Source organism: Crassostrea angulata, chromosome 2 (assembly GCF_025612915.1).
Source record: "Crassostrea angulata isolate pt1a10 chromosome 2, ASM2561291v2, whole genome shotgun sequence".
NCBI lineage: Eukaryota > Metazoa > Mollusca > Bivalvia > Ostreida > Ostreidae > Magallana > Magallana angulata.
The window spans coordinates 48462902-48738680 of NC_069112.1; the positions used below are offsets into that span (position 1 = coordinate 48462902).

General features: G+C 33.0%; 21 protein-coding genes, 1 long non-coding RNA gene and 5 pseudogenes across 28 annotated transcripts in view; 16 read left to right on the forward strand and 11 right to left on the reverse strand.

The window, feature by feature from the left end:
* Positions 1–7069, forward strand: part of LOC128173226 (calcium and integrin-binding protein 1-like) — an 8004-nt gene extending 935 nt beyond the window's left edge. The window contains exons 3-8 of the mRNA XM_052838946.1: positions 451–485; positions 696–795; positions 1463–1616; positions 5539–5726; positions 6202–6290; positions 6383–7069. Coding sequence (XP_052694906.1) covers positions 451–485; positions 696–795; positions 1463–1616; positions 5539–5726; positions 6202–6290; positions 6383–6404 — 588 coding nt within the window. The 3' untranslated portion in view covers positions 6405–7069. The remainder of the gene's footprint in view (positions 1–450; positions 486–695; positions 796–1462; positions 1617–5538; positions 5727–6201; positions 6291–6382) is intronic.
* Positions 7070–8679: 1610 nt separating this feature from the next.
* Positions 8680–13841, forward strand: LOC128173465 (uncharacterized). The gene is made up of 5 exons (XM_052839154.1): positions 8680–8715; positions 9804–9914; positions 12044–12176; positions 13398–13476; positions 13673–13841. Exons 1-5 carry the CDS (start codon positions 8695–8697, stop codon positions 13770–13772), a joined length of 444 nt encoding a protein of 147 aa, XP_052695114.1. The 5' UTR covers positions 8680–8694; the 3' UTR covers positions 13773–13841.
* A 5830-nt stretch (positions 13842–19671) lies between these two features.
* On the reverse strand, positions 19672–24390 carry LOC128173245 (uncharacterized; annotated as a pseudogene).
* A 27019-nt stretch (positions 24391–51409) lies between these two features.
* LOC128170911 (uncharacterized) lies at positions 51410–52778 on the reverse strand. Its single transcript, XR_008241939.1, has 4 exons — positions 52655–52778; positions 52299–52353; positions 51754–51829; positions 51410–51624 (listed from the first exon to the last, which is right to left on the reverse strand). It is a non-coding gene; the product is annotated as an uncharacterized LOC128170911 (long non-coding RNA).
* Positions 52779–58817: 6039 nt separating this feature from the next.
* Positions 58818–63467, reverse strand: LOC128173268 (transcription initiation factor IIA subunit 2-like). The gene is made up of 4 exons (XM_052838986.1): positions 63328–63467; positions 62496–62600; positions 59895–60021; positions 58818–59171 (listed from the first exon to the last, which is right to left on the reverse strand). The coding sequence occupies exons 1-4, from the start codon at positions 63397–63399 to the stop codon at positions 59152–59154; spliced, it is 324 nt and encodes a 107-aa protein (XP_052694946.1). The 5' UTR covers positions 63400–63467; the 3' UTR covers positions 58818–59151.
* A 24-nt stretch (positions 63468–63491) lies between these two features.
* On the forward strand, positions 63492–72115 carry LOC128173266 (lysM and putative peptidoglycan-binding domain-containing protein 2-like). Of its 4 annotated transcripts, none has more exons than XM_052838983.1 (4): positions 63492–63722; positions 64996–65339; positions 67381–67481; positions 70196–70336. In XM_052838983.1, exons 1-3 carry the CDS (start codon positions 63492–63494, stop codon positions 67463–67465), a joined length of 660 nt encoding a protein of 219 aa, XP_052694943.1. In that variant the 3' UTR covers positions 67466–67481; positions 70196–70336. The 4 variants fall into 4 exon arrangements, with proteins under 4 accessions (XP_052694943.1, XP_052694945.1, XP_052694944.1 ...); XM_052838985.1 differs by having other exon boundaries at positions 67384–67481; XM_052838984.1 differs by having other exon boundaries at positions 67381–67485; positions 70196–70333.
* A 2312-nt stretch (positions 72116–74427) lies between these two features.
* LOC128173621 (ferrochelatase, mitochondrial-like) lies at positions 74428–86670 on the reverse strand. The gene is made up of 11 exons (XM_052839296.1): positions 86547–86670; positions 82703–82793; positions 81577–81699; positions 80149–80297; positions 79465–79537; positions 78867–79035; positions 78308–78406; positions 77904–78011; positions 77269–77433; positions 76813–76869; positions 74428–76372 (listed from the first exon to the last, which is right to left on the reverse strand). Exons 1-11 carry the CDS (start codon positions 86587–86589, stop codon positions 76172–76174), a joined length of 1278 nt encoding a protein of 425 aa, XP_052695256.1. The 5' UTR covers positions 86590–86670; the 3' UTR covers positions 74428–76171.
* Positions 86635–90227, forward strand: LOC128173622 (uncharacterized). The gene is made up of 6 exons (XM_052839297.1): positions 86635–86733; positions 86910–86969; positions 87399–87620; positions 87761–88215; positions 88691–88893; positions 89889–90227. The coding sequence occupies exons 1-6, from the start codon at positions 86670–86672 to the stop codon at positions 90046–90048; spliced, it is 1164 nt and encodes a 387-aa protein (XP_052695257.1). The 5' UTR covers positions 86635–86669; the 3' UTR covers positions 90049–90227.
* A 499-nt stretch (positions 90228–90726) lies between these two features.
* Positions 90727–118634, reverse strand: LOC128173619 (selenocysteine insertion sequence-binding protein 2-like). Of its 2 annotated transcripts, none has more exons than XM_052839295.1 (17): positions 118498–118634; positions 117342–117478; positions 116193–116275; positions 115552–115853; positions 114952–115144; positions 113849–114516; positions 113490–113553; positions 112076–112392; positions 111593–111673; positions 111384–111485; positions 110872–110942; positions 110348–110403; positions 97710–97917; positions 97122–97227; positions 96012–96126; positions 95431–95585; positions 90727–94851 (listed from the first exon to the last, which is right to left on the reverse strand). In XM_052839295.1, exons 1-17 carry the CDS (start codon positions 118504–118506, stop codon positions 93778–93780), a joined length of 3741 nt encoding a protein of 1246 aa, XP_052695255.1. In that variant the 5' UTR covers positions 118507–118634; the 3' UTR covers positions 90727–93777. The 2 variants fall into 2 exon arrangements, with proteins under 2 accessions (XP_052695255.1, XP_052695254.1); XM_052839294.1 differs by having other exon boundaries at positions 118486–118593.
* Positions 118635–120395: 1761 nt separating this feature from the next.
* On the reverse strand, positions 120396–125355 carry LOC128173625 (ras-related protein Rab-13-like). Its single transcript, XM_052839302.1, has 7 exons — positions 125025–125355; positions 124808–124868; positions 124644–124710; positions 124023–124100; positions 123468–123608; positions 121920–122072; positions 120396–121404 (listed from the first exon to the last, which is right to left on the reverse strand). Exons 1-7 carry the CDS (start codon positions 125179–125181, stop codon positions 121345–121347), a joined length of 717 nt encoding a protein of 238 aa, XP_052695262.1. The 5' UTR covers positions 125182–125355; the 3' UTR covers positions 120396–121344.
* A 219-nt stretch (positions 125356–125574) lies between these two features.
* LOC128173623 (uncharacterized) lies at positions 125575–151916 on the reverse strand. Its single transcript, XM_052839298.1, has 4 exons — positions 151824–151916; positions 132013–132584; positions 126926–127136; positions 125575–126238 (listed from the first exon to the last, which is right to left on the reverse strand). The coding sequence occupies exons 1-4, from the start codon at positions 151861–151863 to the stop codon at positions 126108–126110; spliced, it is 954 nt and encodes a 317-aa protein (XP_052695258.1). The 5' UTR covers positions 151864–151916; the 3' UTR covers positions 125575–126107.
* A 1344-nt stretch (positions 151917–153260) lies between these two features.
* Positions 153261–163315, forward strand: LOC128173624 (ras-related protein Rab-8A-like). 2 transcript variants are annotated; one of them, XM_052839301.1, is made up of 7 exons: positions 153261–153445; positions 156911–156971; positions 157720–157780; positions 158660–158737; positions 159270–159359; positions 160368–160484; positions 160996–163315. In XM_052839301.1, exons 1-7 carry the CDS (start codon positions 153310–153312, stop codon positions 161086–161088), a joined length of 636 nt encoding a protein of 211 aa, XP_052695261.1. In that variant the 5' UTR covers positions 153261–153309; the 3' UTR covers positions 161089–163315. The 2 variants fall into 2 exon arrangements, with proteins under 2 accessions (XP_052695261.1, XP_052695260.1); XM_052839300.1 differs by lacking the exon at positions 153261–153445 and adding an exon at positions 153952–154149.
* A 1528-nt stretch (positions 163316–164843) lies between these two features.
* Positions 164844–171185, reverse strand: LOC128172921 (ras-related protein Rab-31-like). Its single transcript, XM_052838658.1, has 7 exons — positions 170963–171185; positions 170621–170717; positions 169408–169477; positions 168903–168996; positions 168087–168116; positions 167649–167774; positions 164844–167095 (listed from the first exon to the last, which is right to left on the reverse strand). The coding sequence occupies exons 1-7, from the start codon at positions 171003–171005 to the stop codon at positions 166899–166901; spliced, it is 657 nt and encodes a 218-aa protein (XP_052694618.1). The 5' UTR covers positions 171006–171185; the 3' UTR covers positions 164844–166898.
* A 140-nt stretch (positions 171186–171325) lies between these two features.
* LOC128172922 (adenosine 5'-monophosphoramidase HINT1-like) lies at positions 171326–173082 on the forward strand. The gene is made up of 3 exons (XM_052838659.1): positions 171326–171486; positions 172366–172470; positions 172771–173082. The coding sequence occupies exons 1-3, from the start codon at positions 171376–171378 to the stop codon at positions 172933–172935; spliced, it is 381 nt and encodes a 126-aa protein (XP_052694619.1). The 5' UTR covers positions 171326–171375; the 3' UTR covers positions 172936–173082.
* An 858-nt stretch (positions 173083–173940) lies between these two features.
* Positions 173941–178112, forward strand: LOC128173097 (uncharacterized). Its single transcript, XM_052838823.1, has 2 exons — positions 173941–174070; positions 176206–178112. The coding sequence occupies exons 1-2, from the start codon at positions 174060–174062 to the stop codon at positions 177830–177832; spliced, it is 1638 nt and encodes a 545-aa protein (XP_052694783.1). The 5' UTR covers positions 173941–174059; the 3' UTR covers positions 177833–178112.
* Positions 178113–180783: 2671 nt separating this feature from the next.
* On the forward strand, positions 180784–185798 carry LOC128170590 (uncharacterized). The gene is made up of 2 exons (XM_052836369.1): positions 180784–180907; positions 182399–185798. The coding sequence occupies exon 2, from the start codon at positions 182414–182416 to the stop codon at positions 184025–184027; it is 1614 nt and encodes a 537-aa protein (XP_052692329.1). The 5' UTR covers positions 180784–180907; positions 182399–182413; the 3' UTR covers positions 184028–185798.
* A 2170-nt stretch (positions 185799–187968) lies between these two features.
* LOC128170400 (transcription intermediary factor 1-beta-like) lies at positions 187969–190842 on the forward strand. Its single transcript, XM_052836174.1, has 2 exons — positions 187969–188278; positions 189098–190842. The coding sequence occupies exon 2, from the start codon at positions 189113–189115 to the stop codon at positions 190220–190222; it is 1110 nt and encodes a 369-aa protein (XP_052692134.1). The 5' UTR covers positions 187969–188278; positions 189098–189112; the 3' UTR covers positions 190223–190842.
* A 7218-nt stretch (positions 190843–198060) lies between these two features.
* LOC128173820 (uncharacterized) lies at positions 198061–211085 on the forward strand. 2 transcript variants are annotated; one of them, XM_052839490.1, is made up of 2 exons: positions 198061–198146; positions 209071–211085. In XM_052839490.1, the coding sequence occupies exon 2, from the start codon at positions 209086–209088 to the stop codon at positions 210700–210702; it is 1617 nt and encodes a 538-aa protein (XP_052695450.1). In that variant the 5' UTR covers positions 198061–198146; positions 209071–209085; the 3' UTR covers positions 210703–211085. The 2 variants fall into 2 exon arrangements, with proteins under 2 accessions (XP_052695450.1, XP_052695451.1); XM_052839491.1 differs by lacking the exon at positions 198061–198146 and adding an exon at positions 208099–208204.
* On the forward strand, positions 202540–205618 carry LOC128173821 (transcription intermediary factor 1-beta-like). The gene is made up of 2 exons (XM_052839492.1): positions 202540–202587; positions 204722–205618. The coding sequence occupies exon 2, from the start codon at positions 204744–204746 to the stop codon at positions 205563–205565; it is 822 nt and encodes a 273-aa protein (XP_052695452.1). The 5' UTR covers positions 202540–202587; positions 204722–204743; the 3' UTR covers positions 205566–205618.
* Positions 211086–214827: 3742 nt separating the features above from the next.
* On the forward strand, positions 214828–216777 carry LOC128174441 (putative ATP-dependent DNA helicase Q1; annotated as a pseudogene).
* A 163-nt stretch (positions 216778–216940) lies between these two features.
* LOC128173822 (uncharacterized) lies at positions 216941–218448 on the reverse strand (annotated as a pseudogene).
* Positions 218366–224365, reverse strand: LOC128174442 (uncharacterized; annotated as a pseudogene).
* Positions 224366–230215: 5850 nt separating this feature from the next.
* On the forward strand, positions 230216–233268 carry LOC128172576 (uncharacterized; annotated as a pseudogene).
* Positions 233269–241260: 7992 nt separating this feature from the next.
* LOC128173647 (uncharacterized) lies at positions 241261–243584 on the forward strand. The gene has a single exon (XM_052839320.1). The coding sequence runs from the start codon at positions 241270–241272 to the stop codon at positions 242863–242865; it is 1596 nt and encodes a 531-aa protein (XP_052695280.1). The 5' UTR covers positions 241261–241269; the 3' UTR covers positions 242866–243584.
* Positions 243585–247082: 3498 nt separating this feature from the next.
* LOC128173082 (mothers against decapentaplegic homolog 3-like) lies at positions 247083–252909 on the forward strand. The gene is made up of 5 exons (XM_052838807.1): positions 247083–247235; positions 248760–248951; positions 249488–249625; positions 250269–250413; positions 251499–252909. Exons 1-5 carry the CDS (start codon positions 247166–247168, stop codon positions 251617–251619), a joined length of 666 nt encoding a protein of 221 aa, XP_052694767.1. The 5' UTR covers positions 247083–247165; the 3' UTR covers positions 251620–252909.
* A 5995-nt stretch (positions 252910–258904) lies between these two features.
* Positions 258905–263168, forward strand: LOC128172378 (uncharacterized). The gene is made up of 3 exons (XM_052838169.1): positions 258905–258977; positions 260138–262025; positions 262496–263168. Exons 1-3 carry the CDS (start codon positions 258975–258977, stop codon positions 262669–262671), a joined length of 2067 nt encoding a protein of 688 aa, XP_052694129.1. The 5' UTR covers positions 258905–258974; the 3' UTR covers positions 262672–263168.
* Positions 263169–269777: 6609 nt separating this feature from the next.
* On the reverse strand, positions 269778–275333 carry LOC128173734 (uncharacterized). Its single transcript, XM_052839389.1, has 6 exons — positions 275291–275333; positions 274179–274308; positions 273344–273481; positions 272400–272444; positions 272191–272235; positions 269778–269995 (listed from the first exon to the last, which is right to left on the reverse strand). The coding sequence occupies exons 1-6, from the start codon at positions 275315–275317 to the stop codon at positions 269835–269837; spliced, it is 546 nt and encodes a 181-aa protein (XP_052695349.1). The 5' UTR covers positions 275318–275333; the 3' UTR covers positions 269778–269834.
* Between the last annotated feature and the right edge of the window lie 446 nt (positions 275334–275779).

Here is a 275779-nt window from a genome sequence, read left to right on the forward strand (position 1 = left end):
CTATTGATTGGCATATGTTTGTTAAAAAAGACAAAAGAACTCGCCTATTACATAATGCTTTACTGACCTAGGAACAAACATTGTTCGCCAGTTCATGGAAACATCACAATATCAACACATGAGTTTAATTGGTGGAAAAAATGTTACTTGGCGAGAAGTAGTAACCATAGACCATAGAACTTGATTGTTTAAAGGTTTTTTTATCCTCTGTGTAGATCTGATATGGTATCTTCATAATTATATCATTGTAATGTTCTAAATGGTTGTTTGTTTCATATATTGTTAGGTCTGAAAACAGATTATTTTGCAAATAAAAATGAATGAAATTAAGAACAAATGTGTGAATATTTTCAGAATTATTTAAGATTAACGTATTGAACTTTACCATATTCAGATTGGTAAGATTGAGTTGTTCCCTGCATTAAAGTTATTACTTATTTGCTGTTTCAGGAATTGACATTCTTAACCAAGAAGGAAATTCACCAGTATGTTAACCAATCAAATGATATGAATCATTTTGTTAAACAAATGAATAGTTTTAATATTGGATGAAATTTAATTATAATATTGCATGAAAAAATATTTCCTTATCTGAGCTAAAGTTAAAATGTGTTAATTATCATTGAGACTAAATATACATTTTGTTTTGTGCCGCTTTGAATTTAATTTACATTTTCCTCCTTTTTCTTTTTCAGTGTTTACAAGCGATTTCGAGAAATCAGATCCCATGATCCGAATTTTTCGAAACATGACAAACTTTCTAAAGAAGATATCTTTAAGTTACCGGAGTTTGCTGTAAGGCAATTACTATTTTTCTCAATCTTACATCATTGGAACATTTTTTTCGTATACATATGATCATGTTAACTGTATTCTCTGTTTCACTGAACATTTATCCATCCATTGAATACCAAAGAAAACCTTTCATCTTTATTAACAGGAAATTTTGATGTTTCATCTTCGTAGCGTCGCCTAGCTTGGTTTTGCAGAGAGTTAATATAATTAATGGACTGTATCGAGGAATTCTAAAATTAAAAGAAAATTTTAAAGAATTTTTTTTTATACTACTACATATTGTTATATATGCATTAAAATCCAAAAAAGAGATCATTTAGAATAGTAAAGAATACTCTGCCTTAGCACAGATTTGACACATGATTATTTCACTGCTAAAAATTTAACAAAGCATTAGGATACATCACGACACCATTTTAATTAGAAATAACCTAAAAGTATTACAAATATTTACTCAGATCGTATATATTTTTTATTAAAATAATTTGACTTCGTTGAATTGTTTGATTTTATTTCCGAGAAGGGGTGGAATTTTTTGAAGGAGAGGGGGATAGGGGGTATCTTAAGGATTAGGTTAAAATTTTATGAAAATGTCAAGGAATAAACAAAGAAATAAATAAACATTCCTCATATGAAACATAAAGGCAGAAATCTTGCTATATTAAAGGTGAACCCTTTCAAGGAACGTATTGTGAAAGTCTTTTCATCTTCAACTTCCGGTGACGACAGCATGACGTTTGAGGACTTCCTTGATATGATGTCTGTGTTCAGTGACAACGCCCCCGTGTCAATTAAAATAGAGTATGCCTTCCGAATATACGGTACGTTCAGTATTCTTTTATTTCAAAAGTAAAAATGTAGCTCTTGGTTGCTTTTCAAAGTGATTGCATCAATCCTAAATTGTTTTTAAATGATAAACTAGCTGTTAAAATTCATTCAATAATGAGCTGAAAATCAGTTTGAAAAGCATTTTAAATTCTGCCTTTCTTAGAAAACTAATTTTTAAAATTGTACAATCTTTTCCATGTATAATTATTGATGAAGACAAAGTTCGTTTTTTTTATTTATCAAGAAAGATTAATATTTCTGTTCGCGTTTTAACTTAATAGAATGTTTATAAAATAAACATTTATAAATTAAGTAGATAGTTTTCTCAATAAAATGCATTCTTTGAATATATGAAATGTTGCAAATTGTCATTTCTTATATTTTTCCAACATTGTCGATAGCATTTTCCTCAATATTACATGAAAGATAAGAAGTAGGTAAAACAATATCTGATCTTATTATAGTATAGCTAAATCAAGAACAGATAGCTAAATGGTAAAGGTTGATGCAAGCAAATAGAATATACATTACAATAAAAATATCATTCTCCGGAAAAAAATACTTTACCAATCACAGGGCGAAAAACCATCTTTAAGCAAGTCCTTAAAGGTGGCTTAAAGATGACTTAAAGGTGACTTATAGGAGCTTAAAGGCTATACAACCTTTAAGCCGCCTTTAAGTCACCTTTAAGCAAGTGCTTATAGGTCCTTAATGTCCAAACTTCTTTAAGCCACCTTTAAGCCACCTTTAAGCATCTTTAAGTGGCATTTACGCTCTCTTTACACTGCCTTTACACTGTCTTTAAGTGGCCTTTAAGTCAATATTGATCAAGCTGAACAATAAAAACATATATTAAATGCAAAAGCTCTTTTATAGAGATGGGAGGGGGTCATCCGAGTGATAATATAATTTCCAAGGAAAGGGGGGGGGGTGTTCCAGGCGGTTTTAATCGTCGCTCCATTAAACGCAGATCGCTATCATCAGCACCGCTCCGATGGACACATATTGCCGTTATAAAATTCTTTATAATTTTTTGGGGGTTTCAAAATTATTGTAGGGATGAGCGCAGTCTCTGTATCTTAATATGTGCATAAAACTAATTAAAGTATGTTTGTTTTCTATTATGAATTAATCGGTGAAGAAAATCTCTCTCTCTCTCTCTCTCTCTCTCTCTCTCTCTCTCTCTCAGTTCATCCGGTTATTAAACAAAATAAAGATAATGAACCAAAAATGCATGATTTAATTTGTTAATCGGTTTAAGGTTTGTATTTTTTTTTTCAATTTTCATTATTTCTAACTCTAGATCTGCTAGATACATGAATGAATACAAGATGAAAAGACTCTCAACTGCCTTTGTTATATCGGGCAGGATATTACTGCTTTGTTTGTCTAGACATAGTTTTGTTCGTTTGTGTATATCTAATTAGAGTCTATTGTTTGTCCAACTTAAGAAAACCCCTGGAACTAACACAGAATATACAAGATATACACAACAGTTGTGTCGTGTGCCCAGGTGCATGTTTGTGTATATCTAATTAAAGTCTATTGTTTGTCCAACTTAAGAAAACCCCTGGAACTAACACAGAATATACAAGATATACACAACAGGTGTGTCGTGTGCCTAGGTGCACGTCAGGGTTTCTAAAGGCGTTGAATCCTAGTATGTACGAGTATACGATAAGTCTAGTGAATAAAAGTTAATTTACATTTGTAATTCATTTTCAAAGTATTATTTCCTAGCTCTGGGTTTCAAAGATGTTAAGTCTACAAATTAACGATACATGTATATAAGAGTAAAATCTTGAGGCTCATTAATTAATGTACCGGTGATCATAAATATGGGTTGATTATCTAAATATATGTATAAGGGTAAATATGTCAAATATACCCGGCCTGGCACATCATACAATTGTATGTACAAGTCATTTGCAATTGCCACATGCAGTAAATACGTCACCGGTAATTGGTAATTTTGTTTGTTATAGAATTGATAGTACATACAATTACATGTAAATATTTAAACATATTGGAACGGCGCCGCGATCATGAAAACCGGGAAATTGCGGGAAATTGAACAAATACCCTAATAGTATCAATGCATTTATTAAAAGAAATGATTTCATTTTCTCTCTTACATTTTTATAGCTATAAATAAGATGAACGTATATCTACACGGTTTAAATTTATTAACTACATGTAAGAAAGCCTACTATAGTGAACATAACGGTTGCCATTTAGGTATAATATATTTTTGTTCACTGAAGACCAAGTTCCGTATTTCATTCTAAATACATGCATGCATGTAATTTATAAATTAGATATAAGTGATTGTTACAAACTGAATGGTTTGTCAAAATCTTTTCAAGTAAACACATTCAATACAGTGATTCAATATCCACTGATATATAGGATATAAAAACGCTATTATACATGTAAGTTGCCGTGGCGCAGAGGATGTATGGTGATGCTAGTAAACTAAGGGTCCCGGGTTCAATTCTCGCCGTGGCCGTTTTTTTTTTTTTTGGTTTTTTTTTCATTTTTCTTTCTAGAACAAAAACCGTTTTAATACCTTTTCTTTCATAAAGTTAATACATTTTGTTGGAAATTAAGCACAATATTGAAATAATTTTTTTTTTAATGGCTTAAAGGTGGCTTAAAAGTGGCTTAAAGAAGTTTGGACATTAAGGACCTATAAGTTGTCCTTAAAGGTGGCTTAAAGGTGGCTTAAAGATAGTCTTTAAGCTGCCTTTAAGCCATCTTTACGCTTTCTTTAAGCCACCTTTAAGCAATACATATAGCTTAAAGGTGGCTTAAAGATCGTCTATAAGCTACCTTTAAACACCTTTAAGCTATCTTTAAGGAGGACTTAAAGATGGTCATTCATCCTGTGAATAGAAAACCTGCTTGTCATGAATACTTTAGCGTTTATTAATATATATGATCTTATTGACATACAAGACGTTCCTTAATTCTAGATGGGTTTTTTTTTTCATATAAGATTATCTCTAATTTATTTGCATTTAGACCTCTTTATGTCTTAATATTTAGGGTACGTTACCGGGCTATTTTTTGAGTAAAAATATTTAACATTTTAGCAAGCTAAATGCAATTGAATTCTTACGAATAAAGTCATCATATAATTTTTATTGAAACTATATATCCAAAAAGACATTTTTATATAACATGAAATATAATTACGGAATTACGTAGCGGAAATTAACATTGAAATCGTGATCATGTCACTAAGACTCAAAATATGACGATATATGAACACTGGAAGATCATCATAGTGATTTTTGTTTTAAAACTTCCATGTTGTGGACTTTCATGTGATAGAATTTTAAAAGAACACCCGATGCATAATATGTAGTGAAATATTGTACTGGCCCGCTCCTACTGCATTTCATTGCGAATCGAGGTATAAAATTGTTTATTAAGCTAATATAACGTATTCTGTACATAAACCACGTTTCCGGTACCGCTAAAAGTGGTACTTGTTTTCGTTTTTTTACATTGAATGATTTCCCTATCACTGTAATACTCTCAATGCATGAAATGTTGCAATTGTCATTTGTTATATTTTTCCAACATGGTCGATAGCATTTTTCTCAATATTGCATGTAAGTTATTAAAAAAAATATTACTAAAGTAGGCGTGTTTGTCAATAAATTACCAGTCAGGTTTACCCTACATTATTAAGAGATGATTTCTTTAACCACAGCAACAGCCTATTTCCTTCTTAAGAGAAATATTTATGTCATAGCTTCAAAGTTAGATTGTTTCTTGTAAGGTATACAATCTTATAAAGACCTCTTTTGCTCAAGGAGACTGATACCTTCTGAAAATGGCAAAGACCATCGATCCCTCTCAATGCGTGCATATAATATCATAAACACACATTTTTTTTAAGTGCAGACTTTGATGAGGATGGATTTATTGGAACTGATGACATCATCAAAGTAATTAAGGGTCTCTTGGGTGAAAATTGTTCTACAAAGCTGAATGAACTTAAGGAGAAGCAGAGAAAAGGAAAACAGAATACACAGGTTGAAAAGGAATCACAACAACAACTCCATGAAGTATTAAAGCAGGTTGCCGATTCTGTAAGTTAATATATTGCCCCTCTTCCCCTGTTTATATATATCAAGAAATTAAGGTTACTCACTTCATTAAGGCTGAGACTTTTCATGGCAGTACGTCACATTCGAATGCTTTGTTAATTGTTTGTACATGTATCAATCGGTTAGGTTGAAAAATGTTCATGCATGTAGCAAAGTTATTAAAATATCGGGCTTGTGAACCACAGTTTTTTTTGGAAATCATAACTTTTTTAAAATCCAAAATTGCATATCTTTTACCTATTCGACTTAATACAGCTTATGCATTCACTGCCGATTTGTCAATCGTGTTAAACTGAAGAGAAGTAAAAAAAAAGATTTTCTCTTCTAAATCATTGTTATGTTTAAATCTGGAATTGATAATTGCAGAAATCAAGAGGCATTGATATATAAGTGTGTTACAATATTGATACGACTATATTTGAACAGTCATATACCATGTGAGTTTTTTAAAATCTAGATTATCGACGATGCCGACCTGGATAACGATGGACAACTATCTCTGGCAGAATTTGAGCATGTTATGGGCAAAACACCGGAATTTGCAAAGTATGTTCAATATTGCATATAATACAATTCAAGTTACTTACATGTAGGATATAAACGTACCTAAATAATTGTTTGTTTTTCTTATATTACAGGTCGTTTAGAATTCGTCTATGATTTTAGACAAAAAGGACTTAAATACAGTTTGGTTTTTTTTAATCCAAAGCAGTATCATAAACTATAAAATGTAACATTGCACTGAATCAAGATTCAATTAATGTTAAATTGTTTTAATTTAGCTATATAAGATTTGTTTCGTTAAAAATAGTTATAAAATGATATATGTATGTTGTACAATATCAAAGCAGTTACAATTTTCCTTGAAATGTCAGAGTTTGTCTTTTGTTTTAATTTTGTCATAATTGTCGTATATATTTTCCTCACTCTATCGGTAAAAAGGCCAGTTGTATGTTAGATAATAATTGATAAGGTAGTATTATTTTTAGCATTTGAATTTTAAAACGACTTTTTTTCCATGAAATCCATTGAAATGCGTTCTGTGTATATGATGATGATATATTTGAATTTGATTTGCCAATGATATACTTAAATGCATAGAATCAATAACCAATGTAAAGGCTATTAAACCACATATAGTTTATTTTTTAAAAAAAATTATACTTAATTAGAATCAATGTCAAAGTTTTTAACGACACATTCGATAAAAAACTAATAGTAATGTTCACTTGAACGATTAAACAAAACTAACACCTAGTGAACCTATATATCCATATTTTGCCTTATTTATTTAAAGAAAGACCGATTATTGATTCAACAGATATCCCTTGCCTGAAAATCTTTCCAGAGCACCTTGGCATCGTTTGGGGAAACTTTGAATGAGTGAACGGGTGTTCTTTTGTGTAATGCGATCCCATTCCTCTAACAGAGCGTCTTCAATAGTATTAAGGTCTTGTGACTTCGAAGGCTGTTCCATTTTCTCATAATATCTGCCTTAAGGTGCTGGTCCACGATGTCTCCTTTGCGTGGTCTATATTAGTTGTCTCCGCTAGAACGAATGCTGTACATATGACTTCGGAAAATGGTCTTACGATTGGGTAAAGATCCTCATCTATATATCTGATCCTTGTCCGTTCCTAATGACATAAAACTCCGTGAACCCTTGAATAAAAAAATGACACTATAACAGAACCTCCATCAGAGCGATCATGCTGAGCAACACAGAAGTCACTTAAACGCTTGTTCTGTTCTCCATCACACTTCACGCCCTCAATCATGACAATCCTGTCGCGTCGTCGTTCAGCTTGCGTGGTCTTCCACTCTAATGTCATTCCTGGACTAATAAGTCTGAATTGTTAAAAACCACATTTTCACTTATGGTTTGTCATAAACTTTATTTTTTTTATTAAGATTTCTTGAAACTAACAATAGAATATATAAACCATAACTTTTTTTTGTTGAGTATACCATAACCATACTTTGACCTATCTTAAAATTGAACAAAACATATTACCGTTTTTGAAAACATTAGAGCTTGATAAACTTAACTTTGTGGGTCGTGTGGCTATCTAACAAACGATTAACGAAAAAGTCTCTATTCATTTATACATAACGCAAATCCTGAAAACTACATCCCAAAGAACTATTTAATTATTCCACAGTGTTTTTCATATATAAAGTAAATACACGAGAGTAAACGTTGTCCAAAAAGTTTTTGAAGTCACTCTTTTGGTAATTTTAAATGGGTTTATTTATAAATCTATACTTATGCATTAAGACATTTCGCCAATAAACTACGAAACACCTGCACCAAAGTAACTGCTTTTACTTTTGGTATTTCAACACGAGCAATACGATGTCCGTAAGCTATAATTGAATTTTATCTGATGAATTAGTTAAAAAACATACTTTCATTTTCGATAAACCAGCCTGAAAAAGCAAAAATGAGAGAATGTTGGTTGACACGCTTTGGCGGATCCAATTCAGTGGGAGTTCGCATCAAAATATATGCAATGAAATTATATTGAATGATTTTGTTAAAAGTGAATATATTTACTGGGAACTTATAAAGGGTTTACCTAGAAATTAAGATTTGACAAATGTTAGATGAATAAAAATGCAAAGCACGACCTCAGGTGAGAAAATTAGATAGAACTTTCCAGAACGGAGTAACAAAGGTAACCAAGTAAAAACAGTTTTTGAATGCAATGTAAAAAAAAAAACTTTCCCTTTTCTTTTTAAACTGAGAAAGGCTAATGATCATTATGACATAATTTTGATTAATTATCTAACAGAGATCTAATTAACACAAACAAGGTAAAAGTTTTAATTAGTGTGCATATCATGCACAGTTTATTTCTAAGAGTTCATTGACATCTAGTTTCGATAGGAGTTTCTAAATTAATAATTCTCACTTTGTTCTATTTAAGGTTGCCTTTTTCATGGTTGCATGCATCAAAAGACATTTATGGTAATTAATGTTTTAACTTGCTTTTCATTTTAATGAAAATGAAAATAATAATATTTCAAAAGTACAACATGTGAACTTGCCCATCTAGTGCTCAATGTAAAAAAATATTTTTTTTTAAAGTATCATATATTAACCAATCGTACATCTTAAATCTCGACTCAGGGCCTGTATAAGTTTCCTTTTTTTTTTTCCTAATTCTTTATCAAGTATCGTTTTAATAGATAATCTACTTATGTTTCATTGCATAACAATTTAATCTTTTGAAGTCAACACGCCATGTTCTGTTACTGCTTCAGCAAAAACAACTGACAAATGACTTATCAAAACTACTTCTTAATAATCCAACGATGCATATGAGGTTTAAACATTAACTTTATTTGCTCGCATTATGTACACTACATTGATATATAAAACTTTCTCTAATTATCATTATTACTCCAATGCGGCCAGACGTGAAAAAAAATCTGAAGTATTTCTAGTAGTTACGAAGAGGTTCCTTCTTTCAATGAAAAACATAAGTGAAATATGTCTTGTTTGGTTTACAATATATTTTTTTCAATTTACAATATAAAATCTTAATTTTATTTAACTAACTAGGCAAAGCATATTCAAATGGGTAAATTAAATGTCATTACATGATATTGCTTGAAAAACGTTTGTCATGATTTTTTAAAAGTATTTAAATCAAGGCTTAAAAGTTAAAAAAAAAATAGCAAAATCATCTAGCATTGGATTAAAACGCAGAGATTGAAATAACTTTTAGCGGAATATAATTGATAAATAAATGATTTAAAACAAAATATCCTATACACATTAATTAGCATTTTTGGAAATATCAGACCTTAATTACAAAAGTAAATGAATTTAATAATAAAATTGCAGAATTTCTCTTATCGTGTGTATAAATATCTTTTAAAGATTATCTAAAAACTCTGAAATTTTGATGAGTGAATCAATCAAAAGACAAATGCATGCGGAAACTTCAAAATATAATTTTTATAAATAAAAAAATGTGTAATTAAGATAACAAGATCATTAGGTGTATACGCATGGTTGGGTTTTTTCTTTTTTATAAGATCATGTTTCAGGGATTGCCAATGTGTTCCTATATAAGAAACTGTGTTATTGAAATCTTTACTGTGGGACATCGACAAGCCATGGAAAGAACAACTTTTGCAGCGTTTATTTTGGCCCTCATGGTAAGTTTCAAAGTTTTACATTCCTCTTTTTTATACAAAGCTCATTTCTTATTTTCTTAAATATTTTAACCAATATAGGGGCTTATGTGTACAGAATTGAGTTAACAATATATATGAAATTTATAAAATGTTAATATGATCTAGCTATATTACAACATCATTGTTCAATTGATAAGCAATACAAGAAGGAGAAACTAACATTCCATTGAAAGGAGTGAACGGCATGTAATATCATTTATCAGCTCTGTTAATGTAATGTCGCTGTGTGAAATGTAATCATTCGGACTATTTTTTATCATTGTGTAAATCATCTTTTTCGGGCTTTGTGTAAATTGCTATAAAACCTTTTCCTCCATTTCAACAACTGTTTTGAAAACGTTTTAAATTCTGTGCAGCCTAAAGCTCACATAGTTAGAGTTAAAACAGCTAATCTTTCAATTAACGTATGTTTTTGTTAATCTGACGCTTCATCTTTCATCTTGTAAATCCTTTTATGTACAGGCTTATGTCATGAGTTACTCCATAGTTGTTTGATAATTGATTTCCTTTCTTCTTTATATATAATGTTAATCCTTCGTTGTGTTATTTCATTGTTCACTAAATATGATTTTAAATTGTAAACTATCATCAGTTGGAATCAGACCCTCGGTGCTTATACAAACCAGACTCACGTAAAAGGATATTACGTAAGTCTTTATTACAATAAATCGATCGTTCGCTTATAATTAACGTCCATGGGGCTGGGTCCAGCAACAAGAACATAAGCTATGGTTTGGCTCAGAATTTATCTCGTACGGTAATTGTAATACAAAAGCATTACGCTACATGTAAAAACTATACATATAGCACCATTTTTTTGATATCCGAAAGAGCAAGGCATGAATAAGCTTTGCTATTAATAGATGAATTATACTTCCGATAAAGATTCTGACGTATGTATGAAAAAAAAACGTGATTTGAATCATAATGTATTTAATTTTATACATGTTTTAATTTCAAGGAAAACGAATAAGAGTAACATTTGAGTAAATATGTGAAATTTAAGATTTAAATGAGGTTTTCCTTGCATCGTAAATAAAGTATGCGTTCCCAAACAAAAAAAATTATGCAGGGCTTGATCAAAAGACTTGATAATTTTAAATACAGTAAATAATTGGTTTTTGTTAAGCTTACTCATTTGGATATATTAAAAAGAAACCACCGGATGTTCACTGAACCTGATAGACAGTCTCTCGAATATTTTTTTTAACCTTGTGAATATGTATGCAGCAACTTTACTCCTTTATAACTCAAGATAATGGAAAGTGATTTCATGTTGAAGGCATTTTAAGTCATAATTATATATTTGCAATATTCAAGTTTTATTTATTCGTTTTGTTATCTGCTTTTCTTTGAATTTGTAAATTATATTTAATTCAAAAAAGTATTTGTGATATGCCTAAAAAATTAATGGATAAAAATCTAAATTGGCTTACACTTTACGCATGCAAGTATATTCATTTTTCTTGAATTATTAATAATACTTCTATTTTTCTTCAAATCATGTCAAATGTTTTAAATATCTTCTCTTATTCATTTTTTGTAACTGATTTTAAAAAAAGACTTTAAAATGTTGCTTTTAATAAATTTTATCTACTCCACATTGGTTTGATTTATTTCATGTTTCAGTTTTTCTTACCAAATACTTTGGAGAAATATTTCTTTAATAAATCCCCTTGAAAAGGGTTTACATTAAATTTTAACAAACTTGAATTTTCTACACCCAATAACAGTTTTTGACAGAACTTGAAATTTGATCAGTGACTGTGACGAAAAGTAAAAACAAAATAAAAACAAAAATGTATCCCAAACCCAATTTGCCAGCCATTTTTCAAAAGAAAAAAAACATTGAACAACTAGGAAAGACAATGCTATTAATGTTTACATTTGCTTTTGAAGATCTGAATTTATATTTCTCAAGCAATCCTGTTCTAAAATTGTTCTTAATGCAACCTTTCTAAATTTCTAAAACAAAAGTTTACAAACATGTACTTGAGTAGAAAACTTTCACCTTAGATTAGTTTTTAAAGAAAAACATCGTTTTATTTCCGTAAACATAATCAATTGCATGAGTATTTGTTTGCTTCCAGGGTTTTGTTTGCGGCGGAGGATATGAATATCCAAAGGGTGGGAATAACTTTCCACACCCTGGTGGACAGTACCCTCCAATTCCAGTACACCCAGGCCCAGTATACCCGCCAACAGGACCCAACTATCCACCAAGTACGAAACAATTTGTAATTTTTTACATCAGAATTTGCATTAAATATCTAGACTTTTGACTAAAAAACTCTTTAGTCATAATAGATAGCTAACAAGAGAACTTATGCTACAAGTTTGATCTTTAGAGTATCTAGCAATCAATATGCAATTTCATACGTGCATATACGTATAGAAATTTATCATTGCCAAAACTTATCAAAACAGATATGCTTCTCTTTCCATCACACGTACTTAATACACGTACGTGTACACGTTGGTTTGCTTAACCTATCTAATATATCTGTATTAAGACAATGTCTGAATTTCATATATATCAACATTTTCTCTCAAAATTGTGCACGAAACGTTTTTGTGTAATTTTTCGCCATAATAATATTAGAATGCCTTTTGAGATATTTTATCATCGGTGTAATATGATCATTCTTAAAGCTTAACCATTATGAATAATCTAGAGATCAAGATAACAACTCTTCTTAATAAGGGTCTGTTTATGTTATCTACGTTGACAATGTGTGCAGATGAATTTTCTTTTCCTCTGGAAACAATACTGCTGATGAGCTACTATATTTTCAATACATTTTTTAAATTGTATAATTGTACCTCATTATGATAATTATATATAACAAGTCATCTAATTGGTCTTCTTAGTCACTGGACATAACAAAGGAAATTTCATGTCTCCCGAGGAATAGATATCATATAATACCCCTTCACAGTTTCGACATTTTTTATTAATTTTTTAAAAATTGCTGATATAAGCGTACGATGTAAACAAATATTCCTGAAAGTTTATTCTTTCTTTACCGTAAATTTGATCATCAATGATGCGAATTTACATTCTGTTTACATGTGCAACATATACAAGTTACTACAGAATAATCGACAGTAAATGGCCCTTATATGCATAAGATTAACTTGGAGTAGATTTTTTAATGTTAATCATAAGTGCTAATTTTGTTTTTATATTTGATTTTTGTGTCTTAAAAAAGGACTAGGACGTCCAAGAAAATGATTTCATGTTTATTGTTTCGTGTTGTTTGCTCTTATTTTTCTATGTTTGATGTGATAGACCCGTGTCTATTAAAAAAATTGACACTTAAACAGGGATGTAAAGTGTTGTGTTTTATTTTTTGTGTTATGTATATAACTAGTATAATCGCCATCTCTTAACTTATGTGTCTCTTAATCTGTGAAATTAGTAATCATAAATGTTTTTTATAGATTGCGATAGGGTTTGTATTCCGGAATTTTGCATGCCTCCATTTGCAACTTGTCCGAATTTTCCACAAGCGCGTTGTGTGTGAGTATCTATCTATCTATCTATCTATCTATCTATCTATCTATCTATCTATCTACTAGTATATATCTATCTATCTATCCATTCACCCGTCCATCCATCTATTTATCTATCTACTAGTATCTGTTTGTCTGTCTGTATTAGAAAAGTACATGCATATATTCTTTTCAATAAAATAAGATGAAAAATTATTTTTTAGCGGAGTCTGTTGTGAGGCTCGATTTTTCATTGGAGGAGTCGATGTTACCCCGTTCTGTAGGGGACCAACTATCCCAGGAAGACCCCCTAAGAAGTATTAGTCATCAATAATGGATCTTGTTTCATGTATGCACTTTGCTGTTGCTCAATAAACAAGGTGTCATTCTCAGTATTACTGTATTCATTTGACGAAATCCAAGACTTTTTTAATTTATTTTTTTTGTTGGCAATAAATCGTATCAATCAGTAGAAAAAAAAGCATTTTGTATTTACATGTAAATTATCACCTATAGGGATTCCAAATCTAATAATAATACATTATAGATTTAGCTTTTAGATGAAATTATGTAAAGACAAAGGCGATACTATAGTATTATAAAAAAAAATTAAGTAAGAGTAGTATATCAAACACTTCCGCATAGGCCAAAGGAGGGCTAGAAACTCAAATATAAAAAAGCCTTTTTTAATTTGTAAGAGCTATTTTTGCAATTATGATAATGTTAACATTTAGTTGATTGAAACTCCTCTGACTTTTTTAAACTGCATTAATAATTGAAGTGGACATTTGAATGGTGAAAGCCTTGTGTCAAGCTTCATGCGTTCAGTTACTGTATTGTCATATGATCTCGGAGGAGGGTTCAAATCAAACGGCCGATGAGGAGAGGTTCCATACTGACACACTCAACACCAATGACTGGATGGATGAGCAGTCCAGAGTTGAAAATGTACATCCAGTTGTCCAAACCCCGAGAAGCAGTTTCTGCTCAAAGGAAGGAAATGTGAAGAGGGGATATGTAGAGGTGCAGAAGTATCTACGGATTTTTAAGAAGCTCAAAATAGTCAATGGAATCTTGTGTAAAATCGCTTTTCATTGAGATAGGAAATTCTGACAGTTGGTTGTTCCACTGAGTTTTACAGTGATAGCATTGAAAGGAATCCACAATGATGTTGGACTTCCCGGAGAAGATAAGACCTCATGGTTAGCCAGGAAGCTTTTCTAGTGGCCAGGAATGGAAAGGTATATCAGAAATCATATAGAAACTTGTAGCAGATGCATATGCAGTAAGACCCCAGTTAGGCCTGCAGCTAAGCTTATACCATTATACCTCGACTAGACCAATAAAATTAGTTTGCATAGATTTTTTTTAACATAAAGCAATCGAAAGGTGCATTTGAAAATAGCCTTGTAATAACTGACTATTTTAAAAGAATTGCTCAAGCTATACCTTGTAAAAATCAAACAGCTTACACTACTGCTATAGTTTTGTATGATAACTTCTTTATCCACTATAGCTTTCCTGAAAAATTACACAGTAACCAAGGGCAAATTTTTTAATCAAAGGTCACTAAAGAACTCTGTAAGCTCCTAGGAATCAAGAAAACTAGAATTACGCCTTATCATTCCAGAGGAAATGGTTCCGCTGAAAGGTTTAATCAAACACTAATTAAAATGCTCTCAACTTTGAGTGGGGATCAGAAATCCGACTGGAAACCTCATGTTGCACCTTTGTTACATGTTTATAATGCCACTAAGAGTGATGCTACTGGATACACTCCCGAATATTTGATGTTCGGAATTGACTCAGACTTAAAGGAAGGTGACCATCATACTTAAGTACAAAAACTCAGGGGTATGATGAAAGTAGCATACAAATTAGCCTTAAAGGAAGAATTTTTGAAAAAAAAATGAGAACATTATGATCAGGGAATTTGATTTAACAAGCTTGAAATAGTAGATAATTTTAGTTAGGAATGTTGGATTAAAGGAAAGCGCAAACTAGTCGTCAAATGGGATTCAGATATTTATGGTATCAAAGACATCCCATTATTCAGACATTTCTGTTTTCACGGTACAAAGTACCACTTGCCGAAAAACTAGAACATTACATAAAACTGTACACTTACACGCAAACTCAACACATATGGTATATCGCAAAAACATAGTTAATAACATATTCCTGGTTACATACTCCCCCTCTTGGCTAAAATGGCGCGTAACATTTCTAGAAGAGTATGCTGTTTTAAATATACATCCAAAAAACACAAATCAAAATTCAAATTAAATCATTTGGGGAGAAAGGATCAAATATTCATAATTTGATATTAATATTACAAAAGGCGATGATTATATGATCATTATATAATATTTTATTTGGGATTTTAAAAAACGGCGACAATAATGGCAAAGTGCAAATTTCATCTTTTGTCTAGTGTTACTTTATACAGAGTGGACTCAGGTAAGAAATACTGATGTTGATTTTATAATCGTTAATTTGAACAGATATGGATTAATTTATTTTGGGGTCAAAACCAAGGATACTGTTCAGGTGTATAAAAAATTCACTGACAAAACAAATCACTAGACGTAGCGAATACGTTGTAGTTAAATACTTGGTAATAAACATTTAAAACGTATTGAAATATGTATGAATTCTTTGATTAACAAAATCAGTTAGATTTTAAGTTTTTACCGAATTATTTTTTGCATCTTTTTATTATATATGCATTGAATTTCATAGGACATTAATATTATGACAAAGAGAAAACGATTTTAAAAGAAACAAAATAAAAAATAAATTTCCCCTTTTCTGTTTCAAATTCACAAAGGCTGATGACCATTATGACATAATTTACCTGACAGAAATCTAATTAACACAAACAAGGAAAACACTTTAATTGGTGTGCATAACATGCATGGATTATTTCTTAGGGTTCATTGAGATCCTGTTTCAGTACGATTTTCCCAATTAATAATTCTCACTTTGCTTTATCAAGTTAAAATGCATTAAAATTATGTTAGATTTAAAGACATTGATGAAAATTGTTAAAACTAGCTTTTTATTTTAAACGAAACGATAAAATTAGCCTTTCAAAGGTACAACATGTGAAATTACCTTGCACATTAAAAACACCATTTTATCAAAGAATTGGTTCAGCGGTGTAAATGTAATTATCAAATGCGCAGATAACACTGGTTGAAATACTAGTAAACTGGACTTATTTTCCTTTACGGATCAGGGTCTATACAGCTCTTTACAACCCGATACGTTATCACATAGGTATCGTTAAAAAGAATATTCACTTGTGTTTAAATACACCACAATTGACTCTTTTGAAATCAACACGCCATCTTCTGTTACTTCTTTAGCATAAAATATGAAATATGGTTTACCTAAATTTCTTCTTAGTAATACAAGGTTGCATATGTGGTTCAATCTCCGACTTTGTTTGTTAACTTTGCATTGTGTAACACTTCAATAACCTTTTAGACATTCTCTAATCATCGTTATCATTCCAATACGACCAGTCGTGAAAAAAAATTATTTCTATAGTTACAGGTTTGTTTTTAAACCTACATGTATATATACGAGAAACTAATTGTATTGCCATCTTCCGTTTAGTTTAATACTCATTAGTTGAAATAACAGTTAAGAGAAAAATAATGGAACGATAAAAAAATTTAATACAAATTATCATATTCACATTATGTATTTTAAAAATTTTCTAAAAATTCGGACATTTTCAAGAGTGAAATAATCTAAAGACAAATGCATGGGGAAACTTAAAAATATCATTTTAAGAAATAAAAAAATGTGTATTATTACGCAAAAATTATTAATTATATACGCATAGTTTATTTTTATTTTTTATAATGATAGGGCCACGTTCCAGGGGATTTACAATGTGTTCTTATATAACAAACTGTCTGAGTGAGTAATTGAAATATCTACTTCGTGACATCGACACCAAGGACACCTATGGTGTTTATATTGGCCCTCATGGTAAGTTTCAAAGTTTAAAAAATTCCTCTTTATATACAACGCTCTTGTCTTATTTTCTGAAATACTGTTACCAATTAAAGCACTTATGTGTACAAAAATGTGCTAACAATATATATATATATATATATATATATATATATATATATATATATATATATATATATATATATATATATATATATATATATATATAAAATTGATAAAATGATAATATGATAAGGCTATTACAGCATCATTGTGTGTACCAGTTCGATCGAAAAGCAATACACTAAGGGGAAAAATGAAATGTGACTGATTAATATATTCAAATGTGAGAAATTTAGAATACAAGTCGTTAGAACAGCAGTATGATATTCGTTTAAAATCGTAACTTTATATATATTTTTTATTATTTAATCTTTACAATATAATCAATGCAAGTAAAATTCAGCAATCAAAATATTGATCAAATATCTTATGACTTTAATTTTTTTATATATATAAGATTTGATATAAGTAAAATTTAAGTAGTTTTTATATTATCCAAAATTTTAACACATGTTTTGTTTTTAAGATACTTAATTTACAAATTTCAATCAAATGAGTACATTAGTACGCTTTATTGCAAGTTTCAGCTTTTCTGGCTAAATAACTTAAAAATTTTTTGCAATATTTCTATATTGTTAGATATTGCATTTCAACAAACTCGAATTCCCTACGCCCAGTAATGCTAAATGTTTTTGTGCCAAATTTGATTGAAATTGGACAAGTGACAGTGACGAAAATTTTAAAAGAATTAAGAACAATTATGGACATTTATATCAAATCTTGTCTGTTAGTTATTTGTAAATGATAAAAACATTCAACAACTATGAAAGGCAATGTTATTAATGTTTACATTTGCTATTGAAATTTAGAATTGTTATTTCTCATGTTATCGATCCTTTTCTTAAATGAAATTTTCTAAATTTCTAATAGAGTTTACAAACATGTACTGGAATCTCTCGTTTGTCTTTATAAACTCAAATACATTTATCTTTTTTTTCAATAAAACAAAATATTAAAAAATGATGTTTTATAAGACATTCTGTGGATGCACACCTCGATTCTTTGTTGGAGGAGTCCATATAACTCCGTACTGTGGTGGACCAACGAATCCAGGAAGACCCAACAAGAAATATGATGGATCTTATGCATGTACTTTGTCGTTGCTCTATACACATAATGTCATTTACAATATTACTGTATTCATTCGATGAGGTTCAAGTATTTACCCCACGCCAACTGATTTTGAAGTTCTTAAGCAGGAATGCGCTGCATTTTACTCAATTGTTTTTATGTTTTTATAAGCAGTTGAAGGCAGATAACCGATCAAATCGAGTAGTTTTGAACATGCGCTCCGCGCTCCACGCTTTTCAATAAATACGGTCATGGTCGAGTATTTATTTACTCAGTTACATTTTTTTACAATAACAGTTGAGCATTTTTAACAGAAAACGATTATTGCAACGACTAAAAAAAATAATGTTAAAGTTTTTCAAATTATAGAATATTCAAGCTATACTCCACCATTATATATTTATTTCTGTGCGGTAAAGTAAAAATTAAGTTACTGATGTATTAATTTAGTTGTAAAGAAACGTGTGTTGATATTCAGGAGAAGAAACCTTCTAATGACAATCAAGAAGTGAGTCTGTTCATGCATATTTATGAGGGAAGAAGAATTTCAAGGACTCTGCACATGTGTGCAGGAAAACTTTCAACGCGAAATGGTTCCGGGGTAAGCATGTTATTGTTTATCGATGTTAAAATCCCTAATTTTGTTATGTTTTTTAATTAAAAAAATCCTCTATATGGAAGACTAAATTATTTCATATTTATTTTTGGAGTGAATTAACCCCGTACATATTTTGTAACAAGGTCAGATTTCCCCAAAACATGCACGTTTATCGACGTGGAGCCCCAAACATGGGTTCGACATCTCTTTTAGATTTGCGTAAATGAGTAGCATATCTTTATTTTCCCTCATTTTTCGTTAATATAAATACAATACGAAAACAGATATATATATATATATATATATATATATATATATATATATATATATATATATATATATATATATATATATATATATATATATATAAATATATCTCTTCCAGGGTTGGTGTCGAGGGAGAGGAGGTAGTTGAAGCGAACAGTAAACAATGTATCATAGTACTAAGTCTTTTTATTCCATTGCTCATATCATAACATACATAACTCATTACATTGCATATACATTTTACTGCTGATCATAAAAGAATTGTGAAAGATAAGTGCGATTGACTGTATATACATTGTCCGTCAGATATATTTACTGATTGACAATCTATATATATGTATATATACACACACTAAAAACAGTCAATATTGCAAGCAAATGTAGTCTCAGACCTGGACACTTGTCGGTCATTAGTAGCGTCTGGATGACTTTCTACAAAAGATTATCATTATTTAATTAAATATTCGTCATCAAAAAACAAACCTAAGGTTTTAAACTTCAAAATAACGAATTCTACTTAAATTGCACGGATTTCTAGTATCTAATAACAATTTGCTCTTTATATACTTAAACTTAATAAACTTATCCAAACCAAGTAGATACTCATTGGGTCATTATTCAAATATACCTGTTTTGTTGTCTTTTCGGATTAAATACGTGTAGACGCACACGGTGTTTTCGTTGTGCGCTCCAACCAGTAGACGATGTTTGTTGGCATCATAACCAAGACTCAATGGCTTCTTTGTCAATTGTGATTTGGTCAGCAGGTATGAAAGAAACTGACCGTCTTGGTCTAACATCTGTACTGTACTAGTCAAACGATCACACAACAGGATATGTGACAGCGAGTCAACACAAATTCCACGAGGCTGTAGGTGTGATCCTAAAGGATGTCCAGAGTAGGAGAAGCGAAATTTACCTCCGCGTCACTACTATAGCACCAGAACCCAAAATGCCAAAGTCAGACACTACGATATCCCCATTATTGTTTTCTGTTATATAGTTAGGTTGGTGGTACAATTCCAGTCCATCGTGGTCGTATTGTATAGTTTGTGCTAGGTGTCCGGTTAGGTTGTACCGGGTTACTTTGCCTACATCAGGGTACACCCGATACATTCCGACCAGTAGATCTCCATTAGACGGAGACCAGTATACACACCAGAATCTCCAAGTAAAGTCTGTTTTCTAAATAAACGTAGTAGTTGATTTCAAATCAATTGACGTTTTAATGATGTTGAAATCCCGTCTATATAAATTAATTCACCTTTACTTGTCACAGTATGCACCCAGTTACAATTATTTATACACAATTTCTTCACATGATGAAGAATATCATTTGATGTGCTTGTCAAAAGGAGATTTTTTTGTTCACTGACTCAAATCTTGTGAGCTGTCACACAAGAAATGTGACGACAATAAATAATGCCTCTCACTGTAAAAGATCGGTGTAGCTTAGGGGTGGACATTATTTCCAGCAAACAATCGTGTCCTTCCAGAAGATTTTCTGTCTTTCTGGATTGGATTTCATTCAATGATTCACTTTCACCAGTTGCTGAATTTTGTTCTAAAACATTAGACAGCTCATGATAATTATTTTTGTAACATATATAAGAAGATTAATCTACTAATAATGTTTTGCAATTGGTAGATGATTAATCTTTCCTGAAGGATTGATCATATTTTATTGATATTTTTATCTAAGACCGTGATATTACTGCCAATTACAGAATTATCGACCAAGCATATATCATTAACATCTGCGTATTTGAAGAAAAAAATCTGACAAAAGATTTAAGAAATGAAGATGATTATTTTTCTATTGATCGACGTATCAAAGAAAAAAATGACCGGAAAACTTCATCATTGCGCGTAGTGCATTGATGAAAAACTTTTCCGGTCAATTTTTTCTTTGATTCGTCGATCAATAGAAAAATTATTATCTTCATTTCTTATCATTTAATAAAACATTTTCAAATAAAAAAATGTGAAGTGTCATTGATAAAAAATGTAAATCATGTAAATAAAGCGGCGCGTGTGATTATAAAACGACAACAGCAACAATATTCAAAATGGAGGCGCCTTTAGCTGATGCAGAGCTATTGAGCTGAATTTAATGGATTAAACACTAATAGTGAGTTAAAATCTTAACCGGCTGAATTGAAAACGAAAGGAAAATACATGCGATTCGGATAGCTTGTGATATTATTCACTGTGCTGAAAAACTCGTAATAAAACTAGTTTTCATGTGAGATCGCTGGAATATGCAACTTGTCATAACCATCCAAGGAAAGGCGATCGTGGACGAAAATAGCTGATATGTCGACAAAGAATAGTATGTATAAGCGACTTTTGTAAACGTTGTGGTAACTAGATAGCCAGTGATGTACTAAATGGTATATCTGCCGCTTGCAATGCGCCGAAGGAGTTGATGAATTACTCATAGCTTTTCTTTACGACGCTTATTCTGATGACCGATCATGTACGTGTGTAAATTTAAAAATTATCGTTACCAAATTTGAACAGCAGTGTTACCGTGAAAGTTTATAGGCCTATATGTTCGTTATACTATTCATGGAAAAGGAACAGCCAGCCTCGCTGTAAATGTTGATTGATCTCAAGCAGACGAAATCGTGAGAGGACGCTTAATTTTCTATTTCGTAAATCAAATAATTTTTTTTTATTTTTGAAGGTTAAAACTTTCAAGTTTTTATATTCACAAGGTTGCATTTTGTTTGCTTACAATAAAACAGACACAACTTTACATGTTGTTGACAGTGTTTATCTTGAAAATTCCCGTTCTATAAATAGTGTTAGATCAGAACAGTTGAGAAAGGTAGATCCGGCGAAAATTTTATTGATGCAGGTATCAAAGAAATTTTTCAACCAATCAGAAGCGTCGATATCTCATCAAACGAATAAATATTAAATGATTTACCATTTCCAGCGTCTACTCGAGTAATGTGTCTGTACATACTCATCTTATTGTTGTAACGCAAAGCTGATCCGACCAAAAGACGGTAAGTGTTAAAATCATAGCTAAGACTATATGGTTTATAGATCCCTGATGGTCTTATCAGCAAATTTGATAAAAACTGTCCGTTTTTGTCCACGATTTGTACTGTGTTGGTTATATCATCACATACTAAGATGTGTGACAAATGGTCGGTACAGATTCCTTGTGGTTCTAGTCCTGATCCGGATGGATGTCCTGTGTAGGCAAATCGATACCGACCGACACGGTCTGTCACTACTACAGCACCAACGTCAGCTACAACGATATCACCACTGTTGTTCTCTGTTATATTCTTAGGCTCTATATATATATTTAACCCTCCCTTATCTTCAATTATTGTTTGAGTCAGTTGTCCGTTCTGATCGTAACGGGTAAGTTTACCATATGTGTCTACAGAACAAAAGCTAGAGGAAGGTGACATCTTATTTAAGACTGACGAAAGCCTCAAATCATAACCGTCAGTCACAATGGTATCTGTATTGTTGATCTCTTTTATACATTCAAGCACTCTACTTATAGCATTTAACATTTCATCTTCGTGCGTTATTGTTTGTGTTAGTTGCCCTGTCTGGTCGTAATTAGTAAGCTGATCATCATCTGTGTCGTCTATATACGAACTCCACCCAACAAGGAGATCTCCAGTAGACGCTGACCAAAACAAACACATTGGATCCCAATCGTAATTTGTTGCCTTTATAAATGTAGTGGTTATTTTCATATGATTTGATAGTTTCTTGATTGAATTCCCATCAATATAAACCAGTTCATTTCCATTCTTTGCAGGGCAAAAGTCTTTTATCGAACCACATACATCTCTCAGATAAATATGATGAAGAGTATCTCCTTTTATGTTTGTCAAGATTAGATAGTGTCCATCACTAACCAAGACCCGGTCAGGTGTTACAAAAGAAATTTTATCAAAGAAATCAATACCTGGCACTTCAATAGATTTATGGAATTCAGGTGGAGATATCAGTTTCATGAAATGCTCATATTTGACACGTCGGTTTTCCCTACAACTGATTTTTATTTCAGTCAGTGACTCTATCACATTTTTCTTAATGATCAACTTCGTCGTCGAGAGCGCGCAATGGCATGATAAATGAAGGGGATGGCATAATTTCTTTATGGACATAAGGAATTCAAGATGTGATGGCTGTTCGTTTGCGTGTTCATATATCTGTATACTTCTAATATGCCTTTTCACCTGTTTCTTCTGTTTTAAACAGCTATGTTTAAAATCCACATGATGTACTGCCTTGTTAACATAATTAATCAGTCGGTTTGCTTTTGATAGTAATTTTGATTGAAATAATGAAAATTCTCTTTGACATGTTTTTATATCTGCTTTGATATCAGACAGAAGATCAGGTCTAAAAAAGAAAGCGTCGTTTCTTATTGTTTGAATCTGTTCACTGTATTGTTGCCGTTTTGTGTCATATCCAGCTTTTTGCATTATGTGCGCTGTACAATGGTTACAGACAGGCCGTTTACATGGTTCACAATACTGTTTATCACGCTTGTTCCGATGTTTTGCACAAACTTCCAGTCGATGGTTGTAGTTAAATTTTTCGCAGTATTTCACAACGTTTTGATCTTTTGAGTTTAGATAAAACCAATGTTTCTTCCAACATTGAGAACACATATCACGAGTACATGCTAAACTAAAATAACTTGTTTCTTCCAGACACATGGAACACTGGCGTATTTTATACTGCGTGTTTGCTGTACTCATTTTGCGATAAGCCTTGAGAGTAGATTTAAAAAAAAACACGTACCTTTCTGTTATTAGATAGTACTATTGCTGGTTTATATCCAACATTAAGATAGAAAACAGCAATACAAATCGTTCATTTTTAAAGTTCATTCTAATTCTATATCACCTGCTCTCTAAAGATAAGACTCCAACCGCCCCTCTGATTTGTACGTGCGATTTACATCTATAATGGCCACCCTACGAAAGCCCAGAAGGCTCATTCGAAATTCTCTGAATAACTCGCAAAACACGAGATTCGATGTTAAAGATTCAAGATGCGCAAGATTCGCATTCCGAGATTCAGTATCTAAATTAACCAATCAAATCAAAACTCTTAAAACCTGCATCGTAACGACATCAAACTGTATGGATCATCCGTACATACTCTTATAAACAAATAAATATTAATACGTTCTCCCAAACTAAATAACTATTTGTATATATTTTTACACAGAATGTATAACTAGACTATAGTCGTCCTAATATATTTATTCAGCCATTTGGACGAATTTTTTAAAAATACACATACCTGTGAGTGATGTACAATTGAAATAGATGAAAGGAAAAATATCCAAAATAATTTTATTGACACATTATCATTCACAGGAACGATAACAGATTTCTTCTTTGAAAATTGGGAAAGTCACATCCTCTCTTCATTCGCAATCGGCACTCGGAATCAGTCGGAATAACTCGCAAAATGTTTCAGATTCTTTCAGATTATGATGATGAAGAGTATCTCCTTTTATGTTTGTTAAGATGAAATTGATCCTCTCATTGACCCAGATCAGGCCAGGTGTTACAAAAGAAACTCTATGAAAGACATCAATACCTGGCACTTTATTCAATAGATTGATGGAATTCAGGTGGTGGCATCAGTTTCATGCAACGCTCATTATTGACACAGTCCAACTGATCATATCTTACACTCGTGCAATAGTACGAAACAAGAGAGAGAGAGAGAGAGAGAGAGAGAAAGAGTCAATATAAATCATCACACATGCGCTACCACAGTTGAAGAAAATTAAAGCTTGGTAGTAGATCTGCCCTTCCTTAGCTATCTCCCCTTTTTTTCTTTTAAAGGCTTAATTTTCGTCCTTATATACTTATATTTCAATGAGAACTGTATTTGACATTACGAAGCTAGCTCTCTCTCACTCTTTCTCAATTTACCTGGCACATTAAATGTCAAAATCGTATTTAAAAAGCTAAGAAAACGTCAGATATTTCGGTCTATATAACCTATAATTTGGTAGATTGATAATTTTATCGAATTTTATTTTATTCTATAAATCCTATTGATATTTTTTTTTTTCGCGAACCGATTTTTTCACAGTAAGGGCGAATCTACGGCTTAAAAGGAATCTGGGGAAGATACATACAGGGCAAACAAAATCACTTACATGTTAATTAACGATGAATACAGTGTTATCACTTATTATAATAAATAAATACTAAATCAGGTAAATTCAGACATTTAATTATTTGACGGTAAGATCCTGCGCCAATGGTCTTTATTTAGAATAGTTTGTCGCTAGGATACATGTTTCAGATCCATGATTTTATTGAGTAATTTCTAGAATTTCGAATCTTGAATCTCATATTTCGAATCTCGTATTTTAAATCTTAAATGACCCTTCTGGGCTTTAGTACCGCCCTCATTTGCTGATAAAAATTATCGCTGACGCAGAATTTAAGTGTGTTGTGAAACTTAAAAGAGATCACCGAGTGCAGAAATGCTACAAGACGGCTATCGGTTTTTCGTTTTCTCCATTTATTATACAAAATGCACTAGCAAAACATAACTGTAAAAGATGTTTCTCTATTGTTTTAAGATCACAAAGGAAAAGTACTTGAAGTGGTTTACATCATGACACTTTTTTTCTTATTTTGCCAGAAGGCTAGCGGTAAAGTAAGACTTACAATATCCTGCTTTAAATGTAAAATGCAAAGCTTGTTATTGTCTCCTCATAAAATGTCAGCAAAGAGAAATAATTTATAACACTATCGGTAATGCCTGTTTCGGTAATTGATTATTCACTCTCTCTCAAATCTATCATAAAGCCATTCGGGCTTTATTGGATTTGATCACGCCCCAACCAAAATTATCACCTCATAATACTCAAAGAATGATTCCTTATTCCTTATAAAAGAAGCAACAAGTAAAACCTTTTTTATTGCATTTATCTTTTTGGCAACAGGTTTTGCCTGTTTCGGACAGAAACAAGCCAGTTCAAGAAATGTTTACATTTTTATCGTCAAATGCACAAGACTGTCGTACTTCCACCTTAAAAAACAATACAAACACACGAAACAACGGAAAGTTCTTGCAAATTAATAGAAACTCAGTAATCCATCTACTGCATAGAGGGGGAATATTTTTTCGAATATATTTAATATAAACACCAAAGGAACACTTCCACAAATGTCAATACAGCAAAACCTTTGCTTTGGAAATTCAAAGTTAAAATGTTTCCGTCATATTTATAATTCTTGTGACGATATCAGTAAGTTATCATTCATATATTACATACAATTATTGCCTTTTGATGAAGTCAATACATTGTTTATAGACCTAGCGAGAGTACATCTAACAAGAACGACCAAATACAATATGTCAACAGTCTATATGACAACCAGTGTTAACTGGTTTTAGAAACAGATGTTCTTGCTGTTGCTAATATACTACCTCCGTAAGCTGCAATTTTTACTAATTTAATAGATAAGGTTATAAATTTCATCAAAAAAGAATGAATAAATTTTTTTTATTTTAATTAAAAGGCATTAAGATGATTTATGCAATCAAGACGTTACATGTGGTTAGCGTTAACTTTTTCATATAACATTTATAATTGATCGGTACAAAGTCCGTAGATAGATTCAATTTTTGGGAGTTGATTTTAATCAACTCTCCTATGCAGTTACTCTGGCAAACCGAAACTGAAACAGTGTTTGGACCTAATCACAAATCATCACCGCTGACAAGACTTAGTTCTTAAAAATAATCGGTAAATTTGATGTAATGTACGCTGAAACATTTTTTTAAAGGAAACTTGTTTAGTAATACCTTGGAAATAGTAAGATTTTAAATAGAACGAACAATTTAGAAGTTTTTTGCAGTCGTATGTATTGCTACGCCAGAGTTCAATAGAGTCTCGTTCAACCATGAGGCATCGGCTGTCTCCGTACATCTCCGACAAGCAAAGAGTCAGTCAATATTTAGAGGTAGCGTCATCAAGCTATCACGTGACCTGGTATCTCTTACTTGTCGGAGATTAACGGAGATAGCCGAGCATCTGATTGAACGAGGCTATAGTTCATTTTGGTTGGATCCATACAATTTTTGAAATATTTCGAATTCTGATACATAATTTGATGAAATCAATTCTATTTTTAAATATTACACAACATGATTCATTGGAGGTTTTCTCGAAATTATTGTCGGAAAAGTCCGAGAATTCATATTATAAAAATGTGCGTAATTCAAATACAGATTATAAACTACTTGCCAAGCAAATTAACATATCGATGATTTTAAGATTAATAATCGATATAATCAACTCTCGTCAGTACGTCAGTACTTTGATTTTTTCTTAGCCATTTTATTTTGTTTTATTTTTTTCGGTGTCTTGTTGTTAATCAAATTTTGCTTTATGATGGCCCACACAGTAACAATAATTCAATATTTTAAGGTTTTTAATACTGGTATCAAGCGGACCTGAAAAAAAAAAAGCCCACGTGTAACTCCTTTTTTAAACGCATCATAGACTGTTATACTGCAATGTTTTCAAGCCTTTCATAATGTTATTTGTATTAATCATGCTCCACCAATTCTATTCATTTTTGTTTACTGGAAGCGTATGATCACAAATTAGAACAAAATTCACTGTCGCTAATGCGTCATTCATTACATCTAAACGATTCAAGCTATTAATACTATTCGATATTTATGTTCCTTGCTGGAGAATTATTAATTTTCATAGTAGTTTTTTTATGTTTCTCGCATTGTATTAAAAGAGGCTGTTGATACACTATATGCTTAGGGATACCATCCTTATACAGTAAATGTTGTTTTAAAAAAAACCAATCTTCAGTATAAAAATGCCACTGTAAAATGTTGTTTGAAACTTTATTAACGATGATCAACAGATCAGTTTAATCGGATTAAGAAATGATTTGTTTGAAGATGGTAATCGCTTTAATCTTCACTCAACATTCTGGAGTTATATGGCGACCATATTCGAAAAATCTAGCAACACAGTTGTTGCAAAACTGCCTGTAAAATAAAGGTGTAATTAGTTGACTTAAGTTCATAAAGCATAAAATACTGGAGAGAGAGAGAGAGAAATAGAGTGAGAGAAAGAGAGATTATATTGCTTTTTGAAATTTTATTCTTCCCCTCAATGGAATTTAAATGTCATATTGTGCATACCGGTGTTTAAATGTAGCTTTTCCCCATAGAAGTATTTCTCCCTCGCGTTTTTAGCTCACCTGAGCTGATAGTATGAATATTGCATAATAAACTCTGAGGTCAGAAATGCCCAGATATTTCTATTCTACTTCTGTGTAACTTCAACAGTAGTATACATGTATATTCATCACATATATTCATCATATTTGAATGACATGCAGACGACATATTTTTTCGTTGGATTTTTAATGCACTTTACTTATCAAACTTATCTTTGAAATCTTTTCTTTTAATTATAACGGTTATTAATACTAATACGTGATTTTATGTAAAAATACGCAGTGCAAATATGTTAGGGGGTAACAAAGCCTCTTCGAAATAAACATTTGAGGAAACACACATCGTTTTGACCTGAACTAATACTTGAATTTGACATGTTTTAAAAACGTTCTGATTATACTTTTATGATCTGTGCGTGGCCTTTACATGTAGGTCTTATAATTTACTGGGGACGTCCGGGGTATGTGTATATTGGAGCATAATGACCATGGCATGTCTTTGATCTCGGCAAGTATTATATTATTATTAAGTTTTAATTTTTATTATATTAAATATATAACGTATATAGTGTCCATAAAATACTTGAAACTTAAGTTAAGTAATTATTTGATAAATGTCTGCTATTCTGTCATATGCAAAAACGAATTTTGAATTTGTAAAAAAAAATGATTTTATTTTGAAACGAAAATTTAAAACTTATTATTATTATTGATTATTTTAAAACATAATCATGTTGTTTTTCTGTCTGTCTGTTTGTTCGTGTAATCTTGGAAGTACCCACGTACACAAAGATAGTAAATAACCTGATTATATGGATGCTTTATGGTAGATAAAATTAAATATATTTTTAAACATTGGAATACATCAAAAAATTGATTGAATATGAAGTGCTGATTTATTTTTAATTTTTTTTTTTTTATTTTTTTTTTTTTGTTATTCAAAAATTTTTAGCAAATATTCATCAGAATCTTTACAGTCTAAAGCTTGTGTTCTTAGTGTGATTCGCTTTAAAATCGCATTAATCACCTTGATGTTGATTTGAAATTTTGTGCACATTCGTTTATTTTTTAGGAAAACTTGATTTATCTTTTTCACTCAAGGAAAAATAAGCTAAAAGTAATTAACATATTAGTTTTCTTATCAAGCCATGTTATATTTTCATAACAACATGTATTTTGGAACTTTTTCATTTATTACTCTGGGGGATTATTTGACACGTTGCAATTGTCATGTCTATTTGCATATCGGCATTTTCGGACAGAGTAGAAATTGCACATTCCCAGACTTTGCTTGTGTAGCCTTTGGAAAGTGGCACTCAAAAATCGTTTTTCAGTCCATCATTTTGAACTATATATCTGCCAATTTAAGATATATAAATTTATATATACGATTTATCGAAAATTCAGAAAGTCCAGACTGCAGGAAATACTCATACTGAATAATTGTGTGCTAACTTTTACATGATCCAGAGAACATTAATTTAAAATACATTTATACGCTAAAAACGTAACATTTGAAATGAATGCGAGGTTGAATAAAGTTGTGTAGATGACACGCCTCATTGTTGTTAAAGGGGCATGGTCACGATTTTAGAAAAACAAAATTTCGATTTTAATGTTTACAATGCTTCAGTAAGGCATTTTTAATAGGCAACCAAAATTTGAGTGTCATTTGTTGAGTAATAAGCGAGTTACAGTGCTTACAGTTCTTCGCTATGTAAACAAAGCGTTTGTTTACATTTTGAATGTTGAAGTGAAAATTCCGGTTTTAGACCTCAAATAAATGTGTTAATCGTTAGGAACTGTTTATTTATGCTCAATATGAATAAGAAAATAGACAAATCAGCTTGAAAAAGAATTTTTACTGGTATATTGAACCTATGTAAACAAAAACAGGGCACGAGCCTTGTTTACATGACGAAGAATTGTGAGCCCTGTATCTTGCTTAAAACTCGTCGACTGGCACCCAAATTTCATTTTATCATTAGAAATGCATTCATAAAGCATTGTAAATAATTAAAGCAGAAAAATAAAATTTGACCAAAATCGTGACCATGTCCCTTTAAAGGTTTAACCGTGCTTCAATTAGATTATCGCAACACAAAACGTGCTTATAGTGGCCCTTCTGTTGTGGTAATCTGACTATTAAATGGAAGAAATCCTCACAATATAATCAGCTTTCCATGCGTTGGAAAAAATCTACTAAAAAGCCATTTCTATCGGAGAGAAATGTCAAAGGAAAAAGAAAGGAAACAATACTCTCAATATTTTGCGTAAAAAGTTTCTTTCTCTTTATCCTATATACCGGGTATGTATCTTTTTCTCAAACATTTGAATATTTTAAAAAATTGTACAAAAAATAGAATAGCATATATAATTACCTGCATTGTGCCCATGGTTTTCTTTTACATATTGTATAAATATTGCAGGCAGGTGCAAAACAGCCTAAGCCGTCGCAATCTGAAATGTTAAAACTGGTCATATATTTGTAAGTAGTAATTTCATTATACTTTCCAATTCTTATTTGCATATATCTGTACTAAAAATTAAATTAAATATAAGTCATTTGTCAATGTTTGTGTCTATGGTATTTGGTGCTTATATAGTATCAGTTTACTGGCCTCGTATCTTAATTATATCTAAGATCCAACGATGTAAGATTCTTTAAAAAACCTAAATTTATTTGTAATCAACTGGATAATTTAACTCATTTTTACATAATCAGTTTATGAGCTTACCATCTGGTAGGTTTAGTGGATAGCCTTTTCCGTCTTGAGCTAACGTTGTTGTTGCCTGTTACATAAAGTGTATATATATATATATATATATATATATATATATATATATATATATATATATATATATATATATATATATATATATATATATATATATAAATAAAATCATTAAAAGGAAATCATTAAAAAGAAAAGTTGCATTAGTGTCTAATTTTGTGTACATATTTATATCGAGGTATCCGTGATGGAACATCCGCACGTTATTAAGTTGTTATTTCGGAACACAGAACAAAGAATTAATATTTCATATATACTATATAGTATTTCAATGTAAACCGAGAAATGTACCCTATATTTCATTAACTTTTATACAATTTTTTGAACTTTTGTTTTGTAATGGAGTTTTTATTCACAGTCAATTAAACGTTTAGCGAGCGTAACGATCCTAGCTTTTTTTTTTTAGATTCACAGAACTTGCACTATCGCAATTTACAGTTAATCAATGAAAATCATATAGAGGACACTTTCGTGAAAATTTGATAGGATTTAGCAGACAAAGAACATTTTTAATCCTTCCGGGCTTAACACAACGTCAATCGAAAACTGTACGGTTAAAATACATGCTATAACATTGTTGGTGACATATTATCCTACAGATTTACTAATTTTCAGTATTATCATACTGTGAAATTTTTTTTAAATTTTTCTTTATAGGCGATTTAAACAAAATAAAGAACAGTTAAACAAGTATTCCAAGAAAGAGACCGACCAAACAGGTAATATTTACGTGATAGATAGATAGATAGATAGATAGATAGATAGATAGATAGATAGATAGATAGATAGATAGATAGATAGATAGATAGATAGATAGATACCTGTAAGGTTAGGAAAGCGATTGCAAACAAACACGTTCTAAACATCTTGAACGTATTCATAAAACAAGTGGTACAAGAATATAGTTCAGCCTTAAATATCATTGCAGTTAATGAAAATGCAGTTCTTGGAGATTGAAAATTTTCTTTACGTGCACGTCATTCAAAATTTATTTCGGTGGTTTTATGAATTGGAAATTTTTGTCGATGTGAGTATTACATTATACATTTTATAGGAATTATTTAAGATTTGGGATTTTTCTTAAGAAAAATAGATGTTAAAAAACGTTAATAATGTATTCCTCAACCACTCTTAAAAGTAGTGATACATCTTACAGTGTCTAAACGCATCACCTATAGATATTTAGGTATTCGAATGGAAAGCAACATGATTCTTTTTAGAGGCCAAAATGGTTTCCTACGTTGCATTTGCAATTAATTGTGCATAATTTAGCAAAGGAAGATCAAAATTATGTTGCCATTGGGTTTTTGATGCGTAAAAATACAACGATATTGTGTAACAGTGACTTGTACGAAGGCTGTTGTTAGGTTTTTTTAAAGTATTCTACATATTCAGCACGTAAACTCGAAACTTAGTTTAGAGGTTGGTTTAACTTCTTTATAAAATATAGATAAACAACCAAATACAAGTTTTAGAAATTACTGAGAACGTTAGATCAATATCAAAATGTTGTAATTTGATGATTGGCTGGTGTCAGAGTGTATATACAACACCTTCTATAGAAGTTTAAAAATTCAGCCATAATTTCCATCCGGAGGAATTTCCATAAAAATGCCAATTTTATTTATCATTCATGAATTTTAATTTGTTGATAAACTTGCACTTATTTATGTATTTTCAAAATAAACTATCTGCAATATAACACTAGAACGGTATACTTGATTTATTGTTGACCGTTTAAAATTACATCAACATATTAAATATATCATAATAGAAAAACCAATATAACAATAATTGATAGATCATCATAATACTTGGTTTTGCTAGATGTAATCTAAAGAAAAAAACTTCTCCTGTCATTGTGCTAAAATAGTTTAATTATCGTTTTAAAAAATTTTCATTAATTTTATATGGATGGTGAGTTTGAAGTGTCAAAGAAGTTCATGCATATTTCGCCTCCAATAAATACCTCAACTTTGTAAATAATCCCTCATGTGTTGTAGAGTTGCAAACTGAATACCTCTGACGATGAGGACAAAAGTGGATCATCCGGAAGTTTAATTGACATTTTTTCTTTTACAGGTATTTATAAACAAGTTCCACCAGCTAAATTAATATCTCTCGTTGGAAGTTGTTAGCGGGAGGTGGTGATCGATACTGGGGGGGGGGGGGGGGGGGGGAGGGGGGCAGAATGTTTGGAGGAATCCCACCAGTCCAATCGAGAGACCATTACCTTTGTTACAATGTAAATTTTAAAATTTGTTTAATCTTGGAACCAGTTCAACACGCTTAAAAATCTTTTTTTTATTTTTTTTTTTTTAACAAAGTACGTCTATATCGTCGATATTAACATACTTTAACAAAATGTTCAGGGTTTGGTCGAATTAATGTATTCTATTATATACAATACATGGTTGTTTTAACCTTGTTTAGCTCAATGGGATCAGTTTAAAAAAGAATCCAAATGCATTCCCAGCTAACTTGAAACAGTTTTTTCGATTATTATTTTTTCTTTTTTTTATAAGCTTACGTAGTTTGACAATTTAGAACTAGGGAGATTTGAATCATCCATATATGACATAAACGGCGTCGCTTAGTAACTGCCTTTTCGCGTAAAAAAGGAAAAGGCTGGCGGTCAAAAAGTTTACCATCATATCTAACTCGAATATCTACAGATAGTATTTAAGCTCTAAGCAATTCCTTGATTGAGATTAAAAATAGAAACATTTTACTTTAGATTCCTTATTTTATGTGAGTCATTAATTCTGCGATTAAACGGTTTTGCATCAAATCGCAAAAATATAAAATCGCAAACTCCAAATTTTTATCATTATTCCAAATAGTTTACATCTGTCCGAAAAATTAAGCCGAGATGTGCTTGCTATTACACACGAGTACATAATGAACGAATTTTTTTCAAATCATTTTACATTAAATACAATGTCTAACAAACAACTTTTTCTTTTGACGTTCGAAGTTTATTTTCGATGTATTCTTCACGCGCTGCAACTAGTGCATGTCAAGACGAGAGCATACGACAAATTTTTCCATTAAAATATGCTAAAATGTAATCAGTTTAGCAAAAAAAATTGCTTAATTGATTTGCTCATTCCATCATTCTTTATTTTTTCAAAGGAGACGATGCTTGTTTACGTTTCACAACGGCGTAGTTATATACAGTGTATTACAGAAAAATCTTTCACTGCTGTCTCACACTGATTAACCGATCTTACACCGGTAATAATGCGAGAAAGTATGATTTCTCGTTTAATAGGGTATTTACAGTTTATCTTTATAAAGGTTTTCTTTTTGTGTAAAAATTGCCACCACAGTTTTGCCCTCTTAACTCAAAATCTCCAAATTATATTGAGACACAATTACTTGCAGTATTTGTTCTGATTAAAAATTTCATCATATTCTGCTATAGACAGCGATAGTATGAACTTATCTTATCTCATATCTTTTATGTATAGAAGTTCTAAAATGTTTTAAAATGAATTATTCTCATATCTTATGTTACATAGCATGTGCGACCGATGGGGTTAACGCAGCTTATGATTATATACATGTATATAATCAAATATCTACTGCATGAATATAAACTGTAAGCTGGCGAGAGAGAGAGAGAGAGAGAGAGAGAGAGAGAGAGAGAGAGAGAGAGAGAGAGAGTGTGTCTTATTTTTAAAAAAAATCATTGGATTGCATTTATAGGGATATTTTCGATAAAATATCATGCTAGAAAAAAGGTCTTTTCACATTGGAATCAAATCAAAAATGTTTCGTTTTATCTTAAATAAAATCTTATATTAAAGTAAATCTAGTAATGAAATTTGAACCAGATAAAAAAATTGTATGACTGAAACAAACTGATAGAAAAGAAAAAATGTGAAGAAAATGTATAAAGAAACGTATCAGTTATTGATCTTATAATTATTATTATAACGCTTAATTAAAATATAGGCACCTCGAAAGTTGTGACAGTTTTTGCAAAACACACGCTTTAAACATCCTTATAGTTTGAGAGAAGTATTTACATGTTTCATTTGTCTGCCTTTAGATACTTAAAATAAGGGGTTAAAATCTTGAAAAAATGAAAAATAAATCCCCATTATTTATGGAAATTCAAGTACATGTTACATTTTGTTATTGTCCTTTTCTATTTGTGTCAACATGATGACGACTGAAATGTTCGAGATTTATCGCTGATTTCTGTGTAAAGTTAGGTACGCATGGATAAATATCTGGTTGAGTAGCATGTTTTTACTAACTTGATCAATCATTCCGAAGAAGCGCCGCATCGTTGTACAGCTAAAAGATCCTGGTCGTTTATTAATTGAGCAATTAAGTGAAATTATACATATGATGTACTGGGTTTTTTTAAGACGGCAGCTAAAGTTCATTTATTTGCTTACGGTATCCTTTAAATGGCCACGAAGGAAAAAAATGTTACTAAAAAATTAAAATCCCTGGCCGGAATCAAAATTATCACCGTTGCTTGTTAGATCCAATTCATTTGGCCACAATTTATTTTTTTCGAATTACCAAGAGTTTTCCTTCAACAGCCATTGAAATGTTCAGTGTGAAACACGTTAAAAATATTTTGGTATTTCATCCAGGGGGTGGTTTTGTTGTTTTTGTTTTGTTTTGGGAATTATTTTGAAGAGTGAATTATTTGTGTTTATTTGAAAATATACAAAAGGAGCACTACCACAAATGTCAGTATAGCAAAACCTTTGCTTTGGAAATATTATTTTTCAATAAATAAATGTTAAATTTATTACTTCATATTAATCATTCTTGTAAATATATCAGTTAGTCATTCATATAAAACATAGAATAGAGTTTTGCATTTGTCTTCTATTTGAAAAATGGGTAATTGTATTGAAAAAAAAATATAAGAACGTGCCCCGTAAACTGACGTCATTGGTACATGTACTCTTTAGACACCCAAAAAATAGTAACAACATTTTTTCATTTACGAAAATTTTCCTATAAAATAGAAACTTTTTTGTTTGATATATGAGGTTACTTTAACTCATTTTACTGTTTAAAAACACGCTGTAAAGCACCTGGCCATAGGTAAGTAGAGGTTTTTACTTTGTTCCTCGCTGCGCCACGTGACAGGTTGATAAAAAAAATGAAGTTTATCGAATACGTACTATAAACAATACCTGCATGCATGATGTAAAATATTTCAAACAAAATGAATATCAATTCGTTTAGATATTTTACTAGTTCATGTGTGTAATTATTTGCTTTCATCTTATATCCAAAATACAAAAAACAACTCTGATTAGTTTTCAAGAAGAATGTTTGCAGATAGGTCTACGATTTCCATTGAATTATCTCTTTTACTATTTATACGTATTGTTTTTTAATCTGAATACTTTTGGTCAATTTAAAGACAACGTTTTAATCTTAGTTACATCTAGTTACCACTTGCTTTTTCATTTAGAATTTGTAATTGATCGGTAAAAGGTCCGTAGATAGATTAATTTCCTTTTTTTATTGTTTCTAGTCATCATTTTTTGCATATTTGTATCTTTTTGTCAGTCATTTTTTTTTCTTTATGATGGTCCCCACAGTAATAATTTTGTAGGATTTTAATTATACGAAGAAATGAAAAGGAAAAATAAGTCCTCATGTGCAGGTTTTTTTTTAAAAACGCAATGGTCCAGTTGGCCTTTCCCATTATAAACTGTTCTTTTACGAAGGTTTCAAATATTTCATTATGTTATATGTTTTAATCACAATCCACCCATTCTATTCATTTTAATTTACTGAAAGCGCATGATCACAAATTAGAACAAAATTCACTGTCGTTAATGTGTCATTCAATACATCCGAAGGAATCAAGCTGTTTATACTACACACTCAAGATATGTAACTTGTTTGAGAATTATCAAATTCATGGTAGCTTTTTTTTCTTTATTTTTGCATTGTATAAAAAGATACACCGTATGTTATGGGATATCATCATTTTACAGATACATGAAATGTTATTTTAATAGCAATCTAACCAATATTCTGTACAAAAATGCCAATGTAAAATGTTGTTTGAAAATTTATTAACGAGCATTAACAAATTAGTTTGGAAGGAAAATTTAAAGTGTTTGATCAACTTAAGAAATGATTTATTTGGTGATCGCTTTAATCTTCATCATACATTCTGGCGTCACATGTCGGCCAGCTTGGAAAAACCGAGAAACACAGTTGTTGCAAAGGTCCCTGTAAAATAAAGGTATAATCATAAAGCACAAAATACTAGAGAGCGGGAGAGAGTGAGAGAAAAAGAGAGATAGAGAAAAAGAGAGAGAGAATATATTGTCTATTGAAATTTTATCCTTCCCGACCGTGAAATGTAAATTTCATATTGTGCATACCGGTGTTTTTGCAAGCTTTTCCCCATAGAAGTAGTTCTCCCTCGCAGTTTAAACATTTTAAAGGCAGCTACATGTTTGAAAATATTCACAGAAGCCTTTGATAATTTCAAAAGTAAAATGAGACATCATAAATTCAAGAAGTCTTCTCTGTGTTTGGTTATTTAAAAACAAACGTTTAGATTATCACGAGTTTCGTCACAAGCAGAAGCTCCGTTGAACAGTGATTAATTGCCATATTGTTACGAAGAAATAAGGAGCTCGACGAATAAGAAGAAAAAGTCTCATTTACGGTGTCTCATAGTAATGCACACTGACTATTTGAGATAGATATATTCCTTGTTTCTTTATAAGTGTTACAAGGCCAATTGTATGTTTCAGAATCCGATCTGAGTGGCTTTGGATCAGAACTATAGCTTAACGAATAGTTTCAGACACATTACGTCTCAAGCATAGAGGGAAAAAAAGCAAAGGTCTTATTTCATTTAATCATAATTGTGATCTACGTGAGATGATTTTATTTGATAAATTATAATCAAATCAAACATAACGTTTAGAAAAATTAATACTATCCGTAATAAAATTCCAAAAGACACAATACAAGAATAATAATCTTCGAGCTGCATATACTTCTTTCACCTGTCGAAGTTAAGATGTTAGAATAACATGCAGACGACATGTTTTTTCGTTGGGTTTTAATGCACTTAATTTATTAGAATTACATGTTTTTCTGAATTTTGTTCCTTTAAATTATAAATTATAAGGGTTCTTAATACTTATACGTTATTTCATGTAAACACTCGCAGTGCAAATGTTTGGGTTTTTTTTTTTGGGGGGGGGCACATTAACATCTTCAAAATAAACATCTGTGCAAACACATCGTTTTGATTGGAACTAAGACTTGAATATCACATTAAACGTTATACGTTACAATTATACTTTTATGATCTGTGCGTGGCTTATAAGTATATCTGATCTGATAATTTACTGGTGACGTCAGTGGGGTACACGTATACTGGAGCGTAAAGACCGTGGCATTTCTTTAAGCTCGGCAGGTACAATAAGTAGTAGTTGTAGAATGTTTATAGACGATTCTAAATTTGGTCAATAAAATACTTGAAACATAAGTTACGTAATTAATTGATAAGTATATGCGATTCTGTCACATGCAAAAACGTATTCTGAATTTGTAAATTAATTTGTTTTTTCTGTCCGTCTGTTTTTTGTGTAATCTAGAATTCCAGCCAAACATATCAATACTATGGCTCTAATGTCTCTTTACAGCCAATAATTTTCACCCATGTAGGATGTTAGCGGAAGGAGTTCATTGATGTGATAGGAAGCCGGAGTACCCAGAGAAATCCCATCTGTCCAAGACTGCCATCACCATGGTCCTTTTCATACAGCCACGTTAAATGATTGCATTTATAGAGAAGTTTTGTTGGATATAAAAATTGTGGAATATGGTATGTTTTAGTCGTATGGCAAACTTGGAATTTTTATTTATTCTTTCCATCAACGGATATGAAATTTTTAGATTGTAATCTTGCAATGTTAATCAGGCGTTTGTTCATTTCATTGCATTTATACATGTACCTGTGTAAAAAACGAAATTTCATTCAAGAAAGGTTTTTGCTAATTAGCTTTTTTTCCTTGTTTAGTATTTAAATTAACGTGTAATTTTAAATAATCCATATCCTACACCATATGTGTTATGTGATAAACTTAAACAAAAAGCATTCTTCTCAGTTCCACACTAGAAAGTATCCATCTCTTAAAAGATATTTATGTACTTTTATATATAAAAAACACGCACAATTAAATTCAAGCAATTTTATTTTTTTCCTTAGATGTATTACAAAAAGCCAAGTCAAGGTTGCAGTTTGAAATCTATCAACAAGACACAATAAATCAGCTGAGAAAGAAGATTGTTATTAAAAAAGAACACCTTTTTCAAAGGTGTTGACTGCTTGTTTGTTATTCAACACTTTGGTGTAATATGTCGGCGGCCTATAAAGAATCGAGCGACGCAGCCATTACAATATCCTCTGTGAAAAAAATAGTGTATTTATTAGAGTATAAATCATGAAGCATAAAACACAAAAGAGAGAGAGAGAGAGAGAGAGAGAGAGAGAGAGAGAGAGAAATACATATATCTTGGAACTGTTATCCTTCCTAGGGTTTAAATGTTACGCAACCCGGAATCTAATTCCATGTATCAAAACATAATGTTTCTGTTCATCAATTATCTTTCTCTTATCGCTATTTATCTCTCTTAACAGTAACAAGACCAAATCTACGTAAGAATCAAAGATTTATAAAAGGGTCTGGCCACGCATAGTCACCAATTTTCCTTATATTTCATACATAGACACACCTAGGTGTAAAACGCCCCAAAACACCAAAAGTTGGTTACTAGGGGTAACCGTTGCCATAGTAATCGAGGCTAAAGATAGAAAAATAGCAAAACTTACCTACTTTGAAGCTATGTAAGAAGGTTTTGCCCACTAATGTAAACTATCAAACACATAAAACAGCCTTTGTCCTATTTTCAATTATTTTATTATATCAGAATATTAATGGAGAAACCAACACATTTAAAATGTAACCATGGAAACCGTTACAAAGTTTTGAAATATGTTTTGTGCGGTTTTTTAATAAGCCGAAATGGGAAACTGTTAAATTTTTTACATCCATATCAATGTCCATGCTATATATATATTTTTTATGAAAATTGACATCCGTTGCTATGGTAACAAGGCCAGAAAATAGGAAAAACTGAAAAATTAAAGATGATTTTCATATGCTTTAATTCCCAGTTTTAGAATTCTTTTGTAATTGTTTTAGTTGGAACTTGTAAAAGTATATCTATATTTTCATTGTAAACCACAAAAATCTTTGTTTTGCAACAGTGAAGTGTTGTTGCTATGGAAAATTAAGTTGCGTAAAAATTCACACAGAAATTCTTACTTTTTGAAAAGTTCATAGCAACGGCAGTAATCGTTAGAAAAATTCAGATTTTTTCTGAGTGTAATTAAAGTTAAGGACAGACTTTGTTTTTTCTCACCATTTGATTTTATATATTTATTCATTATTAGTGAATAATATTCATCCAAAAATGCCTAGAAACATTATAATTTTCCTTATTTTTAAGCTTGTTACCATAGCAACGGTTCTCAATTTTCATATTAAAATTTTTAATTGCGCAATCATAATAGTGTTTACAAAAAAATCCAATATTTACACATTTTATTCAAATTAAATAAAGAAATTTTTTTTTAAATTTCTGTCTAGTACCCATGGAAACGCTCTGAAAATATGCATTTCTCCATGAATTTTTTCTTTCTTTAGAAAAATGACAATTATTTTTAATAATATATTCTACCCTGGAAACTCCAAGTTCTGCACATTACTCACAATATGTTCTTAAATAAGCATTAAAATGCCATTTTTACATCTTTATCCTCGGTTACCATGGCACCGGGACCACATAGCAACAAACAAATGGTGTTAGGCTTTTTTACTCACCAAAGTCTATCAAATTGTCAAGTATGAAGAAAATCTGTGACTATGCGTGGCCACCGAATTTTGATTCTTACATAGAATTGATCTTAAACATTTTAATAAGATAATTATGCCTAATTAACATGGAATAGTAGACAAAAATACCTGCATCGAGCCCACGGTCTTCGTTTACATTTTTCAACATAACAAGCAGGTACAAAGCAAAATCTACTCTTGCAATCTGAAATATAATGAAATGTTAAATAAATTGCTTATTATTGGCTTATTAGATCATGCATGCATCTTATACATATATACTCTCTATTTGCACAACTGTGCATATGTTACGAAATACACACTGTACAAAATTTTTTTAGCTTAAAAAAAGAAATGATATACTGTATACTCGTTGTCAGCGAGCGAATTTAGGACTGGGCGAATTCCAATGTCTTCAATAATTGCTCTTTTAAAACAACTGTGCAACTGTGCCTGGGCGAGTTCAAAACGGGGCGAAAATGTTTGCAATTGTAGAAGGCCGAAAATTACACTGGGCGAAAATAACTATGTATACAGTATGTTGTAGACTGCAAATCTCTAAACTGTTTTTGTGCATCATTATATAAACTATTTCTGTCATTGTAAGAACGAAATTATAGTTAAAACCCGTATTGAAATTAACTAATGTGATATAAACTGTTTTGAAATAAAACACATAACCTTATTCGTTCAACTTATTAAAATAAGTTTATTTTCAATATTATTTTCTGCACTTACCCTTTGGAAGATCAAGTGGATGGTTGGACCACAATAGTGCCAACGTCGTTGAGGTCTGTATAATATAGTTTAAGAAGTTATATTTGTATTATTTGTCTCTTAACAAAAAAAATGATTCTTTTCAGAATAAACTTTTGTGTGCATCTTTTGTTCAATATTATCACAACACAAATCAGTTCTGATTTATTTTTTAGTTTAAACAAGGGTTTGTCAAAAAGCAATACAAATAAAATTTCCCTTATTTAGATAGATAGATAGATAGATAGATAGATAGATAGATAGATAGATAGATAGATAGATAGATACCTGTAGGGTTATGAAAACGATTGCAAACAAATACGCCCTGAACATCTTGAAAGTCTTCACAGAAATTATTTGTACCAGCATAAAAACATGCCTTATATATAATAATAATAATAGTACATTAAAAGTCGTTCAGGTAGATTGAAAATTTCCAGTTTTTTAAAATCTTTTTTGTTGATGTTTTGGAATTCCAAATTTTTATCTTACGAGTGCTTCAATTAATACAGTTAATTGGAGTTTTTTAGTATTTGGAAATTATCAAAATGCGTATGGGCGCTCATTAACGTAATGATCAATCACTTCTAAAAATCAGTAATACATCTTACAGTGCCTGAGTGCACAAAATTAATGCTCAACTTGTATACTAGGTATTAATTAAAGCAATTATCTGAGACTCAACAGAAATAAATCATTTGAACACTCAGAAAAATTTCCTATATTTATTTCGTCGTTAAATAACTGAAGGCAGTAGTTCAAATAAAATTGATTATTACCATTGATCTACAATACGTCATTATACAATAGTCAAAAAACGATTGTTTCTGGATTACATAAATAATGAAATGATTATAATGTTCATAATACTGAGTAATAGTACACTGTCCTTATTTTACTCTATGGCTTTGAGCCGTTTATTACATACACAAAAAGTAAAGCATCACTGCAATTACAAAATTGAATTTACTCGTTTTGATAAAGTTGATATTCAAAAAATAAATACAATTTACTGGAGCAAAAACTAATGATGTCAACACCCATGAATAAGATAATAAAATTTGAATTAATTTGGTTAAAATTGATTACATATGCCTGTTTTTTGACATTATATGAAATGATCTAAAATTCGGGCATTATTTTCGATGTAAGGAAAAACGAATTCCCCTAAAATTGCCGATTTTGCTATTCGAATAATGTTAGTTGATAGATCTTTCCGTTAAAGAGCTAACTTACATATCATCAAAATCCATTTTCAAAATAACATGATAATAATGAATCATATATATATATATATATATATATATATATATATATATATATATATAATGTTGTCCTGAAGAAGGGACGGATTGTCCCGAAAATTTGACGATATTTTACTTTATTGTTCGTGTCGTTGGTTATTTTTTTTATTTTTTTATATCTCATCTTTTAATCGTGTGTCTTTTGATCCGACACTTTAGATAACGAGTGTTGTTGGTTTGCTAAGTTCAATGTTCATTAATGGATGTTTCTGTAATGTTTATGTAAAATAAAATGTATTCACTTGGCGCAGGTTTTTAAAGTGAATCTTTCTAATAAATTAAAAAAACAAATTGTTTTCTTTTAATTAAATCGTAAATGACGCTGCAACATTAACCATTTAAGATTTACACAAACATGGAGCGCTACTATTACTAGTACATCGACTCTGTATAGCTTATCAGTAATGCGTTGTAGTGGTGCACAAAATGATTTTCATGTAGATTATCCATTTGATGAAGGATTCTTCAAAGATGAGCTCGTTTTTAATATCATTTGATTTTTATGTTTACAAATAAAGTGTTTTTATGATTGGCTGGCAGTAGAAAATTTAATTGAAGGCGACGAATGTTCATCAACCAACTTGAGTGAAAAGTCATAAAATTCATCGTTCGTATTATTGCTTATTAAATTATCTTTTGATTTGCTAAAAAGGCAGTAGGTCGAAATAACGGGTAAAATCTCGTGAGACATTCCGAAAGCTCATGGGAGAAATTTATGCTAGTAGATTTTTTAATAGATTAAATTGTTGGGACACTTGTCAAACAATGATCGTTTGAATATCGTTTCTTTAGTAGAATTACTACTTGATTAAAAAAACACGCACACATAACATCAATAAGTACATGTAAACCTAATTTCATCCACACAAAAAATGTCCCTGCAATAGATGTTGTTTTTTAGTTTGAATTTTATTGATGCACAACTCAAAGTTGTTCAGGTAGATAGGGAAAGTTGAAGCGTTCCATTCAACTTAAAAGAATCTTTTTTTTTATTTTCCTATATATTTTTTAAAAAAACATCAAAACCATCTGACAAATATATAACTAAAACCATTTCAACAAGAGCTTGGAATTTGGGCTGTTGTGTCAAACAACAATGTGACATAAAGCCTGTCTATTTCATTCCTGGTCACTCAGGCTCTTTGAAATCAAGAAGATTTATTTGGCTTTTTAGGCAAGACTATGCAATTTGTGTATATTTTACCTGAAACCAGCGTCGTTTTTAACTTGTTTTGATACACGACATAGATAGTTACATCCTACCTTGTTAAAATGGTTCAATAGAGTACAAACGATAAGGTCATTCAAATTTATTTCAACATCCTGATGTACATTTCTAACTTGATTGTCGGAAAAGCTCAGAAGTTTGAGCTTAGCAGCTCTTCTGGGCTGTTTCCACATAATGGGGTAACATGATAGCTGCCGACAAAGTACCTCGCGATGCAATTGTTGCAATATCCTCTGTAAAAAAAAAAAAAATAAAAGATTTTATCTCTTTTCTTTAACCGACCTAGTGTGGATTTGTATTTTTCGAAGCAATACAAGGCCTATATTTATATTTACTTGCAGGTTGCAGCAGGGTATTCGTTACACATTCGTCTACCGTCGTAACAAACTTGAGCTGCGCATTCTTGGGATCTGCAATCTAAAATAATTCGAATAGGTCAAATCTAGTTTTCTGCTTAAAATTCCAATTTATTAGTATATAATAGCTCGTATTCAAAGCATACCCTACATTTCGATGAATTTCAGATAATTGAATTGATGTCAGTTAATCTTTTAGTTTTCAAATTAAAGTATAAATAAAAAGATGTATCTAATTAATGCATTAAAATAAGAGAATGATATCAATAAAATACAGACGTGTATGTAAAAATTTAATGCAAATTTCGCAAAAATAGGGTGATTATATATCGTTTTTCATTCGCCTTTGTAGTAGAAACAATGCTCATTTTAATTTTAAAGAAGTCAAAGAAACAAAAGGACACATCGTCGATAAAATAACCGGATATATTGTATGATCAAGACTTATCAAGAATGCCCACTGTCAATCGGTTAACAAAATGCTACACTAGAATGATGTTTATCTCTTCCAAATTGGCGCTCAAGAAAACTGAAGGATTTAGCGCATGTTTATACTGACACAATTTCATTTAAAATTTTAATTCAAACTATACAACATTGATGGTGGTGACCATCTCAAAGGACCTCGCTAATGGACAATATGAAAAAAATTCAGAGAATTTTTGCCTTGACTTTGACGTACAATTTTCCAGCTGGCATGGGGCTTCTAATTCAATCTCATTACCCCTTGCATACAGACAATTTTGTTCAATCTGAGCAGGATTATAAAAAAGGTAAATAATCTACGGTCTAAAACTGATTATACGGAGATTCACTATGACATTAACATTGGCTTGGTTCAAAGTCACTATGAACCATTAACCAAACAGCTCTGTTTAAGTAAAGTAGTAGTCAAATAGGGCTAAGTGTGTCTGTGTATATATATATATATATATATATATATATATATATACTTAAATAAATAAAACAGAATGCGACAGTCCAAATTAAATAAATTGTTTACTGTAAGCGCTGCAAACACTTGACAACGTTACAAACAACGTTTTCAATTTTGTATAACTGTCTGAAGAGCCGACATGGCTGAAAGCGCTAACAGTAAACAATTTATTTAATTTGGACTGTCGCATTCTGTTTTATTTAATTTAAGTATTTTTTGCTGTACCAAGGCTTTATTTATCTACACACACACACACACACACACACACACACACACACACACACACACACACACACACATATATATATATATATATATATATATATATATATATATATATATATATATATATATATATATATCTCGCGGACGGCCTGACGGACGGATGGCTTGACGGTCAAACAGACAGACTGATCACTATAGGGCGCCCGCAGAGTGGGAACCTAATTGTTATCGTCTTTTCTGTTTGTCATTTAAATTCCAACAGCAATAATCTCGCTGTTTAAAGTGCACATGCTAATTTCTGGTTATTCCTACCTTCTGGTAGATCCAATGGAAAGTTGATTCTTCCCTGGGTCTTCGTCACCTGTGAAAGTAATATACTCATTGTAAAAATACACAACAGTAAGCATTTGAAATATTTATTTAAATGTAGTTCTAACCATTAGATAAATCGCACGTTTTGCCTCTTTTATACCTTTTTTATGAAACACCTGTACAAAATAACTTATAAGGTTAAAAAATACATAACAAAAATTTTACTCCACTCCAAATAAGCCATGATATAAACGCATGTATATTTTCTTAAAGGTTTAAGAAATACATGTAATCACATAAAGGTGAACATATAACAGCATTATAATTTTTTTGAAATTTTATTCAAGATTACTTCTAACGAATGAAAAATTGCTGAAAGACGACCAACAATTTCATAATGATAGAACAATTTTAAGAAGACCTTGGACTTTTGGTAGGACGTAACTATCTATTTATTTTGCATCAAAAGAAGTTAAACATGATGCTGGTTTCGAGTAAAAAATGCATAGATTGTGTAGTCTTTAGTTAGCTCAAAAGCCAGACAAATCCTGTTGATTTCAAAGAGCCATGACTGAGTGGCTAACAATGAAATAGATTGGCCTACGTCACATTGCTTTTTGACAAAACTGCTAAAAGTCCAAGCTCTTGTTAAAATGGTTCTAATCTGAAAATATACGATAATTCATGGGGTATCATTCGAGAGTATACAGGGAAAGCAAAGTCCAGGTAGTTTCCTTTTACAAATTTGGGTTTTTTTTGTATATTGTTAAACATATAAAAGGTATGTGTCAATGATAAACATTAAGCTATTATTTGTATTTCGGGAGACAAATTGAACCAAAATAACTTACCAGTGAAAAATTATAGACAGATCTATGGACAAATATAAAAACATATCTTCGCTAGCCAAGGGTTTACGATCCACTCTGTAACTCTTCAACGTTGTAGAGTAAACTCTTGGCTAGCGAAGATGAGAAAACAGACAAGATAGATAGATAGATAGATAGATAGATAGATAGATAGATAGATAGATAGATAGATAGATAGATAGATAGATAGATAGATAGATACTAGTAATGTGGATAGATACCTGTAAGGTAATGAAAGCGAGTACAAACAAACACGCTCTGAACATCTTGGATGTCTTCATGGAACGAAGTGCACAACTTTAAGTTTTTCATTTAAAAGATCGAAAAAATAAGTTCCGCCCTAAAGATCTATTTCTCTTACCCAGGTCAATTACTTGTTTTGAGAGCACAGATTGCGGTTTTAAAATAGATTGAAATAAAATTAGCAGTCCCGTGTATATACATTATCATGTGTGGCTCCCGTGTAACTGTTGATCCTGTAGTTAACTGGTTTTCAAAATCGATATATACAATGCCGCAATCGTTATGCTTAGGAAATAAAATACAAGAGTTTCTGGGTGAAATGCATAGGCACTGGAAGTAAATGTAAATATATTGTATGTTCATGTGTAAAAACAAAAAAAAAGGAATACATGCACATGCAATATATTTACAATAACTTCCAGTGCCCGAGGTGAAATATAAGCTAAGGTAATGTAAATTTATATTTTAACTAGATAAAAATACATTTCGTTTGCTGTTAAAAAAGACTTTGTATCAAATACTTGTATCAACCATATCACGGAACGCTTACAAAGATTCCACCATGACTGATGAGTATATCTCTTATAATAACATTACCATCCCAACCCTTATCCCATGTAGATAAAGGTTTGATTTAAAAATTAATGTGATGTAGGGCTATTGCTGTTGAACCTGGCCATACTAGGTGCCTTCATACTAGCTAGATTTGATTAAGGTCTTACTTTTCGGGCTCCTTACTCGGTGATTTTGAAGGTATTTACATGTAGTAACCAAATGAGCACACATGAACACACCATGCAGCAAACCTTTAGATGCAAATTCAGCTTCGTATATCGTTAATGTTATGTTTTTATAGGCAACCCCGTTTTCTCAACTGGTAAAATTAATTAATGAAAACTCAGAGAAGCTTTCCAAGTGTATGAAATAAAATGAAAAATCCACGACTTTATATTCTTAAAATAAATATTCTATGTACATTTGTATCTTGTTTCAAGCGATTCAAGTTTTGTGGACTTTTGGTTTTAAAAATACCCCTGAATTGTCTCAACAGCTGCTATATTGATAATAAGCTTGCACAGACGTCAATGTCGAAAAAGGAAAATTTGAGACACCATAAGGAAAAACAGTAACATGACTGAAAACTTGGTCATATATTCATGGAATATCGAACAATCTTTAATATTGTAGGCCTCTGTCGTGCATTCTCTGCATGATCTCGTGTTATTATGTAACAATAACTATATGATTACATAAAAACACAGCTCCGTGTAAGTTTCAGAGATTAATTTTGAATTCATGTTTTGTGCAATCTGTGCAGAAAATCAAATCAAAACAAGTCCACGATTATTGGAAAGGCTGTGTAATTTACTTTTATTATTCATATTTCTCCACTGAAAATGAAACTTTACCCCAAACGATAATTTGCTTTGTTCCGAGGCTTCAACATTTTTAAAAAATTAAGCAATCCCCCTTTTGTAATTAATTTTCGCTGTTTCAACAGAATAAATCCATGTTAATTCAATAACAGTATATTACTTTACCAGTAGGAATTCATTCTATAGAAAATAATGAACAGAAATATTAACAGGTAAAATTATTAGCTTGCAGTTTCTTTTGTTCATTTATTAAACAGTTTCTTGTGTGTGCAAAGGATTAAAAAGCTATGTCGCAAAATAATCTATATTCACGCAGTGACCACAGAGCAATATCTACAGCATGATATTCGATTCATTTTCTTCCTAAACATACTTATTCCTTCAATTTTAAATTGAATAAGCAAAATCTATCTCTACAGCCTTAGATAAGCTAAGGAGACTTTCTAGAAAAAAAATAATAGATTTACTTCCTTTTAATCATTAATTTTTATGATTTTCACAAAATGTATTTAACATTCCTTTTTTAACAAAATGAAACAGATAGAAAAACCTGATTAAGAAGCCTTACATCAGAGCATCCAATCCAATGTTTTTGGGATGTATTAAAACAAAACTTAAGACAGTGAAAACAATCGGTTTTTAAGCACAAATAAAAATGTCAGTTTAAAATGTTGTTGTCTGTATTTGCTCCCTAAAATACATAGAATAAACAAACAAGTGCTTAGTGCAGTTTAAAGCCCCAAGTTCGGGGGAATTTAATGCAGCCACTATATGACATACGCTGCTTGTTTATCAGAATCTGTCACCATGCATTAGATTCAGCTGTATATAGAGCAGCTGAGTTACAGTCACTGCTTGCATATCACTGTGTAATATTGACAAGAAAATATAGTAAACCCCAATTGCTAACTTTTTATGTAAAATTTAACCCATGCATTAAAGGGTTAAGGACACGACTTATGAAATACTGGGATAACATAAAACATGACGAAGTATGCAAAAAATTATTCCCAACACCTCCTATGGTTGCATAAAGTAAACACAAAAATATAGGTGATCTAATCATTAGATCCAAATTAAAACCAAATGAAGTTCAAAGAGATTAAATGGTTTATGCATAAGGTGAACTCCTGACGAGGCGGGCCTTATTACAATTCAAAAATGACATGTGCTATTAATACCGCCGAAACACTCTTAACTATGACATATAAGCCATTGGCCAAACGCTTCATTAAGAGTGTCGGGTTCTAATAAGTTTAGACATGTCTGGATGTGAGGATGCCGTCTTTTTTTTTGCACAAAGGCCAATGCAACCTCCGAAAAATGTCACCTGGTCGGCCAATTATCTCTTATTGTGGCACACCAACGGGTAATATAGGTCACTATATTCCGTCTTTTTTTTTTCTTTTTTTCTTTTTTGCACAAAGAGTTTCAAACTGAATAGCTTTCGCAGAATTTGTTTAAGGATGAGACAACAGCAAAAATATATAATTTTATTTTTATATTTACAACTAAACTAATTTCTGTTTTATTTTGCAGCGATTGATAAACAAGTTTCAGAATGTATATCAAAATCTCTGGTCGGCAAGAATGTTTGCGGGAGGAGAAATTGATGCGAGAGGAAGCCTTGGTACTCGGGAAAACCCGTGTGTCCAAGCGGGCGACCACCTTATCCTTTCACATGCATCCACTGTTGATCACGGCATGTATAAAGATTTTTTGTAATATCTAGCATGTAAAATGTGAGAACGGTGGTGTGTTTAAGTCATGTCGAAAACTTGAAATTATAAGTTTATTCACTCAATAAAATTGACCGTTGACTCAACCGTAAAATTGTAATCAGAACTTTGTTCTTTTCATTTTGTTTAAATGAGTTTTATTTTGATAGTTATATAAGTTTTTATGTGTAAAAAGAACTTGTATTCAAGAGCTGTCTTCGTTCTGGCCAGCTGTTAAGTCCAAATTGAGATTTCAAGTCTTGTGATATGTTGTATAATCTGCACTGAACATCATTTACAGATATATTAGAAACTACAATAAAACGCAGTCTTCTCAATGGAATTGGCCATCCTTGTACAGATATTCATATTCAAGGAATAAGGAACCACTCTTTGCGTATTATATGATGATCATATACGGTTGGGGTCATCAAATCTAATAAATTCCTAAGGGCTTTAAGGTTGATTCGATTCAAAGCATAATTCTATATTACTTATTTTATATACTATTCGAGCAATTTCCCGATTAAATATCAAAATACATATAGTCACTGATGAAGTGTATTGAACTATACATTCCAAAATTGATGGGTAGTGCCATCACAGACAGCGTCATATTAAAAAAATCACTCAGTTCTAACTTCACACTTCACACTAACTTCAGATGCGTTACAAAAACGTTCCAGGCTAAGATGTTGTTTGAAACGAGCAACAATAGATCAAGTGGAAAGGAAGATTTTATGCGTCTGATTAAATTTAAAGTGCTCCTTTTTTAATCAAAGTTGTTGATTGTTTAATTGTTATTTACATTCTGGTGTCATATGTCGGAAGCCTATATAGAATCGAGCGACGCAGTCGTTGCAAAATCCTCTGTGAAAAAAAAATATTGTACTTATTACATTAAGTTTAAATCATGCAGCATATATTTCATGACCAGAGAGAGAGAGAGAGAGAGAGAGAGAGAGAGAGAGACTAAATAAAGTAGTGAATATCTATTACCTGCATCGGGCCCACGGTTTTCTGGTACATCTTTCAACATCACAAGCAGGTAAAAAGCAAAATGTATTTTCGCAGTCTGAAATGAAATATTAAATAAATTGTTTAATTCCATCCCAAGTTTTATTTCCCGTTCGACCATGCCTGCAACAAAAATATTTGTATATTTGTACTATATATAGGTGCACAGCTTTTCATATGTCAGACAAAACCAATTTGGTACTAAAAAAATATATTTATATATATATATATATATATATATATATATATATATATATATATATATATATATATATATATATATATATATATATATATATATTTCTTTGTCCGGTATTTAAAAAAAAAAAGAAAGGATATAAGTAGTATACCCTTAATCTTTAAGTGCCACCTGTTTTTATACCTGACATCTATCATTGTAAGTACTAAAATACATTTTAAACCTGTATTCAAATTAACTAAAGTGATAATAATGTTTCAATTCTTAACCATTTTATTTATAACCTCGTTTTCTTAACTTACTGAAATGTGTTTATTTATGCACTTACGTTCTGGCAGGTTCAGTGGATAGCTGGGCCCCCTTTGTGCCAACGTCATTGTAACCTGTATAGTATAGTTTAAAAAGTTTTATTATTTGTCTCCAAACACAAAAAAAAACTGATCTGTGGTTGTTCTTTTCGGTAATAATTTTCTGTGTGCACGAATTTTCTTTCCAATATTATCACAGATATCATTTTCAGATGTTAGTGTACTGTAAAATAAAAATCATTTATTTATTTTAAAGGAGATCTTTAATTAAATATACATACAATAAAACAAAAGTAGATAGATAGATAGATAGATAGATAGATAGATAGATAGATAGATAGATAGATAGATAGATGATAGATAGATAGATAGATACCTGTATAGTTATGAAAGCAATTGCAAACAAATACGCCTTGAACATCTTGAAAGTCTTCACAGAAATAATTTGTACAAGCATATAACCATGCCTTAAATATAATAGCAATTGCAGTACATTAAAAGTCGTTCAGGTAGATTGAACATTTTCAAGTTTTTTTAGTTGATTGTTTGGAATTGAAAATTTTCATTTTACGTGTGCTTCAACTGTTATAGCTTATGGGGTTTGTTTAACTATTTGGAAATTATCTTAATGCGTATGGACGCTCATTAACGTAATGATCAATCACTTCTAAAAATCAGTAATATGTCTTACAGTGCCTGAGTGCACACAATTAACGCTCCACCTGTATACCAGGTATTAATTTAAGCAGTTATTTAAAACTCAACAGAAATAAATCATTTGAACACTCAGAAAAGTTTCCTATACTAATTCCACCTTTAAAAAATCCGGAGGCATAACTTTTAAATAAAATTGATAAAAACGTATTTTACCATTAACAAAATATCATATTATACGATATTCATAAACGAGTGTTTCTGGATTTTAAAGATAATGCAATGAATAATATCCAGAATACTGAGTAATAGTTAACCGTCCTTATTGTAGCCTTTTACTTCCAGTCCTTTATTACTTTAGGTGCAAAACGTAACGTCTTACTGCAGTTAAAAGATTGAATTTACTCTTTTGGATGAAGTTGAAATACACAAAAACAATTTTCAAAAAAAAAAATGCAATGTATTGGAGTAAACATTAATGATGTTTAAGTCAACGCGCATGACTTATGTGATAAATTTGAATAAAATTGGTTAAATTGGATACTATTTTAGCATTCTATGTAATGATAAAAAAAATATTCGGGCATTTTTTTCAATATGAGGGTAAACAAATTCCCCACAAAATTTCCGATTTTCTTCTACGTATAGATTTAGATGAAAACTGACAATAACAAACAGTCAATCAGAGCTATTATAACTAAACATGTTATCAAATGTATTCATGCTCTGATAAAGATAATGGGATTAATTATATATGAGTCACTATAGAAATTCCTACAGTATGAAGCTGTACTAGTATTTACATTAGGCCCTTATATGTTTTCTTTATTTTTGGGTCTTTTAAAGAAAGAAACGCATGTAGCACTTCCATTCAAAACATATAAAGAAAACAATTGCATTCTCTTGTCAGAATAAAGCATCCACTGATATAGGGTGAAAGGATGGGTCTAGGGGTTGAATGTTTTTTAAAAAGATGTTTCTTTAATGGTATACATGTAAAATTCACACTTTAATATTAAAAAAAACTACACTAATATCTGTAAATTTTACACTCTAATCTGTAAATTTTACACATTTGTAAAAGTCACAAAATGTGTTAAGATGACTCGATGGTTGTGGCCGATTTTAAGACTAAATTAATCTCCATGAGAAGAAGAACTCTATATAAAGATATAGGAAACCATTCAAATTTTGAAGCTTAAATATTCTAATGGAATTTTTCTTTACTTAATGACAGTTAATGGCTAAAAATATCATATCTCAAATTTTAGGAAAGATCTGACGATTTGTTGTTCATCAAACCTCCTTAAAATAAAGAAAACATACATATATTTTATAAATATATTATGCAATCATAACAATATATTGATCCAAAGGGTCGGTGCACGCCCCGCTGTCAGACATGACTAAAACCAATTAGTTTAGCTACCTGTTACCAATCCGTTTCGTGCCTTGTGGCACATAAGGCATCAATAGAACATCTCCATCCATCTCTGTCCGCAGTCACAAACGTCGCCTCAGCCCAGGATCTCCATCTCTGTTGGCAGTCCAGGATCTCCGTCCACTTTCCTCCCTCTCCGTCTCGTCTGTTCTTCTCCGTGTTGTTTTTTGTCTTCCTCTCTTTCTTCTGCCTTCATGTGTCCAGGAAAGGGCTATGTTGCAACCACTCGTTATTGTTGTCTTTTTTGAGGATATGGCCTAAAAATTTCCATCTTCTGCATTTTATTTCTTGGCTCAGTGGTCGGTCTCATGTTCGATAGCCGTAGTATTTCTTGTGTCGTTATTTGGTCCTGCCATTGCATCTTGGGTTCGTCTAAGGCTGTTATTATGAAATACATTTATTCTTTTTTCAACCCCATTGTTCATCTTCCACGTTTCACATCCATACATTAGCACTGGAGTGACTAGTATCTTAAATAGTCTTGTTTTTGTTTTCTTGCTGATCTTGTTGGAGATCCATATCTTCTTAAATTTTGTAAAGGCTGGTCTTGCTTTTGAAACTCTTCCTCTCATATCCACCATGCCTCCTCCTTGTTGTGAAACAGTTGCACCAAGGTATACAAATTTGTTCACATCTTCTAATTCGATGTTGCTTATCTTTATTGGTTAGTTTTGTTTTGGGTTTATTCTCATGATTTTACTTTTGGCATTTATCATTAACTCTATTCTTTTAGCAGTTTGCTCTAATTTTTCTGGGTTTTTTTTTTCTTGAATGTGCCTTTCGGTTGAGTTTAATAACGCAATGCCATCAGCAAAATCCAAGTCATCAAGCTTTGATGTGAAGTTCCATCAGATTCTGAAGTCTTTTTCTCCATCTTCTACTGTCTTTCTCATCACCAAGTCGAGTGCAAAAAGGAACAGAAATCCAGACATGTTACAGCCATGCTTGACCCCAGTCTTTATTTCAAACCAATCCGATCTTTCGCGTCCATCATTTACAACACAATTGAATTCGTCATAAAATTGCTTGGTGGTATTCCATAGCTTTTCAGGATGTTCCATAAACTTTTCCTGTGTACTTAGTCGAATGCTTTTTCGAAGTCAATAAAGTTGATATAAAGTAAAAAGTAGCTTGTCATTCATTCACTTGTTCAATGATCTTACGTAGGATGATTATTGGTTCTGTTGTCCCTCTGCCTGACCTAAAACTTGCCTGGTCTTTTCTTAGTTTATCTGATCTATACCATCTGTCTATCAGTATCCTTCCAAGAGTCTTGCTCATCACTGGTAGTGAGGAAACCCATTAGCTTACACTTGTTAATAATAATCACAGACAAAGCAGAAGGACAAACAGACAGACAGACAGACAGACAAACAGATAGATAGATAGATGATAGATAGATAGATAGATAGATAGATAGATAGATAGATAGATAGATAGATAGATAGATAGATAGATAGATAGATAGATAGATAAGAGATCGCTAATACATAAAGTCTTGCGCAACGTTAAATGACCGTGAGAAAATAAGCCTTGTCCTCAAAACTCCTTAAAGTCGCTGTTTGCGAGGTAAAACGGGTAGAAATAGAGAGCCATTTTAACTAAAACGGATGCAACTCCACGTCAATTTCACGCATCAAAAACAAGTTAGAAATTGTTTCAAGCGAATTGTACACGGATTGCAAGGTTTAGCTGAAGAGTCAGACAAAGAATGTGGGCGCTTAAGATGTAGATTCGGCAGGAATCTAGGCGCACAAGGAGAGTGAAAATTTCATCAATTAATTTTGAATATTTTTCGAATTATAACCGTTATTTGATTTCTGTTGGATGTGGAATGAGTGGGAAAATATTTGAAATGCAAAAGGTTTTATTATAATATGGGTCTAAATATAGCAACACGATGCAATTCATGCAAAATCCTACTTATTTACAACTGTTTTTAAATGATTTTGTTGTCTCTGGGTCTTCTCTCCACAAATTTGAAACGTGTAAAGGTAACATATTTCAACATTAAAAATGTCGCATTTTAAAAAAAGATGGAGAGATGACCCAGAGATGACTAATTATGTACTTTTCAAATTATTTTTTGATGGATAAAAAACAAAGTCCATTGATATGACAGTGGTGTTTCAAACAGTACTTTATAGAGCATATATTGACAAGTCTCCGTGGCTCAGTGGTTTCGTCCTGGATTTAGTGAATACATACATTCAGTGTTTTGGGTTCAAATCCAACTGATGGTCTTTTTAAAAAAAATTAAACTTTTTTGTTTTAAATGTATGTTATTATAACATGATGTTGAATTATGATATACCGGTATATTTTAATTTGTTTTTATTGATTTCTAGATCTGCTGTATGAACACTATAAAAAAATTCTTTTCTTATTACTATTTTTTTAGGATAACACAATATAACTTCATTAAATAATGTTTTCATTAACATTTCCAACTAGTTATCGGTTTACCTCTCATTGCCATTTTTTGAAAGCTTTGTGAGTTTTTTAATAACCGGAATAGCCATGTACTTCGACTCTCAACATAATATATTTTTGTTGAAACTGTACATAGCCTTTCGAGGTTATAGACATTTAAATCCCAATTGATTCGTGTCGAGGATTCCTGCAAACTTACAATCTTGTGCGCTCACTTTCTTTTGTTGTTGATTTCACAGAGCCATGGCTGGGTTGCCCGCAATGAAATCGATGTAGACAGGCCTACGTCACATTGCTGTTTGATACAAACTACCCAAAAGTTCAAGATCTTGTTACAATGACTTCAAAATTAGTTGTCTTAGTGGATATGAGATATCAAATTAATTTTAGAAATATATTTTGAAACTTTGTATATTCTGTGGGCGTGATCGATTTTGACTGACATATCCCTGTGTATTGAGCACGTTTTTGTTTGTTTGCATGTTTTTTTGTTTTTGTTTTTTTTTTTTTGGGGGGGGGGGGGGTTATTGTATGTTTTTTAAATAAACATCAGCTATCAACTTTCCCATTTCCGCGAAAATAAAGGGGTTTTTTTTCTCATAGTTCTACACTGAGTATTGTCGATGTCTTCATTTAAACGATTATAAGTTAAGTTTTTTTTCTATCCTCTATGGCATGTTTAATGAGCACATGTATCGTGTGACCGCTCGGAGTGAATTTATGGGTCCTTGGGTTAACGTTCGATTGTTCAAATGGGCCTGCAGGCCAGTGGCAATCGTTGCATCCTATTGAAGCCTACGTTGTGTGTGTAGAAAATAAGGTTGATATTGTAATACCTGGTGTCTGTTGTTTTAATATACTGCCTTGGTATTATCTAGATTGGTGAATCTGGTCTTCTTTTGGCGGCTTTCACGGTGATCGAGTCTTTAGACAATTTGGCAACCTGGTGGGCATATACCTTGGCATGCTTTTCTTGAAATTAATTTTTGATTTATATACTGTAGCTTCAAGTGTTTAAATTATGATAAGTCAGTTTTCTGAGTTATTCGTTTAGAATTATACCGCGGAACTGTCTCATCAAGATAGTAAGCAATGCATGCACAGTTTGCAAGGCCGAAAGAGGAAAAGAGACGTACACCATTGGACAAACCAGCACATGATTGAGAACTTGATCATGTTTGGAATATACATTGCAGTAGCGTCGGAAGCAAAAGGGGGGGGGGGGGGGCTAGACTTATCAGAAATCTTGATAAGAAATATATATTTATTAAAAAATTCAAAAAAGGGGGTTTTGATAATGGTTTTGTATAACTTCGCAAAAAAAGTCAACCCACCCCATCCCCCCACCCGGTTCCGACGCAGGCTTATGCATTGTAAAACGTTTTTAACACTCTCCTCGTGGCAAAAGGTTATCCATGTGCATGTGTAACTAAAGATATAACCGTTTAATTCAATTAAAACACAAATAAATTAAATTATCGAAGTTTAATTTAGATTAACCCGAATTTGTACGGTCTGACAGTGAGGAACAGAAATCGTGGATTTAAACAAATCTGTATTTGTAAGACTGCGTCATTGGCTTTGATAATTCACAATTTTTTTTAAGATTGAGGTAAGGAAACTTTCCACTGCATTAATGTCTTTGTTCCGAGGCTTTAATATTTTAAAACTTTTTTGTTATGTAATCATTGCATTACATACAACTAATCCTTAAATCCCCCCCCTCCCGGGATCTCCCTCCATACTCTGAAAAATCTTATCCTCTGTTATTTCTTAGTTTGGGTTGAGATTGGAGAACATGCATCCTTAATTCCACTCTTAATCTTAAAAATATCTAATTGATTTCCAAGGTTATTAAGTGTTCATATCATTAACATTGAAACAACTGAACACAATACAGCTTTAGTTTTGATATAGGGCTCATTTTCCTCCCATACATACTTACTAGTATTCAGTGAAATTTAAATTCAGAGTAAAACCAAATCTATGAAAAAAAAATTAAGAGGTGCAGTATTTGCTTTCACTTATTTATTTCATTATTTTCATAAGGTATTCATTTTTTAATATATTCATAATTCCTTCTTTAATAAAAAGAAACAAATTGTACAAAATACTCACAACATTATGTGAAAAAAAAAGGAAAATGTCGACACTTTGTGTCACATCAATAAAACACTATACACAGAACAAACAAACATCCTCTTTCACTCTTCACTGACCTTATTTACATATGACCTTGGCCTCATTTTGACCACACAACATTTGAACACAAGTTCATGAGATATAAATTACAGTAAAGTGAAATAACAATATGATAGTACATTCATACACTCAGCAGAGGGGATTCACTCATGTCCTGAGGCACCTGAAAAATTCAAAAACTTGTTCAAAAAAAGAACTTTATCTTTTATACATTGTATATTTGAAAGTAAATGGAAGCCATGTACCGGTACAAATATCAAACTTCACAATTAAAAATAAATCGCCTTTAAGTTTAAATATATGCATTGGTATAATACATTATTTTGAAAAGAAAAAGAAAACCTATATGAAAAAACTTGCTAAAACTGAAATTGGCATTGGATTACATGTAATTTCATGAGACCAAAATATTTGGATAGATAACAGCAAATACTGGTTGAAGCACCATCTTCGTGGAAGAAAAAACCCATAGCTTTATCACAGTAGCCTTTGTAGTTAACAGGTTTGTCACATTTCATTTTTTTGTAAAGTAAAGAGACTTCATCAATGGTTAGCCAAATGTTACATGTAGCTGCAGGTCTGTAACTTCAGGTCTGAAAAAAATTTGAATGGACGACCTGGGAGCTACAGTGCCTCCCATAGTAAATAACTGCAAAACTTGCGCAATTTTTTGTGCGTCGTAAATTGCAGTTTTTTACTTTGGGAGGCACTGTAGCTCCCAGGTCATCCATCCAAATTTTTTCAATCGGGAGTTACAGACCTGCAGCTAGCCAAATGTTTGATAGCATAGCGAAGAGAAATATTGCAAAGTATTGATTGGTCCATTGAGTTTTGACACTGTCTATTGACCTTTCATATTGACACCATTTTGATTTTGTATACTTACTTTTGCCATCACATGCCACAATCTTCACCTTGTCACACTTTGCCAGTTCTTGAACGTCGCGGAAATCCACGTTGTTCAACACAAATGTCCAGACATTGTCGCAAAATCGGTAGGTATTCAGTTTGCCCTGAAAAAGAAAAGACAAAAGTATGTGATGATGGTACATTTACACATGCAACATGTTTTTCCAGAAGAATAAATGTAAATATGTGTAAACATGTAGTAACAAGTTTTGAAATAAAGGCCACTGTGACACATACCATGTATACAGTATAATTACCGTGGAATCATTAAATTTTGTGGGAGCAAATTTTCGTGGATTGCTTAAATTTTAAAGGTTTGTGAGGACATAATTTTATCTCATCTCTTATATCTACAAAAGGAAATAAGACTTTAAAACCCTTGTTAATTATAAATTCGTAGAGGGTTTTAATTTGATGAAGAGAGGTACCCACGAATTCAACAAAAATTGAGCCATCGTGAAACCTAATGATTCCACAGTATACAAAATTTTTTAAATTTCAAATAAAAAGAATACAGTATTGTTAAATCTGATAAAAATCACAGTTTTACATATGTATGAATAAAATTAGAAGCACACTATTGGTTGGATAACAAAAGAGCTCTAATATCAGTATGAACTCTGCACCTCAGACCTCCTCTATTTTTCTCCTGATATCTCTTTCTCACTCTTTGACAATTTCCCTAATTCTTTCAGACTCCCTGAATATTCTCTCTCTCTCGCTCTCTCTCAGTTTAAACAAGGAGTAATAGCGAGCGCAGCGAGGCGGCGCGAAGCGCCGCTCGCGTAGCGAGCTCCATAGACAACGTGTAGGAACGGAGGGAATTCGAGTTGAAATCTGCACATTGTTCAAAGAAAATTTTGTGGACCCGCGTGAAAAAGTTCTACTATCCCAGTGATCCTTTGCGGAGCATAGCAACATGGCGGAACAGGAAGCGTTTCTAAGGAAAATTCTTACCTGTAAATCGCATACATCATTTTCATTTAATAATAAAAAATCCTTTTAAAAACATTAAAGTAAACAACACATATGCTTACGTAAAAAAAACTGTACCTATGACGTCATTTCCTACCCCGAATTTGTCCGACAATTTACGAAAACTGTCGAGCGCAAAAAGTTAAGTATGACGTCACAGTGATCTCGCGTTTTATATTCCCGCGATACATTTAGAGGTGGATCAAGCATCTGTACTGAATGTAACGTGTAAGAAGTACTCAGTAGGGAGTCACCGTTAATACTGATACTGCGCTCGCTATTAACGGTGACTCTTTGGCTGATTAGTTTTGCTTGATGATTTTTTTTGGCTCAGTAAATACACATGCAAGTTCCATGCTAAATTTATTGTCATATTGATCCAATCATTGAATAACGTTAGGTATGTGACAAAAAATCATTAAAAAAGAAAAGTCTAATCGTTATTAGATCTACGTGTAGCCACGTCATTTTGTAATGAATAAATAAAAGAAAAAATTAAACTGTTAAAATATCTACATGTATGGTCAAACCTTTCAATAATATTGGATATCACACACTAAAAAGAGGGGGAGGGTACATATGTCTACAACGCTTATATAGCGTACAAAAATTAAAAAGATTAAAAACAAAATTGATGTTACAGAGGAAAACACCGGTAACAACAAGGAACAAAATGAGAAATAACACAGACACACAATTTATTGATTTTAATGATCATTATTAAAATTTAAAAGGTAAAGAAGAGATAAAAAAAAAACCGGCTTTGTGTTTATCAAAATATTTTAATAAGTCTGTTTAACATTTTATTAATGCTCAGTGGTAGTTTTTTGTTTAAGTGTATAAGCCTAGGAAGGGACCATTGGAATAAAAGTTTGATATCTTCCGGTTCCTTGCGGTGGTAAACGTTTTCGAGACAAAGCAAAAGATTTTTGGTTTGGTTAAGTCCACGGCCGGGTTGCATTTTACAATGATGACAGATGTGTGGCTCCTTCTGCGCTCGCCCCAACGGTCACACCGTAAAACATATTAAGGACTATATATGTTTTCATCATTTTAATTCTCTGACACAAAACTCTCTCTCTCTGTTTAAACAAGGAGTAATAAAGACTATATATGTTTTCATCATTTTAATTCTCTGACACAAAACTCTCTCTCTCTGTTTAAACAAGGAGTAATAAAGACTATATATGTTTTCATCATTTTAATTCTCTGACACAAAACTCTCTCTCTCTCCTCTATCTCTCTCTCTCTCTCTGTTTAAACAAGGAGTAATAAAGACTATATATGTTTTCATCATTTTAATTCTCTGACACAAAACTCTCTCTCTCTCCTCTATCTCTCTCTCTCTCTCTGTTTAAACAAGGAGTAATAAAGACTATATATGTTTTCATCATTTTAATTCTCTGACACAAAACTCTCTCTCTCTCCTCTATCTCTCTCTCTCTCTCTGTTTAAACAAGGAGTAATAAAGACTATATATGTTTTCATCATTTTAATTCTCTGACACAAAACTCTCTCTCTCTCTCTCTCTCTCTCTCTCTCTCTCTCTGGGATCAAAGGCGCAATAATGGCTCTATGTTTTCATCATCTAATCCTTCCGTACCTTGAGCTGTATCCTGTTCTTGACCCTGTTTGCCAGGGCTGTGTTGATAGCTTTGTCAAACTGCAGTAAAACTTTGAGAGCCAGCTGGGGGGTGATTTGTCCACCCTGAAAATATTGGAATATTATTAAAAATTTACTATAGTTTAATATGAACCATTTCGTGGAAGTATTCATGAAATTCATAACAAGATCAGAATCTATTTTATTATTTTTATGGAATAGACAGTAGAAAGCAGTAATACAGTCATCAAATTCTTATTAATAATCAGAATCATGAAATTTTCATCTCAATTATTTTATTTTATATTAGACTCCCATACTTATAAATGGGATATCAACTAAGTAAAATTCAAATATAAAACTATGACAAGAAGAGGGACTCTTTTTACATAACACATATGCAATATATGCACATATGCAATTATCCACTTCAGCTGTAACACTTAGTATTCTGAACTAGTGTAAATAGACCTCATATATTTAGTTGTAAATGTTTGATCAATGTATAGGAATTTCATGATTTGTTTTCATTCTTTTCAGAAAATTAGGAGTTATTGATATCACCTTACTGATTTATTCTCAATACCTTGCCATTAATTAGAACATGTATTTTTCTCACTAAATTAATCATGTGGAGAGTAAGACTCCCCTGCTGTTTTCCTATACAACAGGTAGAGCTTTCAATCCACAAGTGACACCCGACCTTGACTTACTCCAGTTATAACCGGGGCTAATCGAACCGCTTGCTGACACAAAGAACTGTAATGTTATGTGAACTGTTACCTCTGAGTGGATTAAGATTTAAATTTTTCGGTGTAAAGTGACAGCGTACCTGTATTAGTTCGTCTAGACTCTCTTGTAACGTGTGCCCAAGGGTTGTGTTTCGATATAATTGGTAACTCATATTAACTCGATATCAAATGCGCTTGCTTTCTTTGATTTTGTGCAGTTACTTGTGTAGTTTCGGAACTTTTATGACAGTGGCCTTCTGCCGTGATGAAAAACATCGAAATGATTACGATGTGCATTGAATCACGTGATATTCTACCGTCCAAAATGGCGGATGGTAGCAGAGAGACGGAAAGTCAGCTGCTAGGAAAATTCGTAGAAAAGCAGACTAAGTATGGCACAACGACGCGGTTAGTGGCAAAATCGTCGTTTGTCGTGAAGCATAAAGTGTGTCAGTCCGATACTTTGATGGGGATCGCCCTGAAATATGGATCAACGGTACGTAATTAATGTGTTGACATCTGTTATCTCTTATAAATGGTGTCGTGTTTTTGTTTTTAACTAAGGTAGATTTCACTGCCGAGAAACCGAAATATTTTTACGTTGTTATATTGATAAGAAATTGCTTATGACGCGATCGCATGCATTTAACTCTGCAATGGGTCTAATATATACCGCTTGTACTAATTAAATTTTTAGTCAAATTGTGAAATGAATTGGTCAAGTTTTTTTGTCTTGATCTAAATTGTTCTTGGTGGCGGGGTGGGGGGAGCTCCAAGAACCATGTGTTCTTCAGAGTAAAGCAATGTACAGACATAAACTATGTATACTGGTACTGTAATATTAATTTATACTGGCTGGTGGTAACTCAAACATATGAATATACTTTAATTATAATTAATACAACAAATAAAACAAATAAAACAATAAAAATTAGTTTTAGAAATTTTCAATACACACATTGCTATGTGCTCCTTCTTCTATGTGTAAATGTATAAGTAGTGTTCAGTACACTACTTGTGGACAAAAGAGTGCAATACACGGCATTTAGTTGACAAGTCAATCTCACATGATGGGAGAGTGCTGTCCTTCAACTTTTAAGGTTAATCACACTTAAACAGCTCAACGGCAGTGTATTATCACCAATAGCAGTGTTCTAAGTTCTAAACTTTTAAGTAAAGTTATCGATGAATGAACATAAGTTAATTTATTAATTTGTTAAGCCCAAATGTTCATATCCCTGTGAACTTTTTAACATTGCTGTTTATATCGCTTATATTTACATTTGAAAAAGTCAAATCATTCAGAATTATTAAAATAACCGTGTTTTTAATGCAACCATCAAGCTATAAGTGTGCGAGGTATTCATTGTGACGTCATTAAAAAGTTCACAAAGAATTGAAAGTTTTCGCTATTCTATAGGACTGGTTCATATAAGGAAGCATATTTGCAAATGTAAATATTTGATAACCAAAAAACAAGCTGCAACACAAGGAAGTATTTTAAGTACTACAAGTATTGCATTTTGTAAGAGCCAATTATAAGAACTTATTGGTAAATATGTTTTTTGTTGCAAAAACTGTTGTTTCTTTTATTAGTTAGAAGGAAAAAATTTTCAGAGGTGGCATAAAAGACTTTCTATGCTGTTTTTTTTACTAATTATACATTAATCATCCAATTTCCATTTGAGCACAGTTAAGATGTTTGTAGATGATGATGATGATAATGACGATGATAATCTTTCAATTTGACATTAAAAAAAATTTTACAGGTGGAGCAAATAAAACGTGAAAACAAACTGTGGACAAATGACAGTTTATTTCTAAGGGAGTACCTGTTAATTCCAATAGCTAGTGAAAATGAGAACGATCTTCCAGAGGATTGTGAAATTGTTGAAGTGGACAACACTCTGCGCTCACGCTCGAGTAGTCAGAAATCTAGGTCAAACAGTCAAGTGAATGGCAGTGACAATGCGAACTCAACTCACACGCCGACAAAACAGAGTTCTGAGCCGGAGGAAACCAAAGAAACCTCGGGAAAAGACTTTCTTAGCAAGTTTGATAATTCGTTTGCAGTTTTAAAGTCCAATGTTAAGAAAATGGAACAAAATACCAGGTAAATTAAATTGAATTCTGGGTATTCATTTCTAAAAGGAATGGTATATTTTGGTTTGTGTATATATTATATACTAATTATATGCATGTTAATGTTTTTGCAGTGTACATATTCTCCTATGTATCTATTTTTCATTTTTTTTTTTTGATGTGGCATTGAAAGCTTATGAATTATTATTGGGTTGTAAAGTTTGATTAGTTAAGTCTACCAGATCAGACTATATTTTCCACTCAGAAATTAAGTGATACATGTATTAAAGTCTTTTCTTTACACATACATAATCTGGAATGTTCAAGCTAATTAAGTTCTAAATAATTCATCAGTTCTTTAGCTTCTTTTAGAAGCATCAGTATATATGAAATGTATATATATTAGAGTTTAGTATGTATATTAAAGTTTAGTTAGCATTAGAGTTCTTCTAAAAGTGATTTTTTAACATATAATTAGGGTTGTCTCTAAGACCCGGGAGGCGGGGAATTCCCCCACCTATAATGCCTTAATTACCCGGCAATTTTTGCATTTCAAACACAATGTAGCTATGAGGAACTCCCTAAGACCCCATTCTACTTTTTCATTTCCTCCTTCTACTTCAATTTTTAGAGACAACCCTGTATAATTAACATTGAAATAGATACCCCAATTTAACTATCATAATGAAACACATTGGGGATCTTAAACAAATGTGATCAGTTTACTTATAGCTTGTGCTTTGTAAGTAGGCAATAAGGCAAACACTTATTCTGAAGTAAACATTTTACATAAAGCTAGTCATTACTCACAATACAATTAAGATATTAAATGTATAAATTTCAAATTTTTACAAGGTTATAAGGAAATAGAGCTAGCCATAACAGAAAATAAAAATCATTTGATGTGTAGGACTGAGAAAGGGGACATGCACACTTATAAAGTTTAAATGTGCAGATCATGCATTTTGATAACTAGCGACGGTATTTAAATTGTTATCTAGTAAAAAAAAAAAAGTCAAAATATTTTACCTCAAGTTATAAATTTTAGTATTTTCATAGATTTTTATAATGTATAGAAAGCTCTTCTATTAAAGGAGAACAAAACAGTCTAAGAATGGCTATGACCATTGAACCATCTTAAAGAGGAATTTTAATAGACTTAGACAATTCTGATACATGTAGATTTGCAGTTTGTCAGTGCATGAACTTAGACTTGCACTAATATGTTCTTGAAATAATTTCTATTATCAACATAAATATGATTTATCAGATCATCCATGATTATCAGATATATTTACCATCCTCAGTACATATTAGATTACATAATAAATGCATGATCTTGACTACTACATGCATTGATTTACAAAATATGCACTTAACTACATGTACTAACATTGTCAATAACAGTCATCAGTATTTTTTCATACTTAATAAAATCCCTTACCCTTTTCCACCATATCAAAATTTGGGCTGATTAATAAATAAATGCAAATGGGATATAAAATTATGGTGCAAATATTGAAGAGACTGATAGTATTCATTTTGCAAAATATATACCAATGTCCATGATAGATATCAAGTTTTAAAAACTTAAGATATAACATGTTTTGGTATTTTCTGGCAAGTTTTTTATTGTACACACAGTCATATGATCACTCAGCGAAACAAAAACTTCTTATAGGGTTAAAATTCTTAGAATTTAACAAAATTCTAATATATTAAAAAAAAAAATCTTTTTTTACTAAAAACTATATCCCGGTACATGTATATTAATGTGGATATAAATAAGAGAAATGTTGAATATAAACAAAATCAAATCTTTTGTATTGTGATTATATATATATCCCATTTGCAGGCAGTTGTGTGTCTTAATTTGAAGCAGTCTGCAACAACTATGTTGTTTGCAGATGCATGCATCTACATGTAAATAATCTATTGAGAAGTCATCATCATATAGACTTCTTTTTTCTGCATCCTTTGGGTGGCCATCTTGATTTACCTTGAATTTCAGGGATAATTTTTTGTCATTGATGTCAATGTCTTGTTTGTTCAAACCAGAGCCTCTTTTTCAGCAGTTCTCCGACCTCTGAACCCCACCGTCTCCAGGTCAACAATAAATATGACCTAAACGCAGTGTCCCCAGACACTGATTGTTAGGTTGCCATGGAAATCTGTAGGTACATCAAAATGGCTTCCTACTAGAGTCTCATGTGCTTATTCTCTTCTCTCCTTCATCCTTTGCTTGTAGAACAAATCTGTTTAATTCTTTCTAGATAATGCTTTAATAACCGGAACAAGGTTAATAGATTTATATTAAAATTGTTTCCATATTACTGTAAACCAACTTTTATTCGCGTGCGAGAATTTTTTTTCGAGATTTGCTAGAGCCTCTTTGTCGCGAATATTTCTCGCCGCGAACTAGTCTTTGCCGTATGGGTGTTATATCAAAAGGAGTGTGGATTAATTAAGCATTGTCGCGAAAAATAATTGTCTCGAACCAGTTTATCTCTGGCAAATCGCGAAATAAAGTCGTCGCGAATAGGAGCTGCTTTACAGTATTTAATAATTTCAAATCTCTTAATTCTGGTAGGGTTGGGATTTTTTTCTGTTATGCTCAACTTAATCAGTAAAAAATTAATTGTGTAATAATTGTTACTAAAGCATTAACAAAGGACAAGTTTTAAATCAGGTTTTTCTGTAGTTCTTGCTATAAGGGTGCAGTAGAAGCACAGCTACATGTAGCAGCTAGATCTTTTTTCAGGTATTAGTATAATTGTACATTACATCTATGTCACGTACTGTACAGAGCCCTCAACTCTTGCATGCCAAAGTAATTCTTTGGACCTGAATTTACACTGTTGGACATTTCTTTGATGTTTAAATAATTTTCTGCACAGGTTTTTAAGGATCTTGGTACATGTATGGTAAACAAAATGGTAAATGGAAAAATCATTAGTTTTGCATTTATTTTTTTTATAAGCAGACTTTTTGTACTATTCAGATTAAGGACAATAATGAGCTGCTTCCTTCTGCTTAAATAAATAAATTTGCATGATTTTAATAGAAAACTATCACAGGCACGTAGCATCGGGGGGGGGGGGGGGCCAGGGGGGGCCTGGCCCCCCCACTTTTTCACGCAGTAACAAACTTTTTAAAGTTTACATACAAAAAATTGAATTATCATGGAGTTGGCCCCCCACTTTTTGGGGGAGTTTGTTAAAAATTGATATGAAAATAAGGTAATGAGGAGTCAAATTGGAGTTGTATACAACGCCAGTCCCCCCCCCCCCCCCCCCCCCCACTTTCATAAAACGATGCTACGTGCCTGATATCACTATACATCATTCTCAGCTAAGGGATTTATTTATTAGAAGTGTTATTATAAAGGGGTTTTTCAAATTATTATGATCAACTATTCGGTACTGGTCATGAATGAAAATTGTTAAATTACATAAATATATGGTTCTGCAGAGAGAGAGAGAGAGAGAGAGAGAGAGAGAGAGAGAGAGAGAGAGAGAGGGGGTTTATTAGAAGAAGATTCACTGATTGACATTCATTTAATTCCTAATTTTGTACAACAGTATAGACTTTTGATTTCATTTTATGTTTATTGCATGCCCAGTCAAACATTGTTATTTTTGATAACATAACCAGAAGGCAGAGCAAAAGAAAAAAAAATTCAAGATATATACCATTATATCTATTTATTGGAGATTTGCTGATATCTCTATGAGTTGAACATATTTTATTGACTAATGCCAAAAGGATTGGACACAAGTTCCAAAAACTTAGAATGTCCTCTCCTTGTGATATCTCTATGATGATTTCTGAAAAAAACTTTCTCTCAATTTCAAGAAATTTCATTAATATTCCTCAGCATCAGTTTTTGTGGATTTGTGAATTCATGGACAGTGATCCAAATATCAATACATTTAAAGTTCAATGTACCTACTTTATGGGATTTTATACAGATCAAAATGAATTAAGTAACTTAAATGTAAATGTTAATGTTTAAATACTTGGAAAGTAAATTATGGATTGCATTGAATGGATTTTTTTGATGATGAATAATGTTCATGCACAGCAACCTGATGTATTTGTAAATTAATTTAATTAATTTCTTCATATTTCTTTTAACTCCAAAATATTTAATTCTTTAATTAACTCTTAATATTTGCTTGGGTTATATCTGGATTTTAGGCCAAGGAGCCATGAATAGTTTATTTATAGCATGTTTACAGCCCATTGATTTACAATATTATTTACCTGGTATGTTAAGTACTGTATACAGGGTTATTTTTGCCCTGTGTTATTTTCGCCCTTCCACACTTGCAAATTTTATGGCTTCGCCCAGTCTTGATTTCGCCCAGATCCAGTTGTGTTAAAAGAGATATAATTGAAGTGACATTGGAAGAGATATAAATTGAAACATTGGAATTCACCCAGTCTCAAATTCACCAAATGGCATTAGGAGAGCGAAAGAGGCAAAAATAAAACAGGGGCAAATATTTCCCTGTAACAGTATATACCATTTCTTGAACATTTGTTATTGACCAAAATATCATAGTTAATAATGAAAAAAAAAAATTCTTGAACGAAGATAGATTTATTTCCACAAAACATTTTGGTCATGCAATATCTACACTCTGCAGTTAAACTCAATTACAATGAACTGTTAATTATTAAAAGGCATTCTTGTATTTAAAAGAACTTGGGTCTTATCTTATTAATATATTTAATTTTCCATATCGATGGAACATTATGATAGTTAATCAATGTTTAAAAATGCCATGTCTCAAGGGCTTTCTTTTGAGCACTATCTATTAATAAATAAAATAAGAAAAAACAACTAACAAATTTTAAATGTTAATTGCTTTTTCTTTTTAGCTTCTATGAAGATACCCACAATGCATTGCCACATCCTCCGAAAACCCGTTCCACTTCCTCTTCTTCTCATTCTCGAGCTTTGTATGACGGGTACCAGAACAGCGGGTACCAGTTAGATGGTTCACCAGTGTTACAAATTAAATCTCGAACTCAGAAAGTGCAGTCATCCGTGTCCAGTCGACTCGAGCAGAAAAGTGATGAACTGTTCCAGTTATGACCAGCATTTATCTAGTTATTATAAATAATTGTTATTTTGTAAAACCAAAACAGGTATTGCAATTGAAGTATTTTTTAAAAGCCATAAAAATGTCACAATAATATTGAATTATGAATATGAAAGAAATGTTTTTATTTATTTTCAGTTTGATTATGTCAGTAATTTGTAAAGTAAATAAATGATATTTTGATAATCTCTTGAGACTTAATTTGGTTAAATATTTTTAGTCAGAGAATTTTTATAGTTTCTGAATATTTTTTTTGAGAGTTTAAAATTCTAAAACATTGTTTTGATCTTTGGCATAGTTAAATACATAAAATGGTCAATGAAATTAATTATTACCGCAATTATTATTACAGTAATCAATGTGGGTACAATCAGTAGCTAGGTGCTTCGTACACATTTTAAGTACAGGTAATAACATTTAATACATGTATATATTTCCCTGTATGATATTTACATTAGTCTCCCACCCACCCCCCCCCCCCCCACAACACACACGCACACAAACACATACAATATATGTAGATCCTAACTCTGTATATTTTTAATTAAATAATGTATATATTGTTTGATCTACCATTGATACAAAACCATGAAAATAATAGTTGCAACAGTGTAGAAACCTTGGGTTGTTTTTTTGGTTTTTTTTTTTTAATAACAAATATGTGTGTACCTTTGTTTTGATTTTTTTTTACATATACAATTAAAAGTGTCAGATTATTTTTATCTTGATGTCAAGTTTACCATTAAATTTATGACAGCATCATTGATCATAATAAAGAGATATCATTTAAATAAAAGTATTAAATAAACATAATAATTTTACACATAATATGATACCGTATTAGTTGATTTTTCTGTTTATATATATACATGAACCAGTATGCTTTTTTTTTTTTAGATCTACTCAATAGATTTCCTCCCTGTATATTGGTTTCCAATTTTAATTTAAGTCCTTTCGAGTGATTGGATGGTTTTTGGATGGTTTGATGGGATTTCATTGTTTTCGATTATGAATTTCACAATTATGTTTAATACACCTGTAGCGCTTTAGCTAATTTGCAGTCATTACTGCATAGAAATTGTTAGTTTCATTTACAGCATTAATTTTTATGAACCGATACACAACACAAATATATGATGCAAATTTGTGAATATGTATTGATAATTTACCTATTTAAAAATATCCATGACTTAAATGGTGTTCAGACTGAATGAATGTAAAATATGTACATATGGTATCTATTTGACCATATTGACTTGATATATCTGTTTAGAAGAAGAAGCATTGTTAGTTGTGACCAGCAGAAGAATTTGAGTTAGGTCCCCTGAACCTCATATTATTGAGGTCATAGAGGACCTCATGCAGAGATTAAGATTATACCATTGTACAATAGCTAGTCAACCATGTGATAGTTCATTGTAAACTGCTTCGTCAACGTAGTTAATAATTGAAACCAAGAGGATTATGCTTTTGTTTAAAACATATACTGTCTAATTAAACATGATAGATCTTTGTGTAGCAAACTACTTGGAGCGGATCAAAGATCTCATTTTAGGGTTATGATTTTATTCAATACAATCATAGGCTGTCTGACAATGATCTTCTCCAATTGTGAGATTTGTTATCATATGGGAGAACAATTTCTGTGAAATTTTGCATTGCTCATTTTACATGTATTAATAAAGAGGTTTCTGAATAGTTATAATGTTGATTTTTATTACTTTAATCATTCATCTAGCTTTTCCCCACAAAAAAACTGCAGACATAGAGATATGGGTAGCAGTTACTGTAAACGTATTACATTTGGCTGTGTATTCTGTTTAGAGTTTTTGGCAGAAAAACGGCGTCCGCTAAATCAAGTACATCGCCAAATGTAAAATATGTAAGTAGATAAAATGTTACATTTAGATCAGCGCTTAATCAAATCTACGCTAACTTGTTAAAAAATCATATTCCGCTAAACATCATACACGCTAAATATAAAACGTTTACAGTAATTTGAGGTACAAATTAAGTTTAGCTTCAGAGAGAATGTTCTTATTGGACGTGTCTCACTTCTTCATTGATTTGATCTTAGTACAGAAACAAGTTCTCCTATATCTTTGAATAAATATAGATTAAAGCATAAAATGGGCAAATAACTTTAATCCTTATAAAAAAAATTAATATACCCCTTGGAAAGTGAAAATTAGAAGGTTTAGTAAATACACTCAGATGAGTATAAAATTGAAGGTGTGTTTGCTACTTTTGAGGATGGCCATAGTTACTGACCTTAGTTACTGTATACAATTTGACCTTGATGAATGTTATTGCCCACGTGAACAAGGAGTCAAGGGCCTTAAAAGTCCTCAAGTATTAAAGTTTTACACTATATAAGATGTCAGAAGAATGACAAAAAGATGCCACTTTGTTCGTGTCTCAATTAACCCCGATATAAACCTGGGTATGGCAGCATTATTTTGTGAAAGTATACGTCAAGTTTTACTGTGAACCAACATTTGTTTTTTATTGTAATGACATTATTTCGCAATTTACTAATAAGATAAACTGGTTCACAACGACTAATATTCGGGAGTAGGCCTTATCCAGGCCTTTGTTGTCAATACAACCATAATTAACTCAAGATACTGGCAAGAAATATTCACAATGCTTTAAAATTGATATAGTTATTATAGATTATACATAAATCTAAATCAACACAGAGATTGTGCAACTCTCATGAAATTTTCTCTTTTGCAAATAAAAGTTGGTGTATATATGGTACTTCTCTAAATATATTATTTTGTAATGCTTCAAGTGGTCTGCATAATGATTCAGATTTACATATAATATAATATGCATTATCAATCTAAAAGCAGTAAGCATTATATTTCTTCACACTACATCAATTATTTGCTCAAGATAACATCAATTGCATTTACGCCTTCAAAAGAAAGTTCTGGAAGGATTGCAAGAAGTCTCAAATTACGTGAGTCAGGTGTGTCAATTAAATTCTATTCATACTTGTAACAAAATAATGAAAACTTCAAATCATTGAAATGGTGGCCATCTCAAAGGGCCCCCTATACTTGGTTTAGGGCACTGGGGGTATGGGAGGAGCACATGGCTCAGTGGTCAATATAGGCATTAGGCCAGTAATTTAACCCAAAGGTCGCTGGTTCATATCCTGCTGTCGTCACTTGATGTTTTGTCTTGTTTTCTTTGACAGGGCACAATATCTACACTGTCTCAGTCCACCCAGCTGAAATTGGACATACATGATGCTCATGCTGGGAGTTAACCTGCGATGGACTGGGGTTCCATCTAGGGGAGTCAATGACTCTCATGCCCTTAGCATCACAGAAACCAGAGATAAGCTCCAGCCCTATGTGCTTCATGGCTTGGAGAAACCTTTATTTTTTAACACAAAGATGAAGTTGAAGAACTGCGTGTTGTTATATCGATATTTACCTCTGACCTAAAAATTCGGTTCAAGGTCATTACACTCTTTATCCAAAAGCACTCAAAGGTAGAAATATGGGGGTAGTACATGTATATGTATAAGGCTGATAGGGCCAAGAGAAGAAAAATTATTATGCTCTTGATAATGACTTTACAGAAATATGCCTGAACTTGAACATTCAGTTAGAAATTTGGTTCAAGGTCACTGCAAATCCTTAGCTTACAAGCATTCATTGATAAGGTATAAGCCAAGGGAAGAGAAAATTTTGGCTTGACATCATCAGTACAAGAAGATTCCCTACACGTATATTGGCTTTACCCAATGACCTAGTAGTTGGTTCAGTCTTACTGCAAATGCTTTTACCCAAAGGCCCTATGAGAGCGACATACATGTACTAGGTTCAAGTTGGTTAAGAAAATGGGATAGAAAATATGCTCCATACAACTAGGCCCTTATGAAGTGATTTGATGGACACTTTCAGGTTTTCTTCTAAATAGTTTGTATAATACTTATAATAAACACATTTTAAACGAATTACAGGAAAATGGAAAATTGACATAAAAAAGACCAGTCCAAAGAGTTTATTGCAAATAACATACATGTATAATGACATTTACATTTGCATGTAAACCATATCAACGTCATGTTTTGACAAAAAAAAAATTATATTTATCTTAGAAGTTTTAGTCCCACACCTGCTTCAGCTGTCCAGTAAGTTCATTAAATTAGATGTACAGTGTAGGGACCTTCACTAAGGGACTTAATATGTGTGTGAAACTGGACCCTTAACACAAGTAGAACACAAATAAATCATTTTTGAAAGTACACAGAAAAACTACAAGTACTAAATAAATATAAACATGTAACATGCCATTTCTACAAATGTTTTCTGTTTTTAAAAAACATTTCTTTGGCCTTTGGAATTTTAGGTAGAGGCAATGAAAACTGGAGGTTAATTTTTAATTATAGGAGGAATGTCCATCATACTTGTATACATAAAGGAAACAGAAAGTGAAAGAAGGCTTGATATGTTATATCTATTCACAAAACTTGACCAACTTAAAATCTAGCACCTCAATACACAATTCGTTATATAAAACTGTATATTCATTTATTTCCAAGGACAAATCTTATGTTCATTTAAATAAAATTAAATTGTGAAGTTATGGATGGATAATTTTGATATAAATTTGAATTACATTTATATCTAAGGGTGAAAAAGTCCTGTAATATTGAGTCCTTCAAAGAAAGACATTGTGGTTACAGTCAATGTTATAGACTGAAGTAAACCATCTACCATCTACCATCTACCATCTACCATCAATATGGAATTCTAAATTAAACAATAATTTAAAATCTCTGTTCAAGTGTAGAAGAAATGCCCATTGTAAAATTTACATCCAAATGAATTCCTCATCCTTTGACATGAAAATTGTACATCTACTGGTATATCTATGCTTGATGGCTAATAAAACATGTTCAAATCAATGTTTAAGATATCTTAATGAAAATTGAAAGAGACAGAATTATCACTATCAAACACAAACATTACAAAGTACATGCAGTGGAGAGTAGATGTACCGGTATATATAAAATGCCAACAATTCTTAAGTATAAATACAAATTTAAGTACTTCCAAACACTGCAATATTTTCAGAGCTACATGAAAAGAAGAGAAAAGTTATTCCCCTTGGCAGTTATATGAGTGAAAAATTGTAATTTTTTAAAATTTTGTAATTTTTAAGAGATAGTTTGGAAAAGAAATGCATGTATTCAAAAAAAAAATTCACGACTGACTACATGACACAAACAAAAAGCTAGAATAATTTCAATTTGGATTTGAAACAACTTGATACATTTATCAGTGTAATTATACAGAGCACATAATAAGGAGTACTATCAATTGAATATATTATAAATAAATCTTCAAAAAACATTTGAAAGACCTCTCTGGAACACTAATAAATCTTAATTATTTCATAACAAAGAAAATAATTTGAAACATGCATTGTAAACATGAAACAGCACTGGATACGTCAAATTTACAATTGTCAACATACACTGAGTTCCAGATATGACGACACATTTGATTCCAGTTTCAGTTACACTAACAGAACACTCATCTTGATAAAATTGTGACAGATTTAATGCATAAATATCATAAACAGCAATGCATATGTCAGTTTGGCTTTCCAAGTTGAACATCTTAAGTTAACAAATTAACTTTTGTTGACATACATTGGTTTCCACAAACTGAATCTGCGTTGACATGCACCGATTTCCAGATTTGTCAACACTCATGATTCCGCATTAGGCGGTGGCTGACTGGGCCCCCATCGCCCGGTCCACCCCCTTCTGCTGCATGTGGGTGTCAAGTAGCACCTGCTGGTCACTGAAGAACTGCTTGGCCTGACCGCACGTGTTGTTGACACACATTGGGCACCTGAGCAGCAGCTGTTTTGAGCACGCTCTGTTCGAGTCCAAATGAGACTTGACTAGATCTGCCTGAGCCTGAAATAGGTCATGACATACATAAATGATTGCAGTGTGACAAAATAAGTCAAAGGTTGAAACAATAAACATTCTGACAGGGCATCGAGATCAATTTGCTTTTTCCAAAAGATGAATGACTAGATTATGTCTAGAAACTGCAAATCATGTTTTGCTGTTATGAATTTAATATTCAACTGATTTAAAATGTAAACAAAAGTGCCAGTGTGTATTTCAAAATTGTCATATTTCAAATGAGATATGAAGATTTCATTAAATAATTCAACACAGAAAATAATTCAATCAGTCTAGCATTTGCAGATGAAAAGCAATCAATTAAAACAATATGCTCTTAAACAGTATTCATTTCCAAATTTTTCACAAATTAAATGTTTTGAAAGATTAAAAATATCTAAATTTAAAGTTACAGTCCCATCTAGGGCTGAGTAAGAGTTACCTACCTTGATGAAGGTGGCGCTGTCATTCATGGCTGGAGCTCTTCGTATGTTCAGATTGTGCTGAAGATATAAAAGGATAATTATACAGCAACTTGTATTCATGTGCATTATAGACAAGACCCAATATCTTACATACTTGCTGCAGGCCCGTAGCTTATGCTCTGAAAAAAAAAACTTGGATGGACGACTTGTGAGCTACAGGCCTCCCAAAGTAAACTTTTCTACTATTTTTTTCATGATGGATTAAGAAAAATTAATAATCATTTCGGAACCCTGAATTCAGTTTAACATTTCAGTCAAATTGCACGATCCTCTTCCAAAAGCTAACCCAGTTTTACATCACATTTGGCATTTGTGAAATAGAGAGTTTCTGAGAGTAATCTAAAATCAGTTCACTCATTCAAGCTTAACTTTTCTGTTACAGCACATAGCTCTCCTCTTCTCAACCCTCTAACTCACTTTCTCTCCAAGTTCTTCAGCATACTCCAGGTCCAGTTCATACAATGTCTCGATGTGGTCGCTGGTGAAAGCAATGGGCACCAGAAGGATGTTTTTCTTGCCCTTGGAAGCCAGTCCCTCTATAGCTGCGTCAGTGGGGGGACCCAGCCAAGGAAGAGGACCAACCTACAGCCAATCAAATCACAGAATGAAAATACAAATGCTATAACTTTGTTATTTATTTAAATTCAATGTATCCAACTTGATTTGACAATTGCAGTGGTCAAATTCAACCTAGTCAGCTGTACATTAAGATGTACATCTTAGAAAGTAAAAGTTCTAATACCACAAAATATTTAACAAAATTTCATGTCAGTTATCCTTCTTTCAAAGACAAATTAATTTCCACATTGAATGCAAGCTTTGGTCAAAAAGGTTCCACAGTTTATTAAAATAATAATGAATTTGGAAAGAAAAAACATGACAGTCACTGTGTTATTATTTACATTTCATATGTTTACATGTAGGTGTCATTGATTGAAAGTAAAAAAATAAAGCAGAACAAAACAAGCAATGCCCGTGTTACTGGGCCATATCTATCTAGTTTGGCCCTGTTTTGCTAATATAATCGTTTGCCCTAAGTGCTGGGCTCTGACCTTGGACTGCCACACCAGGCGATACTGGTTGCTGTGATTGAGGGCCTCCATCACTCGGTTCACTGTGGCTCCTACTTCTGCAGGGTAGGGGTCCCCTCTGTTTACAACCTGTGAAAAAATCAAAGACAATAATCAAAGTCCTGAAATGCTGAAAGACTAAATGGATATAACAGAATCATTTTTTCAATGCCAGAGTGTGTATACACTAAAATTACTTTTAATTAATTGCAAAGGGGTTGATTACACATTTCATTACATTTCTTTGAAAAATTGTAATGATAATAATGTACCATTACCATAGGTCTGTTAGGTGAAGATTCACAAATCCTCAAGGAGGAGAAATGAAATTATATTTACTCACTGACAGATAAAAAATTTTTGTTGGATCCTACGTATTCTCTTACCTTGAGGGGGAGGGAATGGGCAGAGAATAGGATGACAACATCGTCTCGTACATCTTCTGAAAACTTGGCCAGTTCACTCTGGATGCTCTCAGCAAAAGCCTTTGAAAAATAAAGGGAAAACTTTACAGTAACTGTATAGTTACCCAGTAAAAAGAATGTAACAACGTGTAGGTATTACATATCATACTTAGTCTAAAAAAACAACAAAAGAAACATATAAAAATTATTCCATTTACAATAAATCTTGAACATTAAGAAAGAAATGTACTGGACAGGTACATATTTTTTTTTTCTCAAACGATCATCCCCATCTATATAAGATTATAATTCATTAATTCACTTTTCTTGAATTGTCAATTTTTTACATTCATATTTGTGGAAGTGTCATTTTATGTGCATACTTGCATAATCAATAAACGAATACTTCAATTTGTAATTCTTTGAGTACTGGTAGATACTGATATCAATGTATTCAAAGTTAGTGGTACCCATGATATCCACAAAAATTAAGACACCACAAATTCTATTAAATGCACATTAATTCATAAACTTTTGTCACCTGGACAAGCCCTGGGTGAGTGGGCCAGCGGTCAATACAGCTCCACAGGATGTTGGAAGGCTGACCCCGCTTGGCGTAGTGTCTGTAGAAGGCGTTGATGCTACTTCCTGTGGTGGAACAGCTGTATTGTGGGTACTGTGTAAAGGCCACACCCCTTTCTATGCCATCACTGAAAATTAACATGCAGTCAAGTATTGTAATAATATTCAGAGTGTACTACAATGTATAATTATGTAAATTGTTTTTTTCAGCTTTTATTTGAGTTAGCATCTGAATGCATCTATTTATATGACATTTAGCAATACTGCATGTACATGTACTTGAATTAGCAGTAGGTGCTCTGCATTAACAAATAAAAATACTTATTACCGTAATAAAAGAATACACATCAAAATGTAATATTGTTACAGTATATCAATCACATGGGGTTTGTGAACACTTACATTCATATAAAGTGTATATAAAATTCAATACACTAAGTCTAATATGATTAATTTTAATGGATTTATTGAAGAAGCTTGACACAAACAGTTTATAAGTGCCACAAAATCCTATCATGAGAAACAAAAGATATAATATAGATAAAAGGCACGCATACCTTTCCATTTCCTCAATGGCTTCCTCTGTGAGTGGATGAACATATCGAAATCCAACATAAAACTTATGTGGTGCTGAAATTGTCAAAAATTCACAGCTTTAAAAAAAGACCCAAAACTTTGACTACTGTAGATTCCTTATTTTACATGAGGAATTAATTCCGCGATTCAACGGTTTTCCATCAAAATGCCAGAATATTAAATCGCAAATTCCGAAACTTAATCATAATTTTATGTCATTTACATACGTTCAAAAATTAAAAGCGAGATTTTAAAATTCACGAGATGGGCTTTTCATGATTTTATGCAGTTATTAATTCCTCGCTTTTAATTAGGAATTTACAGTATTATATTAAATGGCTATGATATATACAAAATTAAACAAAGAGAAATAACAAGATATCTGTGAGTCAATGCTCACTAGTGATACCCCATAAGATATTATTTGCAAAATAAGCAAAGTCCGATTGGTACAAAAATATATCCCACGATATGGCATGCCTTAACAAACACTGTGTTAAAATTTCAAGCATCTGCGATAAATAGTTGCTGAGATAAATGCGACAGAAATTTTTGTTACGGACGGACGGACAGACGGACGGACGGACAGACAGACAGACACACAAGGGTAAAACAGTATACCCCCTCTCCTTCGGAGCAGGGGTATAATTAGGTCATTAACTGACCTGTTTCTGGGCTGATCTGGTCCAGTAGTTTGACCATGCCTTGGCCCTGGGTCTCGGTCCACTTTTTGATCGGTGACCCTCCCCCAATCTTGTTGTATTGTTCCTGGATCTTTGGGGTTCTCCTCTGAGCAATGCGTGGACCTAGCACCCTGACAGTAACAAAAAAAGAAAATAGGTTGAATACAATGTATAAAATTTTGTGCTGTATTAAGGTGGCTCACTACACCTTGAAATATTTTCTCATCTCAGCAGAAAATTAATTGATTATCATATATATGTAGCATGATGGATAAGAAGAATATAACATGAATAAGTCAAATAGGCGAAAAAATATGCAATTTTGGATAAAAAAAATTTTCAAAAATTTAGTTCAGTAAATGTAATAAAAAGCCTAAGGCAGATTCAAATTCATGATCTGCAGTTCACAAGCCGAATACTAATCACTGAGCTATGACAATAGTCAACAAAATTTTTGATACATGTACAAACAATTTAACATATCATCTATATCACCATCTTGTGACTTATTGTTTTAAAAAAGTATGTCTAGGTGCACTGAGGTACCTAAAGGCTAAACAAGCTTGCAGCAATGCTATTATTAAGTTAACGAAGTTTGTTGAATAATTATTCTTGTGTGTTAATTACTACACCATGTGGCTTCATGATGCTCTAATCACAATTAATGTGAAAATTTCTGGGCAGGCATAATTTTACACTGGAAATGTTAGGGAATGTAAAGCTTACATATAAATATCCAGTTGAGGACTGTGTAAATGAACAGTAAATGGAATATTTACAAAAAACTTATCAACAAAATCCTTAAATGTATACTACAGTACTGCCAACATGAATATTTTGGAAAAGCCCAAAAAGTTGCCCTTGATTATGCGTCCCTGAAGCAAAACAAAAACATTATAAATCTGCATGAACTAAAATTTGGAACAATCAATAAAAGATAACATCAACTGTCAACCACATTTTTTAAAAACATTGACTTCACTTAAATGCACTACACAGATGGATCAATCACTTTGAAGCTAATTACAAGTTTACCTGCAGGCTTCTTTAGGGGTTTATAATTCATTCCCCAGGTTGATCAGACTTTCAAATGTCAGTCAGTATATACTGGTACATGACTGTATAATATAGCATGATAATTTAAAAATGTCCTTAAGTCAGCAATTTATTAAATAAAATAAATCATGGTAATAGAAACCATATGAAACATGTATTGGAGTTTTACAATTGTCATGAAATGGATCTGGCATGAATTTCTGTTTTAAAACTCCCCCATATTCAGCCTGCACCCCTAAGTGCTTCACAAAAAACCCCCAAGCAATCTTTCCTTTTCCTTTCGTCCCATGGCGTAAATAGTTCTCTCTCTCTCTCTCTCTCTCTCTCTCTCTCTCTCTCTCTCTCTCTCCTTACTGTTGAGCGGGGAGCTGCATCAGATCTCTATCCAGAAACAACCTGGTCAGGAAGCTCTGTACATCAGCCTCTTTCTCAGGTCCGCCCATGTTTAACATCAGAATTCCCGTCTTTGGTTTGGAGCTTTAAAATAAAATTGTTGAGTTCAAATCCAAGATCAAATTAAAATCACTGTTGAATGCATGTACATTTAATATTTTGACTTTTTCATTTTCCTAGCATCAAATATTTCACATATCAGATATGTCTGAGTAGAATACTGTAAATGTACTACATTTGGCTATTCTATGTAGCGCTTTTGGCGTAATGCGATTTCCTCTAAATCAAGTACATCGCTAAATGCCATGCATGTATATATAAGAATAGTCACATAAGTGACATTCAAGAATACGCTAATTCAAATCTACGCCAATATTGTACAAATATAATATGTTTACAGTAATTTGTGAAGGATCCAATATACCAGATATATTGTTACTTTGATTTTTCATTGATCATTATATGATAATTCTAATATGCTGAATTTTGTAGATAATAGAGGAATCCGAATGAAACTGACTTTGCTAGAGTCTTAAACTTATTACTGTATACAGTGAAACATTCATCCCCGTTTTATTTTCGCCTCTTTTGTCCTCGTTATCAGCGGGCGAATTTAAGACTGGGCAAATTCTAATGTATTATATTATCTCTCTTTAAACACAACTCTGTCTGTGTGAATTTAAGATGGGGCCAAACCGTTTGCAAGTAAAGATGGACAAAAATAACCCTGTATACAGTACATGTATGAGCAGGGCCAGTGTAACTGCAGTGATATACAAGTTGTATGACTGAGGAACCTGATTTATGTTTATGATTTTATTGTTGAATGTTGAGCATTCATTCATATAAAAATAAATCTTATTATTTGAAATTTTATTTGTTTACCTTATTCAAGGAAACAAATAACTCATGTATTGTTCATATGTTTAATAGTGAACATTATCTTTTGTGATGAAAAAATGCCCCTTATATAAAGTTATTTGATAATTCCGATTATAATCGATTATTAATCGATTATGTGTATCCAATTATTAACGATAATTGATTATGATTTTTGGTCCAATTGCCCATCACTACTATACAGTACCTGTCTGAGCTGTAATGCTGGCAGGAGTTGACCAGGACACAGGGTCCACTGTGATGGTTTGGATTCCATTGCTTCAGGTAATGGCTAGCACCTGTGTACAAACAGAACCACACAATTATCGTCTTTGGCAAATTCAATTCTCAAAAACCTGGATACAGGGTGAATGATGTGGAATCATAAAATTCTGGTCTCCCACATTTTATATATTTATATAGGTTCCATTGATATTTGTATCATGTAATTTAATTTTAACATCTTGACTTTTATTCATGATTTTTATGATGAACACAAATGTTCCAGTTTGACACTTAGTATATATTGCATTACCTGAAGGTCTGTACCGGTAGCTCTAGGTCTGAAATAATTGGGATGGACAACCTGGTCGTCCCAGCTCAGGTTGTCCATCCGAATTTTTTCGGACTGGGAGCTACACACCAGTAGCTAATACGTTAAACCAACTTTTATTTGCATGCGAGAAATTTTTGCGATGTTTGTTGGACAGCCTCGTCATCACAAATATTTCTAGCCGCAATCTTAAGTCATTGTCCTATGATTATGATTACAGCACAGATCATGTAGATCAGACTTACTCACGAAAATAAGTCACTACAAAGTAGCTTATTTCCGGTGTATCGCAAAAACAGCTAGGTCATCGCGAATAAAATTGGTTTACAGTATTACATGCACTCCTACTTAATCCACTTATCATCAGAGAAGATAAACAAACCGACAGATGGCAAGACGTAACATTCAGAGAATGATGAGGCTAGGCACACTTTAATAAATTTTGAAGTAATGACTCAATGGATTTTATGTACACTAACGTTACATAAATACTAGCATACAGATGAAAAAATTAAAAACTTCATATTTTCTCATGTATATATATTAGTTAAATCCTATTGGATCTAAAAACCAATTTGCTTTTAACCCTGAAGCCTTCTCCTTATGTATGTAAAGAACATATAATAACTTACAAAAATAATGATTATTGCACATCATTCTTTTAATATAAATTAGGAGATGTGAACTTAAATTATTCATAAATTTCACAAATATTGTACAGTTGCTTTTCTCAAACTTCTTTGCATATTCATGATGGTCGGCCATTCAGAAAGAATGGTTTTTATTAAGGGTTGTAATGAGATTCATTCATTTACTAGATGCAATATTTTAAGTTACAATGACCATAAAAAGAGACTACTGGTAATGAATTTTTTATTATGTACAGAGTAAAAAAAAAAATTCTTCTTCAGTACTTGTAGCGATTTAAAAAGTTTTAAATTGATTTGACTGGTACATGTACATCAATCATCTAATATGATATATTGATCAAAAGCACTTTGTGCAAATATCATTATATATTTAGTTTTTAAACATGTTAAATAGGCTGATATCTATGTTTATCAAACCGTAAATCTGGATATCTTTTTATTTTTTAATCAATAAAATTCACTGAGATTTCACTAAGATTTTGTTGATCAAGAAGGCAAAACATTTGTGCATAAAATTATTCTACACATGCACACAGTACTGAGAAATCAATGGGTTGGTGTTTTTATTTTAAAAGAAGAAACTTGTAGATTACCTGGCAAGGCAAAAGGTATATATATATGTTACACTTCTTTACTACTAACAGCAATAAACAGAATTTCATTGCTAGAACTTGATGGCTGTGTGTGTAATCTATCTTGAATTCACATCGGTTTTGATGATAAGCAACTTATCTTAATATGCTCAGATGTAGACACAAGTAACACAATACATACTAATAAAAATAACAACTTCCAAAAGCCTTAGCATAGTGACACAAAAAAATCAGTGTTCTTTTTTCAAAGACATGCCTGCCAAGACTATGTAAGCTTGACCTAGTCAAATACATCATAAAGGAACATATACAGTGAAGTAGCCAATTCTGGGTCGTCTCCAATTTTGGGTCACTCCTGTGTATTCGATCATCATGTCATCTTGTTTAAATTGAAGCATAAAAAACTTAATAAATACATTGATCACGAACTATAGGCCTTTCTGTCTTTGATCATTAAATGATATTCGAAAATTAACATTTACAGACCCTCCAAGAAATGAATTTAGAAATCAAGCACTTTCGAGATGGAGATTTTCACACATCTTTGACATGCTATTTTCATTATTTAGACTGCAGCGTGGTTGACGTGAAAGTTGTGGGAAGGCATTAATGGATGAAAAATATTGCACATGCATTTAGTTATGTGTCAACAATAGGGCTGGGACGATACTGCACTTAGCCGATTCGGTACATATCACGATACATGAGATGCGATACGATACGTATCACGATACATTGCAACTAAATGAAAACATGATTAAGGGTTAAAAATTCATTCAATCTGTTGATGTATTACCGCATGTCCAAAGTTATTTTGATATATTTAAAGTGAGCATTGCACAATTTACAAATTACTTTAGTCTCATATACACTACTTTTTCATAAACAAGTAATCCAAAAGTTGTCCACACTCCAGATTTAGCTTCCTAACAGTTTTGACAACTTTACGAGGTTTTCCGCCATCTTTGTACTTTCATATTAGGCGCGCGGACTAAAAATAGCTGATATATGAAGCTTGGATATTTTTTGAAAATAAAAAAAAGTTCGCTTAGGTATCGTTGTATTAATGGTAAATGTATCGATCCAAATATCGTCAAAATAAATACTGTGATGCACCGGTGCATCGGTGGATCGTCCCATCCCTAGTCAACAATTATTCAGAGTGATATCTGCCCAAATAAATTTACACCAATTAATTAATCAATCTGCAGTAATCTTCCCAATTGCGGGTCACTATACCTGAAATATATTTTTCTGCGAATTTACAACAACGTGAAAGAGAGAAAAAAGAGATTCAATTGAATAAAATGATCCATCCAGCTCAGGTGTCATTTTATTTATCTTGTTTGTTATTTTTCTTAAGGTTTTTTTTTCTTTTTATCACAATGATGACAATGACGATCATTTCATTCTGAATCACGACTGTCATTTAGTCGGGAAATTGGTCCCTGTTACTTGAGTATCAGAAGTTGTAAATATATTTTCTGATCGACATTATTTTTTACATGCTGCAAATTTATAAAAATTGTTTTCTGAGATGATTACCCGACATCACTGACCCTTTGAAGTCACATGACCTGAAAGTGGGGAAACCATATACCTTGTTGAAATGCCTCTGTAAATATTGTTTCCAGGAATTTATTTTCAAAAACAAAATAAATGCTTAATAACTCACAAAATGTACTTTCAATATACATATATAGTATAAAATTTAAATAGAACAGCCTTGCAAAATATGAAAGAAACAGTCCGACGTGAACCGGAATTGCATGGCGATTTCACTGTATTTATGACTTGCATAATATTGGATTTCAAAAAATTTTCAAATTTAAAAAAAATCAAAATTTGGATAAACTTATCAATTTTAAGAATGTCAGATAATATGTATTATCATTGTTATTTAAAACTGTTTCTTTAATATATGCATATATATTGTACCATGTCAAACGAATTGTAAACATGCATGGTCTTCATGGGGAAGAAGGAAAAATGCAATAAATCTACCACTTCAGCTAGTAATAATGTGGTGTACAAACTACATTACAAATTAACAAACAACATCCAACCGACTTGCAAGTTAGGGAGGGGGGGGGGGTACATAATCATTTTGTAACGTCCGACCTTATGTAACGAAAAAATTTCAACATGCTTTATACAGCCCTATTTCTGACATGCTTTACTGCGTGACCTTTAAACATAACTTAATTAAAATATCTCGTAATTTCAGCAAAATTCAAACAACGTATTATTACTTACTTCTAGCAAAGCTGTTCAGTCTGTTCGATACCGACAAGGCCATGTTGTGATTCCTACTTTCAGATTTACACTTGACAGAAGCGCCCTCTTCTGGTAGTGACGTCACACTATGATAACGATGAAATGAAACTAGAAGTATTATGCTTTCAAAAATTGTTGTTTTTCTTGCTTATTTTCCAGATATCAGGTATGATTTGATACCAAGTTGTCTTTTTTGTTCCTCATGTTTATTTTCATGAATTAAAATGTCATAAATTGATGAAATCCTGACAGTAGGTTACGACCGTAAATATTTTCGTCTGCTAATTAAGTAATTTGCCTCCGTGATTGCATTTTCGTTTATCTGCTGATAATTTTCTTCAGAATGTAGTGGTAAAATAGTTTCCGTGGAGGTATTTCACGAGGAAAATTTTGAAACTAAAGGTATGTATCAGTTAAAGTACACTGGATCATTCACATTGAGCTACTGTACAACAATATTTTTAGGCAATGACGTCGTTAGTCCGAAATATCTGACGTTTTTCTGGCTTTTTTAACGATTTTGATATTTACTTGCCAGGAAATATCAAAATTGTTACAAAAGCCAGAAAAACATCAGATATTTCGGACTATGACATCGTAAATGTTGTGGAATTTGAATGATTGTGATGGGCTACATATTTAATATAACCTTTGTTTTAATTAAACTACGAAAAAAAAGGAAGATAACATTTTTTTCCACAAAAATCAATATAAATCATATATATGTCTCTTTGAATTGATATAAAGTCAAAATGATGAAATAAATCTGTTTTTATATAACTGTAATATTAAGCATGTTGTTTTAACTTGCCTTTAAAATTATATATAAAGCGGGACAGGAGCAAGATGTGGTAAAGCTGATTGACCCAGAGTTGAAATCCTGGGAGAAAGATCTGATGCTTGATGTGATGAAGTACAAAGCCAGCCTTCAGAAAAATGATGTTGGTGATGCTAAGAGCAGAGACAGTGACGAAAGTGAACAGAATCACAAACTTGCAAAAACTGAAGACACATTCCACACACAAGAGGCCATAAAAATAAAAGAAAATGAAGGTAATTTAACCCTAAAAATTAACTGTAGATTAACTTCTAATTAAACATGAGGTATTACCCTCAGCTATAGCTGTGATAAAGTTCGCGTAAAATGGCAAGAAGCACCCCCCTCACCTATTTTAAAATCTCTTTCAACATAGATAAAGACATAGGTAAAGAAGAAATCCAAAATCAAGATCTAGATTATCTAAAGGATGACAGACATCATTATCAAAAAGAGGACACAAAAATTCTGGGAGAAGTAAAATCTGTGATCAAATCGGAAAAAGCCAAACATCCAAATCCTCATTACAGAAAAATTCTTAGAAAATATGGACATCACCATAAAAAGGCAAAGACATGGAATAATAAGGAAAATCAAATAGCTGATTCTGATTTGGAGCAGAAGGTCATGGACATTGAAGAGGAGGACAAGAGAATTGAGGACCAGCTTGCTCCTCCAGTGGTACTGCCTGAGGATGAGGACACAGAGGGGGGACCACAGATTCCCAGGCCGCTCCTCAGAGTGAAGAGACAACTGGACATCAATGCTATCGCTGATGCTCACCTAGAGAACTCCTCCTCCTCCTCTGGGAGCAATGACACCAATGTTGATGTATGTCAGTGGTGATAGAATTTGAAGCTGCATGATCTTGTACAAATCTTACCACAAGTAATTTTCAGTGGAAAATATATACATGTATCTTGGATATTGATTTTATAAGAATATTGTCTTGGTTGGTTGTTACTCAGGTTAATTACAATTTAATAATGGTCCAGGATCACTTTCCTCATTTTTACAAAAGCTTAATTAGTACATATATAGTGTAACCGCAGAGGCACAAGTTTCGGTTAATATGCATGAGATTTTTTATCTTTCATTCAAAAACATAATTTTTTGGATTAAAAAGGGATTTAACAGTCACCAATTAAAGTCATATTAACATTATCTAAACTTACACTAGCAAAAAAACAACTCCATTTTAAGTAAATTATTATGTTTCACAGTTCATATTCATGCACCTTCCATAAATTACCAATGCAATTATATGCATATAAAATTTCATTTTTCTGATTTTGTACACATCAAGGTGATAACAGCTGATGACCGCAACGAGGAGGCGAGAGCCAAAGCGAGTCAGGCCGACCTTCTTAAGTACCTGGTAGGGACCCTTACATCAGTTGCCATCTTCTCGTTCATTGCCTACTGCTTCATCAAGGACCCCAAGGGCTGCATCCATGCATTTGGTTTGGGCTGTCCATGCTGTATAGTCTGTCTGCCTTGTATCAGAAAGTAAGTGTTGAGGTTCTGCTGCTCATAATTAATGCAGAAGTCTGCAGAACTTTGCAGTCTTACAATACACAACTGGAACTTTTACTCTTGTCTGTATTAGTGATCATAACATCATTCCGGCCTCTGTTTATTTGTACATTTATATTAAAATATTGATTTCAGTGATCATTACAATTTTTCCTTAGAAGTAATAAATGTAAATATGTAAATTGTACTGATTATTTGCATATTTCAGAGGGGGGGGGGGGGGGGTATTTGACACTCATTGACTAGAGGGAAAGTTATCTCTCTTTTCAGAGGGTCAATGTGATTTAAGGTATTCGATCCTTAATAACCCCAGATTCAATTAATCTGGATGCATAACAGATGTGTATGGGGTTAATACTTCATATACTTGGACATAATTGTCATGTTTAAGTATCAATATGTGAGAGTTGAATGTGTCCTAATTAATGACCTTTTCCTTTTCTTGAAGAGTTGTCCCCCTTTGCTTTTATTCTATAAAAATCAATTTTTAAAAAATCTATACGGTATAAAAAAAAATGTCAATAGTTTTTGTATTCCTAAGAACAAAATACACCTTTCCACCAAGGCATTTATTAATATTCTTAGTATTTATTTTTTTATTTAAAAAAATGTGCTTGTCCCCATAGACCATAATGCAATCTTCATTTATTAATTACTGCTTAGTTAATAATATTTTTGAAAATTTTTCTCGATAAATCTTTTTCTACTCTAAAATGCTTTAAATTAATATCAAAGTATTAGATACATGATGGATATTCAAGGTTGGAAAAATTAGGTCTAATATGGATTAAATACCTTAACAAAAATATATATATATATACAAGACACTTTAAATTTGAATTTATTTAGTAGTGAACAAGAATCTTATAAATAGAATTGAAAATTGGTTATGGACTACAATTTGTTTAAGGGTCAATTAAATTTTATGATTATATTAACCAAGATATTTTTTTCTTCACATTTCAAAGATGTCAAGAGAAAACGGATATGGAAGCAGTGATGAAGGAGAACATGAATCGATATATGCCGGGGATGGTCATCCACGAAGACGGAAGTATCGAGGCCTACGAGGTCTCTCCAGAGGAAATAGATATTGTCATGGAGATTGTGGACATCATCAAAGAATAGTGTCTCAAATCCATCAATTGTAATGAAATAGTGTGTTAAATCATCAACAGTGGAACTATATGCATGACTGTGTATGTACTAACAATGAATAGGAAACTAAATGTTTCACGGAAGCATCAAAATCCTCAAGATTCAGAATTTCTTTCAAATTCATCACTATGCATAAATTAACAGCTAGAATAATAACAGCTAGAATAATATTGTTCCACACAAGCTTATAGTTCTAGATTTGCTTAATTTCTGTTATCACAAACTACATGATTGTACAATTTCACAGGGGTGTGTTGAGCAGAGTACGTGCTTGCCAGTACTTACTGCCCTTGACGCCTTTGACATTTAGGGCAGTGTGCTTTCATCAGTCTTCACCAGAATTTGCTGTTCAGGTACCGGTATTGGTACGTAATTTTGGCGAGTGCTTGCAAGCTACCGCTCTGTTGAACACAACCTCGCGTTAAAGTCTATTCCAAACTCTCTCCGTGTTTATTCGAAATGACCATGGATTAACAATAATGGTCTGTCTGGTATTTTTAAACAATTATGGTGAATAATAAATTATATAATACATTCAATAATGTAGTCCTCCAATTTGTTTTTTGTCAGAATAAATTAATTGTACCTCTATTGTTGCAGCTATCGTTTTAAAAATTGTTGCGAGAAGTAGAGAGAGAGAAAATAAACTTGTATTTGATAATATTACTGTTTTAATCGGTTTCTGTAACATCACACAGGATAAACGGAAGGTATCACAGAATTTCTTAACATCCATCATTTCATCAAACCTGATTTACCAATCTCCAAACAATAGAGTCATTGCTTGGACCTCTTGAACCATCAAAATACATGTACACACAGATGTGTTACACAACACCCCAATTAATTTTCACTGTCTTTGCACAAGTTAATCATCTATTGAACAGAATGATAAGGTTTTTCATTCCTAATTTATTTTGTTACCATCATACTTGTTTTTCTTCAATCTCTGAATCAAAGCAGCAAAATATCAATCAATAAATTTACAGTATTTTTTTTTTCTACATCAAAATGCTTTTGTATGCATGCTAATGGCAATGGTATTATGGATCCGACATTGTTTGAAACATTAAAGATATCCCAGGATATTAATACATAAAATATCAAAAACATAGGTTAGATTACACCCAGTGTACATGTATTAGATGCTGAAGGTGTAAGAGGCAAGAACAATAACTCTGTACGGAAAGGAGACTGAGGAACCCACACACAAGTATTACATGAAAATGGCTCCCAATACGGTAACATAAACAAACAGATACATTAAGACATGGAAAATGAACCAACAAAAAATGTGAACTTTATGTGATTAATCAACATATAATTTTCAACCACAAGATACACATGTAACAATAATATTAATGAATGGTAACATGTTGCATCATGTCAAGGGACTTAACTCTGGAACAGTAGCTTTATACAGTGGGAATGAATGCAGCTACCATTTTTATAAATTCAAAAAATGTTTATGTATTTACAGCAATTATTTACAATTTCTTGAAAAATCAAATACCTCAAACTGAAATAAAATATGAACTTAAAACAAAATTTGCTAATTTTTTTTTTCAAAAAAAAAAACAAAACAAAACCAAAGACTCAATCAAAAAAACAACTGAATAGAAGTGAAAATTTACATGCAATGTACGAAACATAATACATCTGATATCACATTACATTGTATGTTTTCAAAAAATGCAAAACATATTCTGCACAGGGATCAAAACCAAGTTTATCACTCTATATTGTACCATAACACATGCAATCAGTTCTGGTCCAGTTTACTGAACAACTTCCCACAAATACTATATCGACATATACATGTAAATATAATTGTAGTCATTAGTATTCATTAAACTGGACCCTAATCATTATAACATACTAGTACAAGTTAAACGAAAAAAAAAATGTTTTAAAATGATGATACAAACTGAATAATGACAAAGTTTATGTGTTTACAATTATAATAATTAATATACAAGTCATGGAAATCGATCAAGAAAATGGTTGATGAGAAACATGGAAGTGATTAACTTATCAGCACTTAAACAACCTGCATCAAAACAACATGGCGGCAGTTAAAAACAGGAGAAGTGATATTCACATAAATATGGATAACAACAAAAAACTGATTGCCGGAAATACTGTAAACCAACATTCATTTGTGTGCATGAAAAATGTGAAAAGATCGCTAGAACTGTCGTCGCAATTTTTTTTGCAGCAGCAGCAGCAGCAGCAAATGTGTCATAACTGTCTCCCTTTTTTTTTTTTTAACAGAGGCTTCGTCGTGAATAGTTCACAGCTGGTAAAACATGAAATAAAGACACTGCAAATATAGAAGTTGGTTCACAGTAAACACACACACACGCACAAAAGAAAAATTATCCTAAAATAAAACCCCAAGCAAAATACCATAGTAAACTGTTGGAATAGTTAGAAACCTTTCTAAGCATCGAAAGAATCTTGATTATTTGATTATTTTTAGCGTTAAACATTATACATACATGTATAGTAAATTTTACCAAAAAAAATCTTTTTTTTAAACGCAAGTACTCGGTTCCTTGAAATAAAAAATTATTCAAAACAATGCTGACACAGGATAATTACATACAAAAACTTGAGGGTTAAACTTCTAGTGCAAATATGATTTTATCAAATGCTTCAGAAGATACAGATTGTACTGATGAGAATGTACCGGGGCATATTAGTTGATCACCAAAAAGATATACAAAGTCTAAAGGAACAGTTTATGGCATTCATTCAACTAAAAAATTATACACAACTTACTATACAAAACAATACTACCAATAATTATATTAGCCTAGCTAGACAAAAATTGATGACAGTGATATTAAAACAATTAATACAGCGATGAGGAATGATTGACGACAATAAATACAGTTTATTGACATGAATGGAAATGTCAAAATGGAAAAAAGCAAACAACTAAATATATTGAATAACGTTAGGCTGGACCGGGGGGAGGGGGGGAGGCACTTTTTACATCAGCTGGGATGATATGATTGAATACCGGTAATTTACAGATAGTTATGGAGTGTATTGTATGATATGATTGACAGATTAGAGATTATAGTGGGGAGTTTTTTTTTTTAATTTACTCCAGGACCTGCAGAAATCTAAATAATGGTGGCACAAGAAAAATGACTAGGATAACACAGCCCCAAAGAAATGAAAGCTGCAGCTCTATGTAGGGATTGTGGAGATGTTATAATGAAACTAACCTAAGCCCCGCAGAATAAAAATAAAACACTTGTAGTTCATATGAATATTTTTTAAGCATGAGAATGGCATATGTTAAATACAACTCAAAGCGTACAAGAATGTGGAGGTTTTGTTATTAAGTGAAATAACTTTGAAATTGTGTATTTATGAGCCCTGAAATTAACCTAAATAATTGCACAGTAAAATTATCAGAAAATGAGTTCACGAAACAATATACTCTAAATCTGAGAGCTGCTGCAGTTTTCATACGGCTTGGTGGCTTGTGTCTTTACATCTTAATGTGGTATTTACTACGTAATATGATTTGAAAAACAGGATTTTTTAAATCTCCTATTTAAAAAATGAGAGCAGAAAATGGCAAAAAATTCACAAACATGTATACCCCAGAATTGCTTGCATTTCTATGGCCTATTTAAAAGAAGCTAGTCATGTTGTATCACTGACTGGGCTCAGGAGAGGTCAAGACTGGGTCACAGTTGTCTGCCCCTGCTCCTGACCCCCCAGGTTCTCGGTCTTTGGGCCACTGACCGTCACCTCCACCCCACTGTCACCGGGTCTCTGTGGGACATCGCTCCCTTCCCCTACACCCTTGTTGACATCACCGTGAGGTTTATAGGTCACTACCCTTGGGTTGAGGTCACTTCCCCCTTGCTGTTTGTTATCACCGTTAGTTCTGTCGATTCCGGATGACAGATTGAGTTCATCAACTGTGTCCTCCTCACTACTGTCCTCTTCTTCAGATGAATCCGAGTTCTCCTGGAGATATTGGAGATCCTCCAGCCGAGACTTGGTCTGATCGACCCAGTTCTGGATCCTTTCCGAATCGATCACTTTCCCTCTCTGTAGCGTATTACTTGGACTTTCTGTACTTTTCGGGGTCCCGTGCTTTGACCTTTCACCTGGGTCAGCCAGGAGGGTGGAACTTCCGTCTCCAAGTGTGCGAGACGAGTGTGTGGAAATGGCATCACAGTTGTCCACGGTTCGCCCCGAGTTCTGAGACAGTATCTCGGTACTGAGATCATACGTACTACTGTGTATAGAGTCTATGTGAGGAAGGGCCTTCATTGTGTTCTCTTCTGACGAAGGCTCACTATCTGAGGATCCGTCATCTTGGTGATGACTTTTAGTAGTGACCCCTTCCTCAGTGTCGGCCTCATTACCATCATCCACATCCAACTGTGGATATATAAGCCGCATCTGTGACTCGTAAGCCGCCTGAATCGACCCCCGACTAATTTGGGGCGGAGGGTCCACTTTCTTCTTCCTTGGAATCTCATACCCTGCAGCATCCGTCTCAGGCTCAGAATGTGGATAATTCTCAGATATGGGCTCAGAGAGCAGACTGCTGGTAAAGCTGAGGACACTTGCCCCTGAGGGTGTCCTGGAGTGACCCATGTGGGCGTAGATGTGGGGGACAGCAGCGGCCGCCCCTAGGGTGGGGTAGTCGCGGATCTCCCTCTCTATCACCCCAACCATCTCCTTGTAGGCCTGTCGCGCCTGCTCTGTTAGCTCCATCAGGCTGTGGAAATTCTCCTACAACACAGAAATACATATTCAAAATATAGCAGCATTGATTTGACTTGACAGCTACATGTATAAATAACAGAATAGAATTCTGCAGAAGGCTTTGTGTTACCCACATATAAACCACATTCCTAAGAAATTCTACCAGAAGTACAAACACATGTATTAAGATATGCTATCATAAGTACAAATATTATAAATTAGGGCAGATTGATTTGATTGAGAATTACTACTGCCTACAGGATTAATATTAATAAACAGAATAGTATTCTGCAGAAGGTACATATAATACTATATTGCTCATGTATTAATCAAATTATTGCAGCCCTAATTTTATTTGAGAAGTATGACAAACAGAACAGAATTTTGCAGATAGCATTATGTTCACATATTAACCATATTGTTATGAACTGCTACCAAAGATACATATTTTCTATTTGTTCACAAAGTTGTCCCATACACATGTATTCCCTTTGTACCCGAATATTACTATTAAGTGATGCTGACTTCTCAGACTTATAGAAATAAAAATAGTTATATAGGTTATAAGTCATATCTGCTTCAAAATTTCATTCAATATATACTTGCCTCTGTTCCACTGTAATTAAATATTCCTACAACACTAACGGGGACCAGTTTAGCACAAGCCCGACCCAGGGCTCGACGCCCCAGGGCAAACACGAAGGGAACGTTCTGTTCGTTACACAAATTCAAAATGTTGTTGAGGGCATCATCTAAGCCACCTGTGAATGAAAACAAACACATTTCTTTTACTCCATTTCACCATGTACATGTATCTCAAAGTCTCTCACATATAGAAATTGGAAAATAAATCTGAAATTTATAGTTTCAGTGTGTTAATTTTTTTGAACTTAATGACAATTTGAACTACACTTTCTATGACATAAATCTTAGCAAGAAAAATTTCTTGAAAATCTTACTCTTTTTTGGAATTTAGGCAATCTAATGCTAACAGAAGACTGAGCATTCAGAATGCTTTACTCTATACCCGCTTTTATATAAACTGAAACCTTTATAAGATATTTTATGTTTGTCAAAAATACAATTTGAGTCCTTCACTTACACAGGCTCAAATACATGTGATTAATCCTTTGAATTCTTTTAAATTAAATGCAGTTTTCATTTTTTAATGATAGATTTATCCATACCTTTGGACTGGATTTTCTCCAGGTTAGGGGAGATAATCACCAGCTTTAGTTTCTTCAGTTTCAGGTGTTTGGTTACCTCCCTTAGTCCAAGAACAATCCTCCTTTTAGTCTTGGCCTGTCATAAAAATTATCAAATTAAAATTTTTTCTCTATAAAAAGGCATATCGTAATTGGCTCCATTTGAAATAAAACCATTTTAACTTGAGGTAGTTTTTCTAAAACAGCAACTTAACATATAAATCCTTCTAATTTTTATGTCGATCATTCAGGCATTGAAATCAACAATATAAATTTGCCCTCCGCCCTCCTTGTTTGTAGTCTTTCTGCTAAATACATGTGTGCGCGTTATCATATGGCATGTGTGTCTCCGTGTATTATTAAGAGCTACTAACGTATAATGGGTCCTTATGGTAAAAGTGTAATGTATTGCACATGTGTGAGTATGTGTGTATAATGAGCCCCTCACCTTTACAGGATCTTTATGGTACACGTGTGTGTATGTGTATTGTGAGCCTCTCAGCTTTACAGGATCTTTATGATACACGTGTGTGTATGTGTATTGTGAGCCTCTCACCTTTACAGGATCTTTATGGTACATGTGTGTGTATGTGTATTGTGAGCCTCTCACCTTTACAGGATCTTTATGGTTCACGTGTGTGTATGTGTATTGTGAGCCTCTCACCTTTACTGGGTCTTTATGGTACATGTGTATGTATGTGTATTGTAAGCCTCTCACCATTACTGGGTCTTTATGGTTCATGTGTGTGTATGTGTATTGTGAGCCTCTCACCTTTACAGGATCTTTATGGTACACGTGTGTGTATGTGTATTGTGAGCCTCTCACCTTTACAGGATCTTTATGGTACACGTGTGTGTATGTGTATTGTGAGCCTCTCAGCTTTATTGGGTCTTTATGGTACATGTGTATGTGTATTGGGAGCCTCTCACCTTTACAGGATCTTTATGGTACATGTGTGTGTATGTGTATTGTGAGCCTCTCACCTTTACTGGGTCTTTATGGTACATGTGTGTGTATGTGTATTGTGAGCCTCTCACCTTTACTGGGTCTTTATGGTACATGTGTGTGTATGTGTATTGTGAGCCTCTCACCTTTACTGGATCTTTATGGTACATCCTGTCCTGGAACCTGACCAGGTCCTGTAACAGTCGGGTACAGCAACTGTCTATGTCCTTGTTCAACACCTGGTTACAGTACCTGTAATGATTCACCTTAATAAGTATATACATGTATATATATTATATTTATACCAATTTATGTACAGGTATATAAAGAATAATGCATGTCACATCCTGTATCAACCCGAGACACCAATATCAGCCCTCGAGACTTTAGAGAAATAGGTCTCGCAATTAGTACACAACCACATGTACTTTAGTACTTTAAATAAGATTTTACAAAAGAAAGCATTACTTGAGCATAACATACAAAGGAAGAATAACAATTGCCCTCAAAACTGGGGGGGGGGGGGGGGGGAATCGCTAACTCATGGTAAAATTATCCAGAACAAAAATCCACATCATCAAATTTTTTTTTCCGAACAATCAGCTCTATATTTGTATTCATTAGATACAATGTAGGTTTTGTGTCAGGGTGAAGAATGAGCAAATTTTCAAACCCCCCAAAGAACTCAGCAATATCCAACCATCAAAGTTGAACAAGTTATTCTAAACCCTTACTCTCTGAATCGCCGGCTGTGTATCTTCATGCGCACCTCCTTGCCGATGGTTCCTGCGATGGGGCTGTTGACCTCTGAACTCTGGGGGCTGACCCCTGGGGACAGAGGGCTCATGCTGATGGGTGAGGTCTGACTGATGGGGGAGAGGTCGTTGCTGGCCGGAGTCCCTGTCCCTATGTAGTCCACGACTGACCCCTTGGAGCTGAAAGCTACAAAAACCATGGACGTGACTAACTACATGTAGATAAATTAGAGCTGAATGCTACAATAACATTTTAAATGTGAACATCAAATTAAAAATCAAAGGCCGGAACGGCCACAAAGGCGTCGAGCTGACATTTTTTTCTTTTATGTAGAATGATACCAATAATTTGAATTTCTGCACTATAATAGTCATATCAAATGATATTAGACTTAGAATAGAAAGTATATGAATTATGTTTTCTTCTGCTTTAAAAACAAAAATCAGTATATTATCTTATAAAATAGGTAGTGGTGCTTTTTTAATACAATAACTCATCATAATTGCAAAAATCGAAGAAATTCCAAAGTTCAAAAATAATTTGTTTCTTTCTGCTTCAAACAGTCTTTGAACAACTTTCACAGGTTCATAATTTGAATACATTAACAAAGTGTCCCTAATTATAATAATAAAACATACATTTATTTCAATTCCCGTTTGAAACAAGATTTCCTATGGTATGGTTGTTTACAAACAAATCCTCAACACGTGCTATCTAAAATGCTCGACCAAACTAACTGCATTATCGAATTTTTTTTTGGCAACGAAACTACTACATACGTTTATCGCTTACATTTATTTTGGAGACCGTGCCCGATAACAAATAAATTTACATCTAAAATGTTATTTCTATCGGGCACGGTCTCCAATTAAAATGTAAGCGATAAACTAAAATAATATCTAGTGAATCTTTACACTTAGGCCTGATTGTATTCATCCGCCATTTCTTGATTAAGCAAATTTATTCTTATGCAATGAGTTGTCAATCACCAGGGAGGCTAAGTTGGGTTTTTTGTACACAATTTAGTTGAATAAATGGAAAAAAAATCTTGTAATACGTTTAATACTTTTAGGAACTTATTTCTTAATAATGCGCATTTAAAAGGCGGTGCAGCGCGTGAATTTTGGACGATTGCCAATCCAGACGATCGCTAGAAGGCTGCCGAGCATTAGCTCGACGCCTTAAAAATCAAAGTACTGAGAGTACTGTTAGATGGTGGCGCCGTTTGAAAGTTGCATATTACATGTATGTAAATTATTGTTGTCGAAAATCCACAGCCAGCGTCTCATACATGTATTAGCACAACTGGCCCCGAGGTTATAAAACTTTTTTCATACTCGTACTCATACTCATACTCCGTACTCCGAGTATGTGCGCCACTGAGTACGACTTTAAAAACCGAGGTTATAAAAGTTTTGGAGTACGTTCTCCGCTGAGTACTATTTGGGGTATGCTCCAAAAGGCGATCGATGAAATTTTACGTCTCTGAAGAAAGACAGGGAACGGTAATTCATGTAAATAGTCCTGGTATGTAGGCAAACTGTACATGTATTCAGATTAATCATTTATCAACAAAATGTAACACATTATTTACATGTACATATTACCTTCTCCATCTGCAAGCCTGGAGATGGGTCTGCATCTATAACTTATGAATTTTTTAGCAACAGAGACGATAAATCCAGTGTAATTGGTAAAATTATCAACAAATTGTGTTTATGTCAAATCTCTCTCTCTCTCTCTCTCTCTCTCTCTCTCTCTCTCTCTCTCTCATGAGACTCAGATAGTGATTCATGCATGTGATGATTAAGTATAATTATGTTGTAAGGAACGATATGAATATAAAAGAAAGAAGTAAGAATTTACACGGATATGAAGAGAGTATTTCAACATAGAATTTAGTTCGATATATCTTAAGTGTTCCTGGCTTTTATACGATTTTGATATTTTACATGCCAGGAAAAGGTCAGAAACGACGCCAATACAAAACTGGAAAGTCACTGCCCCCAAGTGAATATCTCTTATTTAGTGAGCAGTCCCTGTATTAGGGAAAACAGGGAAGAGTTTAATTCAAAAATAGAAACATATACTTGGGAAAATCACAAAAATACTGAGAAATCCGTTTATTTTCACACTCATATAGTATACACTACAGAAATTATATGGGTATTCCAATTTAATTGCAACATACTTAGTACTATATTTGCCTTTTAAAATTCTTGTGAGAAAAAAACATCTAACATCTTAAAGGGGTGGGGTAGGGGTGGGTGTTGGGATTGCATCAATGAACATATGCCAAAAGCCAAGGACACACGTAAAATTAAGTTTCTCATTTTTATATTTTTGGGAATGTGCACGAGAGTTTAAGAAAATTCACTAATTGAAATATTTTTGAAATTTCCAATTTGAGGACCATGTTAAACTGAAACAACGTGTTCAAGGAAACTGTGTACTAAAGTTGCTGTACCCCTTTTTGTGAGGTTTTATTGATGGTTCAAGTTTTTCTCACTTAGTCAAGGCTTGAACATGTGTGTTTAGAATTTATACATACATACCGTGTCATTTTTAATCTTAAGTAACGTCCATTGATATTTTTGAGCAAGCCTTTTCCTTTTCATCTTTAAAATTCGAAATACATGTGTTAATTTTGATGCATTTGACATAGATATTTGGTTGCATTTGACATAGATATTTGGTTACTTTAGATAAAAAAGGAATAGCTATATGAATTATCTAAATAGTTACTTGCTAATAAAATTAAACAATTTAAGAGATGAATATTCCCACAGCTAAGCTATATAGAGAAAAATCTCTCACATGAAAATGCGAAGAAGCTATTTTAAGTAGTACATGTATTTTCAATCGATAGCATAGCATAACAATAACCCCCTTCAAATCTCTCTCTCTCTCTCTCTCTCTCTCTCTCTCTCTCTCTCATAAATTCTAGTTTCGATCATGCGGATTATGATTAATTTAAGTGTTATCTTTTTTTCTTTTTTTTACATAAACAAGCTTTTAATTAACTGTAAATTACCCGAATTCTCAAGCAAAATATATACATTGATCATACTTAATGTTTTTCCATAACTGTGTATTTAGGAATAAAATTTGATGTCATAACACCAAATTTTATTTGTAGAAAGATACTAATATAATACTTAAGACTATGGGGTCACCGGGACCCACCATCCTTATATTCGAGCGTTTATAATCAAATGTTAAACCAAACAATGCATTTTACCTTACGTATACTTAGACATGTCTATGCTCTCGATTTTTTAATTCGAAATAAATAATAAAGATCGTAAGGTTGGTGATGTTCCATGGTAAAATTCCTTTAATATTTGGAAAATAAAAATCAAATACTGGTAGATGGTTCGGAATGGATACTCTACCTTCCCGCAGTAAAATTAAAAAGAAGTTGCGGCCTATATTAGACAAAGAACACATCTAGATCTCTGCAGCTACATGTAGTATGTATGGTCACCTAGGAAGCCAAATATGTACGTCATATTTTTAAAAATATTGCCAATACAAAACTTAAAAATTCGAAATATTATCTTTATGTTTACATCTAACGCCCTTTAACCTGCGTTTTAATTACTTACTGCTGATTCTTGATTACTTTCTTTATTTCCAAGTAAGATTGCTTTTTGTTAACTTTCAAAATAGGTTTTTATTATCGATATTTCGAGATAAAAAGAAATGAACCTTGTTCAAAATTACTCTTTTCACAGCGTTTTTGACACTACAGAGGAAAGGCGATTTATAAGCCAATATTTTCCACATGCAGACAGTAACTGTTTTATTGAAAAATTAATTAAAAAAAACAACAACAATCGTATAGATAAACCACAGGAAGAAGGATTCGCCCCCCCCCCCCCCCCACTCACACACACCAACACCAACTCCTCTTAAAAATATTTAGTTCCAGGGGTAGATCCAGAATGTGAAGTTAGAGGGGGCGTCAGTATAAGACAGGGAGTCTGGAGAGGCCGCTTTGTGGCCTCCAGATGGTCCAGGGCAAAGTCCTGTTGGTGACCCAGGGGGCAAAGCCGGCACCAGAAGCTCTAGGATTCTAGAGATTTTGTAGGGTAAAAAGGAAGTCTTTAAATAGACGTTTGAGATATTTCTTTTCGTGATTACCGGTATACTTAAAGTAATAAAATTATTTACAATTTTTAAAGGTTTGTAGATTTAAGACCTACAGTCATCAAATTCCTCTGTCTTGTAGAAATCCAAGAAAAATATCCTTTTATTTTTTTCTTTCGAATGACTGTAAATTAATCAGTTTAAAAATCAAGTTCAATGGGACAATGTAAATTAATGAAGTTTAATATTAAAAATTAATGAAGTTTTAATAAAAGATAACTATATATACCAGCTTATATTATAATAACAATGGAAGAGTCGTTAAAACACTAGTTAGTATAACCAATTACTTAAAGGTGGGTATATGGGTGACTGGTCATATTTGAACCCAAGGACAGCGTAACCAAAATGTTTTTTCCTGGGTTTTATAGTTACACCATTGAACACACGCGTTTTCTTCATATTGCACCATTGAAACAGTCTAATGTAGAGAAATCCCCCAAGTTAAAAAAAAGATAATTAAGACTCGCAAGTTGTACATTTTCTTTGCCAGAAGGAGTATTTTTTTTTTAGGGCTGTGGGGGGGGGGGGGGGGGGGGGGGGGGGGCGCCGGGTGGGACCTCCTTTACTCCGCCACTGATTTACCGCTTATTCTATAAAATGTTTCCCTTTCCAAGTTTTGTGGCATGCAACAAAAATGATAATTGATTAATAAGTAAGTAATAGAAAGCGTTAGACTTTTATGCATCCCCCATCCTTTGTAATGTTTAGAACTAACCTACATTTTCACTATAATCAAAAAATGGAACCAGCAAGTACATCTGATTGAAATTGATTAATAACGATACATGTACATTGATTTCTTTGTTTTAAATGATGGGGTGTATGGGTCGTATTTGACAAAAAACAGAATTCTTTAAAAGTCGAGCTATTCAACGGTAGTATTTTGTACGTAGTTATACATGTATATGTACATTAATTAATGAAGCAAACTATCTAAAAGTTATTTTGATAATCTTGGTTGCAGTTTGCCCTTACTCTTAAATTCACCTCCTTTATATCTAGATATGTCAATAAAAAAATGGTAAAAACTTTCCATTTTAATTCATATACATGTAAATATGACTAAATTAGAGCGTATAATACAGCAATGTTACAATATGAACAATATTATGTATTTGCACTGCATTTTATTTAGATTAAATGTCTTGAGTACGACTTTGAGAAAGCTTCAAAGCTTACTCAGAAAATCGCATTTTTGTACTCAGCCGGAGTACGAGTAGGAGTATGAAAAAGTTTTATAACCTCGATATCTTGAGTAGGAGTACGATTTGGAGCACGGAGTACGATTTGGAGTACGAGATCGTACTCAAGAAAGTTTTATAACCTCGGGGCCTGGTCGTGAGTTACTCACATGGATAATTCTGTGGAAATCGTAGTTGTGTTCACAATCCACACTTTACAAATGTTGTGTCTCTTTATCGTCATCTTTTGGGGAAAATCCATAGATTTATCACAGTAGTTTATCACAGTAACCTTTGTAGTATAGAAGTTTGTATCTATATGTTTGTATCTATATGTTTGTATCTATATCAGTTGATATAAAAACTCCGTTTTCGGTAATACATTTACTACACAAATGTATTTTGATTGCCCCAGAATGACTCATTAAATATGTGGGTTGCCACCACATATTGAATGAATAAATCAAATCCAAAGCGATTTCATCACAGTACGCCAAATTATTTAATTGTATAAAGAAGGGGAATTTTGGTTTTTTCCCTTTTGACCTTTGGGTTGACCCTGCAAAGGGGAACAACTTTTGAAAAGTGTGGATTGGACTTTTGTGCTTTAAAGGTCATATGAAACGATTTTTAACACTATGATTTTCTTTCATGAATATAAAGCTTGGTATAAACAAATGTTAAAATACATGATGTAAGATTTTTTTGCCTTTGCATTACTGAGAAATAACCGTGAAAACTGAGCACCTGAAAAAATTCTTGCCCGCTTATCGTTCTTGATTTTGTGGATTTATGACGTCACAAAGACCCACCGATGTAAACAATGCATTAAAACTAGTGTAATTTTACAGTAGTTTATCGATTAAATTTTAGTAATTTTTGCATATATGAACGTGTCTTTCTTTTCAAATGAGATCATTTGATTTCGTAGTAGCCTACAGATGACTTAGTTGTAATTGGTCGTTAATGAATAAATCTAATATCAGCTTCTCACAAAAGTAAAATCATGATGAAGATCCCGTACTGGAGTGGAAATTTAACGAAAGAAATGCTCCATCATTAACAGATGATTAATGAATTATCCTTATCCTTTTGAAATAGGAACATCATTTTCTTCTTCGGTACGTATAATGATTGAGCTACATTTAAAGGGAATTAAAGCATTTAAATTGTTTGATTTATTTTGTCACATAAAATAGTATATAAGGCAGGCCAATGAAAATGTTTGAGGCATTGTGTACATAGTTTGTATTTAAGAGCTGCTATAAAATGCCGCAAAATTATTCTTAAATTTTATTTCGAATTAATATAAATTTCTGACTTATTGATATATACATGTAGCAATATCTTTAGAAAATACTTTGTGTACATGTGTATTAACGTTGTATTAACGTTTTATTAAATTAGATCGCGGAAATATGGCATTTAAGGATTTAGAAATGTATCGGTAAAATAAATCGGTTGTTTGATAAAAATAGTTGTGAACGAATGTGAAGATAATCAACAGATTTTATTAAGAACAAGCATCAATAATGATAAAAAAAAAACGAAAGAAAACATTGCGGAAGAAAGTGAGATAAAAGGGATCTGTGTATGGTGTTCCGATGGGGCCACTTCGACCTTCGCACTTTCGCCTTTAGGTCGAAGATGCGAGAGTGCGAAGTTGCGAAGGCGAAAGTGCGAGAGTGCGACGGCGAAGGAGCGAAAGTGCGAAGATGCGACGGCGAAGCGCGAAGATGCGATGGCGAAAGTGCGAATGTGCGAAGGCGAAGAAGCGATACTACTATCGCTCTTTCGCCTTCGCAACTTCGCACTCTCGATATTATTGGTACGCATGCGCTAGGCCATTGTCCTTACTATGAATGTTTATAAATATTTTAATGTGTACATGTATATGTGACATATATGTTTACCAGTGCTGGCTATGCCTAATCATTATATACTCCACTTAAAATGTAATGTCCGCCAAAATGTATACAAATGCACTCCTGTCACCCACCAGCTGTCTGTTTACCGTGGATCAAACACAGTGACGTTCTAATCATGTTTCATTATGCGACACTCCTTGCTGATGTATGGATCTTGAGGGGGAGAGGGGATCCGCCCCCCCCCGGAAAATTCAATATTAATAAATTCAAAATAAATATAATTATCCATCGACTCCCCCCCCCCCCCCCCCCCCCCCCCCCGAAAAAGTTATGGATCTGCGCAGGCTGTAGAAAATAATTTCTAAAATGTTAATCGTCTGCCTCAGATGTCCTTTTATACAGCTAAAATTGTCTTTAAACGATAGAGAGCTCCACAATTATAAAAAGGCGAAGGCGAAAGCGCGAAGATGCGAAGGCGAGAGTGCAAAGTTGCGATGGCGAAGGAGTATGGTGTTCCGATGGGGCCACTTCGACCTTCGCACTTTCGCCTTTAGGTCGAAGATGCGAGAGTGCGAAGTTGCGAAGGCGAAAGTGCGAGAGTGCGACGGCGAAGGAGCGAAAGTGCGAAGATGCGACGGCGAAGCGCGAAGATGCGACGGCGAAAGTGCGAAGGTGCGAAGGCGAAGGAGCGATACTACTATCGCTCCTTCGCCGTCGCAACTTCGCACTCTCGCCTTCGCACCTTCGCACTTTCGCCTTCGCCTTTTTTGATAGCATTTAGAAAGTCTCGGTCGATTACATAGAATTTGATGCAGGCACCGTACTCGCCAAGGTTTTCCGATTAATCCATGATATCATTGGTACGCATGCGCTAGGCCATTGTGCTTACTATGAATGTTTATAAATGTGTATATGTGATAATATATATATATATATATGTTTACCAGTGCTGGCTATGCCTGATCATTATATACTCCATATAAAATGTAATGTCCGCCATAATGCATACATATGCACTTCCAGACTCCTGTCACTTACCAGCTGTTTGTTCACCGTGGATCAAACACAGTAACATTGTAATTTCATTATGCGACACTGCTTGCTGATGTATGGATCTAGAGGGGGAGAGGGGGTCCGCCCCCCCCGGAGAATTCAATATAAATAACTTCACACATGCAGTAAAGGGGAGAGAGGGTCCGGATCTCATCCCCCCGGAAAATTTAATTTTATGAATTATATATGATAAAATCTCCAAAATATGTCTCGGAACATAATTATCCATCCCCCCCCCTAGAAAAAGTTATGGATCTGCGCAGGCTGTTGATAAATTCTAAAAAGTTCATCGTCTGCCTCAGATGTCCTTTTATACAGCTAAAATTGTCTTTAAACGATAGAGAGCTCCACAATTATAAAAAGGCGAAGGCGAAAGTGCGAAGATGCGAAGGCGAGAGTGCGAAGTTGCGATGGCGAAGGTGCGATAGTAGTATCGCTTCTTCGCCTTCGCAACTTCGCACTTTCGTCGTCGCATCCTCGCACTTTCGCTCCTTCGCCGTCGCACCTTCGCACTTTCGCCGTCGCAACTTCGCACTCTCGCACCTCGACCTAAAGGCGAAAGTGCGAAGGTCGAAGTGGCCCCATCGGAACACCATAAAGGAGCGATAGTAGTATCGCAACTTCGCCTTCGCAACTTCGCACTCTCGCCTTCGCAACTTCGCGCTTCGCCGTCGCATCTTCGCACTTTCGCTCCTTCGCCGTCGCATCTTCGCACTTTCGCCTTCGCAACTTCGCACTCTCGCACCTCGACCTAAAGGCGAAAGTGCGAAGGTCGAAGTGGCCCCATCGGAACACCATATCTGTGAGTAAACACCGCACATACACGTTTTAAAATCAAAACACCGCACATTCAAGTACACGTTTCAAAAACAAAACATTTGAAGAAACTTCTCCTAGACTAAAAATAATTAAATGGTAACATATTTGTGAATTTGAAAGTGAAACAAACAATATAATCGTGAAGCGAATGAGGCACAATGAGGCCTACAAGTTGTTTAGAAAAAAAATCTTAATGAATTGCATGAACGTGCAAATGGGAAAAAACGATCAGACTTATTTTTGAATTTGTCAATTTCATTAAAAAGATCAAAATAAAACATATAAATATGCTTATATTAAAATTATATTATACTTGCATGTGGATCTATGAAGAAAATCATTTATTCTCCCTGCAGTCTCGAAACTGAATATCATTATGTACACGCTATAATTACATGTAAATAAAAACGCACACGATTTCATTTCTTGAGAGAAAAAATACTGACGTGGTTGATTATTGTATAATTGTACAAGTTTTTATATAAAATAGTATTTTTTTTCTTTTAAAATGCTGCAAAATGACATGGATATTTGTATTCACAACATAGCTTTATAAGGCGATTGGGTCTTACTGACGTCATAAGCAAGGGAGGTAAGCCGCGTAAGTCAATGTTCCTTTTCCCGATTAAGTAATTTTGATCGACTGTTGCGCTCACATTTTGCATAAAATATCCAAAAAACAATGTCAGTCTTATTAAATAGGCACTTATGAACTCATTCCCGTATATAACTCAATATGGTCAGGATATCGTTTCATATGACCTTTAAAGATATTGTAGATTTCTCAAAGTAACGAGAACAAATAAAGCTTTAGTATGATAAAATACTTATCAGGTTTTTACCAACTATTTGGGCATACATGTAGTATGTTTATTGTCCCTCTCGACAGCATTTTCCCTCAATTTCTTCACGGGAAAAAGTTGCATCATCACACTTGCTTGTGGACTATCACACTTGCTTTTGTCCTCATAGTCAGTTATACATTTAGGTGTACAGAAAACGGAACGGTTTGCAAGAACCTGTTTGATTAAACTGGTATTGCTTTTGGAATGCACGTCATCATGAAACAGAAGAGTCAATCAATATTTTATCTTAGACTGTAGTGGATTATTTCCATTTGCTCACAACGAAAGTGAATAAAAATTTGAGAAAAAAAATCATACAATATTCAGTCGCGACATGTTCATTAATCAACGTTTTAAAGTACATTTGTCTGATTGTATTTAGCTATAGATTTATTCAAATCATTTGAATGAATTTGGGAAAGTCACATGTATATTTTATCGCTTCTCAGTACACTTTAACACGCATAATTTACTTGCAACATTAAACTTTTCTAGTAAACTTACAAGAAATATAGATTAATTATTCAAAATTAGTTTTTAAAAACACCAAACAAACAAAATCCAAGTTAAACGCGTGTTTTTCTGACCGAACAGCTGTGTATATAAATTTCATTTTATTCTTTGCATGTACTATAGTCTAAACAATAGATATACGGTCCGCAAATCCCGGCAATATTTCCGGAAAGCTATAGTTCTGTAGCTCAGCAGAATACTACAGTCATCTATGAAGCACATGTTTTACCTTCATGTTTCATTATTTATCGCAAATATAGCATGGATGTATACGCTACAGCCGATGTAGCATTTCGTTGAGTGTTGACACTTATTTCGATTGCGAGTCGCAACAAACTGGCGCATTTATATAGGCCCGCCTATTTGTAAATGGAAATAAATGTCGGAGAAAGCTCATAATAGAGTTGTACTCGCGAGTTAAAAATTATTTGAGAACAAAAGGGGTGATATTTACGTACATGTGTAAATAATGTTATCTGTTTGCGAAAAAATCCCCCAAAACCAAAGAAATTGTTCTCTAATAGCAGGGACGGGTGAATATGGATTAAAGTCACAGATTGTACTTCGCTCGTCAAATTGCGTTATTTCAGCTTAGTGTGAAAAATTTGTCAGAAACTAAGTGAACAAAATTATTATATCTTACATTACAGTTCACAATGTACCATAAATGTATATGGAATATTGCATGCGTTGAACCGATTGTTTTTTCTCACAAAAAAGCTAGCGTTTGCTGCAAATTAGAGATACACGAGCTGATACGCCGTGAAATTCATAAGACGTTTTACAGCATGTCTTTAATCCCTTATTTGCTTACAAAATATCTGAACTGAAAATCTTTGAAACATCGTAAAATGTTGTTTGTTTATACATGTACATGTAAAATGGCGACTTGATTTGCACGTGAATTTTACAATCCGAGGTCGATCGATTACCGTGTTTGAGAGAAAGTCAGCAGCAAGTAAATCGTCAACATCAGTAGTAAATATTGTCTGATGAATATTGAGGTGCCTGTAATAATATTAATGTTCCTACAGACTGAGTGGGTTACAAAATTAGGTAAATCACAGGATAGTCCAAAAATAAAGACATTTGTATCGTAAATTTCAAGTTGTAGAAGAAAGTGTGCAATTGATCGGTTGAAATTCAGTAAAATGTAATTTATCTAATATTTATTATCAGTATCTGTTGTGAATTCTTTAGAATAAGCTACAAAAAAAATAAATATTCTTCCTCAACTTAAATTAATATGCGTTGAAAATGAATTTATCGATGAAGCATACTTGCTGAAATATAAAATGGCAAACCTTTTTAAATTGTGTGTGTTTCTGACAATTGTTTACATCATAAAAAAAACAAGAAGCGATTATTGTGAGATCTCTTAGCCAATTATCGCAGTGATATAGTTTATGCAGTCCTGATACAGAGTTTAACGTCACAACTGGCAGTTGGTGCATAAATTATCGATACCGCGTAAGCAGACAGGGTAACGGCTCATTTAAAATAAAACACAATTTCATAAATTATTTAAATATATGTACAAAATGATTAGCAGCTATAATGCTTAAAATATCTGATAAGATTAAAATTAATTATCATACTGAAATCGACACATAGATAAAACATTGCGTGTAACACTGCATACCTAACAGAGTTATCGTTCGTTATCCGCTAGGGTCCCCGTGAGAAATACTCTTCCGGTCAGGACCGTAGCAATAGACCGTGGCTATTTATAGCCACCGTCTAATTAATTCAACAGCTGAAGAAAAAAAGTTCCACTGCTTGATGTACAACCTTCTCAAAATTGGGAAATTCCCTCTTTTCACTTTAATTTTCAGAGTTTTTCGGAAAAGATGCATTTTGACAGAAAAAAGTTTGTACACATTCCTCTTTCCAAAATGAAGATTTTCACCTTACTTTTATTTTCAGTATTTTTACTAGAAAAAGATTTTGACAAGAAAGAGAGAGAGAAATAATGCCAAAGAAGATTTTCACCTTACCGGGTACTTTTATTTTCTGAATCAGTATTTTTACTAGAGAAAGATTTTGACAGGAAAGAGAGAGAGAGAAATGATTATGCTTTTAATCCAGAAGTCCCTCACTGCTGATCAACTTGCTGGGCAAGAGCTATGATACTGAATTAACATTAATTCTATGGAAATGTTTATTTGATCTATAATCTTACCATCTTGAGACAAGTCACTCTCATTCCCCGAGACCACTCCAATACCAAGAGACACACTGAAAGCAACAACAAACCCATTAATATATACTGTTCATGTACCAGTACTTCCAATCAACAGTACAACTTTCTCATCTCTATGGCAACCACTTATCACATGATCATTTTCTTATGAATTTCAATTTTTTGATAGTATGCAAGATAGTGATGTAATGGTCAGATAGCCTGCAGAGCAGCTTTCACAGAGAGAGTTTCGTGATCAAAACTTTTAGTCACAATAGAACATAATCTTAGTGTACAACAGTATAATGGCCAGATTTTTTTTAAGGATGATAATCTAATTTTACAGTTCTTTGTGTATTCATTATTAAAAAATTGTCAGTTAGTGTGTGCAACCTAACAATTTCATTAACAATTTAATATTGCTTAAAATAAAATTACAGATATACTTTATTTCAATTTTGTTAAATTGGCAAGTTTCAACAAACAACATAATTATATAAAATAGGAATGAATAGTAAACACACCCATTGTTGGCAGATTCGGCATCATCTAGAAGCCTCATTTTCTTCTTCTCCTCTCTTTCTTTCAAGATGACCTAAAAACATGAATAAATCAAATATTAAACAAAATTTAAACAAAAAATCTATGCAAAATTACATATCAAAATACAGAACAAAGGTTACTTGACTAAAATCAACCCAACACACTATAAAAGCACTGAGTTAAATTGGAGTTTATAAAGGGAACATTCCATTTTTGAAATAGCTCCAAGTTTTTAAATTGTATTTTTATTAATTTAAATATCCCTTTCTATAAGAGGGACCTTACTTTAAGGGAGCATTGAGTTTTGCATTTTAATATACTAGTATAACTGCCAACAAATTAAAGGGAATCTAAGATTTTTTTTTGTAAGTTTTGAGTTTGGGCTTTTTTTTTATGTTCGTCCATGAAGGGGACATCACTTTTTTTTAGTAAGTTTTGACTTTTTTTTTGTTTCATTTACATAACATTCAATGAAAGGGGAGTGGGATCTCACTTTTTTGAGGGAGCTGGGTTTCTTTGGTTTGGGGTTCTCTCTTTCTTTGCCTCTCTTCAGTGGGGCTGAGGAGTCCAGCATGTTATGACCCAACCCTGGCTTCTGAAAGCAAACAAAAAACACAGTTCAGAAACTGTTTATAACTCTTATGTTGATTTCAGACCTTTTCTGAAGAATGATATCAAACATTGTTAGAATCTTAGTGTTACCTTGTTTTCTTTAGCCTTGACCTCTGTCTTTTTGACGACCTTTTGCTCGACAGGCGGTTTGTTGACCTCTGGTTTCTTTTTCTGAAAAATAAATTTATATTTCATGGTCATCAATGTTTCCTCCTAGCCATTCAAAAGCCAAAATTACATTACCAGTGTATTAAGGGTGAGAAGAGAATCATTTTGTGCATGTTATGATTATGAGGAATTTATAGAACAGTGAAGTTCTTAAACATTGAACAATGATTTTAAAATTATTGATTATGTAAATGTTGGAATTTCTTCATGGCAGCAATTGCTCTCAAACAGCACGAAAAAAAAGTATTTATTTACCAGAAAATATTTACTATCTTCATGACAATAGTACATTTATACATCAGTTCTTAGAAAAACATTTCTACATTGTGAAAAAATGCCCCTACGTATAAACTCTGTATATAGATTTCATCACCATGGGATCCATACTATGTATATATATCTTACCTCTAATGCATCAATCATGGCACTGAGATCTAATGAGATCCCGGATTTCTTTTTGGTAGACTGATTCTGGGCAGGAACTTTGAGGATTCCTGGCTGTGGGCTGACTGTCTTGCCTGGGCCTGCCCTTGGCTGGATGACTGGGCTTGGGCGAGCCGGGGCTGGCTGACCCCGTGACCTTGTCTTGAGATTGAGTTCTTGCAACATCTGTTGCTCGAGATTGATCTCGGCGAGTTCTTCCTCCGCTGCCTGTTGCACCAACTCCAACTTCTTTTTGCGACGTCGAGAGTTCCGAACCAAAGAGTGGTCACCAGCAGGATCTGAAAGAGCAAGTGACATGAAGGGTCATTTTGGCGAGTTGGCATTGTTTAGTTAGTAGGCAAATGAAAACGTTTTCATCAAAAATTAAGATTTACAATGTATTCAGTCTTTTTTCTTAGGTACAGCAAATACACCTCAATAAAACTTTCATGGTCATTCATCTCATGGATAAAACTTTTTTTTTTTTATATTTCATAAGTATTAAACTCCCAGGGCACATCTTAAAGGTGCATCTGTTAACTACAATATGTGTTTTCTTGTACACTAGAGTAATAAGTGCCAAAATCTAAGAGGCAATTAGCACCTGGATATGCAAGAATATGACTTACTGTAAACCAATTTTTATTCCCTGGTAAATTAACGGGAATATAAATCGGTTTACAGTACTTAAGATTCCTAATGAAACATGCGGAATTAATATTTGTGCAAAATCTCGAGAAGCATCCTTTGTGGATTTTTAAATTCTTGCCACTATTTACTGAGAGTTGAGAACTATAAGAAATAATAGTAAAAGTTCCACATTCACTATTTAATATTTCTGTGATTTGATATAAAAACAGCAGGACCACAGAATTAAGTACTCACGTAATGTAAGGAATTTACAGTACTGTCAATTCCTTATATTATGCGAGTACTTAATTCCGCAATCTCACAGTTTTGAATCAAATCGCGAGCATATAAAATCGTGAACACGGAATTCCCATCCTTATTTCTTATAGTTTTCAACTCTTAGAAAATAATAGCAAGATTTTAAACATCCGCGAAGGGTGCTTCTCGCAATTTTTACGCGGAAATTAATTCCTCGCGGTTAATAAGGAATCTACAGTATTGTTGTATGTAAAGAAAAGAATTTGTACATTGAAAGTCTTCTGATTTCTACAATAAAATAGGTTAAAAACAATGTACAGTAAAACACGCTTATAACGAAGTTCCAGGGACGGGCAATTTTACTTCCTTATAAGCGTAATTCGTTATATCTGTCAAGTTAACAACATGAAATACAGTCATGGGGAACGAGAATCACTTCGCTGTAAGCGTCAGTTCATTATAGGCGGGTTCGCTATAACCGTGTTTTACAGTACATGTAGTACTTCACCTGGTTCCGGACTTGATGTGGGCCTGCTCTGTCTCCATTGTCCACTTTGATTAGCTGTCTTTGGCTGCAAAAATGTCAAAAAAATCTTTCACGACAGCATTTATAGTTTTTAGGAAAAAAAATTTTTATATAGTTTTCTGTTGCAGAAATTTTCTCAAGATTCATGGTGGTCTCGTTGTAGTTAACATTTCACACCACGAGCAGTTCTTGCCATATGGGTGTAATAAAAAACATGGTTGTAATAAGACTTAATCACTAAAATTAGTTGCTGTGAATCAGTTCATGTCTGGTAAATTGTGAAATTAGTCATCTCAAATAAAAGTTGTTTTACAGTATTTACAGTACAGTAGCTGGCTTACCTGGGACACTATGTTACTGTATGAAATAGAGGAGGGCTGTCTCTCTGGCCCCCCTGCTCTGTCTAGCCCCACCCTCAGGTCTGGAAACTCCTCCTCATCCTGAAAGTGAAGCTCCACCCCCTGGGAACTCCTCTCAGGCACTGTCTCAGCTTCCTCCGAGTTCTCCTCTTTTTTCTTTTTTCTTTTCCGCCTGTTTCTTTTCCGTTTCCGCTTGCCCTCATTTCCGCTCTCCTCGCCCTCCGTTTTCTTCTCCTCGGATTTCTTGCCCTCCTCCACTCCCTGCTTTTCCTCCGATTTCACACTAGATTCTATCACGGGTTTTGATTGTGCAATAAATGCGTAAGAAAATATCTGTTGTGATGATTGAGTGTCTTTGCTTGCACTAGGCTGATTGGATGGCAACTTTTCCGGTTCAGAATGTTCTGCCACAAGCTTGGAGTAGTCGTTTTTATGCTGCGTATTACCGTCAACGAGACCGGGGTTAATTGCCATTGGTTGTGTCCCACTCGTGACCTGGTTTTTACGATGCAGCGGACTGTGGTATCCGCTGTCAGAGTCCTCAGAAGAGCTGCCAATCACTTGTCTGTTACCATGGTTACTCAGTTTGGGGTTGTATATTGGACTGGGATACTGAGCCAGTGTTTTATTGGCAAAACTGTCAGAAAATTCTACAATGTAAAAAGAAGTAACACGAATTTGAAAAGTATGTAAATCAATATGATTTTCATTAATTTTATCATTACAAGCTTTATTATAAGTTTTATTTTTTATAAATATTACTTTGTAACATTATATGCAATGTTTACTCAGAATTTTTTTTTCTTATTCATTTTAAAATATTTAGGCAATCTACAGCTACAAGTGTCAAATTAATACAAAGAAATGGCAGATCAAATATATTCAAATGTATATATATATTCATTATTAAATCTCTGAAATTTTGAAAATAAAGGGTCGAGAATTTTGCAAGATGTTATAAAATCTGTCAAAAAATCATAATCAGTAACATGCATAAAGTTTTTGATTGTAGAAGGTAACAACCTTATGCAACCAATCCCAAATTATTCACAAAATGTACATAAATAAACATTAAAACAGTTCACCTGTCTGTATGGCTGTGTCTGTCATGCTGACGGCAGAGGCGGATGTACACGGTTGATTGACAGGTGTCTCCTCCTGCCCCGCCCACCCATCTTTGACCTTCACACCCTTCTTTTTCCTGCTCTGTGACCCGGTTTTACTTTCTTCTCTGTGTCCATCACTAGTGTTACTCTTACCCGAGCTGTTTCGACTTCTCTGAAGAAAAAATTTAAACAGTAATTTAAATGACTAAAGTTTAACATGTATAGATTTTTGGTGGGTATTTCAATAAGGGTGATATGCTCTGGACAGTTAAGGCTTAAAACAAAGAATGATTCTGTTGAAAGTAGCCAAAAGCAAAAATGACTATGATTTTTTTTTTCTTCCAGTATAAAATATGGGGAAAATAAGCTTTCAATTTTACTCTAATTTGTAGTCAGAAATAAAGCTCCATTCTAACATAAAAGTGTAACAATTTTATACTTCTTCAGTTTTAACTTTTCCATTCAACTCATTCAGCAGGATATTTTCATTGTAAGCTAATGTACAAGTACATGTACTTAGTCCATCAATCTTATATAGCTACCTCACATCTTTACACGTATTTGTCTATATATAGATACCTGAGCCCATTTCTTCTCTTCTCCCCCACTGTCTCTCCTTCTTCCCTTCTTCCCAGAATTCCAACTCCCATCCTTGGCGCTCTCTTCCCTTGGAGACCACCCCTGCTTCTTGGGAGGTCCCCTGGGGGAAATTTTCTGCTGCACTTGGTTTTTGTCCTGGCTAAACAGGGTGTCTTGGGGCGGTGGAAAGTTCATCATGTTCAGGGGAGGGACAGATGTTGGGGGCAGTACCCAGGTGTTCTCCAGGGGTGGGGGTACACTGGGGTTGAAGTTCTGAGGTACTGGCATTCTATTTCCAGGACCTAGACAGAATAGGTTTGGAAAACTGTTATTTGGGCCTTTTCCAGTGCATTATTGATTTTTGAGGTCTCTAATTCTAAAAAGCTTTTAAATTCTATACTCCAAGAAACATGAGAAACTAAATAATGAAAAAGATAAAGTGGTACATGAATGTCCTAAACAGAAAAATAAGTAGATGTCTGATGAATGATAGTGACAAATTTTATTTAAAAGAAGAAAAAATATTTCCTTTATATCCTATAAAATAGTTTATTAAGACAAACCAATGAACACAATCAAACATAACTTGACTAGAAAATGAAACAAAAAGCATTGTTTTAGCACTTAGTAAAATTACAAACCTGGAAACCCTCTGGGGAACCTCTGAGTATTGGGCGCCACTAAGGGGGCTGCAAACCTGCCATGTCGACCCAAATTCTTCTGCCTTAAAAACATAAAGTAAAATACATATATACACATGTACAGTATATGCTAGCTGGCGTTAGTAAAGAGAATGGTTGGGATTTTGTTGGATTAAATTTGTGGCAAAATTAACAACTGAAATAATAGATTTGGAATCCTTTATTGCAGTTAAATAAGGACAGTGAAACTGATGAAAGGTTGACTTTTATTGACGTTTTGATAAGCCAGATATTTCTGACTGGGGTTATTGATTGTTATTCTATTACAAAGTTAAAAATATTGATTTCTGTCAAATTTTAATCCAAAAGCACCATACAACTGGATTTTTCTGGAACTCAAGGCTGCTAATTTTTATTTAAGAAATAAGGAATCATTCAAATATGGTGGGGAGTGATCAAATCCAATAAAGCCAAAAGGGCTTTATGATGGATTTCATCAAGCCTGGTCGTATTTGATCACCTCATAATTCAAAGAATGATTCCTTATTAATTATATTTTTATAATTTTCAGCAATTGAGCGATTAATATTGAAATAGTTATTGATGAAATACATTGGACTATTAATTGCAAAATCGATTTGTAGTGTTATCACAAAGACAAAAATAAAATTCCTAATTTGATACGGTATATGAGACATTAATTAAGAAATCAAAAAACCCCAGATATACATATTCTGGACTAGAAATGCAAAAAGTTTCAAATTTACAATAGAAAACAATTATGTATGCTAAAGTTGTGTGAATCCAAAACAAAATTAAGGTTACTTTTCTAAAACAGTTATCCCTACAGCAAATATCTCTCTCAGTAAGGAGAGGTATAATGAAGCCTATATTGGTATTGGCAGTCTGAGTCTTTTCACTATAAATATATGTACTGTAAACCAACTTTTCTTCCGAAAATTTTATTTCACAATTAGTGGAGTAAAATTGGTTTGCCGACTAATTCTTGCAATCAAGATGTAGATTATTATAAAAATAATACACCAGCTACATTGGTTCCTGGCGAGAAACATTTGTGATGACAAAGCTCTCATGAACCTAGCAAAAATATCCTATCCATGTATAAAAGATGGTTTAAAGTAATCGTACCTCTCTGCATCCAGCTGTACAAATGGATAGCAGTTTGTCATGTAAGACGGAATCTGTTGAACCTGTAGTGGTCCATCCACTGGGAACTGACGAGGGATGAACACCGCAGCATCTGGGGATAGGGAATGACTCACAGACTGAAATACAGAATAAGACATTGAACATTACAATGCAATAAATGCCAGCTAAATATTCACAACACAGATTTTGTCATGAAGCTTTTCTTTAAAGTAAACTACCGCACTCTGTTCCAGATTTTCTTTTTACTATTATATATATTTCTATAAAAAAAATACACATACCTATCAGTGAGATACAATTAAGGAAAAAAAGTTTTTAAACTTTTTTAATTGACATTGAAATATTTTACCTAGGGAAATTGACAAGAATGAAAAAAGATTTTACATAAAGAAGTTTTGTAATGGAAAAATCTGTGACGTCTGTTATATTTTTTTTTAATTTTTTGGAACATGTAATGTTGCACAAGTTTTCAGCATTATTATGTCATCTGCTAAGTAAAACCTCTTGAATTATTTTTAGCCACTTCCAATAACCTGACTAAATAAAATAGGTGAATCAATGGGGAAATCTTGGAAGTTTTGCATTCTAGTAATTGGATCTATCTTAAACCCTGACGTATTTATGAATATCAAATTATCAAGCAATGATAAGAATGATGAAAAAACATACTGCCATGATACTGGGACCACGGGGACAGACAGAGTGCAAATAATCCTTTTAAAATTTTAGAAAAATTGTAAGATCATTGTTACTTGTTACTTGCATGAGCCTTTTGCATTACTCTACAGTATTTTTTATCTACATATACTTAATACAACACTGACACAGTTTCAGTACAACTACAAGTACATGCATTATTTATTTTTGTATGTAAATTAGCATGTACATGTGCCCATATTGTTTTGCAATCGATGAATTGATTGCAAAATATATTTTAAATGAAAAATTCCGTAAATGAAAGTCACTGACAATTAAATGCACTATGTTCTCTCAAATGTCATTTCTCAGTACATGTATGTTTGGGTATAAGGGTATCCCCATCAGCTAACCAACCAAAATATAGGTCATTTGTCCCATCCTATAACTTTCGCAAATCATTTCTAAACTTAAAAGCTACACTCACAAAGTCAATTACCTGCTCCATAGCGGAGGTCCTTTATACTGTCTGCATTACATCTTTAGTTCCACAAATCTATTTTGTGACCCGACGTCTTCATCAGTGAGCCGCCATTACCGGAAGTTTAATATACCAAAAGGTCGTGACCCCTCTTGGAGTCTTACGATATTTTTCATTGGATGATCCCAGCTGTGTTTACATCGTATCTTGTAAACAAAACCACGTGTAAACAATGAAATCGTGACTGTCGCATTGCTAAATCCATCTAATATCTATAAGCAGGCCAAAATATATCGATTTTTGGACTAAAATGCAGACAGGTTTAGTTTTTCAAAAAGAGTACGTGTTTTTGATGACCTGCCTGTACGTAAATGTAAGATAAGCAAGTTTAAAACGTACGATATACTTGAAATATTCGATATTTTAAATATCCCAACCCCTCTTCTGCTGATTATTTTTACACCATTGCTAGCATAAAGAAAATATTAAGCCACTTATATAATAGCATGGTTTGTTTAAGTTCTCATTTAGCACAAAAGTATTAATATGAATTATGATATTAAATATTCTGTTCATTTCATAATGATTTGTCTTTCATTCGGAATTAATTATCTCTGACTTATTTTGTTGATCGATATATTTCCAATAAAAGTTATACTTATGATTTTTTTTCTTTCTTCATTGTTGGAGATACCTGACTTGAAATTGGGACATACGCTTACGCAAACACTGCATGTAACTAATTCAAAATAAACACCGAAATAAAACTTCATCACGAAATATGATATTGCTTCTCAAATTGTGTATTCCAAATTTCGTTATTATAAAACCCAAATCAATCTGAAGCAATTACTCATCAGACACCCAGCTGATTTTCTTATGATACTCAACATTATAAAACAATTTGACAATTGTTGGAATCTAGTAATTTATAATTAGTTACGGCAGTATATATTTAATAAATTACTGCAAATTTTCTTTGGCAAAACAAAATTTAAGGAATCCTTCTGCAGCTCTGCATATACATGTACATGGGACCTGTTGGATATTATATGTTTACAAAAAATCTTTTAAATTAATTCTTTTCACATTTAAACCCTTCAGTGCGCCCAATATCTCGGAGCCATAATATGTAACTTTAACAATGGGACCTAATATAGAACAAGCAAACAAGAATAACAGTGTTTTATTACCTAATGTGACTAATATTTTAAAAGAGGCTTGATGGTCATCGAATATATATTAATCCATCAAGTCCATTAAATCCACCTAAACAATATTTAGAAACACGTGATCGACGTTATAAATTTTTTTGGTAATGAAATAAATAGGTACCCTTTACCTAATATTATATTAGGTATAGGGTATTTTAAGAAAAGGGTATTTATTTTTATTATGAGAAAAATTTATACCGTCATGCAGGTGCCTGTGTTTAGAAATGGTAGTTTTAGCCATAAACTCAGTCCGATGATATTCAAGTAATGACAAATTCAAATTAGTTTAGCCTTTAAAATTGATCGTTTTCCTATAAATATATATATCATTATCATAGTCAAAATATGGACACACCCATAGAGCCCTCTTAAAATATCGATGACACATGCATGTATTTCTCATAATTAAAAATATACCCCTATATATAGCTACGTATATCCACAAATTAAAGTTATCGATCTATTCATAATGCACTTTAAAGCAGTGTGTGTTGCAATTCCCAAATGGATTTTCAATTCTATTCAATGACAGGTCTAGAAAAAAATATAATCAATTCTTATTACATTCATTTTTTGGTGGGACCGAGGCTATAAAGAGGCTCTTGCGAAATGAAGGCAATTAAACATTGTTTATCTTTAAAAATTAGATTACACAAAAAAAAAAAAACCAATTTGATTTTTTAACATATTTATTTTAATAATAGTATTGCTTTGTTTTAACATATGTTTTTATATAGATTTAAAATACTGGCAGAATTATTCCCTTATAATATTACTGGCTTAATGAAATAAATAAAAAAATCCGTAAAATCAATTTTATGACTAATTGATCCGAAATACTAAACAGTAATAGGTGGTGATTAAATAAGGCCAAAAGTTAATCCATCATTCAAAAATATTTCGAACAAACAACAATTTTGTCCAAACAGATATAACTAATATTCGTCCGAACATTACAGGTAACTTATTCGTCTATATGACGGTCTGTTTTTTGTGTGGCCCTCTCGTGCATCATTATCTATCATATGATTTATATAAATTAAATCAAAGAAAGCACCGAGTCTCGTAATAATTTGAAAACAATTTTAAGACAGGCCGTTTGTTGTATATCGATTTATTTCGAACTTTACATATAAAGAATGCATAGAGAAGTTATAACCTAATCATATCATGTTCAATACATATACATACTGTTTGGCTAATATCATCAAAATCAATATTTAATGCCAGTACATTAAATAATACGAATTCGTTATACGGTTAAAACGAATTACGGATATAGTGATATGTAAATCCAACAGTCCCTTAATTGGAATTCGCTATAACCGAGTTTTACTGTACAATACATATAAACATTGATTAGTTATATCCAGTGATTGAATTTACATAGTGTATGTGTTGATTATGCATCAACTTTTTTTATTGCAGGGATGACACTGACTAATGTTGACTAAATATCAAAAGGGGCGAACCTCACTACCATCAATACATATCCACAGCCCAACTAGAAGTACATGTAGTTTACTGAGTCATATAAACACAATCAAACGTCCTCGTTTTGACTTTTGGCCTGGATTTCGGTATAATATAACGTCTGCTTCATCCTCACGTATGAAATCATCTTTAAAACAGAGGCCTGCAGGATCTTTTGTTACAATATGATACAGCGGGACCGATTTTCATGGGGTTTTGTGCTGGGCTTGATACTCTCCTGATGAAAATAAAAAAATACGAATATATTCAACACTCATTTAATCTAGTTATATTCAAAAGCTATGGAAAAGAGAAATTAGAAACATTTTAACATGAGCTTGGACTTTGGGTAGTTGTGTCAAACAGCATTGTGACGTAGGCCTGTCTATTTCATTGCTGGCCACTCAGCCATTGCTCTGTGAAATCAACAAGATTTGTCTGGCTTTTGAGCTAAGACTACGCAATCGGTGTATATTTCGCTTGAAACCGCGTCAAACTTGAAAACTTGTTTTGACGAAAGAAATAGATAGCTACCTCTAACCGAAATTCCAAGGTCTTGTTAAAATTGTTCTAATTAGATGTAATTCCAATGTTAAAACACTATTTTGACGTACTTCCATCGTTCTTTCAGTTTAAAAGATTACCTTTGTCAGTCCAAAATAGGCGTTTTTAATTTTGACGACATTTCACCAAAATAATCGCGAAATTAAAACCTCTCGAAAATAAACGTATTTACATCATTATAAATAGTACCTGCATGAGATCTGGCTCCCAGATACTACCCAGGAGTTTATTTTGTTGGTGGAGAATTTCTTTGACGAGTAGCTCAATGATGGATTCAATGTTCATGCCTGTCTTGGCGCTGACCTCGCCGTAAAACGGAAGTAGTCCCTGCTCGTATGTCTTCTGGGTAAAAGAAAAGATGTGAAATTAATATGGATTCTGATTTTCCTGAAACGAGATATAAGGATCTTGAGTTACGGAAAATATAAATATCATGGTAGATTAACCATGATTCAAAATAACTCACACCCGTGAGTTTCTAGTCAGTTGTTTTTAAACTTTAAAGTTCATGTCACCGAAGGCAATCCCTCATGAGCAAAAATACACAATGAGTATCATTAACATATAACTGTCTTTGTCTGTGATAACATTACGAATCAATTTTGAAGCCTATAACCCAATAATTTCATAAAAAGCTGAGCGACACAAAATAGGCGTGTCTTATAGCATAACCGAAACACGGCATTGGCTGTGCTGCGTAGTAATGCATAGCATGTGCTACATTTAAAAAATAGTGGTTTTAAAATAATGTTGTTTTAAAGTGTACAAATTGGAAATAATATAAATATAAGTAATAAGGAATCATTCTTTGAATATTATGAGGTGATAATTTCGGTCTATCATAAAGCCCATCGGGTTTTATTGAATTTGACCACGCCCCGACCGAAATTATCACCTCATAATTAAATACTCAAAATATGATTTCTTATTTCTTAAATGCTTTCAAGTCCGTGTAAATGGTCTTTAAACTATATATGCAACACAATTTTGCAATTTGGTATGTATGAAATCAAATTAAGGAATAACTTAATTCGCTTTTTTTTTTATAAACCTTGGTATTTAGGATCATTTCTGCCAGATTTTTTCTGTGTATTTAAGGAATAAGGAATCATTCTTTAAAGATTATGAGGTGATCAAATTAAATAACACTCGAAGGGATTTAATAATTTAGTACTCATATATATTTATATCATTTTCAGACAAAGACACCAGAAAATGCAAATTTGATATATGTGTGCATTTAGCGATAAAAGGTAATATCAAATGGAAATTAGGGATGGGACGATCCACCGATGCACCGGTGCATCACGGTATTTACTTTGACGATATTTGGATCGATACATTTATCATTAATAAAACGATACCTAAGCAACCTTTTTTTATTTTCCAAAAATATCTGAGCTTCATATATCGGCTATTTTCAGTCCGCGCGGTTAATATGAAAGTACAAAGATGTCCGAATACCTCGTAAAGTTGTCAAAACTGTTAGGAAGCTAAATCTGGAGTGTGGAAAACTTTTGGATTACTTGTTTATGAAAAAGTACTGGAAATGCGTGCGTTTATGAAATTAATTGAATGTTGAATTGTTAATTCGTAATGTTAATCGTATCTTAACATGAACAGCTAGTTGTTTAAGTACTAGTAAACACATACAATACAGTCATACTAGCTAGTATTTCATCTTAATTTAGACTTTCAAATTAAAATAAAATTACTATTAAGTAACCGATATATTACCCTTTCACACTGTTCGTAGGGGACTCGAGCTGGGCCTGCTTTGAGATTCTGTGGAATGGTGGACGGATCGTCGAATTTCGCGCACGGATCCAAGTCGTTCTTGTTTCCTACGAGCATGATCACGGGGTCACCCAGACTGTGCTAAAACAAAAACAAAAAAAACATCATAAGTAATAAAAATAAATAGATATGAGGCACAAATATGCTTAAATTTTCTCCACTATTAGTATGCACACGTTATTTTGTTTCCTTTCCTGTCCGTAAGCCCTCTTTGCATAGCTAAAAGTTGGCACGCAAGTAATTAAATTGGTCCCTTGACTGACTATAGCATGGTTGTTAATTTCGTGCTAAAAATACAGTTTTTGTAAAAAAAAAAAAAACCTCCACAAAGAAATAAAATAAATAAGTAAATAAATGATAAATAAATAAATAAATAAATAAATAAATAAATAAATAAATCTATAAATAAATAAATAAATAAATAAATGAATAAATAAATAAATAATAAACCTACACCACCACTGCAATAAGAAATATCAATGATTTAATATATACCTGTCGGATGTCTGTCAGCCAATCTTCAACTTCATTAAAACTGTTTGGCTTGGAGATATCATGTACAAGTACCACCCCCTGTAGATAGAAAAGGGAAAACCATCGATCTATATACCGCGGTATCAGGGTGGTGGCATTGCATTTTGGTTGATGGGTGGGAGTGGGTGGAGGGGGCACAGCTGATGCAATGATGGTCATTAAGGAGTTGATTGGTGATACCAAATTGGAAAATGAAAATTTTATTTTCTCGTACTTGTAATTATGTACGCACTTTTGTTATGAAACAATGTTAGAAAATATTATCATAGATAAAAAAAAAATATTGCCTAGTTGTTAAAGTACAGTTTTTATTGTTATCAAAATATGTGTGACGTTGATATGAAGAAATGCAGCCGTAGTGCGACGCATATATCTATGAAATACCGGTAGAAAAATTAGGTACACGTACAACGAATGAACATGAAAAATGTTCGAGGTTATAAATTGTTTACAAATTGATAATGTATATATACATGTATTTGAAGGAGTGACTGAGGGGTAGGCCTCTATGAAATTTTTGTTTACTGTTAGTGATAGCGGTAGTGAATATATTGCAAGGTCGTCTGATCTTTGATAACATACATGCACTTGCGCTTTTGTGAAAAACCCAAGAACGAGTTTCTTTTGATATTCTTGTCCACCCGTGTCTCTGTATAAATAAACATGCAATATACTATGAAGACAAAACAAGAGAGGTTAAACATATAATACTTGTATTCAGAAAAAGCTTTGTTTTGAAGACCTACATTAGTTCAATTTGAATTTGTCTACCATAGACTTTTATGGACTTCTTGCGTATGTTTCCTCCTGTAACAAGAAATTTGAAAAAAAAAGTTCGGTTTACTTTAAACGTTTCAAAATCGTCTGCAACTCCGTATATTGTAATTTGGACATATAGGAGTTCGACAAGGTTGTCCATTTAACCCTTACTCGTTCTCATTAAAATAGTTGACATGCACTTACCTCGTGTGTATATATATTCTGAACTAAACTTTTGGTCGATATATCTTGTAATTATCGACGTTTTCCCAACACCATAAGTACCAACTAAGGCAATTTTGACATTTCGAATCAGTTGTTCTGTATGATCCTCTTCCTGTTTCGACTCTGAAGCACCCATATATAACACACGTATGCATGGAAAATCACTCACTCGTCCACCCGTTACGTGTTAAACTCACAAAATAAATCAGTATAAACCACCATATGCAAATATGATCAAATTCGGTCTTTTAATCCTTTTGTTTCACTGATAAACTTTTTCTGTGCATAATCTCCTTTTCTTTTTTACATGGGTGCCACCCGGTATCTAAAAATAACTTCAATAGATCATTATCACGTGCACAGGTCACATGGACAGTTTGATGGGATACAGATAACGACATGACACAAACATGTCCATAATTGATAAATCTTCTGCGTTCATATAAATCATCCATTTAGATAGGATATATTATTGACTGGTAAAACCCCTCCTTTATACCTGAATACATCATCAATGCTTTGTACAAATAGTGATTTGATAAACTGAATATCAGAATTTGAACATCAAATTATTATTTCGAAAGCTGTTTAATTTCTTATAATATTTGATTTTATGTTGATTTTTTTTTTATCCCAAGGTTTCCCATATCTTGTAAACACTTCGTGGTTCATGAAGAAAGGGAGAAATTCGTGGAAGTACACAAATCGACAAAAAATTCATACACGGCGATATAGAATATTAATTATTTATTCATAATAAAACTCTGCAACCTCCATAATACCTCTTTGATTGGTCAATGCGAGCATTTTTATTTTTTTTTTCATATTTCAGATAACGCTGGACATTAATATTTTGAAAAGGCACTAAACCGAGCATTCAGGTTGTCCAAGTTCGCTTTTTATCCGCTTTTTCCTCCACATCATAAATTCGTTTTTATTCCTCCACCAATTAACAGAGAAGTCATAATCTTTATGTAGTGTAACATAATTAATATATACAATGTATATGAAAGTTGTGTTTTCTGCTTCAAATTAAACTGGTCGAAACACCATATTGTGACGTCACATTGACTGCATTTGGGACTGGGCCGCCTGCTCCGCTCCCTTCTTTGCAGTATCCATCAGTTGTTTATAATTCTCGTACGACAGTTTCAGTCCAAACCGTTCTGCAAACATCTTGGCTCTCTGGTAGTCTGCAAATGTATGATTGTGCCATTTTAAAAATATTATCCTTTTCCATTTTGATGATGGGTGTATATAGAACCATTTTAACATGAGCTTGGACTTTGGGTATAGTTGTGCTCAACCGCAACGTGACGCAGGCCTGTCTAATTCATTGCTAGCCACTCAGCCATGGCTCTTTGAAATCAACAATATTTGTCTGGCGTTTGAGCTAGGACTACGCAATCGATGCATATTTCGCTTGAAACCCGCGTCATTTTTAACTTGTTTTTAACGCAAGAAATAGATAGCTACGTCCTACTTAAAGTCCAAGGTCTTATTAAAATGATTCTATAACGATCTAGCAAAGATGTGATGGTGATGTGTGTACATGTATACAGATGTATGTATATATGGATGATGGGTGTATATCATACTATATGGTTCTAGTCCATAGACTAGATCCCTTTGTTCCTTCTATGATTTGAATTTAATTCGTTTTCAAAAACTATTTTTGTGTAGAATTTGTTTGGAATCGTTACGGAAACAGTTTGGAGAGAGAGAGAGAGAGAGAGAGAGAGAGAGAGAGAGAGAGAGAGAGAGAGAGAGATTTTTTCCTCGTATTGGCATCATCGGATCCGGACTTCGGTGAACAAATTGGAAAAATTGGGGGGGGGGGGGGTGTGTTATTGGGACGTGGAGTGAACACTACTACTTACTTGCGTCGCCCTCTAAGCAACAAGAGCAGCAGGAGGCGGCGCAGAGTTTGAAGCAGACGGCACAGGATCTGTAGATGTTCTTGACCCACTTCATCAGCCAGTTGACAATGCAGCAGACAATCATCACGATGAAGGAGATCGCAAAGATGAACTTAAGTGCAAGCTTCTCCCAGTTCAACAACAACTTCTTGATTCGTGATTCTTCTTCTGACTGATAAAATAGATGGGTTATATGGGAGACTTAATAGCTCAATGGTTTAAGATTCTGAATTTCCAATGAGTGCTACAAGCTTTTACATGTATTTACATAAATGCATGAAAATTTCCACAAAATATAAGACACGACACCATCGCCGGATTTTTTTTTATTTGGTCAAATATACCATCGACTTTTTTTTTCATATTTGCATACCTACTATCACTTGAAAATGTACCCGTATTGGCATTTTTGAATATTCCTTCGATTTTTTCTTCATATTTTGATAGGAGCAATCGCATAAAGAACTTGATTCAGTTGATGTGATATTACGCCCTCAAATTTACCAAAAAATTAACTGCACTCTTGAAAAATAAATTGTACCGTAAATATATATTTAATAGCGAGCGCAGCTCGCCGGCGCGCAGCGCCGGCGAGCGAAGCGAGCTCTAAGAACCAGTGTGCGCGGGAAAAAGAACGAGCTAAACCTACAGTTCATCAAACAAAATTTTTTGTCTACGTCCCATAATGCTCTCTAATGTTTTCACCCGTGGTGCTATGCCAAAAATGGCCGACTTTTAACTCGTAATTTACGGTGACTTAAAGTTTGAAGACACGTTTTGAGTACCGCATATGCTTTGGCGAGACTCAAAAGATTTGTTACATGCTTCCATACCTTCGTATTGAGTCGAGAAACGTAAACAAAGACGAAGAAAGTCATGGATGACGTCACAATGCACTCGTGTTATATTTCCCGCGATAAATTTAGAGGTGGATCAAACATCTGTAATGAGTGTACTGGCTATTTCAGTATAGACTGCGATACCTGCCTCATTGACATTAATTATGATTTGTTTTTAATCTTTTTTTAATATAGAGATTATATATATATATATATATATATATATATATATATAGAGCAAGAGCCATACTTTACTGTCATATCGATCCATTTTTAAGCTAATTGTGCATGCATGTACAGTAGGCACGTAAGTATATGAGTAGGGAGGAAATAAACAATAGGACATTTTGAACTAAATAAAAGGGAATAAAATGAAAAAAATAAACAGGTATAAAAAAAATTATGTAGATATTGCATATAGTCAGACCATTAAAGTTAAAAGTGGGAAACTACACACCTACAAACAGGTACCGCTCTCTCTCTCTCTCTCTCTCTCTCTCTCTCTCTCTCTCTCTCTCTCTCTCTCTCTCTCGGGGTAGGGGGTTGCGCTGCATATGTATCATAACCATTATAATTCACTGGCGTCGGAAGCAAATTGAAAGTGGTGGTGGTGGTGGGGGGGGGGGGCCTGACTAATCCTCAGAAATATTGAAAAAAAAAAACCTAATTCCCAAAATCATGAAAATCCTAATCCGGGGGGGGGGGGGGGGGGGGGGCTAGTATGCCTATGACTCCAACTTCTCGATCCATATTTCAACCTTTTTAGGAATAATTATATTTCCTGCAAGAAAAAGTGGAAGGGGGGGGGGGGGCAACCCCCTATGATGCTATGTGCCTAATGGTTAGGTCTAATTTGGCAAAAAAAGGGGGGGGGGGGCTAAGCCCCCCTAGCCCCCCGCCTCGGTTCCGACGCCTATGAAATTAGTACCTTTGGCATACTTATTGTAGAGCAATACTCTTTCAAAATTAAAATTCTTTGACGTTCGTTGATACCTAAATAAAACTATAAGTTGACAATGACGCAAGGTATGTGTAATTCTTGCTGCGCTCGCCAGAACGGTAGCACCGTAAAACATATTATATGTATTATTTAAATATGGAATAAAATTTTGCCGATATTGCCTCGAAGATGATTTTTTCACGTGAAATTCTCCGGCGGAATTACAATTTCCGGAAAAAATTGGTAGAATCGGCAGTATAATTCAGCATTTTACTGTGTGCGCATTGATTTACCAAGTTCTTACTTTGCCAAAAAATAAAACTCTATAGGAGCGACTTCCATGCCGAAAATCACGATGGTAAAATTCTGCGCACTATGTTAATTTCTAAAAAAAAACACAAATTTTGAGTTGTTTCCCTTTCGCTGTGTAAACAGTATGACGTCACCGTAGTGACAAACGCAGACGAATGATCGAGGTGTCCGAGTTTAATTTGGAGAAATCCAAGACTGCCACTTTTGTTTATAGGTAAGTTTAAATCCATAGAATTGTACAGTGTCAAACTGCCATGAAAAAAAGAACTAAACCATGTAAACCTGTCCCTCTTCTTCATTTGCATGTAGAGACGTCACGACTTGAACACAAAATGCACACAATCGTCTTCTGGTACTGTAACACTATGTAAGCGATTTCACTAGTATTTAGTAATCCACCTACATTGTGTAATTAATACACTCATTAAATAGAACATTTTATTCAGTATGTTTACATATACATGCATTTTTAATGGTCATTTTGAAGGTTACAGATGTACATGTATATCGATATACACTCGGACAGTACTGGTACGCCAGTAGCAGTTTAGGGTAGGCCTATAACAATAATGGACAATTTTCGTCGTCAGTTGTGATTTTGTGGACTTGATCACAGTTTATCAATGGACGTTTGGTCATATTTTTTTTTTATAATTTGTTCATTATGAGAGGTATATAGCGCATTTCACACATGCACCGTGTGTTTCCCTATAAACAATTGGAAAGTACCTGTTACTATAAATAGATTTACTTGGCGTATTGAATTTAGGTAGCCAACTTTATAAAATAGATTTGTGGAACTACTTTTATACGAACTTTGGTATGTGATGAAAAATATACTCATGTTTATGGTCCAATAGATAATTTGTTATTAATATAATTATTTTTTGTAAAAAAAAAAAAATCTAAAGGGTAATTAGGCCATTATTGAAGAAAAAAAATATAAGAATATAAAAAGAAAAAAGAAAAAGTATCAAAAATACAGCAAGCCAATTAAATTGCATGACCAACTGAGTTGCTGTGGCCCATTGGTTATATATACAATCTTGCCAATATTTATCATTAATCATAATTAATGCATTATATAATTATTAGTACATCTGCTTACATATTTGTCAACAGACGTTGGTAAACTTGCTTATTATAGTTGTGCACAAATTAATTAATTTACTGCTTATTATATTTAATAGCATATGAGGAAAAGAGAATATCCTTGTGTTTGCTGTAAGAAACGAACAAACCAGAGAGATCGACGTACTGTGACAGCTGCACAACGACTAGTTCTCCAGAAGTGGACTGTAGGCGATGTGTCTGAGGATGAGGTGTTGTGTAGTTTGTGTCTAGTGAAGGTACATTCTCATCTTAAGCTGAGGAAAAGTGAACAACAAAACTTGGAGCATGAGTTAAGAGACACAGCTCCCTTCTCTCCTCCAGAGAGGAAGCAAATTAATGCTAGGAATGCTGCCATTCACAGTCCTCCATCAGTAACCCTGACAGTGCCCTCCACATCTTCCAGTCATTCCAGCTGCTTCATCTGCAGAAAACCTGGGCCAAAGTTGGTTGTGGTGTCATCAAATGAACGTCACTCTGTTTTTTTACAACAAGGAGTATTGATTCCGCCAGGTTCAAGATGCTGCACACGTCATCTCCCCAATGGAAGATTCACTGAAGAGGCACTAGAAAAAATTTCTTCATTTTCAGAAACATCTACACTTAACAGGACATCTATTGTTGATATGCTTATGTATCTAAGGGAGATTGCTCTGCTAAATGGAGGGAAAAGAATAGACTTTGATGATCCAAATGCATTGAGTGACCAAGAGTATGTCAACCTCACTGGAATAAATAAAGTCTCCTTTGATGATCTGCTATCAGCTGTAGATGGAAAGGTAAAGAACACATCCACTCGCAGTGTTAGAACCAGCCTTGGAATTTTTCTTCTTAAGATGAGATGTGGTCTGTCCAATGAAATGCTGTCAACACTATTAAATGTTTCAAAGTCAAGCATTCGTCGCGCCATCTCGGTAGTGAGGAGAACACTGATGGAGACATTTGTACCAAACAATGTTGGGTTTCAGCACATCTCCAGAGAGGATGTTATAAATAAGCATACCAGGCCATTAGCAGAGTCTCTTTTTGGTGGTACTGGCACCCAAGCCATTCTTGTTTTAGACGGCACATACATTTATATACAAAAAAGTATGAACTTTGCCTTTCAAAGGAAATCATATAGCATGCATAAGGGTCGTCCATTGGTGAAGCCAATGATTGTTGTAACAACTAGTGGCTATAAGTCTTTAAAATTTAAATTGTTGAAATAAAAAAATTAAACTGTGAACTGTTAATTTGGAAACAAAATATTAATGAATCTATTTCAAATTAAGTATGGATTAAAAATTGCCCAGGTCTTAAAGATATATGACGTCATGACGTTGCAAATATGCGACGTAACGATAGCGTAACCATGCTATATTCAACAACCTTGTGTGGGTTGACTAAATGCCTGACTAAATTTATTTTGATAAATTCTTATTCTACACGTTCTTGAGTCGATATTGTAAAAAAATTAGCTAATTTGAAAGAGGGCCAATTTTTAAGGGAAGTGAACCAGGTAGTTACGCAATAGGTAGTTGTAGGGAGTATGCACAAAGTTGAAAATAGGAAAACAAGCATGTATCATCTTTAGATACACAGCATTTGCATATCAATCATTTTGGAAGCTGTTTTTAAAACCAATTTATTTGTACATTGATCAAAATCTTTACTTGATTTTAAACATACCGTGTTTTTAAGCTACATGAATTCAACCAGGATTATAAATTGGGCATAGTCTATACAATTATAGAGTCGTGTTAGATTCTTTGAGTAGACCCCCTACTACGGGTTCACATATGAAAACTGAAATAAGCGCTGTTCACTGACTTACATGTAATTTATAATTAAAAACAATATGATACCTCGTCTTTGTAATCAATTTCTCCCTCGCTGTAGTCATCGTAAGCCTCCTCGTCCCACCGTCTGTGGCGCCCGGACCGTGTGGTGGTGTTTGTGGTGAACTGTTCCGTGGTGCTTGTGTTGAACCGTCTCCTGGTTATTTTGTTGAACTGTGTGGTGTTTTTGCTCAGCTGTGGCGTGATTTTTTTGTTGAACTGTGTGGTGTTTGTGGTGAATTGTGTGGTGGTGTTGGTGGTGAACAGAGCCACTGCTCTGCGCTTTTTGTTGAACTTTATGTTGGGGTTTTTGTTCAACCGTGTGGTGTTTTTGTTGCCCTGCCTGGGGTTTGTGTTCGACTGTGTGGTGTCTGTGGTGAATTGTGTGGTGGTGTTGATGGTGAATTGTTCCGTTGTGTTTGTGGTGAACTGTTCCTTGACCTTGTTGTTGATCTGAATGTTGATGTTTTTGTTGACCGGTGTGGTGTTTTTGTTGATCTGTGTGGTGTTTGTGGTGAACCGTGTGGTGGTGTTTGTGGTGAACTGTTCCTTGGTGTTTGTGGTGAACAGAGCCGCTCCTTTGCATTCTTCTGTTAATACTAAAATATATATTTTTTTACTAATTTTTTTTCTTTTGTTGCTGTATAGTTTATTTTTTTCAGAGAATCATTATCTCTGATTAAAAAACATTGAATGCCTAGTTTTGAAATCGTCGGTCCTATAACACACAAGACCGTACATACAAATTGGTTAATAATTTGACAACATGGCGTGTTATAGACCGACGATATCTAAAAATGAGCATTGAATGCTTATCCATGTATTTATATTTATTGTGATGTTTATTTGTATAAAATATTTTTTATTATTGCTTTACAAGTCATTGTATACGCTCTTTGTCGGGGATATGGATAATAGATCGAACACTAAAAAATGATGTTGTTAATCAGGTGCGCTTCTGTGGCTCATAATATAGAGCCAGAAACACTGCCGGGAAAACTGGGTTTTTTTTATTTATTTAGATTAAATGCATGTAGATATATCAGTTTACGATTATTTTTCAAAAGTTATCAAATTTCTCATGTAAGTTTGAACGTTTCATTAAATTTTTCAATAACAAAACTATTTAAAACGCCTGATGGCAATTACTTGTGTTCACATGCTGTGTATAAACTGAACGTCAAAGATTTCCAATTGCACACATAAGAGGAAAGTTAGACTGTTTTTGAAATTGACCAAAAACTTATTATTTTTCGATAAAATAGATGGCACTGTCTCTTCAAGTATACGTGCGATCTTTATTCGAATTTATAGGAATATGTTTATCAATAAAAATACTAAATAGTAAATAAATATAGATTTGTGCACCTTGAAAGACTTGGGATTATGACATTAACTGGATTCTATATAAATCAATGAGTTGTAGCTACCATTAATTCAAAGTAAAATAAATTTGCATGTGAACCATGCATTACTTGTCACTATAATATACTTGATGATAGTTATGGTTCACATGCTAATACAGTATCTATAAAATGAAAAAAAAAATCGAAAAAGTATTTTTTGAAAATATAGTTTTCAGAGACGTTAAAAAATGGACTGCGAACGATAGCATTGTCTAACCGCCTAAATAAAAGTCATATTTTGAAAGTTGTCTCATTAAAGTTATTTTTTTTTATAATAATGTAAACATTTAATATGTATATTTTCATTAAATATAAATGATTTGGTCAAACAAAGAGTGAAAACTTTGTATTTTGTGTTTAAATATTTTAATTTAGACATAGTAGCTCATTTCATAACAGAAAATAACGGAAAACGGAAATGTTTTTTAAAACATCCCCCCCCCCCCGGTGAAAAAAAAATCCTTTTGAGTGATTTTAATTATTGTTATTAAGCATATTTTTACCAAAGGGTTTGTTGTTTCACGGGGGGGGGGGGGGGGGGGGGGGGGGGGCATATGTCTACAGACCGAAATACATTCCAAAAAAAAAAAGAATTTTGCTTTGTAAATTTTCGAAAAATAATTAACAGATATGAATTAAAATGAAATTTTACTTTAATATACATCGTAGATAAGTTATTATTAAGTTTTTATGCACATATTGGCCGCTAAATAATATTTTCCTCACTCATAGAGACGATTTCAATGAAATTTTATTTATGACCCCGCGTTAGCAAAACTTTTGTTTAAAGATAAATAATTTGATTACAAATTTTTATTTTGATACAAATTGATTATGATTTGATTATACTTTTTAGAAGAAATCTTAGTTTTTGAATATCTGACAGAAATTCCAAAATATTTGGATGTAAAATGTAGGCGGGAAACGGGCGTTATCGTTCGCAGTTCTTTGAAGAAAATGGTAATGGAAAATTGTCATTCTACAGTCAATGAATAAGTACGCAAAATCTAAACAAGCTTAAGATTCAACCATACTTAATTTTTTTCATTTCCAATAAGATTCGTTCTTTGTTCATTCAATTAAGAATAAGTGCCCACAAATTACCGATAGAGGTTGGCAGGTATTGTAACCCTATTACTGTGGAATCATTTAATTTCGTGGGGCCAATTTTCGTGGATTGTGGGTTTTTGCTTATTCGTGAGGATGTAATTTCGTGGATGCGTCAGTTTTTAGTTTCAGAAGGTAAACTAAATTTTTATAACCTTTTTTCGTTGGGGATGTAAATTCGTGGGCGAGGGCTACCCACGATATACCACGAAAATTGAGCCACCACGAAATCTAATGATTCCAAAGTATTTCAAGGGATGAAAAATATTGTGATAATTTTCGTACTGTTGCTGAAGATGAACATTTTTTTCACCTATATGTCCTCTATATTATACAATTATTTAATGCTTGAGCAGTCAATAGACCAAAATATTTTTCCGAGGTGCAGGGAACAGCTCAGTATGATCTATTGCCCGGGGCCAACGGCCGAGGGCAAAAGATCATACTGAGCTGTTCCCTGCACCAAGGGAAAAAATTCTGGTCTATTGACTGTTCAAGCATTAAATAATTGTTTTATAACATAATTCCTTTTTTAGTTTTCCGTGTTTACAATTTGCAGATGGTTTTCGTGCCGTTATGCAATATACAAAGATTTTTTTATCATCTTTTACATGCACCAAACATGTTGCATGCATTACAACATCTTAATTTAATATCAGTTTACACAAATAAGGAGGATTCTTTAACCCATTAGAATTTAAATAGTCTTTTACCTTATATGAGGCTTTCAAACTGTTGATTATTTGATACTCCATTTTGATAACATTGAATTTGGTTTCACCAAGTACTAAAAACAGCGTCTATGTAAAGAAATATACATTCCCTGAGAAAGGATGTAACATTATAACGTACACGCCTTCGGATATACGTTGCCGGTCCAACAGATCACAGTCTATTGACCGGCGGTCCAATAGATCGCTGTCTATTGACCGGCGACCTAATAAATCGCAGTCTATTGACTGCCAGTTCAAAATAGACGCAAATATTTAATTTGTAATAAAACATCAAAATCCCTTTGATTAGGTAATAAAAACATTGACTATTAGCAGATGTTAAATCAATAAGAAATATTTGTGACTGCATACGTGATGCATTTAACATAAGAAAATCTATGTTCTGTACATCTGTTGTATACTGTAATTTATGACTTGCGCCATGTGTAGTTTTTTGTCAATAAATTGAATTAAATTGAACAATATAAATTGCAAAATACAAACACACGTACATGCCTATCCTGTTTCATATTTGTTAATCTACAGTCTATTGTACAACTATGCTAGTTGTATCAATGAATTCTTCAGTAACAAATTTTCAAAATACCTTCTTGTGTGTAAACGTTAGACTATTCTCTCTGGACAATGAATTGTGTAATAACAAAGTAAAGAGAATTGCCCAGCATGCAATGCGTTGTCCCATTTAACATCACTAAAATATTAATATCTCTAAAACTTTCTCAAGTTTGATTTCGAATCGTTTTAACAAGAGCGTGGACTTTAATTCTGTTAGATATAACTATCTATAGTTTGCTCGTCAAACAATCTCTTAAATATTGACCTTTCTTCTAGTTTGCAAAGAGAAGATTACTATAATAAGCACTGTAGCAACCTCTAATGATACAACGTCCACTAATGATATAATGTTGCATTAGTGGTCAGGATGTTGACCACTAATGATATAATTTTATCATTAACGAACAACCTAACCGTCCGCTAATGATATAATTTTAGATTTGTATCATTAGCGGTCAAAAACCGTAACCTCTAATGATATGGGAAAAAAATGAGAAATAAGGACTACCTTGACCACTAATGATACACTTTTGCACACATTTTTAATTGCATTAGTGGATGGATTTGCAACCTTTAATGATATAATATGATATAATTTAATATAGAATTATATATATATATATATATATATATATATATATATATATATATATATATATATATATATATATATATATATATATATATATATATTGATTTGATTTTCATACGATACTGCATAAGAATTTTTTTTTTGGTGGGGGGGGGGGGGCGTTATTTGATCATATACATGTATTTTGTCCTTTAAAATACACCATTCTGACATTGCCCTGATATTTTGCCTTTTTACTTGAACTGAAATAGTCGCATACAGACAAAACACATACCATTTATGACTTCGTCTGTTTACTTGAAGATTCAAATTGATTATCATTAATCAAAAAGGAGTTGTGCTAAATATTTCTAGTTGAAGAAAGTTTGAAGAAAAGCAATTTTACGATATTAAAACATTATTGATAAACTTTTAGCGGGATTTTAATAACATGAAAAAGGTCCAATTTATCAGACTTATTCTGCCTGGTGCAGGCAGATAGCTAACCTTGCACAACGCAAACACGGGTTTCATATTTTATTTTGTGTGGAAACCGTGGCAACCGTCATGAATAATATTGGTAAAAAACTACAACAAATAGAAATAACAAATTACTAAATAGGAAAAAATATAGAATTTAACTTTATACCTTTAACTGTAAATTACTTTAAAGACCATAATGGTGTGCCATACTTTTAAGAATGTTTTATCTGTAAAATAAATTTCCATCTGTAACTATACTTCAAAAATACAATTTAATACTATAAAATTTGAGCAATTACTTCAATAAAAAAGACTTACTTAGTGGTTTGAGGCACGCATCTAACAAGATTGAAGACGATTGACAAAGTGAGACCGGACTGGTCAGTAAGGCTGACAGGAAGTGAGTGATTGACCAGATATAGTTAACTTGTACCAAAAATGATTACCGGGTATATTTAACTCAAAGTGGTTAGCTTGTAAAAAAATATTTCTGAAGAATTTTAAAATTAAACCATAGACAACACAAGACTATTTGCTATTATGGTCTGTAGCACAATTGAATCACTTATTTGTTGTTAAGTTGAATATGTTGGTTTGTTAATTATACATTAGAACAACAAAGAATATGAATTAATGTTGGTTGAATTACAACTACTTCAACAATGGTGATTATGTCGGTGTAACAAAAAATGTTAACCAGGGTTGAAAATTGACCCGGGTTTGATAAAATTATATCATTAGTGGTCAACATTCTGTCCACTAATGCAACATTATGTCGTTAGTGGACGGTGTATCATTATATAAATAGTGCCTGTTTTGGAGGGTAACAGTTGAAATTGACACCCCGAGAGAATCATTGTCAACTGACGCGAAGCGGAGGTTGACAATGGTTTTCGAGGGGTGTCAATTTCAACTGTTATCCTCCCAGATAGGCACTATTTATTTTATTATACTGAATGTCTTAATTTTAGAGAAATTTTTACTGCTTTTGTATAGAAATGACGTGAATTCCACGGCGAACTGTACGCGCATAATTAACGCGCATGTAACAATTCGTTGTGTTACCCGTTGCCAAGTGTGTTGCTAACGCTGAGAGTAATAGAACAAATTATCAACTGCGTCTAAACCAATCAGATTTCAGTATTTAACATGAAAGTATAATAATAGAGGTTGCTACATACCACGTTTTCAGTCAAATGAAATATTAAATGATTGAAGTCAGAAAAATCAACCTTTGAAATGTCAAATTACCCAAGACGGCAAATATAGCGGATAGTATGAAAGAGTTAAAGTTTTGAAACCGAAACTTTTAAGTACACACATGTACAATTAAACTGTGAAGAGCAAGTTACACTTCTGTTCAAAGACAGTTCAAAACTCTGAAGTAGGAGTCAATTTTCAACAGGGTCAGTTTTCAACGTGTCGATGTCCTTAGAAGTTTGAAAAATATTTTTCAAGCTGTTGAAAACTGACCCCAGGTATAATTTCACGACTTTTGGTATCAATTTTTCAACGTTGAAAAATGATATCCGGGTCAAATTTCAACCCGGGTCAAGATTCCTCGTTACGCCGGCGAATTCGTCATAAATGTCCAATACTCCCTAAACACACCCACGAAAAAGTTTCTGTGTAGTGTTTGTATCTGTATTGAACACAATATTTTTTTCTGTCAAATCAAGATAAGTAGCTTATTAATCATAATTTTGTTAATCTTGCAAGTTTAAGAAAAGTTATTGTTAAGTTGAATTAATTAAATAATCACTGATCGCGACTTGTCTGATAAAAATATGAAAACTGCTCATTATTGTGCTGTCAGTTAATTATCATGACTTCTCAAAATAAATTAAAGTTGAAGCGATTTACCGGAAATATAACATAAACGGCCGGTATTGGTTTGACAATCTTAGCAAACCACGGTCAACATGAACGATCATGGTGGAGAGAGATATATATATAAACGGACACCGGACCATGGCTTGAGACGACGTTGTTTGATATATATTCCTTTTAGCTCTATCTACACAGTTTAACAACAAGAGACAGAGTTCTTAGTCTTAATAACAAACTGTTGCTATCGGGGAAAAAAACCCCAAACAAAAACAAAAATCCATATCGGCATGGATATCGGACAATATATATATATAATCTTTTATCATGTTATATCATTAAAGGTTTCAAATCCATCCACTAATGCAATTGAAAATGTGTGCAAATGTATATCATTAGTGGTCAAGGTAGTACTTATTTCTCAGTTTTTTTCCATATCATTAGAGGTTACGGTTTTTGACCGCTAATGATATAAATCTGAAATTATATCATTAGCAATGACAATGACAATGACAATGACAATTTCTTTATTCTCTGAACTGCATAAATTACAGTGTTGAGAAAAATCATAGAAAAATTTTGAACAATAATACATATAAAACATACATTGCATGCAATTGGAGTGACAATACAAAAGTGAAAAAAAAATGAAAAAGGGAAAAAAGTATGATAAACAATTAACCTAGAGAGCTAACTCTCTCAATTATAACTTTAATGAATTTACACAGATTAATCAACAATTTTTTATTACTAGTATTAAAGAGTTGTTGAAATTTGTAAACATTTGGTTGTGTGTAGAAGTATGAAGGTATGTATAAAAATCTCTTATCTTTAATTGTTACATCTGTACAATGAAATAAATAATGAAATTCATCTCCTATCTCAATACAGTTACATATGGTACATATACGGTTTTCACGAGGTATATCATACCATCTACCTCGTTCTATAGGCAATTTAGCATTACTTGTTCTAAACATACAAAAAGCGGACGGTTAGGTTGTTCGTTAATGATAAAATTATATCATTAGTGGTCAACATCCTGACCACTAATGAAACATTATATGGACGTTGTATCATTAGAGGTTGCTACAAAGCACTATCATAGACTGTCAAAAATCGGAAAGTTCAGTTCTCTCTTGTGTGAAATTGACGCTGTTTGAACGAAATAAACATCCCTGAGGCCTGTTCAAAATTTGTGTTGCAGGTATAAGAAAATTTGGCGAGCGCGCGCGCGCTCGCTCTGCCCAACATGCCTCATGTTTCATTGTGTTCAATAAAACTTTTCATATGATATCTATTAGCCAATGACTGGACAGTTTACGATAAGTATACCCCGCTTTTATCAAATCGGGGGTTGTCAAGTAAAACGGCTTTATATAAATTAAAATCTACTGTCAACACATTACGTAATTAATACATAAGTTATAAGAATGATCTATAATTATGTAAATAAACAAATATCAAAGTGCATATAAAAATTTTAACTATTCTTAAATGTTTTGTAATTTCATCTCACAAGTAAGTAATTCAAATGACCAAATTGGCCGAGTCGTGTATACTTCAAATCCCGCCTAAACAAATCCTTTTTTACGTGTTGCACAATGCATTTTCGTATCTTGGTCGTCTCTCAGAACGTAAGAAAATTATACAGGGCCATCCATAAAAAAAATCTGTTTGAAATTGCCGCCAGGAGGAAGAGAGGTTTTTTAAAGCTTGAAATTAAATCAAAAATTGGTGAAAACTAGAGTAGAGCTCGTGGCAAAGCCACGAGTAGGTCTTCCGTTGTTGCTGCGAGTTGAAAATGTATGTGATATGGTGTCAATAATTTATAATGACTAAACTTTCAGTTCTGCTTTTGTTATAAAAATGTGTTGTGATTGAAAGCCTGTATATAAAACGTGTTTTGAAAAAGAAAGAAAGAAAATGTTTTAGGAAAACTATCTGTCGAACACAGTTTATGTAATCGTTTCAAACATTCTTTAAAAATGAGATGTTTAATGGCGAGTTAAATTTTCAGAGGGTAGCAAGCATTGTTACATGTACTCATGAATCATGTGAGGAATTGTGTTTTTGGAAGTTGATTTTAATAAACTCTCCTATGCAGTTACTCTAGCATACCGAAACTGTGTTTGCACCTAAGCACAAATCATCGCCGCTGACAAGACTTAGTTCTTGAAAATAATGAAGTATTTTTTTAAAGGAAACTTTTTTTATAAATACCTTGGAAATAGTCAGATTTTAAATGGTAGGAACAATTTGAAGTTTTTTTAGTCCTGTGTATTCCTACGCCAGAGTTCAATATATAGTCTCGTTCAACCATCGGCTGTCTCCTTACATCTCCGGCAAGTAGAGAGTCAGTCTATATTTAGAGGTCGCATCATCAAGCTATCATGTGACCTGGTATCTCTTACTTGTCGGAGATTAACGGAGACAGCCAAGCATCTGGTTGAACGAGACTAGAGTTCATTATTGGTTGGATCCATACAATTTTTGAAATATTTGGAATACCAAAACATAGTTTGATGAAATCAATTCTATTTTAAAATATTACACAACATGATTCATTAGAGGTTTTCTCAAAATTCTAGTCGGAACAGTCAGAGAATTCATATTATAAAAATGTGCATAATTCAAATGCAGATTATAAACTACTTGCCAAGCAAACTAGCATATCGTTGATTTTAAAATAAATAATATTCGATAAAATCAACTCTCGTCAGTACATCAGTACTTTGATTTAAAAACCGAACCCGCCTACAAAACACGTAACCTTTTCTCTAAGATAACTTCTTTATTTAAAAATATTTCTAAATTTTTGAAAACTTTGTGCAAGTTTAGAATTATTGCGTGATGACAAAATTTACAGACCCTGAAACTTACTACTACACCAAAAAACGTGCGACTTACTTGCGAGAAACATTTCGTGTAAACCGTTAAGCGTTTCGTGTGATTGTGAAGCGTTTCGTGTAAACCGTTTAGCGTTTCGGGCAAAGCGTGTAAATCGTTTCGGGCAAAGCGTGCGAGAACCGCGTGAAACATTTATCAGATTTCATTCGGAACTCACTGACACTTCAATTCACTTTCAATTGATGAAAGGGAATATATCCAAGATATCTTCATTGAACAATTTTCACTCATAAAATTATCATCCGGGCTTATTAATGGCTGATGCAATGCAAAATCCCCGTAGACTTTCAATATTGGGATGTGTATTGAAACCTGAAGCGATAGAGGGGGCGTTTCAACACATATAATCTGGACATTTTTCATATAAGTGGACGAACGTAGTTTTAGCACAAATGTATTTACTATTATTGAAATATCAAGCAAAAAGTGGTGGAAGAAAAAACTCGGGACATAGTATATCTTATAAATTTATGAAACTTTGAAGTGTTTTTAAATTCTTTAACCAGGGAACAACGATGTCTATATATAGATCAGTAATAGGATAAGGTAATGTCAAACATTGAAGACTGTACGAATATTTAAGAAACTGTTTTTATTACAAGTGTTACCGTTAATAATTAAATCAAAGTTTGCCGAATCTCCCTGGAATTAAACAAAGGTTGTAAATTTACTTTGTATAAAATTTTTCTTCATGGTTACTCAGTGTGAAACATTCTTTACCTTAGACGTTTTACTTTTCCACTAAGCATCCGCCTTCGTTGCCTTTCCTTTACACTACATCTAAATTCATCATGTTCATAAGTGATTACTCGTTCGCATTTTAAAATATTTAATGTCCGTATTCTCGGACTCCATGCTAGGAAATTTAGTTGAATATAAGCTACGTCATTCTTATCCATGTGCATGTTGTCGACGGCGCGCGGCCAAAGAAATTTTCACAATCGTTCTTTAAAAAGCTTTAAAGTTATACAATATAGGATACACATGTAATTTTTATATGCAGACCTTAATTAATTTGTTTGCAAGTTTATAACTAATGATTATTCCTTTATCAGCACCACTTATAATTTACTCAACTCTCTCTCTCTCTCTCTTTTCTTTCTCTCATTCAAGTCACGAGCGGCAATGTCTTAACTCCGCCCAGCTACGATCTGATTGGACAAAGGTCAGTGAAAACATTAGGTAGAAACTTTTCTGGAGTAAACCCCTATTAAACGCTTCAATGTACTTCGCTGTAACTTAAACGATCATGTTTTGATAAGCATATATATTTTTTTATTTATTCACATCGATAACTCTTACTGAGACCATTCGACTTTGTACAAGCAGCACACATAACCTCGGACATCGGGTGTCTCCTGCACCTGGCTGATGGTCAAGCGTCTCTTTCTTTGTCAATAGCCAATCGAAAATTAATGACTTCAAGGTAATCGGAATCAGTATTTGATGAAGCATACAATTCAAATGACAAAATTTTTATTAATTATCTGAAAATTATTTAAACCACTGTTAATGGAAAACAAAGAGTCTTAGAAGTAATTAACACACAGGGATTTGCCTACAATGTACACAGTCATGCAATTACTAGTAATTATTACGGGAATCTTTACGCATGGTACTTAATTCGGACAGATTATAATAATCTATACACTATACGCCGTTACACATGTACGAAGCGCCGGTAATATATACGAATATTGAGTCAAAAATTTAAATCATTTTTATTTCTTGTTCTTTTCAATACAATGTGAAATTACTTTCAGAAAAAAATTCCGAAATACTAATTACAACTTTCTTTTTTGTGTAATCATTTGAATTTTTTCTGGGTTCATGTATATATGTGTACAGAACATAATTATTTACGCGCGAATGACACGACATAGGAAAAAAATAATCGGTTGTTCGTAGAACATTTTATCTTACGAATGTGACTAATTTAATTTTAAATATTTTTCAACATTATCAATGTAAATAATATCAGGTGTATTTACTGTTTGTGTTTTTACATCGTAATCTCTGAAACCAATAAAAATACTAATGTTAGCAGAAAAATCAAATCCCGCCGAATACTGAAATACCGATTTCAGTTAGCAATCATACGGATTTTATTTTTGGTATTGACTATTGAGTTACGGTAACTTTTTTTCTGGATGATTTTATTATTTATTATTTATGTAAAAGCACCATTCCAACAGTTACTCAATTTAATAACAATTGATGATCTGGGGCTATATATGTTCCGAGCTGTGTGCGCTGAAGCGACACAAGATTCTCGGTCGCATGTGGCGATTGAATTTACACAGACTGACCGAATAAACAAACGGGTGGGAATATGAAACAAAATGTTACACATGAGAAGAAGCCACCAAAAATGATTTTCGATAGATCTTGATATCGTTTTGACAATTAAAAAAGTCCAGCGCGAGCTCCTGTCAGCGGGGCGGGAGGGGGCGGCAATGAGTTCGCTTCTACAAAGAAACGAATGTAGAAAAACTACAGAAGTGATTAATATGTGACCGATAGAATCTTATCTAAAGTTGTTTAAAATTCATGTGAATTTTTTTTTAAAAAAATCATCGAATGCCTCAATTCAGGACATTTTTTATCGTGCTAGCACCTACTGCAAACTTGTTACATGGAACTTTGATTATAATTTGATTTTTAAACTACCTGTTTATCTTTTCATCTTAAACGAATATAATAGTTGAAAAAATAATAAAATATAGTTGTGTCTGTGCAAAATATGAAACATGAACGCGCGATAAGGTACATGTAGAAGAACACGAACCGACCCCGGATTACTTGGCGCCGGTTCTCCTCAGCCATGTGCGAGGGATGATCATCATTTAAAGGTTTACTATTTGTGTGTGTGTGGGGGGGGGGGGGGGGGGTTGATTCAAAACATTATTTGTGCAGTTTCTAAAATATTTTACATAAACAAACTAACCATTAATTTATGTCTTAAATGTACGATGTTTACGATTTGGAGTAATATCGCTCATTAATATTCATTTACACTCAAATGTTCAATTTAATAAATACAAGATGGACAAACTTTTATCGGATTAAATTAAAACAGTTCCTGTTTTTTACGGCTATATTAACTCAAACACGTTCATATGCATGTAAGTGTGCGTCGCAGTGTGAGAATCTTGTGTATTAAAACCCGCTTAATAACCGCTAGGTAGTGCAGCCGTGGCTGATCTCATCGGCCGTTGGCGAAGGATATATTACGTAAAGGTATATGTACAACGCACAGACAGGCACATTTCAGAACCCAGGAAGATTTGAAAAGTTTGCAGTATAATGAACATACTCTATCAAATAAAAGTTATTTATTTTAAACTTAAAACCCACAATTGATCTGTGTCTATTATTGCTTTAGATTGAGAGTGACATTGCTTTTATTAATTAACTGAACGATTTCTTAATTGACACCCAATCGTTTAATCCATAAAAAAATTATGTGTAATCAAAACGAAACCAATTATCGAGTTCGCGGCTAAATAAACTCATACATGTATATGAGAGACACAGCTCTCGTGTATTAGATAACCGCTGACCGCTACAGCCGCGAGCATGGTGACCGATTTTCTCGGCCGCGGGCGAGGGAGAGCTTACGTAATGGTACACACACACACAGCTCTGATTCAAGGTAGATTTTAATGCATGGAGTTAATAAATAAAATGTAATGCATATAGTTTTTTAATTCCATATTTTGTGGTTAAATAGAAAAGAAAAAGAATGTTTTGTTTTCCAATTGCCGTTTTTAATGATTGTGCACTATAAGAACTTAACAACAATGACTTAAACTCCTTAAAAAAGCATGTACTCCAACAAAAACAAATTTCTTATAAATTAATGCCTCCTGTATAAACCAGCATACTTTCTGCGGCAACTTTATGTCAGTTGTACGCACAAAGACTTTCGTTAACTTGTCTAATGAAAACAGGTACATGTCAACATGTAAAGCTTTTTACACTCATACTACACAAATCACTTACAAAATAATATTTTTACGACCTTTATGAGATCCCAACAAACAACTTTTCCAGCGACATCCATATCAAAATCCTAACCGTTTTTGAGTTATTAAGCAAAAACTTTTAGGGGCTATTGGCCCTTAATTTAAGAAGCCAGCCCTTTTTTATTGGTGTCAAATGAAAGCCCTTAATATTCTGCACAACTTTTATTCTACATGTCTGAACAAAATATTTTTCGTTAAAAAGATATAAAGGAAAATATGTCTAAATTTTTGCACTTTTTGGAATCCTGTTTTTTGACCCCCTACCTTTTCCTAAATAAGGAAAGTAATCCAAAAACAAAAACCGATGTATACAACTTCAATGTCTTTGTTATTCAAATTCGTTGGATTCCCATTCCCTGCTATTATAGTCTCGGAGCCTTTGTCTGGAAACCAAAGGCCCTAAAAAAATTTAAAAGGGGAATAACTCGTTAACGGAAAGGGAATTCTAACTTCTATGAATTGATGAAGATAGTGTTTTGTAAAGTCCATTAGCCCTGAAAATTTGAGCAAAAACCGTTCAGAAATGAGCACGATATGAAGCCTCAAAGTTCGCGTCTAGGAAGAAAAAAAAAAAAAAGAAAAATAAGAATAATCTTAACCCGCACAATAATAGAAAGGTCTTCCGTTGGAAACGGAAGACCTTAATAAGAATCTTCATATCATTTTTTTTGCTAATGAAATTTTATCAGCCGGGGGGTTGGGGGGTTGGGGGGGGGGAGGTTGGGGGTTTAATGGGGTGGGAGGCAACACTTCAAACAAAAAATAATTTTATTTTGGACCAGGCAGATAGTATCATTTTTTTTAAGTGGAGGGGGCGCAGACTTACCTAAATTCTCGACAAGCAAAACAATAACAAACGCACAAACCAAAACGGAAACAAAAGCTGCTAATCTTCAAAATCTAAATATGTTTGGGGAAGGGGGTATTCCTTCCTTATTCATTTTCCAACTAAAAAAAATTGTTTGCTGCGGGAATATAGTCGGGAAACCAATGGATCGAGAGGCGGATCCAGCAATTTGGAAAAGGGGGGGGGGGGTTCCATTTGATGAAAACCAAAATGTGCAAAATTCATCATTTGTCAATAAACAAGGACTTTTTGAACGTTTTCCGTGCGTATACAACTGTATTTTATTATACAATTATTTAATGCTTGAGCAGTCAATAGACCAGAATATTTTTCCCGAGGTGCAGGGAACAGCTCAGTATGATCTATTGCCCGAGGCCAACGGCCGAGGGCAATAGATCATACTGAGCTGTTCCCTGTACCAATGGAAAAAAATTCTGGTCTATTGACTGTTCAAGCATTAAATAATTGTTTTATTACCTAATTCCTTTTTTAGTTTTCGGGGTTTACAATTTGCATATTGCAGATGGTTTTCGTGCCATTATGTAATATACTAAGATTTTTTTTTCATCTTTTACATGCACAAAACCTGTTGCATGCATTACAACATCTCAATTTAATATTAGTTTACACAAAGAAGGGGGAGTCTTCAACCCATTAGATTTTAAATAGTCTTTTACCTTATATGAGGCTTTAAAACTGTTTGATACTCTATTTTGATAATATTGAATTTGGTTTCACCAAGTACTAAAAACAGCGTCTATGTAAAGGAATATTCATTCCCTGAGAACTATCGAAAGAATGTAACATTAACATAACCGCGTTCTGAAATACGTTGCCGGTCCAATAGATCGCAGTCTATTGACCGGCGGTCTAATAGATCGCAGTCTATTGACCGGCAGTTCAAAATAGACGCAAATATTTAATTTGTAATAAAACAACAAAATCCCTTTGATTAGGTAATAAAAACATCTATCTCATCACTATCTATTTCACATCTATTTCAACAGCAGAGTGCACTGCATTATTGAGCGATTTTGCCGATTTGGTTTAGGTAAGGAAGATTTGCATACTATTTAGCCACAAGAAACCCAAGTCTCCAGCATGAGAAAGTGCGTCTATGCTTGACTGAAAAGAAACACTAAAAAGCAAAAAATAACTCAGACTTATTACGACAAACTATTATAAAAATTGATATTTTGGTAATTTTTTTATGTCTTTGATGTTTTTAAATTCTGAACTATTTATCGATTTTGAGTTCTATCGATTGCCTTCTTAATAAAGGTCTAAATGATAGGATATGATAAAAAAAAAATGGGGATAATTTATGTGCTGAATAGATGGTACGTGTGTAATACAATGGTAAAAGCAATCGTCGTCCCAGGGAACTTGATGTGACCCCTGTAATGGGCGGGTGCGCTACATCATTCGGACAAGTACAGATGCGAACATATTTATAAAAGTTTTGAAAAGTTGGGCATTTTCATAATTGTTTACATATAAACCCTTTATACGGTATTTTTGTAACAGAATTTCCGACTTTTGGAAACAAAACAAAAAAGGCTTTCTTTTGTGCTTCATGTGGGTATGAAGGTAGTCATCATTCCAGAAAAATAGCATAACCCGCGTAAGCGGGTCATGTAATTAAGGTCTTCCGTTTCCAACGGAAGACCTTATTGTTTTCGTTCTGTTTCTTTTTCTTCGCTATTTTTCTTTTTTTTCCAACAAATTTTGTGCACGCGATTTCTCAAAAATGACTCAACCGATTTTCATCAAACTTTCAGATATGATAGATACTGATCTAAACTTTATACGTAATTTTTTATTTTGATGACGTCATTTCCGTTTTTGATATATTGACGTTTTAGCGATTTTCAGAGGGTCGGCTTGTCCTGGGATCTTCTCCTTAACGATTGAAGATATTGAGTTCAAACTTTCAGGGATTGTAGTCGAAAGATTGTAGATGTGTCTTTAGGCATTCATTTTTGTCTGACTCAAAAGGCGCTGAAGCTCGCCTGGACCCGAAAATTGAGATTTAAAAAACGTCGTTATTTTTTCTGGTTTTCTTTGTTTATCTCTTTTCTGAAAAATATTTTGTAAAGACATGTAATGTAAAAAACGTTTCTATTTACATGACCTTTTCTTCGAAATCAAGAAAAAGGGGCTGGCCCCTCAAATAAGGGGTCCAAAGGGCTCTAAAGTCTTTAATCTGTAGCTCTTTACTGAAAGATATTTTGTGAAATGTTTTAGAAGCAAATATGTTTATCTTACAGTTATGTATCCAAGCAATGTAATGATTTTGTCATGTATTACGTAATTAGGGGTTTTAAGGGGCCAACGGTCCCAAAATTTGATCACCCATATCTCAGAAAGAAATATATTTTGTAATGCAATACAGAAGAAAAGTTGTTCAAAATGATGTTCTTAACGATATGCAACCTTCAAAATTTCGTCAAACGGCCCCAATAAGGGGATAAGGGATCAGCCCCTAAAACCTTCTTTCTCATATATCTCCAGAACGATAACGAATTTCTAAACACTTGTTGAACAAAATGTGTATAGAATTAGATGACCTTTCATATGATATCAAGAAAAAGGGGCTGGCCCCTTTAATAAGGGAAACAAAGGGCTCTAAAGTCTTTTACATATACCCTTTTACTCAGGGATATTTTGTTAAATATTATAGAAGCAAATATGTTTATCTTACAGTTATGTATCTAAGTAATGTAAGGATTTTATCATGTGTTATGTAATAAGGGGGTTTTAGGGGCCAAAAGTCCGAAAATTTGATCACCCATATATCAGAAAGGAAAAGTGTTTTGAAATGCAGTATAGAAAAAAAGTTGTTCAAAATAATGTTCTTAACGAAATGCAACCTTCAAAATTTCGTCAATCGGTCCCTATAAGGGGATAAGGGATCGGCCAATTAAACCTTCTTTCTCATATATCTCCAGAACATTAACGAATTTCTAAACACTTATTGAACAAAATGTGTTTAGAATTAGATGACCTTTCAAATGATATCAAGAAAAAGGGGCTGGCCCCTTAAATAAGAAGACCAAAGGGCTCTAAAGTCTTTTATCTGTAGCCCTTCACTGAGAGATATTTTGTGAAATGTTTTAGAAGCAAATATGTTTATCTTACAGTTATGTATCTAAGTAATGTAAGGATGTTATCATGTGTTATGTAATTAGGGGTTTTTAGGGGCCAAAGGTCCCAAAATTTGATCACCCATATATCAGAAAGGAATTTTTTTTGAAATGCAGTATAGAAAAAAGTTGTTCAAAATAATGTTCTTAACGAAATGCAACCTTCAAAATTTCGTCAAACGGCCCCTATAAGGGGATAAGGGATCGGCCCCTAAAACCTTCTTTCTCATATATCTCCAGAACGATAACGAATTTCTAAACACTTGTTGAACAAAATGTGTTTAGAAATAGATGACCTTTCATATGATATCAAGAAAAAGGGGCTGGCCTCTTCAATTAGGGAACCAAAGGGCTCAAAAGTATTTTACCTATATCCTTTTACTCAGAGCCATTTTGTTAAAGGTTATTAAAGCTAGATTAGGTATAATACGTTAATATATCCTAACAACATAATGATTTTCTCATCTTTTCTATCTTAATTGGAAGAGTGAAAGTATTTAAAAAAGCAATGTCAGAGAACTTCTAAAAAGAGATACCAAAAAAAACATTAGTACTCCACTCCTTTTTTCATGTCATGTTTTGTTGTCGAAAATCAAAGTCAGTGACGTCACATTTCCTTATAATAATCGTACGGAAGACCTCCTCGTTGCTCGCAACGAGATCGTGTCTAGTTTTCTTTGTATTTTTCCTTTGAAACGAAGTAAAACTCATCTATTATAAATACTTAAGTTTATTAACTAAACAATAAATTTGAAAGCGAATGCGTGTACTCATACTTGAACGTCGTTTTACTCGATGGCTTGTCAGTTCAAAACTGTATGAACTATAATCAATTTTTTTTAAAAGAAATAGAGTAGAAAATACAGTGTAGATGTTATTATAAATCTGTGTTTTTTTAGCGATACTGCTTAATATTATGTATTTTTTCTTTAATTTTCCACATGTTTACTCAGTGTAGTAAACACTGGATGCTGAAGGGGAGTACAATTTTTATTTCGATAAAAAATCGATAGAGTTTTTTCACATAAGAACAAAATTATGGGACGCAGTACGAAATTCTTTAAATAAGCAATTTTAAAAACATTTCTTTGAGATAATTACAGTATTTCTATTATAAATGGGAAAATTCTTTAAATAGGCACTAAACGTTTTCAAAAAAAATCATATGTCCCAAAGAAAGGGGGGGTTCCGACCCCCGGAACCCCCCCCCCCTCTGGATCCGCCAATGGGATCTAATCTTCTTGAAAGCAAACCGGGAATAGTCCAATCCACACTTTGCAAAAGTTGTTCCCCTTTGCAGGGTCAACCCAAAGGTCAAAAGGGAAAAAACAACTTTTCCCTTCATTATGCAACCAAATATTTGGGCGTACTGTGAAGAAATCTCTTGGAATTTAATTTAGTCCTTCGATGTGTGGGTTGCCCCAACTTGGGGCAATAAAATTCACAGCGGAAACAGATTTATAATGTCAAATGACGAAGTTACAACCCTCCAAACTACAAAGGCTACTGTGAGAAATATATGGGTTTTTCCCCAAAGATGGTGGCCAAGGGACATAACTTTTGTAAAGTGTGGATTGGTCTTATTGTTCCCCTTTGCAAGGGAGAAAACTACAATGTATCAATTTATGGTACTGCCACATCCTGCAGATTCTGGGGGGGGGGGGGGGGGGGTTGAAAACGGATTTTTAATGTCAAAGGGCAATGGTAAAGTTACAAGCTTCAACACCACGAATAAAATTATGAATGAATATCTATAACGTTATAACTGGAGTATTCTAACGTTACATAATAAAGTATATGCCCATATTTAGACAGTCATGTGGTGCTACCACAGCCTAAGGGCTTTTGTAGATAAAGAAACATCGTACAAAAGTGGGTACCTCGGAGGAAAAAAAATATTTTTCCTCCGAGGTACCCACTTTTTTAACGATGTTTTTTTTTCTACACAAGCCCCTGTGGTGCTATACTATATATGCTACCTCCAAAACCTGTCCAGGATATCCCCAGCGTCTACTTTCTCAAATTTGAGAGTAGATAATGGAAATCTACCGGAGATCTCCATATTGAAAACGAGCAAATTAGAATTACTCTTGCAGCAAATGAAACTCCCACGGTTTTTTCTTTACAAATAGATTATCGATTAGTAATTTCTAATTCTAAGGAGATTATATACCAATCATGCCTTATAATCAATATATCTAAAACATTTGAAAAACTATCATACCTTGCAGGAAGAAAACTAGCAGATTGATAGCAGTCAACATACAGAATCAGGATGTGTGAGCTTCATGTCAACATAACATCACCAGGCCATGACGTCATATTTGTCACAAAACTTCACGATCGATCACGTAGGCCTAGCGATCTTCAGCTAAGCTATCACATGAAGATATGACCTTTGTCTTACAAATTATTTTTCAGTTTTATATAAAAATTTCATATATATTTTTATAATTTTTTTTTTCTTAAGAAAGTTTATAAAGGAAATCAAGTTTTTTATAACGACACAAGGGTCATTACACTTTACAAAAGTTATGTCCCTTAGCCGCCATCAATATAGATATCTCACAGTAGCCTTTGTAGTTTAGAGTTTTATAACTTTGTCATTTGTCCAAAAAAAACACGTTTCCGTTGTGTAATTTGATTGCCCCAAGATGGGGCAACATACATATTGAAGGAATAAATTAAATTTCAAAAGATTTCATCACAGGGCGCACAAATACTTGGTTGCATAATGAAGGTTTTCCCTTTGACCTTTGGGTTAACCCCACAAAGGGAAACATTACAATACTAAATATCTCGTGAAAACCAACATTTTAAAAAAAATTGTTAAAAAAAGGCACCCCTTGAATGAGTTTCTTATGCTTTATTCGCATATTAAAATGTTTTCCAACATTCTAGATAGAGTTCATATAGAAATACCGGTATTGTTTAACCGTGTAAGATTTTATCTAAAACTTAAAAAAAAAATTATTGTAAGGTTTGAAAAATAAGTTGACCAAAAATATATATATTAATCCCATCCACGCATGTAAAAAAAAGTGCAAAATGAATAAATTTGCATCAATCAGTACAAAATCTGACGAAAATGAATCCATAAAACGTTTGAAATATAACTCTTGCTTTCAATAAAACATAATATAGTCTAGGGCCGGGAAAAAAATAAATTGCTGCATACAAGGATTAATAAATAATTTTGTTTGCACGGGGAAGGGGGTGTGCCAATTTCAGGTTATTTTACATAATATATGTTAATCTAATATTATCAAAACTAAACCCAGCCCTGCATGGCTCATCTTATAACGAATATAACTTTAAACACACAACTTTTTATTTACACTGTAAATAACCCAGTTGACCCGAATCCTCCCGCAGTCTGTCCTGGTTGCACTTCAAAAGGTACTTGGGTATACTAAGTTGGACTCACGGTGTAGTAAATTAAGACTTAGGTTCAAATATTAGTGCAAGTCAGTCGCCTGAGTCTCACCCTGATAATTCATAGTTAGGTACATACAATATTTTCTGATAAACACGTATTCATACAGGTACTTATATATATATACACATGCAGTGTATATTTGATAACCGACTCGTGGTCAACATTTGAACTGAATGATTATATACTATGCGCAGTCCCCATACATGTATACATGTATGTCTCGTCCAATGACCTTTGAGAACACCCCTCGCCCCGGCGGCCCACATGAGGGATGACAGGAGAGTCCCCGGCGCCCCCCGTCCCCAAGGTGAAGCTGATGTTGATTGGGGACACAGCCGTGGGTAAGACGTCCATCCTGGTCAGGTTCACCAAAGAGGTCTTCGACCCCAACTTCATCGCCACCATAGGTAGGAGAGAGAGAGAGAGAGAGAGAGAGAGAGAGAGAGAGAGAGAGAGAGAGAGAGAGAGAGAGAGAGAGAGAGAGAGAGAGAGAATAAATGTGGAATTCATATAATTACACATAGACAATTTATCTTGTAATACAGGAATAAAAATTGAAAATAGATCAGACTGCACTTCGATTACTTTTAATTATAATTGAAAAAAAAAAACAGAACTCAAAATAACATGGGTATAATTATGTGTTTTACTCACTTTATATTAAAAAAAAAACGGGTTCGGTATTTAGATAATTTGCTGTAGGCATATACCATTAAAAGTGACACAAATATTTCGGTTGTTTGATTTAAAAATACCCCCACTGTTGTTTACGGTTGGAATTTTTTCGGTACCTACTTTCAGTTTCACTACGAAAAATGACTCAGGTGCTTGTGACCTAGAAATGCTAACAACGGAATGTCTCTGAAGTCTACCATAGCTCTTAATGATAAACACAAAGGCATCCCAAAATATACGGAAGTACCTGTTTGTGACGTCAACAGAAATAATGTTATCGAGGGTGGTTCCGTTGTGAGATTTTCAGCGAAGATGGCAAAAACATATGATTATCTGTTTAAACTTTTACTAATAGGAGACAGTGGTGTTGGAAAAACGTGTGTTCTGTTTAGATTTTCCGAGGATGCTTTTAATTCAACGTTTATTTCCACAATAGGTAAACGATATGACACGTTTGAAAAAGGGGGGTGCGTATTGTTAAACTCTCAGTACTATGCCACCGGGCCTGTATGATTTGTACGTGTCGTGAAATGCTGTATAATGATATTTGTGTGATTTTTAGTGGGAATATTTCAAAAAAAAAGGTGTCAAAATAACCCGTACCATCTTCAATCTTCCTTTTGTGTGTCACATGATCATATTTTACACTCTTGTGGAATAGTATACATAGCAGAGAGAGAGAGAGAGAGAGAGAGAGAGAGAGAGAGAGAGAGAGAGAGAGAGAGAATTGCACATCAAATCACATTGTTATAAATAGAGGTACTGGCATTTCACTTTATCCAGTAAATAAATAGATTGTGTGATAAACTCTGATAAGTTATAAAGCAATTAAGCTGTTCATGCACCCATGCAGGATCCATATTCTGTGTCAAAAGTACAATATGTTGTTACCAGTATATCCTTATATTTAAGGCATTAGTTCTGTCCTTTGTTTGACGGCTTGTTTCTTCATAATTTCATTTATTTCCTGACAGCTGGCTATTACTATTTAAGCTAAATGACGTACAGGAGTTAAGTTTTTCGATGGGAGACTGCATGAATCTTTCTTATAGACAGATGAAGGCTCATTGCACTTCTTGTATTGCTTGTATTGTGAATTAAATTGACCTGTTATTGCATCAAGATTTTAGAGAAAACTACAGACTTTATAACGAACACATAAACAGTAAAGTATTAAATTCGGGATCATTCTTGAGTTTAATATAATATATGTGCAGAGTATGTATCATACTCGTGATACTGTAAACCTACTACATTTGGCTGTGTATTCTATTTAGCGCTTTTGGTGGAATGCGGCTTCCGCTAAATTAAGAACATCGCTAAATGCCATGCATATATGCATTAGAATAGTCACATTAAGGAATACGTCAATTCAAATACATGCCAACTTGTTCAAAAACTAATTTCCGCCAAATATCGTACACGCCAAATATACTACGTTTACAGTATGTACTGCATGAAAGCTTTTAATATTATGTTTCTCTACATCTTCTGAATCAAATGGTATTGAGATACACGCACATTGGGGAAAATTACTGTAACATATTTATTCAACATATTCACACTATTGAGATACATGTATTGTACAATGGGGAAAATTAACACAGTCTGACAGTTGAGGAAAAAAAAAGATTTTGAATCAAGACTCTCAGCAGCCCCCGTAATATATAATTGAGAGCCCTTATAGTTCAAAAGACCCTGGGCCGTGTTTGGGAAACCACTGCACATGCAATTCAGTAATACAGCGTCGAAAGTTTTTTGCATCCTATAAGTGGCTTTAGGGAAGTAAAGTACTGTGCAAATATAAGTGATTTAAACTACTACAAAATCTGAGCCTGGACCATCATTCTTTAACATTGGGATTAGGTGTTGTTCCCATCTTTAAATGCAATATTTGATTAAATTTCCCTAGATTTTTTATGAAAATTACCTTATATTGTGTTAGCTGAGTAAGTTGTTGTCATATGTAATAAAATGAAATGATTCAAATAGATAGAGAAAAATTTCTGATTGTGCCAGAGTAAATATATCCGGTAGCAATTATGGTGCATGGGGGGATAAACATTGCAATTTTTTAAACTAATGGCAGTTTACAATATACGCAGTACAGTTAAGGCGGTCAATAAAAATATGGGCAAATTTTTGTGATGAAACACGTATACTTAAGTTAAACTGGCATGTCCTTTTTAAAATCAATAACAGTCACTCAAATGCAATATATTTCTAAAATATATATATATCAGTACAATATTTTATGTTCATAGTGGTCCCGTGATATGGCAGTCGCATGGTACAAGCAGATGTATTTGTGGTTTTGAGGTCATTTAAAAAATTCAATATTGCAAGGGCATAATCATGTCAAAATTCACAACTGAATTATGAAATAACTTGATGTTATATCGTAGATTTTGAAAAACGGTGCGAACTTTTTAAGATAAGAATATTTGTTAGTAGAAACCGTAATTTATAATGCATATGTTGAATAATTTTGAAGGTCACAGGGTTAATTTCATTAAAAAATAATCAATTTGTTAGATTTTACAAGGATCGTAGAAGTTTTTAAGTTACATAGCATATTTCAAATTCACATGTAAAAGTTTGTCGGGATCAGGTAAGTGTATGCCCTTGCAATTAAGTGATTTATTTAGGTACTCAGATTTTAGATATACGATATTTTATACAAAACCGAGGTGGCTTCTTTATACGATGCATACTTTTAACAAAATGAAAATAAGACTATATAGGTAGCATTCTACTAATAATAATTTTAAACAAAATATTCATTTATACTTTTCCGTTAATGTATGACATTTATTTTTCTTCGCTATAAAACTGCACGATAGCCCTCAATGATTTAACTTAATGCGTCATTTTGAAGCATATGACGTCATATTTTGTAGTACAGCGAGAACGACATCTCGCTTATTTTTCAGTGTGTACGATATAACGGACATCAAAATTGTAAGTAATAGCATTTGTTGTTTTTAATTAAAAGATTAGTATAAGTTAATTTTACTAATAAATAGATTAATAAGTACTTTCGAAGTTTGTAATATACTGTGATGTCATAATGCACATTTCCCGTACTTTTTGTCTGAACGGAGTTCATTGACAGCCTTAACTGTGCTGCGTACTGGTATTCTTTCTTCTTAAAAGTGCATATTTGTAAATAATGTGGATTCTGTTTTTCTTTGCAGGTATTGATTTTAAAATTAGGACCATAGAGTTAGACGGAAAGAAAATAAAGTTACAGATATGGTGAGTTGGAAATCACAGTCGGAAATTGTATTGACTCAGACATGTCAAAGGTGTTTTTAATTGTAAATGATATCTAAAATTCATGAAGGAATTAAGACCATTATAGTAACCAATGAATACTAACAACTTTATAAGATAATTTTGGAAAATCAACTCCATTATACAGGCATTGCAGATATGAACAAAGTGGCCTAAGCCATGCATGGACACTCAAACTACATGTAGTTATTACAAGTATATATTTATTGTAAGAGTTTCAATTTAAACAGAAAATTGAATTTAAAAAAAGGAGATGATACAGACTGTTATTCATCACTGAAGACATAGAGTCTTTAAAATCCCTTGATTATCTGCTATTAACAAGACTTCTTGGGTACAGTCATCTTGTTGTATTTATCTATCTTTGAACAAAAAAGAGTTTTAAATTGGATGAATTTTAGCTATATTTAATCAATCATCTAACTGAATGACAATGCATTGTCAATTGTGGTTAGTGATTCAGTTGATAAGATTGTAGATGATTATAATATGAACCAGTTATTGTCTGCCCAGTCACCTTATCAAATATCTCCTACTCTGAGATTAGATATGTGTAACAATGGACACTAAAGCAACAGTAATGGGATAGCAATCATCAAATGTGGCAGTCTGATGCATGTCAGAAAAAAAATAAAATTTCATGAAAAAAAAATTAAAACTCTTTCAGTATTTTCAGTACTTTGATTATATTTTTTTTTTCTCGTATCAGGGACACGGCAGGTCAGGAGAGGTTCCGAACCATCACCACCGCATATTACAGAGGTGCTATGGTAAGGGACAGAGAACTGAGTAAATGTGCACTTTAAAGTAACATTGAAATTTTCAAACTGTTACAATTGATTGGTTTGGTTTGGTAAGAGTGTTTCTGAACAATATACAGCTATGGTAAGGGACGGTGAACTGAATAAATGTGCACTTTAAGAGTAACATTGAAATTGTCAAACTATTTGATTGGTTTGGTAAGAGCAAATTTGGTATTTTCTGAACAATATACATGTGCCGATCTAGGGTTCAAGGGTCTGCCGTGAAAATTCAAACCTCTTAAATTCATATAGTAAAGCTACCGAAAATAGGCCCCATGCAGACCACTCCTAGCAAACTCAGTTATCCCCCTTTGAAAAATTTCTTGATCTGCGCATGATATACATGTAGTTTTTGTGCCATAACCACTACATATTACAGTAGAGAATGAAAAGCCAAATTACATGTAATGTAAATTGAAAGAGATTCATTGCAATTGTGGCACAGAATTAGATTGATTTTGCCAAACATATGCGATATCATCTGGACAGTCTATATATGCACTTTTAGTTTCTTGGATATGAACACCAGCAATTTGCTCATTTCATAATCTCCAATATTGTGCATGCATAATAAATCAGTGATCAAATTATAAGATTGGAAATTTCAGTCCTTAATATCAACAAAGTTAATCTAATTAGCTGTATGTATGAAAGAAATCAATGAATTTGCAGCAAAATGACATATTTTTGTAACATTAATTAAAATAGAAATAAACGGTTATAATTATGATCATATAGGAGAGATTTACTGTATTGTAAGAATAAAAGTGATTTTTATTGGAATTTAAATTTTTTTTCTCTTCGGCAAAAGAATATTTTCATTTTACTTAATTTATTTCTTTGCAGGGAATCATGTTGGTGTACGACATCACAAATGAGAAATCTTTTGAAAATATCCGCAACTGGATTCGCAATATTGAAGAAGTAAGCTATAGTATTACCGGTACTATTATTGTTGAACTTCATTGTTTAATTTCGATTTGTGACATATGATAACCATTATTTCATCAGTTTTTGCCCTGTGAAAAAAAAAAACATGTGCAGCAACAAGATTTCAATAACCACTTACTAGATACTTAAGTGGTTTAAACATGTTTAAAAAAAGAAAGTCTAAAATTTCTATTCTATTGATAATGGTACAGTAACTGTAAAAGTGGTTATTTATGCATGGTTACACAGTAATCTTAAAACCTCTTCAAAACTCATGTGTGGTGAATCATGCATCTGCATATTTAATACCCACACATTTTGTTTGACTCCAAAAAATTGTGTACTGTACCACCAACGTAAATAACCACTTTAGTTTAACAGTATATGATATTTTTTCCAACGTTTTTTGGCTGAACAAATGAGATAACCTTTCAAAACATTGGACTGTGCTCTTGTAAAATCAGTGTGTCTTTTTGTCGTTTCTCTTTGTCCTGAAGTTTGACTTCATTTGATCTTTGTTTTGTAGCATGCCTCCCAGGATGTTGACAAAATGATCCTCGGCAACAAGTGTGATATGAATGACAAGAGGGTCGTCTCCAAGGAGAAGGGCGAGGCAGTAAGTGCACAGTTATGTCCATGTTTATTACTTTGAATAGAAAATGGAATTAATTGTAAAAAAAAAAAAATTTAAAAAACGTGCAGCTTTGGTATTGATATCAGTAAAATGAGTAGACCAGACCTTCACAAATCAGGCAAATTTTAAATAGGAACCAATTTCTTTCCGAATAAGGCGTAGATAAATTAATTGTGTGTTTCCGGTTCCCCGACCGACCCTAAAAATATGCCCCGACCCTAAACATTTTATCGTCGATATATTAATTCGGATATCAACTATTCCGGTTTTACTTTTAGAAATTCTAATCTTAGTCACTTCCGTGTTTGAGAAAACACATATTCTACACCAATTTAAAGATTTATTTTGACAGCGATTTCTTGTGGAAAATGGCATCGTGCTTGCCAAGCACATTGTTGTTCCTCTGTCCAATGACTGCTATACTCTGGGAAAATTGTCAGTTGTAAGCCGCCCTTTTGGCAGAAAAAAATAAACTCATCTTTTCCAACTTGTTTATTGTTGTTGAAGTGAAAAACAAAAATAAAATGTTTAAATAAAATAAAATGTTTTCCCTACCTACCTACCCTATTTTTTTTCAAGCTGGAATAGGAAACACACTATTAATTTATTTTGGCCTAAAGTAAAAAATATTAAGAATTGGAGATCTGAAATATTTTGTTGGGAATGGACGTTCAGGGTTCAGAAGTCAATAGGCTCCACTGCGGGGTAATAGATGTATTTTTTGGTAATCTGGTATTGTATTGGATTAAGTGTATGCTTTCTCCTGTTATGATTCAAAATGATAATGCCCCTGCATTTTACTGGATGCATTTTTGATACTTTGAAATAAAACATGATAATAAGATATAATTTTGTCAGTGATGATTTTACAAGTATTGAACATTAAACAACTTTCGAATAAATATAGTTAATTATGTTAGATTTAGTATTAACAAGTTTGATACGTGAGAGAAAAGATGATATTGAGATGATCTTTGACGTTCTTTGTAGTTGGCAATAGAACATGGGATAAAGTTCATGGAAACGAGTGCTAAGGCTAGCATCAACGTAGAAGACGCCTTCTTTACCCTCGCCAGAGACATCAAGGCAAAAATGGACAGAAAACTGGTATGTGATTTCTGTCGACATATTTTAAAGCCTTGACAATTTTATATCCAAATAGCATTTTAAAAAACAGACAGTCTGTAGCCTATTGCAATTGACAATATTATAACATTTAAAAATGACACTAAGGCAAAGATGGATTGAAAATCAGGGGGTATTTTTGTATAATGTGGGCATGCATGTAAATGCAATAAACTTCAGACTAAGTGGGTACTGGAATGCCGAAAAGTCAAGGCTTTAAATTATTACTTTAAAAACTTGACTCATCTGCCTCCGAATTATTATAAAGTTATTATGATAACTATTTAGCCTCCAAATAGCAACATAAGAACCTAACGTAGTCCTTAGTTTATTGCTGTTGACATTAATGATAAGGGGATTTGGCTACCAAGATATGATACAGTATCAGTTAAATTAATTTGATGAGATCGTAATTAAGATTCCACTTCCCTGAACTGCAATTTAAATTCATGCCACTCAGAACTTTCAATACTTTGATTTTTTTCCATTTCAGGAGTCCTCAAATGCACAGGCAAAAAATGCAGGTGGAATCACACCAGGCAAAACACAGGCCAAGAAATCGGGATGGAGGTGTACAATATTGTGATGTCAACTGGTTTTGTGATAGTTTTACAAATAGTAATACTGATATTTTATTGGCTGTTGGGTCAGATGTGTCACGAGGGATGCTATTGGTCAATTTTAAATACATGTGATATTGCACCCAGCCATTCAGAGGGTACAACTGTTAGGAAGAAGGAAGAACTTGTGACATGCATGATTCGACAATAATTAAAATGTGCTGTATAATTTTGCTTATTCATCCGAGGGAGAGAGAGAGAGAGAGTGAGAGAGAGAGAGATTGGCCAATACCTTGTTTATATTTTGTATTTTTATGAACTTGCATATTGTGTGCATCCTTTGGACATACTGAGTGCCTGATGTACAGTGTTTTGTTAATTGTAATTGATTTTGATATTAATTAACCCACATTGTACCCGCTGAATCAACCATTCAGTTAGAAAAAAAAAAACCACATTGTTTGTTTGTGTACAGTGCTTAAAATTTGTACAGTGAGTAGAGATATTTGTTTGTTGCAGAGAATGAAGACATTTAAGGCAAATTACTTACAAAACCTCTAGAACCTTTCAAAATGACTTGTGTGATTTTAGAAAAAAATCACTTCTTACTAATGAGATTAATTTTTTCTGATATATCCACCAAATTTATGAAATCTCACATTGATAGAAAATTCACCTGTTTTACTTTTGTTGGATCTGGAAAGAGAAAGAAATGGATGGTGGGGAAACGATTGAAAAAAGGAGAGTTTGTCTCAAATGGTTTTTCCTCTAATTGACTGCATTTTCGCAGACCAAAACCTTAATTTTCACATGCCCCCATGATATAGGTTATTGTACATCTTATAACTGCAGAACTCGCATATAGGTTATTAAGTGAAAGATTTTTCAGGGATGATTGGAAAGGTTTTTTGTTAAGGGAGGGGGGGGGGGGGGATAAAAGGACTTTAATTTTTTAATTTCCCCTATTAATGCCAATACTACTGTACATTATCCCAGCTGTTTTTTTAATAATTGTAAAGATTTTTCCTTTTTTAAATAAAACACTAAATAATGATCAGATGCTGATATTATTTGTCACTGTCAAATTATAAACATGGAATTTAGAACGTAATACTGTTTTGTATGCATTATTTTGTGGAAATTGCTTCTGATCAAGTTTGTACTTTAATTTAAAATTATACAGGTTCCATGTTATAATGGTTGATGCATTACATTGATAATATGCTATATTAATATATATATACAATATATAAATAAATATATGGGGTACATGTTCAATGTAAATAATTTAAAAAAATGAAAATTTTACCAGGAAGAAGAATGAATGTCATAATTGAGACACATACCCGGTAGAGAAATCTTTAAATTCGGGCACTTTTTCATCATTACAAGCACGTCACATTTTAATACAAAAGTGTTAGTGACTTTTCGCTTTAATAAATGTGAATTATTTACCAAGTTAAAACAGTTTAATGTACTGACGATTTGTTTTTGATGTACAGAATTCAGCAAGTGTTTTTCCCCTACATGCAGTCATGTGAAGTGGGAGGTCAACAAGATCCGTTATTGTTATTAAATTAAAGCAATTATCAAACCATGAATTGAAAAAGTTCAGTTTAATAAATGCCTCCTATATCATTGCAAATTATTGGTCCTTATTATATAATTATAGCAGATTTTTGTGATGACAAAGAGGAACTTACAACTCTTGCATAATTTACACTAAAGATGGATTGTCAGTGTACAAGTTTATACACAGGCATAAGTGCCAGCTTGAAATAAATTCACATTAAAGTTGCCATGTCAAGATTGCATTAGCAGATTTTATGCACCATGCAGTTAGAATTCATAAAAATTAACACGAGGTGGGGGGATTGCATTATTAATTGTGCATTTGTAAATTAAAAGGATATATTTTTACAATGCGAGTTTGATTAAGAAAAAAAAATATAATAAATTTCACAAGGCTGAAGCATTTGAAAGTCTAGGAATATGTATCTGGTTTTTGCCCATATGAAATTTATACAATTAAGGCAAAAATGGCTGTGTATATGGAATATTTGCTTGACATTTTACCCTAACCTTACCCTGTATTTCTTAAAATATTTGTACATCTATTACACTTGTTAAGAGAAAAGTTAAAAGGCCTCATCAACAGATGTCTTTTTGTTGGTGATTGTCAACTTCTCTGTTTTTATTAAATTTTTTTTTGGTTCAAATAGAGACAATAAAGCTTATGGTAATGACGAAAAACTGCTTTTTGTTTTTTTCTAAAATTGTACTATTTTTAAAAGGAGTAATGACTCATTTTTTGAGTTTATGAGGTGATCATTACACTCAGGGCATGATTAAATCCAATATAGCTATTTTGGCTTTGTAATTGAGCTATTAAATATTAAATTATTGAATTTTTCAATAGTATATGGCATTTGACACGTATCACGTGTGTTGGAGACAACTAAAAAGAACATGTGTCATCAATGAACTTATTCAACTACACATTGCAAATTTGATTTTTAGTATTAATATCACAGACAAAAACACTAGAAAACTATATAATTATACATGTACTGATATATCAAAATGAATTCGATCTTGCTAATAAAGATCAAGTTGATCTTTAGACTTGCTGTAGTCTGCAATGTTTTAGTGTTTTATGTTTGTTGGAAATTTCACTGCATGCTGCATATAATGTTTCATATATTTAAATTCCTGCCCTCTGACATTCTCAATGTTTTAGTGTTTTTATATTTCTTGAAAATTTCACTGCATGTGCTTCAGAAATTTTACTTCTTGCTCTCAGCCATTCTCCACGTCTCAGTGTTTTTATATCCTCTCAAATTTGACGGTTTTAAAGAGAGCAATAAAATTTTTGAACTGCACTTGAGCAAATTACAGTAAAACTCGTTTAGTACGAACACGGATATAGCGAATTATCGGATATAGCGAAGTTTTTTAGAGTCCCCGGTAAAATTCTTAACAAATCTTTACAAAATTTTACGTTTATAACGAATTCGGATATAACGAATTTACGGATATAGCGAACTGATTTTGAGTCCCATAGAGGTGAATAATAACGAAATTTAACACCTTTATAACGAATTTGTTTACAGGTTAAAAAAGTTTGCACTTTCATTTAACAAAATAGTTTGAATGAATATATTTTCGTATGCTTTTTTCAATTTACAATCCGATTAGTAAAGTTATCAAAGAAATGAATTTCTATTTAAAGCCTAGATTAGCAAAAATCATAATCTGGTGAAAGAAAACATGTATATAGTGAATTCGCTATTAAATATTATTACGGATTCGTCATACGGATATAACGAATTACGGATATAACGAAGTAATTCCATTGGTCCCTAGGACTTCGCTATAACCGAGTTTTACTGTATACCCTTGAACATTCCAATGATCTATTAACAGGAATATCTTTCATGGGTACAAATATTTAGAAAGGTATAAAAATTAATACTATTGAAATTCTAACATCACTTAACTTATTCACTTAACTCCAAATTTGTCAGAAAAAAACTTTTAGGCATTTAAAGCTAAGCCGCCAAAGATGACCTTATTTCAGCAAATGTAGTTTTTTTTAAAGCAGATGACCTTCTTCTCTAGAAATTGACTTTGGCCTTTAATTATTGATTGCAATGTTAACTGGTTAAAAAAAATGAATTATACATAATGTGAAGAGTAAATGTATTTTGAAAAAGCCAGTTTTATATACGGTAAATGCATTTTAAGTTTTAAATTAGACCCTTGAGACAAGAAATTGAAAGATTATTAATTTTTTTATTAAAGAAACAATACCATTATACATACATTCTTGTATTTAACAATTACTACATTAAATCATTCATTATAAAATGGAAATAAATTAATCCAATACATCATCAAACTAAACCAAATAAAGAATTAATTGTTTTTATACAGTCTACCATTTCCAATTAAATTGTACATGTAATATTCTTTCTATATTATTTTCGATTTTCAATATTCAATATTTTATAATTAGAGTATATCATATGTACAATCTTCACATATTTTTCACATATTTTCATGCAAGAATATGACTTGCACAATTTTTACATTAAGAAATGCAGCATATATTAAAATTAAAACACATTTTGCTTCACTCAAACCTATATTTCATATCAATAAATATCATTAAAATTTACATGTGTATAAAAAAAAAATAGTTACATCAAAGTACTGTATATCACATGAACTCATTGTATATACATTATTATTTTATACATTATGTGTATATGTATAAACATCATGCACACATAATGGGGTTTTTTCTTGCTACAGTGTACATGGCTTTCCCTAACTGCAGGTCTGTAGCTCCTGGTCTGAAAAAAAAAATTTGGATGGACGACCTGGGAGAAAAACTGACAGCTCAGCCATTTGAAGTGAAAACTGGAGTCCGTCAGGAATGTCTATAATCAATTTTTTTCAGACCCGAAGCTAAGTATATAGACCTGAATCTAGGATTTCCCCTGAATTCAATGAATCAATGCTTACTGAAATTTATTTCGATTTTTGACAAGTTATTGTTTTTTTCCAATGCCATTTATTCTTTTCAAAACATTTTCACATATATGCGATATAGACTTTGAAAAAGACCATATTCATGCAAGTACAACTTTGGCCAAAATTTTTTGAGAATAGCTTTGTAATTGCACTGCAAAAGGAAGGATTTTTTCATCACAGTGCAGTTTTAAAATCAATATAACATTTTGCTGTGCACATTTAATTTATAAATGAAAATCATGATTTAAGGACGTATGAGACATTCCAGTCTTAATGTTTAGCAGTGTGGCGCAGTTATATAGGATTATGTGTCAGCTACCGAATCACAAGTCCTGAGTTCAAATCCCGCTGGGGCCTTTAGATATACATCTTTAACCGTAAGAATAATTTAAATTTTCAAATTATATTTCAAGGTTAAATATTGTAAAATTTCAAAATGTTAAAACTGATCAAATTTTAAAATATGATCTTCTCTCATCAACATTAATAATATATATATGTATCAAGGTTTCAAAAAACCACATTAATTGATTCACATTCAAATTTATAATTTCTGGTATTTAGCAGAAATATTTTTACAAAAATTACATGTAATGAATTTTTGTATCTCAAGTAAGTTATTTTGATGAAAAAACTGTACCATGCCAATTTAAAATACAGGAATGTTTGACATCTTCAATTTTCTCTTCTGGAATAAGGTAGAAATTTTATCAGTTAGATATATACAGACTCTGTGGTACCCCATATATATATTAATATTAAGCAATGTGGTAAGGTGTATTTTTTGGATATTACCAATTGTAAGATAACATCTGAATGAGACCTGTGGGGTTTTTTTGGTTTTTTTTTTCAAGCTAGTGCAGTATATGGAAATTTGTTTGTGTTCCCAAATTTGAAGTAGAGAAAATATGTTATTGGTTATTTTTCTTGGAAATTATTTAATTTTTATTCTAAATTTAATGTTGTTTCAGAATTATGGTAAGACTTCCAAAAGAGAACATGTTTAATAAGCCCCACAGATTATTTCTATAAATTTGGTCAAGGATAATTAAAAATGGTAGTATTAAATCTAAAACATCAAGCAAAAGGACCCAATTATTTGCAAAATGTGCCAATTTTGTCATTCTAAATCTGTCAAGGAAAAAAAAGCTCAAAAAACAACCTTCAATAATTCAAATGTAAAATTAAAAACAGTGAGCAAATAAGTAAACCACAAAATTAATTAAAATGATATGCTTGTTAAAAACATTTCAATCCAGTCTGATCCATACACAGAACACTGCGATTTTTACATGGCTTAGCAGGCACATTTGGATCCAGCTGCATTTGCTGTGGAGCTCTTATCTGGAGGCAACTGGAAGCTACCTCCGGAACTGTCCGGATTTTGAGAAGAAGATGACTGATCCAGGTCAATGGAGTATAGTCCGCTGTTTGGAGACGACTCGTACAGCTTCACAAGCTGTTGCGCCACCTGCAGGAATGCCTCTTCTACACCTAATCATCAAAAATGGGAAGAAAAAATTATTTAGTAAACTAGGTTTCACCATGAATCACCAAATGCTTATTACTCTAAAGCTACTCGACAAAAAATGGGAGAAAAAAACTACTAAGGTTTCAATCACTGATGGTCAAATGTGCCTCTTCTAATTCAACACTTCAGAAGATATTGTTGGAACCCACGGATTTTTATCTGTTACACTGCTACACTGCTGATAGAAAACCTGAGGGTTCCGACGTTGTTCAAAAGAGAGAAGAGGAAAAATTTTCTTCCGAATTTCAATATTTTATGACACAATTGCTGGTCCAACTCTCACTCAAGCAGCTCAAAAGACTATGAAAGCTGTATTTCTAGTTATTCCTAATCTAAATGTTTTTGTGAGGCTAAATATAAAGTGTTTCACTAATTGTAAGCAGATACCAGAAAATAATGTCAGAAGATCTGAGAAACTTTCAGAATGTCAAATGAATACAATTAAAATATTTTCTACTTACTTTTCTATTCTGTGTATAGAGAACATGCACCCAGACAAAGATTAAGTGTCCTTACCTACATTTTTGAGAGCAGAGGTCTCATGAAACAGAGCCCCTATAGAATCAGCGTATTCCTGAGCGTCCTTGACATTGACCTCTCGACTCTCTTCAAGGTCATTCTTATTTCCCACAAGGCACATCACTATGAAATGTAAAGCAATATGTAAATGGTAATTAAAGTGACATTTGTATGATGCTCAGAGCTTACTGTACACAAATTGTACTTAGTACTATAACAGTATTAGCAAATTTGGTTGATAATTATGCATGTATTAATTAGCAGACTGTGGCACTGATAAGTTTATAATGTTTGTGCTCATATTCATGTGTTTTTCCAGATTGTATTAAAGTGCTCAAGTTTATTACATGTAAATACATATATACATAAGTACATGTATATACATGTATATATCTATGTAGTAGATAATACTGAATGCTAAAAGTTTTTACTTACCAATAGGTGTATCAACATTCTTTTTCAGTTCTGAAAAAGAAGTAGTCAACAGTTATAACTATAAACAACTGTCATAACTATTTTATGATGTCATCCTCTCTCCTATTTTATTGTGAAAAAGATGCAACTGTAAAGCAAAACCGAGGTAATAAATAGCTGTTTTGATCAATTGATGCAGTTCTAAAACAACTTTGAGCAAGACACATGCACACGCAGACGTGTCAGATTCTTTTGATGCAGCTTTTTTGAAATTCAGACTTTAGTAACTCTTTTTTAAGTTTGAATCTCTATTACAATTTGCCAAAGTTTGCTGCATATAAGCTTTTTTATATCACTTCACTTTTAATACATGCACCTCTGTTTTTACATTTAATCGAATACAATACATGTACCGTACTAGTAAATAGATAAACAGCTTATAAACCACCACTGTACAAAAATCTGCAGTAAGTGGTAAGTAAAAATGCAATGATAAACAGTATAATGAAAAAAGATCCTTCACTTATAAAGTTTTTGTTCATTATACTGGTAACTTTAAAATATTAGATTCTTTTTTGTTGAAAAATGAGATATGTTGAGATATAACTTCCTTGTAACTCATTCAAAAGTTTCTTTCAAGTCAGTTTTGTGTAGTACACTGTACATTGTATATATTAATATATAGACTTGAAACCAACTGACAATAGACTGATTCTATTCCATCACAACTGGTATACAACTGTATCACAAAAGAGTGTCATGCAGAGAGAGAGAGAGAGAGAGAGAGAGAGAGAGAGAGAGAGAGAGAGAGAGATTCTCCTTCGATGTCAAACCTACCGCTGACCCAGTCTTTGATGTCATAGAAACTGTCCTCTGAAGTGATGTCATAAACCAGCATGGCTGCATTGGCCTTTCTGTAGTACATGGGTGCCTAAAATGAAAAAAAAAGAAGAGCATAATACAGATAAAAAAAAGTTTGTAAAACTGAAGAATGACATTTAATCAACCAACCTACATCTTCGCTAGCCAAGGGTTTCTGATCCGCACCGCTTCTCACGAGTTCGTGAGAAGCGGTGCGGATCAGAAACCCTTGGCTAGCGAAGATGACCAACCTAATAAATTTATTATTTGTAGCAAACCATTGTGAGTTAATAGTCATGTCCATAATTGGATTTTTAAATGGGACTCTCCTTTCTTTTTTTCCGGTGGAAGGGGTGAAAATTGGGTTAATATTTTGGCCAATATTTCTTGAACGGCAAATGTAAGTACATGTAGTACCTATGTTCTTTTTACATCATTCCTATTTATAAGCAATTGGCCAATATGCTGTACGTTTACTTACCATTGACCTGAATCTTTCTTGACCTGCAGTATCCCACACTTGCAGCTTCATTCTGTAGTTATTTAGGGTTCTGAAAATAATAAATTTTTAAAGTAAAAGTTTCAAGGTAAGTTAAAGTCAAAAACTTGCCAATAGAAAAAAGTATAGTCACTTACATGTTCCAACACATGAAAGAACCTGTAATTACATGTATTGTAACATGTTGGAGCAATTCAAGGTAAATTTTGTTTTAAATATTCTGCTGTTCAAAATATAATCATTTGAGAGCAATTTCTGAAACAGATTTATATACATGTTTTCAAAGAGAATTTTTTTAAAAAAATGTCAAAAATCTTTTAGGCTATATTTTGTTTCAATAATAAGTCTTCAACAATGTTTAAACTCTTATTTATCAAAAAATGTACATCATACAAAAACAGTGCACTATTTTAAATTTCAGAAATATTTCCTTTATAAATGTGAGTTTGAAAGAAGAATTTTTTTTTAAGGTAGAATTTCTTTCAATATTTGCCCTAAAATTCAAAAGTTGTTTAAATCTCATGAAAATATACATATATATCATCTTGAATGTGTGTGTATTAAATGCCAAGTTAATGGTTATACTGTACAGTACACTTTTATCTTGTTTCAAAATGTAACTATGAGTTATGACTTCAATATTTTGACATATTTTTAAGATTTAGTCAAAAATGATGAAAAATGGCACATTTTCTTAAAGTTTTTTAAAGAGGAAAATGTGTCTGCAGCCATCGCAAACGACAAAATTGTATGTGATATCACATGATAAACTTATATTGTGAGTATATTGGGGTTGACAGCTGCAGACATATTTTTCTATTTTAAAAAAAAACAACCCACTGAGGTGTCCTCTGCTCATTTTTATGAACATTGTGGAAAAATTGCACTGTATAAACAGGGGTAACTAATCAGGTAACTTTTTATAGATTCTTGTTTATGTTTGTATTAAAAAACGTTACATTCAATTTCTTGTAATATTTTAAATATTCCCTCTAAAACTGGGCAAATTATGACTGAAATGTACTGTACCTATAGTTCTTTAATATGCTTTCAAACTGATCTGTTATGCATGGATATATATGTTGGGCATTTACCAGCTATTGTAACTGTGTTAGTGCCAGTAAAATATTTGGATAAATTGATATGAAACAAAATCACTTGACTAGAATGTACATTTAGAAGCTGCGATACTCACAGTTTGTATGTAAAAAATGAGGCACCAATAGTTGGACTGACTGCCTTACTGAACATTCCACCAACATAGCGAATAACAACACTGGTTTTTCCGACCGCTGTAATAACCGATTTATTAAATTTTAATCTTTTTACATACTGGTAATATACATGCATGAGTAAAAAAAAAACCCCATAAATCTTGCATGAGAAACTGGAGAGAGAGAGAGAGAGAGAGAGAGAGAGAGAGAGAGAGTTTTGATGTAGGGGTGCCTTCTATTACAATTTTCACTCAAATAAACATTTCTTTTTTGATTGATTTCCTTCATGTAACTACGCATAAACGTTTGTTTTAGGTACAAACCTTGAGATCCAAGAACTACAACTTTTGCTTCAATAGACTTCATGTTTCATCTGATCATTTCATCCTCAAAGTGTAGTTAGATAAACAACACACAACTCTGTGTATTTTTAGCTTTGTTGAATTGTCAAAATATTAGGCGTTTACTTGTTAAAATCAAAATGTCAACATAACGGAAATGAAAGTGCATCCTCCATTTTGATATCACGTGACTCGTTTAACATTTAGCCGCCCATACTATGCATACAACATGTAACAAAGTGTAATCAGTAAAGAATTTAACATAAATAGCAGTAATTTAATTTCTTTATTGTTATTCTTTATTTATTTGTGGGCTTCGTAATATTGATGAAAAAAGGGTAATTCAGTTTCGTATTTCATTGAACTTCCGGTAGCCTGAGGGAAAATCTGTCGGCATGTCGGAAGAAATAGAGAAAGCACAGCAAGCTAAACCTGGAGGAGATACCATCTTTGGAAAAATTGCGCGCAAGGAAATTCCTTGCGAATTTATTTACGAAGATGATCAGGTACTTTATGTAAACAATTCAACAAGTGACACCGTGGCGAAACGAAACTTGATACATTGCTTGTATTAATATACTAGGCCTAGTAGAGCATTTGTGAGCACTATTATGAGCACTTGTATTTGCATACAACGAAACAGTTGTCTGTGACATGCACATATCTGCAACAGTTCAAATCACAGGGACAGTTTTATGGGTCTTTATAGTACACGCAGTCGTTGTGCAGAACAAAACAAATTAGAGTCAGTATTTATTGAAGTCAAATTGAAATATTCAAACATGTACACCCCCCCCCCCCCAAAAAAAAAATAAAACAAAACAGAACAAATACAAAATGTATATATGCTGTAAATTTCACCTAGCTTCCAGAATATGTGTGTATGATTTGCTTTTTGCCCCAGTAAGGTTTTAATTATCTACAGTTGTTTATTAATCTTGATGGTGTCGGACTGTCCATTTTTTTTTTATTATAACCTACAGGCTAGCATTCTATCATGTCTCTGTATAGATTAAATATAGTTAATATTGTGTCGGGTGACTATACCTAGTGTCTCAATACCAAGAATAGAAGTAAAAATGCTACATTTTTTCCAAAAAAAAAAAACTGTACAAATTTTAATTTCCCATATTTTTTTTGTTCTCCACAGTGATGTGAATTTAAAAAAACCCTGGTGCATTATTTATCAATACTACAAATGCATATAAATGTAATGGTTAAAATGTACACTGCCATCACAGGGGCTCGTCACGAAGTTTTTTCAACCTTCTATATCTACCACCTCTATACAATAAAATACACAAGTGTATTTTATTGTATAGAGGTGGTAGATATAGAAGGTTGAAAAACTTCGTGACGAGCCCCTGTGCTGCCATCTGTTTCAGTGTGTGGCTTTCAATGACCTCAGTCCACAAGCTCCTGTTCACTTTTTGGTGATTCCAAAGAAACCAATCTCCCGATTATCCGAGGCAGAGGATGCTGATGAACAGGTTGGAATTGTTCTTTAGAATCTCATTAGCAATTCAGTAATCAATCTAGATAAACTCATTGACAAATCATGATTAATATACCTGCAAAATATTTGCTTTGTGCTTTCATAACACTCTCTGTTGGTGATTGGTCAAATTCTTTTAAAATGGAATAGTCCTAGACTTTTGTTCCCAATTTTATTTGAATCGTATCTATATTAATGTATATATGAGAAGTGCACTAAGTTTTGTATGTACATTTCCTTTCCTTTATAATTTGAGACATCCAATACATGTGTTTATTTCTTCCCTCTATTGCAGCTCCTGGGTCACTTGGTATTAGCAGCCAAGAAGGTTGCCAAGCAACAGGGGTTGAATGAGGGCTACCGATTGGTCATCAATGACGGGCCAATGGGAGGACAGTCGGTGTACCACATACACATACACGTTATGAGTGGGCGACAGATGGGCTGGCCCCCGGGATAATTACCCACAATATCTGTGTATCCATGTTCCTGTCTTTAAATACTATTTACATATTTCAGACATTTGAGGACCATGGATTGTTCAATGTAAAATTTTGGTGCAAAGCTTACAGTATAACTGGTTTTTTCAGTAAAAGTGTAAAAACAATTTTAGTTTGCTTTATTGTTTTCTTTGTCTCTTGCTTGTTCTTAGCATGTGTTTAGTCATGTAACGTATGGTGGTCCGACTGTTGAATGTCCAAGGAATGCATTAATTCATATGTAGCATGCACGGATCACACACTTGACAGACAATACAAGCATAGATCTTTTCTCTTTAAGCACATTATGCCAAGTAAACTACATGTATAGACCCAAGAAATCAGTGGGATGATTACAAGTTGGTCCAACTTCAAATTTGCATGCACCTGGTAATGTAACTTCTAAGCTACAAGACTTACAGTCTTAAATGAGCAAAATGCTACTTACATGTCAATGTTGAACCGATATACAGTTGTTGAATTAAGTTGTAATGTGTGATTACTTGTCAACCGAAAACAATACAATTATTTTTTTTTATATTGTTCATGTGGGTAGGAAGGCAGCAAGCATTGCATAACGTTTGTTTCTCGTTCACTTTCATGGACAGTTAGTTTAATGTCCGTACACAAATCTGTGGAGACTTTCCCATGAATGTCATGGTCAGAACACAATAAATACATTGAGAACACGGACTGACAGTTTCTATGCAAAAAACAACATTTTTATTTACGTTCACTTTATATGGATAGCTTGGTCAGAGATATAAATAACATTATTAATGTCTATGGCTTGGTATTGATATTCAAAGAGATATAAATAGGAATTACCTAACACAGATCATTGAATGCTTTTTGCGGTTTAAATTTTTTTCTAGCTTGCTTCGATATTTAAATTTGTTGCAAATTTTGATTATTATCTCAAATTGACTGATAATTATGGGACATGACATTTGAGAACACTAGCGATTTAAAGCCTACACTAATTTCAAATGAAATTTAAAAAGAAAGTCTAGGCAATTAGAATGTGGGGTTCGTTCTGAAGTAGTCCATATTTCTTTAGCCAACATGAAGCAAAAGGAAAACTTTTGAGAAATACCTCAACTGAATGTTTTTAAAGTAAGTACGTTTTTTATAACTTATACAATTTTTTTTATATACAATGTACATAAATTAAAAGAAATCGACATTCTTATATTTTGCAATTTCAACTTCTTAACCAGTAATTGAGGATCACACTTCAATTACTCTTGCGGTTTTCTTTTTCATTATTCGAAATACCTTCACTGAGTTGTTAGGCCACATTTCTTTATTTAATTCTATAAAAAAAACACAAATATGATAGAACTATTTTAACAAGACCTTGGACTTTCGGTAGGATGTAGACCCTGGTTCAACTGAAATATACACAGATTGCGTAGTCACAGTTAGATCTAGAACCATTTTAACAAGGCTTTGGACTTTCAGCAGGACGTATCTATCTATTTCTTGCGTCAAAACATGTTAAAATGACACTGGTTTCAAGTGAAATATACACCGATTGCGTAGTCATAGCTCGAAAGCCAGACAAATCTTGTTGGTTTCAAAGACCAATGGCTGGGTGGTCTACAATGAAATAGACAGACCTACGTCACATTGCTGTTTGACACTAACTACCCAATGTCCAAGCTCTTGTTAAAATGGTTCTAATTATACTCTCAGAGATTCGGGAGTGACGTCCGTCAAAATTTTTCAGTCTCGTCGAATCTCGCTGGGATTATCAGTCGGTAACAGAACAACCAAAAGCAACAAGTTTATGACGGAACGAAATCGAAAAAAAAGATGTTTGAATGTTTTAAATGATAAAAATAAACAAATGTCAACTTTTTTTTCCCTCCGGGCCACAGGTGCTTGAGGACAGGACCGACCCCCCCCCCCCCCCCCAGTATCTAGACCCCCGGACTTTACTTATTTTTTTTTAAATGATCCTTCCTTATGGACCCATACCATGAGGATGTGTTTTGTTGAAAAAGTAAATTTGATTCTAAATAGGCATTACATTTGTATATAGTAAGGAAAATGATTGACCAAAATTTTCAAGTCTGTGCCAGTAACTTAAATTATATGTAACGAGGATACCATTTTTTTTTTTAAATGTTTGTTTTAAGTAATTTTATGTAATGAATGTATGCATTAGATTATAAATGTGTCATTAAAGGATAATTTAAAAAAAAATAAGTAAAATCCCGGGGGTCTAGATTCTGGGGGTGGTGGGGGGGGGAGGGTCGGTCCTGTCCTCAAGCACCTGTGGTCAGCCCTGAGTGTATATAGTCTGTCCCAAGTTATTGCGTCCGTCACTTTTTGATGATTTTTAATAAAAATACACATACCTGTGAAAGAAATGTCATTATAATCGATAAAAATGAAAATATCCAAAATATCTTCGTTGACAAATAATAATTTTTCAATCATAAAAGTTCACAGGAACGAAAACAAATTTCTTACGGAGATTTACAATGGGAAATGTTTACATCTTTTCTCCGTTCGGAAGTACTCGGGACACCTCGCGCAATTTTTATCGTTATCATCCGGGCCTATTAATGGCTGATACAATGCAAAATCTCCGTAGACTTTCTATTTTGGGACGTGTACTGAAACCTGAAGCGGTAGAGGGGGCGTTTCAATACAGATAATCTGGTCATTTTTTTATTAGTAGATGAACGTAGTTTGAACTCAAGTATTTATGATTATCGAAATATCAAGCGAAAAGCGGTGGAAGCAAAAACTCGGGACAGAGCTAGTTTTTTTATGAGTTTAAAACACTGCCCATGGGCCACATTGCTCACCCGAACAACAACTTCAAATTTGTAGCTACATGTATCTAGCTTCACTATACTAAAATCAATATTAATATGTTAAGCACGTAGCATCATTGGAATGAAAATAAGGAAATTAGGAGTGAAATTGAAGTTATAGGTATACTAGCCCCGGTCGGTCAATTACAAATATTTCAGAAAATTATTATCTACTCTATTTAAATACGTATCAATTAAAAAAAGTTTGAACTCAATTGTGCACCATGCACAGATCCAGAAATTTCCCAAGGTGGAGTGGGGGGGATGGAGGCCCAATTTGGTAACTTTTCAATGTGAACTAAACAAGTTTTAATTTTTGACGGAAGGGGGGGGGGATTTCCGGACTTACCCGACTCGCGCCTGAGCACACATCTCATATACCAATCAAAAAATTAAAAGCTTGTTTTATAATTATTTCAGTATAATAATGGCCTCCACCAAAGGACAAGACGCCGTTCTCTGCCGGATGTGTCCCAATCCTGTAGAACACCATTGCAACCTTTGTCATGTTGACCCTTGCACCCAATGCATCCCGAAGCACCTTGCGGACAACACCAAGAGACACGAAGTCGTCGAGTCTATCAACAGAAAAGAAGGACTTATTTTTCCTGAATGCAAATCCCACGAACAAAAGCTTTGCGAAATGTTCTGCAATGATTGCAGTGAGCCAACCTGTGCTTTGTGCGTAACAACTACACACAAAAAGCACGACATTACCGACATTGGAAAAAATATCGAGAACATAAAGCAAAATATCAGCAATGATTTGACTGAATTAGAAAATACTATTTCTCCGAAATATAAAAATGTCACAGCAGATATATCGTCTGCAGATTTTGATCAGGTTCTTTCTAATATACAGCACCATGAAGATAAAATCTGCAAGATCGTGCGTGGCATAGGAAGCCAAATGCGAGATGAAGTTTCCAAACAAAAACAAAAATCTGAAAAGAAGAACAAAGAAATCCAGTATTTGGCAGCTGAAACCGAAAAAGAACTGAATCGAATTATGCAGAACAACAAATTGGTCCTCAAATCATACGATGCCGCAGCTATAATGGAGTATAAGTCGGTTAATGATAAATTTAGAGATGGGATAAATAAATCTAGGATACCCTGCCCAAGCTTCTTACCTGGTTTGATTGAACAAGACCAGATTCGTTATATATTTGGAGGACTCCAAATGCAAGAGAGTAATTTATCAAACAAGAAGCCTGCGCTGAAAATGAGGGGAACCCCCGTGGTGTCAAAAACCATTCAAAGTCCTTACGGTCGTAAACGTTCAGAGCTTTGGAGAATAGCATGTGAAGGATCAAATAAGTTCTGGACAAGTGGAAATGTAAACAGAATTAGCCAAATTGACAGTAATGAGTCTGTTTTGAAAACCATTGAGATTGAAGACACAGTCATTGCTCTATCACTTGATATACACAAGGACTTGGTATTTATTGTAAATGTGCTAGCCGATACCAAAGTATTCAAGTTTGAAAGTAACAAGGTTGTTACCTTGCTAAACCTCACTAACTGGTGTGTTTCAGGACTCTGTCACACAATGAATGGCAATCTCTTGGTAAGCATGCGCTCAAAAGATAAGAAACAGAGTAAAGTAGTACAATACTCCGGGATAACACCGATTCGCGAGATTAAAAATGACACTCAAGGAAAACCGTTGTTTTCTGTTGGAACTACAGCCGTGCTTCACCTGATTGAAAATGGCAACGGGGACGTATGTGTTGCAGACTGCGCTGGACTGTCGGTTGTAGGGGTGGATCTTTCTGGAGAATTGCGATTTCAGTACAAGGGCAATGTTACTACATTCTCCAAGTACACCAAATTTAAACCTTCCAAGATTATCAATGATAGCCAACAGCGCATACTTATCAACGATGATTCGAACGACATTGTCCACATCATTGACAGTGACGGTAACTTTATCCGGTATATCGAGTATCCGTGTAATGGAGGTATGAGTGTCGACACTGACCATAATCTGGTCGTCGGAGAAAGGAAAACCGGAAAAATCCGAATAATCAAATATCTTGAGTAGCTAGGGTTCGATGTAACTTTAGCCAAATATGTTTAGATTCCATGTTTCGATTGGTACAGTATTTAGAATATGTTCAATTTATTTAACTATACATATATACACATGTACTTCTTTCTGTCTTTAGTTCTATGAACGAAAATTCTCCGAAATTTAATGATGAAAGTCTTAATTTAGATTCCATATTAACGTAATTATTCATACAATATGTCATACAACCTGAGTTGTCCTATCGATAGATTAGGTGTTGTAAATATGACAACTTGCAATTAGATTCTTTCATTTAACAATTAACAGATGTTGGCAAATGGAACACATGTAAAATGAAATATTAGTTAATTTCAGAATAAATGAAATATGCTTGATATAATTTTTTAATGTTATACTGGTATTAAAATTGTTGTTTGGTGTAACATTTAAAGAATGTTCATGTGGTGTAACAATGGAATATAGTGTTCATCGGTACGTTATAAAACTTTTAAACAAAATGCTTCATACTATACATTGTATGCATCATAAACAAAATATGACGAAGGCCATGGGCCTAATTTGAATTTCATCGGTGAGGAGAGAATGCTGTTTGAGAAATAACACAAACATTCCTACTTGGCAATGAACAAAATTACAGCGTGCATGACCTTTAATTGTCTTTAAGATAAGCAATACAGCTTCTAAAATAAAACGTAGCCAAACTATTGGCTGGACTTATATCTCTAAGTTTAAATTACTCTGTGTCTCTGTGTAATACTAAGCAATACATGTTTTTATAGACTTGTTGAAGTAATTGTAATTTATCAACAATCTGAATTCAATATAACTTAGGTCAAGTATCTCCAAATATGTTATAATGTGTAGATACTAATTTTCGTGGGTTAATTTTCGTGCATTTAAGAAATGAAGTTCGAGTTTTCGTGAATGTTGCAGAATAACCTCCGAGGTCGAGAAATGTTGTTTTGAAATATAAAAGCCGAGGCGTTTCGAGACCGAGGAGGTTCTCTTGCAACATTCACGATAGCAAGAACTTTATTTCTATTCTACTAACAGCCCAGTATTTCTACAGATCGTTTCTCCTATAGAGAGACGATATAAGTCATTTTGACGGCTGTTCCGTGTAACCCCAACGGTTTTGTTAGTAATGTTAACATGTGTGTCGATCAAAGGAATCACATGCAAACGACAGAATTTTTCTTTGGGTTTTTAATACTCTTCACTTAATTATAAAATATCTTTGAATCATGTTCCTAATATTTTATGGGCAATTTAATACGATTATTACTACTACACGTGATATATTTTATGTAAAAACGCAGTGAAAATGTGCTAGGGAGGTCCTAGGAACAGCCGCATTGATCTCTTAAAAATAAACATTTGAGGCAATATACACATCCTTTTGACTGGAACTAACACGTGAAATTGACATGATTTTAAAAATTTTGACGGTATGAAGTTGTACTTTCATGATCAGTGCGAGACAAATAGGTATTTCAGATCTGATAATTTACTGATGACGTTCGTGGTATATTGGAGAATAATGTCGGCGGCATCTCTTTGATCTCGGCAATGACTGTAGTAGAATTGTAAATATTTTACATATTGATGGGTCGTTATCACATTGATAATACATGAATGTTTCACAATTTGTTGAGGATGTAAAAATGTGGGAGGCGGAATAAAGTAACAACATATAAATTGTTATACTTTCATGTTAAATACTGAAATCTGATTGGTTAAGACGTAGTTCATAATCCGTTCTATTACCCTCAGCGTTAGCAACACACTTAGCAACGGGTAACATTAAAAATTGTTATACTTTCATGTTAAATACTGAAATCTGATTGGTTAAGATGCAGTTAATAATATTTTCTATTACCCTCAGCGTTAGCAACGCACTTAACAACGGGTAACATTAAAAAATGTTACATGCGCGAAAATTATGCGCGTACGGTTTGCTGTAGAATTCACGTTATTCCTATATAAAAGCAGTAAAATTTACCCTCCCAAACACCCCGAGAAAACCATTGTCAACCTCCGCTTCGCGTCGGTTGACAATGGTTTTCTCGGGGTGTCAATTTCAACTGTTACCCTCCCAAACAGGCACTATTTATATATTGTTACATGCGCTAAAATTATGCGCGTACGGTTCGCTGTAGAATTCACGTTATTCCTATATAAAAGCAGTAAAATTTTCTTAAACATTAAGACATTCAGTATAACAAAATAAATAGTGCCTGTTTGGGAGGATAACAGTTGAAATTGACACCCCTCGAAAACCATTGTCAAACTCCGCTTTGCGTCGGTATATGGAGGCATTGTCACAATGCATTACATCTTATGATACGGCGAAATGAGAGGTTTACCTATTGCTACCAGTGAAATTTACATTTAAGAAAAACATTTATCAGATTGATTATGTGAATCAAGAATAACACTGATGTTTTGGGCTGTTGTTATTTTCTGTATTTGGTTTTAAAGCGATATCGCCAATAAGACACATTGATCATGTATGACTGAATCAAAACATCATATACTTATACATGGTATGTTTCTTATTTAGACACCCAGAAGAGGTCCTTAAGCTAACAAAAAAAAAAATGAAATGCTATTGGTCGTATTTCTGAAAATATGGTCAGACAAAATACATTCGATACAGTCTTTTGATAAGCTAAATAAAATACTATATATTATTCAATCATTTTTTTTTAAATTTGACAATACTTTCTGTGAAGTAGGCAAAACCCCCCAGAAAAACTCGTTTTACACTGTGCATAATTTGTTTGATAATTTCTTATAAAAATATAAGTTTGGTACAATATCCGTTTCATGTAAAACATATTTTGATTTCAATATAATTATGTGTTTGAATTTATGATAACAATACATTTCAGGTCAGCCTCAACTGATTTTTTAAATTATACTACTTTTATTATACTTAAAAAATATTTTAACCCGGACCTGCTGGGAGTACTTAGCATACCGATTTCTTCCACCGGCCATGTTTTCTTCAGGTTACTCAAAACGAAAGTACACATGAATTCAAAGGAAATACCCTTCTGCTTTAATTCATTTGGTATAATCGATGTAAGTATGTTTTTTAATTAATTAACTCATTGCAAAGTTTCAAATTTAAGCACTACTGAAAACCCAGAACTTCTATAATATTTTAGGGTAAATCTGCCACGTTTTCACCGACACCGACCATAAATATATGTATGGTGGCATATCTCTGCCCCTTGTGTGCAAGTTATTTTTCCATCAAATATGTCGACATGCAAGATAAATATGTTGACATACAAGATGATTATGTCAACATGCAACATAACTATGTTGGCATGCAAGAAAATTGCAATCTGATAAGAATTATACAAAATCTCAAAAACTCTCAAATATCGCCCACTTGTGACATTCAAGATGCTAGATGCTACCCTTTTATGTCGACATGCAACTTATTTATGTTAACATGCAAGATAAATATGCTGACATGCAACTTATTTATGTCAACATGCAACTTATTTATGTCAACATGCAACTTATTTATGTCAACATGCAACTTATTTATGTCAACATGCAACTTACTTATGTTGACATGCGAGATGAATATGTTGACATGCAACTTATTTGTTGCATGTCAACATAACTTAGTCGCATGTCGACATAATTATGTTGCATGTCAGCATATTTATCTTGCATGTTAACATAACTAAGTTGCATGTTTACATAACTAAGTTGCATGTCGACATAAAGAAGTTGCATGTCGACATAAAGAAGTTGCATGTTGACATAAATAAGTTGCATGTTGACATCAATAGGTAGCGTATCTAGAATCTTGAATGTCACATGTTGGCGATATTTGAGATTTTTTATAACTCTTATTTGATTGCAGTTTTCTTGCATGTCAACATAGTTATGTTGCATGTTGACATAATTATCTTCCATGTCAACATATTTATCTTGCATGTCGACATATTTGATAGAAAAATAACTTACACACAAGGGGCAGAGATATGCCACCATATATATGTTATAGTCATGGGTTCTTGTTTTGATGCACTCCATAACGTAGTATGATGTTCAACAATCATTAGTTAATGGGTCACCTCATTAAAAAGTAAAAATACACTCTGGTGTTAAGTAATGATAATTAAAAGTCTTTTAAATCAATTCACAATATGATTTTTCAATAATTTCACGATATCAAATGGTATGAACAGAAACTTTTCAAATGTAGGTCACGAAGGCATTTCCTTCACATACGCCTAGATGTTTCGTATTTCATTTCTTTGTCTTTTTTAACAGTAATAAAAACTTTCAAATCCATGGTTTTTACCCTTAAATATGCGAGTCGAACACACCTTAGTTTTACTTGTAGGCAAACTGTTATTTTTAGCTACTAAATAAGTAACGTTAAAGATGCCTAACTCTGTGCCTTTATTCAGACCAAGACTTGATTGTATCATTTCCTTATTTGAAATGTAAATGTGTTTAAAGAAAACATTTTGTGACATAGCAGAATCTTTCACTTTTAAATATAATTCCTGCGTTATTCATGTTCATATTTAAGGTTTTTTTCAGCATTAAGGCAAAACAATGGCTACCACTCAAGGACAGGACGTCGTCCTCTGTCAACTGTGTTCCAGTCCTGTAGAACACCATTGCAACCTTTGTCTTGTTGACCTTTGCTCTCCCTGCACTCTAAAGCACCTGGCGGACAAAACAAGCAGACATGAAATTGTGGAGTTCATCAACAGAAAAAAAGGACCCATTTTGGCTGAGTGCAGCTTTCACCAGACAAAACGATGTGAAATGTACTGCAGAGATTGCAAACAACCAACGTGTGTATTATGCGTAACAACTACTCACAAAAAGCACGAAATGGACAATATTTTAGAAATCCTCCAGAATGCTAAACAGCAAGTCACATTTGATTTAAAGGAACTTGAAAACGCCATTGCTCCAAAGTACAAATATATTACTGCATTTGTAACATCCTCAGTGTTTGATGAAACTCTCTCTGCTATTCAAGACCAGGAAGACGAACTATGCAGATCTGTCCGTGATATTGGTAGTAAAATGCGAGACAAAGTTTCGAAACTTAAAGGAGAATCTGAAACTATGAACAAAGAAAAACAATCTCTGGCAGCAAAATCTGAAATGGAATTGAATGGAATAATTCAGAACAGCAAAAGTGTTTTAGAATCTGCTGATACCAAAGGCATTATTAGTTACGAGTCACAAAATATGAAGTTTAGGTATGGTCTCAAAGAAATGGGACTGTCTTTTCCAAAATTTCAACCTGGTTTGATTAATGAAGACCAGCTTCAAAATGTTTTTGGAAAATTTGAATTGCAAAGAATCTATGCATCAAATACTGCACCAAATCCACAAAAAATGATGAAAACTCCTGTTATTTTGAACACCATTCAAAGTCCATTAGAGGACAGTTCAAGTCTTTGGAAAGTTTCATGTGAGGGGGCTGAAAATGTATGGACCAGTGGGAATGACAGCCAACTTTATCAAATAAACAGGAGTGGAGCTGTTCTGAAAAATATAAAAGCTGCGAATAATGTCCTTGAATTAACAATTGACTCAGATCAAAACATAGTGTTTATAGTTTCATGGCCTGACACAAAAGTCTACAAGTATGAAAGTAATACAAACACAGTTAAAACTCTGTTGGAGCTATCTGACTGGTGTCCGAGAGGACTCTGTTATACGATGAATGGCGACCTTTTAGTGAGCATGCGCTCTTTGGATGAAAAACAAAGTAAAATTGTGAGCTATTACATGACCAGAGAAACTCAAAATGACATATTAGGAGGCTCCCTTTTTTCTGTGGATAGTAGGAAATTATTAAGGCTAAGTGAGAATGGTAATGGAGATATATGTGTAGCTGACGTCACTGGCAAGGCTGTCCTCGTGGTATATGCTTTTGGAGAATTGCGATTTAAGTACACAGGCAACAGGGCGACCTACAAGAAAAGAACCTCTTTTGAACCTGATGACATAGTTAATGATGGAAATTTTAACATACTTATTGGCGACTATTCAAACAAGATTGTCCACATCATAGACTGTGACGGTACCTTTATCCATTATATCGAACATTCATGTACTGGAGGCATCAGTATTGATACTGACCACAATCTGGTTGCTGGAGAATTGTCTACCGGGAAAATTCGCATCATTAAATATTTCGAGTAAACCCTTCAATGTAGATTCACAAACTTAGTATTTGGATACTAGTATTTGATCTTTCATAGAGCATCAAATATTTATCATTTGTGACGTGATTAAATTGCAGAGCGGCATACATTTTTTTCTTGGACAAAATTGTTATTGATTTTTATTTTTTTTTTCCAGGTTTATCATTTTATATTTACATCTACCAAGTATGATTCCCTTCATTTCTTACGGAAACTTATAGTTAACTCAAAGCTTTATAGAAACAGACAGAATGAAATCTATTGACCCCTTTTATCGATTTGTCGAAACATACGGGACTGAAACTGACAGTATATCTATAGTCTGTCCCAAGATATCTTGGATTCGCATTTTGCTTAATTGCTTGATATTTATAAATACCTCAGGGTTCAAACGATGTTCATTCAAAAGTATAAAAGATTTCTCAGTCGAAACGCCACTGTCACCCCTGCGAATGTTATTGTCATTCAAATTTTAGACCACGTGGTTTTATTTGACCATTTCAGTTTCGCAGTAAAAATCGTACCTCGTGTATAAAGTCTATTTCACAGTTCATGTATCTAGGTTCTTAATATAGTAGTCAAATATAAAATCTAGAGGTTTATTGATTTTAAACTTTATCTTCATTAATTGGTGAATAAAATGTGTTCTAGAAAGAAATGTGACCATACAAAAATTAGTTTTTGTCTGCTGTTGCAACAACTAACATGCTTAAAAGAGATCCCTCCTGAGGATTAATTTTCGATCCGCGCCGGACCTAGTAATAACATCAATAGTGAAACAGACTATACCATTTTATGCAGAATGTACCTTGAAAATGGCTCGATATACTAAGTTTTAATGCAAAACAGACACCCATTATTTTTTTTTAAAACATGGTATTGCACACCACAAGCATCAAACATGGCTATGAATTTATTAAGCAACCCAATGGTTATATTTTCAACCACTCTACACGTGTTTGCACACGAACGATAACTCTGTTCCGAATATTATCGTTTAATATAAATAACTGCTAGATGGTAAAATAAGACATACATCTTGAAAGCTTTTCCCGTTTTAACATAAATCACAGTAGGATATGATATGAAAAACGACCAGTACTTACGTATTTTGAGAATATTATCCGATCACTTATACTTCCGCTCGAAATTTCACAGGAAGTGAACAAATATTGGTGAAGTCTCGTGAACTTTCATTCGAGCACCTCTGGATTTATTACTTACTTAGCAACGATAAAGAAAACATTCCGAACACATTCGCAGGGGTGACTGTTAGCTTATCAGGTTTCAAGTCAATGCTTAAAAATGTGATGTCTACGGAGATTTTGTATTGCAGCAAGCCCGGATGATAACGTTGAAAAATTGCGCGATGTATTCCGAGTGTATACCGAATGGAGATAATATGTAAACATTCCCCATTATAAATCTCCGTAAGGAATCTGTTTTCGTTCCTGTGAATTTTTCTGAGTGACAGTTGAAAATGTGTCAATGAAATTATCTTGAAATTATCCCTTTCAACTATTTCAAATGTAAATTCCTTCACAGGTATGTGTATTTTTTTTAAAAATCGTCCAAATGTGCTGCATAAATATCTTGGGACAGACTATACACGCCCTATTTATCGGTTGGTCGAAACCTACAGCAACCTAGGAAAATTTACGGACTGCACGAAATAATCATGATGATGTCATACTCAAATTCCTATTGGAGACAATTTGGCTGTTTTATTTTAGCTAACGCAATGATTTACATTTACAACTGCAATTTAGCGCATTTTACTTAGTTTTTATATTCAATTTATTAATTTACTTAAAGAAAGAATATAAACAATAAAATGCTTTCTTTGATGATTTGTGCGGGTTATGGAGGTAGCGTTATGTATTTTTCCCGCAATGTCGCCACCTTCATATCCCGCATGAATTATCAATGAAAGCATTTTATTGTTTGAATAATATGCTGGTCTAAGACAAATTCTAACCAAGTACCCATTCTCGCCACCACTTAATATTGCATGTTAAGTTGTGACGTTACATTGCAGCGGCGAGAACTGGTCCTTTGCCAGAATGATAAATACTTACTAGTATATAAAATATATAGAGAATAATACATACCCTTTTCCATATCACAGCCAGTATCAGCCCGAGACTCCAATATCAGCCCGGGGGATGATATTGGTCGAGGGCTGATACCGGCTGTGATATGGAAAAGGGTATTTATTATTATATTTGTTACATACTTAGTAATAACATTTTTAAAAAGCATCAACTTGAAAAAATTGATTTTAAATATTATTTGAAAGTAGTCTGTACATGTATTAAATATGAAAATGAGATGTTATTGTTTTACCAAACATGTAGCTACAGAACCGGAATTTCCCCGTGTGTCCAAAACTGAAGTTTTTCAACTGCATATAAAAATGTCGACAGTAAGATGGTAAAAACTGTTTTATCCGCGACCACATGTCTTTTGGACAATTGTTACACCGATCGATTGCTTCTTCAACAAAATCCCGTTTCTCTTCTCTGATCTTGAGGGTGACAGGATTTCTGATGGCTTTGTAAAGTTTCCAGTCGTCCGCTGATTTGGATCTTAAGGCTCTTTCTTGTTGATATTTTCGATTGTGAATTTCATTCAAAATTTCATCGGTTATCCACTCCTTTGATTTGACATTTATTCTCCGTTCTTTAAAGGGTAGATTTTGTCATAAAATCGTTCCACATTTGATTTACGTCACTCAATTTCTTAATTTCATTCCACTCTACCGTACGGAGATCTTTATGGAATTGAATCTCATCTAAATTCCGGAAACTTCAAAATTTTGAAGTAAAAGTTAAGCTGTTATTTCCAACTTTTTTTTTACCGTCTTCATTTACATGTACCAGCTTGTCCTTTGAAGGTTCATGCATTAATATGTTAATAGATGAACTTTGGTTGTAACGCACTTTTTGACTAGCAAATCCAATTGATATATATTGTAATATATTACATGCATGCGTCGCAATACGACGCGCATGGAAAACCTATCAATGAGCTTGACGTTAAATTAAAGTTTTGAGCAGATTCGAATTATTTCTAAAACTATGCCTCATATTTTACAATCAATAGAGAACAAATTAGATAATAGAAAATAAATTTAATTTTCACCAATGATATACTCGTTTAAGCTGTCCCAAATTATATAAAAGTACATTAGTATAACAGCGAGCGAAGCGAGCTCTTCCGGAAAGGCGTGTGTGAATAGGAAATTCGGACTAGTTGCACATTAATTAGTAATGTCCGTTTTTATCGGACCAACAGTTCCCTGAAAAAAATAGTTTCCCATTCCACACTCTCACGAGAACAAGATAAAAAAAACTATGTACATGCATTGTAAATATACTGCTGACACAACGTAATTCCATTACATAAGACTAACGGAGAAAAAAGATAATTCTCAAAATCAGGAAAATTCTAATCAGGGGTGAGGATTGGGGAGTGCGTAGTATGCCTTTAGCTCTTTAGCTTCTCAATGATATTTTTGTTTTCACATTCATTATGATATGTTCCCAAAGGGGGAGGGGGGGGGGGGGGCTCCATTTTCCTTATATGATCAGCAATGTTTTTAATACGTAAATTAAAAAAAAAATTATCATTTTTTTAAAAGGGGGAACTCTATTATAAGTCAGTTTTTTATACGTAAGTTTAAGAAAAATGTCTGCTGCAAGAAAAGAAAAAATAAACTGCAATGGACATTATGTTAAAATCTCTATTATTAAACAACATTGTATTTGAGATAAAATCTACTTATAAATAAATAAAAAATCTTATAAATTTTGAATAATGAAAATTTACTGAAAAAATAGATACGTTTTATTTTTTTTAATTTTTTTTTTTTTTGCATTCAAATTCATTTACGTTACGTTGCTACTTTTATTTTTATTGATTCATCATAATTCATTATTTGATCACATGCTGCGCACGCCCCAACGGTCGCACGGTAAATCATATTATAGATGGACTCCTTAAATATAACTTTGCTTGCTATTAGTACCTTAAGCTTAGTTTGAAACATGTTGAGTGGTTATGGTTGTAAAGGAATATATTCAAGTAGATCGCAACGCAAGGCAGAAAAAAGTGCTATAAATAGCATAGTTTTACGATCTCTTTCTGGATCATGTCAGCCATGTTTGTTTAGGTAAAACAAAACAAAAATACTGCACACAACCGATCGCGATATACAATATAATTGAAGAAATCGAGATTGATCAAAGTAAGTACATTTGTTACTGTTTTATTTCAGATATATCGGTTGTTCAAATGTATGTTGGCACAATGATGATGATTGATTATTTCATCTGTGGTTAATCTCGACTGTTATCCACTGGACTTGATATTTGGTTAAAATACATTTTTTAAAGATATATTTTTAATAAATACATAATACACAATACACATCTTCAACTACCAACTTTCAGAACACTTACAACTATACAGTCTGTGTTATAATTCTCTTTACTGTAAAATGCAGATTTGTGTACCTATCATATATGATGGTATTTTTTGTATATTCCTTGGGTTTGTATTATCAAAATCAGTAACAAATGAGAACAAAACAAGTTCAACTTACATTAGTTTGTGCAAGATTTAAGAAAAGTTACATGTCTATCTAAAAAACCTGGTTCAACATATGCAAGTCAATAGATCTAAAGCTGTTCATGAATTCTGATGCAGGATTAAATAACGTTAACCACATATACATTTTAATCCATGAATTTGCGAACATGGCTTTGCTACAAGAAATATACCTAACTTGTGGTAATCCATGCCTGTATTGAGTAAAATCTTTTTTTTTTTTTGGGGGGGGGGGGGGGGGGGAGGGGGATGCAGTGTACCTTTTTATCAATAGTAAATACTGTCTTATTATAGGTCACTAGGAATATCTATATAACACTTGATTACGCAAAATCTTATCATAATTAACAATGAGGAAAAATATATGTCTAAATTTAAAAAATTGAATTACTATCCTGCAGCATTTGTTGTCAACAAAATAACCTTTTTCTGAGCCTTGTGTTTATATTGATTTCAGCATCAATGTACAATCATGGCTTCTACTCAAGGACAGGACGCCATGTTCTGTCAGTTGTGTACCAATCCTGTGGAATACCATTGTAACCTTTGTCGTGTTGACCTTTGCTCTCCCTGTACTCTTAACCACTTGGCGGACAAAACAAACAGACACGAAATTGTCGAATTTATAAACAGAAAGAAAGGACATGTTTTACCTGAATGCAACTCTCACAAGAAACACCGTTGCGAGTTGTTCTGCAGAGATTGTCAAGAACCAATGTGCATATTATGTGTAACAACTACACACAAAAAGCACGAAATTACTGACATTGAAGAAATTATCCAGAATAGCAAAAAACGAATAATTGATGATCTTACAGAGCTGGAAAATGACATTGTTCCAGCATACAGAAATGTTAAGGCAGGTGTACCTTCCGCTGAATATGATAAAGTTCTTTCTGCCATACAAAATCAAGAAGATGCAATCTGCAAGATTGTGCGTGACATTGGCAGTCAAATGCGGGATGAAGTTACCAAACAAAAAGACCAAACCAAGGAGAATAGAGAAACAGAGTCGTTGGCAGCAAGAACTGAAAAGGAACTGAATGGAATTATCTTAAATAACAGAAGCATTCTTAACACATCCAATGTCACAGCCATAATGAGTTATGAATCAAAAAATCAAATATTTAGGGAATGTTATAATAAATTGGGACTATTTTATCCGAATTATTTACCTGGAAGAATCAGAAATGAACAAATCTACGAAATGTTTGGAGGATTTCAAATGAATAAAGCCTCTAAACCACTCAGTCTTTTAAAAGCTAGCGGTTGTCCTGCTTTTGGCTCTCAGTCAACAGGTGGGTTCGGAACCCCAAGTAGTTCTCAATGCTTTAATTTTGGGACGTCTCGTAATGGGGGTTTTAACTTAGGAAGTACTCCTCAAAATGCGGGCTCTGCGTTTGGTGGAGGCTTTATGGATTTCGGAAGTAAGCCTCCTAGTGTAGGCCTTTTCGGAAGCAGCAGTACCTCAGGTACTGGTTTTTCGTTTGGGAGTAGTATGCCCTCTCATCAATCACCAAATTTGTTTGGAAGTTCAAACAACCTTTCAGGTTTTACGTTCGGGAATGCAAATCATAAATAACAATAAAAAATCTTGAAAAATTAAGATAACTAGTATGAAGATTATAAAAACGCGATTGTATCTGTGGAGAAACTTTCACAGCATTACAGCATTACTTAATTGAAAAGATAAAAACTTGATGTCATCACGTTTGTATAAAACCTCATTTTGATTTTATTAGGCGAAACAGCTCTCCATTACAAATTTAATTTAGAAACATTTCGTAAGGAGGATCTTACATTATCATGTTGGTTATACTGACATTCACGACAGTGATAACATTTACCTTTGCATGTTCTTCCCTAATAGATTTGCGTTCAAATAAAGGACCAACAAAAGGCTTTAAAATAAATTCATGCAGCTAAATTCTTGGTGTGGAATGTCAACTGCTAACAATAATTCACAATGAGATCTTTTGTTATAATGATTTACTATAGACTGACATGTTTCCAAATGTCTTAGTTACTTTCAATACATAATTTGCAAACATGTTGCTAGGTTTTGAAATATCTTATCCCATATAAATTTGTCCAATAAAAATACTTTATTTGGCTATGGCTGGTACAGGGAGTTTCAAGATTTTAAAAAGATTCTTTTGAAATAGATATCGATTCCAGTTTATCCACTCTCAAAGATTTTTTTTTAAAATAAACCAGTATATTAATTTATGGACTTTACTGGATCGATGTAATAGGTGTAGAATATTTTTGGTCAAAATTATATTATTTTCTATCAATCCTTCTTTGTCTAGATAATTATCAAAATTTTTGTATGCATTTAATTATCATTGTTAATGAAAATTATAGAAGATCCTAATGTAATATCTATGTATGGTAAACATTCGACTTCGTACTGTCTGGTCATGACTTATGTGACCCATTTTCACTTTTTTATATGGTCTTATTACATGCAATCCTGTATGATACCATTTACTAGTATCCTTCAAGGGTTTTCTTTTGTAGCGAATTACATGTAGAATGTGTATTTACTTAAAAGGGCTGAAAAGTTATTGCCATTTTAGAATTCATTGATTTCCTTGAAATGAATAGCTCTGTATAAAGATAAAGGGAATGTTCAAATTTTAAACTTAAGGTACTTGGATTTTTTCTTTACTAAACAATGGTCACAATGAATATATTTCAAATTATAAGGTAGATCTGATGGTCGTTTGTTGACCATCGAGCCTCAATATGATTTCTATGTCTATTCCTCTTGGGAATGAGTGATTTTTTTAGAGTGTATATTCCAGGAAAATTTGTAGAAAATTCCGTAGTAACAACGTCTTAATTAAATTTTTTAGAAAAAAAACTTGCATTAAGCATAAATTCATGTACGTTGTAGTAACTGGATTTTGTGAAGAAATCAAATATAGTAAATGAGGAATGAATTGTGCTGATTTGTTACCGTAGAATATATTACATTTTTATTTCTGTTTGGAATTTGTATATTATTGTTAATTTTTTTTCTAATTTTATTGATATTTTTCATTTTATTTTTAGTTCATTAAACAATATTTTATTATATTAGTAGTAAATAACATGCTATATTTGTAAACAGAATTTTGTTATATTAGAAGTAAATAAGATGCTATATATATGTAAACAGAATTTTTGATTTAAGATAGTTCTAACCAATAGCAAGTAGTGTAGCATGGCCATAATCAAATGTAGAACGAAAATAAAGTTTATCAGAAAAGCGATATCATTATTGTTATCGAAAAGAAAAATCTGTGAAGTTTTTGCCAAAAACACAAATGGGATTTACATAATCATTATCAAATGCGTTTTTATCCACACTAAGGGGTTTATGTTGCCTTGTAGAACGATTACTATCTTGTTTTTGATTGTCGTAAAAATATTTACAAAGAATTGTCGATTTGAAATGTTTACACATCTAAAGAGCGAACATCTTGCCATAACTGTTTGATAAAGGCTGGATTTGAAACACAGAAAGAAAAAAATGAACGAAAAAGTGTGTGGGCATTTCCTTCTGTATCAAAATGTTGTGCAATTACGACTAAATCAATTTATCATTTACGCGCAACATTCTGTTTGAATCGGTTTCTTCAATATTCAATGCTAACCTGCTTTAGTGCACTTCTAATTAAGAATATCTAATTGTTTGCTGTCAAATTTTGACACTCCTAAAGTGTATTTCGTTATGAGAAAAAAAATAGCAGTCCTTTTTTTCCTGTATAACATACTTATGTGAAGCGTAGTTTGATAGATCTCATTTTTTCACCTGGATTGCATAGCTTTTATAAAAAGAAATGAAAACTGTCATCTTCATAAGAGCTATGAACTCCATGCGTCCTAACACAAAGTTTCAAAAGTTTATATGTTGTCTTATGATGTACACAGATATGAGAATCCCATTATTATTTGAATAGCAAATTGGTTTCAAAGTAAAACCACGTTGTTAACCACAATTTGCAGAGGAGAAACATGGAATGCCTTGTGCTTAATTGGAAAATAGACAAGTTTCAGGGAAAAGGAGTGCTATTTATGGAAAAAGAAACCTTAAATTTACTTCTCTTTTAAAAACATATTTGATCATGAACACTTTCGATTAAAACAAGACGACCATGATCACCTTAGTGAAGGAGTCTTTTCTGGTTTTCGACTTGTAAATTTGTTTAGATGTTCATTAAATCAAGATGAAAGGTAATTAAATTAGTATTATTTTCTTCCTTTTTATTATCAACAACTTTGCATAGAAAAAGTAATCAATGTTTAGAATCTAACAAGGACTATATTTTTGGCGTAATATTGGCGTAGGAAAATATCACATGTTTCGCAATTCAAAATTACTGCAGATTAAAGAGTCTGTTTTGACATTTAAAAAACAATAATATTAATATTGGATTTTTTACTAATGTGAAATAATGATATGATACTTTGGTTTCAGAATATATTTTTAAAATATGATTTGCCTATCAAATTACAATTTTATAAGATTTTTTAAAGCGCCCAGTCTATACATTGTTTTTTGTGTAAAAATCACTAAAATAAGTTTTTCTCTCTTATTAAATGGTCAATAAACAGCGTATTAGCTTTTCTGTCACTTTATATCTCTATATAAAGTCTACATTATACTTAAACATCAGAAATATTTTATCGCGATTAATTAGGAATCTACAGTAAAATATTTGTAACAATTGACCAAGATTCATGAGAAACTGAAATATGGTAACGCCTTGTATCCATCACACAAAATGATAAAAACGAATTAAATATTTAATTTTTATTCACATGTACATGTATGTCAGTAAATGCTGTATTTTAGGACATGCTATCCACAGTCACTGTTGCAAGTATTTAGCACTGGCTTAACCCAATGTTCCCTTTACACAGTGCATATTTAACGAATTTTTGATGATTGACATTTCTAAAATATTGTTTGGTACAGTATCTGTCATGTAAAATTATTATGCTTTCATTATATGTGTTTAAACTTAACTTCAATAGTCAGTATCATCTGATTAAAAAAAAATTAAAATACTATTTGATATTTTAATAAAATTCTATCCCTGATCTGCTGAGTGTACTTAGTATACCGATCTCTTATATAATACAGGCCATTTTTTTAGGATACTAGAAACGAAAGTACGCCATTCCAAGGGAAAATCTTTACTGCTTAAATTCATTTGGTATAATTAATGTAAATATGTTCATTTATTGCAAAGATTCTAATGCTGGCTCTATTGAAAACACGGATCTGCTACATTTTTATTTACACCGTCACCGACCAAAAATATGTTAGCCATGACTTCTTGTTTTTTTCTTGACTGATAATTTTGAACTGTAAATCGCCAGTCATTTTTCATTGGAAAGTATAGTGAGAATTAACCCTTGGCTATGGAAGATGCTCACCGTGTTTATCATTAAAGTTAGTGTAATGTTTAACAATCATTAATGAGTCATTTCAGTAAAACACTCTGGTGTTCAGTAGTAATGATTAAACGCGTATAAAATCATTTATTTCAGTGATTCTGCAATAATTTCAATATATAAAACGTTTTAAACATAAACGTTTAAAATGTAGGCCAAAAAGACGTTTCCCAAACATTGGTCTACATGTTTCGTATTTTTTTTGTCTTCTCTTGAATAGTGAAAAAAGGACAGGGGCGTATAAGGCGTTGTATATCCCCCACTATGAGCAAGACTAACGAACGATTTTCAATTTCAGTTAAAATATTAATGTTTGGCTTGTAAACATTGTTTATAGTGTAAATGGCATGGTGTGAGTCAAACAGATGTTTTCATTCTGTAAGCACGACTGAAATGGGTTTCCAAATCAAGCTGCACAGCGTTTTATTCAAAAATCTTGATCATTTACTGTTCTTAATTGCAAATTTTAGGTATGAATGGGTCTTGACTCCATCCTAAAAGTAAAATTAAAAGAGAATCTGAAGTAGCGAATAGGGAAATTCAATCTCTGGCAGCAAAATCTGAAATGGAAATAAATGGAATAATTCAAAACAGCAAAGGCACCATTGAATCTGCTGATGCCAAGGTCATTATGAGTTATGACTCACAAAACATTAAGTTTAGGTACATGTATGGTCTTGAAGAAAATGGGACTGTTTTGTCCAAAATTTCAACCTGCTTTGATAGATGAAATCCAGCTTCAAAATGCTTTTGAAAAATTTTAATTGCAAAAAATTTATGCACAAGGTAAAGCACCAAACTCACATAAAATGATGAAAAATCCCGCTATCGCGAACATCATTCAGAGTCCTTTTGAGCGCAGTTCATGTCTTTGGAGAATAGCTTGTGGCGGTACTGAGAATATATGGGCAAGTAGAAACAACAGCCAACTTTATGAAATAAACAACAAGAGTGGAGCTAAGGGCTCTAAAGGCCAAACTCGGCCCCATCTCAGAAATGAATCATATTTTTCTGTTATGTGTTGTTATGGATTTCTAAAAAAAAAAGTAGCAAATTGTTCGGAAAAGTCAATTTTGTGGTCACAAAAACTGACCAAAAAGGAAAGACATAAAATTATAAACGCAATCAAAAAAAAGTTCTAAAATCATCGGATGCCACATCTTTTTTTAAACTATATGAGTCTTGAAATGATAAATTTATGGATGGATTAAAAAGAAATGATTTGCTCTGCCCAGTTTTTTACCTAATGGATTACAAAATATTAATTTTTGTATATACTTGATGGACTCTAAATGCGGAAGAAAATTTTAGAAACCTTGGTCGAATTGAACATCATTCAAAGTCCTTGCGGAAGTAAACCAGGGTCAAAGCTTTGAAAAATAGTGTGTGGGAGAAAAGAGAAAATATCGATATGTGGGGATGATGGTGAAATAACTCCAAAAACAAATCGAGAATCATTTTAAAAAACTTTCCAAACTCCGGGTAATGTCATTGGACTTGCATTTGACGTACACCAAGAGCTTGTGTTAGTAGTTGTTTAGAGTGATCCTGAAATCTACAAAATTGTATATGACAGAGTCTTAGCACTTTTTAATATCCATAGCCGGCTTCCAAGAGGTCGCTGGTTAGCATATGCGTTCAATGGATAGAAAACGAAGTAAAGTTGTAAGATACTCAGGAATAACAATTACTCAGATAATTGAGAATAGCAATCAGGGTAAATCTTTGCTTTCTGTTGATAAATCTTTGCTCCACCTGAATGAGAATGATAATAGAGATACAGACTGTGACGGTAACTTTATCCGTTATATTGAGTGTCCATGTACTGGGGGCACCATTGTCAATACTGACAAAAATCTGGTAGTAGGAAAACTAACTACTTGAGGAATTCATTGTATAAAATACTTCGCGTAAATATTACAATGTAACTCAAGCGTACGATATTAAAATTTCATATCATGTCTAGGTCTGTGTTTGTTCTAAATGCTTAATTAATATATTTATGATTTCTTTGGCATTCACGAGGTTTTGAAAGAAGCACAGGGGTCAAGCCAGTTTTAACATTAATTTCAATGTAACCATAAATAAAGAGAGGGGTCGAACTCTGACCTAGCTAAAAAAAAAACTACCAGCTAAATGCTACTGGTAAATGTCCGAGTAAAAATAAACTGGCGACTTCGAGAGAATAATGACGTGTATCTCCGCTAATTTAAGACCCATCAACTTGAATTTCGGCTTCAGTGTATCTTAGACATTCGTTTTCTGAAAAATACATGCATATTGCAAGTGTTGTAAAAAAAATTGTTTTATTAGGCTTTTGATGCGAGCTGGTAGTTTTTTTCATCTGGGTCAGAGTTCGACCCCTTTCTTTATTTATGGTTACATTGAAATTAATGTTAAAACGGGCTTGGCCCCTGTTGAAAGAAGCAAAGTTTATGTATTATCAACTGTTACAAGGGATACAAGGAAAGTGAGCTTGAACTGTAACAATACCCAGTAGTTTTTTTTCTCCGTATAACTACATGGTTTTTAAAAAAAATAATAAATAATGCTATGTTTACGCATTTTTGGTTTGAGAATGTTTGAAATATAGCCTCAATATGTATCGTGCAGCTTCTACGTAATTTCTTTTATGTACGGATCTGATCCGGGTACAAATCATACTCAGCTTGGCTTGAAGATGCAAATGTCCTTTTGATTATATCTAAATAAAAAAAATAACAAAACAAAGTCACCTTTTTAACAATGTTACCTATACGTATAATTAATATATCAGACTTCCACGTCTCTTTGAAAATAGACTGAAAAACAAATTAAGGTCACGAAACCTAATAAAACAAACAACACAAATGGAGTTATTAGCGTAGAAGTATGCATACACGTATTTTATATGGTCTTCATTTTGGATTCAAGTAAATAGAGAAAAAACTTTAGAGTTGAACATTGTTAATTGATCTTTAAAGTGAGTAACCCAGATGTTCTGATAATAAATGCATAATGCTAGCAAATTTCATCGCGAGTATTAGTTTATATAAACTATTGGTTACACAACACTCATTCTCTACCGGTACCGTTACTGAGCTTGTTTTCAGTATCACCAAAAAAAATTAAGAGATGGTGTTAAATAACGAGGACTGTCTTGTTAAAGACGATCAGACAGATGGTGTATGCTTGAAAGGCTTCAAATTAAAATTTATCATTCTTTTAGACAAACAGCCAACTTTGCAAGAAGTTCATTTATATTTCTAAAAAAAATAAATGGATTTAAAACATCAAAATAACTAATCAATACCTATTTGAGAAGATATTCCTATATAAAAGGTGTATTTTAACTCCTTTTTGGACCCCAAGTCTGAACGTATGAATTCGTGTTCTTACAGGTTTAAATAGTTTAAAAATGTTAATTGCGGAAAAAATGGATCAAACATAAGCAAACGTAGAATAGGCATCAAAGAGCAGATGACAATACTTAGCTATAGCTTGTAAATCAGCAAAGACTGCGTCAGAGTCTGCAGTTGGACACATTTGTGACGTCCTAAAGCTGGATAACGACGGATATAGACGAGCGTCGGCTTATCTAAGTGAGGTAACACTGAGGTTTGACATTTGTTTTAGCTAAACCATAAATCCTGAGTTTTAAGTAAGAATTTTAATAACTGCCATGCTTTAAAAAAGGCTTTACGGTTCATTGCATTCATCGTTTGAATTGTATGTTTTTAAAGCGTGCATTTATATTTCATCTAAAAAGGCATGTCACATGTAATTGTATATAATACAAATACTACCTGCACTATCTAAATCTTTCACTTTAAATCTGTTTGGTACACGTGCAGTAATTCTGATTGTGAAGGTAGATATTTAAACTAGATTGCAATATAGGACAGCACACAGTCGATATTACTAAAATAGCTCAGTTTTACCCTACAAGGACCTTGACATTTAAAAGAGGGTCTTTGTTACGATCGAGTCGGACATCTTTGTTGTGGCAATACAAAACGAAAGTACTTCATACAAAATATATAGATACATGATTGAAGAAATCAAGATTGATCAAAGTAAGTGCGCTTGTTATTATATCGTCAATTCAACTAATGTTTCTGGACAAAATAATATCAGAGAAAATTATTTTGTATTTTTGTCAACAGTAAGCACCTAGTTTTAATGATAAATAAAATTTATACCTAGGAATCAATAAACCTAAAATGCAATCTTAATTTTGTTGTATATTGTCACAGAAAAAAAGGACAGAGGAATCTTTCTTTATTTTGCAACTAGTTTAAAATAAACTACCTTGGCGGATGTAGACTGAGATTCTGCTGGGCATGATATCTGGTATCCAACACTCTTTCTTATTATCTTTATTTAAAAGATTGGACCATAGAAGGCAATATAATTGACTTTAAAACATTAGTGACTATATTTATATAGTGTTATAATTTCAACATTATGTAGTGCTGCTGTATTTATCTAACATACATACATGTATTTACTGGGTATTAAACTAAAAAAAATAATTACAAAACAAATTTATTGCATTCTTAGTTTGCAAGTCTAAATTTAATTGGTTGATTAACGCTAAACACTCGTAAATAACAATCCGCGATCTGTCCAACAGGAAACATAACTAACTTGTGGAACTTATACATTCCTATATTATTTATGTACAATTGCTTTAGAGATTTAATGTAATTACATGTTAGAATAGGTGTAACTTATTTCATTTTAAAAGGTATCAACTGAATAGCCCAAATATTATTTAAAATAAAATCAATAGTTGAACGTCTTCTATAGAAAAAATTGAATAGATTTTAATACATCGTTTTTGTCATTATTTTGTACCTTTTTATTCATTATAATTGTTTCAGCATCAAAGTGCCAGCATGGCTTCCTCTCAAGGACAGGACGTCGTCGTCTGTCAGTTGTGTCCCAATCCCGTAGAACACCATTGTAACCTTTGTCATGTTGACCTTTGCTCTCCCTGCACTCTTAAGCACTTGGCGGACAAAAAAAATAGACATGAAATTGTCGAGTTCATCAACAGAAAGGAAGGACCTGCTTTACCTGAGTGCGACATACACAAGAAAAAGCGATGTGAAATGTACTGCAGAGAATGCTGTAAACCAACGTGTGCATTGTGCGTCACAACTTCTCACAAAAAACACGACTTTACTGACATTGGAGAAATAATTGAGAATAAAAAACAACAAATAATTACTGATTTGGCAGAGCTTGAACATGTCATTGTTCCAAAATACAGAAATTTTACACGAGATTTTCCGTCTGCAGAATTTGATCAAGCTATCACTGCCATACAAGACCAAGAGGATAAGATATGCAATTTGGCCCGTGTGATTGGCAGCAAATTGCGGGACAAAGTTACAAAACAAAAACGAGATTCTAAGCAGGAATACAAAGAATTGCAAACATTGGCAATGGAAGCTGAAAAAGAATTGAATAAAAAAATTCAGAACAACAATGAGGTTATTAAAGCTGACGATGCTACGGCCATTATGAGTTATACATCGAGAAACGAGGAATTTAGAGATGGAATGGAAATAAGCGATCTGTCTTGCGCGAATTTCGTCCCTGTTCTGGTTAAAGAGAACCAGATTCTAGATATGTTTGGAAAGCTTCAACTTTGCGATTCAGGTACAGAGGTAATGAGACGATATACAAGAAGAAAACTTCTTTTAAACCTCTCTCATAGTTAATGATGAAAATTTTAACATACTTATTGGCGACAAATCGAACAACTTAGTACATATCATAGACTGCGACGGTTACTTTATTTGTTATATTGAATGTTTATGTACTGGAAGCATTAGTATTGACACTGACCACAAGCTGGTCGTTGGGGAAGAAAAAAGTGGGAAAATTCGAATAATCAAATATTTCGAGTAATGCATTCAATGCAGATTCACAAACTCATTATTTAGATATTTGATTTTTAAAATAACATCAAATAATTTTCACCAGCGATGTGATTAAATTGCAGGGCAGCATACAGTTTCTCTTTGTCGAAATTGTTATTGAGATTTGAATAGATATAGGAAAGTGCATACTTGTGTTCAGTCCTCGCATAATTATTCACGTAGTGAAAAAATTATGATAATTTTGTGTAATGTGTATAATAATTCAAATTAAATCAAATATATGATGATAGAATCTTTGCATTCGAGGACAACGGAGTTTGTCTTATAAAAACTGTTTAAACAGTGTTTAGTTATAATAGATTAATTTATTATCTGTATTCAGATTTGAAAGTGTTTTATTGAACTGCCGGTAAATAGACTGGGATCTATTAGACCACCGGTCAATAGACTGTGATCTATTTGACCGGCAACGTATTTTAGAAAATGTGAAATTGCTTCGAGAATAAAAGATAACGTTATTATATTTATTTTACTATTGTTCTTAAAATTTATCCTCATGGTATGAAAACCTTCTGTAATTTATAATTGTAAACACAAAATACTAAAAAACGGAACTAAGTATTAAAACAATTATTTAATGCCTGAACAGTCAATAGACCCGAATTTTTTCCCTTGGTGCAGGGAACGGCTCTGTATATGATCTACTGCCCTCGGGCGTTGAGCTGCACCTCGGGAAAAATATTCGGGTCTATCGACTGCTCAAGCATTAAATAATTGTTTACGAGTTACCTTTTGTAATCATTTTTAATCTTTTGTATAATCTAATTTGTAATGTGCTAACATTTAATTTCAAATTAATTTCATATAATATCTCAAGGAACCTGTTGCGAGATTTAAACTCATTAAAGCTCTTGCGCATTAAAAAAAACACACAGACGGAGACATATATAACAAACTTAATTTACCCAGGGAAAGAAGAAAAATTGGTGCTTCAAGGTAAAAATACATTTTTTTTAAAAAATAAGTTAATGTCTACAAAAACATATTTATTTACAAATATTTCCATTTGCAAATATGTTTTTTATATGAACCTATAGAAAAGCGAAAACGTTCAACTCTGTATGAACTTCTTCATGACGTCACAATGATCATATCACGCGTATATTGCTTGTCGCTTGGGTTATTGTAAAATCTTGGTAATTCTAACAGTTCTGAACGACTTGTTTTGTTTTCAGACGTAAATATAAGTAATAAACAGCAATGTTAAAATGTTCGCCGGTATTATGAAGTTGGTTGGTACGTGATGAAATCTACTAAGAAGGCCTTCGGGCTTAAAAGGAATTGGTCATATGACTAACCAACATCCTATCCCGGTGAACGTTTTAAATTGCTGGTTTTTAAATTAAGTTTATGCAGGTTTATCATTTTATTACATACTGTTCTAAGACAAACTCTATTCAAAAATTTGTACCTATTTACGCAACCATTTAATATTGCGTCCAAAATAGTGACGTTACATTGCAACGGTGAGAACTTGTGCTTGAAAAAAACTGGCCCTCGGCTAGTATGACAATAATTTTCATCATACTTTCATGTTAAATACTGAAATCTGATGATACGTCCTATTACAATCAGCGTTAGCACCACACTTGGCAACTGGTTATACAAGTAATTGTCACATGCGCGTAAATTATGCGTGTACTTTTCGCCGTAGAAATCACATCATTACTATATAAAAACAGTAAAATTTTCTCTAAAATTAAGACACTCAGTGAAATAGAGTATAAGATAAAGTATATAGTATTGACATGCCTCGACATCCCTCGAAAACCAATGTCATCTTCAGTTTCGCGGCGGTTGACAATGGTTTTTTCTCAGGGTATCAATTTCAACCGTTACCTTTTCAAACAGGCACTATTTATATAAATGAAATACAGACACATATTTCGGCATTATGCAAACATAATATTTCAGATTCCATTACATGTTTTTCAAGCTTTCCCAGATGAAGGAATATGTACGTATGTTTTTTCTGATGTGACACAGACATGAAACATCTGTTCTGAAACAAAAGACAAGTATCATAATGATAGACGCGCAAACCAAGATACATATAGTTATCATTTTGGCTATGGTAAATACTGCCGTCTGTTCTTGGCGTCAGTCTCTTTGTCCACTGTCAGTTGTATCTGGTTTGATTTTTATTTCTTTGGTGGTTCACGAAGATATAAAGGTATGAAGAACGCTGCATAGGAACTAAGCACTTCAAACTAGCTCTTCCTTATTTTGATCAGTGTTTTAAAAACCTGAAACCGGTCGTGCTCTCAATGTCGTTACAATTCGTTAGATCACAAAATATTTTTATAAGTTCTCCTAACGTCAGTTTAAACATAATTTTCTTATGCACAAAACAGAACTGGATAATGCAGCAGGCGTTCCGTATTCAAACTTTCTCTATGTCTGGTTGATTCTAAATAAAAATTCTATACAAATCTGGGACATTGATCAATAATTCATTCAACGCCTGACTTAAATTCACCTCAAATCATTAATTTCATTATTCTTCAATCTACAAGAAACGAATGGAAATTTTTTAAAAGTAACTGTTCCGAGTGTTTTCATGGTAAGCATGTTTTCTCATTGTTAAGAAAATATACAAATGTTGTCTATAAGCTCGTTGTTTATTGCAGTTTTTACAAAAGAGTATTGGAGGACAGCGCATTATTTACTCCTACATTTTTTATTAAATGTTTGAATAATGTCAATATCGATGAAAGACACATATATACAGGTAGCTAGTAACAGGCGAAGGGTAGGTACCCCTCCTCCTCAAGTTTTAGACCTACCGGTATTTTGGTTTTATCTTTATATATTGATTTTTGGGAACAGGTTTAAATATATAAAGGCACTTCACTTTTAGATCTAACTAACTACACAATCTAATTATATGAGACAGAGCGATAACCGTGCCTTCCATTCCCAGGGATGAAGATTTTGATGATCAAATCAAAGATTTGAGTGTGTTATTTTCAGTAATACTAACGATGTCTAACGGTACATTTTATTTTCACGTTACCCTTACACCCCCCAAAAAAATCAACCGAAACTATTCCACAATATCCTCTCACAGACACACCAAGGCATAATATCTCTTGCATGCGGGTCCTGTAAAAGATTCATTCGCAAATGGACTGTTTTTCCCCAAATTCTAGTTGAAAAATTCCCAAACAACTGATTCGTATTGTGTTTAAAGCAGGACAGATAGAATGATGGTTTGTAACTACGCTTAGTGAGACATCCTTATAGATGTCAATCCAAATATATGATTGTTCCGTGAAGTGTGGTTTATTTTGATGAAAACATTAATTTAATGATTAAACATGTAATATGCAAAAAAACCCCAAAAACCTGTATTGAATTTGGTGTTTTTTTGCTAACTTGCGTTGCGTCACATTTGAAAAACTATTTTCTCAAAAAAGCAGTTTTTCTTTGAAAAATAAAATTCCTAATTGAAAGGAATAGTACCAAAAAAGGTCAATTAAGTAATGACAGTTCTTCAGTTAAATACTTCTGTACATTACACATGCATATGTCATGTTCATGTATATACGTGTATAAAATATACTAAAGGTTCCTTAACTCAGATTGAATGACTATTAAAACTATTTCTTTTAAAGAAGTGAACGACAAACAAGTTTTTCTGCTTCAGTAAATCCAGATCAGTTTTCAGAGTAAGTTATCACATTACAAACTTACATTGCAAATGAAGTTTTTCAAGCATCACTAATGGGTATGGAAAAAAAATGCTTCTCCACTTGAATTAAGTAGGAATTTGGAGACATATGAAAACGTTAAATATTTATTAAAAAAGAAAATTAATAAACAAAAAAAGATAAATGTACCAATACAAAAAATATCACATAAGTGTCAATTACACACTTTGTTTCAAGTTAGAGGATTCTACATACCAAATGATTAATAATGACTACTTAACAACCTAACCTAAATAAATTAATAATACTTTTTTGTTGAAATCTACGTTTGTTTGAAAACGTGAAAGAAAATGCATGACACACTAATTTTGTACATGTACCTTTTATTGCACTTATTCATTTAACTTTGAAATGATTATTTTTCAATTACCAATCGATGATTTGTTTCTCTCTCTCTCTCTCTCTCTCTCTCTCTCTCTCTCTCTCTCTCTCTCTCTCTCTCTCTCTCTTGTTATTTTTTTGAATCCTCTTTATGAAAGTTGACCTGTTGTTTTATTTTGAAAGATCTTTAAAATACCCTGATTGGTTGAAACTGATAAAAAAAATTCCAATAAAAAATGATAACGCAAAGGGCTTATGCCAAGATTGCACTTCACAATTAGGTCACATTTGGAGGGGGAAAATTGTTTGAGCCTCAGATTAGCCACGCTAAACATCATTCGAATCACGCTTGCCCTTTTCCGTAACCGATATTTGCGGTTACGGAAATGACCGAGTTGTTACAATTGGTTAAACATTAGCTCACTTATTATAGTATCTGCCATATATATGCACTCTGTAATCTTCGATAGCATATTTTGTCTGTTGAAAAACGAAACCAGTTTTTCAAATTCAATCAAATCAAGAGAACAAATACGAATAGTTCATTGCACATAATTTACTATACGTCTAGACTAAAATTTGATATATTGCCGAAAATGATATGAATAGTTGTGCGAAAATACTGTAACTGCTAACTTCACTGAGCTTTTTTTCTATTTACAGTATTTCTATACAAAGAATAGTAATGGCAAGAAACCAAGCACAGGGCATCGTCGTCTGCCAGATGTGTCCAAATCCCGTGGAAAATCATTGTAACCTTTGTCATGTTGACCTTTGTTCTTCATGCATTCTAGAGCACATGAAAGACAAGACCAAGAGACACGAAATTGTCGAGTTCATCAACAGAAAGAAAGGATATGTTCTACCTGAATGCAACTTACACAAGAAAACGCATTGTGAAATGTTCTGCAGAGATTGCCGTATACCAACTTGTGTATTTTGTGTTACAACTATTCACAAAAAACATGACATTAAAGGTCTTAGAGAAATTATCGAGAACAGAAAACAACAAATAGTTGGCGATTTAAAAGAACTGGAAGATGTCATTGTTCCAGCATACAAAAACGTCACAACGGATTTATCTTCTGCTGAATTAGATAAAGTCCTCACTGCCATACAGGATCACGAAGATGAAATGTGCAGGATGGCCCATGATATTGGCAACCAAATGCGGGATGAGGTTATCAAGCAAAAACGAACATCTGAGCAGCAGAACAGAGAAACGTTGTCTATGGCAGCAATACTTGAAAAGGAACTGCATAAAATTATCAACACCAGCAAAAGCATTCTAAAATCATCTGATGCCACATCATATCTGAACTATGAGTCCAGGAATGAAAAATTTCGGAATGGGTTAAAAAAGAATGACTTGCCCTGTCCAATTTTTCTTTCCTGGTCGGATTACACAAGAGCAGTTTCTGGGTATTTTTGGAGGACTAAAAATGTCAAAGAAAATACTAGAAACCCCGGTCAATTTAGGTATCATTCAAAGCCCTTGCGGAAGTAATCGGGGATCGAAACTATGGAACGTAGTGTGTGATGAAAAAGATAAGATATGGATATGCGGATATGACGGTAAAATAAGTCAAATAAACAAATTAGGAAACATTTTAAAAACTTTCGAAACTCCTGGTAATGTCATTGGACTTGCATTTAACGTACACCACGAAATAGTGCTTATAACTGGTTGGTATGATACAAAAATCAACAAAATTGAATGTGACAGAGTCGTGGCACTTTTAAATCTCCAGAGCTGGCTTCCAAGAGGTCTCTGTCATACAGCAATTGACGATTTTCTGGTTAGCATGCGTTCAATGGATACAAAACGAAGTAATACTCAGGAATAGCAATTACTCAGATAATTTAGAATAGCAATCAGGGTAAATCTTTGCTTTCTGTCGATGATAACTCTTTACTCCACCTGACTGAGAATGGCAATAGAGATATTTGTGTGGCTGACTATGCTGGGAAGGCAGTCGTTGTGATGGATGGATCTTGAATCTGCGATTTAAGTACAGAGGCCACGATCTGTCAGAACAATTAAAGTACAAAATGTTCAATCCTAATGCGATTATCAGTGATATGAATCACTACCTTCTTATTTCTGATAAATGGAACAATTGTGTACATATCATAGACTGTGACGGTAATTTTATACGTTATATTGAGTGCCCATGCACTGGGGGCATCAGTGTCAATACTGACCAAAATCTAGTTGTAGGAGAACTATCTACTGGAGGAATTCATGTTATCAAATACTTCGCGTAAATATTACAATGTTACTCAAGCGTGCGATATTAAGATTTCATATCATGACTAGGTTGTATTTGTTCTACATGCCTGATAAATATATTGAAACACATTTATGATTCCTTTTGTGATTAATGAGGTTTTGAATGAAGCAAAATGTATGTATAATCAAATTGTTACAAGGGATACCAGGAAAATGAGTTTGAACTTTTAACAATACCCGGTAGTTTTTTTCTCAGTATAGCTATATGGTTTTTTAATAATATTAATGCTATGTTTACGCATTTCTTTTGGTTTTAGAAAGTCTAAAATATAGCCTCAATATGTTATTTTGCAACTACTTCGTAATTCATTTTATGTGCGGATCGGATCCGGGTACAAATTATACTCAGCTTGGCTTAATATTGAAGATGCAAATGTCCTTTTGATTATATCTAAATAAAAAGATGAAGATATAATATAATTTCAACAATAGGCTTGCAGACCACTAATCAAAATATTCTCCTTAACTTATGATAACAGGGAATATCATAAAAATCAACAACAAATTACAAAACAAAGTCACCTTTTTAACAATGTAACCTATACGTGTAATTAAGATATCAGACTTCCAAGTCTCTTTGAAAATAGACGGAAAACATTAACTTAAGGTCACGAAACCTAATAAAACAAACAGAACAAATGGAGTTATTAGCGTAGAAGTATGCATACACGTATTTTATATGGTCTTTATTTTGGATTCAAGTAAATAGAGAACAGACTTTACAGTTAAACATTGTTAATTGATCTTTAAAGTGAGTTAACCAAATGTTATGATAATAAAAACATAATGCTAGCAAATTTCATCGCTCATCGCGATTTTTAGTTTAGATAAGTTATTGGCTACACAACATTCATTCTTTACTGTTACTGAGCTTGTTTTCAGTATCACAAAAAAATTAAGAGATGGTGTTAAATAACGAGGACTATCTAGTTAAAGACGATCAGACAGATGGTGTATGCTTGGGAGGCTTCAAATGGAAATTTAGCATTGTTGTAGACAAAAAGCCAACTTTGCAAGAAGCACATTTATATTTCTAAAAAAATTAAATGGATTTAAAAAATCAAAATAACTAATCAATACCTATTTGAGAAGATATTCTTATATAAAAGGTGTATTTTAACTCCTTTTTTGGACCCCAAATCTGAACCTATGAATTCGTGTTCTCACAGGTTTAAATAGTTTAAAAATGTTAAGTGCGGAAAAAATGGATCAAACATAAGCAAACGTAGAATAAACATCAAAGATTCAGATGACAATACTTAGCTTGTAAATCAGCAAAGACTGCGTCAGAGTCTGCAGTTGGACCCATTTGTGACGTCCTAAAGCTGGATAACGACGGATATAGACGAGCATCGACTTAATCTCAGTGAGGTTTGACATTTGTTTTAGCTAAACCATAAATCCTGGGGTTTTTAGACTGCGTTTTAAGTAAGAATTTTAATAACTGTCATGCTTTAAAAAAAGCTTTTCGGTTCATTGCATTCATCGTTGGAATTGTATGTTTTTAGAGCCTGCATTTATATTTCATCTAATAAGGCATGTCAGGTGTAATTGTATATAAATCATATACTACCTGTACTATCTAAATCTTTCACTTTAAATCTGTTTGGTACAAGTGCAGTAATTCTGATTGTGAAGGTAGATATTTAAACTTGATTGCAATATAGGACAACACACAGTCGATATTACTAAAATAGCTCAGTTTTACCCTACAAGGGCCTTGACATTTAAAAGAGGGTCTTTGTTACGATCGAGTCGGACATCTTTGTTGTGGCAATACAAAACGAAAGTACTACATTTATGTACATACAAAATATATAGATACATGATTGAAGAAACCAAGATTGATCAAAGTAAGTGCGCTTGTTATTATATCGTCAATTCAACTAATATTTCTGGACAAAATGATATCAGAGAAAATTATTTTGTATTTTTGTCAATAGTAAGCACCTATTTTTAATGATAAATGAAATTTATACCTAGGAATCAATAAACCTAAAATGCAATCTTAATTTGGTTGTATATTGTCACAGAATAAAGGACAGAGGTATCTTTCTTTATTTTGCAACTAGTTTAAAATAAACTACCTTGGCGGATCTAGACTGCTATTCTGCTGGGCATGATATCTGGTATCCAACGCTCTTTCTTATTATCTTTATTTAAAAGATTGTACCTTAGTGCGCAATATAATTGACTTTTACAACATTAGTGAGTATATTTATATAGTGTTAAATTTTTCAACATTCTGTAACGCTGCTCTATTTATCTAAAATACATATTTACTGGATATGAAAATCAAAATCAGCGACAAATTACAAAACAAAACCTTACTACCATCCTTAGTTTATTAGTCTAGATACCTGTATAAGGAACTTTTTAAAAAATCAACAGAGAAAATGTTGTAACCATAAATACTAATGCAAGGTTGATTAATGCTAAACAGCCTGCGATCAAATCTGTACGACAAGAAACATAACAAACTTGCAGAATTAATACATTTATATGTTAAGTACTAACTTTTTGAGAATCAATGCAATTACATGTAAATATAGGTTTCACGTATTTCATTTTACTTGGTATCAACTGGATAGTTTAAATCTTATTTGAAATAAAAATAAATAGTTGCACATTTTATATAGAAAATTTGAATAGTAGTTTATTGTCATCGTTTCATACATTTTCCTTTATACTTGTGTTTTATAATATATAACTGTTTCAGAATCAAAGTACAGTCATGGCTTCCACACAAGGACAGGATGTCGTTCTCTGTCAACTGTGTACCAATCCTGTAGAACACCATTGTAACCTTTGTCGTGTTGACCTTTGCTCTCCCTGTATACTAAAGCACCTAGCGGACAAAACAAACAGACATGAAATTGTAGAGTTCATCAACAGAAAGGAAGGACCTGTTTTACCTGAGTGCGACACACACAAGAAAAACCGATGTGAAATGTACTGTAGAGAATGCTGTAAACCAACGTGTGCATTGTGCGTCACAACTTCACACAAAAAACACGACATTACTGACATTGGAGAAATAATTGAGAATAAAAAACAACAAATATTCGCTGATATGACAGAGCTTGAAAATTTCATTGTTCCAAAATACAGAAACTTTACACCAGCTTTTCCGTCTGCAGAATTTGACAAAGCTATCACTGCCATACAAGACCAAGAGGATAGGATATGCAATTTGGCCCGTGGTATTGGCAGCAAATTGCGGGATGAAGTTACACAACAAAAACGAAAATCTGAGCAGGAATACAAAGAATTCCAAACATTGGCAATGGAAACTGAAATAGAATTGAATAAAATAATTCAGAACAACAATGAGGTTATTAAAGCTGGCGATGCTACGGCCATTATGAGTTATAAATCGAGAAACGAGAAATTTAGAGATGGAATGAAAAAAAGCGATCTGTCTTGCCCGAATTTCGTCCCTGTTCTGGTTAAAGAGAACCAGATTCTGGATATGTTTGGAAAGCTTCAACTGAAAAATAGCAATGTCTCCGACAAACAACAAAGTGTGCTACAATTGATGGAAACTCCTGTCACCTTAAAAGAAATTCAAAGTCCTTATGGAAATAAATCAGAACTTTGGAGAATAACGTGCGAAGGAACAGGAAAACTCTGGGTTAGTGGAAACAATGGAACAATTAATCAAATAGACTGGGATGGATCTATTTTGAAAACAATAAACCTTTCGAAAAATGCAGTAGGGTTATCTCTTAATGTTCAGCAAGAAATTGTATTCATTAAGGGTTGGGAAGACACAAAGGTTTTCAAGTATAAGAATAACAATGTAGTGACACTTTTGGAACTTTCTAACTGGCGACCAAGAGGACTTTGTCATACAATAAATGGCAATCTCTTGATAAGCATGCGCTCTTTGGATGAAGCACAAAGTAGAGTGGTGAGGTATTCAGGATCTACAGAGTGTCAGGTGATTATGAATGACAAACGGGGGAAACCATTGTTTTCTGTTCATTCTCGAACGGTGCTTCATCTGATTGAAAATGGCAATGGAGATATTTGTGTAGCCGACTATGCCGGGAATGCTGTCGTGGTGGTGAATTCTTCTGGAATTTTACGATTTCGTTATGGAGGCAATAAGATCACAAAAAAGAAGAACAAAACATTTGAACCTCTCAATATTGTTAATGACAAACAATGCCACATACTTATTCATAATCAATTAAATAATAATGTCCACATCATAGACTGTGATGGTAACTTTATCCGGTATATCAAGTATCCGTGTAATGGAGGCATCAGTGTCGATACTGATCACAATCTTGTCGTTGGAGAATCAGTTACTGGGAAAATTCGAATCACCAAATACCTTGAATAGATTGTCTGCAGTAACTTAAACATAAAAAAATATCATTAGATAGTCCGATTTTTATCCCCTCGCGCAACTTGTTGCGAAGGGGATATAGCATCGCTACCGTGCGTGTGTGTGTTCGTATGTGTGTGTGTATGCATGTATGTGTGTATGTGTGTGTGTATGTGTGTATGTGCACTCCATTTCAATTTTCTAGTAAATTAATAAAAAACCTTCCAATAGAATTTCCTCCACCTTTGCACAAATATACCTCATTGTAAAAGATTAAAACAAATGCAATGTCATATTAATTGGTCAAATTTTTATGCAAAAACTTAGATAAAATTACACCATTGTAAAGGAGGGGGGCATACAATTATGACAAAATTCGTTCAAAACTAAAAATATTTATCATATGTTGCACACTTCTGTAAAATAACAAATAAAAATGCATGTGCCTTTCCAAACCATTAATACTATTACAAATTATTATTTCATTAAATCAATGTCTTAATGAATTTTGTATACGGGTTATCAATCGAAATTTCTGAGTAAGAGTAATCAAACTTCCGGTTCACTTTTTGGTGGTAGGGGATAGTTTTTTTGGTCGAGGAAATGTGAGGCAGATAGTGCTCATATATGTGATTTAATTTTTCAGTGGATTTTTAAATTTGCTAAAATTGGTTTGCATGCAGGGGACACATGGTCCCAACTCTTGAGAATTTTTAAACATTTCAGAATAAAACAAGTACAACTTACATATAGCACTATAAAGAATAGCCAGGGACGGTCTCAAAATTTTCTGAAAAATTGCCCTTTTTTTCACATTTTCACGGGTTCATAACCACGCTCCAGTCCCGAGCAACTGCCATAAACTACCAAAGGATTGGTAGCTTAATGTATACCCATGCAAATAATCACCAATTGATGGGGGGTCAATAACCTTCTTTCCGAGTGACATTTCGTGTTCTGAACCCACCCTACTTTTCAAGCACAAAACCGAAAGTGAAAATTTTGGCCACAGTTTCGCATTTTCATTCCATATCTGATGAAAAGTGCTACCAGTATTAAAGTGTCATATATCAATGAAATTGACATGAGCCCCTCTATCCACAAAATGAATGCAATAAATATTCTACCAATTTATACCCCTCAAATAACCAGCCAAACCCCAGGTTCTCCCTTTATTTCAAAATTTTGACCGGGTCTTTCCTTCGAAACTATCCCCTGCCACCTTTAACTTTTAGATTTTGTTTCTCTCTAACCAAAACACTTTAAAATCAAAAAGTTCATGCAATTCTGAGTAAAACCTTTCAAATTTGGTCTGATTTCATTGAAAAATATAAAAGTTATGGCTGTTTAAGTATTACCCCCTTTCCCGGCTGAATCACCTTAAGGGTGGTATTTACTCAGGGTTTGAGTTCTCAAATTCCAATTGTTAAAAAGTTCAATGTAATGAGTAAAATTTGTTCTAAACACAAAAAGTATTTATGAAATGAATTATTATTGACAAAACATTCAATAGTTTTACTTAATTATGGAATTATGCTCAAACAAAAATTGACTTTTAGCCAAACAGAGGAAATTCGGACTAAATTTTGCAGATTTTGTTTTCTGCTAAAAGTTTTTTGGCAGTAGTCTAATATTAAAAGTTTGGATTTTATATTTAAGTCTACGTAATTTTGCATATTTTCCGATGGTTTTACCTCACTTATTCATTAAAATAATCTCATGGCCCGAATAATAAAAATATTGAAAAATGCTTAAAAACGATAAAAAGACATCATATCTCAAAATTTTGATCATTGACCTCATATAAATTTTATGCCAACAGAATAAGGTCAATATAGGTAGGTCAATATCATAAATGTTTTTGTATTATCATCATTCAATTTTTTGTAAAATTGAATCAAAAATGGGTAGGGATTTGAAAACTGATAGAGGAAATTCAGACTGAATTATTTTTAAAAAATGATGCTGAAATCTTAATGTTGTGTACTTATTTAGTGCCACTACCATTCGTAGACTGTATCTTATTTTTTAAAGTGTTTAATTATTTGTGATATTTTTATAATTAAGAAAATCTCAATTGTAGTGTAAAATTTTATGGGATTTTTCTTGAATTTTCAATAAATATTCAATGGCCATTAACTCAAAAAGTAGGTCATTGACCTACTTTTCTGAAAGTGAAAAATAACAATACAAGCAAAGGTCTATAACACACAATAGATGGTTTTTCATTATCATCAGTGGATTTTTTTTTCATTCTGAGTAAACGTCATCCTTAACCTGTTTCTGTAAGGTTTTTAAGATACATCATGACTTCTTTCAATCCAAAAGACATTTTTTTCTTTAAAAATCAGTTATAACAAGAAACCTTTATCCCTATCTGATGTAAAAAACATTGAAATATTCACATTTAGTAACAACATATAGGAGAATTCAACTCATATGTATCACCTATCCCCCTGCAAATGGGAATAAGAAAAAACACATTATTACTCCTTGCAATCAACTGTTTTGTTTCTAAATGGTACTAACAGGTTTAAAACTCTATTGGAACACAAAAGCAACCTATTTGGAACACAAAACCTTCACTTTCATCTTTTCAAAAGGGACAGGTACCTAGAAAATGGCAATCAGGCATCTTACCCGAGGAGTAATTTCCCAAATATGCTGAACGGATAATGATGATGAAACCTAATATCTCTGTTTATTCTTTAACCAAAACCAAAAGATCTAGATTTATTTGTTATAAAGATTGAAATACACGTTTTTCATACAAAGAAATACCAAATTTGAACATAATGACCACACCCCCATAATGAGGTGGGAATACATGCAAATGACAAATGGTTAAAAAATGCACACAAATTCAATTTTTCTTGGTATATTTTCAATAAAGAAGAAACCAAACATGTGTGTTTTGTTTTAAATGAAAGAAATTTTATGTATGCATGCGATTTTATCAAAAGAAATAAGAAATAAAGGCTATTTTTGGTTGTCGGTGAAGAAAATTGAAGGGGGGTGCTTTTTTGACAATCAGACATTTTAAAATTGTTTATAATGACTTAAAATGTAGATATTAACTATTTAGAATTACATATAATTACATGTTAATTACATGTAGCACATTTAAAATATATATTTAGCCCTAAAATCAACTTTTTGTCAGTTTTAGCTTGAGAAAGAACAATATTTTACAATTTCTTATCAAATCTAAGGGTTTAAAACTTCATAAAACTGCATGGCCGTCAATTAATTTCAAGAAAATTTCATGAAAATGGTACAATATTATTCAGTTAATCCAAATTCAACCCAACATCTTATTTCAATAGGAATAATATGCCTATAAAGGGTTTTAATATAAGGACAAACCCAAAATACTAGAAAATTGCACTTTTTCTAAGGACCATCCCCTGCTTCATTTTGGCCCCTAAATCTCATCACAGGGTTGAGCAATCATAATAATTCAGGCAGTTTCCCATTTTACACACATTGAACATCTTTTCTGTTCCCATGTTGTTAAACTTAAAGCCTATTCAAAATTTGACATTTTCTTGAAGGTGGCAGGTGATAGTTTTTTTTGGTCGAGGAAATGTGAGGCAGATAGTGCTCATATATGTGATTTAATTTTTCAGTGGATTTTTTAATTTGCTAAAATTGGTTTGCATGCAGGGGACACATGGTCCCAACTCTTGAGAATTTTTAAACGTTTCAGAATAAAACAAGTACAACTTTCATATAGCACTATAAAGAATAGCCAGGGACGGTCTCAAAATTTTCTGAAAAATTGCCCTTTTTTTCACATTTTCACGGGTCCATAACCACGCTCCAGTCCCGAGCAACTGCCATAAACTACCATAGGATTGGTAGCTTAATGTATACCCATGCAAATAATCACCAATTGAAGGGGGGTCAATCACCTTTTTTTCGAGTGACATTTCGTGTTCTGAACCCACCCTACTTTTCAAGCACAAAACCGAAAGTGAAAATTTTGGCCACAGTTTCGCATTTTCATTCCATATCTGATCAAAAGTCAATCGTAACTACTCGGCCATTTCCGCTGGCGAAAAATAACCTCGTAAGCAGACAGAAGAAATCCTTCTTAAATCGTTCGCCAGAAGTACATCTGCATATAGTTCCAATAACATGGAGGCGAGACTCGAATTTGCTCGGGCGAAAATTGGGACTCCATTTTTCTCTGAAGGATAAACAGTTGGAGCTGAATTATTTGTGGAGGAAGCAAGATTGTATTAGTGTTTTGGATACGGGAAAAGTATCATATATCAGCTTCAGTCATGGTTGTTGCAGGGGGAGAGGAAAAAAGCCGGCATTGTGATAGTCATTGCCCCATTAACATCCATAATTGTAGATCAGGTGTCCTTTCTGACGCACAAGGGGATAAAAGCGGCATGTCTTAACTTTGAAGGGACTGGCTGTCGTTCCGCTGACGAAGAAGAATCTGCGTCAAAGGTACAGGATATATTCAAATCAATCGAATATTGATAAATAATAATTCCCAGATTGTTGTTTATATATATTATGCTAGAGAAGATAAAGCGTCTTAAAGCCTGTGTTATTTATAACCAAAGTAAACAGTACATGCCTCATAATATTCTTCTTCTATTCCTGAATGAAAAAAAATTATCTTGAATCTAACAACGTCCTACATTACATCAAGCATTTTGTCTGATAATCCTTTTATATACCGCAAGTGTACATATGCAATGATTTATCAACCTAACATATGTACCTAACATATTTTACTTTACTAATTCTAAACACACAAAGTCTAATATTTTACCTGTCAGATACTAACTTGGTTGTTGTTTAATACTTTAAACTAAAGGAAACTTCAGGATCATTTACTTGCAATTTTCTTTAAATTAACGAGATTGCACTTAACTTTGGATCATGGTGGACCATATAACTAAATATTTATATTAAACTAACCATTAACACTCATAAAATGCTTTATATAATGTTGTTTTTAAGCTGGTTACAAAAGATATGCAGTGTATCATAGATTGTGATGTTGAGATCTTGTACAGTCATCCAGAGGCTATTTTTACGAAAAGGATTGGTAGGATTCTTAGGTCCCAAATTTATCAGGAATTTGTGTGTTGTTTAACGATTGACGAGGTTCACATGATCGAGGACTGGTAAGAAATGAAAATAAGCATAATTATAATTGGAAATACATGTATAAAGTAATGTGCAACATAAAGTCATGAATATAATCCTCCCATTCAAGTCACACATTGCATGTTAAGTGGTAAAACCTGTCTCTTTATAAATATACACACGTCTGGAACATTTCAAAATTGAAGATATATTTTACAGGGGAGAAGAATTTAGACCAGAGTTCAAAAACTCGGTGAACTCACTTGTTTATTTCCAAATGCGGCACATCTTTCTCTTACTGCAACAGCTACAGAGTCTTCAATAGAAAATCTTGGCAAAGTGCTCCAACATACAAATCCGGTAGTTATTAAAGCTAAACCAGACAGACCAAATATTTTCCTTGAAAAGGTTATGCGCCCACCTAATAATGACAAAGTGAAAAAATTAGACACAATCATTGAACCACTGTATAAAGAATTGAAGGAAAAAAGGAACATTTCCCTGTGACTATAGTTTATGTTGAAAACTTGGAATCTTTAGGTTACTTTTACCAATATGTTAAATCAGAATTGAAAGATAATCAATATAAAGGTGAACATGTACCAGAAAACAGAATATTCGCTCAATTCCATAAAGACTACACGGAGGCAATGAAAACCCATGTCATAACCGAGCTAAAGAAGGAAAACCCAACATTACGTTTAGTGTTTGCTACGGTTGCACTTGGGACGGGCTTAGATGCCAGATGTGTTACAAGAATAATACACTGTAGACCTCCTACAACAATTGAGAAATATCTCGAAGAAATCGGAAGAGCCGGCAGATCTGGAGACAAGTGTGTTGCATTATTATATATTAACAATAATGACATTGCAAAAAAACAGAAAAGGTCTAAGTGAGGAAATAATTCAATACTGCACAAATTCTGAAAATGCCTAAGACTCCAAATCTTACAGTATTTTGGGTTTGAAGAGTCTTCATACACGGGGCCAGCAGAGGACTGTTGCAGCAATTGCAGGGCTAATAGTTTACAGTGAACTTGTTGGCAAGGTAGGGTAAAAATTACATGAGTATTCTATGCTAGTATGGTACATGTACCAGTAAACATACATTCACAGAAGTAGATACCTAATACACACCCCAAATCAGTCTTCCTCATCTGCAGACATCACATCAGACTGATCGCTGTCTTCTTCTTCATCATGATCATCATCTTCAGGTGGAATTGGAATATCTCTAAGCAGTCTCTTTACAGTGTCTTTCACTGCTACTTGGAATAGATGAACATCAAAGGAGAAGGGCGATTTCTCAAAACCTATAAAGGAATTTAGAGATCGCTGTTCAGGAACCCAGGGGGGAGGTTTTCTTCAAAACTCTTATCATAGCCTGAATATCTTCCTCAGATGATCTCTTTTTATGCTTGGTATTAATTTTTTTAATCGATAGCATATTGTCCTAATTTTGGACAATTTGTTGTATCACTGGGGCTGCTTTGGAAATTGCAACTATCGAATTTTCAGTCTTGTTTGCCCCTAAACCTCTTATCAAGTCTTTCAGTAGTTTCACCTCATTTTCTTTGAGCATGTCTGCAGCCTTATTTTTTCCCTCACCACCATGAACATTGACAAATGATGCTGCGCGGACACGTAAAGCAACATCTGGGGGTAGAGTTATTTCTGTTTTGAGAATGTAGTCAATGCACTCAGTGAAATATTTTGACAATGCAGAGTGGGAATAAAAAAATGGGATCATTGTTTTCAAAATGATATTTGTTTTTGTAATATTACCCTCATGAATTGTGTCCTGAAGTTGTAGAATAACAAAATACCATTGGATGTAATAAATGACATAATTATAAAGATCATCTTTGTGCCCATGGTCTTGATCTCGATATCTGAAAAACATTTCCACATGATTAACACTAACTCTGCATCCCTCCCTCACTTTTGTCAAGGAAATTTTAACGTGAAAAAGATTTCCATTTATTGAGATGGGAATTGTGACTATCTGTTCATCAACTTTTGATTGTACAGTGAAAGTCTGTTCTCCACTCTGTACTGATATGTTGATATGGTTAGGTTCCTAGAAAAAAATTGAATAAAGATTCTCTTCAAAAATTTTGTCATAAAATAATTGATATACATGTATTATGTCATTTTAGAATGAGTCATTTTCATACCCTTATAGGTTTCAATTACTTTTTAACAAGCATATTGTCCTTCTGAAACGCAAGAAACACTAACATTAATACCAACCTGAGATTTAAAAGGAATGTACAGGTCTTTTAAAATTTCACCAAGCAGACTTTCAAAAATGTCCTGTTTTTCTAGTCCTGTAAAGATTGTTCACATTTTCCGGAATAGCATGGTGCACAGGTTTATCAGACAAGCTGGTCATGTGAAACTTCTCCATTCTGTAACTCAAGAAGTAGGAATGGCCGACATAGATAATAAAATCTTCATGTGCCTATTTTAAAAGCAAAATTGTTTTATGCCATTTTATGATACTTATGAAACTGAAATAAAAGCCTTTTGTCATCTAATATGCACTATGAACTAAACATTTATGAATAAATTACCTTAAATCTACTCTTTACATTTCCATTCACATTGGACCTCTGAATTTCTATTTTAAGGTGAGACAGGGTCCCTACATCTCTTCCGTGATTTAACTTCAAGAACTTCTTGCACATTTTCTGTGAAAGGATCAAATATCTTTGTTAACATAATTTGATGGTATGCAGATAATTTCAATTTCAAGCTGTACAACTTTCTTTTCTTTTTTTTTCTTTTGCAAATCTGATTTATGAATTATGAAATTACCTCTATAAAATCTTGCAATGTGTGAAACAGTTCTATTGTTTCCTGTACTGTATGACAGCCATCTCACAAGGCTTTAGCACCTTGGAATCTCACCCTTGTTAACTGCTCCCCTCCTACTGGGACTTGTAGTCTTTCTAATTCATTTGCTAAGAGGAAAAATTATAACAAATTTTTTTCATATATATATCCTGTTTCTCACAATTATTATATCAAAAGTACATTTTAAAAGGTATTATCCTAAAATCATCATGAAAATTACATGTGAAACCAAATCATAAATACTTTTTCTATTCAATTGAAACAAATTTAAAAACGCTCTGTATACCTCTGCCTGCTTTTCTGTACCACTTGTTAATCCATTCAGTATATTCCTGAAGTATATGAAGACAGCCTTCATATGAACACTCATTGTTTAATGATAGCGGCAAGGAGTGAATTTTTGAAGGCTTTGCCATTTCCTCTTTGTATATATGCGGAATATGGCCTGGTACTACCTTGGAAAGCCATTGGAATCCTGGGATGTATTCTACCATAATTCTTCCTAAGAGGACTTTCAAACTGTCTTTGTAAATTTCAACTTCAGGTTCACTGGGAATGAATCTACTGACATCTTCAAACACAGGCGGCCTTTCTGTATTGTTAGAAAGTACTGGGGATATCCTGTTTATTACAAAATTTGAGGCAAAAAAATGATAGTGTTTGTCTTTGTTGGACATTCTTATGTCATTGGTATTGATATTGACCCTAATATCCAGATTGTCCCCATTACACTTTCCACTTTCGCCCCGGCATTGTGATGTGGACTTTATTGAGTCTCTGCAAGAGCAAAAAATATCAATGTTTAATCAATTTCAATTTAAGAAATAACCAGTTTAAAAAAACATAATATACAGTTTTTATTAAGTTTTATTGAGTAACTTTAAAATTTTTAATTTTGGTTATAAACAGTTAAAAAACATACATACATAATACACAGAATTTATCAAATTTATTCAGTACCTTATTATCTGCATGATACCGAATTGCTAATGTTGAATACATTCTCTGAATTCCAGAGGCTAGAGGGTCTCTGCAATCTTTTTCTCTGTTGCATCCATCGTCCCTAGAGAAGTGGAAAGGACCTCAAGAAGGAGAGGACAGCATTCTTGCATCTCTATCACACATGCTGAGAATAGATTGCATTCTTGTAGAATATCTGCACCTTTTTTCAGAAGGATGCTTTTTCTTCCACATATTAATTTGCGCAGCTCTTTGTTAATGTTTTGGCTGTATTCACTGAAAAAATTTATATAGGACAAATGTAAAATCCTTTTTTAATGTTTGAAAATCCTGAGAACTGATCAGCGAAAAGATTATGGTTAATTTCATGTAGATTGCAGGTAGTTTAAAAAAATTTTACTCAGTAGTTAACTATAATTTACTTTGATGAAAAAATTAAATTGATTTTTTATAAATAAAAATATACATTATGGTATACATCTGAAAACATTTAAAATTTTGGGTTTCCAGGATTTGAACCTGGATGTTCTCAACTAATTTGTTGACAACATGCCATATTACCCATTGCAAAACAATATATAAAGAAACAACATGCATAAAAGATTTTCTCATACAAACTGCAATGGATTTCCTTCATATGTGTGAATGTACAGATATTTTGCCATCCTCACTCATGTGCTATGGACGCTATACCATTTCCTCTTTTTGTGATCTGTTGTTGAAATTGAAACTGCTGAAAAATAAATAACACATGCAAACTAAACTAATCATAACAGTGGTATATACTGCATAGCTGATGTTGAAATTGGATTTATTCTAATGAAGAGACAAGAACAATTTAAAGATTCATTTGATCTGATATACCACTGTCATGTAACAGCATTGAACTTCATATAAAAAAGCAGAAACTTTCGAATAACAAACAATAAAAAATAACATAACAATGAATACATATTATAAATGCAAAATATCTTGACTTTACCCGTGCAAATCTCCATTTAAATACACATATGGCATTCATAGATTTAAAGTATTTCAAGGGCTGGGGACACTTTTGCTTTTCTTAAAAATGGTGGTTGAGGGCAGGGGAATGACCTGAGCTATTTTTCTAATGGTCTGCACAGATAATGTCAAGATACATGAAACTAAGCTTGGAAACTTGCAAATTTCAATCAAAAATCACATACCTTCCATTTACTGGATTGGTAATTTTCGCATGAAGTTTGTCATCCAGTATGTCAGAAACTTTCTCTGACACATTCTGTAAATCCTTAGGAGTATAGGAATGGTCTGTTGATACAAACAGTTTACGACATGCCTTGGTGGAACTCGACTCCTCCGTGGCTGAAGTTGACTCCTCATCATTCGTTGAAACCTTTAGCTTTTCAACTGACCTATATTGCGGGTGAGAATATGTTACTGAATAAAAGTTGGTTGAAAATTAAAGGGGTCCTGATATACAGCTCAACATTGAAACAGCCTGCATTTTTCAAAAATTAGAAACAATTTACATATTTAAACTGTTTACATTTTGTTGACTGACATCATTACATGGGAAATATTGCAAATTATAAAGTCCATGATCATTTCTTGCAATGCATCTTTTCCAAGACTTACTTCATCAGCTGATCTACCACAAAACTCCGCTTCTTGGTTTGGCCTGACCGTAACTGCAAGGGTGGTGTCTTAGCAGATCATTTACCTCTGTCTACGGGGGTTGTTGACGTTGATATCGTTGTCACAGTATCACTTGTTTGTGTTTTGCAGGCCTTTATAACATTTTCTCGTATTGTTGATATTTGGGAGATTGTTTTTACGCAATTGTCGCAGATATTCTTACTTTTAATTCTAGTTAAATCAATGTTGGAACTGACGAGGAATGTAATGGTATTTTCTATTTGAAACAAAGCACATTTCTTGCTAGAAAAACTGTAATATTTACTTTTTGCCGTCCCACAGCAGACACACAGCGGATAGGGTGACGCCGCTATCTTTACTGTCATGTGACTTGAAATAGTGCGGTAAATCGCCGATTCTTACACCGTCTGCTTACGAGGTTATTTTTCGCCAGCGGAAATGGCCGAGTAGTTACGATTGATGAAAAGTGCTACCAGTATTAAAGTGTCATATATCAATGAAATTGACATGAGCTCCTCTATCTACAAAATGAATGCAATAAATATTCTACCAATTTATACCCCTCAAATAACCAGCCAAACCCCTGGTTCTCCCTTTATTTCAAAATTTTGACCGGGTCTTTCCTTCGAAACTATTCCCTGCCACTTTTGAAACCAAAGTGAAAGTAAGCAGTTCAAATCAACAACTTGATATTTTTTGGATTTAGATCTAGTCTAGTACAGGTAAAGAAAATGTAGTTTTTGCAGTAATGGAGGGTTAGTAGAATGTGGTCTTCTCATTAACATAACTATATATTGCTAAATAATGCATCCCTACACACAATAACTCATGTCGTGAGGGGATGCTCCGCCTAGCGGTGCCCTTGTTTAAAATTGATTTGCTTTACATTAAAGGTACAGTTTTTGATAAAAGAGTGTTCATATCTGTAGCCAAACTTTAAATTGTTTGTCCACACTTTTATTATTTTCATTATTTTGTAATATATTGATTGTACCATTCATTGCTTTGTTCATTGGATTAAAAAACGATGTCACCTGTTCTATAGGATATTATGATTTCATCCCACAGTTTATATTTATATGCTTTACATTAACGGTTTACCTTATGATTAAAAATTTGTCATTTGCTTAGTTATGCTCTGAAGTTTTAGTATGTTGTTTTCATTACGCTTTTTTGGTATTGCATTTATTGCATCATTTATCATTTTGTCCAACAAATGGAATAGACGGTGTCTATAATCACATTTGATTCTTCCCTTTTTATGGAGTTCGATACAAGTGTAAAGATCGCCCCAATGAAAACTGTAACAACTGTGATTAAAAAAACTTAATTATATATAACTTTCACAAACATGCTTACCCAGTTATAATAAAAGAAATTACTAGTTATAATCAAGTAACAGTGACGACTGTGTCTGTATTAATAGTGTTAGTACAATACATGGACAGACACAAGTAATATACATGAGCCAATGAAAACGTGTGTTTTGACATCTGGTTAACTCCCTATTTATCTATATGATACACTTTAAGTTATCTTTTAGATGTAATCAAAATTTATATAGTTAAGTATTTTCAACAGTACTGCCAAAATTCATTGTGATCAAACAATTTAGTAATACATTGAAATGATAATGATATCATATTTGTTTTTATTTACAAAAAATGTTTACAATATAAAAGTGAACTTCATATTCTACTTTGACTTAATAGTTGATTTAAGTGCATTGTTACACTCAGGAGTAAAATTGAATGTTTTCGCTGGAACTACAAAGTGAAAGAAAGAGATAAAGAGCAGATCAGTACAGTAAATAATCTGAAATTTGAATCTGAATACCACAAATGATTCCACATTATTAATAGTCTTCTACATGGGGTAAAAACATTTTCCGTCAATTCTCTGCATAATTTTTCTTGAATTACTTAGATAACCTGCATTTACAGGAATAATGTTTTAAAATAAAAGCATAATTTTAGAAGGATTAATGGTAGATAATGGTATCATCTAAGACACTGACTGTGATACATGATGTAAGATATCAAGATATATCCAGAAAATTCATATTTAAAAATTCAGATTCATCCTGCTTTTGATGCTTGTACATTTGTTCGTGGTAATGAAGGTAGTAAAATGACATTTGAGTGTAACTTTGTATTGCAAGGAAAACTGCAACATTTTACATATTATCTTGTATGCATATGCATTGTATTTTCAACACACTTTTTTCCTTGTTATTTGTGGTGCAAAAAAAGTTGTTCCATCTTAAAAACGCGATCATTTTATATACTTTGAAATGTTTTTGAGCTCAAAGAATTATGTACTTTCATAAAGCAAACAAAATAACATAATATTCATCTTCAAATAAAAAGTCACATTAAAATAATTTAATTCATCTATACATTTCTAAAATGTTGTATTTCAAGACTCGGACGTAGACACTGGAATTCGTGTATGTTGCAAATAGTTTTGACAAACAAAACAGCGTTTAACATTAAACTTATTATCTTGGTTTTCTGACTACGTCTTATCAATTGTGATTTAAACAAAAGCATGTAACTCGAATTCTTAATACTTATTACAACCAATAGAAAACAAATTAAATAATAACATAATGATAAATCCAATCTAAGGAAAATAAAATAACACAGTCGTTGGCAGCAAGAACTGAAAAGGAACTGAATGGAATTATCTTAAACAACAGAAGCATTCTTAACACATCCAATGTCACAGCCATAATGAGTCAAAAAATCAAATATTTAGAGATGGTTATAATGCGTTAGGTCTGGTTTATCCAAACTTTTTACCTGGTTGAATTAGAAATACGATATGTTTGGAGGATTTAGAATGGAAAGAATCCCCAGTTTATTGAGAAGCCATATTAACCTAAAATATTCAATAGGATATTCAAGCAATTCTTTTAGATTTGGTAATATACCATTTAGAAAAGACTCTCAATCAACAAGTGTTTCTCCATCTTTTAATTTTGGGACTTCTCGTAACGCGGTATCTAGGTTTAGGGATCCGTTTCGTAATACAGCTTTTACCTTTGGGAATGCTCCTCCAAATGATGGCTCTGCGTTTAGAATCCAATCTAATGGAGACATTATGGGGTTAAACAGTATGCCTCGTAGTAAAGGGTTATTTGGAAGCAGCAATGATGCAGGCAATGTTGTTTCGTTTGGAAATAGTATGCCCTCTAATCAACCAACAGGAAGTTTGTTTAGAATTTCAAATAACCCTTCAGGTATTACGTTCGGGAAAGCAAATTATAAATAATAATTAAAAGCTTGGAAAATTATAATATTGATATGAAGAATATTACGACGCCGTTGAGTAACTTCGATAGTGTTGCAACCTTAATTATTAAAAAAAGGTTTTACGGACTTGGAAAGAGATTTCAATTCCGGTCTTTCGTCTCTAAGATGTTTTATAAATAAACGGATACATCATTTGATGGACAGTGCTTTTTTCAGCAGGTATACTATAAAGAACACTTTTTGTCAAAATTGTGGATTTTTATATCAGTCCTTTTTTGTCTAGGTCGAAGTTCAATTTTTGTGTGCAATCAATTATCATTGTTATTAAAAGTATAAAAAAATCTTCTTTTATTATATATGAATTGTAAAAATTCTCGATGGGGTATTGCGTTTTCTGATATTTGTTCATCATTCTGTTGTCTTTTTTAAAAAAAAATTATATGAACATTTACTTTTGAAAAGTTTTTCATAGGCAAAATACTGGGGTTTTTTTTTTAGCTCAACTGAGCCAAAGGCTCAGGTGATCTTTTCTGATCACAATTTGTCCGTTGTCTGTCGTTGTCGTTGTTGTAAACTTTTCACATTTTCATATTCTTCTCAAGAACCACTGGGCAGATTTCAACCAAATTTGGCACAAAGCACCACTAGGTAAAGGGAATTAAAGTTTGTTCAAATGAAGGGCCACGTCCTCTTTAAAGGGGAGAAAATTGAGAATTATTTAAAATTTGTTGGTATTTTTCAAAAATCTTCTTCTCAAAAACTATTCGGCTTTAAAAGCTTAAACTTGTGTGGAGGTATTCTCAGGTAGTGTAGATTCAAGTTTGTTCAAATCATGGTCCCCGGGGGTAGGGAGGGGCCACAAGAGGGGGATCAAGTTTTACACAAGAATATATAGAGAAAATCTTTATAAATCTTCTTCTCATAAACTATAAGGCAAGAAAAGCTCAAATTAAAATGGAAGCATCCTCATGTAGTGTAGATTAAAGTTTGTTCCAATCATAGTCCCAGGTGGTATGGTGGGCTACAATGGTGGAATGGATTTTTACATAGGAATATATAAAGAAAATCTTTAAAAATCTTCTAAAAAACAATTAGACCAGAAAAGCTCAAATTAAAGTGGAAGCATTCTCAGGTAGTGTAGATTCAATTTGTTCAAATCATAGTCCCTGGTGGTATGGTGGGGCTACAATGGTGGAATGGATTTTTACATAGGAATATATTGAGAAAATCTTTAAAAATCTTCTTCTCAAAAACTATTAGGCCAGGGAAGCTCAAATAAAAATGGAAGCATCTTCGGATAGTGAAGATTCAAGTTTGTTCAAATCATGGTCCCTGGGGGTAGGGTGGGGCCACAAAAGGGGGATCAAATTTTACATAGGAATATATAGAGAAAATCTTTAAAAATCTTCTTCTCAAAAACTATTAGGTCAGGAAAGCTCAAATTAAAATGGAAGCATCCTCAGGTAGTGTAAATTCCAGTTTGTTCAAATCATGGTCCCCGGGGGTAGGGTGTGGCCACAAAAGGGTATCATGTTTTACATAGGAATATATATAGAAATTCTTTAAAAATCTTCTCAAAAACTATTAGGCCAGGAAAGCTCAAATTTGAGTGGAAGCATCCTCAGATAGTGTAGATTCAATTTTGTTCAAATCATGGTCCCCGGAGGTAGGGAGGGGCCACAGGAGTGGGATCAAGTTTTACAAAGGAATTTTTAGAGAAAATCTTTAAAAATCTTCTTCTCAAAAACTATTACGCCAGAAAAGCTCAAAGTAAAATGGAAGCATCCTCAGATAGTGTAGATTTACGTTTGTTCAAATCAAGATCCCAAGGGGGTAGGGTGGGGCCACAATTGGGGGATACATTTTTATACAGGAATATATAGAAAAAATCTTTAAAAAAAATCTTTTGAAAACTATTTGGCCAAGATATCTCAAATTGGTGTGTAACAATCCTCTGATAATGTAGATTTAAGTTTGTTCAAATCATGGTCCCTGGGGGTAGGGTGGGGCCACAATGGGGATAAATTTTTATATATGGAGAAAATCTTCAAACATCTTCTTCTCAAAACAATTAGGCCAGGAAAGCCCAAATTTGAGTGGAAGCATCCCCAGATCGTATAGATTCGAGTTTGTTTAAATCATAGTCCCCCGGGGTAAGGTGAGGCCACAATGGGAGATGGATTTTTACATAGAAATATATAGAGAAAATCTATAAAAATCTTCCTTTTAAAGACTATTTGGCCAGAAAAGCTTAAACTTGTGTAGAGGCATCCTCGGGTAGTATAAATTCAAGTTTGCAAAATCACAGTCCCTAATGGTAGGCGGGGCCATGATGGCGGTTTGAATTTTTACATAGGAATATATAGAGAAAATCTTTAAAAATATTCTGGGAAAGTTTTCGGTCTAAAACTCAGTACTTAGTATGAAAACACAGGTTATGCAGATTTAAGTTTGATGAAACCATGATTCCCTCGAGAAAAGGTGGGCCACGAAATGGGGGGAGGGTATATAGGAATAGAGAAATATCATCTTAAAGGTACAACAACAAAAGGGGCTTGGTATTTACCCCAAAAAAAGGTGGTTAAAATTTGGCAGATTGTAAATTTTTTTAAGCAAGATCTACTGGACTTAGTTGTCAAGATATTTTTATATTGTGTTGCTAATTTGATCAGAATTAAGGCAATTGTTGCATAGGTGAGCGATGTGGCCCCTGGGCCTCTTGTTCATTAAAGAAGGCGAGAAGGTCATGAAAAGTTTGGGCTTTATTATTTTTTTTTTAAATAAATTGCTCTTTACAAAGATAAAGGAAAATGTTAAAATTTAGACAAAAGTTAAAATTTAGACAAAAGACGTGTGCATTTTTTATATTTAACAGTCTGTAATTGCCAATAGGTATATATGCTTTTCTTAAAGAGTAAATTTTTTCAAGATTCTGTTCTTTAGAAATGACTTCTTTGTTCATTAGGATGACGCTTTAAAAGTCCTAATTAGTCAAAGTAATTGCAGTCCGACATTTTCGAAGTCAGAGAGTGAATATTGCAAAATCACTTTCTGTCCCGTTTTCCATAAATAAACAGCTATTCTGAATAAATTTATATTAAAAAAGACTTGATTTGATCCTACCAGGTAAACAAAGCTTTTTTTCTTTGCAACACTTTCTTACTAGTAAATAAGTCGAGAAATTTCTTTTCAAGAATTCAGTCTAATTTTTTCCCAATATATTTACGATTTAGAGCCAGAATCTACTCATGTATTTTATTTATAAGCGTTGATAGTGGGCATTATTTAATGTATCGCAAATTAACAAAAGTTATCTTTGTTTTGTTCTGAAGAATAAATGATAATTTGCTATTTGCAACTTACTTTTAATATCCTATCTCTTGAGCAAATAAAGTTTTGAAAATTTTCCTTGTCAATTTGAATTTGCCTGTTTGAATCTCTCTACTAGTCTAATGACTTAAAATACAAGTTCAACTGTATATTGTAGCGTTCTCATCCATTGGTCTAAGGGAAATAACTCCCAGTGAATCTCATTTTTACTAAATGTGTCCTACTGAAATAATACGCCAGGACTAAAGTTTAGAATTTATTCACAGTTAAATATCCACAGTAAAATAATACAGTAATTATAAATCCAAACTAAAGTAAATATAAACGATCCCCTTTCACACGCAAAAAGACTGACTGACCCACTCAATAAAATCATTCCCCTATACATACTGTGTGCCAATTGCTCGCGAGGAGCAATGCGTTTTGACCATTACGTAATACTTGAACATTGCTTGCGAGGAGCAATGTTATGTAAAGAAATATACACAAACATAATGAAATAATTAAATGCCGTTATAATATGTTTTACATTACAATGAAAGCATAAAGTTCTGTACATCTCAATGAGAAAAAAGCTATTTTTTCTACAATTAACTGTTTGTATCTGATGACATAATGAACATGTTGGATTTGGTAGCCACTTGATTCATTCTACCATAATCAATTATTTAATGTTTGATACATGTATTTGATTTTGAACAGTAACGTTGTTTAAAAACTGGAAATGTCTGGAATGGTAAACGCGAGATATTTATATTGATTTTGTTGACACGTTTTGTCCTACTTTCCAGCTATGAAATATTTGAATAAATTAATAAGGACTTTTTATTTGTTCAAAGCAGATTCCATGAGAAAACGAAAATATGATTCCCTAGTGTTACACACGGTGTAAAAAGCCCATGATGAAATCCTCACTTTGTAACTTTTTTCGGATTTGTTAGATCAGAAAAAATTAAATGTTTCTAATGCTATGTCTGAAATTATGAAATTTTGCAAATTTTACCAAGATAATATTAAATGAAATCACTTTAAAATATGCAGAGTAAATATCAAAGTAAGCTACATGTAATGTATAAAAGCTTATTTATTGGGGAATTAATATTGATATCGTAGATATGATTAATCGTTTGAGTATTAGATATGTAACAGCCCGACTAAGATTAAGTGATGAACACGTTCTAAAAACATATTCCCACAGCAATCTGTACCCTCTCAGCTTTATAACAGAATTCTGTAATATCACAGAATGCCCTTGGCTTGTTTACAATGTATTCCTCCGCTCTGCACCCTTACAGCTCAAACTCGAAGCATGTAGAATGTTACAAACTACAAGATTACCATGTGATGTTTAAATATTTCAAATTTAAACTTACACTGACTTAGTACCTTGATTTAGATCCTGCGTTCTCTTTTCTGTCGAAAAAAGCGATTGCTTTCTTCTCCGGTTTGTAATTTTAAAGAATGTTTCGTATATGTTTTGATAATGTTATTTAACTAATGTTCTTACGCGAATAATTTATTGCAGTGTTATATTAGATAACTTCAACTGGTATCAATCGCCAGTTAGAACGCTTTACTTGGAATGGCGTTTAAGCGTTGTGTAACCGGATTTTAATGCATAATAAAAAAAAAGCATCAGGTCAATTTAAGGGTCCTATTCCTTTAAATAAATTTCGAATGGAATGTAAACATTCACCATTATAAATCTTCGTATGAAATCTGTTTTCATTCCTGTGAATTTTTACTAGTGAAAATAAAAATGGGTCAATGAAGATATCTTGTAAATTTTCTCTTTCACCGATTTAAATTGCACTTTTACACTGGTACAGTGTATGTGTATTTTTATTGAAAATCGGCCAAGTATGCTGCAAGAATATCTTTGGACAGACTATAGGTAAACAGGTTTATTTATAATTTATTTAATAATATCCATAACCTACTAGTATATTAAAATAATTCCTTTTTATAGTTTCAAATAGAATTACATACAGGTGATCACATGTTTAGTTTGTAAATATGTTGGTATTTAGAATCATCTGACTGAAAAACGATGTTTTTAAATTATCTATTTTTTGAATTGTTATAATTTTGTGTTTTTGATTTATTTTAATTTTTTAGTAAATCCTTATGTTTATTTCAAACGTTTAGCGTTCAGTTCATTAAATTTGATATTTTTTTCTTGGGTGTTCTTTGCTTCGGGGCCGTCAACCCAAAGAAAGGGTTCTAACCGGTGTTTTTTAAAGTTTTTTTGGCAGACTTTAATCTAAGATAAATTACAGTACGAAACGTACTAAATCTGAAGAACATGTGATCACCTGTTCCTGTTTCAGATTAAACTACCTAATATCTAAAAAACTAACTTCCTATCGGCGTCTAACCATATTTTTTTGCGAACAGGTTGCGAAAGAACGTTATTTGAAGAAAATTAAGTTCACCAAAACCAAACGCTTGATTTCAATGTAAGTTGACTTTATTCTTATAAAGACATATAATTTACATTTTTTTTCAGATTTAAAGTAATTGACCCAACTAGTTTTATAAATTATCAAGAACTGCGTCTTAATTTTATCAAAAAGTTACTTTGTCTATGGTATCTATAATTACGTTTAACAAAAACTCGGAACAAACAGTTCGTTTTGATAGGTGATCGAAAATTGAGAGACATTGTATTCTGTTTTATTTTTTGTTTTCTGTTAAACTTATATTTAAAATGGTTTTCAGCACAAAGTACAACTATGAGTACCTTTCAAGGACAAGATGTCGTCTGCTGTCAATTGTGTCCAAACCCGGTTGAACACCACTGTAATCTTTGTTTTGTTGACCTTTGCTCTTCATGCATTTCCATCCACATGGCAGACAAAACAAAAAAACATGAGATCGTCGAGTTTATCAACAAAAAGGAAGGACCCCTTCTGCCTGCATGCAAATCCCACAATAAAAATCGATGTGAGATGTTCTGCAAAGATTGCAATGAACCAACGTGTGTACTCTGCATAACAAGTACACACAAAAAACACGACATCGCAGATATTGGAGGAATTATCGAAAACATCATGCATCGAATTTACGCTGATCTTACAGAGATGGAAAATGATATTGCTCCAGCATACAGAGGTGTTATGGCAGGTGTACCTTCCGCTGAATATGATAAAGTTCTCTCTGCCATACAGAATCAAGAAGACGCAATCTGCAAGATTGTGCGTGACATTGGCAATCAAATGCGGGAAGAGGTTACCAAACAAAAAGACCAAACCAAAGAGAATAGAGAAACAGAGTCGTTGGCAGCAAGAACTGAAAAGGAACTGAATGCAATTATCCTAAGCAACAGAAGCATCCTTACATCATCCAATGTCACAGCCATGATGGGCTATGAGTCAAGAAATCAAATATTTAGAGATAGCTATAATGAATTAGGGTTGCTTTATCCCAATTTTTCACCTGGACAAATCAGAAATGATCAAATTTACGAAATGTTTGGAAGATGCCAGATAAATAAAACTTCCAAACCACTCAGTTTATTGAGAAGCCCCAGTAACACAGAACCATCAAGCATTTCCTCTGCATTTTGCAATATGTTCCAAAAGGAAGGCTTTCAGTCAAAAGGTGCAACCGGAAACCAAAATAGTTCTCCATCTTTTAATTTTGGGACGTCTCGTAATCCGACTTTTAACTTTGGGAGTGCTCCCAAAAATGCAGGTTTCGAATTTTGGGGTAAACCCCAAAATGCAGGTTTTTTTTGTTTGGTAGCCAACAGAGTGGAGGCTCAGTGGGATTCGGAAGTAAGCCTCGTAGTGAGGGATTGTTCGGAAGCAGCAACACAGCGGGTCCTGGCTTTTCGTTTGGGAGTAGTGTGCCTTCTAATCAAACACCAAGTTTGTTTGGAAGTTCAGGCTTTACATTTGAAAAAGCCAATCATAAGTAAGAATAAGAAATATTAAAAAGTTAAAGGAATTGTACGGAGAATATGAAAACGTGTTGTTTCTGTGGATCCAGAAACTTCCACAGCACTGCAATTGAAAAGCTTAAACAAGATGCTATCACGTTTGTTTAAAACTGCGTTTTATTTTTTATCGGAAACAGCTTTCCATGTAAAATTGAGTTTAGAAACATTTCGTTTAGAGGAGCTTAAATTACCAGGATGGTTATATTGACATTTACGACAGTGCTTACTTTTACCGTTGCATGTTATTTTCTAATAGATTTGCGTTTAAATAAAACTAAAAAAAAAAAAAAAAGATCGTAAAGCTAAATTTTTGTTGCGGAATGTCCACTGCTTACAATAATTTATATTGGCATCTTGTTTCGAAATGTTTTCCTTATACTAACATATTTAAAAACAATTCTTAGCTATTTTCAATACATAATTTGCAAACATATGGCTTATGTTTGAAATATTTCAAATAAAGTCGTACAGTGGACATACTTCATTTTGCTATACATGGGCTGCGTTTTACAAAAGAACTTACGAATTACGACCAAATTAATAATTTGTTATTAATCACAAACTAATCAATTTTTAATGTTATATCTGTAATATATAATAATGGAAATCAAAATAGTTGTAAATAAATGGTTTTATACAGATTTGTGTTCATAAATGACCGTTCCATGAGACTAAAAATATTTACGACTTTGTCGTTAGTTCTTTTGTAAAATGCACCCCTGGTGTCGGGCATTTTAAGAACTTAAAAAAGTTTCTTTTGAAATACGGTTTCAATTTTTCCGACACTTTAAGTGTTATTTTTATAAATAAACCAATACATCAATTCATGAACAGTACTGAATGGACTCAGCAGGTGCACAATATTTCTTTGTATTGTTTTTAGCATTCTTTGTCTAGATAAGTATCAAAATCTTTGTATGCACTTAATAATAATTGTGGTTAAAATTATATTTAAAAAATCTAGAGGTGTTATCTATGTATTGGAAGCAGTTTAGTTGTGTGATTTGTAATATTTTGTAATGTTTAAAGCAACCTTTTATAATACCATATTTACTATAAAGTGTTTTGTTCGTTATCGATGAGTATGTTTATTTATTTAAGAGGGCTAAAAAGTCATTGTCATTTTAGACTTCGTCAATTTCCTTAAAATGAATAGCTGTGAATAAAGATACAAGGACATGTTTAAATATTAAATCTTAATTTTTTTGTTCTTTACATACATGCAACAATAGCTTATGTTCTTATGTTCTAAAATTCATATATTGTAAATTATAAGGTTTATATACCTCTGATGGGTCACTTGTTGACAAGCCAGCCTCTTGTTTTCTACGTTTTCCTCTCCATAAATGAGTGATATTCTACATGTATTTAATTTTTTTTAAATGTATATTCCAGGAAATTCTGTGGGCAAATCTGTAGTACATGTAAGAACGTTTTATTTATATTTTCAAGAAAAAAAAACTAGCGCTTCAGCATAGATCCATGTACATTGTAGCAACTACATTTTTTGGAGAAATTAAATGTAATAAAAGAGAGATAAAATTTGCTAATTTGTTACTGTAAATTAATTCATTACTATTTAGAATTCAAATAATACATTTTTTAATGTTGTTAAGATTTTTCATTTTATTTGTATTCATTGAATTATTATTTTCATTTATCTAAATAGTAAATATGATGCTAAATTTGTAAACATAATTAATGATTTCTGTAAGATTAATCTGACCTATAGCAATTATTGTAAGCGCGGGCATCATCAAAGATAGGACGGCTTAATTAAAGATTATCAGAAAGCATATCATTGTCATCAAAAAGAAAAGTCTGTGAAGTTTTCTTACCAAAACACCAAATTTAATGCAAACTACATAATCATTATCAAATGCTGTTGTCGTAAAAGTATTTACAAATTTGTTGAATTTAAGTGTTTCCATATCTGAAGAGCGGGCGGCTTGTCAAAGCTGTTTGATAAAGACTGGATTTAAAACATACAAAAAAAGAAGTGAAACTGTAGTCGTTGAATTTTATTTTTTTTCATTAATCTTAATAGTAAAAATGTTGCTAGATTTGTAAACATGATAACTGACTTTTGTAAGACATTTCTTAACAATAACAACTAGCATGGGCATAATTAAACGTAGGACGGTGAAAATAACGTTTATCAGAAAAGTGATATCGTTGTTGTGAAGAAAAGTCTGTGAAGTTTTTGCCAAAAAAACACAAATATAAAGTACATAATCATTATCAAATGATTCGTTATCGACACGTAGAGGTTTATGTTGCCTTGTTATACAAATACTATCTCGTTTTCAATTGTCGTAAAACATTTACAAAGAATTGTTTACACATCAACCAGCTGGCAGCTTGCCAAAGCTGTTTGATAAGACTAGATTTGAAACCCGCAGAAAAAATGAAAGTGAAACTAAACGGAGATTTCTGTACCAAAATGTTATATCATTACGCACAAATCAATTTATTATTTCACCGTGCATTCTGTTTTAATTGGTTAGTTAGATAGCCGTCAAATTTTGGCGCTTCTAAGGTGCATTTTATTATCATGTAAAAATACAGCCCTTTTTGGTATTGCGTCATGATGTAAAATTAATTTAATTGGTTTTATTTTTTCACTTTGACTGCATAACGTTTATAAAAAGTTATTAGCACATATAGTTATGCAGTTTGCATGAATACTGTCATCTTTTTAAGACTTATTAACTCCATGCGACCCAAGTTTGTATGTTGTCTTATGGAAGGTACAAGTTTAAGGATTCTCATTATAATCTGAGTAGCAAAGTGGTGGCATCAAAGTGAGTCAACAACATTTTGCAGATTAGATGCATGGCATACCTTGTAATTAACAAGAAAATACATGTAAATAAGTATCATGGAAGAGGAGTTCTTTTTACCAAAAATGTAATAATTACTTTTTAATTGTAAACAAATTATATCAGAACTCTTTGATTAAAACAAGGCGACCAGGGTCACCTTAATGTAAAATGTATTTAACACTAAATCTTTAAAAGTTTATTGTTTTATGTTTTTTGCGCAAAACTATTTGGTATTGATACAAATTATCAATTTTTCGAGAATCAGTTGGCTAATACACAAAAAAGGACCAAATACAAATGTATCATACATTTTTGTCCAAAATCTACAATGATAAAAAAAAGTGTTTCTGGATACTTCACTTGATTATCAATTATACGGCGGTTGCATGCATAACTTCAAACTTTGATATTCTATATGCGTACATATTGTAGTCAGTTTGTAGTGATCCGGTGACAATAAAATATTATTTCTTTGACTTCTTACTATATTCTAAAATATAAAATATATGATGACGATCTGCTAGAACTTTATTATACATCATTCACCTATTTATTGGGTCTTATGACGATAGTGAGTTTATTTTCCGCAAGACAGCGACTATTTCACGAGGCGGAGCCGAGTTAAATAGTTGTTATCCAGGGAAACTATAAAATTGCTATCGTTCAAATAGACATTATATTCGTATTTTATCATACCAAAGACAACTTTATAAGTCGACAATGCAGAGTTTCGTGATGGTAAACATAGTGTTATCGGACTATGAATTAAACTTAGCGCTTCGGATTACATCAGAGGTGTTCCGAAACTAAAAATTGAATGCTGCTATTGAATAGTTTCGGTGACAATTCACCACAAGCAGATTGTATGAAAACTAAGTCGTGGTTAGATAGAATTCATGTTCATTCGTTGCAGTGTGCCTACAGTGTACACAAATAAAATCTTGACAAGCAAAAGGAAAAGGGGGGAAGGTAACTTTCCAAAATCCTGAAATTCCTAATCCGGGGGGGGGGGGGTAGTAGGTAAACTTTTAAGTTTAATTTCACTGTTAATAACCTTATTTTCAATCCTATTTTTCAATTGTCACAGAAAAGTTAGGGTGGGACTCCATTTTTATTCAATTTTTTGTATGTAAATTTAAGAAAAAATCAGGCACCCTCCAGCCCCCATGATGCTACGTGCATTAGATGCTGTCATTAGACAGTAATACCCGTACCGAGTGTTTGCCTCCAGATAACACTGTTTTGTACCAGTTTAATTAAAAATGAAGGCCACATGCAAGTTCCGGTAATACATTTAAAACTCATGGTTTTCATAACTGAAGGATGAGATCCCTTCCAATATGATAATACACGTGAATAGCACTTGATGTGGAATTTTGGATTGAACTGTTTGCATGTGAATTTTAAGTTTATCAATAATCTTTTCTTTTCATGTCATAAAAAAGTATAATGGTCTATACAATTATTACAAACAAAATCAAATTATGCCCCCTCCATGCGGCAGTTTCCGGCTGTACATCATCGTGTGCACGGTTTTAGAGAAGGGGTGGAAGTGAGGGGTTTAGACCCCCCCCCCCCCCCAAATGAAAATTCATTTATATCAATTGTAAAATTACCAAACATACACCCCGGACCCTAATGCCCTTACAGACATGTAAACGCTCTAACCCTTGTGCTTCAATTTTAGGTAACATTATTTGGCGGGAAAATATTAATTTATATTTTATTGTTTATTTCAATAGGAAGTATACCTCACAATATGCAGGTGTCCTCAACCACCTTAAAGCTGTTATTTACCTTATAAAATAGTGCAATGGGTTTTGAAGAATAGGTCATAAAAATACATGCATGTTACAACTAACTGATCTTTGTCTGAAGTAATGTACACACCACATGTCTACAGGTCTCATTAGCGAGTACTAGTTTTACCCAGCTCTTCGTTTAGATAGGGTTTCACATGGTGTATACATACATCTTTTTCATATGCAGAAAAGAATAAGTTAACATACATAATCATTTATTTTGTGATGATCAGCTAATCATATTGTGCTCTATTTGGATTATCATTATGACGTTGACCAAGATGGCTATAGGTAAGCATAATACATGTTTAGTAGCACAATATTATGAGACACCGGTATGTACATAAGTATTACTTTCACTTTCTAAATAAGTGATCTTTCTTTGTCAGCATACTGTATCATCATCTTTTAATATTTAAATTCGCTTATCACCTTTACCTATCATATCGCATTTGTAAAGTTTCTGTCATTTTAATTGCTCTAAAAAGAGTTATTTTTTATTTTGTCAGACTTACACTTTTGAGTTGACCCCATATTGACCCTGTGACATTTCGTATTAAATTTGTGTATTACATGTAAGTGTAGAGACTTATCATTTTTATATGAGTTATACTAGGAAGGAAGGGGTCTTTCTTTCTTTATTTTTTATAATGCATCAATACAATATATGCCATGACCCTAGGGGATTGCTCTGACCCCAAGAAACAGGAAATTAGAATATGGATCCATTTTGAAAACTATTAATCTTACGGAAAATGAGAAAGGATTATCAATTAACGTACAACGAGAACTGGTTTTAGTTAAGGGTTGCAAAAGGTCTACCGTCTGCAGAGTTTGATGAAGTTATCTCTGCCATGCAAGACCAAGAAGATGAAATCTGCAAGGTAGTGCGTGATATTGGCAGCGCAATGCGAGGAGAGGTTACAAAACAAAAACAAATGTTTTTGTTTTGTAACCTCTTCTCGCATTGCGCTGCCAATGCAGTCCTCAAAAGTGGAAACAGAAAAAGAAATGGATGAAATTATCCAAAATTACAAACGAGTTATAAATTCACTTAATGCTATATCTGTTATAGGCTATCATTCAAGAAATGCAAAATTCAGAGATGGATTTAAAGAAATGAGGTATCCTTGTCTGCAATTTTTAATAAAGAATGATCAGATATTAGATATGTTTGGAGGGCTTCAAATACAAACAAACAACGAATCAGACGAACAACCATGCACGCTGACATCTGTTGAAACCCCTTTCGTTCTTAACATCATAAAGAGTCCTTACCGCGAAACTTCATTGCTTTGGAGAATAACATGTGATGGAGACACAATATGGGTTAGTGGAAACAATGGCACAATCATTCAATTGGACAGAATTGGATCCATTTTAAAAAATATCAATCTTACGAAACATGTTATAGGATTATCAATTAACGTTCAGCGAGAACTTGTTTTTTGTTTTCATTAAGGGTTGGGCCGACACAAAAAATTGAAAGCATGAAAATAATAGTGAAGTGGCTATTCTGGAGCTTTCTTGCTGGCGTCCTTAAGGTCTCTATCACACAGCTGATTGCAATCTTTTGATAAGCATGCGCTCTTTGGATAGAACGCGAAGCAGAGTAGTGAGGTATTCTGGAACAACGGAGACTCAGGTGATCGAAAATGACAGTCAGGGGTATCCGTTGTTTTCTGTTCATACTCAAACAGTGCTCCATCTGACTAAAAATGGCAATGAAGATGTTTGTGTAGCCGACTGTGCTAGAAATGCTGTCGTCGTGTTTAGTTCTTCTGGATATTTTCAATTAATGTACAAAGGCAATGTAACTATACAATCTATGCACGGATTGTTTAAGCCTCTCCATATCGCTAATGATACAAAACTTCAAATTCTTGTTGGCGACTTTCGAACGATCTAATTCACATAACAGTATGTAAAGGTAACTTTGTTCGTTTCATCGAATTTCCCTGTAAAAGAGGCGTCTGTGTCGATGCTCACTGTAATTTGATTCCTGGAGACGATAGAACTGGTGAAATTCGAATAATCATATATGACAAGTAAAATAATTCAAGATGGCTGGCCAAATGCAAACTTCAATTTGTGACTAAAAACTTGTATTGTTACCAGTAACATCACAGTTTCATAAGATAGATCCAGTCTTCAGTACACATGTATCATACTTTTTTTGTAAAATTTTGAATTTTTTAATTATTTTTCATGAATAATATTACGAGGAGGTAATTTGCCTTTCGTACTACAGTAAAACACGGTTATAGCGAACACGCTTATAATGAATTGACGCTTACAGCGAAGTGAATTTCATTCCCCAAGACTCTATTTCATGTTGTAAACTTGACGGATATAATGAATTACGCTTATAACGAAGTTAAATTGCCCGTCCCTGGGACTTCGTTATAAGCGTGTTTTACTGTATTTTTTTTTCTTTTTAACCTAAACATATTTTACTGAGTGTAGCAATTTGTCTTGAATGCAACATGATTATCGAAAGAGCATCATACTCTATATATACTTGGGTTGATTTTACAAAAATCTAATATATGAAATGAAATAAAATGTATATACAGAATGTTGATAAAACAAGTCGGTTTTATATTACTAATGTTTAAGTTTGTGGGGCATGGTCACGATTTTGGACTAAATTTTTTTTTCCATTTTAAATGTTTACAAGGCTTGGGTAAGGCATTTCAATTGGTCAACCAAAATGTAATTGTCAGTTGTTGAGTTATAAGCGATATGCAAAGTTCACAATTATTTGTTATGTAAACAGAGCTTAGAAAATGTTTTTTCTTTACATTTTGAATTTCCTGGTTTAGACCAAAAATGAATGTAACGAATGCTAGGATTTTTTTTTATATTTAAGTTCAAAACGAATTAACAGATAAAAATCAGCTTAAAAATAACTTTACTGGTATATTGAACCAATTTAAACTTGGCACGTACTAAGTGTTAAGAGGTAGCGTGCACAGTTTTTCATACAAAAGATTTAAATAAAGCGTTTTATCCACTCAATAGATTTCCTGCAGTTGGTAACATGGTGTGATTGTGCCTGCGCAATAGCGACCAAGAAGTGATTAATCAATTGTATGAATGACATGCATTTTATTTGTTGTTTCCAAGCTACCATTGTTTAAAAGTATAAATCGATCATACGAAACATTTGCACTTGCTACAATGAATATTATCAAATTTTAGATTAGATATTCAAAAAAGTGTAACGTAGTTTAGCAAAGAATCATTTATTTATTCATTATTACGGGCTAGCAAGCCGAAAGGTAAACGGATAACTTAAAATAAAAAAAAACCTGTTGAAATGTTGATTTGTTCTCGACTAAAGACAGTGGCCAAGAAAACCGAAAATATTTTTATTAAAGTAGTGAATAATACGATATTGCATGCTTGAGATTCATATGACAATTTAACAAAACGTATTCATAATTTCTACTTCATATGTGTCAAAAAGCACCATGGTCGTACCTGTAAACATTCAAATATGTAAACTGAATATTGAAAACTCTATTAATGAAAACATTCACGGTGTGCCAAGAAATTTTGAAAAAAAAATTAATGTAAAATTTTACAAAATGCATTTAAACACAGTCAATGACAGATGAGAAAACTAAGTTAACAATTTCACGTTAAGTGTGCATTCAATCAGTTAGCATGCAATACACCTTATTGAAAATACGAACTATACATATATACCATGCATATCTTCCAACTGTAATTGGTTTTATTGTTAATGAATACTGATCGATCTCTAAATGTTTTTCATGCAGCATTTTCAAAAACTTTTATTTCTCCTATTTAAACATGATATAATGATTATGTGTGACCGATTTTTCGAATCGAAAATACGAGACCTGACATGATTGCAAGGATTATACAATACGCTAACAAATGTGTCCATCTGTCAAATGATATACACTTAATGTCCAAAACACGATCGACACTTCCTGATGTTATCACATTCGTAATCTATCAGATAATAATAATACAAGTCTCCATATTGATATGTTTCTTAGCAGTTGAGCAAGCCGCCTGCTCCATACCAGAAACTTCTTTCTCTTTTGGACATTACATATCTTAATTAAAAGCGACCCAGTGTTCCAAAGTAAGTTCTGTTGATTTTTTATTTGTATTTTTTTTTATTTTGTCCATATTTATATCACACTGAAACCAAATAATTTTAAAGGGGCGTGGTAACGATTTTGGTCACAAAAAATTTGTTTCCGATTTCACCGTTTACAATCCTTCAGTAAGGTAATTCTAATAATCCACCAAAATCTGTGTGTCAGTCGTTGAGTTAAAAGCTAGATACAAATCTTCCAATTATTTCCTATATAAACAAGCCTTATGCCTTTTTTTGTTTTAGACCAAAACCAGATGTGATAAACGCAAGGAACTGTTTATTTATGCTTGAAACAAATTTTAAAAATATTTAAAAATAAGCTTTAAAAAGAATTTTACTGGTATATTGAACCTATGTGAACAAAAACAAGGCACGAGCAGCCTTGTTTAGATGACAAAGAATTGTGATCTCTGTATCTTGCTTGTAACTCTACAACTGATACTCGGTTTATCTTTAGAAATGCATTTCTAAAGCATTGTTAACAATAAAAAAAAATTGATCCATATAGCTAGTGTACAGTCTATGATAATTTTGGTCTCATTTGGAATGTTGGACGACTTCAGCTGAAACTCGAGCACGAATTAATAGTCTCTTTTTACAAATATTTACATCAATTGTTTGACAATACAAGTTTGATTATTTTGAAAGTATTTCTTTACTTGTTAACCTAACAGTGTTTTTATTTCTTTTTTTAGGTAACGGCAACAATAATGAATACCATTCACGGACAAGATGTCGTCCGTTGTCGGTTGTGTGCCAATCCCGTAGAATGGCATTGTAACCTTTGTCACGTGGACCTTTGCTCATCATGCACTCAGATTCACATGCAGAACAAAACAAAGAACCATGAAATCGTTGAGTTCATCAACAGAAGAGAAGACCATGTGTTGCCCAAGTGCAACATCCACAATAAAAAACGATGCGAGATGTACTGTAGAGACTGCAATGAACCAACGTGCGTACTGTGCATGATTAGTACTCACCAATTTCACGAGATTAAAGAGATAGATGAAGTTATAAAGGACATTAAACAACAAGTCATTGTTGAAGATATCATTGCTCCAAAGTACAATAAGATAACCAAAGGAAGATTAACCAAGGATTTTGATGATATTATGTCGAATATTCAAGATCAAGAGGATAAAATCTGCAAGGCTGTGCATAAAATTGGCCAAACATTACGAGATAAGATGAAAGAACAAAAAAGAGACTTTGAAGATAACAACAATGCAATGCAATATATGACAACCGAAGCTGAAAAAGAACTTAACGAAATCATCCATAACTGTAGAAGTGTCCTTAAATCTGTTGACGCTTTAGCAATTACAACCTACAAATCAAGAAACGAATCATTTAGATATAGGTTTACAGAAGTAGGACCGACTTGCCCAATATTTTCACCTGGTGTGGTAATTGAAGACCAAATTCAAGAAATGTTTGGAGAATTTCAAGGACAGACCAGCACACAATCTATCCCCAAAAATATAATTGGTAATCCAATCTGTTTAAATATAATTAAAAGTCCTTATGGGCTTGATTTTGCGCTATGGGAAATAGCATGCACTGGAACAGAGCAATTCTGGATAAGTGGAAACGACGAGAAAATTCATCAAATTGACAAGTGTGGAAATATATTAGAAACGGTTTCGGTCAAAGCTGCTAATGATGTATCTTCATTATCTATAAACAAACAACTGGGCCTTTTATTTGTAGTGAGGTGGCCTGATACAAAAGTTTACAAGTATGAAAGTAATAGAGTCACAACGTTTTTAAATATTTCTGACTGGTGCCCTAGAGGACTGTGTCATACGGTAAATGACAATCTCCTGGTAAGCATGCGCTCGTTGGATAAGAAAAGAAGTAGAATAGTAAGGTATACCGGGACTACAGAGACACAAATAATTGAAACTGATAGTCAGGGGAAGCAACTGTTCTCAGTTGGTGAAAGATACGTGCTCAAACTAGCCGACAATAGGAATGGTGATATTTGTGTGTCTGACTTCGCCGGGAAAAATGTGGTGGTGGTAGATGTCTGTGGAGATCTGCGTTTCAAGTACAGGGGCAATATCACGAAACGTACACATAACAAGCCATTTCAGCCCTCCCATATAGTTACAAATGGTATCCAACAAATACTTGTTGAAGATTTCCCAAATGACATTGTACATATCATTGACAGTGACGGTAAATTTATCTGTTATATTGAGTATCCGTGCAATGGAGGTATGAGTATCGATACTGACTGCAATTTGGTCGTTGGAGAAGAAGAGACGGGTATCATCCGGATAATTAAATACATCGAGTAAAGTTTTCAGTGACGTATTTACATACGTATTATTTGAATATCTTTTTGTTGGCTGGTTGTTTTTTAACATAAACTACATTTTTTATAGTAAAAGTCACTTAACATGAATCTAATCAACCGAAATTCCAAAATATTTTTTTGATATTTAGAAATACATAGAATTCCTCATGCCGCATTGACGATAATTAACGCATGCTTTCCAAACAAAAATAAATGAAACGCGCTCAGTGACACAATATGTGGAAATAACTTTTATCTAATGTATAAGATATATTGTTATTTTACTTTTTGCTTTGCCTTTTCTGGTTTTCAAGACCACGCCTAAGTAGGAGAAGCAAGACATCCAGGGATGGTTTGCAGTCTGAACAGAAACAAATAAAATGTAGCTTACGTTCAATGTGGGCTGTAGAAAACTAATCGCTAAAGACTTTTAGTCTCGTACTTTATATTATTAATATATTTTGTATGAAAATATAATTAAATCTTTATGAAGTTGTGATACAAATATTTGGAGAATCCACCATGTCCACAAACAATAATACTCTATTACTGTGCTTTTTTACAACAAATTTATGCATGCATATTCAGTACATGTACTAGTATGTGTTATTATTCATTGAGCATGCTTTAAAAAGACACTTTTTCATGCATGTACATGTATTTAGCAGAATAAAATTGTTATTTTGATTTATTTCTAAGGAAAAAATAGTCATCAGTCTATAAAAGAGGTTCTTGTTCTTAAGAATATCATATAAATCAGAAACGTGTGTGTGTGTGTGTGTGTGTGTGTGTGGAGAATCAAAGCTTGTCATTTTAATATATACCTGGTTCATATCTTCTTTGCAACTTTAATCACTCTGAATTTACGCAAATAAACGTGCGAATCCAAAAAAATATGTTCATTTGAATCACAATAAACAATCATAATTACAACAATACGTTGTGTTTTTATTAAGACATTAAATAATGGTTGCATTTGAATTGCATTCTCGCTTTATATTTCTTATTGTAAAGCTCCTCGGGTTTGGATATGATTCCAATGTCATTTTTAAAAAGAAACGTAGATAAAACGCTTTTTCTTCAGTATGAGTAATAAAGAGTTTAACAGATTATAACATAGCAACTGTCATAAACAAAATTCGAAAAAAAAAATGTCAGACCATGCTGGAAGTTGCTTTTGTAACTACATATATAAGTACCCGGTAGAAGTATATGCATTAGCCATGCATGTAGTATACAACAAGTAAAATAATATACAGTTTAAGTAAACAAAATGACAGAATGCAAACGAATAAAATGTCCTCAGACGTGTTGGATTATAAAACACAACAGGGAATGTATTTGTAAGTCTTCGGATATCAAATATGCAAATTCAAGTACCGTATACAGGAAAAGGGAAATATTCGCCCCCGTTTTATTTTCACCCCTTTCACCCTCGTTGTCAGCGGGCGAAATTAAAACTGGGAGAATTCCAGTGTCTAAGATTATCCTTTTAAAACAACTTTGGGTGAATTTAAGATGGGGCAAAACTGTTTTCAAGTGTTAAACGGGTAAAAATTACACGGGGCGAAAAGAACCATGCATACAGTATTTATCCTGATATTGAAGAGAAAGTCAAAGTTGTTTAGTTCGAGGCACTTTTAAGCATGTAATGCTTAAAATGAAAGCAGGAAAAATGTTGAATCGATGTCTCGTCAGTCTTTCAACATAGCCTTCCATCACTGAATTTGAAGTCGAGCACTTTCTTAAATACTAAAGCATCACAAAAAACCCCAAAAGGAAATGCTCTCTATCACATTATTCGGAGTTGGACATTCTCTAAAATACTACAGCATCACCAAAGAAAACGAAGCGAAGAAATAGTCCCTTTAAAATGCTTATAATTAAATTACTCACGGGTCTAAAAAAGGGATCATGAAGTTCGAACCCCTGGTCATTGCGAAATAATGTTAATTATAGAAAACTCCCTCGTATGCCTTCCTCCTCTTTCTAGAAAAAATTCTGAATCTGCTTGTTTTTCAGTGTTGATGGTTTTTACTTATGTCCTTGATGGATCTTAAAAAGCAAATGATTAACAAAAAGATTGTTGTTCATAGATTCCATGAGTGTTTCTGATCATTAGAAGAAATGTAAATATTTTGACAAATGATGTGTGGTTCATTGAAAAAGACAGTATGATAACCTTCAACCGAATTTTGCTTCTCGTTAGAACAACAATAACAACTCTTATTTGAAATAGGGATCAAACCAAACTGAAGAAAACAACAGCAATGTATGATTAACACATCTTTTATTTGTCTAGTCTGTATGTTCCATGCCTTTAAATCTTAAATATTAAAACATAATTTTATGTGTCTGAAAAGCAATGGCCTGAAAAACCTCCTACTGCTTTTAAAAGGATGGTTAAGGGTAAAATTTTAAAGCCATTCATTTGGTTTTTCATTAATATGAATAATACAACAGTCTTGACCTACACAGCAAACCATCTATACATATAAATTAAGATATTCTGCAAATTAACTACAAAATGCCTGCACCAGAGTAACTGCCTACACCTTTGGTATTTCAACACCTGTGAGATGATGTCCGTAAGCTATAATCAAATTTTAACTGATGAGCAATTATTGTGAAATTAATCAAAAATGATCTTTCGCTTTCGATCAACAAGCCCGAAATAGCAAAATGAGAGTAAGGTGGGGGGCACCCTTTGGCGGATCCAAGTCAGGGGTTGTTTGCATCAAAATATTTAAATATCATAAAAATGAAATAACATTGAATGATGACGTAAAGAACGATTTTATTTACTAGTAACCTATTTAAAATACACACAGAAGTTAAAATTTCACAAACGTGAACAAATAAAATGAAGCAATTCGTTTCTTGAAAGCGCGATTTTATTTTTGATGGAGAGAACGCTTGCGAATCAGGACCCCTGGTGAGAGAATGGGATAGAACTTTTCAGAACCGGGTAACCAAAAACGCGGATTGACTAATTAACGTCATGCGCATAGGCGTCGGAACCGGTGGGCTAGGGCCCCCCCCCCCCCCACTTTTTTGCAAAGTTAGACGTAACCATTATGCACATAGCAGAATAGAGGGTTCAGCTCCCCCTCCCCCACTTTTTTTTTCGCAGGAAATATAATGGTTCCTTACCTTGAAAGATTGAGAAGTTGAAGTGATAGGTACACTAGTCCCTCTCCCTCCTCTCTACCCCCCCCCCCCCCCCCCTCCCACGAATTAGGAATTTCATGATTTTGGAAAGGAAATATCTTGGTAGGTAAGATTTTTTTATTGGTGTTATAGGTATACCCCCCCCCCCCACACACACACACACAAACGGATTAGGATTTTTTGATGATTTTGGGAATTAGGTTTTTTTCTCAATATTTCTGAGGATTAGTCTAGCCCCCCACCCCACCCCCACCCCCCCCCCCCTTTCAATTTGCTTCCGACGCCAGTGATGGGAAAAGTGTAGGACGGGTCCATCATGTATCGCGTGCAGATATTCATATCTTGGATGGAACATCTTTGGTTAATACAAAAAAGTTAATAAATAAAATTGAACAATTTGATGCGAATTTAGTTTTGATCGAAAGAATTTTTTTTCCACAATGGGATGCACAGGAACCGGTTAGACTAATTTACATCATAGCGGAAAGTGTACAACTGGTGTAGGGCGAGTTAACTATCGGGGAGCTATTTAGATATGACAACTTTGGTTTAGAAAATGCAAATTGATATGCATACATTGGGGTGGTGACTCCCCAATTATTTTTTTTCAAAGCAGTCTTTTATTATCTGGAATTCATGTATAAAAGTTTTTTTTTTATTTCAATTTTAGAGAATATGTTAAGAAAGCCATTAAGAAAAATTTTAGACACAGAATATACAAAAACAGACCCAAAAAATAGAAAGCAGAAAAATAAAAATATGAAAATATGGTTTGAAGCGTATAATCATATTTGTGTAAAGTGTAAATTACCGCGCTTGAGCGGGATATCATCTATAGTCAATTATTTATTCCTTAAATGGTCTTCGAAACTGATAATTTGTTTATTACTCATTGGTTTTTCAATGATTCTATATGCCCCCGATAATTAACATGGGAGTTACACGTCATTCCTAGAAAAGAAAACCAATGAAACTGAAGAATCTTTGTGGCATTTCAAAGATAATATGTAGAGTTATTCATACTAAGTTATCATAAACATTGTTCAAACAACATCTACTGGATCGGTGCGTTGTATACCAGTCTTTAGATTAAGTCCAAAGAATTTTATGATCATCATTACAATATCATAATGAGTTTTGCCGACCAGAATGGAATGATGTCGACAGACCAAGACTTTCATCTGTCTAAGGAACAAGCTTGTGAGTATTTTGTATTAATTTTACAAATTTTAAGAGAAAAAAATTATAATTCGCGAACCAGCGCTTAGCATAAAATACGAACAAAGTAAAGTATTTAGCTCAAGTATCAAATGCGACCTTTTTTCAGGTCAAACTTGTATCAAATGCGACCCTTTTAAAAATGTTAGTCTTAACATTATTGTCAAATTTTGGGATCCGAGAAAAAAAAAGAAAACCCTTAAATTCGACAGCAAGCTATTCGCTAAATTTAGGAAAAATGTATTTTGCTTTGATTATCGTAACGGATTATAATTTTGGATACTTTTGGATACTTTCTTAATCACGAGAGCTAGAATCTCTGTGATTTTGTGTTTATCCCTGATGGTAAACACTGCCATTTCAAATTAAATTATGAAAAACATCAATTACACCAAAGTGAAAGTGACCAAGCTAAAATTAATTCATTTCAGATTGGATATAATTTAGGGTATAGCTGAGAATCATTAAATTTTATGAAATTTAGCTCAACTTATCTACTGATAAGACTTTTACCTTATCTTTATCAAGTTTCAAAATAGTGGAACGGTCACGGAAGACTACATAATACATATTTTTTGGCTTATTTTCCAGCTAGTTAAAAGGGGCAAGAACGTTTGGGATTGTTCACTATCTTAACTAATACTAAATGTACCTTTTTAAATATTACTTTTATTTACTACTTTTATTTTAGAGCTTACAATGCGATTAAGCTGCATGCACATGAACAAACAACCAACTGATGTTATATTAATATCATTAATATTAATATCGAACACTATTGTCAACCGACGCGAAGCAGAGGTTGACAATGGTTTTCTCGGGGTGTCAGTATATAAATAGTGCCTGTTTTGGAGGGTAACAGTTGAAATTGACACCCCGAGAAAACCATTGTCAACCGACGCGAAGCGGAGGTTGACAATGGTTTTCGAGGGGTGTCGATTTCAACTGTTACCCTCCAAAACAGGCACTATTTATTTTATTAAACTGAATGTCAATTTTAAAGAAAACTTAAATGATTTTTTATAGGAATGACTTGAATTCTACTGCAAACCGTACGCGCATGATTTACGCACATGTAACAATTCTTTATGTTACCCTTTGCTAAGTGTGTTGCTAAGGCTGAGGGTAATAGAACGGATTATCAACTGCGTCTAAACCAATCAGAGTTTAGTATTTAACCTGAAAGTATAATAATTTCAACTGCTACCCTCCCAAACAGGCACTATTTACTTTATTATACTGAATGTTTTATTTTAAAGAAAACATTACTGCTTTTATTTTTATTTTTTCGCCTTATTTCGAATGTAAAACTGACTTCTTTAAGAACGAAGACGGCGAACCGTCCGGGCATAATTTACGCGCATGTCAAAATTCGTTGTGCTACACGTGGCCAAATGTGTTGCTAACGCTGAGGGTATTAGAAGGGATTATAAACTACACCTAAACCAATCAGATTTCAGTATTTAGCATTAAAGTATAATCAAACATTTTGTTGGCCTTTTACAGTGCGTGCCTCGTATTGGTGTGGAGTGACCTATTTCGAACATCACCAGCGAGTCGGGGAAAGTTTTAACACAGCAGACCCAATCTTCTGCATTGATGGATTCACAGACGCTTTCGACACAAAGAGATTTTGTCTTGGCAACTTGACCAATGTTCACAGAACGCAATCGGCAGATGTTACAAGACGCCATATTGGTAAATTTAATTGCAAACATAGATGGTTGTACTCTCGATCATCCAGAGACTTATTTTTAGCGAACAAACAGCCTCGCTAGATGCTATTATTTGAAGCGTCTTGCTGATCAAGACTAAAACGGTTATGGTCATTTTTGGACTATTTTACCTCCTGAGAAAAAACAACATCTTGAGATATAGAAGAAAGCAGTTTTAATTTTAGGTGTTTTATTTCTATAAGAAAAATCATACATGCATGTTAAAATGAAAAGAAGATGTAATAATTAAATTTTTCTCTTGCTGTTTTTCTACTCATTGTTGGTAATTAAGTTTCTATTAACTCAACTTTAATGCAATTGATAAAGGTAAATTGTCAAAAGTGGCATTGTGTCATGTAAAAACCCCAAATAGCATGGCCTGCAAAAAATATTTATACATATCAGCGTGATGATTAGAGTTATTGAAAATAAATCTCTCTCTCTCTCTCTTCTCTCTCTCTCTCTCTCTCTCCAATGTCTCTTGTTTCTGTGTGAATTTTGATCGTACCTTTTGAACAGGTAAAGGTGTGCAGCTGACCTACAATGGACAGGAAGTGTACGTCGAATGCCTTAGTGATAGGGCTATATTCGTGCAAAGCCCTCTGACCAATCACCAGTATAAATGGCATCCCAACATGGTCTGCAAAATCCCACCAGGTCAGTACAATCAAAGTCAATGATTTTAAAAGCATAAATTTCTTCTTTAAGATTGTCCCCTGTATTCCCATTTCTCCTGCACGTAAGCGGAACAGTATTCAGGATAGTGATGTTTATGGAACAAAGGACATATTTCAAGTCTGAACTTAAGGAAACATGTCAACTTTAATATCATAATTACTGTTACATATATATAGGGATTATGTTTTCTAAAAATCCGAATTGAATTAGGGCAATACGTCAAAACTGACTTAACGAGAGTCTTTATTATTATTATCATATGATAATTACTAATTCAATGGTGTCTTGACTCAATGGAGTCAAAGGCGAAGGGACCGTAAAATCATGTCCATTTCTTTTAAATGCTTACCTCTAAACTATTATATAAATTTTAATCAATTAAACTTACATTTTAACATCACTATTCTTTTTTACCAAGAGCGGCTAAAGCAGTATTTGTTTTTATACACAACTGTGCCTATATAAGATATTCAACATGTGCCATTTTCTCATTACAATACTTTAGTTTGTACGAATTAAACTCAGGACCTCGACTTAAAATTTTAAAAACAAAATATGCATGTAACTGTACCTACATTCTACACGTGTCAACATCAGATCAATACAGTACTTAAATTTATAGGATGTAAACTCAGGATCTTCGACAATCAGGAGTTCGCTTCCTTGCTGGCCCAGTCCTTCGAGCAAGGCTTCGAGTATGTGTACAAGCTTACAAAGATGTGTACCATTCGCATGAGTTTTGTCAAAGGCTGGGGAGCTGAGTACAGGTAAGAGAGAGAGAGAGAGAGAGAGAGAGAGAGAGAGAGAGAGAGAGAGAGAGAGAGAGAGAGAGAGAGAGAGAGAGAGAGAGAGAGAGAGAGATCTGTCGCATTAAGAGGGCTGAATAGTTTTGTCAATTTTTAAACTATTTTAATCCTCTTGATAAGAAAAGCTCCGTATGAATACGTAGGAAAATATTTAAAACTTTAACCAGATATATTTGGATTTATTTTTATCAGATTATAGCCAATATAGCTTATAAAGCCAACGACTGTCTTGTTTTAAAAATGCGAAAATTCATGAGCGCTTTATTTTTCTGATAAACGGTCTTTACGTTAGCAATCTTAAAACTTGAAGCTTGAGCTTTCCTTGATTTCGTCACAAATTCACACTCATATTTTTAAGTCAAAATCAAGAAAATTTCAAGTTTCAGTTTTTTGAATGCTCAAGCCACAATGTAGAACTTGCATTGAGATTAAATCCATCTTTAGAATGATGCTCCATTTCATTTATTATTTTATTTATTTTTTTTGGAGCAATATGTTTATCGTACAAACGCTGTACACGTATGTGTTAAAACTTTTGCGTAAATAAAAAGAGATACGTCACTTAAGTTTAACGATCGAAGAAATACAACATACATCGATTTTATATCGTTTATTTGTTTGATTCCCATCTTGCAAATCATGCGTGAGTTTGAGGATTAAAATTGCAATTAATTATCAGTTATTACGGGAAAGGTGTTGATTATCACAAAGAGGCCAATAAGAACACAAACTGCATAGTCCTCAGCGATGATATTCTTATCTTAATATGTCTCGCACATTATTAACAAATTAATGTGTTAAATACGTTAATTATGACGTTAACTATGACGTAAATCGACTACAAGTCAGGTAGCCGGAAGTTTATCAAACAATCGCTATGACAACAGGCAATCCAATTCTGTTTGACTACCAAAACCTTAAAATAGTAAAACGGTTAATACTGAGTCCGACGTTGTTGTTTAATTTCTTTTTGGAGATCGGGGGGTCGAGGTGGGCTTCATGTTGTCTCTAAATACTCAAAATTTAGTATTTACATTGCTTTGTAGGAGACAAACGGTGACCGATACACCATGTTGGTTGGAAATTCGTCTTAACACACCGTGTAAATGGCTAGACAAAGCACTCGCTCAGCTGGGGTCACCAAACTTCAGGTGCTCAAGTAGGTAGGCTCTACCACCCAATCATGACGTCATCAACAAAGAAAATCACATCAAGAATTCAGAGTGTAGTTTCATTTTAAAGAAAATGCAGCGGTCTTTGTATTTTTGGAAAAATGTCATTGGCAAAAATGAGGGACTCTTATGAATAAAGGAAATTTTATATATATATTTTTTCTTTGCTTAAAGGAACAACGTATTAATTTTGTATATCGGGCAAATATCAATTCGGTTAAAATCAAATAATTTTCAGATGAAATGACAATGCATGAAGAAAATTAATGTTAAAAGAATTTATGGGCTATATTAAGGATTTTTTTTTACTTTGATTCGGTTTCCTTGGATTTTGTTTTGGGGTAACGTTATGTTTTGTTTTGGTTTTTTTGTTGTTATTTTTTTTTTGTTTTTTTTGTTTTTTGGTGAAAAATCAAAAGTTGTCGTTATTTGTGTCGTATTTGTCAATATCACCGGAAGGCTTGTAAAACTAAATTGCTGTGGAAATGTAAAAGTATTGAATACACTAGTAAGGTGAAATGATTTTAATGGATTTGTACATTTGAAAGAAAACAAAACTTAAATTATCAAATGAAAAAAGTCGTTTGTTTTTACAATTTGGCACCGCCCTATTCTTTTATATCTTCAAGTGGAAGTTAAGTACCGACAGTACACTTTCGTTTTGTTAAAACGATTCTTAAAACATCAGTGATAGCAATTTCGTTTTTTTCTTTGATATATCAAAATGTTATCTGTATTATTCACTTGTTGGACGATTCTTATTCATTTTACACCGAAATAAGGTTTTCATAAGAATGTGTGGATTTTTTTTTCACATTTTATACTTGTTGTTACAATAAAGGCTTTTACAAGTATTTGTTAAGTTTACATGTGTGCGATGTATGGAAAAAAAGTTATAACATTTTAAGTTCACTAGATATATTTGTACATGTATCCACTAAATTATGCTTCCCTCTATTTTTTTCGGACATTGATTGCAATTCATGCATGCATTAAAGGACAGAAAACTCTGAACAAGCAATCCAAAGCACGACTTAGTTGTCGGTGTAAAAAAATACACGCTGTCTTCTACTTTTCAAAAACTTAAAGGTCATATGAAACGATATTCTGACCATATTGACTTATATACGGGAATGAGTTCATAAGTGCCTATTTAATATGACTGACAATGTTTTTTGGATATTTTATGCAAAATATCAGCGCCACGGTCGATCAAAATTTCTCAATCGGGAATAGGAGCATCGACCTACGCGGCTTACCTTAGGCACGTAGCATCAGGGGAGGACAGGGGGGCCTGCCCTTCCCCCCCCCCCTTTTTCTCGCAGCAAGTAAGTTTTTTAAATTTACACATAAAAAATTGAATTATCATGGAGTTGCCCCCCCCCCCACTTTTTTGGGAGCATGTAAAAAATTGATATGAAAATACCCCCCCCCCCCCCCCGGATTAGGATTTTGAAGATTTTGGGAAAGTCCTAATTTCCTTTTTTGTGTTTTTTTTTTTTTCCTGGCCCAGATTTTTTGGTTGAGTCTGCCCCCCCCCCCACTTTCAAAAACGATGCTACATTCCTGTACCTCTCGTACTTATGACGTCAGTAAGACCCAATTGCCTTATAAAGCTATGTAGTGAAAACAAATATCCATATCGTTTTGCAGTAGATTAAAAGGAAAAAGGTATTATTTAATATTTAAACTTATATAATCATACAGTAATCAACAACGGCAGTATATTTTCTCTCAAGAAATTAAATCGTATGCGGGTTTTTTTCATTTGACATGTGCTTATTCAGTTCCGAGACTCGAGAATGAGTGATTTTCGTTATGGACCTACATGCAAATACATGCAAATACATGTATATGCATCTATGTATGCTTTCTTTTAATTAGTTTTAACGAAATTGTCACAATCAAGGATAAACCCATCGTTTTTACCCATTTGCTCGTTCATGCAACTCATTATGATTTTGTTCTAAACAGCTTACTAGGCAACATGCTGCCTCACTCGCTTCACTGTAAATTTTTTGGTTTCGTTTTCAAGTTGACAAATATGAAACCATTCAATTTAATTTAATTTTAGTCGAAGAGCCTCAAATGTGTTGATTTTGAAACGTGTACTATAATACATGTAGTATGTGCGGTGTTTTGATTTTACAACGTGTATAATTATGTGTGGTGTTTATTCGCGGATACATGTACCTTCTATCTCCCTCTCTTCAAAATCTGTTAATTCTCTACACATTGATTCACATTTATTTCAATTAAGCAACCGATCTGATGTTGCTACATATCCGTATGTCTGAAATTTATAGGCCAGATTAATTAGAATTTATCTATAGATCTAATTCTCAAATAAGATTTAAGAATATCATAGCGGTATTTTACAGTCGCTTTTAAATAAAAACAATACACAATGCCTCTGGTTCAAACAATTTCATTTGCCTGCCTTATGACGAAATAAATAACATGTAAAGGAATTAAAATGCTTTAATTCTCTTTAAGTAAAGCTCAATTATATGTATCGAAGAAGAAAAGTGTGTTTCTGTTTTAAAATTTTTAGGACAATTTATTAATGATTGAGCATTTTCTTTTCTTAATTTTTTTACTGCAGTGCTGGATATTCATCATGATATTGAAAATCTGATAGTTTTATTTATTAACGACCAATTAAAACTTAAAACAATCTGTACTACGAAATCAGATGTTCTCATCTGAAAAGAAACACACGTTCATATATGCAAACATAGCTAAAATTAAATCGATAAACTACTGTAAAATTACACTAGTTATACACTGTGTGACGTCATAAATCCACAAAATCAAGAACGATTAGCGGAGAACAATTTTTTACAGGTGCTGAGTTTTCACGGTAATTTCTCAGTAATGCAAAGGCAGAAAAATCTTACTACACGTATTTTAACATTCGCTTCTACAAAGCTTTGTATTTATGAAAGAAAATCATAGTGTTAAAAATCGTTTCATATGACCTTTAAGCTTTAACGATGCGTTGTTTAACCTATGAAATGTCAATTTCAATACAGACCGTTAGAATTAAGAATTTTTTAATTGTTCATTGGTGTCTTCTTTATACTTTTGTTGTTTATTTAAGATGATTATTTTTTAATCTACCGAAACTAATTCTACAATATGAAAGCGCGAACTCAAAGAACTTGCATGTATATAGACTTTCAAGTAGACTGTAGTTACCATGGCAACCCATACATGTACATAATATTATATGAAAAATTGGCTGTTCCATCTATCTAATGTTTTAATCGTCAATAATAACAAGAGGCCCAGGGGCCACATCGCTCACCTGAGCAACAATTGCCTTAATTCTGATCAAATTAGCATTACAGTATCAAAATATCTTGACAACTAAGTACAGTAGATCTTGCTAAAAAAAATAGAAAATCTGTCAATTTTTATCCACCTCTTTTTTTGGGTAAATACCAAGCCCCTTTTGTTGTTGTACCTGTAAGAAGATTTTTCTCTATTCCAATTTACCCCCCCCCCCCCTCCATTTCGTGGCCCCCCTTTTCTCTAGGGAATCATGGTTTCATCAAACTTAAATCTGCATAACCTGTGCTTTCACACTAAGTACTGAGTTTTGGACCGAAAACTTTCCCAGAATATTTTTAAAGATTTTCTCTATATATTCCTATGTAAAAATTCAAACTGCCGTCACGGCCCAGCCCTATCACTAGGGACTGTGATTTTGCAAACTTGAATTTACACTATCCGAGGATGCCTCTACACAAGTTTAGGCTTTTCTGGCCAAATAGTGTTTAAAAAGAAGATATTAAAGATTTTCTCTTTATATTCCTATGTAAAAATTCATCCCCCATTGTGGCCTCACCATACCCAATGACTATTATTTAAACAAACTTGAATCTTTACGATCTTGGGATGCTTCCACTTAAATTTGGGCTTTCCTGGCCTTATAGTTTTGAGAAGAAGATTTTTAAAGATTTTCTCTATATATAAAAATTTATCCCCCATTGTGGCCCCGCCCTACCCCCAGGGACCATGATTTGAACAAACTTGAATCTACATTATCTGAGGATGGTTACAATTTGAGCTTTCTTGGCCATAAAGTTTTGAAAAGAAATTTTTTTAAAGATTTTCTCTATATATTCCTATATAAAAATTTATCCCCTAATTGTGGCCCCACCCTACCCCTGGGGACCATGATTTGAACAAACTTGAATCTACACTATCTGAGGATGCTTCCACTCAAATTTAAGCTTTTCTGGCCTTATAGTTTTTGAGAAGAAGATTTTTTAAAAAATTTTCGATATATTCCTATGTAAAACATGACCCCCCTCTTGTGACCCCACCCTACCCCCGGGGACCATAATTTGAACAAACTTGAATCTACACTACCTGAGGATGCTTCCATTTTAATTTGAGCTTTTCTGGCCTGATAGTTTTTTAGAAGAAGATTTTTAAGGATTTTGTCTATATATTTCTATGTAAAACTTGATCCCCTAATTGTGGCCCCACCCTAGCCCCGGAGACCATGATTTGAACAAACTTGAATCTACACTACCTGAGGAAGCTTCCACTTTTATTTGAGCTTTTCTGGCCTAATAATTTTTGAGAAGAAGATTTTTAAAGATTTTCTCTATATATTCCTATGTAAAACTTGATCCCCCCATTGTGGCCCCACCCTACCCCTGGGGACCATGATTTGAACAAACTTGAAGCTACACTACCTGAGGAAGCTTCCACTTTGATTTGAGCTTCTCTGGCCTAATAATGTTTTAGAAGAAGATTTTTAAAGATTTTCTCTATATATTCCTATGTAAAACTTGATCCCCCCATTGAGGCCCCACCCTACCCCCGGGGACCATGATTTGAACAAACTTGAATCTACACTATCTGAGGAGGCTCCCATTTTAATTTGAGCTTTTCTGGCCTGATAGTTTTTTAGAAGAAGATTTTTAAGGATTTTGTCTATATATTTCTATGTAAAACTTGATCCCCCCATTGTGGCCCCTCCCTACCCCTGGGGACCATAATTTGAACAAACTTGAATCTACACTACCTGAGGATGCCGCCACACAAGTTTGAGCTTTTCAGGCCGAATAGTTTTTGAGAAGAAGATTTTTGAAAAATACCAACAAATTTTCAATAATTCTCAATTATCTCCCCTTTAAAGAGGGCGTGGCCCTTCATTTGAACAAACTTGAATCCCCTTCACCTAGTGGTGCTTTGTGCCAAATTTGGTTGAAATCTGCCCAGTGGTTCTTGAGAAGAAGATGAAAATGTGAAAAGTTTACAACGCCAACGCCAACGCCGACAACGACAACGACAACGACAACGACGACAGACAACGGACAAATTGTGATCAGAAAAGCTCACTTGAGCCTTTGGCTCAGGTGAGCTAATAATAATCTATATGTATAAGAACCGACATGCAGTGCTAGCTTCATACTAAAATGAAGAACAAAAGAAAACATTTCATTGTTTAGAAAATTAATTAAATTGCGCGAGTAGCGATTTTCCATAACAAAAAAAAAACTACAATATTTTTCGCCGAGAACCAGTCATCAAAAGTTTTTGTTATATCATTTCCCAGGTAATCTTATTCATGATCGCGAACATTTGTCGCCGCGAACCAGTTCATATCCGATAAATCCCGAAATTAAGACGTCGCTAATAAAAGTTGGATTAGTTGCTAGTGGGAATCGTATAGATGAACTTGTCGGTGAAATATTGTTTGATATTCATACGTCGTGAATTATTTTTGTGACTGTGTTTAAACAGGTGGCTTTATTCTCTGTGGTGTGCTTTTTAACTAATAAAAAGTCTAAAAATAGCTTGTTTTTATTGTTTGTCATTTATACTACCATATTAAAAAAATTGACTCAAATTGTTGGCCTTTAATACCAATAAATCGGATGAGTACTGTCTTTTGTTTTATATATTTAAAACATCATTGGTACTTGAAGATAACCATATCAACTATATATCAACTAAGTTTGACTCCTTGATTCCATGCAAAAAATTCAAAATATTGAATATAGTTATTAGGAGAGTGAAGATAGAACGTTCTATTGTTAAAATGATAAATGTCCTACGGACCCGGTTGATTAATTCCTAGCTCTTTGATTGGCTCATATCCAACAATCTACAAAAAATAAAATGTTATATTCACCTGCACGTGACTTAGGAAGTCAACATAACATTTGATTTTGATCTTTACAATAGACTAAACATCGATCGTCCAATGAAATATTGTGTTTCTCAATTTGTTCGACTATTGCTTCAAACTAAAACTGTTTCCTTGACAAGACTCAATTCAATATTGTATCAAATCGTCACTGAATCATATAATAAAATAAGTTTTCTCGATCAATACGATGATTTAGCTACCCGAGAAGTACTCCTCGGGTAGTTAAATCATCTTATTGACCTAATATACAGCAGTAATTGTTTTATTGTATGATTCAGCAACATTTCACCTGACACCGATGAGTTGAATATCAACATACTTACAAGTACATCGCAAGTCGTCCTAAATATTTTTCATATTTTAACCTAAATCTAAATAAACAATATTAACTCGTTGAAATGAATTAGTTGCATTTCAACTTAAAAAGTAGTACAAAGATTTATTAAATGTTGGCATCACCAATTCGCATATCGGAAACAAAGTTTCTAGGAGAAATCGTAGTTTGTAATTCAACATAATTATTCCTTATATAGACATAATCATTTTAAGCTGAAACTTTTTAATTCAGTGCAGAAAAACTTAAAGTAATAAATGTGCTACAGCGTAAAAATATTTCTCAATACCTTTTTTATAAACCTCAACATTAAAATTTCCTTTACATTATGTGTTCAATTCAATTCAATCTAATTTTATATTTCATTTTATCAAACATTATTATATCATATTGATTTTTGGGGCACAATTCAATAAATAAATAAATGTTCTTCAATACATCCATTGAATATATCCGATTTATAGAAATTGACATTTGCTATGGTGATGTCATACATGTATTCATACATGCATATTCAGCAACAAAATATCACAAAATCAAATAGGTGACGTAATCAGCAACCTGGCTTGAATAAAATCAATTTGATGACCATTTTAAATTGGATGTATGTGTAGATTTTAGTTATGTACGTTTTAAGATTGTTTTTCTGTAGTAGTAAGCAATTTTTACGAAGTGTTCGAGTAAACAATGACACGGGAGGAAGTATTACCTCATAAATAATCACGAAAACATCCGATAGTGGTGGTTTCTTCTTTACATAAGACTACACGAACACATATATATAAGGCATATTAATGTAATTATAAGAGTCAGATAGTCTCTAGAGGAAAGATTTTTAAAAATGGTATGTATAACTGTATTATGATTATGTACATGTAATTATAGTCAACATTATTTCAATCCATACTTTTCGTATTGAAGTGATAAGAGTTTGTATGTTGTTCTTTTTAATACATTTTTGACAGTATAATAAACCAAGTGTTCATTAAAAATTTGAGAGAAAAGAATAATCAAAGTTAATTAAATAAATAATCCATGCGCATGTGTTGCGAATATTATACATTGAATAGCCGCTTTTTCCCGCGCCCATTGGCGTTACTTTGTTGTTTTTTTTAGTCTTTTGTTTTATAAACTTGGTCCGATTAATATCAAACTTTGTGCACGCTTTTAAACTAAGGTTATGCTAAAAAATGTGTATATTAATACACATTGTAGTAATTTACCCGGTCAATTAAGCCATATTTAAATGCATATGAGAAAAGAATGAACAAAATGTTGTTTCGCCTCATATTATAATTCGCCCATGGAGTCGAGGCAGATATGAATGTATTACAACTTTGATATCGCTATGAACAAAGTCAAAAATGGTTTTGCAAATCAAAAATAAACCTGGGTACATTTCGTTCACTAATATTTCTGAAGTTTGTTCTGTTTAAATCGATTCATAATACGCGGGTTTAATATACCTATCATTCGGGCGTCGATAACTAAAGGTTCCCTTTTGTAATCATGCCAATGATGCATTTTGGTATGGTGGGTTTTTTTTTTTGTGTTTCCATAAAGAGATTATTTTCATTAACTTCGAATATTTCTAACTTTGAAAGGAGACCGATCCTGCTGGTGTAAATAGGAGAAAATTATGAAAAATTATTTGATTTTGAAAAAGCCAAAAATCAGACCAGCTTTAATTTCATGCCGTCAAAAATGGAAGTTTACCTTTTTAAAAATTGAACTCCAATCTTTACGAAACCCGAAATGTAAAAACTGATATGGACAAACGATCGTAAATATCTTTCTCTGTAAATAAGTAAACTGAACGTTTCAAAACCATTATACAATTGTAAATGTTAAATAAGTTTTTCAGTTTTTGGTTAGTTTTTTTTCTCAGAAAATCTGAGCTTAAATATGTAGGTCTGAAAATACAAAATTTATTTGCCTTCAATATTTTTTTTTCAAACATTAGTTTTAGTTAATATGATTACTTTGATTTTTCTTACACCATAGTTGATCCAAAAGGTTCAAGCAACCTTGATTCTTCTTGCCATACGGACATTTGTAGAAGCATTCGTTTGTGACGAAAACGTTGACTACTGCTCCACATCACTGACAATAGATTATGCTTTCACTATGATTGATCCAGAGAAAGGGCAGGTCTTTGCCAAAGATCGCAAGCTTTATGCGTATTCCGATCCCGACGTAGAAATTGAAGTTGAAAACGTCATTACCGCTGACGGATGGAATTCCACATTCCCGTTGTTGACAGCCAATCAGTCCATGCCTGGACCTCCAATTTTTTTGTACCAGAATCAGACCATAACCATCATTGTCCAGAATAATTTGCTAAACGAAGCCGTCACCATCCACTGGCATGGAATAGATCAGCTGGGGTCGCCAGCAATGGACGGAGTGGGGTTTGTTACCCAATGTCCGATTTTACCAGGCCAATTCTTCAACTATACGTTCAAACCTCGTTTCTCTGGCTCTTATTGGTATCATTCCCACGTAGGCAACCAACGAGATATGGGTCTGTATGGGGCGTTCGTGGTATTAAAACAGGACGAAGAAGTTCCACGCGAAAACCAGCATATTATCCAATTACAGGAATGGAACCACATGTATGATCCAAATACGTTACGTTCGGCAAATATAAAGAATACTGGTTCCTCCAAATCTATTCTTATAAATGGCAAAGGCGAGTTCGAAAACAACGAAGCGCCACTGGAAGTCTTTACAGTAGATAAAAAGGACAACCACTTATTTCGGATGATTGGGGTTGGATCTGCAGATACGTTTCTGTTCTCGATTCCCGGAATACCTCTTATTGTTAAAGAAACGGACGGATATCCAGTCGTTCCTCAAAAAGTTGACAAAATCCTCATTTATCCTGCAGAGCGATACGACTTTGAACTTGACTTGGAAAATATATTGGTAGGAATGTACAACATAACTGTTCAGATCTTTAAAGAAAGAAAATTTGAGACACAAGAAAATTTAGTTGGATTGGGTTTAATTAAGATAACAAATTCGTTATCAATTCCAGCTGCATTAACGTCAATAAAAAAGAAAATAAATAGTAGTATTCTTAATTGTCCATTTGGGAATTTTCCAGATGACGAGAACGTGACGTGTATACCAGTTTCTTTTTTACTGTCACAAAATGATAAGCGTTTCAATTTTGACGTACTGCGTCGTACCCCGGAATCTTTTACATTCTTTTTAAACTTTGGCTTTTCTAAAAGTGAGGGATATAGCTCCATAAATGGTCGGAGGTTTATTTTGCCAACTGTATCGGCTCTTTCGCAACCTTCAGAACTAGACACTTCCTGTGCAAACTGTACTGCCGAAACTTCATGCGAATGCACTCATGCACTCGATTTAAAATCAGGTTCAGAAAACATTATGGTCCTGTCGAACGTTGGAAACGGTGCAACCATTTCACATCCAATACACATGCATGGTCATACGTTTGAGGTACTTAAGATGGGTTTTCCAGCAGTCCTAACAAATGGTTCACTTATTCCAAACAACGACATACAATGTAGCCCAACACTTCCAAATGACAAAAGCCAATGTAATAACGCATCTTGGAGAAACGCAACCTGGGACGATTATCGAACTATTCCCGACATAAACCTTCTAAATCCAGTACGAAAAGACACCATTGTCGTTCCATATCATGGCTATGCAATAATAAGGATCAGGGCAACAAACCCTGGAGTTTGGTTTTTGCATTGCCATATCGATCGACATTTGATAAATGGTATGGCTCTGATGCTCAGAGAGGCAGTTGAATATATCAATATATTTGGCGATTTGCCAGAGGGGCTATCGACATGCCGTAACTTTGAGTTTCGTACATCGTCAAAACAGATATCTAATGACGAGCAAAGCGGTGAGTACTTTTTGTTGGGAAATAGTTTGTATTTATGATCGTAGTAAATTCTACAATTTAAGGTTTTCGGGATGTTCTTAGCTCTGATGCATGTCATGTTTTTACAATATTTATGTATATATTTTTTATAGTCTATTAATAGATGCTTAGAAAAGTTTGAACTCTCCTACTTTTTGTCGGCAGCCACTTTTCTGTAAAGAAGTATTTAATATAATTATAGGTCTTGAATCACATTAAACGTATAAGCCAGTTATTATGAAACTTTCAAAACATTGGCCATACTATGAGTTTAATCTTTGTACTGGTTTTAAAAAGATAGAAGTTAATGACTTTTGTTTTAATTTTGTATCAATCAATGAAATTTCGTTTCAGATGTCAACAATTTAAATTCGCAGGTGCCAGCTGTATTTTCAAAGAAAGAGTTTAAAACTGTTGGGTTTTTTGCATTAACCAATGAAATTTCATTTCAGGTGTCAAAAATTATCCGGGGTCCAATCTGATTACTGGCTTGATTGTGACGTCAGTGTTTATACTACTGGCTCTCATCATAATCATCATATGTCTTCTTCTCAAAAATTTCGGTACCAAACATGGTATTTTAAGGCTTCGAGAAGAGAGAGAGGATCACCAAATGAAGTCTATGTAGCGAAAGCGTTATTTTTATCCGGATTTATATGCCAGAGTTTGGAAAGTTTTTTGCAATTAGGTGTATAGGATGCAGGACGTTTCAACTTCAAATGAACCAATAGAGTTGCATGAAAACTAGTTACGAATAATTTATTCAGCTGGTGCGATATCAAATGCATTATTCTAAGGTATCCTAAACTACGATATACACGTTACCAACATGACTAATCTAAAACAAAAACTAGCATTTTTATGGGTGTTTTTTAAGTAATCAGATAAGGATGAAAAATGATTCCCTAAACAAACAGAATGTAAATTGATAATTTTCGTAAACATTGACTTCAACACTTCTGCTGCGAAAAAATTGCAACCATCGTACAGTGCATTGATTAATTCTTTATGCATGCATATCTTCACCTAATATGAAATTTTCAATGACTCAGAGATTGTAATAAACATGCTGTAATGTATTTTCAATCATACCATAAATATCACACACACACACACACACACACACACACATATATAAATATATATATATATATATATATATATATATATATATATATATATATATATATATATATATATATATATACATATATATATATATATATATATATATATATATATATATATATATATATATATATATATATATATATCCAAATCACAAAAGTATTTTCTCAGTGTCCGGTAAAAATATAATAAAAGAAAAAAAGCAAAAAAGCAAAAAAGCAACACTAACTGCAAAACATCAGTTAGTGCAGTTAGTGTTGCTTTTTTTCTTTTATTATATATATATATATATATATATATATATATATATATATATATATATATATATATATATATATATATATATATATATATGCAAAGTCTCTTTTTCAATGAATAATAAGAACAATTTAAAACACTGTTTCAAAATATTTCGACCGCGTTACCGGTCTTAATCAGTCAGTGTTTATTGTCTATAGTATTCATATAATATATAATTGTATATATATATTATATTTAAGCGTAGCCATTTTTCAAAAAGTGTTTAAAGCGTTTTTTCCTAACTGCATCACAAGATAATCTAAACGTTAATGGTTTAATTACGTAAATTCATAAAATGCATTAATAAAGTAAACAGAGAGCCTACTTGAATTTTTTCCAGAGGCTGGGTAGTAATTTTGTTTACATGGAGACTGTTGATAAAAGGTACTATGTTAACATTTTATAACTATAAAACAGTTATAATTTGTGATACTTCGACTTTTTTTCTCAGAAAACGCCCTCAGCAATTTGTTTATCAGCACAAAGAAAGTTAGATTACCTAGATATAAATGAGCGAAAAGTCTTATTTGTCATGTCAGCACTGCGTATTTCTTGTATTAGGTTATACGAGTTTAAAAGGTAAAAGAGGTTCGCTCTTCTCTTTTTGGGTAACTATTTTTTTGTTTATTTATATTTTACAATGCCAAATAAACCATATTGAATAAAACTGTGAAAATTAGATATTAACAGAATTTAGTAAGGAACTATATTTTGTGGCGGAAGGTTTTCTTGAAGAAAATGAACAATTTTCATAACTCAATAGTTTTAGAGTACTGCTACTTTAGTATTTTGATATTTCTAACTATTGATATATTTTGGCATAATTAGCTAATATTTCATAGAAGTCAAGAAAAAATTAACTTTTTTTTTTATTTTTCTTTAAAAAATTTTAATTTTAATAATTTTTACCTTAAATTATCTTATTTCATGTCATACTTCATTTTTTTTTTAGATGTGACCCCTGCTGTTTTTGATACTTTTATATGGTGCATTAAATGTATGTCTATTTGTATGCAAAGTTTTGGAAAGTTGGCATTACAATCATTTTCTTTATTTGCGTTATAATTTCATTACTGCAAAACTCTGTAAAAATCTTAACATTTGCTGTTGTGTCCATTATGTACTGACATTTGAAGCCATCAGTAAAGCAAGGGTTTTTAAACTTTGACTTGGATATTACTTTAATGGTCACTGCATGTTTTCAACTTCATACTGTGTTGAAATTATAACTAAATGATAGTATAAACTATCAATATTTGTTTGATTTTTTCAATAATTTCAGGAAAACAATCATTTCTATTTGGACCCCATATTTCCGAAAAATGGCACGTGACAAAGGTCACAAATAAGAAATGAATGAACATTTTAGGTTCCAATCTTATATCCATTATGTTTTTGGATTATTAACAATACTAGTTTTTCAGGTGCCAACCTCCTTAATATCTTTCTAGTTATAATTTTGGTTGCCATGTACTAGTATTATGGGGGAATCATTTTCATATCTGCTAAAGACGTGAATGCCTCTTCTTGTTGCGGAATTCATTTTTTGTCTCTAGCTTGAAAAAAGCAGCCGTAGTGGATTTTCTTGAACAGTTCTTTAAAGTTCATGCTAGTTTAGAATTTTTAGCATACTAGGTCCATTTTTTTGGGGGGGGGGGGGGGGGTTCTTTAAAATTGAACGAGATCATCACTGCAGGTGTGTGGTTTCTAGGACTAGGTCGGCTCTTCTTCCGGTGATCACTTTTGTTGTTGAGCAATTAAAGAATAAACCGCATAGGATGCGTACGGATTTCCTTCGATACGATACAGCAAGTGGTTTGTATATATAAACGGAAACCACGAACTGCGTTATCAGCATATTTTTTTCCCTAGTCTTTTAAACAAACTCACAAATATATGTCTATCAAATGTGTTCTATGCAATTTCACCAAATATTTTAAACATACGATTGAATTGATTGAATAATTGATAAAACACAGGTCGATCTTATGGCTGAAAACTCTGAATAGTATTAGTTGGAGGTGATGTATAGAGGTATTGGGATATTTTCGCAAAGGTCAAGCTCAACAATAATCAACGTGCGAGGATCATGCTTAACAATGCTAAGGTGATAAAAAGCGTTGGAAAACCAATCGAATTCATAGGTTATGAACAAAAAACATTCACCATTAAAACAGTTTCATGCAAACAGATTGTTTCCGATGATGAATTTCTAAACTGCTAAGACTGCTTCCGTTTCGCAATGATGTCAACTTAAACAGTCAAATAGAATATTAGTAAAAAGGAAATACCCACTTTCAATTTTCAAGCAGCCTTTCACAATCAATAATGACCACATTTTTTGTACAAACGGAGTTTTGGCTCAATCTAGTCCTAAAAGGTAGTACTGTAGAATCATTTGAATTCATGATGGCTCAGTTTTCGTGGCATTCGTGGGTACCCGGCAGTCTCTCTCTCTCTCTCTCTCTCTCTCTCTCTAGAGCGAGAGAGAGGGTAGTATGGAGAGAGAGAGAGAGAGAGAGAGGGAGAGAGAGAGAGAAAACAGCAAACTTGAACAATATAACTTGAGGTTATGGCTAACATTTTTTCAGTCAGAATTATACTCGTGAATGGTGAGCCTCTTTTAACTTAAAACTCTTGCTCAGTATTGCTTATTACATCTTTTATAAATTTTTTTATGTCATTTTCATTTAAAATTTTGAATCATTTTACATGCCTAAGGTTATCATTTTTATAAAAATATTGCTATTACTAGCTTCCATTGCCTGCACTCTTTCGGATAACGAAACTTTTAAACCTAAGCTACGACGTCATGGTTTACTGGAATTTGAAGAGGTTTTAAGAAGTGAAAATTCAAAAAAATAATCTCGTAGGCCTGTTTAAAATCACATGTTTTCAACAACAGACCTTATTGTTTTTTGGTCAAATAAATTGGATGGAATTTTAATTTTTAAAAATATATTTACATCGTGTTAAAATGACATCAGACCGATTCTAAAACATGATAGCTAGGTTAGTCTTGCAAATCTGCGTCTGCTGACATCTTTCTTGAATCGATTGGATGGATTTATTTTTCTCAAAATCATAAATTAATTTAAATCATTTTAAAATGACCTCATACAAATTGTAATGATAATATCTAAATTGCTCTTGTACATGTATTTCAACGTCTGATTGCATCTTCTTTGAATTGATTCCATGGATTTTTTATTCTTTAATTCATTAAAATTGAGAGAAAATTTTGTTTAAACATATCCCGTAAGCCCTTTTAAATTATCTTTATCTGTTTTCAACAATAGACGTTATTGTTTTATAATTTAATTCTGGTTGTAACGCGCCATTTCATTGGATAGAAAAATTTAAGAATGTCACACATGCCACATAATATACTAATCATTGAAATATTTCAAGAACCAGTTGGGTTTAAACAGAATCATGTTAAAAAAAAAACACCATAATTGCCATTTATTTGAAATGATCGTTAAAGTTTCTTAGAGTTACTGTATTAAAGCCTTGTTATCATTTTTAAAAATTAAAAATTAAAATTAAAATAAAATAATTGAAGTCAAGAATTGATTTTTCTGATAAATTGTAAGCTTTATTAAATATCTGGTATCATTAGGGAATGTTCTGACAAACTGTAAATAGATTGACTATATTTGATACAAGTGTATGGCATCTTAACAAGGGGTTTAAATCTCAAAATTAGGAAAGTCAAAGTACTGAAAAGCGCTCACCTAACTTGGTTTTAAAGGAAATTTACTTTGTGCAAGCTTGGTTTATAGTTAGAAATGAGATTTATTGACATAATGTTAATTGAAAGTATTGAAAGTAAGTAATTAATATCAATTGAAAGTATCCAATGCCAGAAGGGTCAAAATGGCGTTGAGGTTGTACTCATCCGAATGTATCCTTATTCAATTTAATTTTGATTAAGAAAATTTAGTAAAAATTACGTTTCTTTTAAATATACATCTTTATTATGATTTATCATATACACTAAAGTTAATTTAAATCAGAGCTGGACACGACTTGTAAATGGACACGTGTCTGAATCATGATATATAAAAGCCTTTGATTTTGCTACACTTTATGTCACATCTTGACCTTGTTTTGCGACGTATTAAACACTTTTTTTGTGTCTAATGTTTGCACTTTTATATTGTTGTTATATGTGCACTTTCTTTATATATGTATTGCATTGGTTATTATTATTGATGTTATGAATCTTCTTGCGCATATTATATGTACTGCATTTAGCTGGTAAGTTGTTAATCTGAATAACAAACGTAAGCGACGTAAAATATACGTCCACAGAGACAGATGAGATCTACTATTCAAACTAAAGAGACAAGTTTGTAGCAGTGTACACCTACTGGTATTCAATGCGACGATGCGCAGTTTGACTTAAAAAGAATACTGACCAGTTTCATAACTCTTCGAATTTCTCTAACGCATTTGAAGATTCGTCACAACTGAATTAATCAGCCCGCGGGCTGACTAATCACTGCGTAGCAGCCCCTGCAATGATGTACGTAAGCCCTGCACAATATACAGTCTAGATATGTTCGTAAACCCCTGAAACTGGTTCCCAAAACCAGTTTAAATGATGTAAATTTCTGCTCATAGTGGGCAGTTATTCGATGCACCGGAAGTAGAAGTCTAACGACAATAAAGCGCTGAGCTATGCTTAGCGCTCTAAAAAAACGTAAACGCCCTGCTTCTACTGGATATGGACTTTACATGAATGCTCTAACTATAATAGATATAAGAAACAAAAGAACAGAGATTTTTTTTAGCCAGGAAACATATATATGGCATCTTTAAAACGGGTTAATGTTCATATCTCAGATTTCAAAAAACATGCAGGAAATACCATTTTTGTCAGAGGAAAGATATCTCTTTTAAGGAACATAAAGCAAATCAATTTTTGTACAGGACGACAATAATTTAATTTCGCTCCAATTAAGGTTCCTTAACGGCCCTTTTTACAAAACTTTGCCGACAAGAAATTTAAAAACCATGATATTTTTTTCATTTTAATAGAAAATAACATTTTCGTTAAAAAAAATTCTCCTTGAAAATTGCAGCTCAAATTGCTTTAAATGTATCACCTTTTAAGCATTGAATTTTTTATTTCGATATCGTCGTCCTTTAAAGGGGCATAGTCACGATTTTGGTCAAATTTTATTTTTCTGTTTTTATTATTTGCTTTAGGGATGCATTGCTATTGATCAAATGAAATTTGGGTGCCAGTCATTGAGTTTTAAGCAAGATACAGGGCTCACAATTCTTCATTATGTAAACAAGGCTCGTGCACTGTTTTTGTTTACATAGGTTCAATATACCAGTAAAAAATCTTTTTAAAGCTGGTTTGTCTATCTTATTATTCATTTAAAGCATAAATAAACAGTTCCTAACGATTAACACATTTATTTTATGTCTAAAACTGGAATTGTCACTTCAACATTCGAAATGTAAACAAACGCTTTGTTTACATAGCGAAGAACTGTAAGCTCTGTATCTCGCTTATAACTCATCAAATGGCACTCAAATTTTGGTTGCCTATTAAAAATGCCTTACTTAAGCATTGTAATCATTAAAATCGAAAAAATAATTTTTGACCAAAATCGTGACCATGTCCCTTTAACACACTAGGCCGTCCAGACAAATTGAATACCGCGAATTATGGATCTACCATGTTACATTTGGTATGTTTCTGACACTGCAACGACAGTTACATGTGTATTTAATTTTTTTTGGAAACACAAAATTGTTTTAACAGTATTAAAAAACTGCAGATGAAGAACAACACTGGTACACTGGTCAAGAGCATTGTATTCGAAAACATGTAGATACATTTCTGTACTGGATACGTTATTTAAGCTGCAGTGGTCGTTTATATATTGGAATAATCTCCGTTACTACATGTAGGTCTTTAGGAGTGTTGATTTGTACAACGTTTTTGTAAAAAAAAAAATTTCTTCGATAAGTCTGTAATCAAACTTTGGATTACACTGCATTAAAGATGTCAGGTGGCGTAGAATTGATGATATACCATAATATTGGGGCAAACATATTTGAGATTAAAAAAAGTTCAATTTTTTTAGACCCCATTGCTAAATTGGAGCATAAAATACTGATTTAATAAAGGGCACAAAAAACAAAGTCTTCAGTCACAGCACTACTGAGGTAAAATTGAAGTTAAGAAGAATATTTGATACACTTCGTTACAATTTTAAATTTTATTGCCAGTGTCTAAAAGACCACAATTAATGGGAAAAAGACCACAAAAAAAAAGAGACAAAATATCAAAACGACAACAATTCTGATTTCTTATAATCTTTATCATGGAGGACGAATTTACCCAAAAACACAAACTCCAGTGTTTCCATCAAATTGGCAAAGGTTGTTATTATTACATGCAGTCTCATCATCTAATAATTCTGCACAAACAATACAGTCAGCTTGATTATTGGTTGGTGCGAACCTTTCGCAATGTACTGTGATGGTTGCTCCGATAACTGAAATGTCAAAAAGTAAAACGTCACATATGCCACAAATGAGAACCCTCTAGAAAAATGCTTATGTTTGAATGATAATTATGTGGGTGTTACCTTACACAATAGACTTTTAAGCTGAAATTATATGTATAATATGAAAATCTTCTGTAATTTAAAATTGTGAACACCAAATTCTAAAAACAGAATTAGGTAATAAAACAATTATTTAATGCCGGAACAGTCAATAGATCCGATTTTTTTCCCTTGGTGCAGGGAACAGCTCAATACTGAGCTGTTCCCTGCACCTCGGGGAAAATATCCGGGTCTATTGACTGCTCAAGCATTATATAATTGTATAGTGTATCATTTTCAAAAGTTGAGGTCAAGAATCGTTGTTTTTCTGGTAAAGTGTACTCTATATTTAATATCCGCTATTGGTACTGTAAACAAATTATCTATATCCAATACAAGTGTATGTGATCTTTAAAAGGGGATCATATCTCAAACGTACAGGACCATTCATCTACTAGATGTAGACTTTACATGAATGTTCTCATTGTAATACGTTTAAGGAACAAAACAACAAAGATTTTAAAAGCCCGGAAACATATATACCCTAAAACCTTGAAAATCAACCGGATTTTATAATGAGCCGGTTCTGAAAATAAGCAACCTTTTTCGTGCATTGAACATTAATGAAAGCAAAATATTGTACACAGTATTATTCCAATTATTTTGTTATGAAATTCCTTGACATTTATATTAAATAATGACACTTGGTTACTTTTCTTTTAACTCTTATGGATGTTTCCCTGGATATCCTATGTTTAGAACAAGCAAGTCGTTAACAATCGATCGATCACAATTTATAGTTCTGATAGTAAGCCAGGGATTATGCTCTAACCACTAACCCTTTTTTGTTTCGATAAGCTGCGATTTGAAAATAAGAGGGTTTAAAAAAAAAATCCACTTTTGTGATTAAGTTGAATTTAGTTTATTTCAGTTTCGTATTTCTTTGTTTAAATAGTTTTAATTTTGGCTAAGTTATGTTCCATATATTCAATCGAGAGCGTTCGAAGTAGGGATATTTTTTTGCAAAACCGATTAGGTCAGTTAGAGAAAGGTGGCTGCGTGTGAAGTGTGCGGCCGCGTTGCTGAATTTGTCCTCCAGATTGTAATTTATGGCGAATTCAGAAGATAGTTTGGTAGACTGGTAGCCAGGAATCCTGTTAATCCGTTTTGGCATTTTCTTTTCTCCTGCCGGTAAGTTTTTGTATATATTTTGTCAGTTTCATGTTATATTTACGGGGTATGGTTTTTTTGTTTCGTTGTATTAGTAAATGTGACTATAGGTATTAGAATAGGTAATTATTGTTTCAGTGCAGTGAAGATTATAGCGTTAAACCAGGTGTGTCCGTAAAAAACATAGTATATGGGTCAGAACTGGGACCGTGCAACATTAATGGAGCAAGGCGTGACGCAAGTGGAACGTACGTGAGCCCGTGGAGGATGAATGTTAATGGTCAGGAGGCCCTTTGTGGATAGTATTCCAGTGAGAAACCTTCGAGTCCGGGACTGGAGACGGGACATTTTGTGTACGGATTTTGAGTGCTATTGAGGCTCAGTAGTGACTTATTTGAAGCCAACTTTCAGTTCTATTTAATAATTGAATGATATATTAGGTCAGCTAGTGGTAACAGTTAATTAAGTATTCAATTACAGATAATAATCCATTTTACTTTTTCTGTGAAAGTACATATACAGTAACAGTATTATTTTACATACTGTGATAGCAATAATTAGCATTTATTTGTTTCATATAGATATTGACAATTGAATGTGTTCAAAGTTAATCCCACTATTGTTTCATTGTCAGTGTTATTTGATTTACAATTTAAAGTTATATTTCGTTCTTAGTGAGAGTGAGGGTGCGTGTTTGTGAGTGTGAGTATTTTCATATTCTGTTATTTTAATTTCATTTTTGGTTAAATAAAATCATTTTGTTTTGTTTATTCTAATGTTTGTCGTTTTGTCCATCACCACCACAAAATCCAAAAAGAACTTCATTACAACTTTCTAACCAAAACTTAAAATAGACCGCAGCTTATTTTCAATATATCGGGGTATGGCATCTTTAGAAGAGGTTCATATCTCGGATTTCAGAAACATGCAGTGTCTAATCATCTACTAGATTTTATTATAATAAATTCACGTACGCTCCAATGCCTCCTCCTGAGCCTCCTGAAGTGTCCTTTCCAACTCTGCAGAAAACAAAACACAACTATTTCAGTAATGCAGCTGCACCAGCAACATAACATTTCAATATATCGGGGTATGGCATCTTTAGAAGAGGTTCATATCTCGGATTTCAGAAACATGCAGTGTCTAATCATCTACTAGATTTTATTATAATAAATTCACGTACGCTCCAATGCCTCCTCCTGAGCCTCCTGAAGTGTCCTTTCCAACTCTGCAGAAAACAAAACACAACTATTTCAGTAATGCAGCTGCACCAGCAACAAAAGAATCGATAATTGAACAACGAATATTAATCATTTAATATATAGCAACCTAGCCCATTTTTAATTTTGTACATTCAATTAAAATAGTTATTTTCATCGAATTGAATTTATCCCAATAGGAAATGGTCTTCTGGTTGCCTTTTTGTAAAAATGTTTTTAACAAATTAGCTTCAACCATATGTGCATACACAAACTTGATAAAAAGAACTTCTGTTTTGCTCAACTATATGATTACACTAAATGTAAAATCGTTCATGGATATACTGTGTATATTTTACAAACAAAATTACAACAGAACTCGTAAGAAAACTTCGTTAAGAATCTAATCCAAATGACGTATCTGGACACAATTGTATTATTTAAAAAGAAAAAAATATATGTACAAAATTAAAGCAAAGCTCGAATTATTCCTGATACGATTTAACAACTTAACTAAATAATAGAATAGACGATTTAATAAAAAGTTGAATTATTATATTTACGACTTAACAAATCTACAAATTGTTTCGTGCCTACAACGTATATTTAGCATACAAAAATAAACAAATTAAGAACATCAAAGCAGTTAATCTTTTCAATACTTAACTATTCAAATGTTCTGCAATAATAAAAGGACTCTTTTGGATTGGGGAAAGACTTTGCAGATAAGTTGAAACGACTTAGAGCAATATCAAACGCCTCAAAACATATTGTTAAAAAAGAAACAATAAAATAAAAAAAACAGTGGAATAACAAGGCAAAATCTTCCGTTTCCCAGGAGACCTTACCAAATGAATACGTTTTGTCTAATGATGCTTATAAATCGTTGTGGTTTTTCCGAATAATCAGCTAAGAGCAAAATTCTTACCTCCTTTCTCCTCTTCGCATCTTTGTCTTTCCTCTTCAAGGATATCGTTGCATGATTCTCCTGGACTTTGAGTTGTTCCCTTTGAATAGCAGTCCTTAGATATTTTCAAGCTAGACATCGCCGTCAGCGCGGCACTTGCTGTTAAATGTAAAACCAAATCCGTAACAGACATTTAAAACATACAGTGTGATAAAAAATATAACATATAGGGCATTAAAAGATACAATACAGTGTGTAATAACAGATATAAAATATAGTGTAATAACAGATATAACACATAGTGTAATAACAAATATAACATATGGAGTAATAACATATGTAACACATAGTTCAATAACAGATTTAGCATATAGTGTTATAATAGATATAACACATGATGTAATAATAGATATAACATATAGTGTAGTGTAACAAAGCTAACAGCTGGACGAGTTTTTTGCAAAGTTCCAAAACTATTTCCCTGATTTTTTTTTCTCATTAGTGAAAGAAATTTTAGACTATAGAAAGGAGATAAATTTTACATAGCATTCAATATTTTTTTTATTCAAATATATAGCTTCGTGATTCTTTGACCAATTTTTCTCCCAGTTTAGTAACCCCCATGAAAAAAAGACGTGATAGTTCAAAGTTGCAACGTCTTTGAAATGTGAACCATAGAAATGTCCAAACTTGCCAACAACGTGATGCCAGAAAAAAAGAAAACCCTAAAATGAGCAATGTTCAAACCTGCCGGGGTCATCATAACAAACAAGACAAACACATAAAAAAAACTAAAATACAATAACAGTCCTATGCCGTAATGTCTTTTAATCGTAAATGTAAACAATGTCAAAACCTGCAAGGGCCACGATTCCGATAGAACCGGCTGCTGCAACAAGGCTACCGGAAGTTATGTCGGACTGTGCTGGGTAGGGGCGCTGACCATGACACACAGGAAAAAACATCACTGTACCAATCAACAGCGTCTTTATCCAAGAAACAAGAATCTTGATGTAATTGCATCTAAATACTTACTTTCTTGCAAAGATATGCCTATAAAGTGCTTTCTTGATTTAAACAGTTTATTTACATCTTGTGATGTGTACAGTTTCCAACATTATGATAATATTTACATTTACCGTGTATGATTCCCTGTATTTCTTTCGGAAACTAATTGTTATTTAATAGCTCTATAGAAACAACCAGACTAAAATATACGCGCCCCGTTTATCGATTGGTCGAAGCCTACAGCGATCTTTGAAAAATCACGGACTGCACGAAACAGTCATGATGAGGTCAGACTCAAATTCCCATTGGAGACTATTCATTTTAGCTATTGTACTGATGTACATTAACAGTAATTCGGATAATTTTACTTACTTTTTACAGTCAGTTTATTAATTTGTTAAATGAAAGATGTAAGAACGCATTCTTTGATGATGCATGCGGGTTATGAAGGAAGCGATCATTGCAGAAAAAAATTAACATAACCCGCTAACACGGGTTATGTATTTTTTCGGCAATGTCGCCACCTTCATATCCCGCATGAATAAAAAAGAGAAAGCACTTTAATGTTTAATCAATTGCATTGTTATCGTTGACGGCATAATTCAATCTAACACGATGTTGAGTATGCTATACAGATAATTAACTATGAACTTTCATAAGCAGAATACGGTTATTAGCTTTTCTGGAATGGTAAGCTGTATCATGCCGGTTTAAAGGGATTTTTAAGAAACAAAAACAATTAAACTGTTCAGAAAATTCAACTAATTCAAGCAAAACAGGTATCTGAGCTCGCTAAAACAAACTCCAAGGTACATGTATGCTACAAATTTGACCTTTAAAGGAGTTTAAGGCAAGTTGTATGACATAATTTGATGGTTGAGTTTAACTAATACTGAACAAAATCAAAAACAAAATGTTATAAAGAAAAAAGCTTGATTTTAAATGAAAAGAAAACTTAACCTGTTTTAGAATGATATCCGTATGCATCTCCAATGTCCTCAGTCTGCCGAATATAAAGAATAAAGAGATACATGCATGTATATATAGTGTACACTGGTACACACAAGACCAATAGACGTATCAGAAAAGATGTTTTTCATTGGTTAAAACAAACACCTATTATAGTATAGTAAGTGACTTGTAAACACTTCGTCTACCTGTAAAATGTACCATGTAGTGCAGCGGATTTCATTCTGCAGATTGTGATGGGTTAAATCATCTACATACATGTTCGAATGTACTGACACCACTCTCACCCCATGGCTCTATGTGGGACAACCTGCACACCTTCTTTTTCGCCAGTCGCCATTTTAGACAGCCGATTATGATATAATGTATTCAGAAATACAACCTTGGGCAATACAGCCCATCAATTTACGATAATTCACATATTACAATATCATATAAACATTAAACTTTTTGGAGTCTAAAATGGTGGGGGGGGGGGGG

Coding starts and splice junctions, on each gene's coding strand:
- LOC128173465 (XM_052839154.1), top strand. CDS start 8,695: ATGCATCAAAAGACATTTATG. Junction 9,915..12,043: donor CGTTTATTTTGGCCCTCATG/GTAAGTTTCAAA, acceptor GTTTGCTTCCAG/GGTTTTGTTTGCGGCGGAGG. Junction 13,477..13,672: donor TTTCCACAAGCGCGTTGTGT/GTGAGTATCTAT, acceptor ATTATTTTTTAG/CGGAGTCTGTTGTGAGGCTC.
- LOC128173268 (XM_052838986.1), bottom strand. CDS start 63,399: ATGAGTTACCAATTATATCGAAACACAACCCTTGGGCACACGTTACAA. Junction 60,022..62,495: donor AGAACAGGATACAGCTCAAG/GTACGGAAGGAT, acceptor TTTCTTTTTCAG/GGCAAACTGAATACCTACCG. Junction 59,172..59,894: donor TGTGGCATGTGATGGCAAAA/GTAAGTATACAA, acceptor TGAATTTTTCAG/GTGCCTCAGGACATGAGTGA.
- LOC128173266 (XM_052838982.1), top strand. CDS start 63,492: ATGAAAAACATCGAAATGATTACGATGTGCATTGAATCACGTGATATT. Junction 63,723..64,995: donor CCCTGAAATATGGATCAACG/GTACGTAATTAA, acceptor AAAATTTTACAG/GTGGAGCAAATAAAACGTGA. Junction 65,340..70,195: donor AAAATGGAACAAAATACCAG/GTAAATTAAATT, acceptor TTTTCTTTTTAG/CTTCTATGAAGATACCCACA.
- LOC128173621 (XM_052839296.1), bottom strand. CDS start 86,589: ATGGCCTTGTCGGTATCGAACAGACTGAACAGCTTTGCTAGAA. Junction 81,700..82,702: donor CAGCATTACAGCTCAGACAG/GTACTGTATAGT, acceptor TTTATTTTAAAG/CTCCAAACCAAAGACGGGAA. Junction 80,298..81,576: donor ATGCAGCTCCCCGCTCAACA/GTAAGGAGAGAG, acceptor TGTTACTGTCAG/GGTGCTAGGTCCACGCATTG.
- LOC128173622 (XM_052839297.1), top strand. CDS start 86,670: ATGAAACTAGAAGTATTATGCTTTCAAAAATTGTTGTTTTTCTTGCTT. Junction 86,734..86,909: donor GCTTATTTTCCAGATATCAG/GTATGATTTGAT, acceptor AATTTTCTTCAG/AATGTAGTGGTAAAATAGTT. Junction 88,216..88,690: donor GCAATGACACCAATGTTGAT/GTATGTCAGTGG, acceptor GTACACATCAAG/GTGATAACAGCTGATGACCG.
- LOC128173619 (XM_052839294.1), bottom strand. CDS start 118,506: ATGGAGCAGGTAATTGACTTT. Junction 110,943..111,383: donor AACCCAGCTCCCTCAAAAAA/GTGAGATCCCAC, acceptor TCATGTTTTTAG/GTCATCTTGAAAGAAAGAGA. Junction 95,586..96,011: donor GGAGAAAATCCAGTCCAAAG/GTATGGATAAAT, acceptor TTTCATTCACAG/GTGGCTTAGATGATGCCCTC.
- LOC128173625 (XM_052839302.1), bottom strand. CDS start 125,181: ATGGGTGCTTCAGAGTCGAAACAGGAAGAGGATCATACAGAACAACTG. Junction 124,711..124,807: donor CAAATTCAAATTGAACTAAT/GTAGGTCTTCAA, acceptor TTATTTATACAG/AGACACGGGTGGACAAGAAT. Junction 122,073..123,467: donor CCTACGAACAGTGTGAAAGG/GTAATATATCGG, acceptor TCTTTTACCCAG/AAGACATACGAGCAGGGACT.
- LOC128173623 (XM_052839298.1), bottom strand. CDS start 151,863: ATGTTGACTGCTATCAATCTGCTAGTTTTCTTCCTGCAAG. Junction 132,585..151,823: donor GCTAGTTTTCTTCCTGCAAG/GTATGATAGTTT, acceptor TATATATTTTAG/TATTAACAGAAGAATGCAAA. Junction 126,239..126,925: donor TTGCTTAGAGGGCGACGCAA/GTAAGTAGTAGT, acceptor ATACATTTGCAG/ACTACCAGAGAGCCAAGATG.
- LOC128173624 (XM_052839301.1), top strand. CDS start 153,310: ATGACAGGAGAGTCCCCGGCGCCCCCCGTCCCCAAGGTGAAGCTGATG. Junction 157,781..158,659: donor CATATTACAGAGGTGCTATG/GTAAGGGACAGA, acceptor ATTTCTTTGCAG/GGAATCATGTTGGTGTACGA. Junction 159,360..160,367: donor CCAAGGAGAAGGGCGAGGCA/GTAAGTGCACAG, acceptor CGTTCTTTGTAG/TTGGCAATAGAACATGGGAT.
- LOC128172921 (XM_052838658.1), bottom strand. CDS start 171,005: ATGAAGTCTATTGAAGCAAAAGTTGTAGTTCTTGGATCTCAAG. Junction 170,718..170,962: donor TGTAGTTCTTGGATCTCAAG/GTTTGTACCTAA, acceptor CGGTTATTACAG/CGGTCGGAAAAACCAGTGTT. Junction 168,117..168,902: donor CATCAAAGACTGGGTCAGCG/GTAGGTTTGACA, acceptor CTTCTTTTTCAG/AACTGAAAAAGAATGTTGAT.
- LOC128172922 (XM_052838659.1), top strand. CDS start 171,376: ATGTCGGAAGAAATAGAGAAAGCACAGCAAGCTAAACCTGGAGGAGAT. Junction 171,487..172,365: donor TTATTTACGAAGATGATCAG/GTACTTTATGTA, acceptor CATCTGTTTCAG/TGTGTGGCTTTCAATGACCT. Junction 172,471..172,770: donor CAGAGGATGCTGATGAACAG/GTTGGAATTGTT, acceptor CCTCTATTGCAG/CTCCTGGGTCACTTGGTATT.
- LOC128170590 (XM_052836369.1), top strand. CDS start 182,414: ATGGCTACCACTCAAGGACAGGACGTCGTCCTCTGTCAACTGTGTTCC.
- LOC128170400 (XM_052836174.1), top strand. CDS start 189,113: ATGGCTTCTACTCAAGGACAGGACGCCATGTTCTGTCAGTTGTGTACC.
- LOC128173821 (XM_052839492.1), top strand. CDS start 204,744: ATGGCAAGAAACCAAGCACAGGGCATCGTCGTCTGCCAGATGTGTCCA.
- LOC128173820 (XM_052839490.1), top strand. CDS start 209,086: ATGGCTTCCACACAAGGACAGGATGTCGTTCTCTGTCAACTGTGTACC.
- LOC128173647 (XM_052839320.1), top strand. CDS start 241,270: ATGAATACCATTCACGGACAAGATGTCGTCCGTTGTCGGTTGTGTGCC.
- LOC128173082 (XM_052838807.1), top strand. CDS start 247,166: ATGAGTTTTGCCGACCAGAATGGAATGATGTCGACAGACCAAGACTTT. Junction 248,952..249,487: donor TGTTACAAGACGCCATATTG/GTAAATTTAATT, acceptor CCTTTTGAACAG/GTAAAGGTGTGCAGCTGACC. Junction 249,626..250,268: donor GGTCTGCAAAATCCCACCAG/GTCAGTACAATC, acceptor TTAAATTTATAG/GATGTAAACTCAGGATCTTC.
- LOC128172378 (XM_052838169.1), top strand. Junction 262,026..262,495: donor ATCTAATGACGAGCAAAGCG/GTGAGTACTTTT, acceptor ATTTCATTTCAG/GTGTCAAAAATTATCCGGGG.
- LOC128173734 (XM_052839389.1), bottom strand. CDS start 275,317: ATGCATACGGATATCATTCTAAAACAG. Junction 273,482..274,178: donor CGGAATCGTGGCCCTTGCAG/GTTTTGACATTG, acceptor TACATTTAACAG/CAAGTGCCGCGCTGACGGCG. Junction 269,996..272,190: donor TCAGGAGGAGGCATTGGAGC/GTACGTGAATTT, acceptor TTGACATTTCAG/TTATCGGAGCAACCATCACA.